The 288,358-nt window shown below is 47.7% G+C and overlaps 2 protein-coding genes and 1 non-coding gene across 3 annotated transcripts; 2 read left to right on the plus strand and 1 right to left on the minus strand.

The window, feature by feature from the left end:
- Positions 1-7,258: 7,258 nt before the first annotated feature.
- On the minus strand, positions 7,259-9,050 carry DNAJC30 (DnaJ heat shock protein family (Hsp40) member C30). The gene has a single exon (XM_085649673.1). It carries the CDS (start codon positions 8,954-8,956, stop codon positions 7,685-7,687), a length of 1,272 nt encoding a protein of 423 aa, XP_085505799.1. The 5' UTR covers positions 8,957-9,050; the 3' UTR covers positions 7,259-7,684.
- A 141-nt stretch (positions 9,051-9,191) lies between these two features.
- On the plus strand, positions 9,192-123,495 carry BUD23 (BUD23 rRNA methyltransferase and ribosome maturation factor). Its single transcript, XM_085649674.1, has 12 exons — positions 9,192-9,708; positions 10,030-10,067; positions 38,859-38,954; positions 72,804-72,886; positions 73,563-73,659; positions 77,702-77,798; positions 77,880-77,930; positions 78,589-78,674; positions 99,225-99,270; positions 99,378-99,439; positions 103,627-103,716; positions 122,687-123,495. Exons 1-12 carry the CDS (start codon positions 9,670-9,672, stop codon positions 122,739-122,741), a joined length of 840 nt encoding a protein of 279 aa, XP_085505800.1. The 5' UTR covers positions 9,192-9,669; the 3' UTR covers positions 122,742-123,495.
- LOC146859045 (U6 spliceosomal RNA) lies at positions 25,840-25,942 on the plus strand. Its single transcript, XR_014980283.1, has one exon. It is a non-coding gene; the product is annotated as a U6 spliceosomal RNA (small nuclear RNA).
- Positions 123,496-288,358: the final 164,863 nt, after the last annotated feature.

Raw genomic sequence — 288,358 nt, forward strand, 5'->3', positions numbered from 1 at the left:
TCACTCACAGTAAAGTTAGCTAATGGCTGAGGTGGTCTGACCCCCAGCCCAATACTGAAGGAAAATGTGAATGGCACAACTACTGGCCAATGGATGAAAAGGGCTAGTTTAAAGACCCAATAGACAATTATATTACATAAATAGTTTTGGTAAAATCAAAAGGTCTTGGCGAACGCCTCATCGAAAAAAATATATATCTCTACAGAATTTATCTGTGTATTCGTCTTCAGTAGGATTTGGTTGCCGAAGTACAGTCTCTCTTTAAGCAATACAAAAGATGAAAACCAGAAGAAAAGCAAGTACGTCTTGGACTTTTGTTTTGTGCAGCATCAAGCCTGCTGCAGAGTTTGCCCTCTTCTGTGAATAGAACGGCTGCACTATTTGCGCCTGGGCACCATCTTGACAGTCACACTCATTCATAGATTATATGTGCCCAAGTTACCAAGCCACAGAGAGCAGTATGCACTCTTAGGACACTCAAGCAAAATACGAGTTTTTATTTTCTTAATGGGCTGCACTGTATTTGTTTATGGTAGGTGCCAATCCATTAGGGACTAACATACATTGATAAGCCAGTACCAAAAACTCTATCAGTTATCCTAGTTATAGCATTCTGATGCGAATAAACTATTCTGGTAAAACTGATAATCCGACCAGACCATACAACTGTTAGGATTGTAATAAAACAAATTCAAGTTGTCACAGCCCTACAAAAAAAAGTTCAATACACAGGATCAGAACAAAATCTAGTGTCCCGAGGTTTTACTTCCTACACAGAAATGAGTTTGGTGATGTGATGAAGAGAGGATGTGATGAAGAGAGAAGTGAGAACAAACACACAGCTCTTGCTCACTTTCTTAAAAGTCAGCCAGCAACTTATGAATTAGTGCCGAACCAAACACTGGCACTATGCGGCAGAGATTTTCAAGTGTACAGTAAAACTGCACATAACCTCAAGATCTGCCAAAATATTAAGAACACAGTTAAATCGGAAAGAAGTATTGATAAATGGGACAGTACTAGCCTTGTGTTTAGGGTGGTATGCCTGCGTAGAAAAAAAGCATTTGCAATGCAACAGGTCTCACATTTACGCGAGTTTGAGCTATTGACGTTGCAAATAACAATGCCTTTCATTTTTGTTTTCGTTTGTAAAACAAAGAAAACCCATTGTCATTTACAATGTCAATAGCTTAAACTTGCGTAAATGCGAGACCTATTGCATTGCAAATGCTTGTGTTCTTTGGTCCCACATTTGTTTTTCCTCGCTCTGCTCACAGTGTCTCGCGGCGCTGTCACGGTTTGGCCTAGAGCAGTCCAGTTTTTAAAGCAAAAGATATGCGCTACCCACAACTGAAAGCTTGGGAATGTGCAGCAGATAATACCATCAAGACAGCACACAATTTGAGACATTACTTCACCATTTACCAGTCAGCTGCACCCGAGCGCAAGATAAATATCTAGCGGTTCTGAGTGAAAAAGAGGGCAGGCTTTCCCATCATCACTCGGGTACTCATTAATTCCTGCACCAACAACCAAACACCCGCATTGGACCTTCATGTAAAATTTACAGTACTTCCTCACTCTGCGATTATCTCACACACTGCATTTCCCCGGTCTTTCTTGTGCCTGGCCCGAACAGACTGTCATGTGAAGTAGCACAACCCAAGACTTCCTTTGTCCATGTCTCAGTCATGAGGCAGCAGAAAGAAACAGAAATAACCTGGGGGAAGCTAACCTAATAGCACTCTTAGGATGAGTGCAAATTATCTCACTACCTTTCTCCAGTTAGAGGTGCGTTCAGATCAAAAGTAATGACTGGGACGAGGACGGAGGGAAGTAGGGATAGTGAGACCACTGTCATAATTTGTTACCTCATTGCATGGCAAGTGATAATAGCCAGCCCCTGCACTGCACGGAGAAGTAGTACAATGATATGCCAGATAGGATCTCACACCATTCAATGCATTGTGCTCACGTGCGCAGAAACAGGTATACAAAAACAATTGTCAACTCTGATTACGAACAGGCACACAGAAATACATCAAACAATATGGTGAAGTGCACAAGACAAACCAAAAGAGAGAAAAACAGCCCGTGGTAGCAATCATTAGGAGCTAGGGGAAATGTATGAATCTAAGCTATAGCGGCAAAGGGAAGGCGCAGCAGGTCGACCACCTGCCTCCCACCCACATTTACAGAGGGGATCCCTACACCCCCAAAGTGAGATGTAGCAGGACTATGGGGTTTCTCTACGGGAACTTAACGGTCATTCGGAGAAAAAGAGTCAATTAACGTACCTAACCGGGGAAGTAAAGAGTAAGAGGTTACAGACTGGCCCAGGAGGAGGTAGGGGGGCTCTTACGACTGCAGTACTGGGAACTCCAACTCTAAGGCCCCACTACAAATGCAAACCCATTGTTACTATGTATTACCTTTTCACTTAGGTTCATCAGGCAGCCTTCTAGACCAGTGTTGGGAATAAACTACCGGGAACGATGAGCATTCTGGGAAAACAAGTCCAAACGGTTGCAAAAGTACTGTTAACTGACCATTGCACTCCAAGATAACTCGGGTACCAGACTCGGAGACACTTTAGAAATGGACACCTCCTTGTCGTGCAAACTTATACTGCCAGTCAACAGGTCGCTTTCAGGCAAAGAGTTGGGGCATCTCCAAGACCTCCCTGAACTTGAAGAAGTTTGGTTTAAGCTTTCACTGGGCCATTTGCAATAAAAAACAAGCGACGGGGAAAGCGTTCACTTTCCCTTCCGCTTGAAAAAACCACAAAGAAGCCCGCGACTGGTGCGCGCGCGCCACTGCGAGCCATGGCCTATTGGTGTCTATTACGCGCACCAAGCGCGTAATAGACACCAATAGGCCATGGGCGGAGCAAAGCTCCCGCCTTTGGCCAATTGTGTGCAGTCTTTTATAAAAAGACGCATGCAAAGGCCAATCGCGTAGCACAAAAGGAATCCCATGCACGAGCGTGTGCGATTCCAGGGTCCATTTCTGAACCCCGGACAAAAGGACTCTCGCCTGCGCGAGCACTACTGCGCAGTGCAACGCAGGTCGTGAGACCTAAAAAACACAAGATAAAAGGGATTAATTAAATCTAGAAATTGTGCTGCACACTGCTATAATGGTGTAGTGGTTGGGATAATGCCGTTGCTGGGTTGCAGCCACCAAGATAGCTCAGAGTTGAAAGCTTTCTGCTGCGATCTGTAGTTTATGAGTTCAAATTCCACCAAGGCCAAGCAGCCCATTAAATAAGGAGGGTACTGGCCTGCTCTACTCAATATACTCCCAGCAGAAGGAAATAGGGAGTAGGCGGATACACAACAGTGTGCGCAAGATGCAAACTGCATTGCCGTCTAGTGTTATGTCCACCTAAGTTGTTCGAGGAGTTTTGCTGAACAAAATGGTTTAGTAACTAGTTGATACTCTGACCATGTTACTAGTTAACCAATACAACTATAATACTGGTCCATTACCAGTGACCGTACTTGCGCTTTCTTCCCAATGATGCGGCCATTATGACTCATGGAACAATGACTTTATATTCATAATAACGTGATTTAAAAAAGCTCTTGGCATACCTGCCCAAGCGATATAACTGTCAACTGGAACAACGGCGACCTACATATTTATCTGTAATAAACAAGAGCTTGCATACCCATCGAAATTAACTCCGATATACTGTACATAGAACGTATTTGTGATCTGAGTGTGGATTCGGCCACAGGTGAACTTTCATTGTGTCTGGCGATTAGGGCTATCTACAGAGGTTATTAAACCACCACCTATACCAAATTGTTTCTTGTTGGATAACTTGAGAAAGAATGCCTAACCTGTTTACTCCCCCACCTCCGACGTCCTCTGCATGCAATTCTCAGAAAACAAAGCAACACTTTTGTTCCATCCATTTTTTTCAGCAGCTTTTGTCAATGCTCACTTTACAATCTATTCTCTGAAGAGTTTTTTTAACACAGATCTTCAGGCAAACATCTTTAATATAATAGAGCTTGTGTACCAGAAAATAGATGCCACACAGGCTGAGTGACCTAATAAGAATAAAGTCAGCAGTATAGCCTCAAGATATTTACCTTTTAAAAATAGGTAAGAAAAGGAAACCTGTTATTAACCAAGCATGACACAGTTTTCTGTAATGTGTTGCCAATGAGATAAGAGACAGTACTCCGAGACACCACCCAGATCGCCTTTACCTTTGATCACTGGCATGCCATCTTATACTACAGAAGATATGACACTTTGCACGCATTAACACTAAACCGCATAAGACAGGGTCCAGAGTTTGTTTGGGAGGGCCAAAACTAAGCTTGCTTTTGAGGAAAAAAAATTACTATACAAGCTCTATTTAGATTAGATGCAGCCTAAGGACATCTGATAACCTGGCATAGATCCAATCTTCCTGGACACCATGCAAAATGAGAGGTCAGCTCCTACAGTAAAAGAAGAAACCACTTCAAGTATCTTAATACAAGTGATAACCAACAGGAGTGCCGGCTAGCAAATGAATTATCTGGGTGAACAGTGCTAAAGGTCAGCTTACGTTTAAAAAAAGGCAGAGGAAGCAAACAACTAAGGGATGCAACACAATCACAAAAACACTACCGAAACTGGTATTTGGCCATAAGCAAGAAGAGCATGTGGCCAGTAGACCACCAGCATAGAAAGTGACTGCGGTGGCTGTTCCTGTGACAGTCCAAGCAGAACTCACTAAATGAACCATGGAGTTGTATCTCTAGTCTGTGAGACATCACACACGCAGCTGCACACTATCTTGTAAACGACATCTAAATTAGAATATCTTGATGTGCCTATTAAATGGACCAACGCAAGGTGAAATCTCTCACCTCAAAATCTCTTACACTGGCCACATCCCATAGTCCATAAAATATCACAACAGCATGCTGTGAGATCATAATTGGTCCATAAAAACAACACACGTGCTGATCCACAGCAAAAGATCAGCTCTTCAACGTCATAAGACAACGCAAGCGGCACCTATGACCAGATATTTTATGGCATGAGAGCGCTTGTAACAACAACCTATCTTAACATCCCAGCACAAAACATTGACCCAAACACTTGTGTTTAGGCAAGAAACACGTTTGCACTTCCTTCTTCAAAAACAAGAGCCATGGCAGTTTCTTTCCAAACCAAAGACAGGTTTTTCACAAGCGCACCTTCTGCAGTTACATAAATAAGGAATGGGCCGCATCCAATTTCATAAACCTACGTACACAACCTTACTTCCATTTATCTTGCCCTTGAAAGTCTTACTGTCCCCTCAACTGAGTTCTGAGGTATCTGGCAAACAACAGTCACTGTGGCAAACATCACTGATGAGTCCTCTCGGTGTAACTGTAGAATCGTGAGGTAGCACAAGCTGGAGTCTTTCTGGTATATTTTTGTCTCATGCTCGGTCAAAGGCCTTTGCCATTCATCTTTTTTCACCAGGCTGATTGTGTTGGGTTGTGTGACTAAGAAGCCGCCTACTGCAATACACATGGTAGTTTGCGTGTAACAGAGCTAGGTGCTCTAATGCTAATTGACCACTCCCGCCAGTTCTCCCCAGTACCTCGGGTCACTCTCCCCTGGGATCCCTGCTTTACAGCTCAGTGCCCCTGGCTGGTGCTTACTGCCCCATTCTCCTGTTGTCCCAAAACACCTGTTAACTGTCATCTGCAAAGTAATGCTGAATGCACGACGGTGCATTGGACTGCAATGTAAACCGCTTCAAAATTCTTCCCTCATATATCCCGCCTTCGATTCCTCACAAACATCTTTTCTAGAGACTCTTCCCTCCTTGATCGCTCCTTTTTAATCATCCGAAACAACATACTACTATGATCTCCTAAATAACAATTTCTAGCCTCTTCTATCTCTCCATTATCCTCTTCAATCCAACTAAGACTCACATGTACACTGCTCAAGTTAACTAATACTTACTAATCCTTTAGGGTTCTAGAGTAGTGTGCTACTCACCGAAAAGCTCTTCGACACCTCACCAGGGATAGTAAGCTCTATATAATTACAATACAATGTATTCTATTGGGCTTCTGCTATTTTTGTTGAGTGTGTTGTATTGTTTGGGGAGTGGCACCTTGAGTTACAGCAACACAAAAATAAGATGGAAAGAATGCTTAACATTGTCAAACATTGTCAAACATCCACCCCACAGTCACAGATCTGGGTTAAATCCATCATTTTTTACTCACCGTGCCACCCGAGTTTGGACCCGGCCATATGCAAATCAGTCTTGTCCCTGATCCACACAGGAACAATCAAGCCCAAACTGCCAAGCCAGGTCCTTCCTGGACCAGAAAACAATCACCCTAAGAGCGTATCACCCCTCATCAGCCAGGCTAGCTTGAATCCAGTGGCATAGCAAGCACGGGACCCACGTCAGGGCATACCTTTCCCTTGAGCTACTTCACTTTTTTTTTGTTATTGTGTTAAAGTGCGTGGAATGTTTCCACTAACGTCTTCATTCAGTCCTGTGAGGGTATAAATGAAGGCTCAGATGAGCTGGTTTCTGGGTGCGGCATTCCTTTTCTAACAAGAGGCTGTGGCGCCATGTTGCACGTGCATGGTCGGCTGTCTAAGGGATAGGCCATTGTGGGGAAGGTTATGGAGGTCCCGGGAGTATCTAACCAAGTTACTGTAACAGGAAAGGCCTATTCCCAGAGCCATGCTAGATCAACTCACATCAAAACCCCATGTAGATGGATATTTTGAGCACACAGGCTGACAACCAAGACTACTGAAGGAACCTGGGAGATACTTGTCCACCCAGTCTTAACCTCCACCACCTCTGCCTAACTGCCTGAACTAAGGAAATCACTGCACTGAGCCTCGTACTTGTGTCCTAGATGTCCAAACTTAGTGAGGCTACTAAGTCTGATGTTTGAGGTTGGGGTGATTTTACGTTACCCTGAACACTAGTGGCATACAGTCAACTGTCATAGAGACTACAATGCATCAACCTAAATCTATACAAACAGAATAGCAAACTTCTCTTTCTGAAAATCAGTCAAGTTTCCCCCTAGCCCCCCAAAAAAGTAAAACTGGCCCATTTTCGAAGGAAGTAAAGCTTGATGGAGAAATACTTATGTAATAGACGACGTCGTTGCCTGTGTATATTAGCTTTTTAGGAACGCAACAGTCGAAGTACACAATACATGAGACACTTAAATGCTTTAGACAGACAGCAGACCTAAAGATGCACAGCAAGATCCGTGAAGATTTTAATGCACATGTACCAGGTAGCCTTTTGATGCAGAAGACCGTAAAATGTTTCACAAAAATATAACTCGGTCAGCTCTCTACAGTCCGTGCCACCTAGTAGAAACCATCATAGTGCGGACATGAGAGATGAAAGATAACATAAAGTGCCTGATGTGCATCCTTAAGCTAGAGGCGAGTTCAGTAGACAGGTAGGACAGGACTAGGTTCCTCCAGCACTCATTACACGGAAAAACGAAACCAAGTCTGTATTTCAGCAGCATTTACAACTTTGTGTTGTGTGGGAGCCAAACTGACGAGGGTCAGCAAACACCAGTGAGATCAATTGGTAAAGCGCAATCCACATAGGATATAAAAAGTGTCAGGCAGGCAACTCGGCCACAGTTAATCTCCAAAAACCCAGTATTTCATTCTTTCATCTGACTGAGAAAAAAATTAAGGCCGCTGAACAGAGGAGCATTAATACCGCAACTTCCGAGATTTTTTTCATCTGCCACCGCTCACCGACAGCCTTTTTTTGCCGTTGTAGCTCCTCTCGTCTCCATTTTATGTACCGCTCCCGTTCAAGCTGCTCACCATAGTGGGCTCGATAGAACTCGTCGAAGTCGAAGATTGGCTTGGTGGGAGTGTAGCGGGACGAGGACGACGTGCTCTCGGTCTTCTTGGGCATGGTAGAGCCATCCACCTTCCCCGGAGGCTTCCCCGCCGCCCGCACGTCCTCTTGGCTTAGGGTTCCTCGGTCGTACTTCTTGCGCAGGGTGACGCTGCCCAGGATGAGGTACGCCTCGCTAATCTCGGTGAAGCGCAGCGCTGCCGCCTCGTCGCCATTGTTGCGGTCCGGGTGGTAGCGGAACGACTGGCGGTAGTAGGCTGTCTTGATCTGGGACTGCGTGGCTGAACCGGTGACTCCAAGGATATCGTAGTAGGCGGTCGGGCTGCGGAAGAGCGGTTGCTTCAGTGAGCCGTTGTTCCTCCCAGCTCCATTAGTGGTGGAGTAGGCCCTGGTGAAAGAGTTCTGTTGGCCGGCAGCAGAGAACAGCCCCCTGGGACTTGCTGAAAGCCCGTAACTCGTGAAGGGCGCGATTGCACGCTCCCTGAAAGCAACGGTCAGGAATCCGCGGTGTGTTGGGTGGACAGCAGCGCCCACAACTGTCTCTGTTGAGCCGCTGTTCATTCTGGCTGAGCTGAAGCGTTGACGTGAGGATGACAAAGGCCAGTGATCGGCAGAGGCAGCACGACTAAGAAGGTGCAAATAGAGTACCCTCAGAGCATCTAGCTTATGACCAATGACTCCGTCCTGTCCTTTCCAATGTCTTGGGCTCACTGCCCCTTGCTGGTCTTTACGGACTGCTCTCTCGTGCCGCCCCACAACCCATTCTCCCATAAACTCGGTTGCCTGCCCTAATGACTTCACATCCCGACTAGATGAAGCGTGATCTTCTTTGCGGTTTGCGGCCCCAGACTGCAGCTCTTGAAACTCTCTTTGCAACCCCAGTAAAAGATTCTCCTCCTCAAAATACCCTACCTCTCTGATCACCGACGAGTACTCTTTGCATATTCCCCAGGACCCAGACGGCACCTTCTTCCACCCCAATACTCCCCTGTGGTGTTCCCGGGCCCCCTTTACGCGGACAACTTGGTTCCAGGGCGCCTGGACCCAGAACAACCTCCGGCCGACCTCCGCCATAATTCTGGAGCCAGCCGACCGGCCGGCAGGCAGCGCCCGCCTAACCGACCAATCTAAGAGCGATTAACAAACAGGAAACACATGGTCTCCAGCTACAGCCAATCATAACGAGGTGCGAAAGAAATCTTGCGCCGCTCTAGTCAATCATTGACAGTATTCTGAAACGTCATGCTGAGTGAAAGAAACTTCAGCAGCACAGCTGGTACGAAGACATTTTAAATAACGCTTCCGCCTTAGAGAAGGACTGGAAGATGACGTCACCCACGCTGTGATAGGGTTCTCTCTGTTCTTTTTTGGTTGCGCGTGGCCCAAGGGCTTTTCAGCAATTCACATGAGCGCCAGAACATATTACACAATTTTCCCGGTAGGGGGGAGGATTAATTTTTTTGTCCAGAATGACAGGATACTGTGCCAGATTTGGAGCCTGCTTTCCCAGTGCCAAACTCGGCCGTTTCAGCCATAGGACACATCTCCGCGTCGTTAAGGGTCGGACACATTTTCAAAAATAAACACAGGGACGTAGCACTGATCCGTGGGTTTGTGGCCGTGATCTCTAGACTACTGATCACCCCACCCCATCCTGTGTGGAGAAATCCTTTACAGAAAGCGCTCATTAGTCTTTCCTTTATGTCTAAATGGGGGGCGCGCGTTGATGACACAGAACACGTGGGCGTGTAGCAGGAGACTGTGCTGGACCGCAAGACAGCAACACCATGGCTAAAAGACCAGAGCAAAGGGGGCCTCCCGAGTTTGTAAGTAGAAAAGGGAACCTGGAGAGAACGAGTGTAGGGTGTGGGGATGGAGGAGAGGAGAGTAGAGGGTTGGAGGTGACGGGAGAGATTCTTCGACATAAGACATGAGGTTGATAAGTGGGGAGAGAGTTTTGCTGCGAAAAGTTATTGGATCTGATATTTGGTTGAGGGGCGAAGATAAATAATATAACTACAGGATAACAAAGTAGTCGCTTGGCCAGACTGTTATATTATTAGAAAAAAAAACGTCCAGCTGTAAATTACTTATATTTTATTTGGAATTGGTGTCTGAATCTTACTCGTTGTTTCCTTCTTTCCTAGTTTTACAACGAGGCAGAAGCTCGTAAATACACCCAAAAGTAAGTGACTGGATATGGGTACTGCAGGGGTAAGACTGGGGATGATGGAGTTTGTGGGGTCGGGAGTGATAAGCGGTGATTGAGCGCCTAAAGGTGGAGTTGTTCTGGGGCGTCCAGGAGAAAAGGGTGATAGTGTTTTGACAAAGGAGAGTATAACATGAAAGTTGTCTCATCTGGAGTGACCAGCGGAGATTTGGTGTAGCGTTAAGAAGAGGTGACGCCTGGGTAGAGGCCTGAACGCCTAGAAGTGGCAATATAAAGCGAGTTTAGGTATTGACGGGAATGCTTAAGAGGGAAGTCTTGAATTGGCAATACGAGGAAGTGCTGTAGGAAGAGACTGCATGGTACGATGGAAAAGGTTTGCTGGGGGAAATTTATTTTTTGCGAATGGTGTCATTGTATTGTATTGTAATTGCATTTGTATAGTGCTTACTACCCCTGATGAGGCGTCAAAGCGCTTTTTTCGGCGAGTAGCAGGCTACTCCGGGACCCATAGAGGATTAGTGTTGACTTAGTATCGTGAAACATGCAAGTACATTTTAAGTGGTGAGGTTAGTCAGTTATTTGGATTCGGAAGGATAGAAGAGGAAAAAAGGTTTGTATTTATATAGCGCTTGTTACCCCTGATGGGGTGTTAAAGCACACTACGGAAACCCATAAAGAATTGGTTTTAAGACAGTCACAAGGAGACATATGATTTTCAGGATGAGGCATTGCAGGTTATGCGAGTTATGGTTACTAAATATGCAATAAAGATATACTGTACACTGTGGGACCAGTTATGAACCTAATGCTTTACTTTTAAAATGCAGGATAAGCAAAGAGCTGAGCATGTTAATGACCAAAGCCGTTGCGATAATTCATGTACCAACTTATGTTGTGAATAAAATGCACCTATTCTAACACCACAAATGTTGTGGTGTCCATGATTGATGGGTAAAGTTTATGGCGGGAGGGTCTGTAGGTTACTCACACAGCTGGGGGTGTCCCACCAGACCTGGAGACGCAGCCGACCCTAGAGAGATGGTGGCTACCCTCCTTCACCGTGAGCAGCACTAAGAGGGCCCGGCAGCAGGTAGGGGAGAATAGAGTGTGCCAAAAATGAGTGGTCAGCAGAGGTAAAACAAGTTATGGTTTAAATGGCCCTATCGGGGCAACAGGGGCGTGGCCGCAGGCATGGCACAAAGGCGACCTGGCGAGGTGACCAGCATCATTGTTACAACTAGGAGAAGAGCTGATCCCACCCACCTGTTCCAGATGAACGCAGGCATCACAGCTGCAAGCAGGCAAGTAGCTACAAGGGTTAACAATAAGTATCTTGTCACAAGGAAATATAAAGACAATTGCCCGTACAAGGTCCTTGGGATACATCACGGCAGGGACACTCGAGGGCAAACAAAAGCAGTAAGAAATGGTCAGTGCTGGGCGGACAAGGCACTTGCAGCCCAGGCATGGCCACAGAGCCACAAATTCCAGACAGTCGGTAGCAATGGAAGCCTCGGTGCCATGACCCGCTGTGCCAAGTAATCGTCAGAAGGAGAGTTGTTGACAAAATGATTTATGACAGTCACTAAAGAGACGTATGATTTTAAGGATGAGGCATTACAGGTTATGTGAGTTACGGTTATTAAATTTGCAACAAAGATAAGACTGTACACTGTAGGACCAGTTATGACGTAATGCTTTACTTTTTAAAATGCAGGATAACTTGAGAGCTGAGCATGTCAATGACAAATGCCATTGTGATGAATTACGTACCAGCTCATGATGTGAATAAACTGCGGCCGTTCTAACACTATAAATATATTGGTGTCTATGGTTGATGAGAAAAGTGAACAGCTGGAGGACCTGTGAATTGTTTGCATAGCTGGGAGGGTTGTGCCGCAGTGCATCTTTGTGTGGCAGTGACCATCGCACTGGTTGCACAGTCACACTGTTTGTTACTGACATCGGAATCTCTCACCTCAAGTTTATAGTGTGTATCTTTGGCATCGCTCACTGGGTATGGTATTCCATTGCCTATCTCTTGAAAAAGCAATCTCTATCCTCCATACCGTTTGGATCTCCAGCCAACTTAAATTCTGATGACACCTTTATCATCCATTGTTCTAGTATATGGGAGGAGGCATTGTCCAACACACTCAAATTTCCTCTGAACCATGGATATCTATACCTTAGCTAAAGATTCAGTCAGTAATTGGATTATGAATACGCACTGTTGCATTGCACTTCCTGAGGAGCAGATTACCCATAATTCGGTTTGCAGGGGCGTACTGTTGGTTTATTGCCACTTTCTTTGCATCACACCACCAAATATCTCCCCAGAACAATACAGGTGGGCGATTTCACATCTGGGTGAGGCAATGACACAATGTTACACCTTTCAGTGGTGCAGCCCTGCCAACTGCCATGCAGGATGGGTCAGACTAACACAAATCCTTAGTAGTTTTGTCACGCAATTTGGGGAGTTGCTCTGCTCTCAGCAACAGTCATCCTTTTTGTGCCATGAGGGTGAAAAGCCATTTGTCGGCATGCCGAGAAATATTTAAACAATTGATAAAGGGTCAAGGAAAGATTAACAGCGGTCATGGTTAAACATCTGGTCAGTCTTAACTTTTTTACGGGGCCGCTACTCTCTGCAGACGCAGGTAACTTTAAATTCAATGGCATTGTAGCACCAGCGAGAAGCACTACCTCAGTGCAAATGCATCTGAAAAAAACCAAAAAGTGACACTTCTAGCACGTCACATGGCACCAAGTAGGGTCATTTCTGATGTTTATCTTTACACAGTATTTTCTGCATGGTTTTAATTGCAATTAAATCTCAAACATAGTGTGACACAAAGTATGGAATGTCGCACATAATAGCTCTTATGCCATTATAATGTCACATATAAGCAATCTGAAACTTGACAGATATCCCAGATTCTAAACGATGGAGAGAGCACTAGATGGCCCCTTGTGATGTGCGACACCGTAGCTCATTCTTGGCTTTTCAGTTATTTGTACGTTACACGTTGGGGGTTTTAAGCTTTTGCATACAATATTAAAAGGAAACTTGCAAATTCCAGAATGCAAAACGATGGTGACTGAAAAGGAAGGACTGGTTGATGGTGTCAAACATTGCATGTGACCATTGGAAAGCTACGATCTACGTACGACAATCTGTAAACTCACAACTACCATCTGCAGCACTGTTTATTAGATGGAGGGCATTCGTGACCGCTGTCACACATCCCTCTCACTAGGGAGTTCTTCTAGCCACAACACTGGCTGCAGTGAGGGAACGGATTTATCGCAAGCTTTGCTTCGGTTACAGATATCCACATCCCCCTTTCTGATAGCCCTGACTTTCTCCACCCTGTTGCTTTTCACCTGTTGTGCTTCAATTGGGGCTTCGGATGCACCCCCTTTAACAGTCCAGAGGACTCTGAGCACTACCATCTTGGCTTTCTTGTGAGTCAGGTCTCAACTGAATGTGACCTGTTTAGACAGATCTTTCCTATCAATTCTCTATCACAGTTTAATAGTTTTGTTTGTTTAATGATTTGTATGGGGTTAGATGTTTCAATATGCAAAGTGCTTTTGGCTAAAAAGAAAGAGTTGGCTGGGGGTCCCAGAAGACAAGCACCTAGAGGCCGTAATGCTTCTGTTGGGGTGCTAGGCCAGGTACAGAATAGCCTGATGCAGTGCTGGTGAAGGGATCAATACGAAGTCATTGAACTCTAAATTTGTAGCTTGATATCCATAAAAGAAAACTGTTTTAATTAATATTCCTTCCATCAAATGTTGGCAAACAATTAAGCCGACGCCTGACATCCATTCGTGTATATGTTAAATTTACTTCTCTAGAACACGATCAGGGAGGACTTTAGCACTGGTAGCTCCTGGTGCGACAATCCCTTTATTTTTTTTTCCTTCACTCTTTCTCCATGGATTCCCTCAATAATGTAGCGCCCCACCTAGCCTGGGTACTCGCCAATGACCACACCACACAGGGAGAGTAGTTATACACAACTCTATTCTTCAGCGTGTAAGCAAGAGCTCAAAGTTCTAAATCTGCATTCATTTCATTACCCTCCAGCGCTTATGTCAATAGTCTCCGCAGTCCACCAGGAACCAAAAGAGTTCCATCATTCTTTATTTACACAACACTACATCTCTCCCTCAGTTAAATAAAAAGTTATAACTTTTTATAATGAATAAATTAATGCATAAATAATTTCTTATGCAAATACATTTTAATTCTTCAATAATCCTTCATGGCGCTTTAATCACACATCCTGATTGGGTTATCCCAACCCTGGACCTGGCAAACAAAGTATCAATGATCTGCATAGGTGAGGTGGACAACAGCAGTTGCAGTATCATTAACTGTCTGTCTGGACTCAGTCTGTAGTGTGACATCGATGTTTGGTGAGTGATGAGCCACTTGTCTGAAGTGAGAAGAATCTCTCGTACAGGACTTCCCAGGACCTTAGGCAGTCACCATGTGTCCTTTGTTGGTTGTGACAGTAAAGGGCTCAACCTAGAAAGGAGCATCAGATTTTTTTTTCTGGATTGTCGAACGAGGACTTGATCTCCTCTCTTGAAAGCAATATCTTTCACATGATGTTGCTTGCAGTGCAGATTTTTATTTTCCGTTTGCAACCAGAATCTTCTGTGTCTTAGTCTTTGATCTGAGGGTGGCCCATTGAGGTAACTTGGTCCTTATGGCTCTCCCAAACATTAAGGTTTCAGGGCTTTCCCCTGTCGTTGAGTGAGGGGTTGATTGGTAAGCTCCAAGAGTGGTATTCAAAATAACCTTGAGATCGAGCTTCTCTAATGCAGCACCCTGCACAGCTTTCTTTAGAGTACTCATGAATCTTTCTACCAGGCTATTAACCTGTGGTCAAGGAGGCATACTTTTCTGATGCTTTATGTTGGCTGAGAAAGTCTCTGAACTCTCTGCTATCGAAGGGGGAGCCATTGTCAGATTTCAAGATCTCAGGCACACTCTATGTTGCAAAGATGCCATCTAATCTTTCAGTAACCTTTTAAAAGATCATCTACAAGTGGAAAGCGGGACTATTTATTAACCATGACCATTAGACGATGTTGATTCTCAAGAGGACCAAACACTCAGCAGCAATTCTCTCCATGGCATGGTTAGACAATTCTGACATGTTTCATGGGTAGTGAGTAAAGTGTGATAAGAGACAGTTGCATAAGTGACAGGCCCTTATCTCTCTTTCAACCCTTTCGTCGAGTTGAGGAAACCAGACTCTGCCTCAAAGAACTCTGTTTGTGGCAACTATTCCTTGGTGTCCCTTGTAGGCTACTTCAATTGCTTGTTGTCATAGACTCTCCAGAATGACAATTTGGGTTCTGTGCAAGGTGAGGCTTTCCTGAGGTACAGGCAGTTCATCTCTGACATTTCTAAATTTTCAGTACTCAGTCACTCGTAAGCAATCGAGAGTGCTGGTACCAAGATTGGTTAGCAGTAATGTCTTTCAATTTTAGCATGTCACTATCTTGACTCATAGCAGTGAGAATTTGTTCTAAGGACATGGCAGCTGGTGTGCTCGATTTTTACTATGAAATTTATGTCAGCTTCAACTGTCTTATATGGGGATCCAGGGCATTGATTGGCACTCTTGAAAAATAATCAGTAGGATTTTTTTTCTTTCCCTGGACATTGAACAATTGTGTAATTCTATTCTTGTAATCTGAAACCCCAGCATTCAATATGTGGAGGCAATTTGGCTTTAGGATCACCAAATATTGTCAATAGTGCTCGTTGATCGGTCACTACTGCGAAAGGCTTTCTATATTTCTCCATTTTTGGTGCTTAAAGAATAGGGTAAATGAGGTTTTGATCATGGGACGGAGTACCAAATATGAGCACATCCAACATTGAGATGCGTTAGACAGAGTGGGGGTGAGCCATCTGCAAAGCCTACCCAGAAAAACTGGCCTCACTCCACTGTTTTAGAGCAAAGAAGGCCAGCTTGCCAACCTGTGGGGCTACCAAGGCAGCGGAGTGTGAGCCAAGCGTGCTAACCAGAAGAAGCGACGTCCTTAACGTTCAGGGGCACGTGTGCTCCGACCGCTTCCTCAGCGTTCTTTATGCCCACTGCTCTCTCTTCAATAATGCCTCCCCAGCATGGAGACTATCTTTTAGTGGGTTTCTACACACCAAAAATTAAAGATGTTTCCAAGTCCTTCTTAACCCCTCAAGAACGAGTCCGATTAGAAGGATGATATTAGTGAACACACCAATTTCGTGCGCTGTGCTGCCTGTTTGGTGTTGGCATGTAATCATGGCACTCCCAGGAGTGCCACAGTTTTGTTGTAGGGGAGTTTACACAAAACAAGTTTCCAGTCAGAGGATTACAACTTCGTCAGAGGCTGGCAGGTAGTCCCAGAAGACACAAAGTTGTGGATTATTCATAGAAGGTGCTCCAGAATCAAAGAACTAGTTAATGTTTTATAGGTGCTTTATGGGTTACCATAGCTTTGTTATTGACCACTTGGGTCTCTGTCACCACAGCCTTCATGACAGCGTGCACAGGAGACCCAGCAGCAGAAGGGAGCAAAGAGGCAGAGAAACAGGAGTCTCTGGCCACGGGAGAACTAGCCACAGCCCATGCACCACTCCACTGCACCACACGTACCTCTCCCGTTGCACCTCAGAATGATACCCAGCTGCCCAAACAGCAGCAGCAGTGGCATCAGATGAAAACAGCTGGCAAACAGATTAAAACAATCAGCAAAGTGGACGGTTGGCGGAAAGCAAGCAGGGAGCAGTTGCAACCGCAGGAAAAAAGATTTCTCCACACGTTTCTCTTGGATTCACTGCGGCTAAAGACTGATCATGCCTTCACCTACGAACATTCCCATCCCCCCTCTCTCCCCCTCCCCCACTGTAATAAACAAAAGGCTGGGCCAGATCCTGTCACCATGCTTCTGTTCACGTCCTGTGTCAAGGATAACAAACATTCCCTGGGAAAGGAATTCCATGACCTAGCAGCAGTTATGAAGAAAGCTCTACCACCAGCTCTATCTCAGTGGAAGTCTAGTCTGAACTTTTGGATAGGAAGACATTCTTGACTTTCTTAACAAAGTATACAAATTGGAATGTACCATTTACATTTTGATTAAATTAAGTTTGGTAATTGTTGGTACACAGCCTTGTGAACTATTCTCATAGATTTAAAAGTAATTTCCAGTTCGATAACCAGTGCAAAGCATGTAGCGTAGTAGAGCTATGATCTCTTTATAAGCATGGTAGAAATATGATCTCTTTATAGCTCAGCAACTAAATTGGCCGCTCCATTTTGTATAGGTTGAAGATCTGTGAATAACTATTCAGGGACTGCAAGTTGTATTGTGCTCTGTAATCCAGTCGTGTCTGGGTTAAAGCATTTATGACAAATGTGGAATTCAGTGTCTGCATACGGGGTAATTGGGTATTTTAGGTGCTGGAAACAAACATTTGACAACTTGTCTCTTGAGTTCCAAGGTGCAGGATAAAGTAGTGATTTTAAAATGATTGGTGACGCAATTATTCAAGTTGCAGCTCTTAAGATTTTCTGATTTAAGTTGTGTTTAGAGATTGCCTTGCAACAAGTGTTGCAGTATGAATACATATTTGAATGGAAGTAGAATTGGCTTGTGGTTATAAAAAAAAAAAAGTGTGATTTTATGTAAATGGGAAGGTCTATCCTGCTATATTGCTTCAGAGGTAACTGTTGCATTGAAAGCTAGAATCCATGAAAGAAACTTGATTCTACCCTTTTCTATACTTGGAATGTAGATGTATTTTATTTTAAAAAAATAAAAAATATTTAGCTCCTTCAGTTGAGCTCACACAAAGTTTTCTCTACAAGCCTTCAAGAACTGTAAGTATTACTATATTACTATATTAATTACTATTAAGAGCCTAATGGTTTCTACGGTATGTACTCAAAACTACTAATTGTACATAGATGGAATAGTATGCAAACTTAGAGTGACAGATGTAGTAAATTAAGTGGAATATTGGAAACTGAGCACAGGAGTTAGAAACCTATTTCACACCACAGAATGTTTTTGCATAGAAGAGCGTTTCATCGTCCACTGTTTTCTACTTCCTCGATTCAGTAGCATTCAATCAATCAGGATTTATAAAGCGTGGCTAATCACCCAATAGGGTAATCGGGCACTTGCGGGTCCCGGAGGCTTATTCCACCTGCCATGTCTTGACGCCCATTTGGAATTTTGGAAGTGTGGTGGTGGTCTGGAGGTGCACGGGGGGAAGCTGCTTTAGGTCTTTGCTGCGACGTGGGAGAAGGAGCGTCCTCCACTTCTGCTTCAGTAGATGCAGGAAGTATGGGAAAGTGAAAGAGTGGCGGAGTGTAGTCTTCTCGACGGTTGGTGGAAGTTCAGGAAGTCACTAATGTATGCGGGTCCATGGTTGTGTAGAGTCTGGTATGTGTTGGTCAGCAGCCTGAATTGGCATCTCTTCTGTACGGGGAGTCAGTGAAGTTGCCTGATGTAGAATGTAATGTGGGTTTGTCGAGGAAGGCTGAGGATGTCAGTCTGCGGCGTTCTGTATGGTCGTAAGTCTCTGTATGAGGTGTGCGGCGATTCCTACGTAGAGGGCGTTTGGTGCAGGTGAAACGTTCTAGCATGGATCAGTACGATGGCAGTGTTTGTTGTGGTGTCCGGTGTCGTGAGTGTAGAGCTCAGCGATGGTATAACTTCGGGGTACGAGAGGGCGCGGTGTCCTGGAGGTGGGCATAGTCCAGGCACGGATAGACGTAGATGGGCTTGCCTTTGGCACGTCTACTGTGCGGTCATGCTGAGACCTTCTTTCAGTAGGTCCTAGGGTGTGTCGTGTAGTTCCTATAAACCTATATAGGATCTGCACGTTTAGACAACATGCACTGTAGGATTGGTATCCAGACTGATTCTAGACACCCCTACCGGGTATGTCAGCCTGTATACCAACTAGCTCACAGTGCCACTAGAAACCCCTCTTACCAAGGAGAGAATAGTTCTTGGCAACTATCGAACATGACAACCTCGATCCCTCTGGACCGTGGAAACAGTGCGATACTTTTCGCTCAGTCACTCGTGCTCACTTCGTCTCATACACAGAATAAACGTTGGGGGCGTTTTTCAATAAGCATTTATTGAACCTGCGTCATTCTAATGTAAAATGGGTGTGCTGAAACAACCATTAGACAGATACAGATATAAATGATTATAAGCACTAACAGAATGAAAGGATGATAGATTTCTACCATCGTGCTAAAACAATTAATACAGGCAAGTATATAAAATACATGACAGAAATAAATGTATACTTCTACAATGCGTCCCTAACTAGATGTACCTAAGTGTACCTACAATGTATGTGGGTGTAAAGCCAAGAATCCCTCTAGGATAAAGTCCACCCCATTAGCTGAAGTGAGAGACTGTGGGATCCTGTCTTGGTCTCGAGATGGACACCCTGCAAGGGATGTCAGACCACTGCGAGCTGGAGTGTCTGCGTGCAGAAACCTCAGCGTCTCGCATCAGTGTGTCTGCATGGAAGTCCTTTTCTCCTCTGACTACCTCAGCAAGATATGGTGTGTCTATATATACCCAAAGTGGTACCCTCAGGGGATATACCTTGCTGTGTCATGTCGGACTAGGATGATGGATGGAATGACTCTTGTACATAGTTATAATACAGGAGATAGTAGTCCTGCTGAGTTTCCAAGAATCCTCATGCATAATGGATGAGGCTAGTTTCCAGGGAAAACCCTACGTCCTGTAAGCAGTATTGTAACTGGGTAAAAGATAAGTCCCAAGAACCGTAATGTAGTGTAATGATAGGGGAGAATATAGGTGAATGGTTAGGTGACTACCTGAACCTATATTGAGGTACCTATATCGAACATAACAGGTGGGTGGGGCTTGTGTTGGCAGGAAGAACGGTGAATGGAAAAACCTGGTCGGGAAAACCCCAGCGAGAAAACCTGTGCATCTGCGGTGTCACTGGATCAGTCTGGAACTAGCAGATACTGGAGGCCACAGGCATGTGACAAGCTAGGTGCCCAGATGCCTACTCCATTATAATCATGTGTCTGAATTGTAGGAATTAAAGAGTCATATTGCCAAACAAATTCTTGGATCTGGATAAAGAAATTACAATTGTTCAGATCAAAATGGGGCATTCCTGATTCCATTCCTCTCATTCATATCAGGCTTGGCATAAGTTTGAACCTGACCAATTCAGCCAGTCTCTAATATAAGCCAAGCCCAACAGATCCGAAGACCTAGAGCTTCTCACCCATGACTACGATAACTGGATTTGCTCTAAAGCCCATGCTTTAACTCCTGCCAAGACGAGCAACCATGGCAGAACTAAACCATCTGCCCCATGGTTCCCAGGTAGAATGAAAAATGAAAAACAGGTCTGCAGTAAACAAGATACACTATGGAGGAAAAACTATAGTCAGTCAGAAAAAGATTATAAGCAATGTATTGCAGTGTATAAATCCATGCTAAGGGAGGAAAAATCTAGTACTTTACTCAGGAATTAGAATCATCTAAAAACTCCATGACACTGGTTTTGACAGTAAAGAAGCTCTCAAATGTCTCTTCCAACGACATACAGGAAAGTAGCATGTCCTTTTGTAATTGTTTGGCCCCATTTTTCCAAAATAAAGTGGAAGTTACTTTTAACAAGTTCGCTGCATTGTCCACTCTTTTAGTGAAGGAAGACAGTGGGGGAGGGGATGTTACAGGTATTGAGCCATGGAATGGCCCTGTTCACTTTTTCTTCAGAGATGCGGGCTCTGGACATTGGGGGGGATTTGGGGAAGTTCTGTTGGGGTTGGGGGGGAGGGCGGGGAACTGGTGTGCTAAGCGGGAGCATTGGGAGGTTTCGGGCATGGGTAGTGAGTTGTTACAGCAAGCCCACGGCGACTATAAGGGTTAATGGGGTAACGTCCAGACCATTTGAGATACAGTGAGGAACCCGTCAGGGGTGCCCGCTGTCGCCTCTTCTTTTCGCCATCTATGTTGAGCCGCTCGCTCAGAAGATCAGAGAGAATCCCGACATATTGGGCATCCCGTTTGGGGGGGAAAGGCACACAATAAGCCTCTATGCGGATGACATCATCGCCTCCCTGGAAACACCAGCACACTCGGTCCCGGCGTTTTTGCGGGAACTTGAGGCCTTTGGCCGTGTCTCGGGGTTCCGGGTTAACGTCAGGAAATCAATGATCCTTTCGTTGAATAAAACAGGACATTTACTTGCTGTTGGGGGATGACATACAAAGGGATACAGGTAAAGACATCTATCCCCTACTTGGGCATTGAACTGACCCCGTCGGTGTCCCAAACGGTTACGCTCCACTATACCAGATTAGCTTCCCAAATTGCTCAAGACCTCCAGCAGTGGAAACAGCACCAGTTATCCCTCCTGGGATGGGTGGCTGCCATCAAAATGTCTATACTGCCCAGAGCATTATACCTTTTCCAAACCATACCGATTTGACCACCACCCGACACTATTCAGAAATTGCAACAAGCAATTCACCACTTTGTATGGGCGGGGGCTAGACCTAGGCTGCACAGAGAGCTGGGCTACTTATGGCCGGAAGAGGAGGGTTTGGGGATACCAAATATTCTGGAATATTTCAGGGCGGCACAGCTCTGTTATCTAGTGGAGTGGAACAGATCTGAATCCGAAAAGAGATGGCTATTCCAGGATAGGGCGCTGGCCAAGTTATCGCTTTAGAAGGTCCCCTTTCTTAAATGTGAGGATCGACCTCCTAATCTCCGGGGCTCTCCTATAACGCACACGGTGCTTCGAGTTTGGGACGAGGTCGCCATTAAGAAGGGGATGTCCTTTTTCCCCTCGCCCTTGACTCCCATTTTTGACAACAAGGCATTCACCCCGGGAGCTGACAAAAGGGCATTCCCGAGATGGATGTAGGCGGGATACAAAGCAGCAGGGCACTTCTTCGATTTGGAGGGGATCCTATCTTTCCGGGACGTACGTGCAGAATATGGCATCCCAGAGACCGAACGGTTTCACTACCTACAACTGAGACACTGGTTACTTAATAAAGAGGTGCTACCGAAGGTCTCTCGGAAGCTGACGAAATTTGAAAAATGGCGTTACATGAATTATACGGATAAGAAAATGATCTCTGAGCTCTATGATGTGTTACGCCCTCAAAAGAATTCACGGCCGGTCAGAGCAGATGGGCAGGGGAATTGGGGAGGGAACTTACAGAAAAGGAGGGGACGGATGTCTACTACCGTGCTACCCACACAGCACGCAATACTGCTAGCAGGGAGACAGCAGTTAAAGTGGCTATGTACTGGTACTTGACCCCGGTCCGTCTTCACAGGGGGAACCCTGCTCGTAGCCCAACCTGTTGGCGTGGGGCAGATGGTACGTTGGTACACTTATTATGGGAATGCACAGAATTGACTAGTTATTGGACCACAATACTGGACGATGTAGATCGACTATTTGACAGGCAGATCCCGAGATTGTCTGCTTATGTGGTCTTGGGCCTCCCTAATCCGCTGACGTATCCACTAAGGTCCCGCAAAGGTAAACAAATGGGGTTGGCATTGGGGGCGGCTCTCCAAAACATCTTATCGCATTGGGGAACGTGGGTGAAGCCGACTTGTGTAGGGTGGCTACATAGGCTTTGGTATATCCTGGGTATGGAACGCATACAGACCTCACTCACCAACTCCACGACAAGCTTCAATGAAACATGGCAACCGCTACTTCCACTATTGCCAATGGAAATGAATGAAATCACATGCCCTAGATAACTGCGCCTACTCCGCCTGACGGGCTCTGCCTCGCCGACCTAGGAATGTGGCAGTCCACGTATGCTTGCGCCGCTAATAGCGATTAGATCGGCCATTCCCAAGCACACCAGTTCGAGAGGGGGGGAGGTGTTCTGTTTTTCTTTTTTTTCTTTCTTTTTGGTATTTTGTTCACTTTCTTTTTCAAAGGCATTACTATCCCAGAAGGGGCGCGAGATTTTGGACGATAAAGTATCATTCTCGACAATTTAATAGGCCCTCCAAGGCCATGTTGGGGACACCCAGTTACTGCATGTTAAGGATTAATATGCATGGTAGTCGGCTCCTTATAGCGAACAGCATATTTCAGGCCTATGGAAATGTCTGTTATTCTATTGCTGAATGCCAATAAAAACAAAGTTAAACCTTAAATCACCTGCTAAATGATGGTAGGACTCTTCCAACTCTATTTTGTACAACAAGATGGAGATAGTTCATAATTTGTGGCAAGCTTTAAAAATTCACTTTTGGAGGAAAAAAGATATCAATATAAAATTTATAATAAAGGCATTTGCAGTTTGAGCTATTGGCTTTGTAAATGAAAATGCCTTTTATTTACGTGTTGGTTTTTAAAACCTAAATAAAAGGCATTGCCATGTACAATGCCAGTAGCTTAAACTCTCGCAAATGCAAGACCTATTGCATTCCAAATGCGTGTTTGCTGGGGTGGGGGGGGGGGGGAGGGGCTTCTGTGTCTGCAGGGTGCTTGTCACTGCGTCCTTATGTCCTGCCAGCTCGGGTGAAAGAGAGCCTGGGGGGAGGGGGGAGGTGGTCCTTGGAGCCCCATGTCCTCCCTCGTTCAAGCTTACTGAAGGAAAACCATGACTTCACCAAGCGTGTCTACCTTCTCTTCCGCCCCTTCATTCGTTCTGCTGTGAAATGGTTTCAAAAGAGACAGTAACACTTGTTAAAATGCTGTCTTTCTCTGCCATTTTTGTTCCAAACTGCAGCCTCGGGAAGGAATGGGTAAATAAATGGAAAAAAACGGTTCTGAATATGGGAAAATAACTAAATAAAGCAAAATAGAGTGGCCGCAAATTGACCAGATTGGTTATAGTCACACACAAACACATTAGCGCTGCTTTACAGAGTGGGCCAGTTAATGCGCTACCTTCGCTTTCTCCTCTTTCCTGGAACAGCAGCTTTGAATATGAAAGCGCGCATGATGTGCTGAATATAAGGGAAGCGCGTTGTGCCTGAAGTAGCGAAAAACCCATTGAAGAAAATAGTGCTTACAGACTAATTCAAACATACCCCGTCGCAAAAGAAGTAAAAGGGCCAGTCGCCATGGGAGGTTTCTAAAGACAAGGCGGTACTAAGGAGTGACTAACAAGGAGATGAAGCAATCGGAAGCCAGCATTTACGAAGTACATTACCTCCTCGTTAGTCTTCCTCGCCACATGACTAACACAGTGAGCTTCAGCTCCACAACAGAACCCTCCAAAGCAAAAAAGTCAGCATCCCATGCCTCCCATCCCTTCCCAATATGGCCGCCCCATTACGTCCATGACCCCTATAAGAGGCGGGCCGGCTCAACCCATCAGCCTGTTTTTTTTGTTCTGCACTCTCTCCAGAGCGCATCAGGTGAGTGGTGCCTGCTGTAGCAGGTGCGTGGGTCCAGGGTTGGAGGTCCTGCTCTAGCGGACCCTAGGGGCATGGACCTTGTTTTGATTCCCCTACTTGTTTCCCCCGGTGTGTGTGGCGGTTGCTGTGCTTGTACCGGTGAGGCTCTGCCTTAGCGAGCCGTGGGTTTTCAGGTAAGGGGGGGGGTTTGCGTGGGGGCCGGTCTTTCCGGTTCCCTTGTGTGTGGCATTCCCTTCGCCGCCCGCCTTTCGTTGTATTCTGCGGGCGGCAGCTGTACAGAGCTTTGACTTCCGAGAGTTGCGGGCGGGTGCTTTACATTTCATTTATCAGACCCTGTTGTCATCTCCTGCCCCAAGCCGCGTATTCGCCTGCCCGCCTGCCCCTCGTGGCGTTGGGGGAGGCGGCGGCTCTGCGGGGCTCGGTCCGACTGTGGGCCGCTGTGCGGCTCCGGGCGCGAGGATTTCTGCGCCGGGGCAGCCTTGGGAGACGCATGCTTACCTGCGTCCAGGTACACTCTTCCGGGTTTGGAGCGCTCCGGGGTCGGCGGCGTTGCTGGCTGCACGCTGTTGATCCTCGCGGCTGTGGGCCGGCTCGTTGTCCCGGGGGCGGGGCTTCGTTGGGGGCGTGTCCCGCCGGGTGTTTCTCCCGCCTTCCTTGCCTTTTTGGGCGCCGAGGGTTTTCTTTCGATTTGTCTCGCTTTGCTTGCTGGTGTACTGTGATTCTCGCGCTTCCTGCATGTTGGATGGTGGGGATGTCCATGATGGGGATGTCCTTCCCTCCCAGGCTCCTCCTGACACGATTGCCCTGCGGTCCTTTCGGGACATGTTTCAGACCGCTGTTTCGGCGGCTTTTGCGCTGCGCTCGTTGACAGGTCCCTCCTCCCCAATCCGTCCTCGCTTGCATCCCTCCTTGGTCTTGGTCACGGGTTCAGTTCCCGGCGGGTCCGCTCGGTCCTTTCTTCTGTCTGGGGTCGATAAAATGAGTGCCTTTAAGTTGGGTGTCACCTAAACAGCTGTTATTCAGCGCCAGCATTCCTGTAGTGGTGAACGTGCGCTTTCCGATTACGCAGGTTCTGTGAGGTTGTCCTACACGGTCAATACCCGTGCATAATGTTCTGTGTGTTGTCGTGCGTTTGCTGCCTTTCTTGCGCTGTGCCTCTGGTTATCGGGGCTTTCACAGGCCAGGGGTTCGATTCCCGCGCTCGCTTTCTAAGTGTCATAAATTGGCTACTCTTGCTGGCTCTTCTTTTGTGATGGTGTTTGATGTACGCTGTCCGCTCTTACTGCTCGGAGACGCCGGTCGTCTCACTTTTTTGTGATCCTTCTGTGGTTGGTGAGTGCTCGCTTCGGCAGCACATATACTAAATTTGGATCGATGCAGAGCCGATTTGCATGGCCCCTGCGCAAGGTTGACACGCGTATTCGTGAAGCAGTTGTTTTGTCCTGCTTCTGGGGCTTCTCGGATTCCATGAACCAGGAGCTTTAGCTCTTTGGTTGGTCTTGTGCCTCTGGTTATCGAGGCTGTCTCAGGACTTTGGTTCGAGTCCTGCATATCGCTGTCACAGTGTCATGGGTTGGCCGTATTTCGAAACTCTGCTTTGAGGCTTTGCTTCACTTTTCCGGTACGCGCTGTCCTGGTGATTGGGGGTGCTGGCTGAGTGCTTGCCTCTTCCTCCTCCGGTTCTGTTTTTCCCTCTCTTGGCTACTGTGCCATGCGGGACTTGTCGCCCCGTTGGGTGCGTTGTTGTGTGCCGTTGGCCTGGTGGCTTGGTGTTCTGTTGCGTCCGCTTCGGGCGCCTCTGTTTCTCCTCTTGATCTGTCTCTGTCGCTGTGGCTAAGTGGGGGTGGGATGCGCCGCCCGCCTTCCCTTCGGGTGCGGGCGGTGGAGGTTGTAGGCGATTGTCTTTTTGCTTCGCTGTCGTCCTTCCTGCGCGCTGGCGATGTGTTGCCTTCCCTCTCTTCCCCCTCCTACTGCTCTGCCCCGGTTGGTTCAGGGATCCCGGGTGGGGGCCCTGCTAGGTCGGGTTCTCTTGCTGGTTCCTCCTCCTTCTGGCCGTCGAGGTCCTGCCCTGCGCTCCCCCGCCGGCTTGTGCTTGATGCCCTGCTATAGCGGCTCTGGGGTTTGGGTTTTGGCGTTTGGCTGCCCCTCTCTGTGGGAGCGGCTGTGGGCTTCTAGGTTTTTCCGACTGTTGCGCCTGGGTGCGTGTGGGTCCCTCGGCCCCCTCTGTCTGTTTGGGGCGCGGGGCTCGGTTGGCTTTCGGCTTGCCGGCGGTGTCCGCTCTGTACCCTCGGTTCTTTCGTCCCTTTCTGCCCTGGTTTCGCATGGCCTGGTCTGCTTTCTGCGAAAGGTGCTGTAGCTCAATGGTACGTCTTGTGCCTCTGGTGGCGCAGGTTCTCCCCATGACTAGGGTTCAAGTCCTGCCAATGCTGTCCATGTGACCTGAGAGGGTAAATTTTAGTTGTGCCGGGTCGGGCCTGGTTTGTGCCCTGTTGGGGGCCCGCCTGGGTCTTCCGGGTGCTGTGGGATTTGGGGTCCTTTTTGGACTCTCCCTGTCATGTTCGGGTCTGCGGCGGTGCTGATCCCTCCTCTTCATGCTCCCTGTCTCGGCGGTTGGTTCTTGCCCCCCTTTTTCTGTTGGACCAGGTGCTATGGCTCAGTGGTTTGTCTTGTGCCTGTGGTTGTATGGGTTCTCGCAGGACATGGGTTCGTGGCACGCATATGCTGTCTATGTGTCATGAGTTGGCACACTGTCTTTATCTTATGAGGTTGTCTGACTTGGTTGGGGCCTTCCTCGTATGGTGTTTTGGGTTCTCGCTTCGGCGGCTGGTGTACTCCGCCTGGTACGTTTCGGTGCCTTTCGCATGTCCCCTGCACTCGGTTTCCACGCGTTTTCGTGTGTCGTTCCTTGCAGTCTTGTTGCCTGGCTGTTTTTCTCCTTCCGGTTGGTCTCGGTGCCTCTGGTCCTTCCTTGATTCGGTTTGCCTGGCCTCTTCCGCTTCTGTCCTGGGACGGCTGGGAGGTTTTGGTGCTGCTATGGACTACTGCGTCTCCTGCAGGGGCCTGGGTTCGGTTTCTTAGTACAGAAGCTGATCCTGTTGAGTCCCCTCTGCCGTTCATCCGTTTGTGGTTGTTACATTGTAGGCCGTTTTGTTGGTTGACGCACTTCTGCTGTTCTGCTCTCCGATTCCCGTATGGGTTGTCGTGAGCTTTTTTGTTCTGGGCTGGGTCTGTGGTTTTCGCTCTGGGTGATTTTCCAGTCCGGCTTCTGTTTGCCGTTCCTTGGTTGCTCTGGGGTTTTCCCCTGCCTTGTGCTCCCAGGTGTTTGCTGGGTTCGCCCCTGTTTGTGGCTGCCTGTGTGACGGTGTTCTTCTGGGTCCCTTTGGTGCTGTTTGCTCCCTTTGGGTCTCCGGTGTTGGCTCTTCGGCCTTCTCATTCCTTCTTCTGCCGGAGTTTCTGGATCGCCCTGCCTTTCTGCCCTTCTCGCCTTTGGTGGGTGCTCGTTTCGGCGACTCGCTTGGTCCCTGTGTGGGGCGGGCTGGGTCCGCGGCGCGGCCTTTCCCTGCCTTCTGTGCGTGGGTGGTCTTGTGGGTTCTCCGCTTTCTGCGGTGGCCTGGTTGAGTTCCCTTGGTGGCCAGGTCTCTTCGGTGTCGTTTCTGTCACCTTCCTGGGTCTGTTTGTTCCCTTGTTCCTGCCTGGGTTCTCTCCTTGGGGTCGCGGTCCCTTCCGGGGGGTCCTTTGTGTGACTGGGGTTTATTTACCCTTCTGTTTCTCTTCTGCGTCCCTTTTTCCTTTCTTGCGGCACTTGCCAGTTTGCTTACGTCTGGTTCCGCTGCCCCGTTCCTCTTGTGGTTTCGGCTCTCTCGCGAGTGGTGTTCTCCCTTGCGGGGTTGCTGTGTTTGTCATTCGGCTTCTCCGTTTCTGCTGTGCCTTTTTTGTTGGGTCGCTGTGGTGGGGTTGCCCTCTGTTCGTTCGGTTTCCCTTTTTTTTTTAAGGTTTTTTTTTTGTTGCCCTCTTTCGGGATGTCCGTTGGCCGGTGTTGGCCGGCTTGATCTCTGGGCTCTGTTTTCTGTGGCCTTTGGCTCCGTGCGGTCTGGTCCGGAGCTTTTATCTGTCCCGTTTGGGCCTTTGCTTTCGGCATGGTTCCTGCCGGCACTTCGTGTCTCTGGGGTCCGGGTTTTTGTCCTTCCCGGTGTCTTTAGGTCCCGGGCTGGTTCTTCCTGCTCGTGGTTGCCTATCCCCTGGGTGGTCCTTCCGCTCGTTCTGGCCTGTTGGGTTTGGCCCTCGTTCGTGGGCATTCCCTTCTGGTTTGTTGGTTTCTTGTGAGTTTCCATGAAGCCGTTTGGCTTTGGTATGTGCTCACTGTGTTAGTCATGTGGCGAGGAAGACTAACGAGGAGGTAATGCCCCGATTACTTACCGGTAATCTTCATTACTCCGAGTATAGTCTTCCTCGCCACATGAGTTCCCATCCCTCCCTCCCTGTCTGGCTATCGGCTTCATGTTGTGCTTGGTAGTTTCAGGCTGATGGGTTGGGCCGGCCCGCCTCTTATAGGGGTCATGGGCGTAATGGGGCGGCCATATTGGGAAGGGATGGGAGGCATGGGATGCTGACTTTTTTGCTTTGGAGGGTTCTGTTGTGGAGCTGAAGCTCACTGTGTTAGTCATGTGGCGAGGAAGACTATACTCGGAGTAATGAAGATTACCGGTAAGTAATCGGGGCATTTACGAAGTACAAGGACACAAGGCAATAAAAAATGTGGGCGGAGCCTCACATCCCTAACTCAATACTATATGCCTCGCCATGCCCAGGCACAACCTAAACAAGCATTGGCATAGTCAATAGGTCTCGTCTTTGGGACCTTATATGAGTGTTAGCTCTTTACAGTATGTTGTTTTTTGTGTGTAATTTTTTGTGTCACATGTTACTGGCTGCACTAGGCCCAAAGCCCTGCCACCACCCCAGGCTTGCCTCAGTTTCCTATCTTGCTGTTACGGTCCATGAAGAGCATAGAGTCATTAACCGGAGAAGACATGCTTTCAAGTTAGGTTAAGGCTGTCGCAGCTCGTGACTGGGTGGAAAATATCACGATGAGAATTACATTAACCCTGAATAAAGCACAAACGTGGTTGTTTGCTTTTTGCGTTACAACAGGTGCTCAACCTGCTGAGCTAGCTTATTAGCTGATGTAAGGAAGGGCAGTAAAGGGCTGACAGCTCCTAAAAATATGCCCCGCTCAGACAGAGGCCAGATTGTATGTTTCTGAGAGTGTGCCAGCAGGTGCCGCGTGGGTGCGCTCATGAGATCCGTGCATTGCCGGGCACGGGTGACAGGGCTGAGGGTGGGCAGCGCTAGATCGGGGATGAATAATGTTCGCGAGCGGTGCTTTGAGGCAAACTCTTTTATGAATGAGCCCAAGACAGTGATGCCAGAAGCCTTCGTAGAGATGAGGGGGTGTCTCCAAAGACCTGTGGTTTGAGTGTCTGCTGCACATGTATTACACAGCTAGAAGAGCGGAGTAAAGAGCGCACTCCAACGGATGTGTGTTCTGTGACCCGGACTGGAGGAAACTTGCACTTTATAAATGAAGCAGAGACTGGGAGCCCAACGGGCTGGGGGGTGGGGGAGGAGTGAAGTGAACACCTCCTCATATTGCTGGTGCCTGCAGTGCTGCACACATCACAGTCTGGTGCTGGGCCAGTGTGCTGAATGCCAAGCATGTCATTGGCTCCGGGGCGGGAGGTGGTTGGAGAAGATGTTCCCAGGATGAGTGACATACACTGGACTTGCCCGGATCTTCGATCCTATCGTGTGCAAGACTGGTTTTATCGCCCACAAGAGGTCTTACCGGAAACGGTGCAGGTATGATCTCCTGGGAAAGGCGGCTGGAAGGTCTGCTCTTGTGTTTGCGACCATGTAATATGTTTAGCAGAACTCGAAACAAGAACTTTAAAGCAAAAACGATGTTTCTAAATCCGTTTTTCCGTGATTTCTACATAGAATGCTGATTTAATATCGTTTCTGGTACAGTTCACATATTTTGAAAGATGGTTTTGAACGGTCAGGCAGCAGGTAGAGACCTTCCTGTGCACAGTCCCTCGTGGGCTGTTAGTGCGCTGGCGGAGGGCGGGGGGCTTAGTGTGACCATGCTGAGCAAGCCCCTGGAGCTCGTACAACTAGAGCCATTTCTGAAACAAAAGGAAAGCACGACAGGTAGTGTGTAACCTGACACACAAGGATCCCTGCGCGCTGCTGCTCGCTCCCGCAAGGCAAAGGCTGGTGGAGTGAACATTTGGCAAAAAGGTGGGACATGCGCCCGCCTTTAGCCATTTGCAGGCTACTAAAACAAAGTGACACTGGCAACAACCAGCAAAATGCGTGGGGGGAAGTCAGAGCTACACTGTTTAGAGTGAGAATGATTACAAGAAGCCTTGCAGAGCAGCGCATGGGCGCGCTGGCTCAGGCTCGACCTAAAAACGACTCCTCACGCCAATTGGTACTGCTGGAACTACATCTCCCAGAATGCACCAAATGTACAAGAATAGAAAAGTACTTCATCCCATTTCACAGAGTTTTTGTTGTTTCAACAGTGCACTGTGAGCCCCTACCCACTTGAAATCACTAAGGCTGGCTTCCTCTCACCTTGAAGTAGGCCACCTGTAGGTAGTTGTGGGGGCTCCTCTTGGTGAACTCGAGCTCCAGCTCCTCAGCGATCTGGTAGAGGCTAGAGCGGGCCCCGAGAACCCGCTGCTCGCAACTCTTCAGGCAGTCGGCCCGGTGCAGTACGGAGTGGAAAAAGCGCAGGTCCTTCAGAGGTCGGGGGTCTTCAGGGGGACCAGGCTCAATCAGCCCCTCGCAGTGCCTACGACACCATGCCCAGTGGGTGTGCAGGGCCGCCCAGCTACGCAGCGCCTTTTCCATGCATAGGATGACCGAAGCCCAGTCCCCCCAGTAGTATGCCTCCACCCTGCTGTCGTAAAGCCGATCGTAAGGCTCCAGGGGCCCCTCGGCCGCCAGGATCGGGGGCAGCACCAGTAGAAAGGCGAGCAGCGCCAGTGTAGCCATGATCGAGGGTGTTAAAGGGGAGGCTGCTCCAGCTAGTTCAATCTGCTGAACTTGCAATGCCAACTGAGGCACAGCATCCAGGAGAAGGGCACTGGGCAGTGAGAGCAGAGCAGTACCCATTGAGTTTGCAGCAGGAGCAAAACTACAACTGTACTGGCGATCACCACTAGATGGCCCCACTGCAAGTACTGCGACATGGAGGCAATCTTGGATTGGGTGTCTGTGCTCGTCCTAGGTCAAAATAGTTTGGTTTGGATAGCCAATCCGTCGTGCGCAGTAAAACTTGTCAGACCCGTGGATTTAACTGCAGCCTGTTGGCTCGATAAACGAAACGTTCAACGTCAGCGTGTAATGCCCGCTTTCAATGTATTTTACTTCGAAGGGAGATGTGGCATCATCAAACAGAAGACAACTTTATAAAGGGATTACAAACATTAATACTAAGGGATTTATTATCCATCGCAATAGCTTTACTTCTTAAAATATAAGAATGTACTTTCTCAGCTTTTTAAAATTTTCTAGGTCACCAATTGTAAATTGTCTAATTCTGACTTTTCTAATTTTACGAGGACGGAATTCTAATCTTAGTTGACAACTTTTTAGGTGGCTTGTGAGTGACATTTCCTAGCCTAATTTATTGCAACATCATGAAGGATTTGCGCTGTGCTAGATTATATTAAAAAACAAGCGCGGCCGCGAAAGTTAAAGCGACCGTGCTAATTAGACAAGGAATGTCAGGAATGCAGCTGGCATCCCGCCGCGCTGCTGCTGGCCTCCGAGCTCCCTAGGCCAGGGGAGTTCACGTTTAGAGAGAAGGCGGGACATGCACCCGCCTTTGGCCAATTGCGGGCTTTCAATTTTTGAAAGCCACACGCAATGGCCAATCTCTTCAGCTTTTCAGCAAACTCATGCGTGTGGCTTTTCTTAGCCACACGCACGAGTTTGCTGAAAACCTGAAGTGATTCAAAGAAGTCGTTTTCCAGAGCAACGCATGCGTGCTGCGCTAGGCTCGACCTAAAAAGGATCCACTCCTCTTAAGTCTCATTTGATAGACCTGAATGTTTGGGTTTCCGTGTAGCCAGTCAATTAGAATATAAATTTAAGAGCAATCCTGATGATAAGGCCCCTCTGAGCATGTCTAGGTTTGAAAGGTGTGCCTGGAAAGGGAATGAACGTACAGCCATTTAAATATATGGTGGTTGTTGACCAAGTCTTTTGTAACAATATAATATTTATTTGCCAAATATAATTTAGCCATCCGTGTTGTTTATATTTGTATGAACACCAGCTATGTTTCAGGAAACAATTCAGATTTTACTTTTGATATTAGTCAGGGGTTTGAAATTGAAGTTTGTGACGGGCACATGCATCACCAGTTGATTGTCTTGTCTCCTATTATTTGTCTCATTATATTTATCATTTACAGCCAGTAAATCCAGTTCCTTGAGAGATTCAAGGGGCAAAACTCTATTTAACAATACACAGGATGCCTCTAGGTGTAGGGTAGCTGATGGGTATCATATGCAGTGTGCAGTGCAAAGTTTGGTCCAGAGTTGGGGGGTTTAAAAATAGCTTTGTGGAACTGAACTGGTCAATGAATTTGGAATGGATTATTTTTTCACACTGTTGAACAACGTCCCCAGTTTACCAAGGTTCCTAAAAGTGATTACTACTCAATCCCTCTCAGTTGTCTTACCAACCTAGGTAACATGTCTCACGCGATACTAATATCTTCAAGATAAACTCTAGAACCCTTAAATGAGTGTTAAGTGATTGATCTGTCTTATTTAAAAGCTGAGGAAAATGTTCCATCATATCAGAGTTCAGGGGAGGTATGTCTTTTAATATAATCAAATATGGCACTGCCAGTGGTGGCAGGTACAAAATATCACAAGACTCTTTCATGTGTCTGGCTTATTCAGAAAATTCTCAATTAAAAGCCTTGTATGATACGTAGTGCCTTCATTAAACTGTTCCAAAGATGCAGTAACTTTGTGCTTCCTCATTCCCAAACTCAGAAACCGATTAGGCACTTAAGTGGGTGGCCAAGTGACTGGCCCCAGCTCAATCTCCCTGGCATCTGGCAGTTCAGCAATGGGTGTGTCCTGCTCCACTGGAAAAAAAATCTCCCTACTTAAGGGAAAATTGTAGAGAGGGTGCTTCGAGTTGCTGGGGAATCTGGGTATTACAGTCCCCCCGCGCAGATCTTCTAATTGGCCACATTGTCCAGGCCTCCAGCACAGTAGATTGCTTTGCCTTGCAGGAAAGAGATTTGTTTTTTACTAAGGTGCAACTCTAGAGGTGGTCCCCCAGATGCCAGGGGCTCTTAAGTATTGATGTGGATCCAGGGGCGTAGTTTTGGCATTGAGATTTTGAGAGGCGGGGGACCGAATGTAAAATTTCCCTACAAAAAAAACTGTGAGCCGCAGGGTGAACGGGTGAGACAACCAAGGCTCGGGATGGATTGTCCTCATAAGAAGCAAGGTCCCTACTGGTTAGCATTAAGTAGGCCTCTGAGGCCGATATAGAGTTTGGTCGACATGGTGTTCAGTTACAACATCTACACCATTTAAAGTGGACGGTCAGATCAATTTTCTTTTAGCAGTCCATCACCATCCAGTATATTCTGGCGGTGAGGGAAAGAATGACCCAGACCTAGCAGACCAGACTTGGCCCCCAGACCCAACTGTCAAGAAGCCACAAATGGATTTCTTTGTGGGGTGTCACACCCCACACATCTCCCCTGTAGCTATGCCTTCGCACGGATCTTCTGCTTGGCCACACTGCCTAGGCCTCCAGTGGATTGATGCTTCCCAGTCCCTGAGAAACAACACCTTGAATAAAGCACAGCTGTAGAGATGGTGCTCCTAGATTCCGGGGTATTGGTTTGCCCCAATATGGATCTCCTACTTGGCAACAGTGCCCTGGCCTCCATTGGAGTTGCAAGTCCCCAATTCATGAACAACCCACCCATGTTTCTAATACAGCAATTGGAATAGTGTTAAAATGTCATCCTACTTCATTGACTGGACCATCAAAACAACCTGAGGAATCCACTGCCTTTTTGATTTGTCCAGGGATAGCACTGTAGATTCTTCGAGGCCTGAAAGTGACCGTGCAGTTTGTCATTTGTTTGAGGTGGTATGCATACAGGCGAAATTTCCTAGCTTTTTCTCTGCTAAAAGACCGATAATAAAGGTTGCATGTCATGTTATAATAGGATTTTAATTAAAATATTTTTATAAAATAGGTTAAACTTATTGTTTCTGCACATTCATTGTGAAATACCCATAATAGAGCGCTAGTGTTACATAAAAGTAACCTTTCCTTACTAATTGATGTCATGTTGCAACTCTTCGAGTCCTGCGCTATCAGTTTATGAATCATTATTTTCAGACATTTCTTTCAGTTTCTTTTTACCTGATTGTCTTGTTAAATGAGAACACAGAGCAGGAAATGAGGTTCGCCCCCCCAAAAAGTATTATCTAGTATCCGTTGTAATTTAAAATTCACGAACAGCTGCAACTCTGTCCTCACCCTTGTGACTGTCAAGCCTGCCTGTTCTCGGTTTCTTTGTGATATTTAAGTTGTTTGAGTTGTAGACTTCAATTCAATAATTCTTTATTCGGTGGTTAAAAACCATCATAAAAGAGTACATATATATACAAGTTAAAATAGTATTAAATCATTATACAAGAACATTGACTGAATCTATATACATAAAATAATTCATTATTCACAGTACAGCCACCATAAAAACGTAATCACAATGGCGGGTGGGGGATCCTGCAGGGTTCGCAAGTAATTCTATCCTCTGGTTACACTTAATCTTAATGCAAATTTCAGGAAACTTATAACAGAACACAAAGTTAACGGGTCACTGGCCCTTTGCAGGAAAATCAGTGCTTCTTTGGCTCGAGTGAACCTGGCCTTTTTTAAGATTTCCTTTAAAAATCTACGTCTTGGAATTGCATACAGGGGACATAGAAGTACAAAATGAAGGGTGTCCTGCGGAGACTTATTGTCGCAGCCGCAGGCACCCTTCTGCTCAATTGAGTGACTAAAACCAGCTGGTTCAGCTAACAGAAAAGGTAAAAAAAATTGAGCCTAAAACGTGACATTAAAAACCTTTCTTGGGCATTATACACGACACAAAGATAAGGTTCCATCCCATCAGTGGTTTCAAGCTTACTATAAACACTCACTGAGGGTTTGACCCCTTCCACTGTGGATCTGGCAAGAGATCTTTGGTCCAGAAAAATTCTCTTGAGAATAAGCTTATCCTGTGAGGTGATCCCTGAAGGGTTTGAGTAGAACTCCTTGCGACCCATGCTTTCCAAACTAGTTTTCACATAAATAAGCCATGGGATATTCAAGCTTTTGTCTCTCCCTAGGCAATCTATTAGGATCTGCCTACTCAACGCAGCTTCAGGGTTAAGCCAAATTTTCAACCAGGCCAGGATTGGTTTGAATTTAATCAAGTCCTCTAAATAAGGTCGTCCTAGTTCTCTATGGGCTATGACGGCTGGGGTGCAATTGGGGACTTTCAATATTGAGCGAAAGATTTTATTTTCTTCCCTTTGCAATACGTCAAGGTTTATGAAACCCCACACTTCTGAACCATACATGGCTTTGGGACAGCACATAGAACCATACAGGTTCATTGATTGTTCCGGGGACCATCGACCAACTCTCCTCCCATAGCCTGCTATGGCCCCAGTTGATGCCACCAATTTGCCACACCTTTCCTGTACCAGAGGGGCAAATTTCAGGGACTCATCAAAGAGCACACCTAAATACGAAAAGGATTGCACCCTTTCTAGTGTATGATTCCCAATTCTGTATAGAAAGCTAGTCCGTGGTTTGTGACCTGCTGTCATTACGTAAGATTTTTTAAAGTTGACAGACAGGTCTAGCGCATCCATGAATTTGACGAACCCGTCAATTAAAATCTGCAGACTTTTGAGGGTGCGCGCCAAGAGAACCGCATCATCTCCGTACAGCAGCACCGGGATATTGCGTGTTCCTACCCTTGGGCAGTCTGTTTTTAGGTTGGTCAGGGACTGTTCTAAGTTATTAATATATAACGAGAATAAAAAAGGGGCCAATATGCAGCCTTGCCTCACACCGCTAGTGCATCTAAAAGAATCTGTCAACCCCCCTTCCATGTTGTAACGTACTCTGGCAGAGGTCTCTCTGTGCAGTTCCCTCAGAGTACAAATTATACCTGGGTCAATTCCTAGGTGACTCATCGCCCAAAGCTTGTTCCTGTTCACATGGTCGAATGCCGCGGCCAAGTCCATGAACCCCAAGTAAATGGCTTCGTTACTGGTTTTGGTGTACTTGGCGACCAACATATAGAGGTTCAAGCATTGGTCACTAGTGGACCTACCGGTCCGGAAACCGCACTGAACGTCCGAGATAATGTTGTTATCCTCGGCCCAATCAGTCAGTCGGTTCAAGATAACTCTTCCTAAAATTTTGGCTGAGACATTTATCAAAGAGATTGGCGATAACATTGGGGGTTGTCTCTATTACCCTTTTTAAAAATGGGTACTATGATGGCCAGCGACCAAGACCGAGGCAAGCCTACTACGATGGCCGCATTTATTACTCTGGTTAAAATGGGAGCCCATAATTCCACATTGCTCAAAAACAGGTCCGGAGGGGTCCCGTCTGGGCCCGGGGCTTTATTTTTGGTTAATCCCTCGATGCCCAAGACCATTTCTTCCAGAGTAAACTCCAGTACCTGTCCCTGCATGACCACCCTCCTCTCCTCTGTCCTATCCACCTCCCCGTGGTTGTACAAGCCCTCAAAGTGGGCTGTCCACTGCTCCGGTAGAATGTTTGTGGCAGCCGTGGGTGAGTTTTTATCTTGAAAATCGCTAAAAGACCAATAATAAAGGTTGCATGTCATGTTATAATAGGAGTTTAATTAAAATATTTTTATAAAATAGGTTAAACTTATTGTTTCTGCACATTCATTGTGAAATACCCATAATAGAGCGCTAGTGTTACATAAAAGTAACCTTTCCTTACTAATTGATGTCATGTTGCAACTCTTCGAGTCCTGCGCTATCAGTTTATGAATCATTATTTTCAGACATTTCTTTCAGTTTCTTTTTACCTGATTGTCTTGCTAAATGAGAACACAGAGCAGGAAATGAGGTTCGCCCCCCCCCCCCCCCCAAAAAGTGTTATCTAGTATCCGTTGTAATTTAAAATTCACGAACAGCTGCAACTCTGTCCTCACCCTTGTGACTGTCAAGCCTGCCTGTTCTCTGTTTCTTTGTGATATTTAAGTTGTTTGCGTTGTAGACTTAATGCACTTATTTCAATGGAATCAATGTTCAAATGATGTGCACTACTCTAATGTCATCGGGAAAGTGTATGATCTCACTTTCAAATACTGTATAATTTTCATGAAATAACATAAGTTCCAATTGCTATAACTTTAGGCATGTGGCGCTGTTTATGCAAGTATGACTTCAAGCTCTGAGGGAGGCAAAAACAGACAGGACTTTCCAAATACAGAGGCCAAAGGGGAGACTTAGTACCTGGATATGTTGACCTTTTATTTCACAGGTGTGCCCTCCTGTAGTTTTCTGATAATATTGCATGTGTGCAGAAATTTAGCCTTACAACTCTAGTGGACAAAACCCAGAAGCACCCATACGTTTAGTCCCCAGTGAGGCTCATCGGTGTCCTATTTCTTGATGGCTATTCAAGCTACTTTGCAGTGACTGCTTGTATAGCTTAAGGTTACAGTGACTTCGAGCATCATAAACCATTCCTACCCACTGCAGCTGACTATCTTAAAGGTGCCTGAGACATTTCAATTAATGAAGATGACTAAAGGTAATTTAGTGAAGGAACTTGGAGACTACTCATGTTTTATAATGTACAATTTAAATCTAGTGGGCTAGCGGAAAAATTAGACTAGTACCTAGTTCCTCCTGCATGCTACATAATCTTCTGTATGTGAATTAAATGTCCTTACCTACAGAATATGGTACATGGGTTGAACTTATTGCTGTGAGTTGAGTTTGCTGGTGATACTTTAGGAAGTGGGTTGGGTTGTAATTTGACATCCAAATGCTGCTACCTGATATGGAGGAGAATGATGCCGGAATTACACTGCAGGTATGTGTTATTTAGGGGGGTTCCCCGTTTTACTCTGTGAGAATTCATGATTGCACTTTGTGATGCATTTAGGCCCATGTATTGATGAAACTGATGGTTTTAGTTTAACTGTAATGTTTTGCTAACCCTCTATGGTTCTTTGTTTTGTAGCTCCCGTATGATTGAAATCCAGTCCCAGATGTCAGAAAGAGCAGTGGAGTTGCTATGCTTGCCAGAGGACCAAGCCTGTTACCTGCTGGATGTGGGGTGCGCTCTGTTCTGTCAAAAATGCCTATTTTGTGAAGTTGCATTACCATCTGTCTCACAAAATTGTCCAAACCTATTCTTAGTGAGAACATTCTGTCATATATCCTGGTTGAATTATACAAATGGGCTTTTGTTAAATAGTTATGGTAAATGCTTGTTGGAACAAAAAAGCCCCTTGCTTGGTGATGGTTGTGGACCCCTGCCTTGAGTGGCCATATAATGATGTTTGGATCCTTGATGCTGATTTTGTTGTTGTTGTTGTTGTTGTTAAATCATGCATATATGCACCATGACATAGGTCAGTCTGCTGGATTGCCATCTTTTTGGCCTAGGAGGGGTGCCCAAAGTGATACCCTTATAGTGGTACAAGGCTCCTGCCCTTGCCTGGAGTTAAGCAGCACGAGCGCAGTGGTGGATTCATAACGTGTAGTAAAACAGTCCTTTTACCTGTGTCACTGGAGTGATGTCACAGGCCTGCGTGTTTAAAGTTCTGCTGCTGTGTCCTTTTCTCACCCTTGGCCTACATAAGTTTGGTGCGTAGTGCTGTGCAGTTCATGTATGTTACATACATGTAGTGGATGTATGTGGGCCTGTGAATGGTACAATACATGAAAGATGTACTGCTGTGCAGTGTGTGTGTTATATGCATATGCTGGGTGTATTCTGTGCATTTGAATGGTACAATGCATGGATGATTCTGGGTTTGTTTGGGAGACCTAGGGATAACAGGAGAAACATGAGAAACATGAGGAGGTAGAGGAATGCCCCAGGCAGATTTGTGGATGGCTGCATTCCTGTGAGCTGGGTGGGACACCCTGGAGGAAGGGAGAGCCAGGCCCTTCAGTATTCTTCAGAGGGTGCTATGCCATTCAGAGAGGTCACTGGGAAGGAGCTCGAGCACTTCTCAGGAAGGAGACAAGGCTGATAAGAGAATCCTAGATAGTATGTCTGAGACCCTGGAGGTTCGAGGCATGTGGGCTGCTGAATTCATATCTGTGCATAGATCGCCGCCTAGTGTTGGGTCCGGATGTTTGCACGTTGTTGTCCTGGAAGAGTCTTCGAAGTATCCTTGGATAGGTGACTCCTCCCCTGGACTACAGTGCGCATGGGCATCCTCTCCATCCTCAGATTGTTTTTTTCCGCCATTGGGTTCGGATGTGCTATCTTAGCTCAAGTTAGGAAAATTTTTGGTCGAGGCCAAAAGGCCTTTAGTTCGCGTCGGTACTGTTTATCGATCGGGTTTCGATAGCATTTTGTTAGTTTACTAACTTTCAGCACCGACTTCTTTCGCATTACCTGTCCATCGACTACTTCGACGATGGAATCCAGGACGCCATTCAAAAGGTGTCCGGTATGCAATGCGAAGTACCCACACATCGACGTCCATCCGGTGTGCAACAAATGCCTTTCGCCGGACCACGACGAATCGACATGCATGGCCTGTGCCCGGTTCCGTTCCAAGAAGACTCTCAGGAACCGAAGAGCGGCGAGACTCGAGGCGCGGCACGCGGCACCGGCCCCAACAGACATCTTCGACGAGGCCGACGTCGAAGAATTAGAAGTCATACCCTCCAGTCCCGTTTCCGAACACGACCCCGGATCGGACGAGGGCGACGAGTCACTCTTCCACAGAGGTGAAGACGACACCGAGGTAGGAGACGACGAGGAGGCCTTAGGGGCCGAAGAGAGTAGCTCCAATGATGAACAAGGCCTACCTGTTCAAACCGAAGAAACACCAGCGCCACAGCCTTTGGCTCCGGTCGAGGGATCGCCTTCGGGCCTTACCCGAGACCCATCCCGTAGTTCTTCGGCCCCGCCCTCGGGCCCGGCCTCGGACGTTCAGCGGCAGCCATTGCTGCATAAGCCAGCTGGTTTCCCTACCACAAAACAGAAACCGAAAGCTGCTCCGGTTCATACGAAACCGAAACTGAAAGTGGCGCTGGTCGGATCGAGGCCTTCCACGCCTTCGACGCCAGCGCAACGCGTCGGCACCGACCGCACCAAGAGGGACTTCGGTGCCGAACTGGAATCGGGCGACATCGGAGTCGACAAACGGAAAAAGGCCATCGGCACCGAGAAACCTACTCGGCTACCGACGCCAACGACACCGAGGGCAATACCGCCTGCTTCGCCTCGCGTCGCTCCCTCGACGACGCCGATGTCTCACGTATCGAGGACGTCGACGGTGACCTCCACACCTCGACTCGAGGACCCGCCGGCACCGAAAAAATCCACGCCCGGCTCTACGAACCTGCCCGGTGCCAAAGCCTCAAAGACGCCCCAAGTGCGGCCTGCTGCGACGCAAAGCAACAAAACCACGGCGGCCCTCAAAGACCCGTCGGGTTCCGGGCCGATCGGAGCTCCAGCACCCTCTACGGGGCCAGCCAACATTACCTTCGGCTTGCCTCCGTCAACAATCCCGAAGATGTTCCAACTCAGGACACGGGTTACCCAGACTCCGGTTCCACCGGACGAGACGTCTCCGTCACGTGTCATCGACGCCGACACTGGCAGGATGATTCTCCACGACCGAAGAATAACTTCGGAACCGCCATTGGACCCTTTCAGGATCCCACTAAAAAGGAAGCTGCCTGTGGAATCAGAACCTCTCCTTTATGAACCGTTCCATTCCTCCTACCAGGATCCACACCGGTTCTCCCCCACACGCTCCGACACGGATGCATTGGAGGACTACATGGATGACCAAGCACCCTACCATGTAGACACAGACCCTGATGACCAGCAGGACCCTGATCAAACTTGGGGCGACCCTGCAGACCCCAGTGCACCTCTCGATACACAGGACCCACAACTCTATGGGGCAAAAACATCTCCCACGGAGGATACTGCGGCGTTCAACGCTCTAATTGAACGTGCTGCAAATAACCATGGGGTACAGCTTCACTCAGATACCATCGAGGATGACTTTCTAATGGACACTTTTGCATCCTCAGAAAGACATGTAAAGACTCTGCCAATGCTGAAGGGGGTCCTCAAACCAGCTAAGGACATTTTCAAGGAACCCACCAGGGCACGAGTGATAAACCCCAGGATTGATAAAAAATACAGATCAGCGCCTGGGGATCCTACTTACATCAAAGGACAATTACCACTCGACTCCATCGTCGTAGCGAATGCTCGCAAGAGGGCACACTCGCAAACGACAGGTGACGCTCCTCCCCCGGACAAAGAGTCCAAGGTGCTAGAGACCTCCGGCAAGCGAGTTGCCGCCCAGGCTGCCAACATATGGCGCATAGCCAACACACAAGCGCTCCTCGCTCGCTACGATAGAGCGCACTATGACACATTGGAGCAACTACTCCAACATCTCCCTGACCAGTTCAAAGAAGGTGCAGAAATTCTTATCAGAGAGGGACAGCTACTCACAAATGCTTCCATCAAATGTGCACTAGATGCCGCAGACACGGCTGCCAGGGCCATAAACACAAGCGTCATGCTGCGACGACATGCCTGGCTACGAATCTCAGGATTCAAGCCTGAGGTACAAAACAACATACTGAACCAGCCCGTCAACCCCGACTATTTATTCGGCCCAGAGGTTGACACCACCCTCGAAAAGATAAAAAAGGACACGGACACTGCTAAGTCCATGGGCGCCCTCCAAACTCAGTCCTTTCGGAGCGGCTCCTTTCGTCGCCCCGGAAACAAGGGGGCAGGTAGAGGACAGGGGTCACAACAAACGTATAACAAAGGCAATACACAGACCACCTACGATAAAAACACCCGAGGTGGATATCGTGGCTCCAGTACAAAGGGCAGAGGACGTGGCTACGGCAACACCAGGTCCTCCCCCAAGAACAAGCAGTGACGCCCTCTCCCTTCCCCCCGACCACATAACACCTGTCGGGGGAAGACTACAAAGGTTCCTGTCCACGTGGAACTCCATCACCACGGACAGGTGGGTCAAAGATATTGTAAAATACGGTTACTGTCTGGAGTTAACCTCCACTCCACCCACAATACCACCAAGAAACCGTCCTATGTCCTCAGAGCACTTAACGCTCTTACAGCAGGAGGTACAAAGTATGCTTTTAAAAGGCGCTATAGAGGTCGTCCCCATCCACGAGCAGGGTACGGGGGTTTACTCCCTCTACTTTTTAATTCCAAAGAAGGACGGGTCGCTCAGGCCTATATTAGACCTGAGACCCCTGAACCAGTACATTCTTTCAGAGCACTTTCACATGCTCACCCTACAGCAAGTCCTTCCGCTTCTCAAGCAGGGAGACTTCCTAGCCTCACTGGACCTCAAGGATGCGTACTTTCACATACCCATCCACCCCTCACACAAAAAATACCTCAGGTTCACTGTTCAGGGGCAGCACTATCAGTTCAAAGTCCTTCCCTTCGGCGTGACAACAGCGCCCAGGGTTTTCACGAAGTGCCTAGCTACGGTGGCAGCACATTTACGGAGGCAGCATATACACGTCTACCCCTACCTAGACGACTGGCTCGTTCAAGCGAAGTCAGCACAGCAATGTGCAAGCCACATGTCCCGCACCATTCACCTTCTTCACAGTCTGGGATTCTCACTAAATTACCCAAAGTCCCATCTCCAGCCCGCACACGTACAACAGTACCTAGGTGCGACTATAGACACTCTGGCGGCCACAGCTCAGCCAAATTTAGTGAGGATCAACAGCATACAACTGCTGATCTCCAAGTTCAAACCCAATCACTCGCTTCCGGCGCGAGTGTTTATGCAGTTGATAGGCATGATGGCCTCCTGCATCTTCATAGTCCCGCACGCGAGGTTACATATGCGCCCACTTCAGGAGTGCCTAGCACGTCAGTGGAATCAGGCTCAAGGACAGTTGAAAGACCTAGTGTTGGTGAGCGGTCGGGCATACAACTCTCTGCATTGGTGGAATCCACAAAACCTTTGCAAGGGCCGACCGTTCCAAGAGCCTGTTCCGCAAATAGTACTGACAGCGGACGCGTCTCTCCAGGGATGGGGAGCTCATGTACTCCACTACACAGTGCAGGGACTATGGACGACACAACAGAAGAAGATGCACATCAACCTTCTGGAACTGATGGCAATCTTCCTGGCCATGAAGGCATTCAAAGTACATCTGTGCAGCAAAGTCGTGTTGATCCGGACGGACAACATGACTGCCATGTACTACATACAGAAGCAGGGAGGAACACACTCTCCACAGTTGTCTCATCTGGCTCAGAGCATGTGGAAGTGGGCCATTCAGAGGAACATCTTCCTCATGGCGGAACACCTCCCTGGCAAGGACAACCAGATGGCGGATCTGCTCAGCAGACACAGCCACCAGATGCACGAGTGGGAGTTACACCCATCAGTACTCCAACCGTACTTCCAGCAGTGGGGTCATCCAGAGATAGACCTATTCGCGACAAGCGAAAACGCAAAATGCCAAAGCTTCGCCGCCAGATTCCCACATCCGCAGTCGCAGGGCAATGCGATATGGATGAACTGGTCCGGCAGATTTGCGTACGCTTTTCCCCCAGCGCCGCTGATACCGCTGGTGGCTCGCAAACTACGACAACACTCCCTGACACTCGTCCTAGTTGCTCCCACGTGGGCACGCCAGCCGTGGTACACCACCTTCCTCGAACTTTCCGTGGTGCCGCATCAAAGGCTGCGGATCAAACCCGCTCATTTGACGCAGAACCATGGAGAGGTTCAGCACCCAGATCCGCAACAGCTGAACCTGGCGATCTGGCTCCTGAAGTCCTAGAGTTTGGCTATCTCAACCTGCCACCTGACTGTATGGACATCATCAAGGAGGCCAGGAGACCCACTACCAGGGCTTGCTATGCAGCCAAATGGAAAAGGTTCGTCATTTATTGCGGTAATAATGACATCAACCCGCTGGACGCATCCATCCACAACATCATCTGTTACCTCTTACACCTATACCGATGCAATCTGGCGTACACCTCTATACGTGTCCATTTGACCGCAATATCAGCCTATCTGCAAACCAGGCAGCACCTCTCTCTATTCAGAGTGCCTGCCATCAAAGCATTCTTGGAAGGGCTCAAACGAGTCATTCCACCTAGTCACCCACCGGCTCCAATGTGGAACCTCAACTTGGTCCTCACACGCCTGATGGGTCCACCCTTTGAACCTCTACACTCATGCGAGATTCAATTCCTTACCTGGAAAGTGGCCTTCCTAGTAGCGATCACTTCCCTAAGAAGAGTTAGTGAACTCCAGGCACTAACCGTTCAAGAGCCATTTATTCAGGTTCACGCCAACAGGGTCGTACTACGTACCAACCCCAAATTCATGCCCAAGGTAATATCGCAGTTCCACATGAATCAGACTATTGAACTGCCCGTTTTCTTCCAAAACCCACAAACTGTTGCAGAAAGGGCACTACATACACTAGATGTACGGAGGGCTCTCATGTACTACATCGACAGGACTAAACCATTCAGGAAGACAAAACAACTGTTCGTTGCCTTTGCCCCACACCACAAAGGTAACGCCATCTCCAAAGCAGGGATAGCCAGATGGATAGTTAAGTGTATTCAAATCTGTTATCAAAAGGCAAAACGCACATTAACTATTCCACCACGAGCCCACTCAACACGTAAGTTGGGGGCTTCCATGGCCTTCCTAGGAAATATTCCCCTGCATGATATATGCAGAGCAGCCACATGGTCCACTACACACACATTTACAAAACACTATTGTGTAGATGTGCAGTCAAAACAGCAGGCAGCTGTAGGACAGGCTGTTCTCAAGACACTTTTTCAGACCGCTGCAGCTGGCACGGGTAGCCGCCGCTAATAGAGGGCACTGCTATGTATTCTATGCACAGATATGAATTCAGCAGCCCACATGCCTCGAACTGAATATGCTACTTACCAGTATGCATCTGTTCTTGGCATGTAGGGCTGCTGACATTCATATCGCCCTCCCTCCTCCCCGGCGCCTGTCGCAGCTGCAGCTCTCAGAATTACTGCAAGCATGGTCATCACTTTCTGTATCTACTCCATCACTGCCACAATGGCGAAAAACAATCTGAGGATGGAGAGGATGCCCATGCGCACTGTAGTCCAGGGGAGGAGTCACCTATCCAAGGATACTTCGAAGACTCTTCCAGGACAACAACGTGCAAACATCCGGACCCAACACTAGGCGGCGATCTATGCACAGATATGAATGTCAGCAGCCCTACATGCCAAGAACAGATGCATACTGGTAAGTAGCATATTCATAACCTTTTGATACATATATTACTGTGGCTGACATCCTGGTGGGAATCTCTAGTCACTACCATGGCCTGTGTTATAGGGCTGCCTGATATTGGAATCACTTGTGCTGTGCTAGACTGCTTTCTCAAGGAAGGGCAGAGGGGAGGGCATGTCAAAAGAAGCAGACCCCAAACATAAACTTCAAAGACTCGGACACATCGTATTTTGTTGGTGGAAATTAACTATAGGGAAGGGAGCTGGAGGCTCCCAAGATTGTCAACTGTCAAGCAGCAAATCAGGCTGTCCGAGGAGGAGAAGATTTGCAAGACTTCTGCCTGGGACCAGGAGTGGGGGCCAGGGCTAGACAGTCTCCCTGAGGGAGCATCACCCAAGGACTCCAAGTCCACCTGAGCCTGGAGCACCAGTGCCTGCTAGCTTGCCAAGACCAGTGTGCCCTGTAAAGAAGAGGAGAGCGTTAGAGGGATCAAGGTCCAGTGGGGGATACTGGCAATTGGATGCCTGTATCGAGGTGTGAGGCAACAGCTGCTGCACCCATTGGGTCATTGTCCATGCATAGGTTTGAATGGAGAACCAGTATGCCAGGAGGTCTGCAGTGAAGATTGCTGCTGTGCCGATCAGGTCGGAGCGCATTTACTGAGTGAGGTTGTTAGCCCATATGCCAGTTGGGGCTACTGTGGCCAGTCAAGGAGAGTGGTCTGATTGAGACTGTTGTCCGGAGGAGGAGGAGGCTGATGCATTGACCCAAGCGGATCCAATCCCGGACTGAAGACCGGCACTAGGAACATTATACTCCTCCAAACAGTGGGGAGTTTCCTTAGAAACTTGCCAGCATCAAGGACCCCCCGGACCCTGCCTCTGCACGACCACATGTGAGAAACTAGAGGACACCTGACACTTCCCCTCCCGAGTCTCTTGTCCTCGTGTGAAGAACTTACCATATAGCGCTTCAGCCCCTGAAGAACATTTGACTCCAACTCGGACTACTAGTGGTACTTAATTTGAATGCTGCCTATAGTGAAAGGGATATAACCACTGCCGCTAGCGAGAGGGGAGTGGAACTCAGGAATCCCCCCTGTAAAACACTAGAGCCGTGACCTCTGGGGACTGTGTGTATTGTTTGTGAATGCTGTTTTAAAAATACATATTTTTATACGGACAAAATCATTTATTGCTGATGTTGAATGTATTTTGAGTTGTGAGCCTTTGTTCATCTCCCTGTGTCTAACTCTACCTCCCTTCCCCCGAGAAGCCTTGGACTGCTCGACCCGCTCTACTAGTGAGAGTCAAGTACTGGAGGGGGTCCTTTGCCCAGTTGCTCAGGATCAATAGTAGTTCAGGCCCTAGGACATCAGGAGTAAAAGGCCTCAACCCCTATGGTTAGGCCCAGTAGCTCCTGCTTGCCCCATGGCCCTCTGAACTGGGTTCTGAAAATGCTAAAGCTATTTCTCTGTTCCACAAGAAGTCATGGTCATTTGAGGGGTTGATTGAGTGGGTGTCTCACAAGGTGGCACTAATAGCAGTAGTTGCAGTTTGCATCACCTTGTCTTATGATGATGTAGAAGTTCAGACAAAGGAGCATGTGATTCATAGGTAGGACTAGGGTAATGAGGAGATGTCTACTTATTTAATACAATAGGTGTGTTGCAGGGATTCTGCACATACACAGAACTATGCACAGGAATACAGGACCTCTGTTTATAGGGGCTATGCCTTTCTACCTCCTCAGTACCCACAATCCCAGGACCGACTAGCTATAGTGTCTCACTCGCTCTCCTAAACAATCACGAAGATGCAAATGATTAGACACCCCAGAACACAACACTCCCGGATCTCTCAGGAATCGCAGTAACAAGACACACCTTTTCGCTCACTCACTCGTACATGTCCACAATAAGAATAGAACGTGATACGAATATAGTTTAAAATGTTTATTTTAACTATCGTGCTTTAAAACTCAGTATACGAGCCACAACCAGCAGTAAAATGCACAAACCTAACACAGTTAGCTTTGCAACAAGGTCATATATCATAAAGGGAGATGTCATCATATAAAGCCAGTGGATAATGGACTAAACGGGCTAGCCACCCTCCCCTTGGTAAGATGAATTATTATTATATAATAGAAGATCTCTAGGCCTTGTCAGCAGACCCCTAGTGCCTAGACGGTATATCTAAATCATAGGAACCGCATGGCTCTTCTCCCTGGAAAGGTCCCTCTCCAAGTGTGTATTAACCAAACATGCATCCCCATAAGATCAAAGCACAAGTTTTCAGCAGCAGCAGCTGTGTTAGCATGTTTTGTGTAGGTGCTAGGGACTGACCAGAACAGCATAACAAGGGACATTGTTTATCGACCTTGCTTACAGTGTTCAGACTAAACTCCAGGAACCAGCAGAGAACGCACCAAGCAGACGATCCTCATGTGAAATGCATAAACAAAATCTTGCAAAAATAAAGTCATGTAGTAACGTGCGCAAAAGCAGCTTCATAGCAGCTGGGCTCATGCTAACTTAGCGATGTCGACAATGTCCCTATTGGCCATATTGCACCCTCCCCATGGCCAGATTGTAGCAAATGGAAGAAATCCAAAACAGAGTGCAAAGATATGCAGAGTCAAAACACACTTGCAAAAAAGGTCAAATCGGGATGAGACAAGAAGTCTAGTTTAAAATGATATTAAGGCGAGTCTAGAAAACTCATCTAAGTACGTGAACCCAAGAATGCAATTTGTTCCAAAAGTTCATCCCTATCGTTCGTTGTAAAAAGTGATGCCATCCAGTTGAGGATATCAAAGGAACACACATTCTCCTCATGCCCGATGCTTCTAATAGCTCATCCGGCAACTTGCATGATACTCGATGAAACTTTGTTTTAAGAGGCGCTGTGCAGCCTCACGGGTATTCCTCTCAGCCAACACTCCAAGAGCAGCTGCATGCATCAAACGGCCATCCCCAGAACAGGCCAGAAATGGACCCACCAAGAGATCATAATCTAGGTCAGCGCGGGACAGATTGGAGAGGCATAAATCGAAGGCCCAATGGAAAGGGCACCGTTGACAATAGAACACAGGTTGCACTCAAGTGAAGTAGGCGAGGCGACAAGTAAGTCCATAACTTACGACAAACGTCGCCAATGGCAAGCATCCAAAAAGTTGTTGCATTTGGTCACGGTACAGTTGCAAGTGGGCGGGTCTGTGCAGTACCACAAGATGGGCAGCCATTGCGTAACATTAGCAGACGGACCAGCCCGCCAGCACGAGGAACAGTGGAAAACCCCTGAATGCGCTGAAAAAATAGAACGGATAAAGGCCGGTATTACTGCAAAAATCATCTGAAAAGAGGACACAAGGCCAGATCCCACAAGTAAAAAAAAATTAGCAAGGCCTTCAGTGTGAGACACATTAAATATTTGGTGTATTAATTCTCCAAAATGAAGTGGGAGGTTGGTGTTCAGCTGTGAGTGTATCTCACTTTCGGTCCACCTGAAATAGCGCTTTAAGTCTGCTTAGTTTATTGAAATATGTTTTCAAAGTTGGAATGGAAGGCCAAAGCAAACTATCTACAACCCCATGTGGTTGCGGAAAAAGGACATTGCTGCAACAAGTAAAACGTTGTGAAACCGTTACTATATACAGGATGCCTTGCTGTATAAGTCATGGTTATTCAAAATAAGATAACTTCCATTTGAAAGCAACGTGAGCGCAGGAATAATTGCTGGGATGGTCGTACCTTTAAAAACAACAAGCCAGATTAGGGCTGAAACGTTGCAAGCGCCGTGTAATTAAACTTGTTTGCATACTAGGGAATGTCCCAGTGTGGAATTGCACTCCTCCACTGTTAGGAAAACCTCCTTATCCTTGCGCTGCCATCTGTAGGTGAAAGGCAAGGACCACAATTCATGAATAAAAGCACTATCTAGGGGTTCAAAGCAGTCAACAGGAAAGTATTTCATGCAAGATGTGAACGGAAAAAGCGAGAATGGTAGAGAAATAACGCCATGCATTAACCACACAGGTAAGTCAGTTTCTGCTACAGAAAAAGTGAACTGTTCTTATTGTTCTATATGTAATGTTGTAGGGATTCTGCGTATGCACAGAACTATGCGCAGGAAACCAGAACCTTAGAGAATTGTGGTGTACCAGAAACTCCCCTCAGAACTAAGAACCCCTTATCCGACTAGCTTAGTGTCACATTCGTTATCCGAGATTTAGCTCGGCGGTCCCAATGTATAGACAACCCAGAACATGCGACTTAGTTATTCTCAGGAATGGTGGGAACCCGAAATACCCGTTTGCACATATATATCAGTCCACAACGGAATAACTAAAACACAGTAAAGTTTAAAGAATTTATTCATAAACCTCGAGTCCTGTTATACAGTACTTTGGCTAACATAAGTAGACAAATGGTTAAGATCATTACCATTAGCATTGTTACAATACCATAGAAAATGAAAGGAGCGATCATATTACTAATGACAGTGGAAAACAACCACCCTCCTTTCTCTAGCAACTAATAAAATATTATTAGACTATTAGAAGGTCTCATAGGCTTGCATAGGGGACCCCATACCGTATAGATCAGCTTTGGTGTATCACATCACAGGATCAGCTCAGTGTTCTCTGCTTCAGCTCTTCTATCGAATGCCCTAACAATATGCTGCGCTGTGATATTAAAGCCCACGACATTCTGGTATTTGCAGCTGCGTGCATGTTGTGACTAAACAGTGGTACGATCACCCTGAACATAATCAGCCGGCACCGTCTAGTGTCCTAGAACAGTTCTTTACTCGATGTACAGACCAAGGGCACTAGCAACTGTTAAGGATGTATAAATAACATTCACTTGAGAAAAGAGTGAGTCTGCATTTCTCAAATGAATAACATGTAACAACAGTGTCGGCTGCAAAGGCAGCAAAAGCAACAAGATGTTTTTCCAACAGCTAACTTGATTGAGCTAACTTAGCACTGTAAATAGGGAGTGGCCTAAAACCACGTGACATCCCCCTTTGATCGAACCACTGTACAACCAGGGGTAAATATTCCAACAGAACGCAGAGTTCAAGATCAACGATGCAGACTAAAGAACTTGAAATGTGAGTTCAGAAAATGAGAGGAAGAAAAAATTTCGAAGAAGAGAGAGAGAGAGAAAAAAAATTTAAAAACACAATCCATCGTCCATAGAGGCCAACGATCGTTTGTGAGAAGATAGAAAAAAATTCACTCCATTGAACTCGCCATCCGGTAGTCAATTTAGGAAAGTATAAGCAGCATATGCAGCTGCAGCTTCCAGTAGAAACTCATTGGAGGCATCCGCAAAATTGGCTGTCATCCAATTCAGCAAAGAAAAAGAACACACGTGTTCCACAGGGAAATGAGTATCAAGCACTCCACGTGGACAAGAAGCAGGCATCTCGATGTAACTTCGTGCCAGGAAGTCAACTGCTGCTTTCTCGATATCCCATAATCCAAGGACTCCATGCGCCGCACCCAAGGCCATAAACCCGACTCCAGAACAGTCAAACTCATGAACCACTAAGGGATACATCAGTCGATCAAAATCCAGGTCAGGTGACACCAAGTTTGACAGACACATATCCAGAGCCCATTGGAATGGACATTCGAGACAGTGAAAAACAGGCTGTACACAAGTGAAAAACGGGAACCGGAAGGATAATCCATAAGCGACACTCAAGGTAGCCAGTGGCAAAGTCCCATAAGTTTCCCACATCTGGCTACGCAGATGGAACAGGCTGAATCCGTGGTCGAGTAGCGCAAGTCGTGCAGCCATAGCGTAGTGCGCAGACCAACAGGAGTATGCCAGCAATTAATGCGAGTATCAGAGGAAACCCTCCGAAAACCCCAGAAAAAATAGAATGAAAAATAGCTGGTATTATACCAAAGATAGACTGGAAAGACGTCACAAGGCCAGAGCCTACAATTTTAAAAAAAATGGACCAGACCAGTCGTAGAAGAAGCATTGAAGATAGTGTGTATTAGTGTGCCAAAATGTAGGGGGAGGTCAGTATTCAAAAGCGCTTGAACTTCCGTGCGAGTGTTCGCCACCTGAAGGAGAAATGTTTCACGTGACGAAGTCAACGCAACCTCCTTTTGAGACAAAAGAGCCCTTATTCTGCTCATCCTATTGAACTCTGCTTTCAAGGTTGGAATCGTCGGCCAGATGGATATATCCAGTCGGCCTTGCGGGGGTGGGAAAAGCACGTTATTACAGCAAATTACTCTCCGTGAAACTGAAACAATATAGGGAATTCCAGCTAACATCCCACAGCAAGCCTCACTATTTAAAAGCAAATAACTACCATTAGCAAGCAGCGTAAATGACGGCGTTATAACTGGCACAGGAATGCCCTTTAATACGCAAGCTAAATTAGGGGCATTCATATTACATGATCCATGTAATTGGATATGTCTACATACTACAGAATGATCAGGAGCAGACGTACACTCCTCACCTTTCAAATAAACTTCTTTGCCGTCCCTCTCACAGCGATATGTAAATGGGAGAGACCAGACCTCATGCAAGAACGCAGAACCAAGTTTTTCGTATCTGCCTAAGGCATAATGTTTCATGCACGAACTAAACCTATACATAGAAATTGGTAGAGTGACCATCCCATGGATAAGCCACACAGCATAATCCGACTCGGCAACAGAAAAAGGCAAAGGTTCTAACTTTTCTATATGCAGTAGTGAATACGTAGCATCTTTCATGGACATGAATTGCTGCTTTGCTGTCAGATTAAATGGGCGGAATAAAGAAGAAATATTCATATAATCCCACGGCACTTTCCCCGCCTTTAACGTCTGTAAAGTCCATGCAAATTGCATTATCGAACGCAATTGATTTTGACCATGATACAACACAGACACATCGTCCTGGACAATATCTACAACAGATGAAACAATGTTATCCAATGTATATATTCTCGAAGATAAGGTATTGATACTATTATCTATTACTGCCAACACTTTTTCCATATTGGCCTGGTCAATAGCACGGAGCCTGGAAGCAGCCTCAATCTGCGACAACTTCCAAACCTCGTTGTAAACAGCATACACCCATCTTTTGGATCTTCCCAATGCGGGACCTTTAACAAAATCATTCAAATCAATTTTGTCATGCAAACGGGACAAATGAAATTTAACTGATTCTAATGTGGAATGTTGCAACCATGACTGACACAATTTACCTACCGAGTAGGTAGTGACAGTGTGTGAGGACAAAAAACGAGGGTCTACTCTATCCTGTATGTACCCGGGAATCAACCCTAAAAATCTACGTTGACAGGTATCCGAACTTTTTTGCCATACCAACCAACCTTTAGGGTCCAATGCACTAATATTAAAGGTGGAATTGGAAATAAAAGACTGCAACATAGTAAGGGACAGATCTGTGTGATTCTCCCAACCAGGATAAGCACCCAGATCCGTGATTGAGGGGGAATTTAATTTTTTAGAAATAGCCAATCCCAAACAGGTTGTCTGAAAAATTGTGGAATTTAAAAACAACATGTGGTTAGGGATGAGGCAGGCACGATGTAAAGCTTCTGTACCTTGTACTTGCCAAGATTTAGTTCCCCAAACCGATTTGAGATCAATAGTATGTTTCCAAACGTCATACCCTCCAATTGCCAAATCGTCCATGAAGGACTTAGAAAACAACAATTTATTGTGGGTCAAACGCACCTTTGAAATAGGTTCGTCTCTGAGCTTAAAATAAAAAGATGCATTATTGGATACACTGTAATCCGAAAAATACGAAAACTTTTCGATCAATGTTTTTGAACTACCAATCTTCGGGGTTGGGCAATGTTCCCATTGCGTAAAGTTGACTAAACTACGAAATGTGTTCGCCCTATGAAGAAAATGTGTGCCATAATGTTGATAACAAAACTGTTCTGCATAGTTTTCATTATTCAAATACAAATCCTCAGCATCAAATGCGGCATAGTATTTCAAATCAGAAAACAGTGTCTCTATAGTTTTAACATCCCAATCATCAAATCGAATGTCTTGCTTCACCACATCACCCATAGAAACACGATATACAGATGGCACATTAATCACTTCCGTGGGCCCATGAATTTGAAATTTAACTGCATCCCATGCTATTCCATCACGGACAGGCCAGGCGGTGATATTTACAAAAGTCTGGTCCCTCTTCATGATGTGCGACGATGAATGTGGGGCCAAAGTTCCATTAATTAATCTAATTGTAGAACGTTCATTCAGGTAGTGTCCATTTATCAGCCTAAAAAACACTACCACAAAACCAATGGACATGAACAAAAAAATGCAAATGAGCACCAGCCAAATGTAAATCCAGGGGGGAACCAAAAATTGTCTCTTGAACCAGGCAAAAAAATTTGAAAATTTGGAAGGGGCAGTGGAAGTCAACGATTCAGTTCCAAAGGAAGAATTAGACTGGACAATGTCCGTTGAATGCAAAAGGGACAAAGGGACATCAGCAGGATAAGAATACTCAGCATCATCAGGCAAAGCACCATCCGCAGGTGAAACAGCAGAATTAGAAAGTACTTGCATTTCAATGGCAACCTCAGGCACGATGTCAGATGGTGGAACCACAACAGAACTGCGCATCATCGAAGGGCAAGAAACTGAAGGTGTCAGACTATGGAGTATCGGCCACCCTGTGTAGCTTGACATTGTCAACTGAAATGTACCTGTTGTCTCTGTGACCAGGAAGTGGAGGCAAAACAATTGTGCGGGTACCCTCAACTCCAAGCACCGGCACTGGTGCACGATAAGAGGGGCCAAACTCCTTCTTCTTCTCCACCTTCTCACGGACCAGATCACCAACTCTGGGTAGCCAGCCGACTACCGGAATCTGAAGTCCAGCTTCGGTCGCAGAGGATATGTGCTCTTTTGCTAGAGTGTCTCTTGTTTCTTGAAGATTCTGTAAGACAGTACAGTGGTCATCTAAGTCAAAAGGCGCGGCTTCCGCCGCCATGTCGAGACCCTCAAGGTCAGGGACAAACATTCGAACTCCGAAGAGCATCATGTACGGGGTCCTCCCACCCAGAGACCTTCTAGGGAGATTATTAAGTGCACGTTGGACGTCATACAAATGGGCTAGCCAGTTTTTGCCAGTACCTAACACCCTGGCTGTCAATGATTGCTTTAGGTCACGGTTCATTCGTTCCACAACACTATTGCCCTCAGGCCGGTATGGAGACGAAAATTTGACTTGGACCCCCAAACTTCTCATAGCTTCTTTGTAAGCCTTAGAGGCGAACGCAGGGCCCTGATCAGAGTGAAGGGTGCCACATGCAAAACTCCCTATAAAGACACGCAATGCTTTGATGACAGTCCTGGCATCAGCACTCCTGTGTGGCCACACCCAAAGAAAACGTGTGCACGAATCTACTGCAACCAAGATATACTTGTACGCAGTGTCCGAGGAAAAAGGACCGCAGTGATCTAAATAAACACACGCTAGTGGTTGATTAGATATATGCAGCTGCGTTTGTGGTGGACGCGCCACCGTAGATGGCTTTATTTGTTGGCAAATTCCACAATTGAGGACATAAGTCCGTGTATGTTTGTACAAACCGTACCACCAATAACGCTGTTGCAACAGTGACACTGTTGCGGACACTCCGGCGTGCGCAGACGCAACACCCTCGTGCGCAGCTTGTACCAATGCGGGCCTGCAGTCCGAATTGGGAATAACCCTATCCCCAACATCATTAATCCTCACTAACGGGACGTTATCAGGACTTAAGTGATAATGGTATCGAGAAGGGAATCCTCTAGGGAAGTTTGTCCCAGTCTCTGATGCAGCAATAGCTGCCAAGATGTCATCATCGATCTTACTTTTGGATCTTGTAACTGCTGCTACTAAGTATGTTGCCACTGCTGTTTTAGCTGCCTCGTCAGCCAAACTGTTACCGACAGCATGGACGCCAACTCGTTGGTGACCAAGAGTGTGAATAACATTCACAAGGGGTCGACTGCATTTTAGTTCAGCCACCCTAGCCCAAAGCGTTTTATGCTTCACTGTGCTACCTTTTGAATCACGAAATCCATTCGCGATCCAAAACATCAGATTGTCGTTGTAAGATTGTACACAATAGTAAGAATCACTCACTATAAGAGTTGTGACTCTGTAATCAGCAAACTCCAGTGCAAGCACCAGAGCTCTAAGCTCCGCCAATTGTGCGGTACAATCACCCAAAGTCTGCGTATGCACCGCATCCTGTATGAATTCTCCATTCACGAAAGTACCAACAACAATTGCGCAAGCCGCTGAATAAGCGTGCCTTGATCCAGTTGCGGGCTGCGCGGACCACTCAGTGTATATGACACAATGGAACTCCTCCAACGGGCGCAATGTAAGTGGAGCTGGATGAACTAATTCATACTCCAAACTCTCCTGAGTCTGCAGTCCTGCGTCAAAGATGTATTCGACATCAGGCGAGGCTAAGGAGGTCGCCCATTGTATCTACCTTGGATGCAAAGCTTTAGAATTCGGCACACTTGCTTTAGTGACTGCCTCTAAGGCAGGAAATGGTGTTACCACCATCATGCGCTTCCCCTGCGATAGCGCTCGTTCTTTCAGGATTGCCATCTGAACTGCTGTCAAAACTTTTTCGACAGTGGAGAAACGCATTTCAGCCGAAGTATATAAATGAGATTTGTAAGCAATGGGGTCAGTGTCTCCTTCATTGTATGTTAAGTACGTGAACCCCTCCACACCCGGTACAATTCTAATGACCAGGTTTGTGTGGTTATCACGAGTTTGTAAATATTTCGCAGTAAGAAGGTCAGACTGCAAAGAGTGTAATGCAGCCGAATGTTCTGGCAGCCAGCAAGATTTGGTAAAAGTAGGTTGCACCAAGGCATATAGTGTCTTGATACGCTGGGCATATTCAGGAATGTAGGTACGACCGAAATTCAGAAAGCCCAGCAATGATTGTAGTTGTTTCAGTGTCGTAGGGATACGAAGGCGTGCGCATTTCTCAAGGAACTGCGGAGCCAAGCCTCGGCCCTCATTGTTGAGTTCGTACCCCAAGAATAAAACTGTGTACTCGGCAATGTGGGACTTCTTAAAGTTAAACTTGTAACCAAAGTCCGCAAACATAGTAATTATGTTGTCCACGCGAGCAAGGTGTGGAAGCAACTCGTCGTCAGTTAAGTAGATGTCATCAACGTACGAGTACGCCTCCGGGTCTACCATCTCTAAGAGAGAGACCACACGGGCAGCAAATACCCCAGGACTATTCTTATAGCCCATTGGTAGCCTTTTGAACACTTTTTGTTTACCACCGGAAGTAAAAGCGGTCCACTCATAACTATGAGGGGATATGTTATGGCAATAAAAGCCATTGGACAAGTCCAGTGTGGTTTTGAACCTTTTTCTCACAAGACTATCGACGAGAGCTGAACTATGGGTATTTTGCACCGCACAATTCCGGCAGTGCGAGTTTAAGTGCCGGTAATCCAAAACTAGGCGGTACGATCCGTCAGGCTTCGTTACAGTGAATAAAGGATTATTCATGGATGACACACACATTTCAATTACTCCCTGATATTCTAATTGTTCAAGGATTGCCGCGACGTGAGACCTAGCCTCACGACGCATAGGGTATTGGGGCTGAGGCTGGGGGTCGGACCGCAATGGAAATTCGTGGAGGGTAGAACTTTTATCCCACCCCACCTGATTACGATACAACGCAGGTGCAAGCACCCGCGCCCACTCCTCGGCCAACTTCTTAGACTCCTCCTTGGGCACTACGTGTCCAAAAGAAGGAAGAATTACTTCTTCCCCCCTTGGAGCGTTTAGAACGAAAGCCGGGGGCCAATCTTTCTCCGCCAATAGTATATCATAGGTGGTTGTTAGATTATCCCAAAATACCACGTTAATTTTTCGTTGTATGTCACCCTCAATATTGAGGACTACGTCAAATAATCTCTCAGGGGGGGCTACGCGAGTATCAGCAGTTTCTACTGTTACATAGATTTTTAGTTGCTGTCGCCTCCAGAAATGGACGCAGTGCTCCCCGCACTACTGTAACTTCCGCCGCGCTGTCTAGCAGCGTCAGCGCCCATTTCATGTTCAGAAGCTGTGTCCGCACCATCTGAGGCATACGTCGCTGAGATTGCAGCAACTTTCTTTTTCTGAAACGGAGGACGTGGACGTGCAGAATCCTCCTGCTTGCCTTTTCCGTCCGCCTGTCGGGGCTGGTCTCGACCTTCAGCACCCCGGCCTCTCCCACGGTCTCCTCCACCAAAGTGTGAAGCCGCCGTTTCCTGTGAAGAACGAGGAGAGCGCTGGTCAGGAACCTGAAACCTATCAGGTGACTTAATACGAGAACGATCACGCAAATCAGAAGTGCGTTCAACATATGCCTGAACTGGGGACGCTGGACGAGTCTCCTGTTTCTGTTGCTGTTTTTCTTGTTTTTTAGCTCGCCAATTTTGTTTTGGAAAGTTGGGTTTATCGTCTTTTGTAGACGAACTCACTTTAGTGTGCTGTACTACATCAGGAATTTTGATGACGGGTTTCACGCCTAGGGCACTACGTCCAACCATCCTATAGGCTTTCGCAATAACTTTTGCAAACTCCCTCGGCTTATCGTGCCGAAGCACTTCGAATAGGTCGCGGCAAAGACTTTGCCCCAATTGTCACAATCGACAATGTCCGGGACTAGTTCTTTCGGCAAAGTAATAGTGAGTATCCTGTGTTTATCCACAGGACTAGTGTTAGGAAACACGGCTTCCAGTTGATCGAATTTCTCTGCAAGCCAATAAGGATACTCATCCTTATTCTGGGGGCGCTTGCCAACAACCGCGTTTACCATTACAGGACTGATCACAACCGCATGATGGTGATCAGCCCCGTGTCCCGCAACTGCAGGTGCCCCCACCTGTACAGTGCGCGACACATACTGCACTAACGCCCTATGAACCGTAATCAAGGTCGTGTGTAGTATACGTAAGCTATCCACTCCTACCGTCAGGTAGCGTGGATGAGGCGTATGTCCGGCCAGCACCGGCCAAGTGGCTCCTTCAATTGACAAAGAACCCAGTCTCGCCGGGGTGACCGTGTGGGGGAGGGCGCCATTAAACCAAATAGTGTGCTGCCAGGTTGAAATAGGAATTTCTAAAGCCATATATGGGGTATAATGTAGAGGCACCTGCGTAGCAGTGTATTTGTGGAACGTTTTATCTGTATCTTCCACAGCCTCAAAGGTAACCCAAGAGTAAAACAACTCATAAGGGTAAGTGGCACTTGCACTTACGACAAACATCACTGCCATCCCGTCATCAGGCACCCCATACGTCCTCAAATGAGCACGCAGAGACACCCTACTATGAGCGGGAATATCTACCGCCATTAGGATTAAAAAGAAGATACGAGATCTTCAGTAGCACTTGGGCTTAGATTAGTGTAACCTTTTTTATTATCAAGCTTGAAAGAACCTATAGCCTAAAACCTAGGTAGGTTAAACCGTCACTCCCGTTATCCGGAAACCAGAGTGAGGGCGTTGTGGACCAATAAAAAGCACTACTAAGGCATCTCAGATATTAAGACCAAACGTTAGGTGCGCCATGTTGTAGGGATTCTGCGTATGCACAGAACTATGCGCAGGAAACCAGAACCTTAGAGAATTGTGGTGTACCAGAAACTCCCCTCAGAACTAAGAACCCCTTATCCGACTAGCTTAGTGTCACATTCGTTATCCGAGATTTAGCTCGGCGGTCCCAATGTATAGACAACCCAGAACATGCGACTTAGTTATTCTCAGGAATGGTGGGAACCCGAAATACCCGTTTGCACATATATATCAGTCCACAACAGAATAACTAAAACACAGTAAAGTTTAAAGAATTTATTCATAAACCTCGAGTCCTGTTATACAGTACTTTGGCTAACATAAGTAGACAAATGGTTAAGATCATTACCATTAGCATTGTTACAATACCATAGAAAATGAAAGGAGCGATCATATTACTAATGACAGTGGAAAACAACCACCCTCCTTTCTCTAGCAACTAATAAAATATTATTAGACTATTAGAAGGTCTCATAGGCTTGCATAGGGGACCCCATACCGTATAGATCAGCTTTGGTGTATCACATCACAGGATCAGCTCAGTGTTCTCTGCTTCAGCTCTTCTATCGAATGCCCTAACAATATGCTGCGCTGTGATATTAAAGCCCACGACATTCTGGTATTTGCAGCTGCGTGCATGTTGTGACTAAACAGTGGTACGATCACCCTGAACATAATCAGCCGGCACCGTCTAGTGTCCTAGAACAGTTCTTTACTCGATGTACAGACCAAGGGCACTAGCAACTGTTAAGGATGTATAAATAACATTCACTTGAGACAAGAGTGAGTCTGCATTTCTCAAATGAATAACATGTAACAACAGTGTCGGCTGCAAAGGCAGAAAAAGCAACAAGATGTTTTTCCAACAGCTAACTTGATTGAGCTAACTTAGCACTGTAAATAGGGAGTGGCCTAAAACCACGTGACATTAACTGCGTGTAAGTTGTGTCTTTCATAGACATAAACTTCTGTTTATCAGTCAAATTAAACGGCAAAAACAATGCAGAAGCATTCAAATAATTCCATGGAACTTTTCCCATTTTGAGCGTCTGCAACGTCCATGCAAATTGCATGACAGATCGCAATTGATTTTGACCATGGTACAACACAGATACATCATTTTGAACAATAACAGAAGAAACAATATTATCCAAGGTGTAAATATGGGAAGACAATGTTGATGCTATTGTCGACCACTGCAAGAACTTTTTCCAAATTAGCCTGGTCAATTTGGCGCAGACACACCGCATCTTCCATCTGCAAAAGTTTCCATAATTCATTATATGCATCATGGATAAATCGTTTAGATCTGGGTGATTTAGGACCTAAAATAAAATCAGCCAAATTGATGTCACTCGACAAGAGGGACAGGTGGTGTGTTACTGACGATAGCGTTGAGTGGCCTAACCATTGCTGACACAATTTCCCTACCGATTATGTGGTGACTGAATAAGAATGCGGGAAACGTGAATTAGGTCTAGTCTGTGTGAAAACTGTTGTTGCATTAAGAAAACGTAGTTGACATGCATTGGAATTGGTGGGCCACAACAACCACCCTAAGTGGTCTACGTCCGAGACATTTATAATGCCATTTATAAATAGGGCTTGTAGGACATCAAGGGTATGATTGGTGTGTTTACGCCACATATCATACTCAGCCAATGAAGGAATGGACAGAAGATTCAACATTTTGGCTGCAGCCAAACCAAAACAAGTTGTCTGTTGCACCATGTCATTTAAAAACAAAATTTGAGTCGAAATAAGACCCGCACGATGCAAAGCCCTATCCCCCGGACCTACCAAACTTTAGTGCCCCAAATGGATTTCAAATCAATGGTATCTTTCCAATGTTCGTAACCATGTAAGGCCAAATCAGTTCTAAAATAATGAGAATATACCAATTTTGTGTGAGTCATCATAAACTTAGATTGAGATGGCAATTTTAACTTATAGTACTCGGGATTGGACGCATTGTGATCTGTAAAGTATGTGAACTTATTCAGGAGAGTTTTAGAACTTCCCTTAAAGGCACCCAGACAATGTTCCCACTTGGTAAAATTAAAAACCGGTCGTAACGTTTTCGGTTTATGCAAGTAATGATGGCCATAGTGTTGGTAACAGAATAGATCAGCATAATTGGCCGAATTCAAATCCAAATCTTCAGCATCAAATGCTGCATAATATTTCAAATCCGAAAACAATGGATGTACCGCCTGAACATCCCAGTTGCCTGAGTGTATGTCTTGTGTTACCACATCTCCTAGTGAAACGCAAAACACGTATTGAATGTTCAAGACCTCTGTTGGACCATGGACATCGAATGCAACTTTATCCCAAACGATCCCATCAGCAACAGGAAAGGCCGAAATGTTCACGAGGGCTTGATCACGTTTCATGATATGGGACGATGTATGGGGAGCCAGAATTCCATCAACCAACTTTACAGCAGAGTGTTCCGGCAAATAATGACCATTAATCAGTATGAAGAACACTGTCTCAAATCCAATCCACATGAAAAGTAGGATCAGTATGAATACCAGCCAGATGTATGTCCAGGGTGGGACCAGCTAAGCCTCTTTGAGCCAGGTGATGAAAAGACATATAAACGTTGGTTGCGCCGACACAGATGAGGACGAAGATTAATCCTATGAGAAACTTGTAGGATCCATGTAGTAACCGCTTGCTCCCAAGTGCAACAATGGAGGTTGAGCAGCATCAGACGGATGATGTATAGAACTGTCAGCAATGTCGAATGTCAATTTCGACTTCACAAGGAGGAGAATCATACTCGACGTCTGCATTGAAGGAAGATGAAGGGACGCGAGGCAAGAAGTTATAGAAGTTTCCAACTCCCTCTCCACAACGCAGGCACTAGTCAAAGAAGCTGGGGCCATCGGATTCAGCTAAACATCTTGGTGTGGAATACTGGAAGTTCCACTATCCAGTATTGGTCATATGATGTAGCTTGACATTGTCAATTGAAATAAATCTGTTTTCCTTGCGACCAGGCAAAGGAGGTAAAATTACTGTACGGGTACCCTTCAATCCAAGAACTGGGACAGGTCCACGATGAGAGGGATAAATTATTTTTTGTTCACCACCTTATCTCGTACCAGATCTCCAACTTTAGGAAGCCAGCCGGCAACAGGAATCGGCACCGCAGTGTCAGTGGAAGAGGGTGAATGTTATCTTGTAAGCGTGTCACAGGTCTTTTGTAGTTCCTGTAACATAGTAGAGTGGGTATTTACGTCAAAGGTCGTGGCTGCAGCCACACGTCTAGACCATCAAGGTCTGGCACAAACATTTTAATGCCAAAGAGCATTTCGTATGGGATCCGCCCACCCAGAGATCTTCTTGGGAGATTAAATGCACGTTGAACCCCATACACGAGTCAGCCAGTCCCTGACAGTACCTAAGATTCTAGGTGCCAAAGATTGCTTATGTCACGGTTCATGCCCTCAGGCCTGTATGGAGAGGAAAACTGCACCAGCACCCCCAGAGACCTCAGTACGCCCTTTTACACCTTAGAGGCAAACGCTGGACCTTGGTCTGAATGGAAGGTGCCACAGGCAAAAGTCCCAACAAAGACACCCAAAACTCTAATGACATTTCGAGCGTCAGCACTGCGTTGTTGCCAAACCCAAAGGAATCTAGTGCATAATTCAACTGCAACTAAAATATGTATATATATGTGCAGTATCGGATGTCAACGTACCACAGCTATCAAGATAAATACAGCCAAAAGGTTGATTTGAAATATACAGCTGTGTTTGTGGTGGAAGTGTAACTGTAGATGGCTTAATCTGCTGGGTTTTTCTATATAAACCATGCCACCAATAACGTTACTGTAAGATAGAAACAGTCGCAGAAACTCCGGCATGCGCAGATGCCATGCCTTCATGAGCAGCTATGATCAAAGGAAGTCTGCGGTACTTGTTGGGAATTAGCCGATCCAAAAATGGACGGTATCGTAGCAAAAGGGACTTGCTCGGGTGACAAGTGATAAGATTACTTAGAAGGGAAACCATGTGGGAAAACTGTTCTATCCTTCGTAGCAGCTATCACTGCCAGAATATTATTATCAATCTTAGTCATGGACCTAGTAACCTCTGCAACTGAACATGTGGCCACTGCAGATTTGGCTGCTTCATCAGCCAAAGAATTGCCAACAGCATGTGTTCCCACACGCTGATGGCCAAGAGTATGTATAACTTGTGTGAGCGGGAAACACTTTTTAAGTTCTGCCACTCGGACCCAAAGCACTTTATGCTTAATTGCGCTACCTTTAGAGTCTTGATAATCATTCTGAGACCAACAGAAGAAATTACCATTGAAAGCCTGCACACAGTAGTAGGAATCGCACACGACAAGAATGTCCACCTTAAGATCTGCAAATTCTAGAGTTAAAATCAGAGCGCGCAGCTCCGCCAATTGTGCCGGGCAGTCTCCAAGTGCTTGTTCGTACACTATGGAAGACTTAAACTTGCCATTTACAATTGAGCCAGCCAGAATAGCGCAAGCCGCTGAATAAGCATGTTTGGACTCGATGGCCGGTTGTGCCGAGCAGTCAGTATAAATGATACATTTGTACTGATCCAAGGGAAGCAACGACAGCGGAGGAGGATGAACATGTTTATATTGTAAAAACACCTGTCTCTGCAGTGAGGTATCAAAAATAAACGTGACATCAGCCGATGTCAAAGAACTTGCCCATTGTTTTCAACGGGGATGCATAGCTTTAGAATTCAGTACACTCGCCTTTGTCACTGCTTCTGAAGCCGGTGTAGTCAAAACCATAAGAATGCGTTCCCCCTGCGCCAGAGATCGCGCCTTCAGGATCGCCATCTGGACCACAGACAATATTTTTTCAACCGTAGAAAATCGCATTTCAGCCGATGTGTACAAATGAGATTTGTAAGTTATCGGTACTTTGTCACCTTCATTGAACCCTACTGTCCCTGGCACAATTCTTATGACCAAGTTCGTAGAATTATCACGTCTTAACAAGAAGTTGGTCACTAGCAGATCAGACTGCAAAGATTGAAGAATAGAGGTATGTTCCGGAAGCCAGCTGGCAGATGTAAAAGAATGTTGTGTCAACGCATAAAGCGGTTTAATTTGCTTGGCATAATCAGGTATGTAAGTCCTCCCGAAATAAAAAAATTCCAGCACAGATTGTAGTTTTTTCAACGTAGATGGAGGCTGCAATTGTGCCCACTTCTCCAGAAAGTGGGGGGCCAACCCCCTACCTTCATTATTGAGCTCATAGCCCAAAAAGAGGACCACCAAACAGGTGATGTGTGACTTAGCAAAATTAAATTTGTATCCCAAGTCTGCAAAAAAAGTATGATGCGATCTACACGCACAAGGTGCAGGATCAATTCATCGACATATGAGAACGCATCAGGGTCTATGTCGTGTAATATAGACACAACACGCGCAGCAAAATCCCCGGGGCTGTTTTTATATCCCATAGGCAAACGCGTAAATCTTCTGATTCCCTACCGCGGTAAATGTGGTCAAGTCCTGGCTCTCGGGAGCCAAATTGTGACTATAAAATCCATTGGATATATCCAGTGTCGTCTTGTATTTTTTACGAACAATGTTATTCACTAGCGCAGAGCTGTGCGTGTTCTGTACTGCAAAGGTACGAACATGACTACTCAAATTGTAGTAATACTATACAATACGCACCGTCCAGCTTCAATATCGGAAAGAGGGGATTATTCATGGGTGATATACAGGGTTCAATCGCACCCTGATATTCCAACTTGACAAAATGTCACAAACGGAAGCCTTAGCCTCATGTCTCATTGGATATTTGGTTTGTGGGCTAGATCGTAAAGGTATCTCATGTGCTGGTGAATTTCTATCCCAGCCCACCTGATTACGATACACCGCCGGAGCCAAGGCTAACGCCCATTCTGACACATAAGCCTGTTTAGCTTCTTCAGAAACATAACGGGAGAAACTCGGAAGCATCACGTCCTCCCCTCGGGAAGAAGCGAGAACAAATGGCAGAGGTCAATCTGCCTTTGCCAACAAAATGTCATACGAGGAGGTGAGGTTTCCCCCCCCAAAAAACACATTAATTGTACGCTGTATATCCCTTCAATTTGGATGACTATTTCATAAAGTCTATCCGGGAGCGCAACTCGTGTATCTGCTGTGTCCACTGTAATGAGTGTCGGTTCCTCTCGCCGCCAGACAATGATGGAGTGCCTCCCGCACTATGGTAACTTCTGCCGCGCTGTCGAGGAGTGTCACTGCCCATGTCCAGTCTAGAAGCAGGGTTCTCACCGTCTGAGACATACTTCGCTGTTAAAGCGTCAACTTTCGTCTTTTGATATGGAGGCCTAAATAGAGGCAGTCCCTCCGGTTTGGCTTTCACGTCTAACTGGCGTGGTGGATCACGTCTCTGCTGAGTAGTCTCGCCTTGTCTGCTATCCTGGCGCTCTCCACCACCAATTTGAGAATCCGATGTTTCCTGTAAAGAACGAGGAGAGCGCAGGAACTTGTAACCTCTCAGGTGTCTTAATTTTAGAGCGGTCACCCAAATCATAACTACGCTCAGAAACTTCAGGTGTCGGTGAACCAGCACGCGAAACTTGCTTCTGTTGTTGCTGCCGCTGATTCTTATTCCAGTTCTTATTTAGGAAAGACTGGACGCCCATCCTTTTCAGGTTGGGCTTTTTGTTGAGTTTGTGTAAAAGGCTATTTCACCCTAAGGTTTTATATGCCTTAGCAATAATCTTTGGCAATTCACATTGTTTGTCCGCGTCAGCAAGAGCCTTTAAGCGCTGACTCACCTGTAGGCTAACAGCTTCCCCTTTTACGTTAGCAAGGGTCATATTGCAAACAGTATTGAACACCCCAACCAATCGCATTCCCAACTCAAGGGCAGCTTCTGCCTCATGTTCCTCCTGAACTCTTTTAAGGACGGACGGCAGAACGGTCATTGAGGGTGTGCCAAAACACAATGAATACACCGCTGCAAATACTTTTCCCCAAGTGGTACAATCAGCCAACTCTGGAATAAGGCCTTTAGTTAAACTCACATTCAGGATCCTGTGTTTCTCCACAGGAGTGGTATGTGGAAAGACAGCTTTGAGTTGCTCAAAGCTTTCAGCTAGCCAATAAGGGATATCAGCCTTATTCTGAGGATGTTTACCCATCACTGAATTAATCATGATGGGTCTTATAACAAGACCACCGTGTCCCGGACGTTGTGCAGCACCCCAGGCTGAGCCACCTGTATGTTGCGCGACGTCCACTGTATCACAGCTCTATGTATATGTATCAAAGATGTATGTAATTGACGTTGCTCTGCGATAGGAGCGTTAAGGTAATTTGGATGTGGTGTATACACAGCCAAAACAGGCCACGTAGCCCCATCAACTGATGAGGGGCCTGAACGGACTGCAGAAATAGGGTGAGGAAGAGCGCCATTAATCCATATGGTGTGCTGCCAAGCTGTCAACGGAACTTCAAGAGATCGATAAGGTCGATATTCCAGTGGAACCACGAGGCAGTATATTCTTGAAACAAATTATTGTTTTCATCCACTGCCGGAAAAGTAACCCAAGAATAGAAAACCTTGAAGCGGTGCGTTGCATCTGCTTCAACAACAAAAATAAGATCAGCTCCAGCATTAGGGACTCCATATTGAGTCAAATAAGTTGTGACTGGAGCACGATTTGTAGCCACTATGGCAACCACCATTATAAGAAGAACGTAAGAATGACAGCACAACTATGGGGAATAAACAAAGAAGAACCTTTCAAAATCCAAGCTTGGAAAACCTATAACTATCAAATATAGGAGGCTAAGCCCTCTCACCACGGATGTTTCAGAAAAAGGTGAGAGGGTATTGTGGACACACACAAGCACATCTCAGGGGTCTCGCGAATAAGTACCAGACCAAATGTTGGTGGTGCCATGTTGCAGGGATTCTGCACATACACAGAACTATGCTCAGAAATACGGGACCTCGTGTTTAGGGGCTATGCCTTCCTACCTCCTCAGTACCCACAATCCCAGGACCGACTAGCTATAGTGTCTCACATGCTCTCCTAAACAATCACGAAGATGCAAATTGTTGGACTTGGCCCTTTTTGCAGGTTCATCCCTGAACATTTTGCCTTCCTCCTGTATTTTCTCTGACCTGTTTTTGTTGGTTTTATGACTCTGGGCACTTTACCACTGCTGATCAGTCCTAAAGTGCATATGCTCTCTATTGTGAATTGTTGTAATGGATTAGTGACTCCATGATTGGCTTATTTGATTTACTTGTCAGACCCTACTACAGTGCACCATGTGTGCCCAGGGCCTGTTAGTCAAATTCTGCTGGTGGGCTTGCAGCACTGATTGTGCCACCCACAGAAGCAGCTTGTAAAATGTGGCTCAGGCCTGCCATTGCAGAGCCTGTGTGCAGTCTGTGACTGCCATGTCGACTTGGCAAGCGCACCCACTTGCCAGTCCCTAAACATTCCCTTTTCTACATATCAGACACCCCTAAGGTAGGCCCTAGGGCAGGGTGGATTGTATGCAAAAGGTAGGTCATGCCATGTGTGTGGCATGACCTGATAGTGAATTACAGCCTATTTCGTGTCACGGGGACTGCGGAGAATACAACCTCGAAGGGGGTGACTGGTGGAAACCACCCGAATTGACCGGCCCTATGCTTTGTGTCCCTCAGGATGATCCATGGACCGCATCATTTACAGAACCGTATAAGGAGGAAACCTGTACCTTTAACTGGGAAGCCGTTCCCGGAAGCACCGCCCTCTATTCTAACGTGGGCAGCCAGCAGCCAATAAGAGTCAGGGAGGCGAGAACCCGGACGTGCGACGACACCGGAGAGGAGAGAGAGAGGGAGAGCGACGTTGAGCCAGAGTTCCAGCAAGAAAACGAACGAAGCGAACAGCCTACGAGGAGCAGAAACCCCACGGAGGACGGGAAGTCGGAGGCGGGAGGACTCCGCAACCACGCTCCGCCGAGCCACGCCCACGGAGGAGCGTGGCTATCCCAGGTACGGGATCGTTTCTCGGGCTGGGTCGGGAGACGGGAGGGCGACACTAGACCCCGACGCTCGCCGCCTTGTACATACTTGCATCCTCCCCCCCCCCCCCTTATTCACTTCACCCCCGCTCACGAAGGGTCGCCTGGGTCACTTCTGCACCAGTGTGTTTCCCTCCCTCCCGAACCCTCAAAACAAGTGTAAAGTGGACGGGTAAACTAATCCTCGCTTTTCTCTTTGTTTGGCACGGCCCCGGAGTTTCCTCGTCAAAGCAGTAAACCCTGAGAAACGAGACGAGCTTCAACCCGCCGCGGTCAAGACCCCGGCCCCTGAAACTGGACTGTCTACTGGGAAAGGCAAAACAACAGCCCTGAGTTGGATTACCAATAAAACCTCTCTACATACGCCCCTTCTGTAGCGTCCTCATTTCGACCCGCTTACATTTCGTTTTTCACTATTGCAAGGCTACCTGTCCCCATAGGCCAGAATGGGCAGTTTGATTATAACATCTTATAATCCTAACTGACCCAGGGAACCAGGTAGAAATTCTAGTTTAGTATGCCTGAACTCAGAATGATAAAATACATCTTTTAGTGAAGTTGGTTTTTACATTCGGTGTTTGAAAATACCACTTTTAGAAAGTAGGTATTTTCTTGCCTAACCATCCAGCCTGCCTCTGCTAGCTTGTGTGTTGTATGTCTGGTTTTGTGAGTGACAGGGGCTGGGGGCTCCAGGAGACTGGGTGAGTCAGCACTAGGCTGAATTGGCCCATCTGCATTGGGAGTGGTGGGAGGAGTAGCACCTGGGCCTGAATAGGGCTGTGCCTGCTTTCCACAATGCTGGCTCCACCTCCTGCGGTGCATCTGATGACCCTGGCCCACACTGACAAAGGAAGAAGGTGTGCACTGGCAGAATGCACCCAGAACTGGTTTGGACTAGGTACAGGACCCTCTGCCTTCAGAGGACAAAGAATTTACTGGTATAAGTACTGGGGCACAGGCCCCAGAACTTTAGATCACTTCTGGGAAAACAAGACAAACCTTTCCCAAGGAGAAGGACCAAGGAAGCTTGGACTGCCCCGCTGCCAGTGTGCTGTTTGCTGGGTTGGCCTGCAGTGGTTTCTTCATTGCCAAGGAAAGGAGAAGGAATTTTTAAGGAACTTTCATCTTGCAGAATAATTCTCCAAGGGGTTGAATTTGAGCTTGCCTCCTGACTGAAGTCTCAGGGATACAAAATACTTCATTCCTTCTGTTTGCCTGCATCTGGAACTTGCTGTTCTAGCTGTTACAGAAGGAATTTGCAACACTGACGCCGGCCCGCGATGCCGTAATCTGCATTGAAGCCGTGAGCGCTGTTCCGACTTGCAACATAGACCCGAAGCCGGCCGCCGTGCCACATCTACGCCAGCGAGCAACATCGTCACCTGCCATAAGCCGTGAGTGCTACTCCGACTTTGCGACGTAGGCCCGACGCCTGCTGCTATGCCGCATCGACTCCGGAGCCGACATCATCGTGGAGCCGATCCTCGACCTGGGTGGTCAAGAATCCATCGACATTGTGACATCGTACGGAACCATGGTTTCGGCGCCATCGTGACGCCACCTCCTCTCCGGTAAGGAACGGACGCCTCCCCTGCTTTGCGCAAGCATCGAGGACCTGACGCATCACCCCCCGAAGCAAGGAACCGACGCCTCAGAGTGTCAACGACGCCGCATCTCCCCGACGCTGTGAGCTGTCTTTGTTTTCGCTTTTCCATGGTACTGTTTTGTGTAGGTCTGTTTTGACTCCGGGCCCGATGCCGCGCACCTCGCGGTCGGTGCCCTACTTTAGGATTTCTTTGACCTTGACATCGTGATAACCCCAACTGGAGTTATCTGTTGCTAAAGACTGCTTTAAGTGAATAACCTATTTTTGGAACTACTTCTACCATCTTTAAGTCTATTTTGAGTACAGTATTGTAGTTTTTTGTCATTTGTGGTCTTGTGTTAAGTCTATATAAAGAATACTTCTTTTTATACAACCTGTGTGGTGTCCATTTGTAGTGTTTTCACTGTTACTGTATGTGTGCACAAATGCTTAAAACACTGCCTCTGAGATAAGCCTGTCTGCTTGTGCCAAGCTACCAAGGGGGTGAGCAGGGGTTATCCAGGTGTGTAATCCCCTTTCCCTAACTTAGAAGCAAGGGTCCCTATTTGAACAAAGGTGTATAACATTGCCATCTAGAGACCCCCAGTTCTAACACAAATGACACCCCAGAACATATCTGTGACCGTGGGGAGTCGGCGGGCTGGAAAAGCAGGCAAGGGGGCCGTATATAGCGTGCAATATTCTTTGTTTATTGTGTCGGAGCACGTCGTGCAACAGAACAGTACAGGGAGACAAATCCGAACAGAAAGATGAATTAGAGCCGGACTCTGGTTTATCCGTCGCGGTTGTCTTCCTAGGGCTCCCCTGACGTCTGGATCGTCGTCGTCCGCCGTAAGGGATGGATGGGCACCTCGGAGGGCAGAGAGACACAAAATGGAAAAAGGAGCCGTTAGTCCTGCTGAAATCCGGACTGTTGCTGTCACCGTAACCAGGAGTGAGGAGGATGAGGAGACCGTGAGGGAGGAGGAGGATGAGGAGGTAGGGACGGGTTGACGAAAAGAGGGGTGCGCGGAAGAATCGTGCGGGTAGTTGTATACAACGTGGATGATGCTATACAATAATTACAAAGAGGCCTATCAGGGTGTAGTGGCGTGTCTAGGAGAAAGAGTGTATATATATACAGGGGAACTATCTTACATACGGATACCTAGGGTAATTTACTAAAGGAAGCGGGTACTCACGGGCTCCGCCGTAACTCTCCTCCGAGTTACGGCCGCTCTTCAGCCACCTCCGGAGGACTCCACCAATCTTCCGACCACTCTTCGGGTTCGCCGCTTCCGTCTTCTCCGTTCGCTGCAGCTCCTGCCGAAATCTCCTGCCACGATCCTCCGATGCCTTCGGTTTCACGTCCTCCATCTTTTCTGTCTCTAGCGGGGATCTGGGAGGAGGGACTTCCGGGATCAGGAGGCAGTCCTTCCGGGAGGTCAGCGTTCGGGATAGGTTTCTGCAATAGAGAGAGGGGCGGGGTTTCTGTTGTCACGGACGCTGTGGCTGACGCTCCGGATCGCGCGCCCTGGATGGTAGGAGTTCTGTGGGAAAGTGGTACTCGGGGTAGGGTGAGTAGGGGAGGCAGGACCCGTGGGAGGGAGACATCCTCACAATATCACTCCTGGTTCTCTCAGGAATCGTGGTAACAAGACACACCTTTTCGCTCACTCACTCGTACATGTCCACAATAAGAATTGAACGAGACACTGATATAGTTTAAAATGTTTATTTGAACTATTGTGCTCTAACACGCAGTATACGAGCCACAACTAGCAGTAAAATGCACAAACCTAACACAGTTAGAATTGCAGCAGCAAGGCCATATATCATAAAGGGAGATGTCCTCTTATAAAGACAGTGGATTAAGGACTATAAGGCCTAACCATCCTCCCCTTGGTAAGATGAAGTTTTATTATATAATAGAAGATATCTGGGCTTTGTCAGCAGACCCCATACCTTAGTGCCCAGATGGTATATCGACATCATAGGAACCGCATGGCTCTTCTCCCTGGAAAGGTCCCTCTCAAAGTGTGTATTAACCAAACATGCATCCCCATAATATCAAAGCACGAGTTTCCAGCAGCAGCAGCAGCTTTGTTAGCATGTTTTGTCTAGGTGCTAGGGACTGACCAGAACAGAATAAGAAGGGGCATTTTCTATCGACCTTGCTTACAGTGTTAAGACTAAACTCCAGGAACCAGCAGAGAATGCACCAAACAGATGGTGCTAACTTAGCGATGTTGACCATGTTCCTATCGGCCATACTACAGGTGCACAAACTAATCTTGTGATTGGGGCTGAGGGCCATCTAGACTGTTTAAACCAAGGTCTGAAGGTAATGTAAATGACTTGAGACAACTCCTTTTTTCTTTTTAAAGGTGTGGTTCGGGACTGAGTGGTGATTACATCTCGGAACAGGGACATCATTGGATAGGCATAGACATCAGTCCTGCCATGTTAGGTAAGTGCATCCCTTGGGCATACAGAGGGAGGAAGTACTATGGATTTGCTTTAACCCTGTACATGGAAAGATGACTTTTGAATAATCTCTGCCCTTTACCTAATTCAAGGTATCACCTCTAGGCCTATTTTACCTTGGAACTTAGATCTTAATTTTGCATGATAAGTGGGAGTGTGATGCTGACATACTGGGAGATCCTATGAATTTTTTTAGGCACTTGTGTGCTAACCTTTATTTTCATTCATGGCAGGTTTTCCTTTATCTACGGGAGCTTTGTTTGCTTTTTATTGTGACTGGATACAGTGTGTGTTGCATTACACCTACTTATTTTAGTGTGTCCTTTGGTATTTGCACTCAGTACCTCTTGTATATATGTGGCTGCTTGTCGGTGGGTTTGGAGTTATCCATGGCAGGTGGTGCTACCCTCTTAGGGGCATGGTACTTTACCCATGGCACTACTCCTTTACACTATTTTAGGTCTAAACGATAGTGTGGGTAATAGAAGGTTGGGTTAGTTGGGCTACCTCCATAGATTGTATAGACTGAGGCAAATGTCTCCCGTTGTTAGTGGATGACTGATGCAGTGGTGTGAGGTATACACCTCAATCTATTTTTAGATACTGCTGGGATTTTATTCCTCAGTCAGTGACATGTCAGATTTGTCTGCTTTGTACAGATGTTGCTGTGGATCGAGAGGTCGAAGGAGATGTCTTACTTGGAGACATGGGGCAAGGTATTCCCTTCCGGCCAGGCACATTCGATGGGTGCATCAGGTAGGCTTCAGTTCTTACATGGATTTAGATCCTATCAGATATGTTTTAGTGGCTTTCAACTATAGGGTTACATAGCATGCAAAAGCCTTCAGAATGACTATCTGATCTGGAAAGGGCTGTGGTGAGTGTTGTTCGGGTACATAGCAGTTGGGCAGCAGGATAGAATACCCAGCAGGGATGTTGTTTTTTCTTTTTGTGTTGTGTAGCAGCGATGTTGGGGTTCTTGTTGTGTTGGAGTAGGTGCCCAGGCATTTTACCCTTCTGCTTCAGTGTCACCTTGACCTCTCCTTGCCCTTGCCCTTCTGAATTGTGTTGATGTCTGTCTTTTGCTGTTTTTCTTGTTAGCTGCTCGTTTCTGTCCCCTACTCTGTAACTGCTCTTTCTTGTTTGTGTCGTCTGTTCTATCTGCCCACTGACTCTGTTTAACTGTCCCTTTTTTTGCATCCTTTGTTTAACTATCCCTTTTTTTGCATCCTTTGTTCCTCTTAACTTCCCCTTTTTGCATCTTTTGCTCCTCTTACTGCTCCATTTTGCAGCTTGGTCTTTTGCAGCTTTGTTCTCTTTTGTCAGTTGATTCCCCCCACTTGCTCCGCTAATCATGTTTTCCCGTCTTGCCGCTCCCACTGGACTTTCCCGCTCTTGCTGAGCCTGCCTACTGCTGCCACGCCCCCTCTACCATAGCGTTCCGCCCACACTCCAAGCCACTCTTGCAGCGGGTGTGCAGCTGACGTGCCAAAGGAAATTCCGTCTGCACCTGGTCTGTGTCCAGCACCAGAAACTCTGGTTCAAACGCCTACCACAGTTTAAACGCCGACTTACTCCACCTGCTCAACCCTGTATGCCGCCACAAATGCTGCTGCTGAGCCACACCTCAGTCCACGGTGGTCTCCCTTTGACTGCTCTCATTTCCACTTCACCTGCCTCCACACACCTGCTCCCACCGCCCACTAACAGTGCGCCTCGCAGCAAGTCAGAAATCAAGATCCGCACTTACACAGCACCATTCCCCCACCCTCACAACAACACTCCCTAGCAAGCATTCTCCTCACCACATGCCCACTCTACAAGCACTCCACTGAGATTTGGGACCACATTGACTCCCATGCACGAAACTTGACTCAACCCCATATCAGCACTAGGCATCGCCTTAGCCATCCCTACTGAATACAAAATCAAGCACCAGGTTTGACCCCATAAACCAGGAGGAAGACTCCCCAGGATCCACAGAGACAACATCAAGTGTACCTCTTACACTGACCCAGAAGCTACTTTTTTGGAACACATGCAGCTTCATACCGACAGTAAAAACACTACTAAAGACACCCTTCCCTACTGGCTCCCAGGACCATGCACTCACTTTAGCAGATTCCACACTGACCACACTGCACCCCTCACAATGGGCACCAAAGACTTAATACTTCTAAGCGATCTCAACTTTCATTTTGACGACCCCACGGACTCCAACTCCAGGGACTTGCTCGAAAGTCTACAGAGCATCGGCCTCACCCAGGTCGTACAAGGCCCGACCTACATCGCCGGACACACCCTGAAGTCCATCCTCGCCTCCAGTGACCAGGTTAAAGTCAGCCACATCACTCCACTCACATGGATAGACCTCTCCATTGTCCACTTCTACAAAACAGGGCCACTAAATACCCCTATGGAGTTTAGCAGCACCCTAAGCCGCTGCTGGAAGAAAGATACAGAAACGGAATGGCTCAACTCCCTCCAACTAAACTACACAAAGCCCACCGACGACCTTATCAACAACACAGACAACTTCAACAACTGGATCACCACCTGTGCCAACACCCTGGCACCTCTGAAAAACACCAAACCCAAAAGATCCAACAAACAAGCTAACTGGTACAACTCTAACCTCAGAGAATCTAAGAGTTTATAAACAACTTAAAAGGAAATAGAGGACCACCTCAAGAAACACTTATAAGGCCGTACTTAGACACTATCACCATAGATTAAAAGAGACCAAGAAAAAGGACTGCAAAGAACTTTTCGCCATAGTCCAGGAATTCATCAACCCAGCAGCCGCTGCCCAAACCATCACCCCTACACAAGAACCCTGCAACAACCTCTCCAACTTCTTCCACAAAAAATATCACTAAGATCTACAGCAACTAAGAACTTCAGCCACCACCAACCCCCCATGGACCTTCCCAGCCTGTTAACTGCATCAACCACAGACTACCAACTGACAGCATGAAACCCTCTATCCATCGAGGACACTGCAACAATAATGAATACAGTCCACTGGGGCACCCAAAGACCCCTGCCCCCACCATATCTACAATCTGGGAAAAACCACTATCAGTGCTGCACTCACTTCTATCATCAATACCTCCCTCAACACAGTTACCTTCCCAGCCACCGCCCTCCTCAAAACATCCTCATCCGACCCCAAAGTACTCAACAACTACTGACCCATCTCTCTGCTCACTTTCCCAGCCAAAGTCATCAAAAAGGCATAAAGAGCCCACTCTCTGACAACTAGAATGCCACAAACTCCTAGACGACTCGCAATCAGGATTCCAGAAAACCACAGCACCCGAACAACCCTCATCACTACCACAGATGACATATGCACCATCTTCAACTGTGGACAGACTGCCACCCTCCTCCTTCCCCGCTTTCAAGACATTCTCTCGCACCACACACTCACTGCCAGACTACACACAGCAGGAATACAATAACCAGCACTCAAATGGATAGCTTCCTTCCTGTCCAGAAGAACAAAAGGAGTCAGGGTCTCACCATTCACATCAGCAGCCACAGACCTCCTCTGTGGATTCCCACAGGGATCATCACTAAGCCCCGCGTTTTTAACCTGTAAATGACTCCTCTGGCAAACATAATTGGATCCCATGGAATGAACATCCTCTCCAACGCCAAGGATACTACACCATCTCCACCAAGACAAACTTCAAACAATGAATGACCAACTTCGTCAGTAGATGAAAGAAAACTGACTCAAGCTCAACACTGACAAAACTGAAGTGCTGATCTTTGGGAAGAAGAGCTTACCCTCCCCAACAGGCCATGCTAAGAACTTAGGCGTCATCATGGACACCAACCTCATCATGTAGTATCAGGCCAATGCCATCACCTCCTTAGGCTTTCACATCCTCCGCATGCTACATAAAAGCTTCAAGGGGCTCCCGCTGGACACCAGACATATCATCACAAAGGCCCTAATTAGCTAGCAGATTGGACTACGGCAACGCACTCTATGCCGGCATCCCAACCCATGTTCTTTAGGCTCCAAAACACCGCCACCAGTCTTGTACTCGACCTCCCGTGCCGAAACCACACCACTCCTCAGAGTGCTGAACTGGCATCCCATTCAGAAGTGGTGCTAGTTCAAACTTCTCACCCACCTTCAAGTCACTACACAACATGGGACCCACATACCGCAATCACCGGCTTCACTTCCCACTTCCACACATCGTTTAGCATCACTCTCACTCACTCACGCACACCCACTCCAAATCCACAGAATGCAGAATGGGAGGTCGATCATCCTCCTGCCAAGTGGCCAAATCCTGGAACGATCTCTCCCCCTCCCCCCCCCAACGCATGAGGTCCTCCTCACTGCTTGAATTCTGCAAGAAGCTGAAGACATGGCTATTCAATTAGTAGTTTGGCGCGACTATCGAGACTGCCTATATTCAGGCCCAGCCTCAACACACACACTCACCTAATCAGCATCTGGATACTCACAGGTGACAAGCAGCGCTCTACAAATCCACCTTACATTGTTGGACGAAGATGGTAAATACATTTGTTGGCTCTGTATGTCCTAGCGTGTAATGCACCAGACCTACAAATTCTGGTACTTTTAGTCATTGTTTTTTTTTGTAAAACAATTTTTATTAACAGTAATTTTGCACCTTTCCTTATACAAAGTTCACGTTTACGACATAGGTTGAATTCTTTTCTGTCAAAGTCAACATAGGTGACAACTTTTAGTCATTGTTGGTACTTCCTAATGTAATTTAAAGTACTTTCTGCATAATTTTCTTGGCAGCATTTCAGCTCTTCAGTGGCTTTGCAATGCAGACAAAAAGACACACAGCCCCCCAAAGCGACTTTATTGCTTCTTCTCATCACTCTATTCTGCACTGGTGAGTGACATTCGAGAAAATGAAATGCCATGCCTTTGCTATCCTTGGCTGTTTGTAACTTTTTCATTTGTTCTTTTCTAGAGTAGAGGATCTCGAGCTGTGTTGCAGCTTTACCCAGAGAACTCAGAACAGGTTTGCACTCATATTGGCCTTGAACACATTCAGAGTTTAAGTGTGAATTGGACATCGTGTGTCTGGCCGATCTGCTGGCATTTTGCTTGATTTCTACCAGGTAGTGGGTGACTGATCTCCCATATTTTGTTTTTTTACTGAATGGATTTGCGTGGTTGCTATGTTAGTAGTTGGAGTACCTAAAACTACGTAATGGACATCTAATAAAACCATTTGATTTTCTAGCAGTCTAGCTTTGGTTGGTTGATCTTAGCTATTTTGAGTGTTGTTGATTTATCTGTTAGCATGTTGATGCCTTTGGAACTGGGCATTAAGTGACTGATAAATCCTTTAGTGTTGGGTGCCTGTAGAGCTGGGGGTAGTGGGTTATTTCTCTTTTAGAGTCCAGTGTTTTGGAGCTGGTTTGTAGGTAATTGATTTGTTACCTTTTAATGTCTTGTGATTGATCTATTCGTGTGTGGTATATCTCAAACTGATCACTGTGTATCTTGTCGGGGTGGTTGAGAGCTTTCAGGCACTAGACCAAGCGGTGGGCAGTAAATTTATCTGCTGGCAATTGCTGGTTATGGAGCCAGTCGGAGGGTGGGGTCAGGTGTGTTTGCACTTGGTTATAATGATTCATGTTTCACGTTAGTGCTTCACCACTTCTCTCTTTCAGCTTGAACTGATAACTGCACAAGCCATGAAGGCAGGCTTTACTGGAGGGATGGTTGTAGATTACCCGAACAGCGCCAAAGCCAAAAAGTGAGTGCAATCTCATGAAAAGTAAGGAGTTTTGTCCTGTCTGGCTGAACTGACCTTTCCCTTCACCTGCTTCTCCTTGATGCTATGCTGTTGCTTTAAGCTGTGTTATGGTTGTGTTGATTATTTAAACGGATTACCGACGGACGTCAAAGGAGGAGCACGCAGACTCAGAGTAAAAACAAAATAACATCAAGGTTTTCGAGCAAAGTGACATTGCCATTTACATTGGGGAATTATCAAGGGATATAGAGCACACACCATTCAGATTTTTACCCAACTGCCAAAACAAATTTGCGCAGAAAGACAACCACAATATGTGCAACCTTTGCCTCCCAAAAGATCACAAAGAGGATGGGTTCACCACATAGACAAGTTCATGCTGAAGATCCTCAAAGCAAGAGAGAAGCAAACGTTTACACACTATGCCCTGGCACAGGCTCAGCGCAAGCAAGGGTCATTCAAACAGTTGGGGTTGTCGAACGACAATGAAACCCATGAGGAAAAAGACATGGCATAAGGGAAAAGCGCTGACGCCAAATAATTTGTTGAGGCTGAGAAGTAAAGAACACAGAAAAGGACGTCCCCTCCTAGAGACGCTAGGTAACACACGAGGGGCACACCAGCTGAGCTGAACTCTTCGGGCTTGAGCAAGCAAGATTATTCTCAATGCCAAAAACTTTGGCGAAACCAGCTTCAACATTAAAAGGTGATCAAGAGCGCCAAAGGGACAATGGAAGCACAACCTGACAGGAAGGCTTCGGCACAGAAAAGAAAGCCCAAGATTTCTGATGTTGACCAAAAGCCTCTTGACCAGGAAAGAAAGCATCCTCATCTCTAAGCCATAATGGAGAACCTGAGGAAAAGAAAGACAGAGTTTGACCGATTTATGAAGTCTTACTGAATCCCTCTGAAGCCACCGAAGGAAAAATTGAGACCACAAGCCCTTGCTGAGTTAAAACGTCCTGCTACACCAGAACCACAGAGAGGTTGAGGAAGACGTTTTTGAGTACCAAGAAGATGAGACACATGAAGGCTTAGTGGAGCAAGAACCTTCAGATGGAGGAGAAACAGCAGAGGGTTAGTGGGAACTCTACACCAACGAACCTGAAGAGGGAAGTTGACTTCTACCCACCCAGACCTTCGACCCCTAATATTGCAGTCCAGAATGCCCTAATAAAGAGGGCAGCTGACCTTGTTGTGCCTACCTCGAAGAGAAACAGACAGTCATGTTTCCTGCTGGAAACACTCTCTAGCTGAAAAAGGGAATCCATTCCTACCCATGCTGTCCTGTACCAGTGTTCGGAGGCCTTCATGAAACCATCTCCAGCAAAAGCCGGCACACCAAGAATAGGAAAGAAATACAGGCACTCTACCACAGACCCTCCGTATATCAAGGGCATTGTGGTTACGGATTCCCTGATGGTCATAATGTCACATAAGAGGGCAACTACAGTGACAGCCTCCTGATGAGAATAGCAGGCAAGTGGACATGGCGAGCTGAAAGATGGAGAGGTCAGCAGTGCTGCAGTGGCGTATTGCAAAGTCCAAATCATTGTTGAACCGATCTGCCCCCTGCAATGGACGAAATCAAGGACCTCCTGCAAACCCTGCCGGAGAGAAAACCTGTGATCCAGACAGGCAAGAACATTGCAAAAGCCTGCCAAAAGTCATTGCTCGATGTAGCAGAAACTGGCAGCAAAGAACTATGTGCAGCCACAACCCTAAGGGTGTCCGGGTTTAAGCAAGAGGTACAAGTCTCTGTAATCAATATGGACTTCACTGGGGACAGACAGCCGCTTCAGCAGTACAGTGGAGGGTGCGCTGCAGCCCATGAAAAATGACAATGAGTCTTCCAAAGCAGTCGGGGCTTTGTAATAAAAAAAGACTTTCTGAGAGCAAAATTGCCCTGAGGAAAAGTCATTGAGCAAAGGGAGGTCTGCAGCCTACATCTCATGCCTTCTTCACGCCACTGTGTGGGCCACCAAGTACACTGTCGCCGTGGCAGTAAGGATCCCCTTTAGAACACACCTTTTTAGGGAGACCCAGAGAAAGAGAGAGGGTCCCGAGAGGATTGGTAACTTGCAGCAGAGCTCCTCTAACCCAAGTGACCAGTAGGAGAAAGAATGGAAGGCAGATGGATATTAAACCTAATCCAGCATGGTTACTGCAAAGAATTATAAACAGACCCCCAACAATAAGAACATGACTGAAGATATGCAGCAAAGAAAACTGTGCCTATGGCAAGAAGTCAACAAGAACTTAATCAAGAGAGAAAAAAAGCAAGTACCTCCTAAAGAAAAGAACCAAGGAGTTTTTATTTGGCTTATTTCCTTGCACCAAAGACAAACGAGACACTCAGGCCCATATTAAGTCTTAGGGCACTGAACAGATGTATAAAGGTACAAAAAGTTCCAGATGATGACAATGTTTCAGGTAATCCCACTATTCCAGAAAGGAGACTATGTGGCAATTATAAACTTCACAGATTCCTCCCTGCACAAACCAATGAGCAGTGGACACAGAATTTTATTGCGGTTCATCGTGGACAAGGTACATTGTTAGTTATCGGTCCTTCCTTTTGATCTTAAGTCTGCTTCAAGGGTTATCACAAAGTGTCTTGGAGTAGTGGCAGCTACGGAGAAGAGCATACAGGTTTACGCATATTTAGGAAATTAGATGGTAACAATGAAATCATTCAAACAATGCAGGATAACATAAAAATATAATAAGGACACTATACAAGCTGGCTTCCTGCCTGAACTTACAAATACATGTCCAAACTCAGAATGAGAAAAGGCATTCCTAGGGGCAACACTAAACCTGGTGAAAGGAAAGACCCTCCCTGTAGCAAGACCAGGCACTGACCGAGCAAGCGCACCTCTACCAGAAGGGACTATGTCTTACAGTGAGAACTGTGGGGAACAATGATGGCATCCTGTATATCCTTAATACTCCATTTGAGACATCACATAAGGACACTCGAGGAGTGGCCACAGCAAAAATGGTCACAAGCTACCAGAAGTGGATAGGATCTAGTGGTCATCTCAGACAGAATACACAAGGAGATGCAGGGGTTGAATACAGATGTTACAGTGGGCAGACCTGTTCAAATTACCAACTCTATCTGTAACCATTACAACAAACACATCCCAAGCATGATGGGAATCTCAAATGGGAAAGCTGAACATCACTGGCCTATCGAGCCCAGAAGAACCAATGAAACCTATAAATCTGATGGAACTCAAGATTGTCTTATAGGCCCTCAAAGCCTTCTAGGTACATATTGTTAGACCTGTCAGCCCTTTGGGTGGTCCCTCCTCATCATTATTTATTTTGTCCCACTTTTGCCTCAAACCCTGTTAGTATTTTTTCCTTTTTGGGAACCACCAGACTTTTTAGTATTGATGCAGATTCAGGGAGCCATTTTATCTACCCCTGGAACTTCTGTCTGAGGGCCTGGAGCACAAAATGGAGGCCACCTGTGACATCATCAGAACCCACTGGAACCTACTAGAACCTTCTGCAACATTCTGGAACCCTGTGACAGTTGGAGGCGGTTTAGAATGTTGGGAAGCTAAGTCAGAGTTGGCAGTTGGAGCTGGCAGTTGACACCTGACTGGTGAAGAGAGAGCAGCAGAAACCTGAAGGAGGAAGGAGTGAGGCAGCAGGGGTGGAAACGTGTGCCTGGAGTGGGGTCCAGAAACCCACCCTTGATACTAGTCCCTGCTGACTGAGCCCAGCCTGGAGCCCTGTGTGGGGAAAAGTAAGAAAAACCATCTTAAGGACCTGGACAGCAGGAACAGGCCTTAAAAGTAAAGAACAGCAAGTTCCTGACCTGACTGGTAACTTCTTGAAGTCCGACGTCGAGAAGCCTGGAGACCTGGAGCCCGAGGTGGAGAAGCGGCGCTGACTGGAAAGCAGACGTCGTACCCGGAGCCGCCAGAGGTCGAGAGAGGGCGCCGACGGAGGTCGTGGAGAGTACCAGAGGTCGAGGAGGAAGTCACCTGAGGTCGAGTGTGCGGCGTCGACGGGGGAGTGAAGTCCGCCCTCCGGAGTCGCCGGAGACCGAGGTGAAGCGTGCCGGAGGTCGGGAGTGGAGGTCGCACTCTGGAGTCGCCGGAACCTGAAGAGAATCGTGCCGGAGGTCGGGAGTGGAGGTCGCACTCCGGAGTCGCCGGAACCCGAGGAAAGGAGCACCGGAGGTCGGGAGTGGAGATCGCACTCCGGAGCCGCCGGAAGTCGACATCGAGCCAAGACTGCCCGACGTCATCGAACCGGAGGTCGACATCGAGCTGAGGCCGCCGACATCGAACCGGAGCCGCCGGAAGTCGACATCGAGCCCAGACCGCCCGACGTCATCGAATCGGAGCCGACATCGAACCGAGGCCGCCGACATCGAACCGGAACCGCCTCCCGGCGTCGACAAGAACTGTCATTGAGTCGAGGCCGCCGACATCGAACCGGAACCGCCTCACGGCGTCGACACGACTCCAGCGGCGTCGGAACTTCATAAAAAGGGCAGTAAGTGGAATAGAGGGCGCCTAAGGCCCTGTGAAGCCATAAGAGATCATCCTAGGGGCTAGAGAGGTGCTGGAACCAGCTTGATAGTGCCAGGGGTGAGCTGAGACTAATACAGAGGGGTTGTGTAGTGTGGGAGAGCCAGATCTCTAGATTCCCCCTTGATCTACCTCAGTTTAGGCCTCAGCCTTGTCCAAGCCAGGGAGTATACCCCTCAGGCCATCCAAATCTCTACCAGCTGGGATTGGGTCAAATCATCCCATAGTACCTCAGGAATGTGAACTGATTTTCAAGTGTCACTGTTGGCTTTTATTATTTATTGAGAGCACTGTATTTATTGTATTCATCCTATTTATGGCCTCACAGTATTTATTGCCTCACAGTATTTATTGTTTCACAGTATTTATTGTCGCACAGTATTTATTGTCTCGCAGTATTTATTGCCTCATAATATTTAATTGCCTTTTATGTAATGCACTTATATTTATGCCTTGATTATTTATGATCTACCTTATTTATTGAATCGTTGAAGTATTATTTATTTGACTTACCCTTCCACAGGAAAAGCCTTGTGTACTGTGATTGTATTATTATTTATTTAATCAGCAACTAAGAGAAAAGAAGATAAAGAGATATATTTTCAGTATAATTTTTAAGGTGTAGTGTCGTTTTTGGAACGGATGCACGCATGGTTATTGTGTGGGTATGACGTATGCTTAGCACGGTGCCTGATCCCTGACCACTCGAGCCAAGCTACCACAGTGTGTCTGGGAGAACACCACCACCCTTCCCGGTGTGGGAGTGTGTTTTTCTAACATGATTGGTGTTCAGCGGTGGGATAGAGCTGTGCCTACGTATACTCGACAATAACTGTGGGTAGTCCATAGGCCTACACCGGGAGTTTTCTCAAAGCGGCCTTCCTAATTGTGAGTTTTTGTTTTTCCAAATTTACTCTGGTGGTGGGAGGAGGTATTATAAAAGGTACCCCCCTGCATAGCTTCTGCAAATAACTGTCCTCTGACCTGAGTGGGCAAGATGGAGTTTGTACTGGAGAATTTAGAAACGTACACTGTGGCCCAACTCAGGGAGTTTTGTCAGCGGGAGGGGGTGTATTGTCCCCCAGGAGCAAAGAAGGGTGCACTCCAAACCAGCTTAAGGGCTTGGGGGGAGGCACGACGAGAAAGCAAGGCTGAGGAGGAGGACAGGGATAGAGAGCCCGACAGTGAGGGAGCTGGTTTGTACCAAACTGAGGTGGGGAACCTGTTAGCGGGGCCCAGGACACTTTCCAGGAAGGGCAGCAGTGCCTCTAGCGGTGGCTTGTCTGAAGTGGAGTTAACAGACCGGAGGGAGAAAAGACAGCTCACATGGGACTTAGCAAGGCTGGAGAAAGAGAAGGAGGAACAGAGGATGGCTCATGAGTTAAGGCTGAAAGAGATAGATCTTCAGATCCTACGAGTCGGGGCACACCCTGTTTCTAATGGTGGCAGCGAAGAAAGAGAGTTCACCAGGGAACCCAAACCCTACTTGCCGAAGGACATAGTAGCTAGCTATGGGGCGGGTGACGATATCGCCAAGTGGCTAGCGGCCTATGAGGTCTCGTTAAGGGCCCATGGGGTTCCAGAGAAGTACTGGGGAGGGGGATTGTACAGGTACATGCCTCCAGCTGGTAGGGATGCATTATTGGCCCTAGAGCAGGATGAGCAGACCCACTACCCCACCATGAAAGTGGCGCTCATACGAAAGTGTGGACTAACACCCGAGAAATACAGGCAGAAGTTCCGGGGTAGCCACAAACTGCGCACACCGAATTGGGTGGACTTCCTGGATTATGCAAAGAAGGCATTAGAGGGTTGGATTCAGGGCAGTGAAGTGAGGAACTACGAGGGGTTGTTTGATTTAGTATTGAAGGAACACCTGCTCGAAAAATGTTTCCCTGAACTGCGTCAACACCTGGTGGATAGCAAGCTGACCAATCCCCGGAAGCTTGCTGAGGAGGCGGACATTTGGGCTAGTACCCGGGTGTCCACAAGGGGGACTGGTGGGATACTCAAAAGGCCGGACAGGGCGCCCCCCAGAAGAAAGAGGGAGGGGAAAAGAAAAAGGAGTTCTCCAAAGGCCCCCAAAATAATTTCCAAGGTAAGGGAACAGGATTCACCCCTAGGGCTAACCCACCCAGAAACCCTAATCCTGGCCAGAGTCAGCAGCCAAGGGTTGTCCATTGCTTCGAGTGCGGTGGCGTTGGACACTATAAGGGAGATGCGAAGTGCCCGAAACGACCACCCCCTCCCATTGGAGGAAAGGCCCCCGGAGTAGCTAGTGTAGTGCTCGGGGAGGAGATGCCTTTAATTAAGGGAAGGGAGTGGGCGGGTGTCACTTTAGTGTCCCTGGGAGAACGGGAGATGGTTCCTAAGATCCAGGTGCCCGCAAATACTACAAAGTATGGGCAGTGGGTCACCATCAACAGCCAAAGAGGGGAGGCTCTGAGAGACACAGGAGCCAGTATGACTATGGTGCGTAGCCAACTGGTGTCTCCAGAGCAGGTGATTCCCGATGTACTCCACCCTGCCGCGATGGCTGACGGCAGAATGGGCCACTATCCGGTGGCCGAGGTTCCCTTTGAATGGGAAGGGGTTGCAGGTTCACTTCGAGTTGCCGTAAGCCCTGCCGTGCCAGTCGATTGTCTGCTGGGGAATGACATGGAGCACAATGCTTGGAAGGAGGTGGAATACCGGACTCACACTGAGATGCTGGGTACACCTGACTGGGCCTGTGTGAGCACAAGGTCCGCGACTACCCGGAGAGGGAGTTCGTTCAGGCTGGAGCCTGGAACAAAGGCCCAGCCAGCTGCCGATCAAGGGAAGAACCGAGGACAGGAGGAGCCTGCCTCGGCGTCCACACCCCGTAGGACGGATAGGCTACCGGAGGTGGTGGACCAGGAGTCTGCGGTGGGGGATGTCACCGAACTGGAGGACCTACCCATCCCGGCCGAGTGGCACGTGGAGGGAGGGCCGACCAGGGAGGAATTCTGCAAGGGCCAGAGGGAGTGCCCTACCCTTGAGGGACTGAGGCGACAGGCCGAAGCCCAGGCAGCAGGGAGCGTTGAAGGGAACTACAGTGTTTACTGGGAGGATGGCCTCCTCTACAGTGAACCCAAGGCGCCCCTACATGGATCGTCACGAGCCTTGGTAGTCCCTCAACGTTATCGAGCCTTCCTTCTGGAGTTGGCTCACGAGATCCCATTGGCAGGACACCTGGGGCAAGACAAGACCTTTGCCCGTCTTGTCCCACACTTTTATTGGCCTCAAATGAAAGTGTCGTCCGACACCTACTGCCGGACATGTGTGTCTTGCCAAGCCAGTGGGAAAACAGGGGTGAAGCTGAAAGCTCCCCTGGAACCACTTCCTGTCGTTAGCACCCCCTTTGAAAGGGTGGGCATCGACATTGTGGGTCCATTAGATCCGCCTACTACAGCTGGTCACAGGTTTATCCTGGTTCTGGTGGATCATGCCACACGGTACCCAGAGGCAATACCTCTGAGGACCATAACAGCACCTGTTGTGGCTAGGGCCCTGATGGGAATCTTTACCCGAGTGGGTTTTCCCAAGGAAGTTGTGTCCGACAGGGGGACCAACTTCATGTCAGCGTACATGCGGGCGATGTGGAAGGAGTGTGGAGTGACATACCGGTTCACCACTCCTTACCACCCCCAGACCAATGGTCTGGTGGAGAGGTTCAACAAAACCTTGAAAGGCATGATCAGAAGTCTGCCTGAAAGCCTGCGGAGGAAATGGGACGTCCTCCTACCCTGTCTATTATTTTCCTACAGGGAAGTGCCACAGAAGGGAGTGGGCTTCAGCCCCTTCGAGCTTTTGTATGGGCACCCTGTACGTGGACCTCTCAACCTGGTGAGAGACGGATGGGAAAGAACTCCCAGAAAGCTTCCCCAGGACGTGGTGAGCTACATGCTGGCCTTCCGGAGCCAAATGGCTAAGTTGTGGAAGCAAGCTTCTGACAACTTGGAGGCCAGCCAAGCAGTAATGAAGGCGTGGTATGACCACAACGCTCACCCGGTGGAATTGGAGCCTGGCCAGAAGGTGTGGGTGATCGAACCAGGAGAGCTTAGCGCCCTCCAGGATCGCTGGTCAGGACCCTTTGAGGTATTGGAGAAGAAGGGTAAGGCTACCTATTTGGTGGACCTTAAGACCCCTCGTCAGCCCCTACGGGTGCTGCATGCCAACCGCCTCAAACCCCACCACGAGAGGCCCGAAGTCATTTTGATGATGGTGACTGACGGAGCAGAGGACGTGGAAAGCGAGCCTCTCCCCGATTTGTTTGCGTCTCAAGAGAAGGATGGGTCGGTGGAGGGAGTGATTCTCTCCCCATCTCTAACTCCTGAACAGCGGGAGGACTGCCGCCAGGTCCTGGGACAGTACTCTTCGTTGTTCTCCCTTGTTCCGGGTAGGACTCACCTGTGCGTCCATGATGTGGACCCAGGAGACAGCCCACCTGTGAAGTCCAAGATCTACCGGATGTCAGACAAGGTGAAGGCCAGCATTCAAGTGAAGTCACTAAGATGCTGGAGCTAGGAGTGATCGAACCTTCTAGCAGCCCCTGGTCCAGTCCGGTGGTACTAGTACCAAAAGCTGCACCACCAGGTGCCCAACCGGAACTGAGGTTCTGTGTGGACTACCGGGGACTGAACTCAGTGACCAAAACTGATGCTCATCCGATCCCTAGGGCGGATGAATTGATTGACCGGCTGGGAGCTGCCCAATATCTAAGTACCTTTGACCTTACTTCGGGGTACTGGCAGATCTCTCTGACTGGTGGAGCAAGGGAAAGGTCAGCCTTCTCCACGCCCAATGGCCACTACCAGTTCTGTGTGATGCCCTTTGGGCTCAAGAACGCACCTGCCACGTTTCAGCGTCTGGTGAACCAGATCCTCACTGGAATGGAGAGTTTCTCTGATGCTTATCTGGATGACATAGCCGTCTTCAGTACCAGCTGGGAGGATCACTTGCGTCACCTGCAAGCTGTTCTCCAGGCCCTGAGACAAGCTGGATTGACGATCAAGGCCAGCAAGTGCCAGATCGGGCAGGGGTCGGTAGTGTACCTTGGACACTTGGTGGGTAGGGGAGCGGTGCAACCCCTCCAGGCGAAGATCGAGGCCATCATGGCCTGGGAACCCCCCAAGACTCAGACTGAGGTCCGAGCTTTTCTGGGCCTCACCGGATATTACCGCCGCTTCATGAAGGGTTACGGTACCATTGTAGCCCCCCTCACGGAGCTCACGTCCAAGAAACAACCTCGACGGGTAGTCTGGACGGAGGCTTGTCAGCAGGCCTTTGTGAAGCTGAAGAAAGCCATTTGCGAGGCCCCGGTCTTAAGGGCCCCAGACTTTTCCAAGGAGTTCATTGTCCAGACGGATGCATCAGAACATGGCATTGGGGCAGTGTTATCGCAACTCAATGAAGAGGGTCTGGATCAACCCGTGGTCTTCCTATCCCGGAGACTACTTCCCAGGGAACAGAAGTGGAGTGCAATAGAGCGTGAAGCCTTTGCAGTGGTATGGGCTCTGAAGAAGTTGCGGCCATACCTGTTTGGCTCGCACTTCCTAGTTCAGACCGACCACAGACCCCTTCGTTGGCTGATGCAGATGAAGGGGGAGAATCCCAAGTTGTTGAGGTGGTCTATCTCCCTACAGGGAATGGACTTTCAGGTGGAACATCGGCCTGGAGTGGACTACGCCAATGCAGACGGTCTCTCAAGGTATTTCCGCCTTAGTGAAGAGAACTCCCAAGGGGTTGGGTAGCTCTCCCCACTTTCAGCTGGGGGGGACGCGTGTTAGACCTGTCAGCCCTTTGGGTGGTCCCTCCTCATCATTATTTATTTTGTCCCACTTTTGCCTCAAACCCTGTTAGTATTTTTTCCTTTTTGGGAACCACCAGACTTTTTAGTATTGATGCAGATTCAGGGAGCCATTTTATCTACCCCTGGAACTTCTGTCTGAGGGCCTGGAGCACAAAATGGAGGCCACCTGTGACATCATCAGAACCCACTGGAACCTACTAGAACCTTCTGCAACATTCTGGAACCCTGTGACAGTTGGAGGCGGTTTAGAATGTTGGGAAGCTAAGTCAGAGTTGGCAGTTGGAGCTGGCAGTTGGCACCTGACTGGTGAAGAGGGAGCAGCAGAAACCTGAAGGAGGAAGGAGTGAGGCAGCAGGGGTGGAAACTTGTGCCTGGAGTGGGGTCCAGAAACCCACCCTTGATACTAGTCCCTGCTGACTGAGCCCAGCCTGGAGCCCTGTGTGGGGAAAAGCAAGAAAAACCATCTTAAGGACCTGGACAGCAGGAACAGGCCTTAAAAGTAAAGAACAGCAAGTTCCTGACCTGACTGGTAACTTCTTGAAGTCCGACATCGAGAAGCCTGGAGACCTGGAGCCCGAGGTGGAGAAGCGGCGCTGACTGGAAAGCAGACGTCGTACCCGGAGCCGCCAGAGGTCGAGAGAGGGCGCCGACTGAGGTCGTGGAGAGTACCAGAGGTCGAGGAGGAAGTCACCTGAGGTCGAGTGTGCGGCGTCGACGGGGGAGTGAAGTCCGCCCTCCGGAGTCGCCGGAGACCGAGGTGAAGCGTGCCGGAGGTCGGGAGTGGAGGTCGCACTCCGGAGACGCCGGAACCCGAGGAAAGGAGCACCGGAGGTCGGGAGTGGAGATCGCACTCCGGAGCCGCCGGAAGTCGACATCGAGCCAAGACTGCCCGACGTCATCGAACCGGAGGTTGACATCGACCTTAGGCCGCCGACATCGAACCGGAGCCGCCCGAAGTCGACATCGAGCCCAGACCGCCCGACGTCATCGAATCGGAGCCGACATCGAACCGAGGCCGCCGACATCGAACCGGAACCGCCTCCTGGCGTCGACAGGAACTGTCATTGAGCCGAGGCCGCCGACATCGAACCGGAACCGCCTCACGGCGTCGACACGACTCCAGCGGCGTCGGAACTTCATAAAAAGGGCAGTAAGTGGAATAGAGGGCGCCTAAGGCCCTGTGAAGCCCTAAGAGATCATCCTAGGGGCTAGAGAGGTGCTGGAACCAGCTTGATAGTGCCAGGGGTGAGCTGAGACTAATACAGAGGGGTTGTGTAGTGTGGGAGAGCCAGATCTCTAGATTCCCCCTTGATCTACCTCAGTTCAGGCCTCAGCCTTGTCCAAGCCAGGGAGTATACCCCTCAGGCCATCCAAATCTCTACCAGCTGGGATTGGGTCAAATCATCCCATAGTACCTCAGGAATGTGAACTGATTTTCAAGTGTCACTGTTGGCTTTTATTATTTATTGAGAGCACTGTATTTATTGTATTCATCCTATTTATGGCCTCACAGTATTTATTGCCTCACAGTATTTATTGTTTCACAGTATTTATTGTCGCACAGTATTTATTGTCTCGCAGTATTTATTGCCTCATAATATTTAATTGCCTTTTATGTAATGCACTTATATTTATGCCTTGATTATTTATGATCTACCTTATTTATTGAATCGTTGAAGTATTATTTATTTGACTTACCCTTCCACAGGAAAAGCCTTGTGTACTGTGATTGTATTATTATTTATTTAATCAGCAACTAAGAGAAAAGAAGATAAAGAGATATATTTTCAGTATAATTTTTAAGGTGTAGTGTCGTTTTTGGAACGGATGCACGCATGGTTATTGTGTGGGTATGACGTATGCTTAGCACGGTGCCTGATCCCTGACCACTCGAGCCAAGCTACCACAGTGTGTCTGGGAGAACACCACCACCCTTCCCGGTGTGGGAGTGTGTTTTTCTAACACATATGATTTGAAGAGCGATCCAAATCTAAACAACCAACATGATTACCATGTTCTACCTCAACAAGCTGGGCGACACGTGCTATCCAAACTTTCACAGAACATATGGAAGTGGACTATACAAAGAAGTATAATGCTAGTAACGATACACCTACTGCGGGTGTACAAATTACAGAAGCAGATAGGCAAACACGAGTGGGAGCTAAAGCAAAAGGTGGTAGAAGGCATCCTTTAGAAGTAGGGCACACGACACTGGCATTTTGCATTTTATTGGGTTGCAAATAAGACTAAGCTTTGCATCCAGATATCAGCACCACCGGTCAATAGGGAATTCCCTGTTGATAGAATGGTGCGGAAAATGTGCCTTTTCTTTAACTCGAATTCCTTGGATACCCCTGGTGATACAGAAATGCAATCAGGCTAACACAACCCTAATTCTAATAGCCTTCCAGTGGGCCAGACAGCCACGGTTTTTAGACTTACTTAAAATGCCACAAGACAGAGGCATGAAGCTTCCAGGACATACTGACAATACAGAAAGGTCAGGTATACCATCCGTAACAAGCTATCCTAAGCCTAGCAGCCTGTTTCTTGAGGACATAGAATTTGGTCGCAAAGGCATTCCTGCAAATGCCAGAAGGCCAACCACAAGAAAGTGTTAAAATGGAGCCGATGCATACACTACTGTAATAGGAAAGCCTTCATAAGGGCTGGACAAAAGACATTACAATAGTTGCCTGACGCATCTACCAGACAAACTCTTGTACTCCTTACTCAAGGTACATTTGTCAGCCATAGTGGCATATACAAAGGGAGTAATAGGGAAAAGTTTCTTTACCACACCAGGTAGCAAATGATTCATAGAGGGATCAAAGAGACTAGCACCCCCAAGGGCAGTGCCAACACCTATGTGAAATCTCAACCTGGTGCTGACACAACTGATAAATACACCTTTTGAACCCATTCGTACTGTGTAACTCTTATATCCAACGCTAATGACAAGCTTCCTAATTGTTATCACATCTATAAAGAGCTTCAGGCCATTACAACACAGGAATCTCAATTACGAATACACAAGAGCAGACTAGTGATGAGAACAAACCCAGTTTATCCCAAAAGTGGTGTCACATTTTCATGTTAACCAAGCCATACAATTCCTTGCGTTCTTTCAGCACCTTTAAAATGCAGGCAGAGAGAGCCTTATGCACACTCGGATGTTAGCAAAGACATTAATCGCCAACTGAACTTTTGTGATATGGATAGTCTAGACAATTCAAGAATGTCCCGAAACGGTAGGCGTGACATGGGGAGGAAAGTCAAACGCACACTCGACAATGTACAAGGGAGCAACACTTGCCTTCCTGGCTTATATATTCTTAAACGACATTTGCATGGCAGCCACGTGGTCCTCCATGCACACCTTCACAAGACATTACTGTATGGACATTCAAGTCAATAAGGAGGCTTAGGTGAGACAAAAGTGTTGAAACACTTGTTTGCAAATGCACACTCTGGTAATCCCAGTCACTCAAGGGAAAATAATTTCAGCTACAAAATCAGTGCACAGAACGTGAGTCCAGAAAAGATTTTCTCTATAATAGAAAGTTGTTACCTTTAGGAGTAGTTTTGTAGCTTGTAGAAATTTTCAGAATTCACATGCGACCCTCTCATCTCCCCAGTTGAGGTACATTTGTGAGGAGGGAAGATAAGCAAGGTATAAGAAAGGAAGACAGACAAAGTTGCTAAAGTTGAGGGGAGGTAGAATTTGAAGATGGTGACTACGTTGAGACATTTCCGAGACATACATGTGGCATCATTCAAGGAGGAACAAGGGTCTAAATGGTCGGTGACTTGATCACTCCCACAACAGCAGCCTAAGGAGAACCCTGTACACACTGGAAGTTGGAAGGGCAGTTATGTGAAACTTTAAAAAAAAAAACAACGATCAGAAAGGGGAACCAAACCCTTCGGGCCCGATTCACAGAACTAACTGAAGACAAAATCCTAAACTTACTACCATTTTGGTATTCACAGAAGACACTTACTCATTTCGGTATTCACAGAAGGCACTTACTCATTTCAGTATTCACAGAAGTTAGGAGTCCTAACTTTAGGACTCCTAAATGCCTTCTGTGAATACCAAAAGTCTTAAAATTAGGATTTTTCTCAGTTTAGTAGTAGTAAAGTTAGGAGTCCTAACTTTAGGACTCCTAAACTGAGAAAAATCCTAATTTTAAGACTTTGGGTATTCACAGAAGGCATTTAGGAGTCCTAAAGTTAGGACTCCTAACTTCTCTGAATACCGAAGTGAGTAAGTGTCTTCTGTGAATACCAAAATGAGTAAGTGCCTTCTGTGAATACAAAAATGGTAGTAAGTTTAGGATTTTGTCTTAAGTTAGTTCTGTGAATCCGGCCCTTCATCTCTTTATCCCAAACAAGGAAAGGCTCCCCTGTCACTAAGGTAACTATTGCAAGATGGAAAGTACAGACAATCCAGACATGTTACAAGGCAGCAGGAGTGTGTTTGGGAGAAAAACCGAGAACATGCTCGACAAGGAAAAAATGAGCAACACTCCCTTTATCGCTAGCATATCTTTAAATGGCATCTGCATGCTGGCCACATGGTCTTCCGTGCACACTTCTGCCAAACACTACGATGTTGACATTAAGACTAACAGGGAAGCTCATGTGGGACAAAAATGATTAAAACACCTGTTTACAAATTGCACTTTTTGGTCATCCTAGCCTCTCAATGGAAGAGGATACAGCTGAAAAATAAGAGCACAGCATGTCTATCCAGATAAGATTCACAGTACAAAACAAAATGGTCAATAGAAAATCTACAAACATCATTGCAAGTAACTGCACAAAAAAATATTATTGCACGTAACATTGCACAAAGCCACCTGAACCTGACGTGGTCCCTTTTTAAGAACCTGTAATTTACAAATATTATGGTAAGCTTTAATCTTAAGTTTACTGGCTCCAATAACCTTTGAACACCACCCAACCTGTGTTTTTGATCAGCTCAGTAGTCGGTCTCCGTCCCGGTAACCTCCATGCAGGGACCAGGTGCATACGGTTAGCGAACTTAACATTTTCCAGTTAGTTGATATTGTCTTGAACAAAATTTTGAGACGCATATTAGCCAACTTAATTTGAGATACATGAAGCTTGCTCGTTAAACCTGTTGGCGTATGTATTCTCCATCAACCAGAAATCACATCCTGTAGGGTAAAGTTTCCTGCTTACCGTGCCAATGGGTAGTCGTTAAATCCGGTCCAACCGCCTGAAGTTCACTTCAAGATAATAAGGTACTTTGTATAATAATGTAGTTTGGCCAAATGGTCATTGAATTAGCTTTGCTTACGCTCTTAAAAACCTCTTCCTTGCACCATCTAAATAGGGCTTTTTATTTAGCAGTCATGTTGACTGGCTCCCAAACTTTACCACCCCAAAAGGGCTTATATCTTCTGATGCCGACTGACCCCCATAGGATGTAGCCGTAATGTTGCCAGCCAGGATTTCTTGCATTGTTTCGTCCCATTAGATTACCAGCCAGGAGTCTACAGCCAAAACTGTATTCAAGGTAATGAAGGCATTCCCCCACAGCGAGATTAAATTGCTTTGTACCTTAACCTTGGAGGATACATACCTATATCTGACACCACCTGAACATTTTCTTCCAAGCAATAGGCTTAAACCATTTTTTTAGGCTTGTAACAGAGCAACCTTATTGGAATGTAAGCCCTCTGCATGACTCTAAGAAGCTGTGCCACCCTGCCCTGAATTACCGTGTCTGTAGGGGCCTGTGTTCAACCACATGGTCAAAGGTTCAAATCCCGGCGGGTCCACTCAGCCTTTCCTCCTTCCTTCTGAGGTCGATAAAATGAGTACCATTGAGGTGGGTAACAATAAACATCTGTTATTCAGTGCCAAGATACCCATGGGTGAACGTGCACTTTACAAATACATGTATTATGTTATGAATAGCCAGGCATTTACCCCCTGTGAGTAGATCCTTCATGTGCGCCCACAGAAGGTGCACCATATTATTTATTTATTTTGTCAGCATCTGAGCTTTTCTCTGTCTGCCGGATACCCAAAGTGTACCCCTGTTAAGGGGCGTGACTTCCCTCATGTCAATAGACTATGCAGTAGCTGGCCATCAGGCGGCATTATTCTAGTTATTGGTACATCCCCTTTCACCTGTACGGCTGTGGGAACACTGCCTAGTGGTTAGCTCCAATAAAGATCTGTTCATTCTCCAGAATGGAGTTCTGTTGTGGCTGTAATTCAGTAAGAATGCTCTTCTATGTACATTCCAGATGTTGAGTTCCAGACCTATTTACATTGGAACTCTGTCATCAGGTGAGCTGTGGTGCCTGGTTTTGATGGCTCTTAGAGTTGTTGTCAATAAAACTACTACAATCTAGATGGTCCTAGTGGAGTATTTCAACACAACAATTTGGTGTCACTTGTACAACACCAGGACCTCGCCAGGCAAACAACTCTGATGTGGCGATTAAGAGTCCACACATTTTTAGGTCTCGCCTACGCAGCGCGCATGCGCTGCATAGGAAAGAGACCTGTAGCCATCTAGTGCCTTTTTCAGGCTAAAACGTGCACATATTTCATTGCCTTCAATGGCAACGCGTGCACGTGTGGAGATTTACTTGCGGGAGCGCGCGGCGCTATATGGTAGCAATTATCGCTCCTGGTGCTGCTCGCTCTCGCAAGTGAAACGCTTTCACTCGTTTTTCATGGTGGTGCAACCGTTGCTGGATTTACCTGCCTGTGTCCACAATGCGCGGTATCTCCATTCTTACAAGAAAATTTCAGTGCCCCCACCCCTCTCGTAGGGAGACAACTCCCCTCCCATCAGGGACATTTGTTTTTGGTTTTCATCAACAAACCCCTCCTTTATGTGTTTCTGAAAAGCTAAACCCTTGGTGAGTGAGCATAACAAACATGGCACCCGCTCAACATAGACACAACCTTTAGCGGAACCGCCACAAAGCTTATCCGCGAGAGGCAAGTGGGTATCTATAAAGCGGTGGTCCTGTACCAGAGAAGTGGAGGCTATCCCATGTCGGGCTTAAGTCTCGCCCAAACCTGCTAGGACCTATAGTGCTCTATAGAACAGCCATGTGCCTGTGCGGGTCAAAGTTCATCAAGCGATGAACTAAAATGACTTTTTCCATTTAATATAAAAGTCTTCCAAGGGCATCAGGTAAGCACATGATTCAACCTACAGAAACCCTTAAACTTCTTCTCACTAGCCACAATCGGGGATTTTTTAGGTAAATTCAGAACACGTGGGAATGTAATGCTATCGAGACCCCACTCTCTCCCCCTCAACCCCCCCAGTTCAGAGCATCGCCAGCTGTTGCCAGATATCTCGCCAGGGCCTTCCTCATGATCGACCCTGACCAGCAGTAAAGTGCTGCTGTCAGGCCCAGAGGAGGATTTCACAAAGTGCTGACGTCTCATAAAGCGCCTTATCACGCTGGGATCAGAGGACTTTGAGCGGCAAGGAGACTCCATTAGGTCAGTTTGCACTTTTAGAGAGAATTTACAACAGGATTGAGCAAGAGATCCGGGGGCGGAGGAGATCTTAAAATGCTCAGCGCTCTGACGTCGGTTCACAAGTTCACTAAGTGAAAGTCATTCCGAGGAGTCTTCCCGACGCTTTTCCTCGACAGATTCCTAGTGGAAGTGAAAGCACGTGCACCAGTGAAAAGGGCGGGGTCGGTGGGGGATGTTGTCTCGGGCTGTTCTTTTGGGGGCACAAACACTCGTGGGGAACACACTGTTGCCTCAAAGGATGTGTCCCTAAGTTCATAAGACAGGAGGGGTTTCCCTCAGACCCTACTGATGTGTGTGGGGAGGGGGGCTTTAGCATATCTTTCAGGGGGCCCCCTTGCGTTTTGTAACACCACTGGGTCCTATGTTTCTACTGTACTTAAGCTAACAAGCATTGGCATAGCCAATAGGCTCGCCTTTGGGACCTTACAAGTGTTTAGCCATGTAACAGTTGTTGTTGCACCAAGGATATTGTGCTGGATAACTAAACACTTATAAGGTCCCAAAGGCGAGACCAATTGGCTATGCCAATGCTTGTTTATGTAACCATGTGCACCCTGCCACGCATTTCAGACTTCAAAACAAACTAACAAACTTTAAAAGTGAATAGCTTTTCTGTCATTGTTTTCTTCTTGTATTTGCCAACTCAGCATCTACCGGTTTAAAAAAATATATATAAAGGTGAAAGTTAATTACGCAAATCGATGATCTATGCCGTGCGCGCGGCTGGGCTACAGCAACTCTATGCTCGTGTCTCACTGGAGACTTCCTCAAGTACAGAAACCGTGCCATTCTAAGTAGACACTCCAGACTGCCATGTGAAAGGCACTCTGTATAAACAAGAGAAATCCTTGCTCAGCTCCAGCTTGTTCAGAATCGGGACACGTCTCCATAGGATTTTTTTAGGTTGAGCCTAGCAGCAGCGCGCATGCGCTGCTCGCTCTGCGAGGCATGCTGTATTAGGGTATGCATTAGCAGCCCTGCCCACTCTCCGCCCATATTTGTCATTGCCTTTGTTTCATTGTCTTTCGTAAACACTGGCTTCCGATTGATTATGAGGCTTGTTTAGTCCCTCCTTAGTACCGCCTTGTCTCCATTTGTTACCGCCCATAATGACTGGACCTTTACTTGCCATGTTACACGGTGTGCATTATAAGTAGGTGTGCACTATTTTGTTTATTGCGCCTGCTGTAATCAAATACGTGTGACTAGTTTTAGCGACAACATGGGCACCGCACCTCAGGAGGCTGGAGTTTTGCCCTTCAGTGCCCTGCACCCAGGTCCTGGCAGCTGTATACAACTCTGGTCTCTTGAATCCCAGCTGCATTAAAAACATGCAATACATTAATGTTTGGAGTTTTTTTATATGTTGCTAATGAATATTGCATTTCTTCTCTATAGCTAAATTTTGTAGGGGTTTTAGTGTCAATATTATTTTAAAAAGGAAGGTATGGTATTTGTATGACTCTTTAGGACCTGAATCGTCACCTCCAGCTGAAACTCTCATTTGATTAATTTTCAGGTCCTCGCCCTTCTTTCAATTTGGACTGTTAATTGGCTGCTGACTGTTTCCGGCTAATTTAAACACTACACAACAGTATTAGCTTATTACCGTGCACGTCGTCTCATAGGAAACTTGCGGCTGACATGCCCTTCGTAGCGGTTTATTTTCTGAGAGCAAGTTCTCTCCGAGTTTGTGCTGTATTTCTCGTTTGTAGGAGGAGCCGTTATTGCTGGGAGTGGCTTTCTGGCTTCGTCTTTGTGAGATGCGTGTAGTTCATCTGGTGGTTGAACCCCGAGTTTGTAAAGTGGGTGCTAGGTCTCTTCGTCCTATGGAGGGATGTCGAAAAGCATTTGGGGTGGCCTTGTTTATAAATACCGAGCTTTACACGGGGGAATGGGGGCACGGATCAGAACGAGATGCATGGGTCCACAAACAGTGGCGCCACGGTGAAGCGATTTGTGCAGGGCACAGAGGCGACCGAGAACAAGACATTCTTTGGTCAGATTGAGTGTAATGTATTGTGAATGATGAACTCGAGCATCTACACAACTAACAATTCCAATCCAACCCACATCATTCCACGGCACACCACATCCATCCATAACACACGGGGAAAAGACATTGTCATTTACCATGCCAATAGCTCTATCGCAAGTAAATGCGAGACCTATTGCATTTTCAATGCGTGTTTTACTTGTTACATTTTGATTCCATCTCTGTTCAGAGCAATACAAGGCTCTCAGTGCAGTAGTTCATCCAATTAGTGCTCACAATGGCCTTTCAGACTCGAAGAGCTCACATTTTGGGATCAGCTAAGCCCATATGTTTACCATGTCCCCCTTTTCAGGTTCGGTCTCTGAGCCAATTTTACTTTATTTCTCAAGTTCTTGGGGCTTTCATAAAAAGCAGGCGGACAATATTTTTACACTGAGTACCCAGACTTAATTTGTAGTGTATTGGGCAAAAAACCTTAGACCATAAGCGCTGACCAGATCAGCAGTTCACTATGAATGTCTCTATTTCTCTAACATGTTGCATAGCATCAAGCATTTCTTGTCGATGTTCCCTCTGCCAAGTTTTGCTGAGCTTAATCTCTTCTCTCTTCACAGATTCTTCCTTTGCCTCTTTGCTGGGATTTCTGGTGTTTTACCAAAGGTGAGATTGTTTCTATGATATAAACCGTGTCATTTTTTCCTGAGAAATGGTGTGTTGGTTCTGTGATGAGTAAAATCATTTAAAATATTTTTCGATTAATCTTTCAGGGCTTGGATGCAGAGTGCAGTGAAAAGCAAGATTCATCTCATGCTACATTCACAAATCAAAGGTATTCAATCTGTGCTGGCCTGTGGCTCAAAAAGAGATTATTAGTGGTCTGTGGGATTTTTCTCATAGCCACAATTACCAATTTAAGCTTGAGTTAAGCAACTGTGGTATTTTACCTCTACAGGTTAAATACAACTTTTACAACTTGTGGTCTTTCTTGTGTGTATGTTTCCCCCCTTATAGTTTTACCGTACCACCCATCCAAAACCCCCTCGCCCCCTGTGGTCCATAAACGTGACTCACTTTGGCCTTTTGGGAACTCTCACCAGGCCCCTTTCTCACATCTTGTGGCCTAATGTGGTACCTCCACAAACACGCTTTCTGTCCTGCTGTGAGTTCCTTTGTTAATCAATCAATCAAACATTTGTAAATCGCACTACATACCTGCGAGGGTCTCAAGGCGCTGGGGGGGAGAGGCTGCTACTGATCGAAAAGCCAGGTCTTGAGTGTTCTCCTGAAGGTCAGCAGGTCTTGGGTCTGTCGTAGGCTCAGTGGTAGGGTGTTCCATGTTTTGGCGGCGAGGTGGGAGAAGGATATCCCGCCGGTGGTAGTTCTTCGGATGCGCGGAACGGTGGCAAGTGCGAGGTCGGCGGATCGTAGCTGGTGGTTGGGGATGTAGAAGGAGAGTCGACTGTTGAGGTAGGCAGGGTCGGTCTTGTGAAGTGCCTTGTGTGCGTGGATGAGGAGCTTGAAGGATATCCTTTTGTTGACGGGGAGCCAGTGCAGGTTTCTCAGGTGGGGGGTGATGTGGCGGTGGCGTGGTATGTCGAGGATCAGTCGTGCCGAGGCGTTTTGGATGCGTTGTTGTTTGATGTGCTTGGTCGGGGATCCCGCGTAGAGGGCGTTTCCGTAGTCGAGTCTGCTGCTGACGAGGGCCTGGGTGACTGTCTTGCTTGTGTCTGTTGGGATCCATTTGTAGATTTTGCGGAGCATGCGGAGGGTGTTGAAGCAGGAGGAGGAGACGGCGTTGACTTGCTTGGTCATTGAGAGCATTGAGTCTAGGATGATTCCCAGGTTACGTGCGTGGTCTGTGGGTGTCTGGGCTGTCTCCAGTGCCGTTGGCCACCAGGAGTTGTCCCAGGCTGAAGGGTTGGAGCCGAGGATGAGGACCTCCGTCTTGTCCGAGTTCAGCTTCAGGCGGCTGGTCCTCATCCAGTCGGCGACGGCCTTCATTCCTTCGTGGAGGTTGGCTTTGGCGGTGATGGGGTCCTTGGTGAGGGAGAGGATCAGCTGAGTGTCGTGGGCGTAGGAGATTATGTTGAGGTCGTGCTGTCTGGCGACGTGTGCAAGTGGGGCCATGTAGATGTAGAACAGTGTCGGGCTGAGGGAGGAGCCCTGGGGTACGCCGCAGATGATCTCGGAAGCTTCGGATCAGAATGGGGGGAGGCGGACACTCTGGGTTCTGCCTGAGAGGAAGGATGTGGTCCATTCCAGAGCCTTGTCTTGGATCCTTGCGGCGTGGAGTCGTGCGCGTAGTGTGCGGTGGCAGACGGTGTCGAAGGCGGCGGAGAGGTCTAGGAGGATGAGTGCTGCGGTCTCACCGTTGTCCAGCAGGGTCCTGATGTCGTCGGTGGCGGCGATGAGGGCGGTCTCAGTGCTGTGGTTGCTGCGGAACCCTGACTGAGAAGGGTCCAGGATTCTGTTTTCTTCGAGGTATTGGGTTAGCTGTCTGTTGATGATCTTCTCGATGACCTTGGCCGGGAACGGGAGCAGAGAGATGGGCTGGAAGTTCTTGAGGTCTCTTGGGTCTGCCTTGGGTTTTTTGAGGAGAGCGTTGATCTCGGCGTGTTTCCAGCTCTCTGGGAAGGTCATGGTCTCGAGGGAGAGGTTGATGACGTTGCGCAGGTGGGGTGCGATGGAGCTGCTTGCTTTGTTGAAGACGTGGAGCGGGAATGGGTCTGACGGAGAGCCGGAGTGGATTGTGCTCATGGTCTTGATCGTGTCATCGATGCTCACGCTGGCCCAGGCTAGCAGGGGGTCGTAGTCGATGATGTGAGGAGAGTCTGTTGTGTTGCTGTATGTTGGGGCTGTCTGGGTGTTGAAGCTGTCGTGGAAGTCTGCAATCTTGCGGTGGAAGAAAGTGCCGAGGGAGTCGCACAGGGCTTGTGACGGCGGGATGTCGTTGGTGTTGGAGCTGGGGTTGGAGAGTTCCTTCACAATGTTGAAGAGCTCCTTGCTGACGTGTGCGTTGTTGTCGAGGTGGTCTTTGAAGGAGGTCCTCTTAGCAGCCTTGATAAGGTGGTGGTGGTTACGGATGGCGTCCTTGTGTGCTGCGAGGCTGTCCGGGGTCTGCTCGCTGTGCTGTTTCTTCTCTAGCTTCCGGCAGGCTTTCTTGGAGGCTAGGAGTTCTGGGGTGAACCAGCTGGCCCTCTTGCTGGTGTCTCTGTGGGGGGGGTTTCTTCGGCGGGGCGAGGGTGCTGGTGCAGTTCTCGATCCAACGTCTGAGGCTGTGGGCCGCGCCGTCGGCGTTGGAGGGTTCGGTGGGTGGGCTGAGAGCGAGGTTTGCATGAAGTTGATCTTCGGTGATTTTGTTCCAGCAGCGGCGGGGAATCTGTTGGGTGCGGTGGTGTGTGGTGGGTTTCTGGAAGGTGAAGTGGATGCAGCGGTGGTCGGTCCAGGGGAGTTTGGTGGGGTGGTTGAAGGAGACGTGCGGGCTTGGGGAGAAGATGGGGTCGAGCGTGTGGCCGGCGGAGTGGGTGGGCGTGGTGACGAGTTGCCTCAGTCAGAGGTTGGCGAGGTTATCGATCAGGGTTGTGGTGTTGCTGTCGTTGTTGTTCTCAAGGTGAACCATAAGTTAACCATAGAAAACAGTCTCCCACATCTCGTTGGGTATTGTGACCTTGACATGATATGTGCTCTCTCAACTCTTCTCAACCTATGTGATCTCTCCTTAGAGCAGCTCTTCTAAATCTGGTCAATCATGACAGTTTCAACACAATGCCCCTTCTTCCTCTTCTAATGAGCTATGTTCTCTGCACTTAGAGCCTCATTTCTACCTCCTGTGGCTTGTATGGTTTATGCACATTTTCCCTTTTCAGCCACCTCTAGCGTATTCTGCTGGTTGCTACATACACTGCAGTTTCCTTTAGTTGGCTTCTGTTGTCTGTTCCCTTGATTTCGCTCATCCTTTTTGTCATGTCCTATACGAATAAAGCACAGATACTTTTTTATTGCCGCTTGTGGTCTGTCCCACGAGTGGCTACATAAGATCCAAACTGCACACTTTGTGAGCTATTGCCCAAACACAGAATTATGTTGTACCATTGCTTGTAGTGTAGCCTGCCCTTCTCACAACAAACCTCCACTATACCTTGACTAAGAGCCCCTCTTCTAGCTCGTGATGTCTCCCTACTAGTCTGGCAGACAAGGTACACCCTCTTCTTGTCATCTGTACAAGGAGAATCACTCTTCTACCCCTCTGTTTCTTTAGCTCCCCCCTTCTCTGTCTTGGTTGTGGTGTCTTCTTGTAGCTCTGTAGGATTAATTTTCCCTGATAATACCTTTCCTAACTTTACCTTTGTTTAGGTGTCTCTTTAGATGTAGAGAGCCCCAGTGTATCTTTTTTTCAAATGTCTCTTCCCTTATGGCTATCCTGGTTGTCAGTTTTCCCTGATAGCCCACGGAAGAGAAAGAGTAACAGAGGACAATTGTCTTGGATACCACAGTCATTGGTTTCCTTGTTTTCCTGCCTCTGACATTTCTGTAGATGAAGGGGCCTTAGGGGACCTTCTAAGTCAAAATGATTATCAGATGCTAGTTTTTCTAACTGTTCCATTCATTGTCCCTCATTATACCTAATGTGCCACATTAAACTATTCATTAATTTTTCCCCCTGCATTACTTACACCTCCTTTTGCTGCTCAAGTGCCTTTCCTCTCTTTCTACTGCATGGAATGTACCTTTCTATACAGAGACCACCTTCTCTTTACTCTATGTGCCTTCCTCACCATTATCTCCTCTGGCTTTTCCTGAATGGTAATGCTTTCTTCCCTCTCTTTAATCTTGACATTCACCCATATGTTTTTTGGTCCTTCTTCAACTCCACCACCCACATGTCCTGCAATGACTACTGAAGTCAGTGCATTAAGTAATAAGCATTTAAGATGGAGAAGTTAGTGATGGAGACTGGCTTGTGTTAAAATATCCAGCACTTAACATTAGATGGTTGATTTCTCTCTGGCTATACAGGATTCGCTTCCGAAATGCAAAGGGGAAATCAGCGAAGAAGAGCAAAGACTGGATCCTAGAAAAGAAAGAACGGCGCAGGCGACAGGGAAAGTGAGTGCCTACTCAGTGCATGTATTGAACTGTTTTTTTTTATTCACGTGAATTAGATTATCTCCTTTCTGTGTTAAATATACTTGAATTTTGAAATGCACTAAGAATATGGAAGAATGTCATTAAAGTGAATTTAGAATAAAGTGACTAAACGTCTGAGTTGCTCGCCATATATTATCACATAGGGGGCAAAGTGGAGTCTGACCCTATCCTCGTAACTAGAATAACTGTTTCCTAATATCAGTTCCAGTGAAGAAGGGCGTTAGAACATTGGGATTTCCTTGGAGCTGCTCTACTCATAGAATGTTTTACAGTCCATCATCTATGTATGGAAACCGTTCTTGACCACACTCGCCATTCAAGTACAGACACTTGAATATGGCATTAAATGACATTATAAAGCAATACTACTTTTGCCATATATTGAGCCTCAAACACTTTGTGATTGCAGATCTGGTACTGTGGTGGTAAGGAAGGCCTCTTAGATTCCAAGATGGTGCTGAACAGCTAGGCCCCCTGCTCCTGCAATGAACCCCTGCTACACTTCATAAAATCCTATGCAACACACAGTTATTCACACTCTCCTGGAGCCTGGAGATTCTTGATATGTGGGAACTGACCTGCAAAATAACATTATTGCTGCACTTTAAAATGCTGTGCTTCCAGTGCGGCTCTTAGGGTAAAATCATGACTGGGCAGTACTGGGCTGCAGTGAGCCAGATTCGCCTGACCGTAGAACCTAGAGCTGCCAATGAGGAAGAGGCAGGAAGTGGAAAAAGTCAACAGAGATATAAAGCGGAGCTATTGAGGAGCAGTTGCTAAAAGATGGCGTTACAGAACTTGATTGAGGAGGACCACTAGGCAGTCAGTGGGTCTACAGGAAGGCAGTGGGAGGAAAATATACTGTTCACCTCCTCACATCCACTATAGAGAGGATCAGACAATTTATGATGCAACACAGGGCTGTTAACAGGGGGGGCATCTGCTGCTTGGCAGTCCGTGTGAAGTAGGGAGACACTGCATCTTTTCGCATTAACTACAGAGGGGACAAGTTGTACTGAATGAACCTCACTCTGGAGATGCTGACTGGTCCAGAGCAACACACAAGCTGGGGTTGGAGTGTGGGCAGAGGAGCAGCAGGCTAGGCAATGCAGAGAGACTTGGTTGATGGTTGAATGTGGGGCTCAGCTGCTGTGCTGGAGGGGAGGCACTGCATACATAGACGTGACTTGCTGTGCAGGTTAGCTGTAAGTGTAGTTAAATCAGGTTCTGCTTTGGATAGCTGTCCTCCGAGGATTTTGGTCGCTCTCTCCAATCAGCCTGCTCCTGCTATCTGTCCCTTATTTAATCGGTTAACACAGCAACTTAGGTCATGCCAATTCCCCCCCCAAAAAGGGCAACTTTCCCTAGCCAAACTTTCCAACTATGGTCCAGTCTTGTTGCACCCTCTGTTGAGCTAGTTCTTGGAAGGGCTAATAAATAAACAACTCAGAGTTCCTAGAGGTCAACAAGATCCTGAACCTATCTCAATCTGGGTCCGAGACATCTCTAGTAGTGGTCAATAACCCTATCAGATGCTCATTAGACAGTAACCTACCATCCGTGCAGGCGCTGCTGGACTTGTCCATAACATTTCATTTGATACTGTCTTATTCTAGGTTACACGGCATACTGCAAGAAATTGGTGTATACAGGACTGCTCTACACTGGCTTGGCAATTTTCTTTCCAATAGAACCCAAACCATGACTTTGGGTTCATTTAAGTCTTGCACTTTGGGGTTGGACAAGGGGGTGCCCCAGGGCTCCTGCTTAGCCCATCGATGTTTAACATATATGTTACACCTCTCGCCAAGATAGCAAAAGCATTTGGCTTTGAAATTATATTGTACGCGGACGATACACAGCTTTCAATCTCTGTTGATAAAGATCTGACGAAAACAAGAGAAATCTTCTCTGCTGTAATGACAGCAATTGCTGCCTGGATGACGAAGAATTGTCTCCAGCTGACCACCAGTAAAACTGAGATTGTGCTATATGGCAAATCTCAAAAGTTATGAACCTCTGATTGGTGGCCTTCTGAACTCTACGCAGCCCCTACGCCCAAACATATGATCAAGAACTTGGGAGTCTAGCTTGACCTTCTCCTTTCTATGAAAATCAGGTTCTATCCACTATAGGCTTTTGATTTCAGACTTTTCCCCCATTTAGAAGAGCCTTCCCACTTCTTCTAGTTACAAGGAGGAAAACAGTGGTTCAGGCTCTTGTTGTTAGCCGACTGGACTCTGGCAACGCGCTATGAGCCTCAGTTAATGGCACTCTGCTTTTGAAACTGCAAATCTTTCACCCAGGGCTGCCTCTGCTTTCCTCTTGCGTTCACTGGACTGGTTACCAGTTCAGAAGAAAATTGTTTTTAAAATGTGTTGCCTCACCCACAAAACCCTGACAGGAAAGGGTCCCAGCAACTTAGCCTCAAAGCTAATTTACAATCCTCCTTCCAGACTCCTTAGATCTAGGGATAAGGCTCTCCTAAGGACTCCACAGGTCAAAAAGTCCCGATCGGGGGCAGGCCTTTCTCGCACCTAGCCCCTCTCCACTGGAACGCCTTACCTTTCCACATTCATACATGCTCAGATCACCTTCGTTTAAGCAAAGCAGTTAAGACTAACACGGTTTTAATTCTACTACCCTCGCTTGCCACTGATCTGTTGTTGCTCAGCGATAACCCTCCCGGGGTGATGCACACACATTATATATTAACGTAGCATAACATAACAAGAGAGACACAGATTGGGATTTGTGAAAGACAAAAGGAGACTCTGAGTGGGAGAGGTGTGTAACTGAACTAAAGGTGGAGACTATATGAAAGCCACAACAAATAGAACAATCGAAAAGAGCAAAGGGATGGAAAGGAGTGAGAGTCTTCAGTAGAAGAGCAGTAGGGTGACATTGTGTTGCCCTTCAAAAGCAAGCTATGCACTTGTAGTTAAGATAATGATGTTCAACCAAGTACTCCTCTCCTTCTGTAATGGGTAGACCACTTACTTTGTCCTTTAACGTTGGTCACATGGGGTTCTGGAATAACATTGCAATGGAGGCACATTTCTCCTGAATCCTAGGAAGGTTTGGGGAGTCTGAGGTGTGCTCACATTTTAAGCCAAATTTCAGAAGGCTGACCGATAACAAGCAAGAATACTAGATCAAGAGGAATCCATGTGTATTATCCATTGAAACAAACTGAACAGCACACCAATTTGGAGATGGCACTGGAGGGAGAGGGTGTCATATATGATGTCTACACCCCTCACTCAGCAAACCCTCATTGACTGAATCAGGGTTCTCAATCTAAATAGATGAAAATGGCAGACAAGATGGAAAAGAGGCTGATTCAGACTATCCGAGCTCCAGAGCGAGATACATATATAGGAAAAAGTAAACTAGCAAATGAAACACCCATAGAAGAGACTACTTCTCGGGAACTTCAGAGAATGAAGAGAACTCAGCGACTTGAAGACGCATATGAGGACCTTGAAAATTGCTCATACAAAGACACATTCAAATCAGGAATGAGAGGAGGGCAATATTGATATCCATGGATATATGAAGGATCTATTCACTGCAATTCTAAAAGGTGTGAGCCAGGAGTGAAAATTAAATTGGGGAAAGCAGGTTGGGAGGGGTAAGGGAGAAGATCGGAGTTGACAATAGGTAGCGATTTTAATGTGACGATGCATGGGGTAATGAAAGTCTTGAGAGCTTGGGAGACTAACCTACAGGCATCTCAGCCATTTATCCAGTTGAATGTAAATCCCTGGTCTCTAGGACCACATTCTTTAGTCCAATCAGGCAGACCTGTAGAATATTTGGGCACAAAAATAAACATTTAGCAGTAGACAATTGTGTATTTGCTGCATTTTGTGGCACTTTATTTGATACATCTTAATTAGGGTTGCATATTTTTAGACTTTAAAATGATGGTAACTGTTCCAGCAGAGAATATGGCACTTTCAAATAAACCTGTTTAACCTAAAACCGTAGCAAATGTTGTAATATATATCTCTAGGAAGCTGGCTTTTTATGTAGTGTAACAAAATGAGGTACAATATTTAGAAAGTCCAGACGACCCTATTGGCTTACAGGGGTTAAATCTATAATCCCAAATGATCTCTTTTGTGGTAGTGTGGGTAAGCAGTTTAGGTTTATCAGAGGGTAGTGTTAAGCATTTGTTGTACAAACATAGTCAATAAATGAGACATACACTCAAGAAGAAACTTGAGATCAATTAAAGAAAATAGCATGTATTGTTATAGAATTTTTAAAACCAAGAACTTCGTAATCGGGTGTGTCCTTTTCCAGTTATCAATTTTTACAGTTATGCAAACGTGTCGCACACGTGTGGTAGTGGTAATACCTTCCTATGGAGAAAGAGACGTATATTGCATACTAGGATTTGCAATCATATTTTGGGGGTCTCCTTTAGGACTTAAAGTGCTAGGGGTTCCAGGTCACAGGATCCACCAGCCGTCCGGTTTTTACCTGCCCTGGAGTGTCCAGGTGCAGAGGTTGCAGACGGGTTGGTAGCCTTGCGTGTTACACCTAGAAGCAGCTTGCAGAGGGGAAGTTGGTCACAGGCCTGGAACACCCAACAGGGGGCTCTGTTGGTGACGGTCTTGGGAGCAGGAGGGCACAGTCTGTTTGTGGACCCGGGCCAGGGAGCTCGGTGCAGAGGGTTTTGGTTGGCTGCTCTCATGCGTCAAAGGCACTCAGAGCTGTTGGTCAGGCCTGCAGAGGGGATGAAATCAGGACAACTCTGTTACTCTCGATGCTGGCCTCTGCATTGCTGACGTCCCTTGTAGGCTGGCTGGTCTTGGCGTTGTTGGGGTCTGGATTAGACTTCAAACAATCCTTGGTTGCTGCAAGAGGGCCGGCACCCCAGGTATTTGTGCAGTGTGGCTCCAGGGGGTCCTGGAGTTGCCAGATATAGTGAGGATATGGATCTGACCTCCCAGAGCACAGTGACCTCCTCTTGGGCGGCTACTGTGTGGGTGGACCTGATGGTCAGCAGAACGGTGAACCAGACATTGCGGTCTGTGCCCGCAGGTTACAGGGAAGTGGCTCCTCCACTTCAAGGGAGATGCTGACTGATTAGCGCAATGCTGGCAGCCCTCCGAGGCTTTTTTAGGATGCACAGCTGCAAGACGAGTCTGGTTGTCACAATTGTTGGAGCAGGAGTATGCAGTCATGGTTAGGCGCTAGACGTCCACTGCTGGTCCACAGTTCTTGATTCTTCGGCTCTTCTTGGTCGCTCCTCTTTAGTCAGGCGAATTTGAGTTCTTGATGGGAGGGGACCACCTAAATACTGAATTTAGGGGCGTTAAACGGGAGGGGTGGGTAGTAGCAAATGGGCTGCTTACCCTTGGGGTCACTAACCCCCCCCTATATGACCACTTCTGTGGAGAGTGGGTATAACCCTGTCCCAGCGTTCTTAATTCCACCAAAATTAAGCTGGTGGAATGCTTCCTTCATGGAGCACATCTGGCAGCTCAGCTTAGGGGTGTGACTAGCCTGGTGGTGCAACCCACCTACTTGCATATCTAATTTCCCGCCTGTACTGGTGACAAATGGGCTTCAGGACAGGGGGTGGCATCTCCTAGGTCTGGGAGAAGACTGGGTCGCACATCAAAGGTGGCAAAGGCTTTGAAGCCTCTGGCCTTGGTATGCAGATTCACTAGCTATCCTGCTTGAGGAGATGTAACCAGCTCCTGCCAGAGCAGGCATTGTTTCTGACCTCTGAGAGCATGGGCTCTCACCTCCAGGGAGTCAAACTCACCTGTGGAGGCAGACTGGAAGATACCAGTCAGCCAGCACAAAAAGAGACTGGTAGGTTTTCAGTGGGCACCTCGAAGGTGCCCTCTGGGTGCATGTTGTAATAAATCCACTACTTGCATCAGTATGGATTTATTAAGACAAGGTGTTTCAGCTCAACACCATAGGTGTTAGTGAAGCCATCATGTAGCTGGGGAACTCGTAATGACCAGTGACCTGTATATGGACTAAGATGGCTTCTCTGTTCACTTGTATTATCTAGCATTTGAACTAGACAGCACAGTTGCATATCTGCTCATGCAGATATCTCCTCACTTATCATATAATGCACCCTGCCTTACATTTATTGCAATACCAAAGGGGATGATGCCACGGCACTGGAATCAAGCTATCCTGGCTGAAGAGGGGTGAAACCCCAAAACCGGTCCTAGGATGTTTGTTTCCAGTCCAGGGAGGACCTAGCCATGCAGTTCGGGCTGGACTGTTCCCATGGGGCACAGGGTCAAGACTGATTTGCATATGGCTGGGTCCAAACTGGAATGGCATGGTGAGCAAAAAAACGATGGATCTCTGTACTGGGGTGAATGTATGACATTGTTCTGCATTCTGTCCATCAATAGTTCTTTTTGCATTTACATTTATTGCATGCAGTGTCTGTGGGCATGGCACAGAGGGTGTGTGGCATGTTGTGTTTTCACATCTGTCTGCTCCATTTCACACAGGCTGCAATGGTAGTCTGCATGAGTTTTGTGGTGGGTCCCTTAGGATGGCAAGGAACATGCTGCAGCCCTAGGGATCCTTTTTAGGTCTCGCCTAGCGTTGCAGCTCATGCGCTGTCGCTTGCGAGATCTATTGCCATTGGTTTTCTGTCTGGCTACTTTGGAAGTGGGGTTGGTGACGGTCCTGTCTCCCTTAGGCCCCGCCCATCCGTTGTCTGTTGCTCGTCATGCATGCGTTGTGTCCTTGCCTCAAGCTCGAGCCCCCCTTCTCTGAGAGGCTTCCGTCGTGTCCCACCACCGCAAACCGGTGCTTGTTCTACAGTGGCGTTTGCATTGCTGGGCGCACACAACCTTTCACGCAGGAGGAGTTACCACTTTAATGTTTGAAAGGCGGGTGCCACAGGGTGCCCGCTTTTACGTTTACAAAAGCTTCACACGTTCACTTCCCTGCCCGTATTTTTTGAAAAAGCAATCCCTTTTACCTGAGTGCGGCTTTCATTGCTGGGTGTATACAACCTCGTACACAAAGGAGCTATGCGATCAAGTGTTACGGTGTCCACACGCTCCACCGTGTCTCGTATGGGGAGCTTGTTACATAAATTATGCGATGTGGCTGCTGTGAGAGCAGGCTCTGCTTCCGGACCTACAGAACTGCCCGAGGCTTAAGAACTAACCCGTCCACCTGCAGGAGCAGCACGCCCCTCCCCACCCCTACTCCCTTGCATTCTCATCAAGCTCTAGAAAACTGACTTGTGTGTGTGCATGTATGCTTTCCCCCTCTTTCAGATCTGCCCTCCTCTTGACCCTCCCCCTTCCTTTCTTTCCCTATCTGTCAATCAGAAATCTTCCTTTGAACTGGGAGAAACAAGCATTTGCAATGCAATAGGTCTCGCATTACTGTAAGTTTGAGCTATTGGCGTTTCATTATTATTAGCTACGCCAATAGCTCAAACTTTCAGTAATGCGAGACCTATTGCATTGCAAATGCTTGTTAGTACCCATGCTGTAGGTTCCAGGGGTACCATTTACTAGGGACTTACAGAAGTGCTAAAGGCCTTGCCAATTGGGAAACAATTGAGCAGTTGCGCTGTTTTAGGGAAGATAACTGGCACTGGGGACCTGCTTAGCAGGAACCAAGTGTACTTCAGTCAAAATTGTATCAAATACCAGGCAAAAAGTGGGGGTGACTATTTAAAAAAGGAAACTTTCCTTCAATATCCTTTTTGGGTAGTAATTATAAAACCAAGGTCACGCCAAACACTAAAACAACAATATTGCCCATACCCACAGAAGTACACCCAAAGTAACGTACATCTTTCTCTTCCACCCCTAAGAGAGCCAGTACTTGCTTGCATACCTACTCCTTCGCCGTAAAGCAGACCATCCCAGACAGTGTGCACACCCCCAAGTGTCTGTATGGTTTTCTTACCATGTCCCACCTCTGTACCTAGTTGTGCCACCATTCCATACATACATGGTTCCCTGCCAACTCCCACTCACCCTCAAACAGTCCTAAATCTGTTCATATATCTCAAAATAGTATAAGGCCATCCTGCCCTCCCCCATAACCAACAGCCCTTTACCTAATTTAATGTCGTAAACCAACAAATGCTACTGTCCAAAACCTAGAATCATCTCATATCCTACAACAACTACACTCCCATGCTTGTCATTCTGCCATACCTGCAACACCAGTGTCCCATAGCTGCCATCATGTAAACCATCACCCCACCCCAAAATCACCAAAGCCCCAAACGTTGCCAGTAAACACAGGACCCCAAATTTCTGCTAGATGCCCTGCAGAGGGAGAGCCTGTTTTTAGAATCAAGTGTTATTTACTTTTGCAGTTTTTTGTTTTAACTTGTTTTTGTGTAGCACTACTTAACACTGTTTTGCTGTGTTTTCAGCACTGAAAATACGCTAGGTGATTTAGTCACACTGGAAGGCTGAGTTACTCTTCCTGGGATTTAAACTTGTGAACTTCAGATAATTTACATTCTAGCATTGTTTGGGCTACAGCAAAGGGTTTTCTGTAGTGGTGGTAAAAAAGGAGCAATATCAGGGTGTTTGATTGAGAACACCTGCAGTTCTCCAAGGATCCCATATATTCCAAAAGCAAATCTTGTACATCCAAAGTTTCCTAGTAAATTTAGGATTCCATTGTAAATTAGCTGTAAAACCAAATGTACATTTTCCGAATGTGAAAGGCTTTACTACCTGAATATTTTTTGTTTTAGGAATTGCATTTTTGGTTGATAAAGCACTAAATTGTGGTGCACAAAATGAATTGTATCATTTTACACACAATCCTCAATAAGTTCATGTTTAAAAACTGGTTCATAAATAGTTTTTCCACTTTGTGCCAAATTCTGGGGTCTTAGGTATCTCAGAGATGGTGGCCAATTTGGTGATTAGTAAAGGGAAAGACTCTAGATCTCCTTAAAACTTTTAGAAGTTCTAATAGCATTCCAGAGTTTCATTCATGCCCCCAAACAAAGACATTTTCATGTTCCAGGGTATTGGTATAGTGTAGTGTTACCCAATTACCTGGCTCGTTGTGCAGACATTAGTCTACAGTTGTGATTTGTTCAGTAGAGGTTCTCCACGAAGGGATTTTGTTTCTGAAACAAATTGGTATGAGTGGTTTCCTTGGAAAAGTGGGTTATCCTTACAGAGGGTTTTTTATAAAGATGGCAGAAGTAGTGGAGTGAAAGCGATCCCCCGGTGAATGTCAAGTGTTTCAGCATGGTGTTTTGCAGAGGACGCTCTGGTGTTTAGGCCCTCCTCCTAACACGTCGGCTATGACAGTCTTGTTGCACAAAAACAATGGGCCTTGGCCATCCCCAAATACCTACATACCCTTTCTAACACAGTGTTTGTGGTTTTTCTGTTACACATCTATGGTGTATTATTTGTGAACTGAGTTCTGATGGAAACATGCCTCTTGTTTCTCTGTATTCTTGCAGTTGGAACTTGTCTGTTCTGATTTTTTACTTTTTTTAGTTGTGAGTGGCACTTTCTTCTGTTGGCTGATGCTTCCCTACTCAAGGTTGTAAGAGTCCTCCGCACTACATGTACCTGTACCCATGTCTCCCCGCCTTTGTTTTCCTTGTTCTTCCAATCATCTCTGAAGTGCTATTTTTCCAACAGTCATCTTCGAGGTTCTTTTCCCGAGTCCTGTTATGTAGGTTGTGCATAAGAGACCAGGAAGCACATACTAAGGTTTCACAGAGCAAGGCATATTTTGGCTGCCTAATGCAGAATGGCTCTGCATCAGGTGAGTTTTAGCTGTCTGAGACAGCTAATGGATAGCTCTGCTTTCTACACTAAGTGCTATATTTGCAAGCATGTCAAGGGGTTGATCTGCCAAAAGTGAGGGAGTTGCTCAGCTGTCTTTTGAAAGTCAAGGATAGCTGTGGTTAGTATGTTAAGTGAGACTGTGACAGGTGAAAGACCGATGTCTGTACTGTGTGAGGAATAGGTAGAGCAAAGGACACCTCTATTAGTGGCAGCTGTACATGTGGTTTATTGCAACCGGCTCTGGACAAGTGGCAGTCTGTTCCCTGCCTTGGTGTAGTTGTGCTCTCAAAAGTCTTTGGTGGGCTTTAAAGACAGCTGCACCTTTTCACGAATTAGTGCAATTATCTCCCAGTGCAGGCTGGCCTCTTATCCTTTTTGCTAACTTATACATTATATGTAGATCTAATAGTTGAATGCAGAGTTGAAAGGCGTGTAGGTTAAAGGAGCACTATCCACTCATTTGCCTAGAGTTTGTACATTTCAGAGAAGAGAGCCACCATGGTTTGACACCTGATGGAATATCCTTGAATTGTTGAGCCAGACTGCATGCTGCACCCACCGATCCTAGAGCAATAGAGTCTAGGTTCACAAGCTTAGATCTTTGGTTGCTGATATGACTTTTTAGAGAGTTCGCAGTTGTCTAGGCCCAAACAGAGTTGTGCACGCAATAAAACAGATTAGGGACGTGATAGAAGGTGCATTATTCATTCTTAGATAACTCATGAAAAGAAATACCAAAAATAGCAGGTAGTTACCAGTCACCAGTACATGGATCAGAACCCCAACCCGGCAAACAGACATACATGCACAGATAACTTCTACATGTCTGGCTTTTATCCACTGGCCAATAATCTCCAAAACATGACTCTTCTGAACCTGTGTCCTAAACCAATTAAAGAGAAATGAGCGGAAGGTTAGGCCGCCCAGGGTGACCAGGAATAGGAAGGGGGTGTTTTTTTATGATGAAAGAAGTGCAAGGGCACATTGTTTGGGCTTATGTGATTTGAATGGAGGTATGTCTTATTCTCTCAATTGGGGATAACTGACAACGATGTAGATGTTGGGAGAGGCTAGCATAGTACTGAGCTGACAGAATATGGGGTGTACAAGCTTGGGCTTGGAGGGGAGGATGATAATAAGAAAAGCGATAGGTAAAGGGATGTTATGCCATATGTTATGCAAAGTTCAAATGAGAGCCTATATTATAATAGTAGAGGTAGTGCAGTGTTTGACAATGTTATAGCATTGGTAGTTATGATATGGTGTTTTATGTTATTTGAGGGATTGAAGTGCGTTACTCTACATTCTGTTGTGCTTTGTTCTGGTTGTCCATTTTTTATGCTGTAGTGTAGGAGACTGTGGTGTAGAGTGATACAGCATGGAGTGCTGTGGCATATACCCTGTGTGGTGGGATGTAATTGTATATTGTGCAGCGGTCTGGTATTGTAAGCTGCTATAATTTGGTATGTGATTGGATGTCGTGGTGATGTTGCAGGCTATTGTACGGCACAGAGTGGCATTGGTTTGGTATCTCATGATATGGCAAATGGGAAGGCAGAGAATGCATAGGCTGTGTTATATCTCTGGATATTTGTATAAGCACAGGTTCTGCTAATTACTTGACCTCTTGACACTTTGTACAAACATCAGTCTACAGTTGGGGGTTTTGTCAAAAGCTTGCTCCCGACCCAAGCAGGTGCTCGAGAGGGAGCAAAGGAAAACAACAAAGGCAAGCCAACGCTGGAAAGATAGGTGCCTCCCACAATCCACGCTGAACAAAGCGCGCTTGAGGATGAACGGAAGAAACTAAGGCTCCAGGCTGATATGGCAGTCGTTCTCTTGAGGAAGGAGTTCCACGATTCCCTGAAGAAGTTTCCCAGCCCATCAAGACCTTCAGGACCCGCAGAGGATGAGCAGGCAGACATAGATGTCTCCTCAACCCCAGAACAACATTAGGAAAACAGGAGGCATTCTTAGAGTTAAAGGATCACAAGGCTGCAACGCTTGAGGAACACGGCCAGTTCGACGACACATGGCATGACCATGACGCCAATCTCCCGAGGAGAGTGTGGATTAACTACCCATCAAAGCCTTCACCCCTGTCCTTGTACAATAGCCTCACCTAAAAGGCAGCCAACGCATATGGTGTCCAATTGGAGAAAGAAAAAGGCAGACTCTTGCTATCTGCTGGAAACCCTGATGCCCTCCCAGAAAGCAAATCTTTATCTGCCCATGCTCACCAGCTTCCTTCATCAAGAGAAGGAAGCTTTCAGAGAGTTAGCCACTGCAAGAGCAATAACCCCTTGTGGACATCCTGTGTAGAATAGCATTCGGCATAGGCCCCCTAATAAATCAAGGGAAACATCCATGCAGATTCCATCATTATGGCGTCCGCAAGAAAGCAACACAATGCTCCCATATCAGAGGCCACCAACATAGGAGAGTAAGAGACTGGATCTGGTGAGCAGGAAAAGGTTTGTAGAGGCAGCCACATTCTGGAGGATAGCCAACTCCAGTGCGGTACTCAACCGACATGGCCAACAGCAGTGCGACAAGATCTAAGGGCCGATACAACACCATCCAAGAGAGCCAAGGCCATAGTCCAGGAGGCAAAAAACATCACTAACTCCTGCTTCAAATCTGCGCTGGATGCGAAATGTACAGGAAGCAGACAGATGTGTATGGGCACAATACTCTGGAGAGACGCCTGGCTAAGAATCTCCGGCTTCAAACCAGAGTAACAGGCTTCTTGATCAATATGCTTTTCTCAGACGAGGCCCTTTATGGGCAGGAAGTGCACGAAGCACTGCAACAATTAAAGACCGATAAAGACCTTGCAAAGACAATGGGGCCACTGCAATTCAAAGAGTCCTTGAGAAAAGGAGGTGCGACTACCACAAGACCAACAGACAGGGCGGGTTGGTCTTCTTGATCCCAGTCATCAGGTAGGGTCATTTAAATGAAGAAATCTAAGAAGTTGAAGCACTATTCAACTTTTCTGCGCCTGTCTAAGTTATCCCACCTGGCGCTGGAGCATCGCCACTTTAGACTTAACTTCATGGTGGAGCCTGTGCTAGGGTCTGCTCCATGCCTCCCAGAGTTTTCCAGAGCTAGAGTGACCCCTGCCCTACTCAAGGAGTTTTGCAGCTATGCATCTCATATTTGGGTGGGCTGACCCCTCTGGAGCGCTTTCAGACCCCAAAGGGATGGGAGGGGCCCTACTAGTTCATTGTCAGTGGATTCGGCCTCAGCCCCGGTCGGGCCCCCTAGATCCGATGAGCAAGACCAGCAAGACTGCAACCTTCCATGGCACCAGCACAAGTGCGGTCCTCCAGATGCAAAGCGACAGTGCAGAGTCCATTGTTCTACCCTACTCCGACATGTAGCCAGATGTGCATAACCCAATGCAGATTCCGGTGCCGACCAGTACATTGCCCTCAGAGTCTGAACCAGTGCCTTTTTCTTTTGACAGACCTGGAAAGGGTGGTGATTGGGACGGGTCTAAGGACACTCATGCTTACATCACCCCCTGAATGATACAGAGAAGAACTGGTGTGAGGAACTGGCGTATACCAGTGTGCTGGGTACCTCACTAGACACTGGCCTGGCCTGTCCCCCACCGTGGCTACAGAGGAGGGTGTCTCATACGCTATGGTGGTATTATTATTATTATTATTAGTCCGATTTGTAGCGCGCATGGCTGCCCCAGCAACGGGGCGTCCCAGCACGGGAGGGCAGGTCTTGGACCTTCAGCTGCCCTCAGTGGCAGTCAAGATGAACATCTCGACAAAAGTGCTTCAGCCGGGAGCCGCCCCTTCAGAACCATGTCATTCCCATTCAATGAAGCCCTTACAGATATCCTCTTTAGGGCGTGGTCCAAGCCCTGAACAGGGCCTGCTGTGCACAGCACAATTGCCCACTGCCTTCGTCAAGCTCCCAGGGGCCCTGCTTTCAGCACCCCACCCTAAGAGCTTGGGAGTCCAAGTCTCCGCTTTCAGATTTAACCCTGATGCAGCAACGTTCACCATGAGATGTGGGCTTGGCATGACAGACTTGCTGGGCAGTGTGATTTTGTCAGTGGCACGGAGATGCCAAGCCTGGCTAAGAACCACTGACTTCTCGGTATGTCCAAGTTTTGTTCGTGGACATACCCTCTGATGCTGTTAGCTCCTTGGTGAGAAGGCAGGCTCTGCGCTGGAGCGCTTTTCAGGATCGTAGAGCTACAGTCTGGTCCTTGGGGGTCTATCCTTGGCCCCTCGGCAACACCTGGCCTGCTTGACGTCGATTACATTTGGCAGGTGGGTTTTGCAAATCATCCAGAAGGGTTACTCCAGCCCTTTCCTGGAAACTCCTCCACCCTATTGCTATTACCGCTACTTTCTGATTCCCAAAAAGGATAGAGGCCTTCGTCCTATCCTAGACCTGCGCCTTCTCACCTTCTCCCTGAAAAAGAAGCTCAGAATACTCGCATAAGCTCAGGTCTTCTCTGCTCTGGACCCTAGAGACAGGTTGGTGGCATTAGACTTGCAGGATGCATTTTTCCACATCCTCGTCCTGCTGGCCCACAGGAATTACCTGTGGTTCACGGTGAGCCAAGAGCACTTTCAGTTGGATATGCTCCCCTTTGGCCTCACCAGCACCCTTTGGGTATTCACGAAAGATATTGTGGTTGTTACAGCACACCTGCATAGGTCAGGGGTTCCAGCCCTCCCTTGCCTCAATGATTGGCTGTTGAAGGCAGTCATTTCACACCTCTAGATTACGCTGACCTGCATTCATTGGGGTTCACTATCAACGTGCCAAAGACACACCTGACTCCCTCTCAGATGCTCCCTTTTATCGAGGCCATTCCGGACACAGCGCAGTTTCCGGCCTATCTTTCTGAATGGCGTGTCCAGAATATTCAGGCTATGATTCCTATGTTTAATAATCTTTTCTGGAATTCGGTGAGACTAACTCTCAAGCTGTTGGGCCTCATGGCCTCCTGCATTCTTCTTGTAACACATACCTGTTAGCAAATGAGGACTCTTCAGTGGGACCTGAAGTTCCAGTGGGCACAGCTTCAGGGGAATCTCTCCAGCTTGGTCCAGATCTCGGAGGGAACTGCAAAAGGCCTGCAGTGGTGGCTAATGAAGCGCAATTGGATCAGCAGCAGACCCCTTTCCCTTCCCACCCCATAGCTGACTGTAGTGATAGATGCGTCTGGGCTAGAGGCGGCCATCTGGGAGAGTTGAAGATCCAAGGACTCTAGTCTCCGGCAGAGTACGGGCTTCATGTCAACCTGCTGGAACTCCGAGCGATCTGGTTTGCATTGCAAGCCTTTCTTAATCGATCAAGGCTTGTTCAGGTGCTCACAGACCGCACCGCCACCATGTGGTAGTGCAACAAACAGGGCGGGTAGGGTTGTGGATCCTTTGTCAAAAGGCCCTGCTCCCTTGGATATGGCTGGAAAATCACAGTATTTCCCTGGTGGTTCAATACCTGGTGGGTCAACGCCAGGGCAGACTATCTAAGCCGTCGATGCCTAGTGGATCATGAATGGCGTCTCTACCTGGAGGTGGTGCAAGGTCTCTTTTAAGAATAGTGAGAACCTTGTTTCCATCTGTTCGCCACCACCAAGAACGCATCACGTCAGCAGTTTTTGAGTACTTGAGTTTCCAAGGCGGTTCTCGCTCGTATATGCTTTTTGTTTCGAGTGGAACTTCTGCCTCTTGTACACCTTTCCCCCAGTACTACTTCTGCCCAGAGTTCTCAAGAAAATCGGAACGACTGGGTCCAAGTAATGCTTGTGGCTCTGGATTGGACACAGAGAGTTTGGTGTCCTGAGCATAGGTCCTCCAATCGGGCTGCCCCTTTGGGAGGATTTACTGTCGCAGCAGTAGGAGAGGGTTCTGCACCGAACCTGCACACCCTCTGACTTCATTGACGGAGATTTAGAGATGACAGTTGACAACTTTCGGCCTTCCTCCCGAATTCTTTGTAATTATTCGAGCAGTCAGGCATCCCCCACCACAAAGGAGTTATAAGCCTGCCGTTGGTTCAAATTTGTGGCATTGTGTACATTCAGAAACATGACCCCACTTTCTGCACCTTTATCTTAGGATCTGCTCTTGTTCTTTTTTTGGCCCAGCAGAGCTATCCTCTGGGGACGGTTAAAGACTATCTGTCTCCCATTTCGTCATTCTTGCAGTTGTCGGAACAACCTTTTGAGGTCGAGCCTCGCGGCAGCACGCATGCACTTCTCGCTCTGCGAGACTGCTGTAGTAGAGTATGGGAGAGGAGCTGCGCCCACTTTCCTCTCATATTTTTCATTGGCTTGTGTCATTGTCTTTCATAAATGCTGCCTTCGGATTCGTTAATAGGGTTGTTAGTCCCCACTTAGTACAGCCTTTTCTCTTTTGTAACCTCCCATGGCTACTGGCCCCTTTACATCGGTTGTTACACGGGATCTGTTATTTAGTCTGTAAGCACTATTTACTTTATTGAGTTTCTCTTCCTGCAGCCGGACATGCGCTGCTTCAGTTGAAACCGCTTGTGTTTTTTTAAGCAGCACGGCCTCCCCCGTAACAGGGGCGCCTGCTTTCAATCGCTTTAACCTGGCATTCTCGTGTCTGTTTCAACCCCCCAAGTAAAATGGATTTTGAAATGATTAACAAATTAAATCATGTTAATTCCAGGAAGCACATAATCCTATGCTAATGGGCTGAAGCTGACAAATGCACATCTGTGTTAAATGTCATCTGTACTAAAGCCACCTGACGGGTTGTTTTCAAAAGCCTGTTTTATTAACACCACCACCAATGCCACCACCACCAATGCCACCGCCACCAATACCACCACCAATATCACCGCCAATACCAATACCACCACCACTAATACCACCAGCACTAATACCACCACCATCAACACAATACCACCGCCACCACCAATACCACTGCCACTGCCAATACCACCGTCACCAATACCACCATCACCACACCCACCAGTACCACCACCACCAATACCACCACCAATACTCTACCACCACCACCACCACCAATACCAATGCCACCACCAATACCAGCACCACCAACCAATACCAGCACCACCAATAACACCACCACCGCCAACACCACCACCACCACCAATACCACCACCTCACCGCCTCTCGCTCACTAGTAATAGCAGGGGCATATGAGGCCGGAGCTGCAGCCGAGACCATTCCCCCCCTCCCTCAATGCCTGCCATAAAGTGCAGCCCGCCCTGCACCAGGAGGTGAAGCCAGGGCCCTACTACAGCTGGAGTGTTTTTTATTAGGCCAAAGATAGCAATAACATTACGCAATGCTACACCGCACACTCAAATCACAGAGAGGGCAGGAAATAGCCCCCCTCCCGCTCTTCCTCCTGAGACGTGACAGTGTAATCACAGAGCGAAAGGTGTTGGAGTGCTTTGCTTGTGTTTACAGCTCGGATCATATGTAACTCTCACTTCACACTTTGTGTCTGTGTAATTTACAACACTTACATATCATCTTCACTTCGCTATTTATCACTACTTTGATGACGTCGTAGGCCGGTCTCTTCCTCTGATATTTACAATCTAACAAGTGGTCGAGAAGGCCCTTTCTTGCAATGCAACGGGTCTCGCATTTGCGATAGTTTAAGCTATTAGTATTGTAAATGATGATGTCTTTTATTTATGTTTTAAAACCCAAAACATAAATAAAAAGGCATTGTCATTTACACTGCCAATAGCTCAAACTCGTGTGAATGCGAGACCTATTGCATAGCAAATGCTTGTTTGTTCAAGTCACCCACTGTGATTAGGTTCCTGAGAGCACTGCAACACATGTTTTTCCCCAAACCATTTACCATACCCAGTGGCATCTAAAGCTGGTCCTTACCTTCCTCATGTGCGCTCCCTTTGAGCCATTACACAACTGCCCACTTCAGTTGCTGACTATCAAAATGTCTTTTCTAGTGACCACAACATTGGCCGAGGGTTCTGCGAACTGCAAGCCCTCTCTGTGCAACCTCCTAATACCACCTTTAACCCAGAGAAGCTGGTTCTGAGGACATGTGCCTCATTCTTTCCGAAGGTTGAGACACACTTTTAAGTAGGCCACACCATCATCTTGCCTAACTTCTTTGCCGCGCTTCACCCTTCTAAAGAAGAGGAGAGACTCTACTCTCTGGACCCAAAAAGCGTATTGTCGTTCTACATTGATCGCACAAGAGAGTTCTGGGTGGACAATCAATTCTTTAGAGTTTACGTTGGAGCTAAGCAAGGGAGGGCAGTGTAGAAACAGACCATCTCACAGTAGATAGTGCTCCGCATAAAGATTTGCTACGCATTGCCCAAAAAGCAACAACCTTGAGGACTTGAGTGCTCATTCTGCCAGAGCCAAGGCTGCGACCATTGCTCTAGCTTGTGAAGTCCCTGACCTGGACATTGGTCAGGCAGCAGCGTATTGCTACGGGTATCTATTCTAAGGTAAGGAATCAGCAGCTAGAAATCTCCATCAGATGAACAAGTTACTTACCTTTGGTAATGCCTTATCTGGTAGAGACTCTATTTAGCCGCAGATTCCTTTCCTACCCTTCCATCTTTCCCTCTCAATGAACTGAGTTAATAGGATCACCCTTCTGAGGGCCTTAGTAATTCACACCAGTATGTTTGCGTTCTGTGGCTCAGTGTTTCTGGTGTGAAGAGTCACAAAAAGAAACTGACGCCGGCACACTGGAGTAGCGCCTATATAGGCAGCGCGCACATCACATCCGGCGTGGATGCCCCTGAGCCGAATTATGCCACCTACTGGCATGCAGGGGGACTGCTTGAAAATTTCCAGATCCAGTCTGACGTCTGTGGAATATTCCAAGGTAAGGAATCTGTAGGTACAAAGAGTTTCTACCAGATAAGGCGTTACCGAAGGTAAGTAACTTGTTCTCTTGTTCTTTCATTCTTAGGTGTTCCACACTTATATAGGATACACATTTATCCAATGCTCTTTATTTAAATAATTTAAATAATGACTAACTAAAAGATTTAAAAATCGGGATGGTAAAGTCCAATTTGACCCTGTACTTTGCATTCTGGTGACATTGGTCTCGTCCCTTACCTTACTTTTTTGTACTGTGTCATTGCAGGGAAGTTCGTGCAGATACAAAGTTTAGTGGACGGAAAAGAAGGCCACACTTCTGAGAATCCTCTACAAACAGCTGCCTTTTTCCTCAAAAGTTTGATGCTGTGTTCTCACCAGCTGCAGATGCTGTTTGCTGTGGACATTCTGTTTGCAGCTGGCTTAGTTTGCCAAAGTGGTTTCATATGGCAATTGAAGGAGTAAGGTCAAGGCCAAATTGATGCCAGGCACGAGGAATGATTATGGTTTTTCTCACTGAGCAGGAGGAATAGCCATGTGATCTATACTGAATTAGTTCCTGTATTTTCCTGAGGAACATCGCTTCCCTTGGCACTCTGAGGAACTGGTGCCACCTTGATATTGGTGCATGTGTGCATAGTTCAATTCAGGATGGAGTCCTTGTGCCAGTATGAGTGAACCTATGGATCTCTGTATCAAGTATTGATCCCAGAAGCAGAACCACAATAATAAAACGGTTGCAGTGCTTCATCAATAACATGATTTTTAAACAGGACCATCCAGACACATCAATGTGTTAAATAAAGTCAAGACAATATGTACTTACCTGCTTTGCTTCCCCACATGTTTTTAGGGTTCAGATATGTTTATTGGGGTTATAATATCCTGTCGACAAAACTATGAACATTCCATTCTAGGTGTCATCTGTCTGACCCTTTGGCTGCAAGTGGGCGTCCTAGTATCAAAGCTTAAAAAGCAAGACTGAAATACTTGTGTCCTTTGAGCAACACCTGACAGCATTGATTAAGAGGAAGCAAATCACCTGCACTGGGAATAAAAGAGTGACTGTCACAAAAACAACTTTTGTTAGCTGCAGTGTCATTGCGGTAGGCAAAGTTCTTAGATTCCGAAGGCCACTACAGTAAATCAGGATTGGCATTCATCCTTTTCCCATTCCGTTCCATCGTCGCAACCCTCCAGATTTCAATTATATTGAATAAGAATGCACACAATTCTATAATAGCACGAAAAAATTACAGGCTGCACCTAATCACATCCATGAACCAAGGCACTGAATTTAATATTGATCAAAGTAGCTTGCGAGAAGTATGGATGCATTAGTAATCTGTAAGAACAGTTCTCAAGTAAGTGTGCCATCCTTAAAGTCTACGACTTGAAATATTCACTGCTGTCAGGTCGGATTCCAAAAGATTTGTTTTTCATTTTTACCTTTATAAATGTCTTGAATTCTAAAAATATTGAACACCAGGGAATCCTTAGTGGTTATCTTTTCAGTTAGCAGAGGGAATAGTGCTTATGTAAATGGAGTTTTGAACGATTCCTGCTTCTTGTATGTTGGCTACAGATCGGGGTCTATGCTGTCTCTCTTCGAATCCGTGCTAGAAGGCTGTTCCGTAGCAGTTTCCCCCTCTTCTCTTTGTGAAGGTTTCCTACAACACCTGAGCAAGGATCTACTAGCCTTTTGGTAACCTTGGCTTACTTTTTTGGCTCACCGAACCAAATGTTGTTGCAACAACCTGAAATGTTTGTTCTGTCAAGACTATATCTGTGTCCTTTTGGTGTTGAGTGTGCAATGGTTGTATAGCAGTAGGTTTAGAAGAGTAAGCTGATAAATGTATTGTGTACTAGAGATAAAACGTGGACACCACTTTTGGAAAAAAACATGAGGTAATTTCCCCAAACGTCTTGTTCTGATGAATCTTAAGGAACCCATCAACCAGAAAGCCAGAATCTCACTAAATTTCCTGGGCTAAGTAATGACCACCAGAAAAGCAATCTTTTAAATTTTAATCTCACATCCATGTGAAAGATGTTTCCACTAACTTATACTTTGGAAGGATTATATTATGTTTCCACACATGCATTGACCTGCAGATAAGGGTAAACTTTCCTGTATCCCGATTCAGCATTGCCTCATCCCAATATGAGATGTGCTTTGTGATTGCTCCTGAAGCAATAACCTCCTTACATTTGTGGGAATATCATCCCTTTGCCAGATTTATACCCTAGCATACATATTTGTAACATTCTGAAACACTATAATCCTTTTCCTAGCTCTAAATAACTGTTCTAGCACCTCCCTTGTTCTGAATCAAACCATAGTTTGCCTGTAATACCAAGAACAAATAAAATAACGCTGGGTGATCCGAGGGGGAACATGCAAATTTTATAAAAGTCATGAATGCTGGAGAACCTCCTTTACAGATAAATAACATTCTTCTCTGGCATTTGATCATATACAGATGTGTTTGCAATCTTTTTTTTTTTTTTTTTTTTTAAACCGTTTATTACAATCTCAAATATATACAGGTATGGGCCTACAACCTTCCGGCCGGCCGCTAAAGTGACAGCAATTAGTGACATATATACAATAAGGCACTTGGCGTTACAGAGACGCTAAAGCAGGAGGTATCAACAACGTGGGCCACATGACTCTGAGCCCACAATACGGTTTCGTTTTATACAACACTAACAACATAAAACCACACCCGCAAGGCAACCCGAGAGCAAGAGTGACAACATATGCTCCTCAAATGGGGGGACCCCAACCATACACTAAAATCGAAGGAGGGGAAGGGAAATAGGTCCGGGACTGGGAAAACACTGTGCCCGGGATTGGGGGAGGGGGTCATCTAGGGGGACGGAGCTGGTGAAGCGGGAGGCAACAATGGCGGCTCGCAAATACCCCCGCGGTAGGCGTTCCAGGGGCCCCACACCTTCAACCACGCCCCAGGCTTACCCCGCGCCACATACACCACCTTCTCTCGGAACATGCGCCAATCCATGTGTTCTTTCCAGGCCGACACTGCCGGGGGCCTCTGGAATCCCCACAGTTGAGCGATGTCACGTTTAGCGATCATATAACCCAGCGTCACCCATCGCGTCTGCGGAACCGAGTAGTCGGTTGGTTCCCACACATTCAGCAGGCATCTCCTTGCTTCAGGCACCAGCACGACATGCGTAACCGCTCGCAGGACCTCATGCACACCACGCCAGAATCGCTCCACCCTCGGACATTCCCACAGAATATGTAAAAAAGTCGCCAATGCACCGCACCCACGCTTACACAGTCCATCCTCGGCATAGCCCATACGCAGAAGCCCTGGCCCCGTCATGTACACCCGGTGAAGTATCTTAAGCTGGACGAAGCGAAGGCGAGCCGGGATGGCCACCTCCTTCGGGGAGGCCACCGCGGAAATCCAGTCCTCGTCGTCCAGCTCCAACCCATCGGCAACCCAAGCCTCGCGGAGCCCAGTCAGTAAGCCCGAGCGGTCATTAATCAACTTCTTGTAGATGAGGGAGATCGTGCTGTCCGGAACGTGGCCATCTAGCACTCTCTCCTCCAATGGGGAGGACTCCGGGATGGCGGCCACGTCTGGGAAGACTGAACCCAGATCGTGACGGACCTGCAGGTATCGAAAGTATTCACTGCCCTGCAGCTGAAACTCCGCCTGCAGTGTCTCAAATGTTTTGAATCCTCCCCTCGTCCAGAGGTCCCCCACTGTACTAATGCCTATCGTGTCCCACCTATCGAAGCCCTTCGAGGTCCATAGGGAGCCCAACCTCTCAGACGCATACAACGGTGACGCCCGGGTCAAACGGTCCTTCCATCCCATAGCTGCATTGGCCGCGTGCCATACTCGCACCATGACACGCGTGGGTCCCGTCAGGCGGGAATCGGGCACGCTAGTGTAGAGCGCTCGATTATAATCGCCACCGGGCAGGAGCATCTTGTCCATTTCAAATGCCGGGTTTAAGGCGGGCCCGTAAAGGCCATGATTAATTGCAGCTAATTGGGAGGCCCAGTAATACCGCTTAATATCCGGGAGGGCAATCCCTCCGTCATACCACGGGAGCGTCAACTTTGCCAGGGCTATACGCGGCCTCCCGTCCCAGAACAGGCGGCGCTGCAAACTCTCCACCTCACGGAAGTAACGCGCCGGGACCAGATCCATCGAGTTCTGGAGAGCATACAAAAAGCGCGGCAAGGACATCATCTTGAACAATGCCGCCCGGCCGAGCGGCGAAAGCGGCAAGCGCCGCCAGCGCGCGACGTCCTCCTTCAAGCGCTGGAGGGGGGGAAGCAAATTCCGCTCGTAGCGGGCCACCGGGTCCAGCGTAATATAGATGCCCAGGTAACGAAACCCCTGCGAGGCAATCTGGATCGAGCAGCCCCGCGGGAGAACAGGAGCCTCCCCGGAAAGCACATAGATACAGGATTTAGCCCAGTTGATGACAAGACCTGAGTTACGGCCGAAGGAGCGCAGAACATCGACCAGGACAATCAGTGATTTACGCGGGGAGGCTAAGTACAACAGGATGTCGTCGGCGTAGAGGGACACGCGGTCCTCATACTCAGGGGTCCAACGGAGACCACGGATAGAAGGGTGCCACCGCAGCCACTCCGCCAGGGGTTCCAAGGCCAGTGCAAACAGGAGCGGCGACAGAGGGCAACCCTGTCGCGTGCCCCGTCCCAGCACGAATGGGGCCGAGACTCGACCATTCACCACCACCTGCGCCAATGGGTCAGAGTACAACAATTTGACCCAGCTGATGAATCCCGGGCCAAATCCAAATTTCGCCAACATCGCCCAGATGTACGGCCACTCGAGCGTGTCAAACGCCATGGTGGCGTCCAAGGACGCCAAGATGGCCGGCTCCCGCACGAATGGAACACGCGCGAGCACCCCGTGCAAGCGCCGCAAGTTAAGAGCCGTGTTGCGATGGGGAATGAAGCCGGACTGGTCTTGGTGGACCAGATCGCCCACCACGCCGACCAGCCGGTTGGCAAGCACCTTGGCGAGGATTTTAGGCTCCGCATTCAAGAGCGAGATCGGCCGATAGGATGTAACCCGGTCTCGCGGTCTCCCCTCCTTGTGGATAACCACGATGGTAGCTAGACGCTGGTCCGGCGGGAGGGAGCCCCGCGAGTGGGCCGCAAGGAACATCGCACGGAGGTGAGGTGCCAGTACATCCGGTCGCAGCTTATACAATTCGATAGGAAGGCCATTCGGGCCCATGGCCTTGCCCGAGGCGACCGAGCGTATGGCGAGGGCGATTTCATCCGAGGTGGGAGCGGCATCCAACGAATCCCTGTCCTCCACTGAAAGCGAGGGCAGCGCGATGTCCCGCAGCAGGGCATGGGAGTCCTCCTCCGAGCAGGGAGAGACCGGAGAATATACCTCGCGGAAATAATCCGCGAAGCAAGAAACAATGCCTTCCGGCTCAGTAATTCGTACACCATCCATCCTCTCAATCAGCGGGACCACACGACTAGCTCTCTCCTTCTTATCCAACCACGCAATCAGTTTGCCAGCCTTATCACCCACATCATACAGTCGCCCCTGTTGCTCTCTGCTAAGGCCCCTGGCCGCCTCCGTGACGAGGGCCCTATAGGCCGCCTGTTTAAGGTGTAGAACATGCAGCGCCGCGTCAGTCACCCCACTCCCCAGATCACCCTCCAATTCAGTAATTTCGGCCTCCACCCGGGTCACCTCCTCCTGTGCGCGTCTGCGGGCATGGGAGATAAAGGAGACGGCCTCCCCTCTGAGAACTGTTTTAAAGGCTTCCCACAGGGAGATAGCCGATGGAACGGACCCCACATTCTCCTCAAAATACCGTTGCAATGATTTAATCAGGTCAGCACGAATAATGGGGTCACGCAGGTACCAAGCATTGATTGGGGCTACCCTGCCCTCTCCCCTCGGGAAGACACCCAAGTGCAACAGGAGCGGGGAATGATCTGAAATACCCCGCGCCAGATGCGCACCTCTCCCACCCTCCCAGCACAGGCCGCAGGGACAAGGACATAATCAAGCCGCGAGAGGCTACCATGGGCACCCGAATGGAAGGTGTACTGCAGCTGGGTGGGATGCTTTAAACGCCAGCAGTCCACCAATCCCAGTGTGTCCAAAAGGCCCGCTAACCACGCCTGTGCCCGGGGGAGGTCCCTAGGGGGATGACGATCCATAGTCCCAGAAGCCACCGCATTGAAATCCCCCCCAACCACCAGAAGCCCCCCCGGGAGGTCAAGAAGGAGGCGTCCCAGATCTGCAAAGGTGGTGGACTGTAGCCCCGGTGGGACGTACACAGAGACAAAGACAACTACCTTGCCCTCCATCCTCCCCACCAAGACAGTGTAGCGTCCCCTCTCATCATGGCGCACCTCGTCTATTTCTAGCGGGAGCGAGGTCTTGATCATGATGCCCACCCCCCGCGAGCCTGATGTGAAGCCCGAGTGGGCCACCAAGCGAAAGCCACGGCGATTCATGGCACAAAAGGAGTTACCAATAAGGTGTGTCTCCTGCAGAAAGACCACATCAGGCGAAATCCGTTTCAAATACTGCAGGACCACACCCCGCTTGATCCTATCACCCAGTCCGTTAACATTCCAGGGCAACAAAGTCAAATCCCTACCCCCCATCACATAACGAAGCCATCATTTGTCCCCCCCAGAGCATCTCAAAAACAACAATACAATAACGGGTTTGCCTTGCGGTAGAAACGAACCACACCCCACCCCAACCCACCCAACCCAACAGAACTCCCCCCACCCTGCACCCCTGCATGAGCCCAAACAGCCCCCCCAAAGTGCAGTGTGCCTGTCGCCCCATAGATAAGAAAACTAACTAGTCCCCCAGAGGAGGAGGGAGATCCCCCAAGAGACCCCACACGACCTCCACAGGAGGGGAACTTACCCTAACAGTCAATAGTGACAACAACGCAGTCCAGAGCAAGGCCTACCATTAGTCCCTCAGTCCTGATCCGGCGGGCCCTCCCCACCAACCGCACCCTCCCCACCCCCCCGGTCCCGATCTCCGGGCAAAGTGTCTAGCCAGTCCCCGGCCACCTCGGGTCGATCAAAAAAGTGCGTGTGGCCATCCACCTCCACTCTCAGCTTAGCTGGAAAAAGCATCGCATATTTGAGATTCAGGTCCCTTAGGTGACGTTTAACACCGAGAAAGCTCAGTCTCTGCTTTTGGACTGCCGGAGTGAAGTCAGGATAGAAATTGATGTCCATATTGTCAAGTTTGACCGGCCCTTGTAGCCTGGAAGTCTGTAGGATAGCGTCTCTGTCCCGAAAATTGAAGATCCGGGCGATGAGAGGCCTCGGAGGGGCTCCAACCTTAGGCCTACCCCCGGGGACCCTGTGGGCACGCTCCACCGCAAAGAATTTACTCAGCCCCCGAGGCTGGAGATGGGTGAGAACCAGGTCCTCAACAAATAGATCCGCCGCCTCCGCCTCGCGTCCCTCCGGCACCCCGATAATGCGGACGTTGTTCCTCCGGGCCCGACCCTCGGAATCCTCCAGCCGACGATTCATCAGGGCGCTCGCCTGGCCAAGCCTGCGCACCTCCTGTTGGAGGGCCGCTACGTCCGTTGTGAGGCCCGTGGTAGAGTGGGCCAAAGAGTCGACCCGGTCGTTGGTTTTAGACAAATCAGCCCTCACGAGGCCCACGTCCACGAGGACCGAGTCAATCTTCTGCGCCAGAGTGTCGAAGCGCTGGTCCACCGAGGCCTTCATCTCGGCGATGGCACCCATGACGTCTCGGAGGGTCAGGTCCGTGGGCAGGGCGGAAGCATTAGTCGGGCCCGTAGGGGACCTACGCGGCGCTTCTGGGGATCCCTTCTGGAGGGTGTAGCGGTCCATACTGTTGGATTGCTGGGCCGTGCCACGGCGGGTCGATTTTATCTTAGCCCGATCGCCATCTTGTTTTGTGGACATGGTTTCAATCCCCAAGACGAGTCAATCTCCTCAAGAAACGGGGGGCCGACAATCCAGTTCAGGGGGTCCAGGGGGGAGCGACCACCGCTCCGCAGGACGGACCGCAGCTGGCGGACCGGCAGGGCACCCCAGCGAGACCACACCACCGCACACCGCCCCGCAACCCAACCTCGCCTGGCAGCAAGGAGGGCGCAAAAGCGAAAGTGAAAGTGCGGGGTACGCGAGTCACCCAGCCTTGCCCGCCGCTGTTGTTCACTTTGTGTCCGGATCGCCCCACAACTCCAGTACGGGGGGCCGGTGTGGAGAAGGCCGCAAACCTCAATCGATGCTCCTGCCGGTGTCCGAGGTCCGATTTAAAAACGGAAAACGGGCGTCACCTCTGCTCGGGCTCACAAATACAGTCCCCTCATCTGGGACAGGATTCTGTCAGGATTTATGCAGGAGGTCGCGGAGGTCCTCGGGAGCCTCGCACCTACGCGGCCATCTTGGTTGCGCGCTAGGCTCCTCCTCCGTGTTTGCAATCTTAATAGATTAGCAAAGGAGGCTGGCAAAGTTTTCAGTGAAATTGGTTCTTTGGTATTGCCTGCCCAACTTCAGCATCAACCTAATGCTCAGCATGCAAGCAATAGTGCTTGAAGAAGGTCTTTCAAATGTCCACCAGTGACACATTGGCCATAAACACTGTTTATTCTCTTTAAATGAACAGTCGCTTTCCCAGCTGGCTGTGTACTTTATGGAACAATTAGCTAAGACCTACACTCGAGCATCTTGGTCTTGGGGGATATAGTAGCTGAGCACCATTTTTCAATCCACTGTATGCAATAACCTCTTGTCTTGGGTGTGGGTGACTTTAAAACACACTGGCTAGGACACATGGTGAGATGAAACCATTTTCAGAGTGGACTAAGGGTGTGTCTGCAGCGCATCCATGTCATGGTGAAATTTCATGTACAAATCCTTAAAGAATGCCTAATTCTCTCTTCCTGTTTGGTCTGGGGTTGCAGCCCCCTCTTAAGGAACCCGAGGTCAGAGTAATGAGGCATGCAAGCACCACGTGGAATTTCCATCTCAGCACTGACTTTGTAACTAGTGAAGTCACCAACAGCAAGCCCTTCAGAAAATCCCTAATCACAGGTTAAAAAACAGGGTGCTGTGGATGACTTCTTGCTTTAGCGAGATAACACCTTTGGGTATTTCTCTTATGGGTGCATATTGCAGGCCAAACAGATTGGGTAACATTTCATGTGCCTAACTTATTATGAGATCATGTTTTTTTCCTGACCATCCAAGTATGAAACTTTATCTATTCCAGATTGCAGATAGGGTTGGTCGACTGAGGGCTAGAGTTGGTCAGCACCTCCATGAGGTCTTGGGGAAAGTTGCTAGACACTAGGACTGCAGGTGCGAACCAAGAGGTTAAGAGATGCAGGGTTGTGATGTAGGATCCCATCTACATCACTACTGAGTAGACATCTGGCCAACAGATGAAAGTGAGGACACCTCGACAAGCATAGCTGTTTAGAGACCCGCTTTTGCACTGCCCAGTTCACAGTTACCAGAATCATTTTACAGCTTCATTCCATTGGTCTCGACGACATCCAGTACAGCAGAGTGGGTGGCTGGAATATGTGATGAAAATGCTACTTCACCTTAAGCATCTGTTCATGGCATTTAGTGCTGTAGACTCACATGGTAGGAATACTTATGCTATCTAGTGTTGGGCCTGGATGTGTACAACTTATTCAAAGAAGTCTTTTGAGTTGTGAGTTATAGTGACTCCTACCTTAGTTGGCAGTGTACATGGACATCAACTCCATAGGTAGATTGTTTTCCTGCTAAGTGGGTGGGGATGGACATAGTGTATAAGAAGGCATAAAGATATCCATGCAATAGAAAGGTAGATTAGATGAAATTAGGAGCTATCTGCAACTACTAACTGCTTCCGCGGAGGAGGGTGGCATATCCGGATCCACAGCACTACATACCAAGAACAGCTGCTTACAGAGTAAGTAACCTTTTCTGATCATGGCATGTGTAGCTGTAGATACACATGCTGTGCATAGGCTGTAAACCAGTTTCACCTCTAAGGCAGTGGCGAGCCAGAGGATGTTGCCGAGCACTGGAAGAGCGTGTGCAGGACGGCTTGGCTCACTTGGGCCTGCTGTCTCGCTAGGACATCCACACAATAGTGTTTGGTGAATGCGAGATGTGGACCAGGTAGCTGCTTTACAAATGTCAGCTATTGGAATGTTGCCTAAAAAAGCCATTGAGGCTGCCTTTTTTACATGTAGAATGCAACCTTGGAGGAGCAGGTAGGTGCCTTTTGGATTTGGTATAGCAGGTCTGAATGCACTTGACTAGCAATTGAGCAACTCCTGATTTTGAAATAGTCGTCCCTTTGTGTGGTTTAAAGAAGGCCACAAATAGCAGTTGTGTTTTGTAAATGATTTTGTTCTATCAGTGGAGCACATGCGGGCTCTCTTTACATCTAGTGTATGAAGTGCTCACTCTGCTACTGAGCTTAGATGTGGGGAAAAAACTGGCAGTTCTGTGGTCTGGTTAAAGTGAAAGGAGATATCACCTTCGGTAGGAATTTTGAATTAGGCCTAAGGACTACCTTGTCAGTGTGAACCTTGAAAAAAAGATTCCTCTAAAGTGAGCGCTTGAATCATATTACGTGGCTAAGTGAGGTAATGGAGACTGAAGCCCACCTTCCACAATAGAAATTGTAGAGAGGGAGAATTAAGGGACTGTGGATTGCGAGTGTGGAAACCTGGAGCCGACGCTTGGGCATTTTATGTTTTCAGCTGTTGCGAACAGATCTATGTCGGAGAGTCCCATGTCACCGAAAATAATGGCACAGGACTTCTGGAAGGAGTTCTCACTTGTGGTTTGTTGCTGCATCCTACTGAGCAGGTCTGCAAAGACCTCCTCCACTCCTGGCACATACTCTGCCTGGAGGTGAACCTTGTTGTGAATTGCCCAGCGCCAACAATCCAGCGCTAACCTTGACAGCTGGGACTAGTGAGTGTGCCCGTTTCTGAAGGTAGTACATGGCAGGCATGTCTGTCTTGATCAGGACTGTTTTGTAGTGAATGTTGCCGAAGAATGCTTTGAGTGCCAATTAGACTGCCAATAGCTCCAGGTACTTTGTGATATGTCTGTTGCAGGGAAGTCCTCAAGCCCTGAACAGTGATGTACTGTAGATGCACCCCCTAGCCCGTGAGAGGTGCGTCTCTGGTAATGGCCACTTGTGGAACAGGGTCCAGAAAAGGCCTTCTGCGTCTCTGGTAATGGCCACTTGTGGAACAGGGTCCAGAAAAGGCCTTCCCTGCAGCACATTTTTGCTGTTCCACCACTGCAGAGCGTAATGGGTGCTGGCCTTTACCAACACTAGACCTTCCCATTGACCCTCTGCATGTGACCACTGTTCTGATAAGTACTCGTGTAGTGGACGTATGTGTGGCCGGGCATGCGGTACTACGACGATACAAGAACCCATCATGCCAAGGAGGCTTATGAGTGTAAGTACTGTTTGCTGACAATTTGGCTGAAAAATAGGCAGCAGGGACTGAAAAGTTTGGACATTGATGGTAAAGCCCAGATTAAGAAGTAGCTTTAAAGTGAGTGGCGTGGAAGCGAGGCAGTGGTGTTCGCTTGAGCTCTTTATCAGCCAGTCGTCGAAGTAAAGGAAGACATGGATGCTGCTCCTGTATAGATGAGCCATGACCACAGCCAAACATGTGATGAAAACCCTGCGCGCAGTGGTAATCCCAAAGGGTAATACCTTGAATTGGTAGTGTTGGCCACTTACCACAAATCTAAGGTAATGTCGATGTGCTGGGAGGATTGGGGTGTGAAAATAGGCATCCTTCAAGTTGAGGGTGGTTGGAAGTCGCCTTACTTCAGGAGTGGTATGACATCTTGTAGCGTGACCATTTGGAAATGCTACGATCGGGTGTATCTTTTGAGTGGCTGGAGGTCTAGAATGGGCCTGAGAGACCTATCCTTTTGGGGAATTAGAAAATACAGGGAGTTACCCTCCTGTGCTGCGTTGGTGGGACTGCACTGGCTCTATCCATCCTTTGTGCAAAAGGGCATTTACTACCTCCTGGTGGAGGTGTTGGTGTTGAGGGGAAAGGGGGTGCTTGCTTGGTGGGATTTATGGTGGTGTGGCAGTGAGCTCCAGGCAGTAACTGTGTTCCACAATTGACATGATTCACTGGTCTGAAGTGAGTGATGTTTTGCCATTGTGGCAGGAACCTCTACAGTCGCCCCAACAGGTTTTGTCTGCGTGGAGGGGTACGGTAGGCGGTAGTTAAGGGGGCACGGTAGGCAATAGGGGGAAGGGAAGGATAGGAGTCAGTGTTTAGGAGGAGCAGCTGTCTTAGTCGCTCCACCTGTACTCTTCCCTTTTGCACGATTTTCCCTGAAAGAACCTTTGGAGTATGCCCGGGTAGCTTGTGTTTGCTGTTTCTTCCTCCGATAGGAATGGACGCCTCCGGGGAGGTGATTTTGGAACCGCCACAAAACTGTGCGGCACAAAATCACACAAGGGGATGATGACTGTAGGGATCCCATTACTTTGGCCGTATCTGTGTCTTTATTTTGATTTTCTCTATCATCTAATCAATGGTGGGCTGAGTAGATGTTCTCCATCGAATAGTATGGTACACAAAGTGGTCCCAATGCACAATTCATCAAGACAAAATGTAACAAAATCAAAAATAAAATGAAGACAAACATGTATTATGATCAATACTCAGTGTTATTTAATCACACTGAATATACATATGCAATATTATTCCAGTTATAGCATAGATACAGTGCCCCTAGGTGGAGAGGGTGTTGGTATGTGTGATTGGAGTGAGGATAGGGTGATGAATAGTAGTTAGAGAGTGCAAATCACATATATCAACATTTGGACCATATTGGGCCAATGTCTTTAAGCCACAATTTCCACAGTATAATCAAGAAGAACAAATAGCCATGCTTAATGATACAGTCACAGTGATAAAACGCTGTTGATCACAAACTGGCAATTAGTGCAGATGGCGACGTTTCGACCCCTAAAACATAGTAGGTTATTGGATCCCTTACGGCGGCGGGGTCTTCCTCAGGACAGGGGTAGAAGGGAAGGGGTACCTCAGGACAGAGTGTAAGATTACCTTAAAATTGAGAACATCATGTGAAATAAAAACTAAAAAACAAATTGTATTAGGCCGAGGCCTCATTAGTTACAATGAGGCGCCCTTCACTAGGGGCTGGTTAGTATGAGTGGGTGTGTAGGCTCCAACGTGTAGAGAGCGAGGACAGTCACCTGCAGGAGTAAGAAGCAGAGTGAGACAGAACCTTGCCATGGGTTTGATTGGTTGGATATGGAAAGTGACAGATTACTCCACTTACTTGTGTAAATGTAAGTCCATCCAAAAAGGCCAAAGCCGGATTACTCAGATTGGTCCTACCATAGATTGGGTTCTAAAAGTAAAAGGGGACAACATTCAATACAAACTACGGCTACAAGTTTGTTGAAATCTACATTCCAAAAGAGGGAGTTACTGAACAACATGGGTCAGGCAAAAATGCTCAGAGGCTGCCTCATTCTAGAAATCAATGGAAAAGAGAAAAAAACCCTATTTGAGAAACCAAACTAACTCCTCTAGCCATGAGAGGTGCGTCTGCTGTTACTAAGCGTGTGGAAAACTCACTGCTATGCGCCAAACACGTCTACGTCTGTGTAAGTGGGACCGGAGCTCTATTCCTGCTCTTTAAAATACGGCAGTCAAAGTTCAAGGAGGGTTTCAGTTTCGTGGCCAACAATTGCTCGCGCCACTGGATGGTGCTGGGTGTCGAAACCGCTTTGGAACAAGTTGAAAGACTGATGAAAGAGATTTCTGATCTTAAACATGAAATTTCTCAAGACAACTCTCTAACCAATGCGAAGGAAGCCCTGGAAAGACTAGAGAAAACTATTAAGGAATTTGAGGTAAATACTCAAGCCAAGATATTTGATAAACTCTGTAAGGATATCAGATTTTATGATAAGAAACAAACCTATCCGTACTTACAGGAGGATTATTTCAGACAAGGCCGTTTTACCGACAGAGGTACGGGACAATATAGAGGCAGTCAGAGATTCACCACTTTCTCGGAATCTTCAGAAGCCACAGGGAGTGAAGGAGACCAACCGGGTACCAACTACGGTTACCAACACCCGGATGGCTGGTACTATGCCCAACCGGGACCCTCTTTTTTTTTTTTTTTAGAAGACACCCAGTGGCGTCCCCCCCCAGAGGCAGGTACTCTAATAGGGACAGGGGTCCAACACGAGGCCCGCCCCGACAAGGCCAGACCTGGGACAGAGGGAGACAACCGGGACAGAACTAGGTGCAGAAACCGGTCAGGTTCCCCGAGGAACAAAACGGGGAAATACATACGAGGCGACGTGTGTACAGATGGTAGCCAGTCATAAGGATCTGATTATTAATCTATCCTCACATTGACCCAGGATGAGACACTGATCCTTAACAAAGGCTTATCATTCGTACCGACAATGTATCCAAATAAGTTCAACGTTCAAACAGAACTGCATCGTTTCTTTAGGAAGATTCGTCTGAGGTACCATTTCAGAAACTCGCTGTCTATTCCCAAACTATCCCACACAGGACTATGTGTTGCATCGACCTTCACCCCTACCTCCCAGATGGTAACTCAACGAACCCTGACCTAAGAGAACATGGTCCCGCGAGAAGCTCTGAAGAGCAGCTCATGCAGGAAATATGTGAAACATAACGTGACTGCGGAACATGTGGCCCTAGACGGCTTGCAAAACAATCATTCCATAGTGATTAAACCCACCGACAAGGGTGGGGAGTTTGTGGTTCAAAATGTGGATGACTATAAAAGAGAAATCTATTCTCAACTGGATGATGGGGTAGGCTACGCTAAACTTAGGAGCAACCCAACTAAGAAGATCAGCGCTATTATCCTGAAAACCACTGTAAAGGGAAAGGAGATGGGATTCCTGTCTGATTTGGAGTTTCAGTACCTGACCCAAAAACAGCCTCGCCTACTGACTGTGTATACCCTGCCTAAAGTCCACAAGAACATGGAACAACCCCCGGGCCGGCCTATTGTTTCAGGCTGCAGCTCGGTCCTTGAACCCCTCTGCAAATATGTGGATTTTTTTCTTAAACCCCTGGCAGATATAACAGTGTCCTACCCCCGCTACACTATGCAGGTGATCATTCTGGTGGATGGCATGCCTTTTGAGCCTGGATCACAAATCCTGGTCACAATCGACATCTTATCATTGTATACGAGCATCCCCCGACATGCCCTGGAGGTCATGAAAAACGCTTTGGATATAAGAACCCTACCGGCCTTTGTGCCCACAGAATTCATTCTGCAACTGTTGGAAATAGCAATGACCCAAAATTTCTTCTATTTACAGGGAGACCACTATGTACAAACTCATCGAGTCGCAATGGGGGCGAGCTTCGCCCCAGACCTGGCAATCCTGTACATGGATGATTATGAAGAACAATTTATCTACAATGACTAACCCTTACTAACATCAAGTTACCTACTGCAAGCGGTATATAGATGTTTTCCTGATCCGGACCGGAGATGAATCTGACCTCCAGTCTTTCTTTGGTTGGCTAAACGAACGGTCTGCTGACATTAAGTTTACCATCCATATGGACAGAGGGAACATTGATTTCCTGGACATATCAATAAAAGCCGCAAACAACTGTCTATATACTACGCCGTACAGGAAACCTGCAGAAAGAAACACCTTGCTGCGCTACGGCAGCCACCACCCAAGGGGTCTGCGTGATTACTTGCCCTTTGGTCAATTCCTCAGGATTAGGAGGAATTGTACTCAAAAGGAGGATTCTTTCACAGAATCAGACGGTCTTATTAAACGTTTGGTAGAACGTGGTTACCCTAAACGAATGGTGAAACGTGCCAGGAAAAGAGCGTGGCACAACCCCAGGGAATCACTCCTGACACAAAAAGACCGCTCTAATAAAGGCATGGACAGATCTGTGTAACAACTTTCAATACAAGAAGTTATGAAAGCAAGCAAATCGTTAACAAGCATTGGCCACTGGTGGCTGATGATCTTCAAATGGCTACACCACCGATGCATTCCTTTAAAAAGGGCAAAATCATCAAGGACCAGGTGGTTCGGTCATTTTTGGAACCATCATCTCAACCCACCATTCAATCCTTGTGGCAACTACTGGCGATAGTTGGCCACTACAAACGCGGGAGCTGCAAAGCTTGTTGCCTTACTAAACAGTTCAACCACAAAAACTGCACGATCACTCTCAAAGCACACACTAACTGCAACACGCATAATGTGATCTACGCAATCCTTTGTCCTTGTGACAAGATCTATATAGGTCAAACTACGCAGAAGGTCAAGGCCCGTATACTGCAACACTGCAGCAGGATACAATGCGAAACGCCAGGGGCACCGCTTGTTGAACATTTCCAAACTTTTGCACACCGTCCAGAATCCCTAAAATGGTTGGTCATTGAGGAAATCAAACTAGGAGTGAGGGGTGGCGACCTGAGCTCCATTCTGAACATCCGTGAATGCAAATGGATGGACCGATTTAATGCTGTTAATGATGGTTTGAATGAAATGGATGCAACCTATGCCCAACTATCCACTCTTAATAACGACTAGGGCTCATAATAAAATACTCTGTGTGAACATACCCTCTCCCTTCTCACATAAGGAGTACAGGCCAGTCCTTTAACCTTGAATAACACCATCCGCGGTGCTATTAACATTTAGAACTCCCTCATGCCATTTAGTGCCAGATCTCAGTATATCGGAACAAGTGACTGTAAATGTTTCCGGCCTTTTGTGCCATCTAAGAAAAAACATATGCATGATGGGTGTATATTAGAGACACACACATTGTTGTGCCATGTCTTTTAATGCCTAGACTAATGCTTGCTACTCCTTTCAAGTACGAAGATCTTGCTACACCAGTATAAATAACCGCGTTGGTCCATTCTGGTAATTGTGTATTTCTGTAGTAGGGGATCTCTGTGTATAGTCATAATCTAGTGAATAGTCCCGCCCATGTGCGGGGACCCCGGAGCAATAAAAAATAATCTCTTAAGGTGTCAAATCATGCAGAACTGCATCCACCTTTAAGAGAGAATTTAATTTAAAGACAGATAATGCAGCCTATTCCACCAACATCCACAAACAGCACTGCCTGTCCAGCTTTTCTCCACGAGGGAAAAAAACCCTGCCTCTACCAGCAAAAGCCTCTGGAATGATAGAGAGGAAGGAATGGACAGACAAGCCCCATAGGCTGCCATTATGTGGCTCAGAACAGGATACTGTGCCTTTAAGAAAACTTTCCAGAACTTTCCCAGTATCCCAGAATGCACAGCAGGTCCCTTTTACTTTCAGTTCTTTTTTCCGGCTCCTGCTAGCAGGACCCTGGAGCATTGAGCTCTCCCTTTTCAAGGGTTTGTTACTTTTCAAGTGTTAGTAAAGTCCTTTCCTTCTGGTGTTGTCAGCATGCCTGGCTTGTTCGACAAGTGTCCTGATTGTGAAAGGAAAAAGGCTAAGTCAGACCCACACAGGGTGTGCATCGTCTGCCTTCCCCAGTCCCACGTGCCTGAGGAGTGTGAGATCTGCTGCTCTTTTTCAGCCAGGACCCTGAGAGAGAGGATGAAGATCAGGCTCCAGGTCCTGGAGGACAGAAGGCTGAAGGCACGAGGTGGGTCTGGAGGGGCTGATTCTGCCCATGCTGAGGCCTCTGGGGGGCTCCCCAGGGGCAGGAAGACCAGCAAGCGTCCCCACTCCCCGTCGAGAGCGTCGACGGCGGCGTCGAGGGGGATGACTACGGTCTGTTCGCCATCTCCCCAGGGCTCTGGGGAGAAGCGGCGTCGACGATCGACGGCGAAGGAGCTGAACAGGCCGCCGTCGACGACATCGGCAACTTCAGCGACGACGCCGTCGACGTCGCCATCAAGCCATCGGCGTCGAGATCAGGCCCGGCGTCGGCGCTCGCCGTCGAGGGGAGAGCGCCGATCGCCGTCGGCGAAGAGAAGAAGGTCGCCGTCGAGGCGGTGGTCGCCGTCGAGGCGATCGACGTCACGAAGATCGACGTCACAAAGATCGACGTCACGTAGATCGACGTCACGAAGATCGACGGCGAGAAGATCGGCGTTGAGGTGGTCGCCGTCGAGGCGGTCGCCGTCGAGGAGGCAAACGACGTCGCGGAGGCGATCGACATCGAGGAGGCGGTCGACGTCGAGGAGGCGGTCGACGTTGAGGAGGGGTTTGTCCTCGAGACGGCGCAGGGGGAGCCCTGACGCCAGGAGTAAGAGGGGAACGGAGTCGCCGGGATCGGTGTACTCCGTGGTGTAGACACCTCCTCGGATCCCTACGCCATCGCCACCTCCGCGGATCCCTACGCCATCGCCACCTCCGCCACCACCGACTCCGACTCCTCCACCGCCACCATCACCACCACCACCACCGCCTCCACCACCACCGCCTGCGTCACCACCTCCTCCTCCCCCGCCTCGGTCTATACCACCTCGCGCTCCGTTGGGGCCACCTGCAGTTCCGCCGCGGTCGATCTCCCTGCCCAGGTATCCGACTCCACCGCAGGGGACGCCGAGGCCGCGACATCCACGGTCGCCAGGTCGCGCACACGGTCCTCGGCCAGGGACTTCTCACCGACGCTGTCGGACTCACCGGGGATTAGGGTGTCTCCTGTGGATGATCTAGTCTCCTTCCAGGAGGTGCTGCTGAGGGGTGCAGCCAAGTTGGGAATCACGGTGACGGTACCGACACCCACGACGTCCGTGATATTCGAGACTCTACACAAAAAGCACCTGTCTCGCCCCCTGCTGCCTCTAGTGCCGGGACTGGTGGAACCCGCGTTGGAGTTGTTCCTCACTCCCGCGGTGACGAAATCCGCCCCCTCACGGCTCCTGAAAAAGTATCTGGCCCCGGACTCGGACCCTGCTTTTTTAAGGATGGACCCAAAGCCGGACTCTGTCATCGTGACGGCGGCGAGGAAACCGCATGCGACAGCTCCTTCATCGACGGTTCCGCCCGACAAGGAAAGCCGCTGGCTGGACTCAGCGAGCAGGAAGGTGTGTGGGACCGCGTCTACCACCATGAAGGCGGCGAGTGCGGGGGCGCTGTTGGGGCGTTACGACCGGGCCCTGTGGGAGTCCCTCCAACAGTATGCGGACCTGCTGCCGCGGGACAGGAAGGAGGACTTCCTGGAAACGGTGCAAGAGGGTATGCTGGTTTCGAACCAGGTCATCAGTGCGGCAGCGGATGTCTCCTTGTTGGCGGCGCACGCCTACTGTCATGGCGTCCACCAAAGGCGTCACTCTTGGCTGCGCCTGACGTCGCTCAAGCCAGAGGCTCAGCACAGAGTAGCCAATCTGCCCTTCTCGGGGGAAACCCTGTTTGGTAAACATGCGGATGATGAGATGGCCCGCATGAAGACGGAGGCGGAGACCCTGACGGCTGTCGGGTTGGAGAAGGCCGAGAAGAAGAAGCGCCCGTTCCAGAGACGGTTCGGGTCTACGGGCAGAGGGCGTGGGCAGGGTTCGGGACAGCAGCAGCACCAACAGCAGCAGTTCCGGAAACCCTTCCAGAAACGCCAGAAGGGTAGAGGAGGCCAGCAGACCGCTACTACTACCAAGGGCCCGGCCGGGTCTCGGCCCTGAGCGACTACTTCCCCTGCAACCGTTACCCACTCCAGTGGGGGGAAGCATTCAATTTTTTCCGGCACAGTGGAGAAAAATTACTCAAGACAAGTGGGTGCTGAATATTGTTTGCAATGGATACAGTCTTCGGTTTATCAGCTCGCCTCCAGCGATTCTGCCGGTAAGCTCTCAGTTTCAGCTGCGAGAGCTCCAGGCGGAGGCAGACATCTTGTTGAGAAAAAAGGCAGTGGAAGAGGTACCTCTGTCTCAAAGGGGAAGAGGTCTGTACTCTCGGTTCTTCCTCGTTCGCAAGAAGGACAAGAACGAGTTCAGGCCCATTCTGGATTTGCGACAGGCAAACAAATGGATTCGCAGAGAGAAGTTTCGCATGCTATCGTTGCATCAGATTTATCCTCAGCTGCAACGGGGAGACTGGCTCTGTGCCATAGATCTACAGGATGCTTACTTCCATGTGCCCATTGCACGGAAGCACAGGAAGTTCCTGCGATTCCAAGTCGGCGCCAATCACTATCAATACGCAGTACTGCCATTCGGGCTAAAGTCTGCGCCCAGGACCTTCTCGAAGTGCATGGCGGTGGTGGCGGCACACCTGCGGAGGAACAAGGTGTTTGTCTACCCGTACCTGGATGATTGGTTGATCAAGGCCTCCTCCTTCTTGGAAGCGCAAGAACACTTCCGGTGGACGTGCGTTCTCTTGCGCAAGCTGGGGTTACATGTCAACATGTCCAAATCGGTCCCAACTCCGGTCCAGTGCATACAGTACTTGGGAGCCTCCATCGATACGCGGTCAGCAAGCGTGTCTCCTTCGGAGGAGAGACGGTTATCACTCCTTCGGAAGGCTCAGGACCTCAGGACTGCTCCATCGACGACAGTGAGGAAGGTGTCTTCACTGCTGGGATCGATGGCCTCCTGTATCTTCCTCACGCCTCACGCACGGCTGCACATGAGACCACTGCAGGAGTGCTTGGAGGATCAGTGGGATCAGAAGACAGGTTCTTGGGACGACAAGATACAGCTGTCTCTACATGCTCTTCAGTCGCTGAAGTGGTGGTGTTTGGCGGAGAACCTCCTCAAGGGGGTTCCCTTCCACAAGGACATTCCCACGAAGAGTGTCGTGACGGATGCGTCTCTCCAAGGCTGGGGAGCGCACTCCGGGGAATTGCAGATTCAAGGAAAGTGGTCCCCGTTGGAGTCGACGTACCACATCAATTTCCTGGAACTCAGAGCTGTCTTCCTGGCGTTGAAGGCCTTCCTTCCGTCCTTCCAGACCAACTTGCTGCTGATAGAGACGGACAATACCACCACTATGTATTACCTCAACAAGCAGGGGGGGTCGAGATCGCGCACTCTGTCGCAGGAGGCGCAGGCGATCTGGCACTGGCTTCTGGCCCGAGGACTGACTATTACGGCCACGCATCTGCCAGGGGTGCAGAATATTCAGGCGGACGCACTGAGCAGACTGATTCAGGAAAACCACGAATGGGTCATAAACGACGAAGTACTATGAGAAGTCTTCGCAAGGTGGGGGACTCCAGCCGTAGATCTGTTCGCCACCGCCGAAAACAGCAAATGCCGAGACTTCGCATCCAGGTACTACCAGCGGGGGACGCTGGGGAATGCGCTATGGATCGACTGGTCGAACAGCTTTCTGTACGCTTTTCCACCCATTCCCCTGATTCCGGCGGTGCTCATCAAACTGTCCCAGTCAGGGGCTCGGATGATCCTGATTGCTCCGGAATGGCCCAGACAGTGGTGGTTCACGGACCTACTTCACCGGTCGCTCCTTCCTCACATACGGCTGCCGTGTAGGCCGGACCTTCTCACGAAGTTCGGGGGGCAGAGGGTGCACCCCAACCTCTCGTCTTTGAGTTTGGCGGCATGGCTCCTGAGATAGTGTAATATGGCCATCTGAATCTACCAGAAGATAGTGTGGACATACTGAAGGAGTCTAAACGGCCTTCCACTAGGATGTCCTATGCCTACAAGTGGAAGAGGTTCTGTATCTGGTGCAAGTCCAAGAGCTTTGACCCTACGACATGTAAGGAAGATGTCCTCCTTCCATATCTTTTACATTTGGCGCAGTCCGGCCTTAATTTCCATTCCATTAAAGTTCATCTGGCTGCTTTGACTGCTTACAGGAAATGCCCTTCACAGACTTCCTTCTTTCAGATCCCTGTGGTCAAGGATTTTTTGGAAGGCTTGAAGAAAGTGTTTCCTCCTGTCAGACTTCCCTCGCCTTCCTGGGACTTGAATGTGGTGCTGTCCAGACTGATGAAGGAGCCTTTTGAACCCATTCACAAGGCTTTGTTGCAGCACTTATCCTGGAAGGCGGCATTCCTAGTGGCCATTACATCGGCCCGCAGGGTGAGTGAACTTCAGGCATTGTGTTGTCAAGAACCTTATACTGTGTTTCACGCTGCTAAGGTTGTTATTAGGCCTGGGCAAAAATTTCGTTCCGGTCGCGGAAATTGCGATAATTTGACATTTTTGCGTTCCGCGGAGAGCGCGAAAATGTCAAAAATTCCGGTTTCCGCAGCTTGGCGATAATTTGTTTCTTGCTCGCGCTGTAAAATGATACATTCTCGCGCGCGCGCGATCGCCTTACCTGAATCCCTGCGTTCGCCGACAAGTTTTCTTGATCCGGTCGCGTTCTCCATGAGATGTTGTATTGTTTTTAGCCATTTGCGCTGTCTCGCGACAGTTCGCGCCCGCAGTGACGTCATGCGTCGCGCGATCACGTCTTTCTTCTCGCGATCATGCACCGCGAGAACAACTCAAAACAAGATGGCCGCGCCCGCAAGCAGCCACATGGGTAAGTTGGCGACCCGCAACCATGCAGAAAATCGCGCGAACATGCCGGAAAAAAACTTCCGCATCTTCGCGATATTTCTGCTTGTTTGCGATAATTTTAAACATTCTCGCGATAATTTGCGAAGGTTAGTTCCGCAAATTCCGCCCACCCCTAGTTGTTATGCGTACTCACCCTAAATTTCTTCCTAATGTTATCTCTGATTTTCATGTCAACCAGACCATAACTTTACCTACGTTCTTTCAGAATCCCTCTTCGCCAGCGGAAAGGTCTCTCCATTCCCTGGATGTTCGGAGGATGTTGAAGTTTTATCTCGATAAGACCAAGGATATTCGTAGGTCAGACCAATTGTTTATTAATTATGGATCAGTCAGGACCGGTCTCGCGACCTCTAAGCAGTCCATCTCTCGGTGGATTTTGTCCTGCATACAATTGTGTTATCAAAAGGCTAATAAGACCTTAGGGGGTAAACCTAAGGCTCATTCCACCAGGGGCAAAGCTGCCACGACTGCTTTGCTGCGTAATGTTCCGATTGCAGAAATCTGCAAGGCGGCCACTTGGAAGTCGGTCCATATCTTTGCTGCGCATTACTGTCTGGACGCGGATGCCAGGGCAGATGCTCAGGTTGGGCAGGCTTCGCTGCAAAATCTGTTCGCACAGTAGTGGTATTGTTTTGTATCTTCTCCACCGCAGTTTGTGTGGGGATGGGCTTGCCATTCTTTTCACTAGATTAGGACTATACACAGAGATCCCCTACTACAGAAGGAGTAGTTTCTTTTCTGTAACTCCAGTTCTGTAGTAGGGGTATCTCTGTGATAGTCATAAGCGCCCGCCCTCCTCCCCGGTGGAGAGATGACTATTCATGTAAGGAGTGCTACAGGTCTGGCGTGCTACGCCTTCAAAAAGAACTGAAAGTAAAAGGGACCTGCTGTGCATTCTGGGATACTGGGAAAGTTCTGGAAAGTTTTCTTAAAGGCACAGTATCCTGTTCTGAGCCACATAATGGCAGCCTATGGGGCTTGTCTGTCCATTCCTTCCTCTCTATCATTCCAGAGGCTTTTGCTGGTAGAGGCAGGGTTTTTTCCCTCGTGGAGAAAAGCTGGACAGGCAGTGCTGTTTGTGGATGTTGGTGGAATTTTCTAGTTGAAGTACTGGACAGTGTAGCCTGTGGATATAGGCTGCATTATCTGTCTTTAAATTAAATTCTCTCTTAAAGGTGGATGCAGGTATGCATGATTTGACACCTTAAGAGATTATTTTTTATTGCTCCGGGGTCCCCGCACATGGGCGGGACTATTCACTAGATTATGACTATCACAGAGATACCCCTACTACAGAACTGGAGTTACAGAAAAGAAACTACTCCTTATTTTGCATTTTATTTCTGTCTAAATAATCGCCTTGGCCTTTTTTGATGACTGTCTATTTACCTTGGTGCTAATTACTATTTATGATTACATTTTTTGACCACACACATTCATGGAGTATCTGGTGTAGCAATATATGGTATTTTTCCTAGAATGCACTGTAAATTGCACTGTAAATGAGAATTAAACTGGGCGAGAAATTGACAGTACTTCTAATGTGTGCTGCACTCTGCAGACAGAAATGCATTTTTGAGACTGAGGATGATTTCTTCCCTCCATCTACCTTTCATGCTTGAGTTAATTCATGTAAACAGATTGAGTGGAAAGTTAACCGACTTTCCAATAATGTGCGCTGTATTCTACAGACATGGATGACTTTATACAGAACTCTTTCTTTTTACAAAAGATTAAGTGTGAAACAATGTCGATCTCCCTATAATGTGCGCTGCACTTGACAGACAGAAATGGTTCTCTTTCACGAAAGATTTCTTCCCTTTCTGTCTCTCCCGGAATGTGCTTGTAAGGAATTAGGTTGTAAAACACTTTGTCATGGCCTAACGTGGAGAACGTGCTCGTCTCCCTATGGTATTTAAACCTTGTGGCTGACAAGACCTCGGTGTTAGCTGATTCACCGGTCATGCCAGCAGCCCAAAGGTATGTGTTGAATGTCTGCCCCAGCGAAGCCGCTCCGTTTAACATGGAGATTTAGCCCAGTGATTTTTTGAGCATGTCGTGTTATCTAGGGCTTTCATATTAAAGCGCGAGAGGTTTTTTTTCATATCGGAATTGGGACACTTAAATTCAGCACGTAAATACTCTTGCTTACACTGTTCCGTGTTCCTCTCGAATCAATGAGGTGCATGTTTGTTTGTTTGTTTTTTGATTATCCTTGATTAGCCAGGCTCTGCCTCGTTCATAACAGGACAGACTTTATTTGAATTAATGCCTCTTTTTGCAAGGGTTGTTTTATGTATCTGCCAGGCATTTTGAATTAAGCATAGATACGTGGTCTTACCCTGGTTGCAATATCTAGCACCGGGGTATGTCTGTTTTAATATGCCACAGTGCTCTAGGTAGTTAGTATCCCGATAATTTACTCTTTGACATGCGTTTTGCACCCAGCACGCACTGCTTTCCCGTGGCAAGTGTAATTAACCTCCTCATGAGGTACATTTTGTGACACAGGTTATCACTTTTTCAGCCACAGGTTACTGATCAACCTGGGCCCTTCTTTCTTTTTGAATACTACGATCATCTACGAAGAAATCGGAGTATGTTTGTTTCTCGAATCCCTTCTCACGTTTAATGCTTTTAAGTGTTATTCCTCATTAGCCCTAGGAATGGAGGTCCTAGTGCCTTGTCTCATTTCTTTCTTCACAGGAGCCTATACAGCCCATCTTTCCTATTCACAGCCTGAAGCCATATAGCTGTTTTTACTGGTAATTCATAATGACTTATTTTCCTGAAGAAATTCTACATTACTACGCACCATCTGAATAACCGTATGCTATTGTCCTTAGGTGCCCACTCCCCTCCTGTCACTTTGGTCCTGATGAAGACCCCACCCACAATGCGCAAAATTGGCTGTTCCTTCTAGGGGTCGAAACGTCGACACTTCTTTATCAATTTGTCAGACATATATGACAGAGAATGTATATCTGCAATTAGGTTATGATTTGACATTTAATGCATCTGGCAGGAAACTGTTGGGATAGTTCGCTATTAATTTACTGATGTGTATATATGCGCACTACAGTCCTTCCTCACAATTCATCCCATGCATTTATCACCTCACACCTCTGTGCACCTGTTTTTCTAAAAATATTAATTTAGGATTTGTTGTGTACTTTATAAATTGATTAACTTCAATATTGTTATGACATAAAATCACATCCATTTTTGGAAAGACTGTATGGTGGTGCTTAACTTTGTTTAGATACAACTGATTAATTCTTGCATTGATTTATCTGTTACACTCTTTCTGGACTAAGCCTTAAGGCTGCTATCCACAGCTACCACTTAGAGAGCTTTCTAAGGTTGTCTAAGACCACTAAAATCACCATAAGGGTTGTCTGGATTAGTGCAATGTACTACACTTACATAAGTGTGCACCATATACTAAGCCAGCCTCTTACATCCTCTTAATACGATGTGGTGTCCTCCGGAGGAGAAGGATTGGCAGGGTACCGGTTGGGATCCTTGGGCCAGGAGGGATCACCTTTTAATCATCCCATGGGTCATCCTGTGGGTCTAGTGTGTATGGGGCCTCATATAAATCTAGTAGTGGCGGGGGATTTCCTCCCCATAAGATGAATGAGAATACCCCAGAGGTGAAGGGAGCTGTTGTGTTGAGGAGAAGAAGAAGGAGGTCTTGGAGGAAGAGAATAATGGATAGGTGTGAGAAGATGGCCTGGTATATGCTATTCACTAGTTATAGTGGCCACCTTGCACCAGTACAAATCGATTCTTATGGTAGTAGGTTTAAGACAACCTTTAAAGAAAGCTATCCTAGTGGTAGCTGTGGAGAGCAGCATTCAGGCTAAGTCTTTAGAGGAATTTAAAGCAGCTTGTTTTACCTTATAATCTCTTGAATTACTAAATGAAAGGACACCACACAGGTTTATAAATCAAATATATATGTATTTATTACTAAACAACTCTTTACTAATCTCTTTATGAGATTAGAAGGTAGGAACATATGCACAATCAACGTTTCACAATAAGTTAAGCACAAATATGGCTGGGGCCCTAGAGGCGTACCAGACCATATACTAAAAAAGAGACTTCGAGATAACGACTTGCACAGGGACAAGGCCTAGGGCCTTCAGAAGCGCTGGGGCCTCACGAAACCACCCAAGGCAGGTAAGTAAAGGACCCACGGGAGACGCATGCAGTGTGTTAACACAGCTGCGAATCCCTATTGACTTCAATGGAGCCAGTCGCGATTGGAAATTAAGAGTTTAAGGATACTTCGGGAGAGTCTACAAGCAAGCCACTTACAGGGTAAGTAGTTCTAGAGCCAACACCCACAGGAGCTTCGTAGTGCTGGAGTTACCTCACACAGGGTAGCCGGGTGCATAAGTGTCTTTTGGTGTCGGGTCGCGGCGTCGTTTTCAATGGGAGCCAATGAAGACTTGCTGCTTGTGAAGACAGAAGAAGTGTCCGGTGGAATCCAAGCGTGGATTCAGAAGAAGGAAGACCTGAAAGCAGAGGGGACAGTGTTCAAAGTCACTTGGCAGTGACCCGGGGCAAGCAAGATGGATGCCCACAGTCGTTGGGTGATTTCAGGTGATCCATGGGTGTCTTGACTCTTCAGCCACGAGGTCCAGGAAGCGTCGACGATGACCAGGAGCTGGATTCGGCGTGTCCCACGAAGTCTGCAACTTACTGCGGTGTCGGTACCCAGATTGGAGCCAACAAGCCTTGGTAACAGCAAGTCTCGTGGAAAGGATAAAAAGTCAGCGGTGCAGACCAGCAAGGTCTGAGGGACTCACCCAGCGAGGGTAAGTAAGGGCAGGCCTGGAGCAACCAGGGGAGCCCTTTGGAACTGTAGAAAAGTCTTCAGGGGACCCATGAGCCAACCGGCAAGGGATCGCGAAGACGCCTCAGGAGGATCCACTCAACAGGGGCCCATGGTCACTCGGAATGGGGTAGGCCTCTGATCTTCGGAGGGATTCCTGCTAAAAGGTTGGAACACACGTGGTCCAATGCACAGGTTCGTAGAACGTCATGAAGGGGTTGCACTCGAAAATAGTGCACGGTACCCAGGGATTGTGGTTCCTCGTCACTCGTGGGGTCCACTTGCCTCAGCGTCACTGGGAGCCCACAATGGCCTTGGAGAAGTCAGGAAATCCTCTTTCTGGGCTGCAGGGACTTTGGGCTCTGGCGGGAGCGGTGGAGTTTGTGACCGTAGTTTGTAGTTTTTGGTGCCTGCCAAGCAGGGGAGACACTCCTTGACTCCAAGGGAGATTCTTCCGTCTTCCAGAGGTAGTGGAACGTCGAAGGTCCGGGATTCGTCTTCAGAGCGTCGTCTAGGGGTATGTAGTTTGCAATAGCAAGGGTTCCCTAACTTATACTGAAAGGAAGGGAGGGACTAGCTCTATGACCCCACCTATGGGAGGGTCAGGGGAGCGGGTGGCTACACCCACTTCCCTTTGTCCAGTTTCGCGCCAGAGCAGGAGCAGGTAGCCCCTCAGCCGGTTTGAACTGGTGTATGCACAGAGGAACCTACTGCTCTCCCAGTGCAGGACTTCAAAGCACTCTAGGAGTGCAGCCAACCAGCCCCAATACACTAAACCCTGTCTGGGAGGTGGTCACACCTCCCTGTGACAGGATACCTATTGTTGGGCCTCCTCCACTGCGAGTTTCGGTCAGCAGCAGGAGGGCAGCCCAGTGTCTGTGGCTGGCGGCATCCATTTTGTGATGCCAGAGCTCTTCAGGATTCTTCCGCGTTTCCACAGTAGGTACATGACTATCCCTCTAGAAGGGTGGGATCATACGCCCTCACCAGTTACTGGTGTGGGGGTATGGTTCCAAAGCGTTTAACACCAAACACAACATGTTTTGATGCAGCCATTCCAAAGTTAGCATTTACCGCGAGGTTATAAGGCACTTAAGAGTATATGGTTTGACTGCATTCACAAACAGCCCCAGAGAATGGACTCTGAGAGCTGCAGAGGGGCCCTGCTCAGGCAGAGGCACCCCCTCACATGGAAACCAAGCACCCTGCCCTCAGGATTGATAGGGCCTGCCTTAGGGTGACTGATAGGTTTAAATGTGTGTGCTGGAGAGATATAGTGAACCTATATCTCAGTGAGGAGTGCTAGCACTACCTTACCCAGGCTGCAGTAGCAGGCCTGTGGTGTCAGATTTAGTCTGCTTCCCAGGGGTGGCATAATACATGCTTCAGCACCTGGTAGGCCTGTGAAGTACCTATGCCCTTTGTACCTAAGGTACCATATACTAGGGACTCGTAATGCACCACAGTATCCAATCACTAGTGTGCCTAATATGCACTCTGTGTTGTTTAGAGAGAACAGAGAGGCTGGGGCCCTGATTAGCAGAGTCCCAGCCAGACTATAGCCAGAAACCAGTGTAAACATCAGAAAAAAAGTGGGGGCAACATAAGAAGCAGATCCCACTCTCCTACAATAGGTCTCGGGGGTAGAGGGCTGGTACCCCTGTCATGTCTCTTCTTCAGCTTTGGAGGCTGTGGTGGGCCCAACATTAACGGCTTCTCAAATGTGAGTTGCCTCTTGCGAGGGAGAGTCTACTGCACTTGAGGTGGAGGCTTAGCAATAATCCTGCCTGTGTGGGGATGGATAAAAAGGAATCACTGCAGAGTCCAGTCCCTTCTGAATGATATGGAGCTCCTGGCTATTGGAGGCTGCTTTGGATGGGCAACTAGGCTTCGATGTCTATTTGGGTCTCAAAGTCGCTTTGGACGTCAACGCTTATTTCGGCTCCGAAGTGGTTTTCTACGTTGACAATTGTTTTGGCTCCAAAATGTCCTTAGATGCTGATGCCAACCCTCTGGTGAGCGCCGAAGATGTTGTCGAGGGAGGCTGACTTAGGTGCGGTTGACTCGATGCCGGAGTGAAAACCGTAGTTGGCTCCAAAGCCTTACATCGGTGCCAGCCATGGCTGGAGTCCAGTGGTGGACTGGGAGGCTGTATCTCGGCTCCAGAGGGGCGGTGAGTGCCCTGTTGCGATGTGGTACTCAGTGCGTCCATGCTCTGGTGTTGAGCCGGTGTCTGCAGAGGATCTGGGTCCTCAGAGTCCGATAGTGACTCAGGTTCTGAGCTGAAAGCTGTTATTTGACCGTTGTCTACATCCTCATTGACCTGCTTACAGTCGACATCCTCCTCGAAGATATTGGGGGTCTCATCGTCTCGCTGCTGTTCCATTGTAAGCCGATGGTCATGAGTGGTCTTCAACCGAACCGTGAGGCAGGAGGCCTCGTTGTGATCCGGGGACAGGCACAAATTGCAGACAGTGCGTTGGTCTGTCCATGAGTACTTCAAATAGCCCTGTGGACAGTATCTGAAAGGTGTTTTTTTCCATCACGCTGAGAACATTCTTGAATGTGAGACTCGTGGATAAGGGCCTGACCGTGGCTGAGACCCCACATGGGTGAGAGGATCACCTTCGATGCAGAAGCGAAGCAGTTAAAAAATGGGTGGACAGATTGTTCGAAGGCAATCGGAAATCGAGAACCTGAGAGGCCAAGAAGAAGGACACCATGCGGCGTTGAGTCGGAGCCCTGATGGAGCACGTCCGGACCCGACAGCAGACGAAAACAATCTAATTATGGAGTTGTTGACCATGCGCAACACCAGCTAAGGGAGGAGTCACTTTACCTTGTGACTTCAAAGATTTCTTCGAACAAAAACAAGTTTCACCGGTCCGAGCCCAGCACTAGATGCCAGGAGTATGCACAGCATGTGTATCTATAGCCACACATGCACCAGCATGAATTTTCCTTCCCCCTACTACAAATAGCATGTTTCCCCAGGAGAGACTGGTCCCTGAAACCTGGAGGCAGAGCATTAACTATTTATCCTTTTATTAAAGAGATCTATCTTCGAGGCTTTCCAGACGTTGACCGGATAATCCACGCCCTACGATACCACTCCTGTGTCTCTGGTATGCTGAAGTCATCCATCCTATATTGTTTTTGTTCCAGGCAGGTAATCTGCCACCAAGGAGATGTCCTTTGCTTCCCTGGATAGGGTGTATGAGCAGGTGCTGCCTTGCTTCAGAATGTTGCATCACATTTAGCACTGCCCTTTCTGTGACTTGGGGCTAAATGCTCCCAGGCAGCAAATGACCACCTGCAATAATAACAATCCACATTTGTAAAGCGCGAACATTCACCCATAAAGGTCTCTAGGCGCTGGGGGCCGTTGGGAAGATTAAGCAAGCTGTTGCCCAGAGTCACATGGTGCTGGGCTAATCTGCCGCCGCCGCTGGAGATCGGACCATGATCCCCAGATTCCGGAGTCAGTCTCACCTCTTGCAACTGTAGTGCCTTGATGTACAGCTTCCCTTCAGTGTCAAACCATAGTTCCCTGAATTTGCATCAATCCAGGTGTGCCATCCAGTCTTACAAAGGAGCAACCTTGACCTGAGGAGACTGTCGGATGCAAAGGACAGATCCACCAGTTCAAGGCTGCCTTCATTATGTATAACACCTGAACCTCTTCCTTCCAATCCTGGATTATCTGAGTCCACTGACTGGTGATGCAGGGCCTACTCCTTGAGCCTGCACACTGATGGACTGTGCAGGTGATCTGAGGCTCTGCTGGGCAATAAACTGGCTGTGAGCTGTATCCTGCTGGAAGAATATCTCCTAAGATGGGGTTGGGAAGAACTGACTGCCCGCAAAAGTTTGACAGCTCAGTGTATTTCTGAACGGATCCCTCAGCCCCCACAAGTGATGGAGACTTTATCAGCCATCACTTTATCCAGGGATGTATGATGCCGAGTGCCTGCTTAGGAAGAAAAACTACCACAGGTTCTTCATAATCTTACTTGGAGTAGACCATGGTCTGAAGGGCAGCACCAAGAACTGCCTCTATACTCTACCCGCTCCGAACCTAAGGATTCTCTGATGCATTTGAAGAATGGGGTTGTTAAAGTAGATGTCCTTGCGGTCCAGTGTTGTCATTCTGTCTGGAGACTGGAATCTCCTGTGTCACCTTCTAGATCTATGATGGGGCATATGTCATGGTCTTTCTACTTCAAAAGGAAATATGTGGATAATTTCAAATGGTGCCTCCCATACACTGGCACAGCTTAATTCATGTGCTAACGGGAGGCACCTTGTCTTGTTTTCTGGCGATAGGTGGCACCCTATGACCCCACACATTCGCAGGAGATGATTGGCCCGGCTGAGGTAATAAACACAGAAGTGGCAAGTGCCAGCTTTGTTTTTTCCCTTACCATGCCAGCCACCATCTAATTATGATGCTGGTCAGCTACTGCTTCTGTCCCTGTGGCATACGACCCCCTCACAGTGGTGATCACTGTTTAAGAGGGTCATCAAGTTCTGGCTGCGGGATGTTTCCCCCCCTCTCAATTCCAGGCCTGGAAGCTGCTCTTGCAGAGTCCTGCCAGCAGCCTCCTCCCATGTGTGCTGCGCCTTGCCGGAGGCATGCTGGTAGGGGCCCTTAGGATGAGAAGACCGGTTTATTCACATTTGTTGTAGAGGTTGGGGGGTGCATAGCGTGCACATACTATTTAAAAGTGCAGCCAAACCCAACACTGCCAGCAGCAAGCTCTATCTACCTGGTCACTGACTGGCTTTTTCTGTCCGAAATTAGCTTGCATGAGAGCAGAGTAAGTCATGACTCCCAGAGATTCAAGAACTGAGCAGCAAGGGAGGAGCCAAGATGGCCGACGGGACGGACGCCTGAGCTCCCGGCTCCGTGGACCGTCTGGCTTCTTTTGTTAATCCTGATTAATTCTCCTGACCTGCGCCGCCCAACCGCCGCGGATTACCGGCACTGAAGTGACTGGCGTTTACCTGACACCTTTGTCGGCGGGTTTGGTAGCTGACTCGGTGTCTACTACGACCTCCGGCGCTCCCACGGGTCCCTGCGTAGATGGCCGCCGCTGGACGCCGAGGGATGTGGACGGGGTGCTGAGCTGGAGTACTGCGGGTGATTGCGGGGGAGGAAACGCTGGCCGTGCGACTGGAGTCAGACCCTTACGTCCGGGTCGGACTCCCCCGAGCGCCGGCAGTGGTGTGGACGACGTCGGAGCCCCCTAATACTAGCTCTCCTCCGCCACCCTGAAGACAAGCGAGCGGACTCCATTTTGTAGTGTCTTCCTGCGGCGAGCGGCCGGTTCTCGCGGTGGCCGTGGGGCGCTCTCGCCCGGTGCAGTTCCCGAGTGGAGCACGACGCTTTTCCGGTGTCTACATCCTCGGATCATAGTCATTTTTGTCCCGTCACTAATTGCCCGCAGTGGAGATGACAATGGCGTCTGCTCTTCTTGCTGAGACGCTGGCTGACCCTGGACTCGCAGTGTCTGCGCGCCCATGTGCCCCGGAGCTGATTGCCGCATCGGAGGAACAGCGGGATAGTGCGGACCGATGCTTGGTACAGAGGGACCCGACCTGTGGGGATGTATTGGCCGCCCTCGTGGAGTTAAAAGTGGCAATGCAGAGTACTTGCCGGGCGCTGACCCGGAGAATCGATGAGGCACTGTTTGCAACGGGACGTCCCCGGCTGGAGGATCCCCCGCCGCCCCTGTTTTCTCCTGGAGGTGAAACAATGTCGCAGAGTGAGGGGACGGTGGCGCGGAGTCCTCCTGGCTACAATGTAACGCGTCAACCCATCGACACGGCTACAGTTGCAGGGACACCCTTCACTTTGAACGTCGTGACTCTGCCTACGAACTACCTGCTGAGACCTAGCCTTTCACTTCCCTTGCCAGTTGTTACCCTGAATGCACCTATTGCTCGAGCCTCTGTGGCATGTTACTGCTGCGTTTGGGACCCTGCGGTACGATACGTCTTCATTGTCCCCTTTCCTCGAGAGCGGCCATCTTGTCTCTTTGTCCTGGCTGAAGGTGACTCGCAGCAATGGACGGGCCTGAATCATATCTGCCGGTCCGGACAGGGGTGATGGCATGCCGGTTGTCGCTTTGGTTGGATCGGCATACGGGGCCCTGGACTGATACACGTTTTGTAATTTTGGATGAGTAGTCCTTAATGACCAGTTTTTGTTACATGTCGCTGTGATTTCGCCTCCTGTTTCCTTCTTCTGCCGGGGGGAGGACTTGTGAAGTGCTGAAGTGCTGGGTGTTATTGAATCGGGACCACCGGGTTTAAGTGGGTCGTTTGATACTGTGCTGTACATGGCGCAGGATGTATGGGCGGCGCGGGAGTCCGGGAGTTCGGCAGTGTGGTGGGCTCCTCCCCGCTTTATGGTCTTTTTTCCTTTCTTCTTTCCTTAATTCTATATTTCGGGTTCCTATGGGGCGACAGACACGTAGCTAGGGGGGGGTAGGCCATAGCCTCGGCATGCGTGTAGGGTGGGGGGTCTTCTTCGATACTTTTTTTGTTACTATGGGCCTTCTTTTTCTTTCTTCCGTCCTTTTCCTACGTCTTTTTCTAGGGTCAGTGGGGGGGAATGGTGTTAGGAGGGTAGCGGCTGGGAGGCACATTTCGCTGCGTATCTATATCCTGCTATTATAGTTTCGTGCCGCCATTTTAGATATGTTCACTGTTAGTTGACTCTCCTGTTGGATGTTACCCATTTATCGTATGTTCGTCTGTTCTGTGCACTGATCCGTTCTAGCTCTGTATCTCCTTAAATTTAAAACTTTTTAAAATTAACCTTACTGTCTCCTGCCACTCAGTGCACGTGGATTTTGCAACATAGGTCATATGCTTTTATGTGCTGCCGTGCCACCGAGTGGACGTATACTTTGCTATCAAGCATCAGAAGTGTCGAGGCCGGCCGGATGGTTGTAGGCCCGTATTTGTCTTGTACACAGTGCTAAATAAAGGTTTTATAAAAAAAAAAAAAAAAAAAAAGAACTGAGCAGCAGATTGTGATAAGCTGTCGAGAGCCGGCAGCAACAATTTATGGCGGGCAGTGAGCAGATGACGTCTGTCGTCCTGATAAGTGCAGAGGTGGTCCCTTGCTGCAGTGTTTCAAAATCTTCCCCGGGGGTAAGACGCTTCTTATGTTGTGGTGGTGGGGCAGCTGTTGTTAGAGATCTTCTGCAGCATGAATTAGCTACTAGCCCAGTCAGTTGTGGCCAGTGGTGAGGAGGAGGAGCTTGACAGTGTCATGAGGTGATGGTGGAAGGCTGGGCACTCCATGTCAGATATGGCATTAAAGACTGCAATGTGGGATCCTTGGACGATCAGGTTGGGAGGGTCCTTTGCAGTTTGAGACCGGCGTTGGGTTCGACGATGAACAGGCGAAGTCAAGTGATCTGATGAGAGCCTTGGTTCTTCAGGCTGCCTACACACCGATAAGTATCAGTAGTCTATAAGCCTTGGACTCGGTGCTCAAAAACCATAAATCTTTGCTCTAGGCTCACAAGTTGCAGTCCTGTGTGGAGAAGAGTACACTGTAGCACCAGCCTAGAGTCAAGCACCTGGGAACCACCTCATGGGGGTTCGGACTCAATTTCACGGGCTACACCAGCTGAGTCCAGACCAAGCCCAGCGGCTACTGGTCAGCTAGGCACTTTGTAAGTGTAGTAGGCTTCCTTAGCTATTATGTCCCTGAATCTTAACAGGAGGCTAGCCAACTTGCCCCTGGAGTACATTCACTGGACCTTGGTACGAGTGGGAACAGGTCCAGCCCTTGTGGCCTATCGCCATGAAGTTGACAGAGGATCAGCCCTTATCTTTCTGAAGTCCTCTCTTGATTCGGAAGGTGCAGCCTTTCACTCTGAGATCCACAGGTTCAGCATGTGCAGTCCTTTCCTCTCAGAGTCCAAAAGTGTTCTGAGGCTCTAAGCCAGGAGTACGACTTTTATGCCAATTTTTCGTTTGTTGTTGAGGAGGACTCCCTAGCTAATGGGGAATGACTCCCATGGGGCAACTATACCCTCTCACATAATTTCCTGTGAGTCTGGCACTAAACAATCCCACAGTGCATCTCTGCCCAAGTCTATAAAGTTGGGACTCTTCTTTTCTGGGTGCGAGTTATGGGCACACCCCTGAGTTGTCCAGCAAAATTAGCCACCCCTCCACGAAAACCGTTCTGCAAGGGGTTTTCCCCACTGGAGGAGATGCCAGCCTACCTACCTACACAAATGAGCAGGCACGCGAAGGTGTGAGATGCTTGTGCCTTGTAATAGCACCTTTGAAGCTGGGTCATCTGTGGTCACCGCTGTTGGGCCATCCTGTCAGGAGGAGGTTACAACTCCTCCCTCTAGCAGACCTTTTGTTCCCCTTCCTGGGAGTGCGTCACACTTCCTGGCAGGAGGGCAGCCGGCTTTCTCGGTCTGAGAACTGCTCTAGTTAATCAGCACCGGCTACCAGAACTGTTGGGCAAGAAAGTGGTGACTTTCTAAAATCCCCTTAATATTAAAAGTTACTTTAAATTTGATTTCAGCAAAAAGTTAGGTTTAATATAAGAAATTACACGCACAAAACCGAGTACAACATATACATGGGAGGTTAGCGGTATGAGTCAGGTGAGCGCTCAGAAGCAGAACTGTGAGTGGACCACTAAGCCTCCACTCTAGTGACAAAAAAAGCACTATAGATTCACAAAATATGGTATGCAGCCACCACCTCTCTGTGTGTTAAACTCAATGCAGAGGCAGTGGTCTGTCAATGAGGGCACTCTAGGTGTCCCCCTCCAAGTCACAGGACAGGCCCAGGAAGTTCCGTTTGTCGAACGAACAGCCTAGGCCGCTGTCCACACGCTAGATTAGCATGACGTCTGAACTAAAATAAAAAAACACATGTATACAGTCTGCCACCTAGGGCAGAGGAACGCGACTGCTCTCTGCAGGGGACATTCTGGTCCCAATAATGTGTGTGTTTTGGGGGCGATGGGGTTTAGGGGACAGAGCTTCATTGATAGGGCAGAGAGCTGGGCAGGCCTGGTCTTCTGCAGTCGAACTAAAGAGTTTATTAGCCAGACTGACGGTCAGCGAAGGGAAGATGGCGGACTGACTCCGCGTTCGAGAACGCTCGCTCCTGTGACCTGCCGTGAGCCCGGGGCTGACCGCTTCCAGGTGCTCGCCTGCGCTTCCCACGCTTAGATTAATGCAATGCAATGGAATGATAGAAATTTTACTCCCGCTGGATAAAATATAGCATTAGCATTATAGAAGTGAGCATCCAGGGGGGAAAGAAATAGCTCACCACTGATGTGCCGGTTTACGCTGCTGCAGAAAGCGGTGCACGCTGGTTCTCGCTGGAGCTACCTCAAACGCTTTCACCTGAGCCTGGGACTGCCTCAGGGGGCCGAGGCGGCAGACGGAGTCCGGTATACTTGGAGGCAACAGCGGATGGGAGAATGGCCCCACAGTGCACCGCTAAAGGACAAAGCGGTATGGAGATGTCCGCGGGGGCTGCGCGGCTGTGGGGGGGCCGGGATGAGAGAAGGAGTCACAGCACTGATGAGGCTGCTATACCTAAAGAGTTGCTGGGGGATGAAGCGGTCCTTGGAGGTACCCTCGGCATAGAAGACGACCCCAACTTGCGGCCAAGGCTGGAGAAGGAGACCTGCTCATGTCCTGTGACACTGAAACTTCCAGTTGAGGCTTTGCGATGGCTGAGGTACTGAATGCAGCGATTCAGGAGGGTTATGGACGTGAGGAAACATCAAGGAAGCGACCAGGTATGAAGTCAGTTTCCACTCCAGACTTAAACGGAGCGTCCTTAGAAAACCAGGCAAGGATAACATGCAGGCGAGGCATATGCTTGAAAAATTAAATGATGAGGATGCAGGGAAGGAAGTGGAGAACAGCGTTTGTAATGTTAGTAATGGAGTAATAGACTTGTTGGAGCAATCAATGTGTAGCTCTCCAGGCACTGATTCTATCTCAGTAACAAATGGCGATTTGATTATTGATAAGGAGCCATTGAACGCTGTTCAAGATTAGGGGCACGGCCAAATTAGTCCTCTGATGGAAGTTACCAAACAGTTGAATTCTTTAAACTACATCTTGAGAAGTCGCACTTACGTTGTAGGCGCTTCTAGTAGCCCTATGGCTAGTCTGCTAGCAGGAGCGAAAGGAGTGAAATTAAAGGGTCCTAAAGTCATATGGGCTGATAAAGGAGGAAAAGGCCTGGGCTGCGGAGTAAAGACCCAAGTAGCTAATACAGTGGGAAAGTTGAAGGAGGCGGCTGCTTGCACTGCAAAGGTTGGCCCCGAGCTAGTCCTCTACGGAAATGGGTAGCTGCAAAAGGCGATGTAAAGGCTATTGTTTCAAGGCTGTCTAACCCTGGTAATACCGATAGTATGATGATGACTGCTGTAGTGGCAGGTGATGGAGAAGGAACTGAGGCCAACAGGGATAAACCGCCACCAGTAGCAACCTCGGGGGCAGCAGTAATCCTGCACAATGGCTCGAACGACCAGGGTGGGTTGCTTAGCGGCCTGAATAATAGCTTATTAGGCATACCGGCATCATTAACTAAATCAGCAGTTCAAACAGCACAATCAGTGGAAAGATTACCTTCTGGCTCTTTGGTATCCACGTCCTTTGCTACGTGCTCGATATCTTCATCTTTTGTAGACTCAGAAACAGAAAAGCTTATCAGTGGTCAGCGACTGTCTGTGTGCGAGGAACCATCATTAGCTAAAATAATGCAAGCATTGGCAGCTCAGAGAGCGGAAGCCCAAGAATATTACCAACAGGCTCAAGCTGATAGCAAAGAAATAAAGCAAGTATTGCGGGACGTCACGTCTAAGGTTACTCAGCTTTCTACCGAGGTCAGGGAGTTACAGGGGCGAGTTGCAGCAGTTGAGGAGGCCAATACATTTACAGTTAAACTCGCAAAATCACAAGACTCTCAAATGAGGATTATACAAGCTAAGCTCGAAGACCTTGAGAAAATCGGCAACGGAGACAGAACCTAAGGGTTTTTGGAATTCCTGAAGGGAGTGAAGGCTCGGACCCTCGGGCTTTTATTGTGAGTCTCACAGGCGAATCAAAGTAGGTCCAACTTTGCAAGGCCGATTTTGGTGTTTTGGGGCAATTTTTTTGTGGGACAAGCAATATATCTGAAGACGCGCCCATCTGCCCCTGTAAAGGTGGACACAATGTCAATATTTGTGAGATCTGACCTGTGTAAACAAACAATGGATAAAAGATGGCAGTTACGCCAATTGATGGACCCGTTTAAGGTACTGTGCTCGCAAATCTTTCTACAAGAGCCTGCGCGTTTAACCCCTTGTGTGCCCATGACGAGCTGGACTCGTCATGGAGCACAGTCGCGCTGTGCCCATGACGAGTCCAGCTCGTCATGAGGCATTCCCTGGGGAATCCCTCTGGTGCGGGCACCAGAGGGATTCCCTTTTACTGCAAATAGCCTCGGGAGCTGGGGAAGAGCTTCCCCAGCTCCCGAGGCCCCCCCCTTTCACTGCAATGACGATCGGCGCGCACATCGCGCCAACGTCATTACAGTACTTGGGCCTCCCACACGAGTGAGGCACCGTTTTTATCGGGAGACCCGGGGGAACGCTGGGTGGTAGGAAATTTGTGTCAGCCCGGTGATGCCACAACTTTCCCACACAAAAATGTGTGAAAAAGGTGATTTTTTCACCTAAATTTGAGGTTTGCAGGGCATTCTGGGTAAGGAAACGTTGAGGGATCCACGCAAGCCATACCTCCCTGGAATCCCCCGGGTGTCTAGTTTTCAGAAATGTGTGGGTTTGGTAGGTTTCCCTAGGGGGCCGCCGAGCACCGGGCCAAAAACCCAAGTGACCCCCCTTGCAAAACCAGGCCGTTTTGAGATAGGCAATTTTCATGTCGCCTCACTACGTTGTGGGCCCTTGCCTGTCGCGGGTACTTGGGCCTCCCACACGAGTGAGGCACCGTTTTTACCGGGAGACCTGGGGGAACGCTGAGTGGTAGGAAATTTGTGTCAGCCCGGTGATGCCACAACTTTCCCACACAAAAATGTGTGAAAAAAGTGATTTTTTCAGCTAAATTTGAGGTTTGCAGGGCATTTTGGGTAAGGAAACGTTGGGGGATCCACTCAAGCCATACCTCCCTGGATTCCCCTGGGTGTCTAGTTTTCAAAAATGTATAGGTTTGCTAGGTTTCCCTAGGTGCCGGCAGAGCTATGGTTAAAAAACTACAGCTAGGCACTTTGCCAAAAAAGGGTCATTTTTCACAGCGAAATTGAGGTGTGTCCACGTTGCGTTTTGCGCCGTTTCCTGTCGCGGGCACTAGGCCGACCCACACAAGTGAGGTACCATTTTTCTCGGAAGACTTTGGGGAACACTGGGTGTGTGGAAATTTGGGTATCCAAGTAGATTCCAGAACTTTCCACCACAGAAATATGGGGAAAATGTGTTTTTTTGGGCAATTTTTGAGGTTTGCAAGGGATTCCGGGTAACAGAACCTGGTGGGAGGCAGTCAAGTCACCCCATCCTGGATTCCCCTGGGTGTCTAGTTTTAAAAAATTTATAGATTTGCTAGGTTTCCCTAGGTGCCGTTAGAGCTATGGTTCAAAAACTACAGCTAGGCACTTTGCCAAAAAATGGTCATTTTCCGCTAAGAAATTGAGGTGTGTCCATGTTACGTTTTGCGCCGTTTCCTGTCGCGGGCACTAGGCTAACCCACACAAGTGAGGTACCATTTTTCTCGGAAGACTTTGGGGGACGCGGGGTGGGTGGAAATTTGTGGATCAACGCAGATTCCAGAACTTTCCACCAGATAAATGTGGGGAAAAAGTGTTTTTTTGGCAATCTTTTAGGTTTGCAAGGGATTCTGGGTAACAGAACCTGGTGGGAGGCAGTCAAGTCACCCCATCTTAGATTCCCCTGGGTGTCTAGTTTTCAAAAATGTATAGGTTTGCTTGGTTTCCCTAGGTGCCGGCTAGGGTTAAAAAACTACAGCTAGGCACTTTGCTAAAAAAGGGTCATTTTGCATTGTGAAAATGTGGTGTGTTCACGTTGGGTTTTGAGCCATTTCCTGTCATGGGCACTATGCCTACCCCTACAAGTGAGGTACCATTTTTATCGGGAGACTTAGGGTAATTCAGATTTGTAAAGGAACTGTTATTACCTATTGACTTTCGATGCATTTCTGCCTTCCAAATGAAAGACATTGTGTAAAAAAGAAGTAATTCTAAAAAATGACGGATAATTCTCATGCTAGTATGAGTATTCCCAATTTCGGAAATGTGCAAATATCTACTGTTTCTAAACTCTATATTTTGTTCCCATTTCAGAAATACATAGGTGTCTTTCATACCGATTTTTCCATGTACACATTTTTACAGAATAATTACTATATACCCGGTACATAATAAAAAACCATTGCAAGTTGCTGCTCAGTTTTTGGATCTGGGTTCGTCGGGTTCTTGATGAACCTACAAGTCCTATATATCCCCACAACCAGTAATGTCCAGCGGATGTAACGGTATATTGCTTTCAAAGAGCTGTCATAATTAGAAGAAGTTACAGGTGAAAACGTTGACACAAAAGTCTTTTTTTTTCAACAAATTTTCAATGTATCCTATATTTAACTGTTAGTTTCTATAAAAAAACCTTGATGGATCTACTCAAATGACCCCTTGCTGAATTCAGAATTTTGTCTACTTCTCTAAAATGTATAGCTTTCCAGGATCCATTATTGCTTTTGTACCCATTTCTACCATTAACTGGAAGGAGGTCGAAAGCACAAAAAATAGCAAAAATAGGCTATGTCCCAGAAAATTGCCAAAACTGTGTAAAACATTTTGGGTTTCTGACAAAAGTCTGGTATCCCCTAAAAGCTTGGACAATGGTGATTTCAGCCCCACAAACCCTTTTTTGATAACACTTGCAGGGGAAAAACTCAGAAGCTTTCATTTGCAGCCCGTTTTTCCCATTTTCCCCCCAAAAAACTAAGTTGTGCTGTATTTTGGCTCATTTCTGTGACCCCTCCAGGGGAATCCACAAACCCTGAGTACCTTCAGAATCCCCATGATGTTGGAAGAAAAGGACGCAAATTTGGCGTGGATACCTTATGTGGTCAAAAAGTTACAGGGGCCTCAGCGCGCACTACCCCAAATAGCCAAAAAAGGGCGAGGCACAGGAGGGGAAAAGGCCTGGCAGCGAAGGGGTTGAAAATCCAAAAGGATGGCCGACTACACTTCTTCTCGGATGAGCTTGAAGCTCAACAAGCTTTATCAGAATGGCAAGCTGTTGCCAAGAAAGGACAGAAAGACTGAAGGCACTAAAAAAGGAAAGATGGAAGGGAAAAAAATACATAAAATGAATGTAAAATTATAAAACAATTTCTTTCTTTCACTCTCCCTGGACTAATAGAGAGAAATAATCTTTGCTTGCTTATGCTCATAGAAATCTACTTTATAACAGTATAGTATATAATACTCTTACAGCTTGATATCTTATGTGCTGTTATCTGTTGTTGTTATGCATTGGAAAAACGTTTTGGGGGAATTGCGGGTGGGGTGGGGGGCGGTGGCTTGGGGAGTGTAGGGAGGGAGCGTTCTCCCTATGCTGTCAATTTGGGACTGCAGAGAAGGGGGCGATTCCTTTCCGCAGGCACGGGGGTGGGTTGAGTGGGAGGGGGATGGTCAGACGAGATTAACTGGTCCTTACTGGTCAACTGTTTTTTTAAGTGATCGGTGGGAAGGGGACCAGGGTGGGTTGTGTATAAATAGCCATAGTATAGTTAAGGTAGCACTGGTAGAGCACAAGGGAAAGGTAGGCGTAAAAAAGTAGATGTTGTTTGTGTGGTTTAAAAGATATGGTTAAATGTCTGATTTAAAATGTATGTGTTGGAATGTGTCTGGGCTTAATTATGTGGGCAAGCGCCGTTTGGTAGTGGAGGAACTTCGGGTATTTAAGCCTCATGTACTGGGGCTTTCTGAAACACATCTTGCTTTTAAGGACCGAAAGTATTTAAGGCAGCTGGGATATGACACAATTGTTAGTATCTTGCAATCAACTTCTATTCGAGGGATGCTTATTTTGAAATCTAAAAATTGTCGTATCGCGGTGCTTCAAACAAAGGCGCTATCACAGCTATTAATTTATGGGTGCAAGTTTACAGTTTGTACGGTATATGGCCCTAATATAGATTGTCCTGATATTATTGTGTATCTGTGTTCTGAAATATTGGATTGGGCTGGAGAGGTGATTGTCATGGGGGACTTTAACTGTATTTTAGATAAAAAGATAGACACTACTAATACTCTCTCCCCTGGTAGAATGGGTAGGACTAGGGCTGCTATTTTGGATCTTCTCCACATACACGAACTGGAAGATGCTTGGAGAAAATTAAACCCTACGGTGCCGGGTTACACATTCTATTCTCACCCACATAAAACCTATACTAGAATAGATATGATTTTTATAAATAATAAGGCTCTTGAAAATGCATTTATCGAGGTATGCTCTAAAATAACATCCGATCACAATCCTGTGATGTTATTACGGGCTCAACCGGGGGATAAAGGGGTAGGGCGAGGATTTTCATTTCCTAGGCACCTCCTTGGCAATCCAGAATATGTGAGATACTTGCAAGGAATATTGGGGGAATATATTGAGAAGAATTTAGGCACGGCGTCTATTGCAATAGTTTGGGACTGTATGAAGGCTTTTGTCAGAGGGATCACGCTGCAATGTATTATAAAGCAGAACCGGCTGGGGGTACGCCAACTGGAACAGGATCATAGGATTTATTTAGACTTGGAGCAAAACATGCTGCTGCTATTGTTACAAAAGATCCCTCTGAACAGCAGGTATATCAGTTGGTTATTGAAGCAAGAGCCAAACTTAAGAGAAATATAAGGGACAAAGTAGAAAACACTTACCGCAGGTTTAAGTCTAAACAGTACGAGTATGGGGAAAAGGTTGGGCGGTTGTTGGCTAGTCAGATAGCTGATCTAAGGGCTAAATCCAATATTAAACTAATCAAGGGGACAGACGGATTAGCCTATATTAGATCCGAAGATATAGTGGAACAATTTAAGCGATTATTATGCTGTTTTATATGGCAATTCTACCTGTCTTAATCAGCAAATGGCTATGAAGTATATTCAGGAAAGTGCAATGCCTAGACTGAATTCATCTCTCTCTGAGCCTCTGCAAAGAGATGTTGAAACTGTGGAAATTGAGGAAGCAATTAGTACACTGCCTACTGGTAAACCTGTTGGAGAACATGCAATTCCTTTGGAATTTTATAAGATCTTTAAAGACCTTCTAGCACCGATTTTTTTGGGTGCTAGGCAATGCAATTATGCAAGGGGAAAATGCCCCGTCTTCTTGGAATATTGCCAATATTATTGTGTTTCCTAAAAAGGGGAAACCTGTAGAGGAGATTACTTCATATAGGCCAATATCATTGATTAATTCAGACGCTAAAATCTTCTCGAACATTTTGGCCAAACAAAGAACAAATAATAATAATTCTGCCTGTCCTGTAGGATAGTCTTTTTTTGTCTTTCAACTTTGGAGCTCAGGTTTTGCTTTGTTCTCTCAAGATAAATGTATGCATACAATTTAGGCCCATATTTATTAATTCTTTACTCTGGAGGAGGAGCAGATATTATTTTGTGCTGGGAAGTGCCCTTTCGTGCTTTAGCTACAACACTGGGAAACAACACACCATACAACACATCATCAATTGTCTGACTAGCCATGTGGTATATGTATTGATTTGTGTGTGCAACTGAATGTATGTTGGTAGCACAATGCGTCAGCTTAAGACACATATCCAAGAGTACCGCAGGGCATGCCTCAATGGAGATACTGTGTATGCCCTAGTATCACATGAATGCATGCGGGTGTTGACAGATTCAGGTTTTGCTTCCATGGCATAGATGTCTCCATACCAAATAAAAGAGGGGGGGCAGGGAGCTGTCCTCTAGACACTAGAAGCTAGGTGGATCTGTGATCTACGGTCTGCAAATGAGGGTCTAAATGTGGACAATGAAATGCATTATTTTCTTTAAAATAATGTCTCCTCTCCTTGATGCTTGATTCCGGTCCAGGAAAGACATGGCTTGGCAGTTCGGGCTGGACTGTTCCCATGAGGCACAGGGTCTAGACTGATTTGCATATGGCCATGTCTGAACTGGGGTGGCGTGGTGAGCAAAATAACAATGGATTAAACCCAGATCTGTGACTGGGGGTGAATGTTTTGCCAATGTGCAACATTCCGTCCATCATCTAGTGTGTTTTGCTGTTCGCCCTATGTGGGAAGGGTATGCCCAGACGTGGTCCCGTTGTCACTACGCCACTGGAGTCAAGCTATCCTGGCTGAAGAGGGGTGAAACCTCGAAACCGGTCCTAGGATGCTTGATTCCTGTCCAGGAAAGACATTGCTTGGCAGTTCGGGCTGGACTGTTCCCATGAGGCACAGGGTCAAGACTGATTTGCATATGGCCATGTCTGAACTGGGGTGGCGTGGTGAGCAAAATAACAATGGATTAAACCCAGATCTGTGACTGGGGGTGAATGTTTTGCCAATGTGCAACATTCCGTCCATCATCTAGTGTGTTTTGCTGTTCGCCCTATGTGGGAAGGGTATGCCCAGACGTGGGTCCCGTGCTCACTATGCCACTGGAGTCAAGCTATCCTGGCTGAAGAGGGGTGAAACCCCGAAACCGGTCCTAGGATGCTTGATTCCTGTCCAGGAAAGACATGGCTTGGCAGTTTGGGCTGGACTGTTCCCATGAGGCACAGGATCAATATAGATTTGCATATGGCTATGTCTGAACTGGGGTGGCGTGGTGAGCAAAATAACGATGGATTAAATCCAGATCTGTGACTTGGGGTGAATGTTTTGCCAATGTGCAACATTCCGTCCATCATCTTGTGTGTTTTCCAGTTCAAGTGACTTCATGAATTTCCCAGGAAAGACCAGCAGGATGATGTGCTTCAGTGAATCCATCTTGAAATGTAATGTAGTGATGCCCCGGTTGATGATTTAGAATATTATGATCTTCCAAAAGCCTCTGGACTCCTTTACTATGAAGATGTGAAAGTAGACTTGTAGGGGCAGGTTTACTAAGGGCTTGCATTGTCCTCGCGTGATGCAGGTCGTCGCAAGGGAAGTCCTTTAATGGGATTTACAAAGCCACGCAAGGGGCTATTTGCTCTGCCTTGTGAGACCATGCATCTACCCAGGGAATTCAACATAATCCTAGCTCTACTAAATGGAGTACACCTGATATTGCACCGAAATGGTGCACTTACCACAGAGAGGCGTAACAAGGAGAAATATCTTTATTTCTCCTCGTTACTTGCTCTTCCTATGCGTGATACATTCAGCATCACAGAAAGAGAAAATTGCCTCTTAGGATTGTTTTTTGTGCAGGAAGGTAACAATCCTGCCACATGCTATAACCATGCGGCATGGCACAAGGGTGCCTGCATAAGTGCTAAGCTGCACATAGTGTGCTAGCGCTAGGGGAGAGTAGATGTGCGCCATATCTTAGTAGATATGGCTAATTTCTGCTCTCTCCCTTTTATGCAATGCAGCAAGTTGCCTTGCTGAGTTGCGTTGAATATTAGTAAATCTGCCCCTTAGATTCCTTTGAGGCCAAGGAATGGTGATGTTACCTTTCTTTACTGTAAATTCGTTCAGGCAAAGGTGTGGATTGCGGGGAAGCGCGGTGCTTGACCTTCTTGGTAGACTACAGCTTAGGTGAAAAGCAAGATTTGCACACCCAATCCAGATGAACAGAGAGCGAATCCCAATAAAAAGAGGATGATTTAGTTGAGGACTTCACTTGTCCTGTAGATTTGTCCTTGGAAAGGAAGGGATGGGGACCTTTACCAGCCTCTATTTTTCTGCTGCAAAGTTGCCGCATTGTTACAGCCAAATTCCATCCGATGAGCCAGTCAAGTCTGCTGACACCATCTCCAACTATTCAACCGTTGCACTGAACTAACCGTTCGGTGAACCCGGTGAGTGTGGCCGGAACCAGAGCGGAATGGGTGGAACAAACCTATACATACTCAGCATTGCTGTTGCCACCAGCAATCAGATTTGTTTTGGGCTTCTCCAATGCATAAACTACCACTCATAGGGGCATGGGGGAGGGGGGGCAGGGTGCTACTCAGGTTTCCAATCTCAGTTTTGTTTCCAAGTGCTGGCTGCTGGCAGCTGTAGCCGGTCGACCTGTGGGCCACGGGAAACCTCCTTTACCACGAAGGCTTTACAACGCGGTACGTTTACTACGGTACACTTACCACGTAAACGTCTTCACCACGCGTTCTCCTTCCACGATCGTCTTTACCACGCAAGTATCTTCATCCATCTTCATCGTCTTCTACGTTCCTACGTCCTGCGCGAACGTCATTTGAGTAGTCCTATTTTTATTTTTACTGTCGTCTTAGGTGTATTTTCACGCTTGTTTCAGTGGTTGGTGGAAGTAAAGGCTGCTGGTGCAAGGCGTGCAGGGGAATATTGAATATAAATAAAATAAAAATAAAAAGTATGCAGAAAAGAAAAGGGGGCATGGGGGGGTCACCCCCCCCCAAAACGAAAATGTAAAAACGAAGGGAAGTGGTGACATATTGAATGCGTGGTAGAATGCTCCGAAGTGAAAAGCTGTGTGGTAATGCCACTTGCGATGTAAAATTTGCGTGGTAATGCCATGAGTGCTACTTGATTGCGATGTAAAATCATATATTCGTGGGCCACAGTTGTAAATAATAGGCCCACATCCAATGTTCCATCATTGCTCCTCTGGGCCTGGAGGCTGCGTTCTCCCAGATAGCCTTGGGCAGTAGCTCACAGGAGCTCTCTAGTTCAAGTGCCAGGGAAGTCTCTTACCCCCGGCTGTGTGAGTTGGGCAACAGGCGCCCCAATCCGATATTTTATACGTGAGCTCTCTGGTCTTCCTGAAGGACACATGGACTGGCAGATTTACCAATGCAGTCTGAAACATTTAGGACTAAATCGAGTAGCACTAAGGAGTCGGATACATGGGTCAGCTTTACCTGGGAGAGGTAAGTTTCAGTTCTTTTTCTCGGTTTTTGTTACCTTATTTCCTTTTCAATTGCTGTATTTTTTCATTACTCCCCATTTTCTGGGTTAATTTGACCTCCATCCTCTTATTCAGAGATGATTTGCCCTTGACCAATTTCACACTCCAGGAACCCTTAACATTACTAGGATAACGGCCTGGATATTGACAGCACGGACTCTCCACTAAATGCGTCTTTGTTTTCAAAGGTGACACGTATGAACCTCCTCCTTCAGTGCTTAATTTGAGCCTTTGGTTTCCGGTGCTCAGCACTGGGAGTTAACTATCAACACGGGCGCTTGAGCACCGGCTAAAGACACCCTCATTTTTGGGGGGCCACAGGTAGATTAAGTGATTTGGCCAGAATCACAGAATGTTGAGACAACGGCGAGACTCGATCCTGGTTCCCCAGCTCCGAGATCGGAAGCTCTGGCCATTTTGTGACATTCCCTCCTCACTTGTAGGGTTTGTTGGTTCTGTGTTAGGCAGCGCTAACAGAAGAAATGGGCTGGTCGAAGCAACCTCCTGACAAGAACCCAGGCACTTATTTTTTTTTACAAATTAACCACTGCAATGCAAACAGGAATAATAAATAGTCTCACCAGTTCCACAGACCCAGTATTTTGGAGCATATTTACATAGCCCTTGCGCCGCCAGTGCGTCACTTTTTGTGACGCACCTGAGGCGCAGTGTGGTGCTCCCATATTTACAAGGACACATAAAGCCACCCTGCGTGGCTTTTTGTGTCCTTGTAAATACGGCCCCTTTTCACGCAGCACTTTGTGTGAAAGGGGCGTCTTTGGGTGTTGCTGTGGGTGTTCACACGCAACACCCATGGATTCTGCCTCATTCCCAGATTTACAGCGTTTCATAAGCCTGGGAATGCCGCAGAATCCTACGCCTCCCCAGGGGAGGCGTAAGGAGGCGCACCGAGGAGAAATGCTTTTACTTCTCTTCGATCTTTCCTTTTTCGATGCGTGCTGCATTCTGCAGCACACATAGAAAGAGGAAAACACTTCTTGTGATTGTTTTTGTGCAGTAAGGTGTCTCTTCCTGCACAAATCAATCATCCCCGCAACCAGGGCACCCTTGCACAATTTTGTGCCAGCTCTGGGAAGAGCTCAGGGAAACGTCATATTGTTTTCAATATGACGCATTCCTTTGCTTCGGAAGTAACGAAGCACGGCGCAGCCACATGACTTGCGGCAGTCGCTGGGTTACTTCCTTGTAAATATGGCCCTGGGTCCCGTCAGTCAATCAGAAAATATATGGTCTGGAGGACTTGACTTGGCACCGAGGAGAATGACAGCTCATCTGCCTGGATTACTCCGCCTTCACAGCCGACATAGCAATTTGGTTTTGGAAACTGGGATAAATTTAGTTCTTGACTAGGGGCGTAGCTTGGTCAGTAAGATTGGGGGGGAGGGGGGGGGTGAGCTTCTAGCTTCCCGACAATCAGGCTGGCATATAATATTAAAATACATTTTCCGACAAGCCGGCGCATGAGAGGGGCTTAAGAGGCAGCGTAACGGGAGAGGAATGCAGATAGGTATGAGTACTAAGGGGCTTATTTACAAGCCCCTATGCTGTCCGTGCATATCTTTTAATATGGGAAAAGTGACGTACAGGCGGCGCAAGGGGCTTGTAAATAAGCCCTTAAGTGAGAGAAACACAATTTTGTCAAAATAATCAACATTTGTAGGACTTTCAAAACAGACATGAGAGAGTGTGTGTGATTTTGTCTGCGTTCATGCACAAATCCCAGGTGAAATCCGACAGACACCTCAAGATACCCGACTGAAAGCACTCATACCTAACTATGCATATACATTTAATAGGGGTTGTGACACCCCAAACACCCCCCATCCTGAAGCGATGCTCCTTGTTTTTCCTTTTCTATGTGTGCTACATTCTATAGCACATAGAAAGAGAAAAACACTTCTTGTGATTGTTTTTGTGCAGGAAGGTGTCCTTTCCTGTGCAAAAACAATCACCCTTACAACACAGAAGCCCTTGCACCGTGGCACAAAGGTGCCTGCGTTGGCACAAGGCAGCCCATTGAGTGCAAGCGCAGATGAAAAGGACAGGAATGCGCTGGATCTTGTAGATTCTGTATTGTTTTTGAGGCACAGCAGGAAGGCTTGCTGCACTGCCGGGCGTCAGAATATTGTAAATGAGACCCGAGTACTTTATGACGTCTAGGTAGGCTGTAGGCAAACATAGTGTTGCTTCAAGATACACACTTCTCTTTAGGTAAAGCATGACATTAAAAAGGCAATGGGCAGTAAATGTCTTTGCTTCACAAGCCTTACATAAGAGAAACAGAGTGACAGTTCTTTTTCATACACCCCTATCTACTGAAGTTATAAAACAAAAGTCAGAAGGTAGCTAAGCTAATATTGATGGGCTACCTATTATTACTATTATCAATGTATACGGTCCAAATAATTTAAATCAATCAATCAATCAGTCACTTGTAAAGCGCACTACATATCCGTGAGGGTCTCAAGGCGCTGGGAGAGGGGCGCTACTGATCAAACAGCCAGGTCTTGAGTAGCTTCCTGAAGGTCAGCAGGTCTTGGGTCTGTCGTAGGCTCAGTGGAAGGGTGTTCCATGTCTTGGCGGCGAGGTGGGAGAAGGATCTCCCACCGGTGGTTGTTCTTCGGATGCGCGGGACGTGGGCGAGCGCGAGGTCGGCGGAGCAGAGCTGGCGGTTGGGGATGTAGAAGGAAAGTCGTCTGTTGAGGTAGGCTGGGACGGTCTTGTGGAGTGCCTTGTGTGCGTGGATGAGGAGCTTGAAGGATATCCTATTCTTGACGGGGAGCCAGTGCAGGATTCTCAGGTGGGGAGTGATGTGGCTGTGGCGTGGTACATCGAGGATCAGAAGACGTTTTGGATGCGTTGCAGACGTTTGATGAGCTTGGTTGGGGCTCCCGCGTAGAGGGAGTTTCCGTAGTCGAGTCTGCTGCTGACGAGGGCCTGGGTGACTGTTCTTCTTGTGTCTGTCGGGATCCACCTGCGGAGCATGCAGAGGGTGTTGAAGCAGGAGGAGGAGACGGCGTTGATTTGCTTGGCCATGGAGAGCGTTGAGTCTAGGATGATTCCCAGGTTGCATGCGTGGTCGGTGGGTGTCGGGGCTGTCCCCAGTGCCGTCGGCCACCAGGAGTCGTCCCAGGCTGAAGGGTTGGAGCTGAGGATGAGGACCTCCGTCTTGTCCGTGTTCAGCTTCAGTCGTCTGATCTTCATCCAGTCGGCGATGACCTTCATTCCTTCGTGAAGGTTGGATTTGGCGGTGATGGGGTCCTTGGTGAGGGAGAGGATCAGTTAGGTGTCGTCGGCGTAGGAGGTTATGTTGAGGTCGTGCTGTCGGGTGACGTGTGCGAGTGGGGCCATGTAGATGTTGAACAGTGTCGGGCTGAGGGAAGAGCCCTGGGGTATGCCGCAGATGATCTCGGAGGCTTTGGATCAGAAAGGGGGAGGCGGACGCTCTGGGTTCTGCCGGAGAGGAAGGAGGTGGTCCATTCCAGAGCCTTGTCTCGGATCCTATGGCGTGGAGGCGTGTTTGGTAGTGTGCGGTGGCAAACAGTGTTGAAGGCGACGGAGAGGTCCAGGAGGATGAGGGCCGCGGTCTCATCATTGTCAGCAGGGTCCTTTTTTTTTTTTTTTATTCTTTTTTGTTTTACCCCTTTTTCTCAATATACACATTGTATTACATATCATACATTTGTACATTTTCCAATCAATTTTTTTAACATCCATAATTTTACATTGCCTGGTTTGAGATTTAAACAATACAAAAATAACATAAAGCACAAAAAAAAAAAAGGAATTTGATAGAACCTATATTTCATATTATATTACATTATCCTGCAATGCCATACTCTCTTTCCATTTCGCTATTGGTTCCCAAATTTTAAACCCTAGCCTTCTTCCCCTTTTCCCCTTACGTGCATATATTGCTTTCTCAAGGTTGTAGCTAGCTAATAAATTTGCCAGCCATATTTGCATTCCCGGGGGTATCTTATCTAACCATGCCCTTGCTATTGTCAGTCTCAAAACTGCGGTGGCCATAAACATAAATTCCTTGTGTTCAGGTCCGTCCTGATTGTCTCTCCCGAACAGAATCCTCATAGGTGACAATTTTATTCGTATACCAAGTGTATTACCAAGAAAATCTTCTACATTTTTAATCAAGGTATACAGCTGGGGGCAGGTAGCAAACATATGAATTATATCTGCGTCCCCTGCATTACATCGGGGGAAGGTGGTGCCAGTGGAGCCTCCCCACTTAGCTATTCTAGCGGGGGTGTGATACAATGAAAATAGAGTCTTGTAGTGCTGCGATTGCAGGGGACCCGAACACAAAATATTACAACCCATGTCCAAGGATTCTTGAAAGCTTCCAGGCTCCCCCCCAGTTTTTCAACCCACTTATTACTAACTTTTTCCATATCATCTATCTTCCCCTTTGCTAAACATGCATAGAAGGATCTAATTATACAGTCCCCTCCTATTTTTATTTTCTCCAGTACTTCATTACTGTTAAACCCCACGCTACCACCCTGCTTACGACAAAGAAAACTCCTTACCTGTAGGTATTTAAAGAAGTCCTTTCTCTCAATACCATTCTTGAGGGTGAGGTCTACAAACTGGACTATCCCCTCCTCATCCTTTAAATCTCCAATCTGTGCTATCCCTTTTTGAGTCCATCTCGCCATTGTCGAATCAGCAAATACTTCTGCAGGGAAGGATTTGTTCTTATAAAGCCTGACATATCTATTATATCTTCCCAGTCCCATTTTTTTTAGGAAGGCATTCCAAATCCTATATGCTGCCACTGCAGTCTTGAATCTGGTCCTTTTATGGTATCCAAACTCAACTCTGTTTAAGAAGTTATTTTCTGCCTCTGCCCCCAATACTATAGAGTAGACTCCCGTGGACATGGTCGTAACCCCTGTGTCGAGTCCCCCACCCCCAATTAGCCCCTGCATATACTGTAATGCTGCAGCCATTTGATATAGCCTAAAATCAGGGGCCCCCCACCCCCCTCTTTCTCTTGGGAGAGTCATATACCTGTAGGCCCGCCTGGTTTTCCCATGCGCCCAGATAAACCTGTTCAGTACTCTCTCTAGCAGATTAAACCACTTAACTTCAAAAACCAAAGGGATAGAGCGAAAGAAATATAAAAATTTGGGCAAGATCAACATTTTAATCACGTTAGTACACCCCATAAGAGAGAGATGTAAATTGTTCATCCTCTCCAGGTCTCTCTTCACCTTATCGATCAGAGGGGTCAAATTCATTTCTACAATCTTATCCAGGTCCGCCATTAATGACACCCCTAAATACACTGCTGAATTAACCACCCTATCATCATTACATATAGTATACCTGTTTTTTATAATCTGCGTTTTTAATCTGTTTAGACTATACCCCGATATCTGTCCAAACACCTGGGCCTCTATCTCAACCTCCTTTATAGCTAGAGTGGGGTTCGGGGTTAGAATAGCTACATCGTCTGCATAGGCTAAGGTCTTCACCATGCAGCTGTTTACCCTCATTGGTGGTATCTCTTGATTAGCTTCGAGTCGTCGCAGTAGCGGTTCGAGATATAGCGCAAAAAGGAGGGGAGAGGAGGGACATCCCTGCCTTGTCCCCCTAGCAATTTTTACTGTATCTGACAGCCCTCCATTCACTCTAATTCTCGCTGTTGGGATGCTGTAGAGTACCCGTATAGCTTTTATAAAAGGTTCCCCCATCCCACACCACCTCATGACCTGCCAAAGGTAATCCCAGGAGACCCTGTCGAATGCCTTCTCAGCGTCTAGGAAAAGTGCTGCGACAGGATCCCCTAGGATACCTGCAGAGTCGAACATAGTAACAACGGTCCTAACGTGCTGCGTTGTCCCTTTTCCAGGAATAAATCCATGCTGTATGGGGGTTACCAGCTGCTCAATGATCCTGCCAGCCTCTTTGCTAAGATTTTAGAATATATTTTAATATCAGAATTCATTAATGTAATTGGTCTGTATGACCCTGGTACTTCTGGCGGCTTCCCCTTTTTCAAAATTACAATTATATCAGCCCCTCCCCATGATTCCGGACTGGATTCCCCTAATTGCGCTTGTTGCATTATTAGGAACATATCTGCCAAAAGCACATTTATAAATATTTGGTAGAATTCAAGTGGAATTTGGTCTGGCCCTGCTGCTTTACCAGCTGGTAAACTACCGAGGGCCTCATTAAGTTCTTCCAACTGTAGGGGTCCATCTAATATCTCCCTATCTTCTTCGGACATTATCGGTGGAGAAGTATTTCTCAAGTATTTTTCAACCTCTAGTAAGCTCACTGGGTCCTCTGGGGTATACAGATCTGCGTAGAACTTTCTAAACACTTCCCTTATTAGATTAGGATCCATAACCATGTTCCCATATGCATCCCTAATTTCTTTTATTCCCGCTGCAGCCGCTCTCTGCCTGGTTCTAATTGCCAGCACTCGCCCCACCTTCTCGCTAAGTTCATACGTCTTTTCCTTCATTGTCAGGAAATTATCTGCAGCTTGCCTAGCCAACCCTTCCACCGCTTCAGCTTTTAGAGCTATAATTTTAAGCAGGTATTCTTCTAAAGGTAGATTTTGTGCTATGGCCCTACTTAAATTTCCTTCCTCTCTTAATAGTCTCTGCCCAACCTGCTCTCTCTTATCTCTTTCTCTCTTTTGTCTTCCCAAAACAAAACTAATTGTTTCTCCCCGTGCTCCTGCCTTGAAAGTGTCCCAAACCACTCCTGGAGCTGCTGTCCCCCTATTAATATCCCAAAAACATTCAATCCAGGCTGTCATGTGCTCCCTATATACAGGATCCTTTAACAGGCCTCTCTCGAAGGTCCACTGTGAGGGTGTTCTTGGTGTTTGGCTAATTTTAAGAGTGAGAATCACCGGACTGTGGTCTGAAATCACCCTAGGTAGCTTCTCCACTTGCGACCCAGAGAGTAGACAATTAGATATCAAAAAGTAATCAAGCCTAACCATTACTTTATGTGGGGCGGAGAAGAAGGTGCTTTCATCTAAATGGGGATGTAACTTTACCCATGGATCCACCAGGGCATTGTGTGTGACCATAGCAGCTAATGCCCTAAATACTTTCGGCGTTGATTTGCTTGGCCATGGAGAGCGTTGAGTCGAGGATGATTCCCAGGTTGCATGCGTGGTCGGTGGGTGTCGGGGCTGTCCCCAGTGCCGTCGGCCACCAGGAGTCGTCCCAGGCTGAAGGGTTGGAGCCGAGGATGAGGACCTCCGTCTTGTCCGTGTTCAGCTTCAGTCGCCTGATCTTCATCCAGTCGGCGATGACCTTCATTCCTTCGTGAAGGTTGGATTTGGCGGTGATGAGGTCCTTGGTGAGGGAGAGGATCAGTTAGGTGTCGTCGGCGTTGGAGATTATGTTGAGGTCGTGCTGTCGGGTGACGTGTGCGAGTGGGGCCATGTAGATGTTGAAAAGTGTCGGGCTGAGGGAAGAGCCCTGGGGTATGCCGCAGATGATCTCGGAGGCTTTGGATCAGAAAGGGGGAGGCGGACGCTCTGGGTTCTGCCGGAGAGGAAGGAGGTGGTCCATTCCAGAGCCTTGTCTCGGATCCTATGGCGTGGAGGCGTGTTTGGTAGTGTGCGGTGGCAAACAGTGTTGAAGGCGGCGGAGAGGTCCAGGAGGATGAGGGCCGCGGTCTCATCATTGTCAGCAGGGTCCTGATGTCGTCGGTGGGGGCGATGAGGGCAGTCTCAGTGCTGTGGTTGCTGCGGAACCGTGACTGGGAAGGGTCCAGGATTCTGTTTTATTCAAGGTATCGGGTTAGCTGTCTGTTGACGATCTTCTCAATGACCTTGGCTGGGAACGGAACCAGGGAGATGGGCCAGAAGTTCTTGAGGTCTCTTGGGTCCGCCTTGGGTTTTTTGAGTAGGGTGTTGATCTTGGCGTGTTTCCAGCTCTTTGGGAGGGTCGCGGTCTTGAGGGAGAGATTGATGACGTTGCGCAGATGGGGTGCGATGGAGCTGCTGGCTTTCTTGAAGATATTGTGCAGGAAATGGTCTGACGGGGAGCCGGAGTGGATTGTGCTCATGGTCTTGATGGTGTCATCGAGGCTCACGTTGGCCCAGGCTAGCAGGGGTCATGGTCGATGGTGTGCGGAGAGTCTGTTGTGTTGATGTCTGTTGGGGCTGTCTGGGTGTTGAAGCTGTCGTGGATGTCTGCTATCTTGCAGTGGAAGAAAGCGGCGAGGGAGTCGCACAGGGCTTGCGACGGCAGGATGTCGTTGGTGTTAGAGCTGGGGTTGGAAAGTTCCTTCACGATGTTGAAGAGCTCCTTGCTATTGTGTGCGTTGTTGTCTAGGCGGTCTTTGAAGGAGGTTCTCTTGGTAGTCCTGATGAGGTGATGGTGGTTGCGGGTGGCGTCCTTGTGGGCTGCGTGGCTGTCCGGAGTCTGCTAACTGTGACATTTCTTCTTTAGTTTCCGGCAGGCTCGCTTGAAGGCTAGAAGTTCTGGGGTGAACCAGCTGGCCCTCTTGCTGGTTTCTCTGTAGGAGGGTTTCTTCAGCAGGGCGAGGGTGTTGGTGCAGACGTCGATCCAGCGTCTGAGGTTGTGGGCAGCGTCGTCGGTGTTGTAGAGTTCGGTGGGTGGGCTGAGAGCGAGGTTTGCATGTATTTGGTCTTCGGTGATTTTGCTCCAGCAGCGGCGGGGGATCTGCAGGGTGGTGTGGTGTCTGGAGGGTTTCTGGAAGGTGAAGTGGATGCAGCGGTGGTCGGTCCAGGGGAGTTCGGTCGTGTGGCTGAAGGAGACGTGGGAGCTTGAGGAGAAGACTGGGTCGAGCGTGTGACCGGTGGAGTGGGTAGACGTTGTGATGAGTTGCTTCAGTCCGAGGTTTGCGAGGTTATCGATCATGGTGGTGGAGTTGCTGTCGTTGTTCTAAAGGTGAAAGTGCAGGTCTCTGAGGAGGATGTAGTCGGTGGAGGTCAGGGCGTGCGTGCTGATGAAGTCGGCGATGGAGTCGCTGAACTGGAGTCGGGGTCCGGGGTGTCTGTAGATGAGGGTGCCTCTGAGGGTGGAGTTGGGGACTGTGAGGATCTGGAAATGCATGTGTTCTGTGGTGCTGAGAGTGTCTTCGGTGCTGGTCGAGATCCTGACGCTGTTCTTGTGGACGATGGCGATTCCTCCTCCGACTCCGTTGGGGTGATCTCTGTGGGTGATCTTGTAGCCGTCTATGATGGCAATGGCGATGTCGGGTGCGGAGGAGTTGTTCATCAAGGTCTCTGTCAGGAAGGCGACATCCGGGGATGATGTGTCGAGCAGGTCCAAGAGCTCGACGGCATGTTTGCGTGCGGAGCGGGTGTTCTGTGGGATGCATCAGAGGTGCTTGTGGCCTTTCTTGGTGGGTGGTTCGGTGGCTCTGAGGCTGGTGTAGCTGCAGTTCCGGTAAGTGAAGGGACCCTGTGTGCGTTTCAGGGCGGCTTTGAAGCAGGTGTGGGTCCGTCTGGAGTTGAGAGCGTGGAGTGTGCTGGCATCGTAGGGGCGGCGGTCGTCGTGGCGGGTGTGGGGACCAGAGGTTCTGGTGCTGGGCGCGGTCCAGGTGCGGACGGGCGCAGACAGGCTTGCCTTAGGTGCGCCTTTGGCGCGCCCACCATATATGGGGAGGTGGGAAGGAGGAGCATCTGGGAGGCGGGAGGCAGGGCAGGGGCAGCGAATGGGCGGTCAGGAGGCCGGGCTGCAGGGGACGCAGCGGCTGGAATGGGAGCGGTGAGGGGCAACGAAGGGATCAGGAGGCAAGCGGGCACAAAATTACGGGACAACGAGGGGAACAGAAGGCAAAGCATGCACAAAAATTACGGGGCAGCGAGGGGAACAGAAGGAAAATATGGGCAGAGAAACACAGAGCAGCGAAGGGAACAGAAGGCAAAAGCGAGCACAACAATTACGGTGCAACAAAGGGAACAGAAGGAAAAAACAGGCAGAGAAATACAGGGCAACGAAGGGAACAGAAGGCAAAGCGGGCACAACAATTACGGGGCAACGAAGGAAACAGAAGGAAAAAAACAGGCAGAGAAACACAGAGCAGCGAAGGGAACAGAAGGCAAAGCGGGCACAACAATTACGGGGCAATGAAGGGAACAGAAGGAAAAAACGGGCAGAGAAACACAGGGCTACGAAGGGAACAGAAGGCAAAGCGGGCACAACAATTATGGGGCAACGAAGGGAACAGAACGAAAAAACAGGCAGAGAAACACAGGGCTACGAAGGGAACAGAAGGCAAAGCGGGCACAACAATTATGGGGCAACGAAGGGAACAGAACGAAAAAACAGGCAGAGAAACACAGAACAGCATAGGGAACAGAAGGCACAGCGGGCACAACAATTACGGGGCAACGAAGGGAACAGAAGGAAAAAACGGGCAGAGAAACACAGGACAGTGAGGGGAACAGAAGGAAAAAGAGGGCACAGACCAAGTATAGGTACCGGGGAAGACAGACAACAGCAGTCACAGACACCAAATAACAAAAAGGCAATGCAATGTGATACAGATGGTGATACAAACCTTCCGCCTGCAACTGGCCACCAGGGATGAGGCGCAGGTGGTAGCCTGTGGGTGGAGGCCTCGATCTTCCTCAGCAGCGGCAGCTGGGGCAAGGACACACAGTCGGTGCTGTGTGGAGGGGGAGCGACCTACCTAGCAGGGTCAAGGGTCAGGTTTATCTAAAGAGGCACTGTGTAAAACATTTGTGCAACACACACAAAGTAACTCAGTGATACACCACAAAAAGACTACACACAGGTTTATACAAATAGGTTATTGTATTATTAAACAAAACAAGACCAAAACGACAAAAATACAATGTATAATTTTTCAAGTTTTCACATTAAATACCCACGGTAAACACAGTGCTAAACAAAACACGTTTTGCAGTCATTAAGGTAAACTCTGTGCTAGTAGCACATACAATTGTGTGGTTACTGAGAAGTATTATTTTCTCACAGTGGTATTGCAAAGCAGTGTGCAAAATAGCACCTGAGGTTTGTTGTTATATGGGCCCCTTGAAACCTAGGAAATTCAACAAAAGGCGAAGTGCCTGCTTACGTTCGGGTCGGTGACTGGAACCTCGAGGGTCCGACTCCTCAGTGTAGTAGAGTATCTTTCAATCGAGTAGTCGGTGGGCCTCATGAGCGGGGCCCACATTGTCGGCTGATCGGGGTCACAACAGTGTGCGGGTCAACGGCTTACAAAGCCGGCACCATTGGACACACCCATGGTCACCCGGAGCATCGCAGTAGCACCACGCTGGAAGGTGCTGCAGCCGCTGGGAGTGCAGCTGTGACTTAGATCTGCACAAGCACAGCTGGAACAACTTCAGCCGTGCAGGCAACGCTGATTGTAGAAAAGCGTAGCACTGAGTCCTCGACAAAGGGGAAGCACTGGATTTTGTGCTAGGATCGAGGCGGCGATCAGCTCACAAGCTAATCTGTGTCAAAACCCAGTACCCCGATTCACCAGTTATGGAGTACCATGGCAGTGGAAGGGGGTGAGGTCTTTGATGATCCTGAGACCTCCTGAACAGGGGGCAAGTCTGCAAGTACTTGGAGAACACTTGTAGTTCAGCACAGCACAAAGGTAGCAGGCCAGCACAGCAAGGCAGGTCGCAAAGTGGCAGTCCCTCCTGCAGCTCAGCAAGCAGCAGGCCAACACAGCAGAGCAGTTAGCAAAGTGGCAGTCTCTCCTGGCAGCACAGCAGTCCTAGCAATGTGCAGATGTAGAGCCAGCAGCATCTGCTTACAGGTCCAATGAAGTGCTTACAGGTCCAATGAAGTGCCTTTGATATGGGGGTCACTTCATAATAATTATCTGAAATGCACAGGTTCCTCTTTAACCCCAGTCCTGTCTGCCAGCCTAGCTATGGGGGGTAAATCGGCCTTTTGTGTGGAGACAGGACATTACCTATTTAAGTGAAGTGATATCTCCTCTCTCTTGCCCACGAAGGCCTGTCATTATGCGGATGCAGTTGAGTGCCCTGTGTTGTGGCTGTCTAGAGGGTACGCACAAATGTATCTTTCACCCAGCCCAGCCCACCTCAGACGTGTATCGGACACAGGCTGTCAGGCACACAGAGCAGTAAGTACAGAGAAATGTTCACTTTCCAAAAGTGGCATTTCTAAATTAGTAAAGTTAAATCCAACCTCACCAGCAAGTATGATGTGTCACTACCATTCCAAATATATGAAACATGACAAAGCTATTCCTCTCTGATCAGGAATTACAGCTTCAAAGTGTATCCAGGAATTCCCAATGCTAACTTATGAGAGAAGTAGGCCTCACAGTAGTGAAAAAAGAAATAGGCTATTTGTCACTATCAGGACATGTAAACATATCGGTACATGTCCTACCTTTCACATACATATCACCCTGCCCTTAGGGCTATCTAGGGCCTACCTTAGAGGTCACTTACATGTAATAAAAGGGAAGTCTAGGGCTGCTTGGCAAGTAGTTTTAAGTGCCAAGTCAAAGTGGAAGTAAACAGCACACATAGGCACTGTAGTAGCATGCTTAAGACAGGTTTGAAAGGCTACTTCTGTGGGTGGCACAACCAGTGCTGCAGGCCCACTAGCAGCATTTGAAGTACAGGTCCTGGGTATATGATATACCACTTTACAAAGGGCTTACAAGTAAATCAAATAGGCTAAACTAGTGTAAACCAATAATATCATGTTAAGAGGAGAGAGCACATGCACTTTAGCACTGGTCAGCAGTGGGAAAGTACCCAGGGTCCTAAAGTCAACAAAAAGAAGGCCAGAAAAAGAGGAGGAAGACAAAACGTTTGGGGTGACTCTTCAGGGAGGGCCATATTCCAACAACTCTGTAAAGGATACATTTTAGGAGGCAATGATTTGTTTAATATCTAAGGATGCTATAATCCCATCCTTTTGCAAGAATTATAGAGCTATTTTGTTGTTAAATGGTAAGATACTTGCAATAATCCTGGCCATGAGTCTGGAAAATGTTGTGCCTTAGTTAACTAGTAAGGAACAAGCTGTCTTTATTAAAGGATGATTTTCATCAGATAATGAAAGGGCATTTTTAAATGCCATTAAAAAAGCTTCCTCCGATTTGAATTCAATAGTGGCTGTCGCTTTTGATTCAGAAAAAAGCTTTCGACACTAATGTTTATAACTCTTGAATGGTTTGGTTTAGGTCCCAAATGTCTACAATATTTTAACAGTCTTTAACATTCCCTGAAAGCTTCTATGTTTTTTAACCTTCCTGCACAAAAACACAATCACAAGAGATAATTTCCTTGTTCTATGTAATTTCTCATTGTTACGCTTGCTCTGGGGAGGCGTACGTTTTTTGGCGCTGCCCCAGATTCACCCTATGTTTTAAATCTGGGGCCGTGTCAAAATCCACGGGTGTTGCGTTGAAACACCCACAGCAACACCCATGGCATGCCTCCCTGCTGCAATGTGAGGCAACGCAGTGACTTGCGCTCCATGGTTTACACCTTATCTACAAGGCCATAAAAAGCTTTGCAGGGTGGCTTTGCATGGTCTTGTAGATATGGGCCTGCACTTTCCTCACCAGAGAGTTTAGAAAAGGTGATGCATGCTCTGGTGGCTCTAGGGGCTTGTAAATATGCCCCTGTATGTTTTGCTCTTTGTTTTTTATAGCAGCCTAGATTCGATCAAGATAATGTTGTCTCCCATCATTTTATATGTGATTTCTGTGCTCCGAGTAAACTCTCAATATACTTTTTCAATTCCATTGATAAATTACTTTCTCAATTTTTATGGGGTAACAAGTGAGAAAGACTGTATCTAAATTGAACAAAATAAACAGGGTAGCATTAAGTTTCTGGACTTCTACTCATGTCAATCAGGTATTTAATTGTACCAAGCTTAGATGGGATTTAATAACACATCTAATTTGAACCTACGTATTTAGGTGGATACAGAGAGATATTTTTATAGCTCCCTTTCCCTACAGAGAATTTGTATTCAAGTCAACCGAGCCAAAATCCTTCCTGTTCACTACAATAAAATTCACATGTTCCCTTAGATCTCCCATATTGCATTCTGGTATTCAGAGAGAAGATAAACCCTAAATTCCCCTTAGTGGTACAAAAAGTTATAGTTAAGAATTGGGTTATATACTGGCAATTGTAGAAAAAAAACTGTCACTGATTGGGTATGCCAATTATCTAAGGAAGATTTATTCCTTAGAAGAATAGAGAGTATAATTCCCTCTGTGCAGCAACTGTTAGAAACCTCCTTTCAAACTGGGAGGGTACCTGACACGCGGAAGCAAGCTATTGTTCTTCCCCTGAAAAAAAACCCTCAGCAGACATGAATCTACTGGAAATCCTGAGACCTGTCTCACTACTCCCTTATTTTTCAAAAATAGCAGAAAAGGTGGCTAACACACAACTGTTGGCACACACTTACCAACTCAACCTATTTCACCCGTCCCAATCAGGTTTTAGAACATCCCACTCGACAGAGTCTGCCTTACTTTTTGCAACAGAGACAGTACGCCGGCGGGTGGATGAAGGCCTGACGACTGCACTGGTCCTATTGGACCTTAGTGCAACGCTTGACACGGTATCCCACACAATCCCCCTTCACCGTCTCAGACTAGGAGGACTGGGCGGTGCTGCCTTTAGGTGGATGACCTCCTACATACAGGACCGCAGTTTCCGAGTTACTCAACCTCCACACACCTCCAAAAGCATTGCTTTATATCAGGGGGTGCCTCAGGGATACAATTTGAGCCCCACCCTCTTCAATATTTACGTCTCTCCCCTAAGCAGAGATCGTGGAGAACCATGGGGTCACCATCGTATCATATGCAGACGATACACAGCTAGTGGTCACTCCCTCTCCTAATTCAGTGAAGGCAGCTAACAATTTTTCAGACTGCCTAAAGGACCTTGCGTCCTGGATGACAATTAATTGCCTGAAACATAATGGCAACAAAACCAAGATCCTGGTAGTAGGGAAATCTTCATCGATCTGGTCTTCAGCCTGGTGGCCAACTTCTCTAGGTCCCGTTCCCAGCCCCAAAACAGAGGTGAAAAACTTAGGAATCTGGTTGGATTCTACTCTCTCCTCCGAAGTGTTTTGGAATCCTGAAAATGCTGAGGAAAACCTTGGACATTTTGCCTCATTGTGCTAGGAAAACCCTGGTCCATGCCCTTGTAACATCTCAACTGGATTATGGTAATGTGCTATCTGTAGGCACAACAATACAATGTCTCCACAGGCTACAATACATACAGAACATAGCAGCACGCCTAGTTCTGAACCTACCCAGGAAAGCTTCCTCTAAGAAAGCACGTGAGTCCTTACACTGGCTACCTATAGCTAAGAGGATTCTCTTTAAGGCCCTGTGTGTTTGCCACCGCACCTTACAGAATTGAGGCCCGCTCTACCTGCGGGACCTCCTCAGTCCTTACAGCCCAGACCGACATCTCAGATCCACAGGGACTCACCGGGTTAGAATTCCCAAGATTAAAACACGCACTCAGGAGCATATTATCAAGGGCCTTATCTCCGCCAAAAAAGCGGAGATAATGTTTTCGCCCTATTAACAAGAGGGTGATAACATGCATTAGCGCATGTTAGCACCCTTTTAACCAACGCCTCCCTTTGCATCTCTAATGAGATGCAAAGTGGGCGTCACTCGGCAGAATAACCTTGTAAATATCGCTGATGTGCACATCGCGATATTTACAAGGAGGCCCAGACATTTTTGCAGACGTTAGTTTGTGGCGTCCTCAAAAATGCTGACTTACCTATACTTTATATTGAAGGTGGATTATGCTGATACGACCACAGGGTCGTATCAGCAAGGTTATCACCGTTTTCCATGGAACATCGCTGGTTTTCCAGCGATGTTCCATGGAAAACAACGCTATTGCAGGAATAATTATCGCCTTTGCGCTATGCGTTGTTAATACAGCGCTAGCATGGCGATAATTATCTGCGATCGCCGGCGATGACAATTCTCACGCACAGAACGGCCAGCGATAATTATCGCTGGCTGTTGAAAATATGCCCCTCAATCTTTTAGCTTTCTGGCAGCAAAAAAGTGGAATGCGCTTCCTTTGGCTCTCCGTGCGGAACCGTCAGAGAACCTTTTCTGGAAAAGACTAAAAACGTGGCTTTTTCAACTATAAGATCTGCCACTGTCTTCTCCACATTTCCTCTTTCCTCTTTGATCTCCTTTTTGCGCCGTTTACTCTTGGTTTGGTCTAAATAGCTGTCTCAGCGAGGGGACGCACCAGCTGGTGTAACCATGCGCTTTATAAGTGTCATTATTATTGTTGTTGTTGTTCTTTACACAGCTAAGAGATCTATAACTTGCCTCACATTTCTTTTGTTCAATATCCTAAATTATGGTCAGTCTTGGAAAGTCTACTTAACACTATGGATATTCTTGAGACTGAGTATCATAATCTATCCAGTACATTGAGTTAATTATTATAATGTCCATAGGCTTCATTGATATATAAGGCTTTGAAGTTGAATGATAATGCCAGAGAAGACATCTAAGGAAGATAAACAACACGAGCAAGATGTTATACGGTCTGTTCATTTGTGTGAAAAGATTTGGTTGAAGATTCACTCTACATCTACAGCAACAAATAAAAACTCGGGGGCCTGATTCACAAAGGTAACTTACACTTTTGAGTAAGCTTACACTTTTGCGTATGTTTACTAACAGAGGTAGGGATTTGAAAGAAAAGCCCATATATTAAATTACTTAAACTAATTAAAAATATAATTTGTAATAACATTTATTGTTACGTTATTTTAAAAATCACAATATGTGATTTAATATTTTATCATTAAATAATAAATATGTACTATTTTTAAATATTTTAACATGAATGTTTCTTAATTAATATATTTAACTATTTTAAATAATTTAACATTATTTCCTACAGGGTTTTCTTAAAGTCCATACCTCTGTTATTAGGGTGTTTCAGTACTGGTGGTTGGTCATGTGTAGTGCTGGACTCACTTCAAAAGTGAATGTTACTACAAAAGTGCACCTTGTGAATACAGAAAGTAGTACACTCACTCAAAAGTGCACGTTTCCTTTGTGAATCATGCCTGATTTATCACTGAGCTCATACCATTGTGACACTCATCAATTTTAGGATATCCTGCTGTGGAAATGTGTAATATTTCACTTAGCATAAGCGACCTCCTGCAGCACTTGAGTGTTGTGTGGATGTGGTCCCACTCATGAGTGATTATTAAACTTGTTATTTATTCCAGCTCCAGTGCCGATCTCTATTTTGTTGGTCTTTGGACCCGTGGACAAGAAGGTGACACTGCACCAGTGTGCCCACTTTTAGGCACATCTCCTCACTGCCACCCTTAATCTCTCAAGAACACACCTCAGTGTATTGTCCAGCATGTTCACGTCTTCCCCGAACATTAAACCATCATCTTGAAAGTACATAACATCATTAATGTCTTTTAGACCTTGCTGCAACATATACTGAAATATGGAAGCAGCTGAGGCTAGCTCTAAATGCATCTGTCTGAACATACAGGCACCCAAAGGAGTATTAAACAAGGTAAGCAGGCTTAAATCTAGATGGAGCTCTACCTGTGGTAGGCTGAAGAGAAGTAAATGGCACTAAAACTTGTGGCCCTGTTAACACAGTTGAGTAAATCATCAATTTTAGGAGGGGGATGCTTATCTACCCATATCATAGTACTGAGAGGATGCTTATCTAACCATATCATAGTACTGCGACCTCTTAAATTGACGCACAATCTAATCCCTTTCCCCTCCTCTCCTTTTTACTCGCACAGATTTTTGGGGAAAGCCAGTCTGAAGATTCAGTTGGCTAAATGACTCCCCAATCTGCTAATATATTTACTTTATCTTCATGAGGTTTTATTGTGAGAAAGGAAAAGGGACAGACCTTATGTACACAGGGAGAGACATTGCTCTTCAGTTTAGTTCTGTGCTGAAAATATTTTACTAACCGTAGAGACCCAAAAACACACTGGACATATATTTACATACATCCTCAATCCCAAAACTTATTTCTACCAAGAGAACAGGATCCTGTGCATTGGAATCTAATTTGATCCCTAATTCCTTTTGGTGTCTCCACCAAAGTAAATTGGAGCTCAGTTTCGTGATATACACCTTTCCACCTGTGGATCTGACGCTAAAAATTATAAGCATAACATCCCAATGAGGGCAATGCTGTCTCTACTGTACCCCCCTGTTTCAATAGTAATGTCCTCTTTGTTGGTGAACACCTCATGAACCTTCTTGTCAATAAACATAAAGAGCCTCATTTATGATGTTTTGACATAGGGCAGCAGCGCAAGAAATTTTGCTGCACTGCCATATGTCAAAACAAAAAGGCAGGAATGCGCCCTATCTATGAGATACGCTGCATTCCTGTCATTTTCCCCTGCGCTGGTGCACAAAAGGGTGCCATGCGCCAATGCAGGCATCCTTGCAACATGGTACAAGGCTGCCTGGGTTGCGTGGCTGACTGATTTTGTGAAGGAAAGGACACATCCAGAATGCAGCACACATAGAAGAAGGAATAAATTAGGAGAAATCCTCATTGCGCCTTCCAAGGCTTACGATTTCTCGTAAATCTGGGAATGCTTCAGATTCCATGGGTGTTACGTGGGAGCACCCACAGCAACACTCATGGAACACCCCTTTCACACAGTGTTTTGCATGAAAGAGGCACATATTTACAAGGCCATAAAAAGCCACTTAAAGTAGCTTTCCGTGGTCTTGTAAATATTCCAGGGCACAATGCGCTACCAGAACTTCAAAAAAGTGACATTCCGGCGGCGCAAAAGTGCTCATAAATGAGGCCCATAAGGTGAGCAAGAGTCAGCAAACACTTCAACAGTATAATTTTCAAGGACACTCTCACATTTAGGTGACTTCACATTTTCTGTATTGCCTCTAACCTGAAAAACAAACTTGTTAATTCCTCCATCCAAATTTTCTACAACATTTTATTGCTTTGAAGTTTGATCCTTGTACACACGATAAAAGTGGCCTAATTGTCACATTTCATGCATAAAGAAGTTTTGGCATAACAGGAATTACAGTGTTCTCCAAATGCCAATGTCCCCATACCAGATGCATTTCATTTTAGGATGCTTTTAGCTATATCAATAGCATCTTTAAGATTAGAGTTTTTACCCAACAACTTCTTTTGAATTTTAGGATCACTAGTACATTTTACAATTTGGTCGTGGAAAAGTGAGTCACAAAGATCTCCAAATTAGCAAGAGTTAGCTAGATCTCTGACAACAGCAACATAACTTGTTATGCTTTCATTTTTTTCCTTGAGTGTGACCAAAAATGTGTTACGCTCTAGGACTACATACATTTTCTCATCAAATTGGTCCTCTAGTTTCCTTAAAGCAATCTGGAAAACATCACCTTGTCCACCCCCTCCTTCTTGAGCATTAGGGTGGGGTAAATTATCAAACTTTCTCTGTCTTTGGATACCCAAATTGAGAAGCAAAGCGTTGTGGGTGCAAAGAAAATTACATTTTGTGCCCATGACAATTAAATAATATTTGAATCATTTTATATGTTGCTCCAGCATTGGGTTTCCGCAATCGTTTAGGAAGGGAGGAGGCTGCAGCATACCTTCAGCTGACATGGCGAAGTACAAATGAAGATAATGTTGGACCCCAGATCAGTTTTGAAGGAAGAAAATGGAGAATTACAGCCAATTGCCGCTAGATGGCAGTAAAAGACAGTTATTGTGACTGGAAAAGGAACTGTGTTTATTTCTTATGAAGTCCTCTTTCTGTTGCAAAGGCAATGCTGGTAAAGTCAATGGCAATAAGGTAGCTGTAAACCAGGAGTCTCCAACCGGTCGATCGCGAGCTACCGGTAGCTCGCCGACCCCCTGGGAGTAGCTCGCGCCAGTATATAATAAGGCTTCATTCTGAGCATTCATTTATTATCACGTCGGTGTCTTTTGCCCGCCCTCACCCGAACCTGCTGCTCAGAATGGCTGAACTGAGCTTAGATGGGGCGGGGCGGGGCGGGCCGAAGAACGTGACGTTCTTCCTGCACTCTGCACAGTCACGCGCCTTTTCCAGACTGGCACAGCGCTTGATTTATGCCGCTGATCCTCACCGAGAAGCTGTATAGGTAGGCAAGCCATTGTTCTAGTACCCGTATATTCATTAAAAGAGGCTCAGTGCAGGCAAAGCCCTTTGATTATAGTGTCGGCTGCCACGCGCTTTAAATCTACCCTCAATAATAAAACGCGGTGGCAGCCAACGTTTAGAATCCAAGGTCCATGCCTTCACTGGGCCACTACCGCGTTTTACATTGCCTTCCACAGTAAAGTATGGTGGCAGACCACGTTAAAATTTAAGGTCCTTGCCTGCGCTGAGCCGGTCTCACTGACAACACCGCACTTTAGATTTGCATGCGTGTAGTAGTCAGTGAAAACGGCTCAGTGCATGCAAGGCTCTTTGTTTTCAACTTCGGCTGCTACCGTGCTTTACATCTGTGTTCAAAAGTAAATCGCGGTGGCAGCAGAGGTCAAAATCAAAGGGCTTTGCATGCACTGAACTTCTACCGTGCTGTACATCGCCTTCAATAATGAAGAGGGGTGGCAGTAATGTTAAAATCCAAGCCAGGTCCTTGCATGCACTGGGCCTCTTACTGACTAAACCGGGCTTTTTATTTCCATTCGCATAATAGTCAGTAAAAGCGGCTCAGTGCATACAAGGCCCTTTGATTTTAACATCGGCTGCACTGCGCTTTTCATTTACCTTCAGTAGTAAACCGAGGCGACAGTCGATATTAAAATCAAAGGTCCTTGCCACGTCATTTGTCGCGCTTAATCTTTCTTCATAAGCGACGCACTGTCTTTTTTCATTTTGACCGAGCCTAGGGAGGCAAAGGAGTCTCTCCCGTTCAGTGAGATTCCTTTAAGATTTAATATGTTATTTTGCGCCGTTGTTTTAATAGTGGCTGTTTGGAATTTGTCTCCCTGCTTGCCAAAACCCACATGGTGAAACCGATCCAGAGAAGGGAATACCCTTCGCTCGCAGTTTAAATAATCTCTGGTCTCGGTTGAGTAGCGCTGCATGAATAACCCAAAAGAATGCATCATTATAGCCATGGGTCCCAATTCTTCCCTTTACACTGGACTGTACTTTGCGCAGAGGACTCTGCTTGTGACGTCAGCATTAGTGATATAATTTTGCATCTCCTTTCTGCGGACTCATATCACTCATCATCCTGAACTGCAAGTTTCCCCACTCCAGCATGGCAGGTACCCAGAATAGCTCTGCAGTCCTTCTCTGTCGCTGTGTTGGTGTCTGTCTCCCTCTGTGCGGTCAGGCTGCATGGAGTGCTGCTGGTACTTAGTCTCCACCAGTGGTTCTGACTGTTTGATTTTAATGTCGGATGCCACCGTGCTTTACATCTGCCTCCCATAGTAAAGAGTGGTGGCAGCCGAGGTTAAAATCAAAGAGTCTTAAATACACCGAGTCACTTTCATGGATTGCCAAACGAAGGCAGAGATAAAGCACGATGTTGGCGAACAGACAATAACTGTGTATTTTCTGCCAATGAACATTGCAGAGTCGAGCCATGTGTTCTAGCACTGAGTTGAGCATTGGCATGGTGGAAAAAGGACCGTTTTTTTTCTAAAGGTTTACAAAAAAATGCAAGAGGGTGGGCATGTGCAGAGAGTGCATGGCCTTTCTGGGAGCTTTGAAGGGTGGGTAGGAGCTACATTACTCCTAATGCAAAGGAGATATTTACCATGAAAGAAAATGATTCCTATGTGGATGCCATGGATTTATCCAGAATACTCGAGGACCCGAGGGAAACACCTGGCCAATTACGTAAAAAAAGCAACAACATTGGCATCTGCTAACAAGTCCTAAGAGTCAATACGTTATATAGTCATGCTGCAGAAAACTACACAAAACCACTAATACTGTCAACATTTAAAAGTAATGCTTTGTTTACAGTGCCCAGTGTTTAAATGTGGTTTTATAACAATATTTAAGTAATGGGGGATCCAGATTTACAGGCAAAACTGGTACCATGAAACAATACAAGTATTGGGGGCTAGGCTGCACAGAGTGGTGCCTCTGCTTACTATGTAACCACAGTATGGGCTCCAAACAAATTCGGCTCAAAATCACTGAAGCTGGGTGTGAGCTGCTCTCGCTCGGAAAAATGTGCGCGTTGCGTGGCCTTTAGTAGCTCACAACCATTTTCACTGATCAGAAATAGCTCTCACTGCAGACAAGGTTGGAGACCCCTGCTGTAAACCAACACAGATCACTGGAACTATCTGGGGAGACAACTGAGATTGCACAGCTGATTTAGACACATTTAACGTATTAACTGCTGGTTCTTTTCCACCCTAGTGGCCCACATAAGATATCCACGCCAGATTTGTGTCATTTTCTTCCAACATCACAGGAATTCTACAGGTATCCAGGGTTTATAGATTGCCCTAGATGGAACTGAGAAAATAGCCAAAATCTAGCAGTTTTTTGTTGTTGCAAAACTATGACGAAAAAAAGTGCTGTGGAAGGTGTATGGTTTTGTTTCTGAAAATGGAGATTTCTAGGCTGTGGAAACTACTGAGAAAGACACCTAATCAACAATCCAAAATTAACTTGCACCATAAACTGAAGGAACAACTAAAACTGCACAAACTGCAGGTCTGGACGATCAAACATGAACAAATGGATAAGGAATGGCTACATGATTATTCCCTTCTAGGCAAACGTAGCCACGCCGAGCTGTGGAGATTTAAAAGCAAAACACCGTACGATAGACCACGCTCCAACGCAATCAACAAGGCACAGTGGATACTGCATATTAAAAAACTGTACACAACCAATACTTCTAGTCTCCCGCCAAACCTCGATTCCGTACGGATGCTGCTGTGTCCAACAATGGACGGAATTTTTCTGCAAAACTTATCTCAAATACCTTGTAGAGAAGCCGATGTACAGGAGCGCCAGGACCAAATGGTATCCCAGGCCAACTTTTTAAAAACGACATAGAACAATGGACTGCAATACTGTCCTCATTATACCATTGTTGCTCACTGTCCGGGCACACCCCGGAAAGCTGGAAAGGTTCGATACTTCACCCAATTTTCAAGAAGGGCGAAAAACTGAACCCAGGCAATTACCGCCTAATCGCGCTGTTGAATCCAAGGACCACGCTTCACTTCTGCTGAAAGACCTAGAGGCATGGGCGGAAGAAGCGAGCTAATCCCATTCTGCCAAACTGGTTTCAGGGCTAACCCATCAACAACAAACAATATTGCGGCCATATCCTTTTTAATTCAACAAACAATCGTAAATCTCAGTCTTTATATGCATGTTTTATCGATTATTCCGCCACCTCTGATTCAGTGGACCGGAACATTCTTTGGCAGAAATTACAGGACTGGGTCATTCCAAGTCTTCTGCTACGTGCAATAATGTCTGCGGGCATTCCCACAGGATGAGTGTCAGAAAGCCCACCCCAACGCAGCCCCTCCGGCAATTCTCTGTTTTGGACGTGTCTATTCTATGCAATCTCTCGGGGGTGTCACTATTTTAGTGAATGTTTCAGTAAGGGCGGTGTGGCTAGCGGTGTGACGGGCTCTGTGATGAATCTTTCCCCATTCGGCTTAGGTCAGTTGTCTCCTGATCTCTTTTTCTCAACGTAGTTGATCAGGTGCGTGAAAGTGCCTCATGGGCTGGAGTAAAAAGACATACAGGACAGAAATTGTCCTCATGTCCGAGGTTTTCGTGATCAGCCAAAGGCAGTGAGAGGTGCCTTTGCAATGCGGGCTTGTTGTCAGGGTGCAGGAGCCAGTGGCGAAGTTGCAGGTAATGCATGTGCTCTATCTACGAGAGATTAAAGTCAGAGCGTAGCTGTGGGAAGAGAATTACCCCCTCATCATCTGTCATGTGTCCCATGGAGCGACATTTGGTCTGTCGCCAGGCCATAAAGGCACCAGGGATAGTCCTGGGAGAGAAATCCGGATTATCAAATAAGAGGGACAGCGGGGAGGTGAAGGATGACAGTCCATAACACGTGCTACACCAATCCCAACTATCCAAAGTCACCTTTGTGATGGGCGAGAGATATAGGTTCCAGGGCCGATACGGTTTCCTCCGGAAGGGTATCTTCCATAAGGAGGTACCAGCCCCTTCTCGATCTTGGAATAACCAGTGACGCTCAGATTTGTCCCTATTCCATTCGACCAGGTACTGAAGTTGGGCAACATGGAAATAGAGTTGGAGGTTAGGTATGCCCAGACCCCCATCCCGTGGGAGAGATAGCTGACCTCTCTTCCATCCTCTGTTGTTTCCTGGCCCAGACATAGCAGTGAAATTCCACCTGTATCTTATGGAAAATTCTGGCTGGTGGCGGAAGGGGAATGGTTTGGAACACATAGAGGATTTTGGGAAAGGTAGTCATTGCGAGCGCTGCAATCTTTCCAAGCCATGATGTCTGGAGACGACGCCACTGGGATAATTCTAATTTTACGTGCTTAAGTAGAGATTGGTAGTTAATGTCAATCGTTTTCTGGAGGGTGGGTGCAAGTTGGATGCCCAGATATGGGATTGTGGTCTTAGTCCACTGAATGGGGAACTGAGCTGTGAGTCGGGTTTCTGTCTCATGAGATTGAGAGAGGCTCAGGGCCTGGGACTTTGCAACGTTGACTCGGACGCTTGAGTCCAAACGCTTTGAGTTTGGCAAGAAGAGCGGGTAGGGAAGAGGCTGGTCTGTCTAGAGTCGCCAGCACGTCATTGGTGTGTAGTCAGATTTTGTGTTGATCGCCTCCGAGCATAATGCCGATGATTGCAGGGTTATTGCTGACCTTTTGGGCAAGTGGCTCCATATAAAGAGCAAACAGAAGAGGGGTTGGGGACTTCCCCTACTGTATACCTCTGCTAATGGAAAAGGGAGTGGATGTGTGGCCGTTCACTCTTACCGATGCTGAGGGGAGGTGATAGCTGTTAAGTATCCAGGTGCGGAATCTTTTGGCTACCCTAAATCGTATCAGTACTTGTTCAAGAAAAGGCCAGTGGACTCTGTCAAACGCCTTCACGGCACGACCGTTAGTAGCATAAACTCATCCTCTGTGCGCGAGGCCTTCTCTATGATGTGCAAGACCCTTTTTGTGCTATCGCTCATCTGGCGTTGTGGAATAAAGTCGTTTGGTCTGGGTCTATGATAGCTGGCATGTAGGGGCCAGGCCTGGACGTGAAAATACTGGTGAAAAGCTTGAGATCCACATTTAAGAGCGAGATTGGTCGGTGCAAGCTATAATAATGCATGTCCTTACCAAGTTTGGGAAGGACAGTCAATAGGGCAGCCAGCATCGAGGCAGGAGTAGCACCTTGGGCTGAAAAGAGTCAGGAGCAGAGCCAGTAAAGGATAAAAAAGGGTTGAGAACCCATAGGGCCCCGGGGATTTAGACTGTTTGAGTTGTGAAATGGCTATGATGACCTCCTCTACACTGATGGCTTGTTCCAGGGCTCCTGCTTGCTCTCAGGTGAGGGGTGTGATTTGAGCTCCTTCATGATAGGATGCGCCGACCGCCGGGTCCAACTGTTGATCTAAATATAGATCAGCGGGAAAATCTCGGAAGGACTCGGCGATCCGGGCATCTTCTGTGATATTGGTCCCAATTGCGTCTCAAAGTGTGCCAACCCCCATGTTCTGATGCCTAGTGGGAAGTTTATGAGCTAGAAGACGGCCGAAATGTATCCCCTCCCATGTAGTAATTGTGACAAAGGGAAAGTGCAGTCTATTCTGCTTTACCTAGGTCGATGCTTGCTAACTGGGCGCACACGCTTATTAGTTGTCACCAGATTCTTGGAGCCCCGGATGCGTGGGTGAATGCCCTCAAGTTCCTTCACTTGCCTTGTCAGGGCGTCTCTCTTTTATTTGCATATTTTGTTATCCGCGGCAGAGATGGCGATAAATTCCCCACAGACAACAGCTTTTAAGGTCTCCCAGAGTGATGCAGTGGGGATCATCGCAACGTTGGAAGTTAGATTGAGGATGTTCTTTGTGCCCAGGAAGAAGTCCAGTTGTGCGTACATTTTGTGTGCATGTGATAGATAGGAATATTCCCTAGCTTGTGGATGGACTTCTCTCCAAATGTCATGAAGGCCCATCTCCCTAGGTTTCCGGTGTCCCTCCTTCGTGAGTGCTCCTGTCTGCCCAAATCTGGAGGTAGACCTGTCAAGGACATTGTCCAGTACCAGATTCAAGTCTTTGCCCATGAATACAGTCCGATCGTGGGCAGAGAGGACCTCTGTGAGTGCTGCTTATATGAAATATTCCTGGCCCTCATTTGGAGCATAGATAGATGCCACTGCTAGGGACCAGTGTCCGAAGGTCAGGTGTTGTGCAAGGAGGTGGCCCTTCACCTCAGCCGCCTTTGTTCCAATTGTCCCGCAGAAAGTGTGTGAGAACAGAAGTGCAACTCCTGCTGTTTTAGTGCATGCAGAAGAAAAGAATTGGTGTAGGAATGAGCCTGTGATAGCCCTGCGGGAGGAAATGCGGCTCTTGGAGCAAGCCCACATTTGGGCTATTAAGGCACTTAACATTTCAGGTAATGACTTTAAGTGGACAAGTCATTCCAGGGCTTGGTGAAGGCGGAGCGCTCTCCGCCATGGTTATCAAGTCGTGTCCTGGGCCTTCCTTAGTAGCCCGGTGTCTCATCGCCTCGCATATGTGAAGAACAGTGTGCACGGTGAATGTGTGTAGATCCCTCCAAAAAAACAGGCCCTCCCACAACTGTGTTCACCCAACAGAGGCAGAAAAACATCAAAACAAATAATGAAAACTTACAGTCTATGGTCCAAGAATCCAGTTTGGGGTCATGTTGTGGCCAATCCTCCCAGCCCCCCTGCCCCGCCGCCCTCCCACCATAATTTCTGAATGACAATGTACTTGCCCATCCGCATTACAAGATGTCTGAGTTTGCCAGTGCCCCAGGGATGGCGTCTATGGCACCCTGTTGGCCCTTTGCGATGGTGTCGGAGTCCGTCTTGTGATCCAGTTCCACGGTCCAACGGTGTGCGAGCGAGTCCGCCTGGCGGCCAAGCGTATAGGAGAAGTTCGGGAGCCTGAGTCCGCTGGTGTCAGATCGATACCTAGTATCTTGCGTGTTTTTTCAAAGGAGCGAGTTGATGGAGTCTTCCCTCCAGTCAGAAGATCAGACGGAAGGGGTGACCCCAAGCATAGGGAACCCCATGTTCCAGAGATGAGAAGTCACCGGTTAGAAGGGCCGTCTCTTCAGTTCTGTGGATGCCGCCAGGTCCTGGTAGAGGGTGAGAGGTTGGTCACGGAATGTGATAGGTTGCTTCTCTCGAACTTCCCGCAGGATGTCCTCCTTCAACTGGAAGTCGTGCAAGCAGTCTAGGATGTCTGCTGGTGGGCCTGAGCCCCTGCGCTGGGGGCTGACTCCATGCGCCCGGTCAATTTTTATCTTTAGAGTTGAAGGAGTGACCAACACGAAGCGAAAGGCTTCTGACACATAGCCCATGAGATCAGTACCTTCTGTTTTAGGTGGTACACCTCTGATCCAGATTTTGTTCTGCCTGGACCTGTTCTCCAGGTCTTCTGCATGTGCCTGTAGGTCCAACTGCTGGTCCCGGGGATGTAAGATTTCTTATTGTAGCACTTCCACGTCTTCTGCGTACCCGTTGCCTTGGTCCTCCAGGCTGAGACTCGGTCACCCAGCAAGTCCACATCTCTCCTGATTTCACGGATTTCTGAGGAAAAATCTCGCTTGACCTCTTGAACGTCATCTCTGAGAGTAGTGAGAAGGGATTCCAAAAACGCCCGGGTGACCGGTGCCTTGGGCCATCTTCCTCCTGTCGGGGTTGTGTGGATTGCACTGCGGAACACTCGCTGGACTGGCCTTGAGGTCTGGAGAGCATTTCTTTTAAAAAGCGCAACTTTTTGGTTCTGGCAGGTGCCATCTCGTGCAGCTCTGTGACTCACTTCTGAGGAAGTTCCTTAAGCGCCGCCTGGCTGCTTTGTGGAGGGAGGTGACCGCGCTCTCAGAGTTGCCAATGTGCCAGTGAGGACACCAGTAAACCCGCTGCACAATGCTGAGGAGGTAGACCAAAATGCTCCCTCGTGTTTCCGCGTTCTTCAAGCAGGACCCCTGTAGTGCCGGACTGAGCCACCAGCAATGTGAGGCTAGACCACTGACTCCTGTACTGTATCTGGGCAGCACCTTCCCTTCCCAAATTCCCTGTCAGGTGCCTCGCGGGCCTTTCAGCCTCAGCTACTCTGTCTTCCCCCTACCGCTATGCTTGAGCAGGGGGGGGGCGGCCTGAGAGTCCCCACAATGCAGCGCCGGCTCACTGTGTCTCCCCGGGTCCTTTGCCTTGTACCCAGGCCTGTGCACTCTTGTGTGCTCTGGTTACGCGGCCTCTGCGCTTGGGCCTACCGGGTTTCCCAGCTGCATCGTGGCTTGCGTGTGTGGCCGCGCTTTCCCACGGGAGCTCCTCTGTGAAGCGCTGGGCCTGCTGGAAGTCCCAGTCCTCAGGGGTGCTGGTGATGTCGGGAGCGCTCTTATCTTCTTCTGCAGGGCTGCAGCTCCCAGCCTATCACACGCTCTCCCTCTGCGTCACCTCGGGGGTCTCGCATATAATTGCACTGATGTCAGTTCCCTTCTTTTTATGCCTTTGTAGGTGGATCTGGAGCTAGCTTGTCAGTTGTCAAGTGTTTCTAACAAAAATATTTTCCAGCGTGCAAGGCAACACATACCCTCTTAATACTACAGGATTTAAGCCTTGTAGAAACTGTCACAAGCAGATGTCTGTGACAGATCCCCACGAGATATGTCCCTTATGTTTGAGTTTAAACCACCATTTCAAGTCATGACCAGTAGTGTGGCCTTATGCACCCAAAGGCGATTCAGGACTGTGAGGTCAAGCTGTGTGGCGACGACACTGCAAGAAGTTGAGTAAGCACAGTTTCTGCTTAAAGTCGAGAGCGTGGATCCGTACCTGCTCTTGGGGCTGCTCCTGCAATAGGTCAGGCTATTGAAGGTGGGCTTGCAACAGTCAATTGTGGACCATCTCCAGATAACAGCAAACCTCCTGATATCATTCAGGTTCACTATCAAGGTGCCCAAGGTACACCTGGCTCCTTCACAGAGGGTCCCTTTCATTAGCGTCATTCTGGATATGGTGCGTTACCAGACCTTCCCTTTGGATCACAGAGGCCAGGGCATTCGGGCTATGATTCCGTTGTTTCAGCCTCAGTCCTGGGTTTCAGTGAGAGTAGCTCTGAGGCTTCTTGGCCTGAAAATTAAAATGCCCCTTACTTTAAGCTAAAGTTCTGATGGCACGAAGCAAGTGAGCCTTTTCTTCCCTAGAAGACCACCCTTGTCACTTCCATTTAAGCATCTATCCATTCATCTTTTCACCCTTACATCCACCCACTGATATCCACTATTTGACCTTTACATTCTATGATCCATTCATTCTTTCATCCATCATTCAATTTTTCACTATTCCATCCATCCATTCTGTCAACCATCCACCCATTTTGCCATCCAACCATCCATCCATCCATCCATCCATCTATCCTTTTAATCTGCCATCCGTTCACCTGTCCATCAACCTATCCACTCATTCATTCATTCATCCATCCATTTACTCTGCCGTCTTCATCTATTCATCCATCTATCCATTCACTCACTCATCCACCATCCATTTTGAATGCCATACTTTCACTTGCCTATCGACCTATCTATTCAGTCATCCTTTCAACCATTCATTCATCACCTACTCATCCATCCGACCTTCATCCTTCCTTTCATTCAATATTCTTCCCATCTTTTCTATCCACCCATCTTTTGTTCTTCTTAATCCTGCTTTCTTTTCTATTAAAGCTGTATTCTATTAAAACATTGATTATGAACTTCTGTCTGCCAACTGCTATCCCCGAGGTTGCTGCTAAAGCGGGAGGGTTCATGATGCCCCTCTCTTGGACTGTTGGTCTCCTGCACCCTCCTTGTCGTCCATGCCAGGTGGCATATGCAGGCTCTGCAGTGGATCTGAAGTCTCAGTGGGTGCTGTACCGAGGAAACCTGTTGGATTCCCTCCAGGTTTCAGAGGAGACTTCATAAGATCTGCAGTGGTGCCTGCTTGACTGCAATTGGACCAGTGGCGGAACCCTCCCAAACCCACAGAGAGCTGACGGGTTTACAAGGTCATCTAGGGGAGTTAGAGACCAGAGGACTCTCAGATTCCAGTGTGACCCCTCTTCACATGAACTTGTTGAAGTTGCGGGCCATTCACTTGGACCTGAAAGCCTTCCTTTCATTCATCAAAGGGAGGCTGGTTCAGGCCTCTATAGTCAACTCCTGTGCAAGGAGGGCCCGTGCCTCTGGAACTGTCTGAAATGTCAGGACATTACCCGGCTCGTACACTAAGCCCGTGATGCCCCGTGGATCACGAATGGCAGTTAAAGCCAGAGGTGGTGCAGTAAGTCTTCCATCAATGTTGAGACCCTGGCTCAACCTCTTCGCCACCACAGAGAACATGCAAATTTGTGAGCTGGAGTTCCCAGGAAGGCCCTCTCTCAAAGATGCATTCTGTCTGGACTGGGGCACGGGACTACTATTTGCGTTCACACTGCTACTTCTCACCCAAGTTCCAAAAAAGATCAAGAATGACATGGCACAAGTCATACTAGTGTTCCGATTGGGCCAGGAGAGTGTGGTACCTGAAACTTCTTGTTATGAGCATCTGTCCTCTAATCAGGCTCCCACCTTGGGTTAATCTTCTGTCGCAGCAGTAGGGCAGGATCTTGCACACGGGTCTTCATGCATGGAGATTAAGCAGCGGCTGTTGAATGCCTTTGATCTTAATCCCAAAGTAGTGTTTTTCATATTTGCGGCCAGGCGCCCTTCTACAAATTCTGCTAACGCTGGAGCAAGTTTGTGGCTTGGTGTGGCACCCAAAACTCAGATCCATTGTGCATCAAACTGTCGGATGTCTTGTTTTATCTTTCGCTCAGCAAGGACTTGCAGTGGGCACAGTTAAAGGTTATCTGTCGACCCTTCCTGCTTTCTTGCGTTTACCAGACCACCTATCCTTGTTCAATCCATCTGTTGTGATGGGATTACTGAAAGGTTTAACCCACACGTTTACTCCTAAACCCTTCTTGATGCTACAGTCGGACCTTATTTTGGTCCTTACTTTTCTTATGTGTACTCCTTTTGAGCCGTTGCACAGTTGTTCTCTATGTCTCCTGACCTTGAAGACAGTCTTTCTCATCCCAATAACTTCATCTTGTGCATCAATCAATCAATCAATCAAAACATTTGTAGAGCGCGCTACTCACCCGTGAGGGTCTCAAGGCGCTAGGGGTGTGGGGGAAGCAGCCACTGGTCAAACAGCCAGGTCTTGAGAAGTCTCCTGAAGGTCAGCAGGTCCTGGGTCTGACGTCGGTGGGCGGGGAGGGTGTTCCAAGTCTTGACGGCAATGTGGGAGAATGATCTGCCGCCGGTGGTCGTTTGGCAGATGCGTGGGACGGTGGCGAGGGCGAGTTCGGCGGAGCGAAGCTGGTGGTTCGGGGTGTAGAAGGACGGTCGTTCGTTGAGGTATGCTGGTCCGGCGTTGTGGAGTGCTTTGTGAGTGTGGGTGAGGAGCTTGAAGGTGATCCTCTTGTTGACCGGGAGCCAGTGCAGGTCTCTCAGGTGGGTGGTAATGTGGCTGTGACGAGGGATCCCGAGGATGAGGCGAGCGGAGGCGTTTGTATGCGTTGGAGTGTGGTCGTGGTTCCTGCGTAGAGGGCGTTGCCGTAGTTCAGCCTGCTGCTGACGAGTGCTTGGGTGACCGTCCTTCTGGTTTCGGTGGGGATCCATTTGTAGATCTTGCGGAGCATGCGGAGGGTGTTGAAGCAGGAGGAGGAAACAGCGTTAACTTGCTGGGTGATAGAGAGCGTTGAGTACAGAATGAACCCCAGGTTGCGTGCGTGGTTTGTGGGTGTCGGGGCATCTCCCAGCGTGGTCAGCCCCCAGGAGTGGTCCCATGCGGAGGGGGTGGAGCCGAGGATGAGGACCTCCGTTTTGTCCGAGTTCAGTTTCAACCGGCTAGTCTTCATCCAGTCTGCGACGGCCTTCATTCCCTCGTGGAGGTTGGATTTGGCAGTGGCCGGGTCCTTGGTGAGGGAGAGGATCAGCTGGGTGTCGTTGGCGTTCGAGATGATGTTGAGGTGGTGTGCTCGGACGATGTTGGCGAGCGGTGCCATGTATATGTTGAAAAGGGTCGGGCTGAGGGATGATCCTTGGGGTATGCTGCAGGTGATTGTGGTGGCTTCGGATCGGAACGGGGGGAGGCGGACTCTCTGGGTTCTGCCGGTGAGGAAGGAGGTGATCCAGTCCAGGGTTTTGTTTCTGATCCCTGCGTTGCGGAGGCGTGTGCGCAGGGTGTGGTGGCAGACGGTGTCAAAGGCGGGCGATAGATCAGGAGGATGATGGCTGTGGTTTCGCCGTTGTCCAGTAGGGTCCTGATGTCGTCAGTGGCGGCGATGAGGGCGGTTTCGGTGCTGTGGTTGCTGCAGAAGCTGGATTGGGAGTAGTCCAGGATGTTGTTCTCCTCCAGAAAGTGGGACAGTTGTCTGTTGGCGGTCTTCTCAATGACTTTTGCCGGGAACGGGAGCAGGGAGATGGGTCAAAAGTTCTTGAGGTTCGCCTTGGGTTTCTTGAGTAGGGCGTTGATCTTGGCTTGTTTCCAGCTATCCGGGAAGGTGGCGATCTCGAAGGAGCCGTTGATGATCTTTCGGAGTTGGGGTGCGATGATGGAGCTTGCCTTGTTGAAGATGAGGTGGGGGCAGGGGTCGGATGGCGAGCCGGAGTGGATGGTGTTCATGATTTTGATGGTGTCTTCGTTGTTGACGTGGTTCCAGGACTAGGTTGGTGTGTTTAAGGGGTGTTGATTCGGGGGTGTCGGCATCTGTTGTCGGCGTCTGGGTATTGAAGCTGTTGTGGATGTCTGTGATCTTGCGGTGGAAGAAGATAGCCAGGGAGTTGCAGAGTTCTTGTGATGGCGGGACGTCATTGGAGCTGGGGGTGGCGAGTTCTTTCACGATGTTGAAGAGCTCTTTGCTATTGTGTGTGTTGATGTCGATGTGTTCCTTGAAGGAGGTTCTTTTGTAGGATCGGATGAGTATTTGCGTCCGGCGTTCATGAGGGCTGCGTGGTTGTCTGGTGTCTGGTCATTGCGCCACTGCTTCTCGAGTCTTCTGCAGGTGTGCTTGGAGTTCTGGAGGTCGGCGTTAAACTAGATGGCTCTTGTGTCGGTGCGCCTGTTGGAGGGTTTCCTGATCGGGGCGAGGGTGTTGGCACAGTCGTCGATCTATTGTCTGAAGTTGTGGGCTACTTCATAGGGCTTGGGTGGAGGGTCTCGGGCAAGTGTGGTGATGAGCTGGTCTTTGCTGACTTTTCTCCAGCTGCGGTGTGGGATACATTGCGGTTGGTTGTTCGCGGTGTGTTTCTCGAAGGAGAAGTGGCTGCAGTGGTGGTCGGTCCAGTGGAGTTCGGTGGTGTGGCTGAAGGTGACGTGGTCGCTGGCGGAGAAAATGGGGTCGAGTGTGTGTCCGGCAGAGTGGGTGGGTGTTTGAGTTCGAGGTTGGCGAGGTTGACGATCAGGGTTGTGGAGTTACTGTCGTTGGCGTTCTCGAGGTGGAAGTCCAGGTCTCCGAGAAAGATGTAGTCTGTGGAGGCGAGGGCGTGAGTGCTGAGGAGGTTGGCAGTGGATTCGCTGAACTGTGGTCGGGGACCCGGGGGTCGGTAGACGAGGGTTCCTCTGAGGGTCGTGTTGTGATCGACGTGGATCTGGAAGTGTAGGTGTTTGGCCATGCTGAGGGAGTCTTCGGTGATGATTGAGATTCTGATGGTGTTCCTGTGGACAATGGCGATTCCTCCTCCTGGTTTGTTGGTGCGGTCCCTGCGGGTGATATTGTAGCCGTACGGGATGGCTATGGCTAGGTCGGGCGCCGAGGAGGCGTTCATCCAGGTCTCCGTCAAGAAGGCGACGTCCGGGCGGAGGAGTCAAGCAGGTCCCAGAGGTCGACGGCATGCTTGTGGACTGAGCGGGTGTTGAGAAGCATGCAGCTGAGATAGTTGTGGTCTGCAGTTTTGGGATGGGTGGGACGTGCGGGTGTGCGCTGGCTGGTGTAGCTGCAGTTTCGGCAAGTGAAGGGTTCGTGGGTGAGCTTTGGGGTGGCCTGGAAGCAGGTGGAATTTCGGCCGGCGTTGAGTGCGTGGAGAGTGTTGGCGTCGTAGCTGCGTCGGGTGTGGTGGTGGTCGCGGGGGCCAGGGGGTCTGGTGCTGGGCGCGGTCCAGGCACGGCCTTTGGCATGCCCGCTGCGCTCGTCTGCTGCCCGACTGCTCAGTGGTCGCTATAAGAAGGGGGGGTGGGATCAGAGGTAGGGGGCGGGAGCGGGCTGGATCGGTGGGCGGGGCCACACGGGCAGCAGCGGCGGGGAAAAAACGGCAGCACACAGCGCAGAAAACAGAATCAGAGGAACAGTGAAATAAAAATTAGAAATACAAGAAAACAAATAGAGTGCTGTCACGCGGGGGTGCCTCTGAGCACAGCGGGCAACAGCAGGGTGGAGCACCGGTGCCGGGATGGACTGCTGGCTCGAACCCTGAGAGGGGGGACACATGTGTGCATGAGTAGGCTTCAGGGTTTGTCAGTTCTACATCACTTTCTTGCTCCACTTCACCCCTTAAAAGAGGATGAGCGCCTATTCTGGATATTTGTCAGGCTCATTGTGGGCATCAGTGCACACGTGATAATCATGCCTGGCGGGAACAACATTTTGGCTGTTTAGTCCTGCAGGACTTTATGGTCTGAGTCATTCCACAAACCCACCATAGGGGTCGATTATGCTTTGCTACCTATTGTAAAAGCGAAGAATCTGCAGTGAGATCTTTCAGAAGTAGAAGTTAAAATTTACCTTCGGCAACTCTATTTCCAGTGGATACTCTAAGGCAGATTCCTCACAGCACACCCAACTGCCCATTCTGTGAATTGAACTTATTTTGCATTTAAAAGGTCCCAAATTAGAGATCTGCACACTGGCACAGTTTGTTGGTTACTGAGCTCTAAACCCGAGTGTGCAAACAGTGTCGAGAAAGAAATGTCAGCATACTAGGGTGGCGCATATATGCGACTCCAGAGGTCAATTCAGTGGTGTAGTGGGGTCGATGCGGAGCTGATGTCCCCACCTACCAGCGCGCAGGAGCTTTGCTGGAAAATCTTCCAGATCTAGCCTGGTGCCCGGCAATATTCTAAAGGGGAGAATTCTGCAGTTGAATACGATTACCCACTAAAAAGAGTGCAACCAAAGGGAACTAACTTGTACAACAAGCATTTACAATGCAATGGTCTCGGCATTGTTAAAGTTAGAGCTATTGGCATTGCTCATGACATTCTTTTTGTTTGTTTTTGTTTTTAAAACATTTAAAGAAACGGCATTGTTATTTACAATGTCAATAGCTTAATCACTCTCAAATGCGAGACCTATTGCATTTGCACCCACACACAGAGCCACCCACCCAGAGCCACCCACATAGAGCAACCCACACACAAATAGAGCCACCCACAGAGCCACCTACACACACAGAGTTACCCACACACAGACAGACCCACCACGCATAGAGCCACCTACAAAAAAAGCCACCCACACACACAGAGCCACACACACAGAGCCACCCACACACACACACAGACCCTCCCCCACACACACAGAGCCACCCCCCCACACACACAGAGCCACCCCCACACAGAGCCACCCCCACACAGAGCCACCCCCACACAGAGCCACCCCCACACAGAGCCACCCCCACACACACATAGAGCCACACAGTAACCTCAGAATTTAACACATATTTACTTTTTGCTGGATCAACTGACAAACCCCTCAACAGGCTCTATGAAGATTAAGATTTCATGAGTAATTATTTTTTTTACAACAGGAAGTGAAGTATAATTTGAAGGGAGCCAGATCCTAAATCTGAGAGTAAAATATATCTTGTTTTTTATTAGAATAACTGGCCAGACGCTGCTCTTAACATGGTTTGGTAAATAGAGTTAACCATATTTGAATTTGGACTGCTCCGGTTTTATTACTGCAGTTGCAGAGTGAAGTTCAAAGCACCAACGCAATATGTTTTCGTATTGCTACAGGAGCCCTGGTAGACATTGTGACACCAGCAATGCGGATAAATCGAAAAAGATTGCTTTACATAAAGAAACGACACCAACATAGCTTCCTATGAAGGACACGGGTATAGATAGATGGGGTCCCATTTAAAATGCACATTGTACAGAAAAAGAGTAATTTAAAACGTAATATATTTTCCATAATAATTCCGGTCACAAATTGCGCCAGGGTTCGAAAGGAGAGAGGCATTTCGGTTAAGAAAGACGGTACACTCGCAGTAACGCTGAGGGCACTCCCTGCTTCTTCGCCTCGCTTTTAAACGAAACCCTCCTCCGGCAGACCTGCTCACGCGAGTCCGAGGATCCGGAGCTTCGTACAGGCCTCGGGTAGGCTGCGTTTCTCAGGCGACGTCGGCGCAGCGTTGACAAAATAGTGACCGTGTGGAGGTCACGGGGCTGTCAAAAATACATATTTCCATTTACGGGGGGGGGGGGGGGGGGGTGAGCCTGCTGGTCTACCGACAATAATATTTTTCTACAACTATAAATGTCTAGTAACCAAAATGGAGACTACAAACGCGCTCCTCAAACCGGACAGACCAGATAAAAACTCCGAGAGCCGGAACATTGCCGCCATCGTCAAAAAAGGTTTAAAACGGCATTGAATATCTCATAACGAAACACGTAAATGCCCAACTGCCACACGTCTAAGGAGAAGAAAATTGAATCCCACTACGACGGTTCCTTTAAAATCACCACAAAATAAAGTACTACCGTCGAGGGTTTTCTTGATATGGGGAAATGTGTGAGACTGAGGTGTTTACTAATTTACTCTTACTAAATTAGGTACTGCCAATCACCAAAGCACAATATGTCAATTCAAAAAGATTTTTTTAAACGCTCATTTTGAGAGATTTAAGCATAATAACGAGCCTCCGTAACCAACTTCACACGGAAGAGCACTGCGAGGTCGTTTAACATGGTGACAGATTTTACGCAAGGCGGATGTACCATCCGCATGATTGCCCCAGCCCACAAAAACACACACATGCACGTTATTTTTTGAGGGAGAACTGCCGGGAACACGTCGTGTTCTGTTTTTTAGACTGCGGAGGGTTAAGAAAACAAGCGGGGGGGCAGAAACAGCCACACCGGTGCAAATACTTACTCGATAGGGTGCTCCAGGTCATAGTAGTCCCCCATGTTCACCGGCCGCAGGGAGGGCGAGGAGCTGCTGCTTCCGGGGGCCTGGACACATCCAGCATGGGAGAGAGGAAGAGGGAGGGGTGAAAGCAGAGCAGCTAAACACAGGAGACGAGCCACTTAACAACCACACGCACGCGAGGGGGTCACTATTAACGGCTGCGCACACAGTGCCACCACTAAGAGCTGAACGCAGGGGGCTGGACTGGTTTTACTTACACCTGAACACAAGTGACTGTAGCGACTATTTACAACTACACAGCGGAAGAAGCTCTCCGTTAACAATTGCATACGCGAAAGGGCACAATCACACCAGCGACTCAAACACACAAGGTCTGCAGTCTAAACAGCAGCACAGTGTCACTAGTTGTCGAAGTTGCAACTGCGGCCATTGATTAACGCAAGTTGTAACAAGCACACCACTGCCTTTCTCCGAGGTGAAGCAGAAATGCCTCGGAGAAAGGCAGCGGCATTTTCGGATTCGGGGGCGTGTTTTTCTTTTTCTCTCCTCTTGCCATTGGCTGGCGGAGAGAAAAACACGCCCAGCGAAAAGTAGCGAAAAAAAACGCCCCCGAATCCGAAAAGGACAGGGCCTGTTTTGCGAGACAAGCCTCTTCTCCAATGGCTGGCTAGCATTTAAGAGGCCAGCCAATGGAGAAGAGGAGAGAAGAGGGGCGGGTTCAAGTCCCTCTTCTCCAAGTCATTAAATCTCGCAAGCGAGACTGCGCAAGCGCAGCCTTCGCTATCCGAGACCTAAAAACGACATGACATGTAGCAGCAACCTCCAAGGTCAGCAAAGATTACATCACGGAGCACGGTGAAAGATCTTTCTAATTTGCATGAAAACAAAGATCAGATCGGATCGGGCTTCCATAAAGGGCTACAAATAAAATAACCAAAGCGTCAATACTGCATTTTTTTAAAAAACTGACATTCCATTCGAAGAATCAAAAACCGATCTTACACGTATAAACGAAAAAAATAATGTAAATACATGCAGCAACAAAAGCAGAATCAGACATAGCTGTTCAGACAGCATATCAGCGCAACTCAAAGCAACGGTATTAATACATACAGGAGCTAAGTAGGAGGCCAACTACCATAAACGAAAAACACCGACAAAACAAAAAGCACGTAAATTGAGAAACACATTTATATGCTCACTGCAAACTGAGAGTTTGGCTAATATGTCAATGCCTTTACAATATTCAAGATTAGAAACAACAAAAATGCAACACTATAACGTTTAGAAGCAACATCAAAAGCTTAATGAGATTAGATGTAAATAAACAAGCACATTTGCAGCAGTTCAAGCAATATCAGACCTTTTCTCCCAGGAAGCGTAAAAAAGCCAGAAATTAATTAAATTAACAAGCACTATTACAGTTATTCGCGCAAAATCGAAGATGTACTCCCATCAAGGTTTAAAAAGCAAATGACTTCATGAATATGAAAATAAGTTCCCGATATCACACGTGGGAGAAGGGATGGTTTATTACCTTTAATCCTAGTTCTCTCTCAGAGGAATCTACATTGAAGATCATACGCAATGAATAGACCCACCCACGTATGGGGATCCCAGAGCACTTCTTTAAACATATATCGTCTTAAGTGTACATCTACTCCTTACTTCCGGAAGGCCAAGTTTAAAAAGAAAATTTAACACACTTTGCAGCCTATATTGGCTAATTACTTAAATGTACTTTTTTAAAAAAAAAATGATCATGGGGCATATCAGCAACAACCGGCAATAATTATCGCTAAGCGCACTTGGCGCTAGGATAATTATCGCCGGCTGGATTTTGTCGCGGAGATAGCACGCTATCAGCGACGCTTATCTCCAAAGATATAATAATTCCATAGTTAGCTGCCAAATATGCGATTGTTGCTGGAAATCTAGCGATAATCGCACAATGATTGGCGATATGTTGTTGATAGGGCAGGGCAGACTTAGCCATTATATCCACCTTCCATTGGATATAATGGCTAAGTCAGATTGAAAGCAGGCATAAGAAAAGTAGCGATAAGCGCGGTTAGCGCTACTATTCTTATCGCCATGCAAGTTAGCGGGAGGTTTGTTGAGAGGAGAAATGTCGGTTAGCGACCTTTCTCACGTTATTTTTGTGCGGAACGCCCACTTTGCATCTCATTAGAGATGCAAAGCTGGGCGTTGAGGGAAAGTGTGCTAAGGCAAGGATTCAGGCAATAGCGTGACCTTGCTGACAATGCGATAAAATTATCGGTGCTTTTCGCCCGAAAACGGACGCTAAAGCAGCGATAATTTTATCGCGGCGCCTTGATGATATGTCCCTAAATTAGTAATTAGTAATGAAAACTAGAAAAAATTAAAAGAAGCTATATCATTTTTCCTGATAAATCTCTTTCACAAACCTATTTTAAAGGAAATGGAGTAGAAGGAATAGGGCAATGAAGACACATAGGCTGCCGTTATGTACATATGAAAACTGTTGCTGCCTTTTTAAGGACTCACAACCCTCCAGTATCCCATTATGCAGGCTGGTGACAGTTACCTTACTTCTTTTTTAAGGAGCGACTAATGAAATATAGAATGTCATTAATTATTTTTGTCTCTTCCATCGGGGAGAAAGAAGGGTTGCTTATGGTTTCAATGGAGATTCCCCCGAGAGAGAACTATGATTACAGGTAAGAAACCATTCCTTCTCTTTCAGGGGATATCCATTCAAAATCATAAGCACTGAATAGAGTAGCAAGGCCATCTCTAAATGGGTGGTGGAAGAGAGAAAGATGATTCGCAGAAGAAATTAGGCAAAAAGGAAGCTTGCCCTACTTAAGCATCTGTTCTTTCATCTGAGTCAAGACAATAGAGTCCCACAAAAGTGTCAACAATCCTCCATGTAACGGCTTTACAGATTCTGCAATAGGAATGTTTCTTATAAAAGCAGCTATTGCTGCTTTATCTCTAGTAGAATGAGCTTATGTTGTTTGCTTTTTGATTGCATAACTTAATCCAAGAAACTATCCACCTTGATAGATATTGTTTAGACTAGCTAAATCTGCACTTAAAGGGACACAATTCACAAACAATTATTTGAGCTTACAAATATCTTTACTTTAGTCCTGATAAGATTTCAAGACCGGTCTTGCATCTAAAGTGTGGAATCTTGCTGCTGAAGTTGACAGATTCTGAAAGAAACTCAGTAGGGTAATGGTTTGATTAATGTGAAAACCAGAAACTACTTTGAGCAAGAATTTCTGATGAGTTCTTATAACTACCTTATTGCTACGAAATAGTGTGTATGGTCATGATAGGATAAAGATTGAATTTCGCTAACCCTATGTGCTGATTTGATGGCAACCAGAAAAGCTGCTTTCCAAGATGTTGTAATGATGCTTTGTGGGTAGGTTTGAAAGGAGCTGCCATGAGACGTGAAAGTAAGACATTCAATTCCCAACAAGGAGAAGGACGGCATATTGGGGGTAAAACTTTTCTGATGCCTTTTAAGAAGTCCTTAATAACTGGGACTTTGAAAAAAGAGGTTTGTGAAGGGCATTTTCTGTAGGCAGTAATAGCTGACAAATGGACTTTAATAGAAGAAAGTTGTAAAACAGATTGGCCAAATGAAGTGAGTATGGAAATAAAGCTTCTTCTTAGCATGTGGTTGGTTTAATGTTCTTATCAGAACACCAGATACAAAATCTATTCCTTTTGAAAGAATAAGAAGTTTGTGTGGATGGATGTTTAGCCTCTTTCAGAATTTCCATTCAGATTTGTGGTAAATTCATATGTCCATAATGTACGAGTTCAGGTGTCATGCTGTAAAACTCAGAGGATAGGTTGGGATTTAGTATCTGGCCTAGGACCTTCATGAGAAGGTCCGATATGCACAGCAGCCTCATTTGTATTTGTTCCAACATGTGAAGCAGCTCTGTGAACCACTAGTGTCAAGTCACTCTGGAGCTATTCATATAATTCTGGCCTTTAAGTAAGACAGTTTGATCATTACTGCTGGAATCAGAGGTACTATGGAAAGGCATAGAGAAATTTGCTGGGCCAGTCGATCCATATGGCATTCCACATTGTCCCTGGTTAGTAAAACCTCAATGCAAAGTCTGGGCATTTTTTTGAACTGTGTCGTCATGAACTGATCTATATGAGGAAAATCCCAAGTGCAAAAGATGTCATGAATGACAGATCATTTAGTACCCACTCGTGTTTTTTTTGTAGAAATCTGCTGAGGGAGTCGGCTTGTGTATTTTGGATACCTGGTAGATAGGCTGCAATGATCCCAAGGTTCCTGGCCAGCAACCAATTCTAAATGTTTGGGCTTCCAGTGATAAGGCTCTGTACTTTGTCCCTCCTTATTTGTTCATAAAGTAGGTTGTTGTTTTGTTGTCAATCTGAACAAGGGGAGTCCATCCTAAAGGATGGCTGAAAAGATTTCAGGGCCCAATGAACAGCTCTCAGTGCCAGAAGGTTGATATAATTAATCATTTCTTTCATAGACCATGTTCCCTGTATTTGAAGGTGATCCACATGTGCACCCCAACCTGATAGGGAGGCATTGGTCACTATTGTTTGTGATGGAACCTCCTGATGAGAGGCATTCCCTAGAGGAGATTTTTTGATTGACACCCCCATTACAGGGATTCTATCAAGAAAGGGTGATCTTGTCTTCCCAATTGCTTAAGCATTGATTTTACTGTGGTCTCATGTGGGGATAGGCATTTGGTGTTAGAAAGATACAGGATGCCATTATGCCCAGAAGAGAAGACGGGTATCTCACCGTTGGATGGGAACTTTTCATTAGAGATTGGCATTTCAAACGTATGGGTAACAATCTCTCCTCCAAAGGACACAACTTTGCTTTTATGGTATCGAAAGTTGCCCCTAGGTAATGAAGAGACCGCACTGGCGATGAGATCGATTTCAGGTGATTGATTCTTAATCCTTATCAATTAAGAGTAGAGACCTGTACATGATATTTTTGTTGAGCTTGTTGGTACATTGACTTCTTGGTAAGTCAGTCACCTAGATACGGATAGACAAATATGCTGAGTTTCCTGAGATGTGTAACGACCCCTGCTGTGCACTTTGATAAGCCAGTCACCTAGATACGGATAGATGAATATGCTGGGTTTCCTGAGATGTGCGACAACTCCTGCCATGCACTTTGAAAAAGTTCTGGGTGCTGAATTGAGGCCAAAAGGGATACTGGAAATGGTTGTGTCCTACCATGAGTCTCAGGAATTTGCTGTGCTTTCTGGCTTTCAGAATATGAAAGAAGGCATTTTAAAGATCTATGGAACACAGCCAGTTCCCTTGATGAAAATGAGGATAAATTTGATGTAATGCTAGCATTCAGAATTTTTCCATCAATATCAATTTGTTTGTGACTTTCAGATCTCGCATGGGTTTTAATTTATTTCTTGGACCTTTCTTTTTCACCACAAAGTAACTGGAATGCATTTCCTTTTCTCTTTAGGGAAGAGGTATGGGGTCCAGCACTTGCTTTTGCAGAAGAATGTTCACTTCTGATTGCAGCATCTCCAGATGTTGATTGGATGATTTTGGTGGAATGTCTGGTGGAGGACTGATGAATCTGAGACAGTAAATCTTCTGTACAATATTCAGTACCCAAGCGTCTTTTCTGATGGAACTCCACTTTTTAAGATATTTGGTAATACCTCCAGGTATCGGAGTGGGTAACGGAAGAAGGGGAAGCAGAAACTCATTGTTTGGAACCTCCAGGACGTTTTCCTGTTTGAGCTGTTTAGTGATCATCTCTTCTTTTTGGTAGACATCATTGATATTGTTGGAAAGACCTTTGTTGTTGTTTCTTTGTGGTGCCCTTGAAGCCACTGAGGGGGTTTGAATCCTCTGAGGATAATAGTCACAAAACAATGGGGTAACCCAAAATTAACCCGAAGGACCTGGGTAACTTATGATACAGACAAACAATGGTCCGATCAGAAAAAGCAACAAGAGGCATAGTAGAACCTGTAAATTTTACCTCTGCCTTTTGTACCCCCATCATTGACTACATTGCAGTTATAATCAATATGTGATGTGTTGTAAAATGTCACCCCAATCTGATTTTGCTATGCCAAGAAATGCTTATATTATAAGGATAAAATGCATTTTCGATATGTAATGTACTGTTTCCTTGGACAACAAGTCTTCTTTTGTCTTTGATTTGAAAATCTCTTTATTGTCAGATTTAAATGCTTCATAATCTTTAAGCTTTTTTTGTAAATTCCATTCTGATCGTGACATTTCAGTTTCTTTCATAAACTGACCTTTACTGTGCTCCCTTGATTTTGTGACTTTTCCCTCAGGGCCTTCCTTTCCTTTACTATCTGAGAGACACGTCAGCGTGAACATTCACGCTGATACACCTCCACAGCCAGCCAGATCTTTCCGACTTTGCTTGAGAAACGTTGCATTAGCTGTAGCAGCTCCAGGTGAGCGATACTGCTATATCTCTTTTCAGGAGCCTAAATAATGAACTCTGCTTGTCATCCAAGTAATGGTGGCTTTGGTATCTCGAGCCTCACAATTAGCAGCACAATGTGAGATTAGGTTTAGGCACATAGTATGCAGTTATCCAGGGAGCAATGCTCTGGTTTCAAACGTCTCTATTTACAGCTTGAGCAATGTTGCCTTTTAAAATTTGATTCTTCCCAATGAACAGTATCTTGTGAGATTAGTTTTGCTCCTTTTTATACTTTAGTAACAGTACAGTCAAAGGGTGAATCCTTGTTCTGTGATTCGTTTTATATTTGAGACAGTGCAGTTAACAGTCTTTCCCCCTTCTCACAGGGCCCGTGTGATTAACTTCATTTTGTGCCCCCCACACTCCAATTGTAGATCTTTTCCTATGCATGGCCAGTTGAGTGTAAACGAGGTGAGCTTGGCAAGAGACTCCAACCTTTAATTCTACATTCTTGTCAATATGCAGCAATTACAGTACTCCCGTTTTTGTAATTTATTTACGCTGGACCACGCAGCTAAGCTGAATTTGAAGGCTTGTGTTCTCCCCATTATGGTCACTGTTATGACCACATATTAAAGTGGAGATTGTTCACCTATCGGAGTGGAGCCTTTGGGCCTTTCTGCATCATGGAATTATCCAGGTCTATTTTCTCAGTTGGATGACTTCGGCATGCAGGTATGAGCAGCTTGGTTTTGTTATCTGTTTTTAACCAGCTATGGGGTTTTTACTCTAAGAGATGACTCCTACTTTCTCTATAGGTCACTCCTTCACCATTCTAGTCCTGATGAAGACCCGTGTTTGAGGCATTCAATGGCCCTTTTCCCTACCCAGGTGTCAGGTCGAAACGTCTATGCTTTTTCATTAAGCTTGGATCGTTTGGATATCTGTATAGAGTGGCAATAGTAACTTAAAAACTGGACCACTTCTAGATGCAATATATATGTTATTAGAAATTGGATACCGGACAGGCTTACATGTACATTAATATGATTTGTGAAAAGGTGTAAAGGACCAGCCCTCCTTTTTTCTTTTCCTTTTTCTACTCCTAATCCACGCAAGCACCTTCTCTGAGCACTCATCTTTATCACTTTATCCATTTGTGGATCTAATAGTTTTCGATATAATGTGTAAATGAGAATGTTGTATGAGACTGACTTATATGTAACTAAACTTTCAGAAATGCAATTATGTGTATGTGTCTTAATCTTCTCTTTTTTAAATCTTGTCAGCTGCCCTATCCTCGTAACTGTAGATTGAATCTACAAGACTGTTTTTCTTCTTTTCCATATAATGGTAGATCTTTTGATATATCCCCTCTGAGGATAAAAGCGCTCTTCATAAGGCCTGTAAGGATGTTTTCTCTGTTTTTTTCATTTTCCCAGACCAACTGCTTTCAGGGTCTTCATTTGGTTTTCACACAAGGAATCTAGTTGTCTATATGGCTCCCAAATAAAGTGGTACCAGAGAAAGGTAGGTTCTTAATTCTCTGTTGAGATTCCTGCTTGAGGGTTGTTAAACGAAGCCAAGAATGTCTCCTGAGTGCTAAGCCGCGGCAATAACCATATGTGGCCAACAAACAAGAATCAGCAGTTGCACTGATTACCTGGTCAGAGACCATCATGCTTTCAGTCATAATCTCTATAAAATCCTCCCTGCAATCTCTTGCAAGATCATCCATAGATTGTTGTAGGGAGTTCCACAAAGACTTGTCACATCTGCCAAGGAGGGCAGTTGCACTTGCAAATTTCATGTGCAGAGCTGCTCTACCACATACTTTGTGCCCACAGAGTCGAGTTTTCTACATTTTTTGTCCAGTGGAACCATGCTCAGAAAGTCTGTATTTTTTCTGTAGCCTAGAACTGCTATCGCTGAAGCTCTTGTAAGGAAAACCTCCATAACTGTTCTAATAAGCCTGGAACTAGAAGCAGGAGTGGTCTTGGGAAGGAACGTTGGTGGAAGGTGTCAAAAATCACTGACGTAATTGATGAGGGAGTTGGTAATGGAATGTCCAATTTCGTAGCTTCTCATACAAGATCTTCTTGGAAAGTATTGATGATGTTTATTGAATGACCCTTGCCAGAGGAGAGTCAAAGTGGGTGAAAACCTCCTTGTGTCTAAAGACGTCATTGAGTAACATGACCACATCCTGGATATTGGGATCAACTTGGCTCTGGGTAAATATCTGTGCTTGTGTCTAGATGAATGCTTTGACGAAAAGTGCCTACGACGGTGACAGTGACTTCTTGAAGTAGCCATTGACCGTGATCTGTGGCCGACATCTAGACCTTGGTTGATTAGAAATAGATCTTCATGGTGATACTGGTGGCCTTACTGTGGAAAAAGCTCTAAAACGTGCCTCAGTCAGAGGAAGAAGAGAAGAAGATGCACACGGAGTAGGTACTGAAGAACCTAGTGGTTGTGATGGAGGAGTTTGTGGAGAGTCTGTAATAACTACTGGTGATGATGGAGAATACACCAGTGAATAGTCTGAATCAGAGGTCGATGGTAACCTTCACGCTCTCGTCTTTCTGACCCAATCATTAGATTTGGTATGTCTCAGCGTCGAATGGCTTTTCCACTGCCTCCTATGCCTCTATGTCATGCAATCCTTCAACATCGATCTTCTGTGTCTCGAAATTGAATGTTCCCTCCTCTTTGATGTCAACCCAGCTCTCAAAAGCAAGCATGTTGCCACTGTACCTCGCCTCGGCAACGTAGTCCTCAACGTCGAATGGGAACGTCGTCGTTTTCCTGGACTTCTATTTTTGGATCTCCCTCTCATGGAGTCCTCAGAGGGTGGATGTCAAACGCGGCTGTAAATTTTATGAGGGAGGGGGCCGCACACACCCATACACACTCACTCACACCCATGCATTCACACATGCACACACACACACACACACACACACACACCCATTCACAACACTCACTCAGAAATACACATACATTCATACATACACACAACAAATATAGAAAACACATACATTTACCTTCACTGTAGAGAGGAAAGCCTTGGGGGCCCCAGGAGTGTTGGGACTGCTGCCTTCCCTCATTGGCTGACCTTTAGTCAGCCACAGTCCCTTATTCATTACAGAGTTGGTTGGAGTCAGAGAGAATGCTGATCCCACCCCACTCTGTGACGAGGTGTCACTGAGTGACACTCGGTCCTAGGCATTCAGGGCTTAAAACGGAAGCATCCAGATCCGAGGCAATCAATGACGTTCTCCCTCGTCACGAGGAGGAGGGCCTTGAGGCACGTTTGCCAGGCTGAGGAGGTTACCCCCACAGGACTGTGACATCCTCAGCCTGGCAAAGTTCTGCTCAGCCACCTAGGAGCCTGCACATTTAGCGCATGTCTAGCTCCTGGCTGTCTAACCTGACCAGGAAGAGTGCCTATCAGGCTGATCTTTGTTCTTCTTGCCGGGAAAAAGGTGGAGGGTGTGGCCCCCTCAGCCCATACGGACTGGTGGTAGTAGAAACATGGTGGGGGACTGACCCTCTCCTCGCTCATGTGAAGGTCCACCTTCAGTTAGCGCCTCTTGCTGCCTTTGTCGCTCTTGCATCCCATGAAGGTGAATCTTCTCCCTGTCCTTCAGGGTACGCCTGGGAAAAGACTTCCAGTGTTGGCATTTGTCAGGATTGTGACTGTCATGAAGAAAGAGTATACCCAGATCATGAGGATCTGATTTTCCCTTCTTTCTGTCACAGGCAGGACATTTGGCAAACAAAGAGGCATTTTTTGACAGAGAAATACTCCAGGAGTTAAAATACGTTGAGTAAAGGTGTTTTCAAATAATTTGAGGACGTACGTAACGGCAGCCGATGTGTCTACATGGCCTTATTCCTTCTTCTCCATTTTAATTAAAAAAGGTTTGTAACAGATAAAATTATATAGCTTGTAATTTTTCCTAGTTTTTATTACTAATTTGAACTATTTCTAAAGTAAATGAAAGTATTTGGCCGATATAGCCTACTTTAGAGGCTGCAAAATGCTTTAAAAGAATTATGTATTAGAACTAGGCCGTCTTGGGGGTGGTTAGGGATGGTGCCCTTGCAGCTCATTATGAATTTCTTTTTATGGTAACGGCTATTATTAGGATTTGCATAGCATCAGCATGGAAGGATCCTGACCCCCCCACGTTTCAACAATGGTTGTCGCGGCTGTTGGCTATATATAGTTTAGAAAAAGGATTATATGAAAAAAAAGGATGGAAAGCAAGGCAGCTAGGCAAGCGCATATTGGCTCCAGTAATAGATTGGAAGTGTAGGTTGGAGAGAATCTAGTGATAGATAGCAATAACTAGTATAATAGCTTGTTTTTTGATGTATGATGTTTGTGAAGGGTGGGATGGATGGGAACAAGGTATTAAATATAGTGAACTTGGGGGACTACTGATTATCATGAATTTTTATCTTGTTCCTCCCACGAGTGGGTGAATTGTATTTAGGATTTATCATCAACTATATATGATCATGGAATTATGGTGGGATGATGTTTTATATGCTATGATATCTCATGTTGGGTTTATTCATTTAACTTTTATAATTATGTGTAATATTGAATCGATTAAAGGATGATGATTATAAAATTTAATAAAAAAAATAAAATAAAAGAACTAGGCCGTCCTGAATTAAGGCGGGACTTCAGTGTTTATGATTATCAGTGGAGATCCCACGAGAGAAAATGCAAGTCTTATCCAATAAAAAATGTTGAGGGAAATACTCCTCTGGCTGGGCCACATGAAAACTAACAGCAAAGGCTTAGAAGAACAAGGGTTTACCAAATTAAGCCAATAGCAGAAAGGAGCTGATCCAAATTCTACTACACCAATATTTTATTGAATGGGTAACAATACATCGTCCAACAGTGTAGGCACACCTAAATATAATAAGAGCTCAACGTTGGTCCTCAAGACTGTCAACAACTCACACACATCACAGCCACACACTTCCATCCAAAGCATTCCATAGCCTGCTATCTGCCTGTAAATACACATTAGAGCCTCATCAGGGCATGATGAGCTATGTAAGTGCCACTTCAATACAATACAATTGCCATCAAAGCCACAAAACATCTGGATACTCTCTCTCTTACCAGTGTGCTGAGCTGTGGAAGATTTATGGGTGGAGCAGTCTTTGGGTTTTGAGGGGGATAAGAGGGGATTTCTTAAGGGCTCTGGCAAAAGGGGCTTAAGCTATATCAAAGGAATAACTTGTCCTTTGCTTTCTCTAATTTTGTTGAATTGAAAAGATTTAAACCCCATGAAAACCCCTGAATGCTCAGATCATGGTCTGCAGGAACGTTTGGCTGGTGACGGCCTCCTCTTTAAGTCCACAATTGTAAGGGTATCAGGCTCAGTTTTCCTTAGGGTTGAATTCTTCTCGTGCTTGTGTGGTGTATGAAATAAGCTGCAACATTTTTGAAGGTTTGTGTTGGACCTAACATCTTTGGCATGATTCTCCCCAACTTCATTCCTTCTGTTTTTGCTTATTTCTTATTTGCTGGCCATTGGACTCTGCAAACTTTACAACAGCTAACCAGTACTAAAGTGCATTTGCCCTCTCTCAAAAATGTGGGCATATTGGCTTCCATATCATGAAACCAGGTAGGTTGGAGGGTCTGAGGGAAAATTTACAGATCAGGTCAGACAGGTTCCCCTGCTATATCTACAAAAACAAAGAGTCTGCTGGTCTTGTAAGAAAGAAGTGTGCAAGAAGTATGGAAAACTAACTGATAATACTCAACAGGACAAGAGACTATAAAGGAAGTCCTCTTAAAGAGGACAGGATCCCATCACCCACCGAAGTGGCATGCTTCATCATATGGGATCTCCTCTTAACCGCAACCTAGTGCAGTTAAGGAGCTACAACTCCTTACAAATGTCAAAGGAGGAGCTCACGGATGTTTTAAGATGTACACAGAGGACTAGATCTCCTAAAGATCGATGAAGCTACCCATAGTGTGGTGAATAATGTATAGTGCAGTGTCAATAAAGTGTATAGTTAAAATTGACTACCAGGAGAAAAAATATGTTTATTGAGGATCTCGAGGTGTCAAGGTTAAAAAGCAGTATAGGCGCGATCTAAGCAAATTAACGAACGCGCTGATGAAAAATGCGGTCTACATGTTTCAGCCAACCTAGATCAAAAATGTGATCATGGCTTTCTTCAGGACCATAGTGTGTTACTACTGCAATTAATTTGTGAATAAGTGAAAATGTATCGCATAGACAAAATCAGTGGAATGATACAACCAACTGTATACCTGTGTACTATATTATAGGAAACACTACAGGGATACTTGGCAATCACCTGTTGGAAAAAAGAGAGAAAAAAAAGAGAAATGCTCTCAATCATAACATGTATATCAGTCAGTTTTACATCCAAACTTGATGATAAGTACTATAAACAAGGCCTACAATTGACCTTCTTACCCATGTAAAATCGGGGATACCACCCACCGCTCCTGGTAACAACTCAGGGCGTGAGGCAACACTCTGTGAATATAAAGAATGAAAGAAAGAACTAATACTCCACAGGCTACCCCGAAATGGTACTTCTACTGTGATAAAAACAATGGACTAGAAGGAAGTCACTCAGTCAGGCTAGCATATTAAAACAGTAAGTAGCATTCCTCATTTAGCCAACTGTATAGCCACAGCAGCATTTGCGGGTAATATTATTGAATGGAAACGTTATATTGATGACATTTTCGTCATTTGGAGAGGAGACATTATTACACTCAATGCCTTCCACGTTTGGCTCAATGTCCAGAATAACTTTCTGAACTTTACTATGGAAAGCAGCAAAAGACCTGATCATCGTCACTGAGGTGATGGGACACTACCAACAACTGTTCGTCACCTCCACTGCATCATTGGCAACACAAACGGAAATATGGCAGTCCATCGTGAACAACGTGAATGCAGTCGGAGTGTCGATGAGGTCAATGAAGGAGGTCAAGAGGCGCTGGCATGATGTGCAAAGCCAAACCAAACAGAAACTTGCTGCCAACAGGAAGGCAGCAAAGGCGACTGGAGGTGGGAGTCCTGCACCACAGGAGGAGCTGGATGAGCCGGAGGAAAAGGTGGCCACAGTCATCAGTGTGGAGACGGTGCAAGGAGTTGTGAGCCCAGGCACAGCTCGATATGACCTGACCCAACAGCAACAGGGTGAGTAACGACCAGTGACTGGGGGGACAGACGGGAGATGGGCACAATGGCACACATGCACAATTATGTTTAGCACACTGCACACCCACAATGATTGTGGAACATGTCCCTGATACCCTTGGAACACTGCAGCACACATAGAAACACCAAGTAGGCCCCCGTCCACTATGTGCACAAAGGGGCCCCCCTCCCTATCACCAATCCCACAACCTACCCATGCACATGTGCTGAATCCAGCAAAGCAGCGGCTCTGTGAGCCACACTGACAATGCAAGTGACACTGCATGACCGACAGCATGGCTGCAGTCAAAATACATGACATGGTGCACGACACAACACTGAGGTGGCCCAGTGTGGATCACATCTTCAAAGGAGCACGTCACACTCTGACACATCCACGTGCACATACAACCCCTGACGTCAACAACACATCTGCAGACAAACAATGCACATGAGTACAAAAACCGTCCAAGAGCACAAATGACCCAAGTCGCCAACATCTCAGCACCGTAAAAGCACACAAGTCAAAGGCACACTGCTTCAAAGGAGTAAGGGGCCGTGTTAGAAAACCCCGGGCAACCGGGTTAGCAGTCACCCGGTTTTTCCCAACACAAGGGGTAGCTTGGCTCGAGCGGTCGGGGGTCAGGCACCGTGTTAAGCGTACGTCACACCCTCACAATAACCATGCGTTCATCCGTTCCAAAAACGACTCTACACCGTAAAAATTTATGAAAATATATCTGTGTTTATCTTGTTTTCTCTTAGTTGCAGGTTAAATAAATAATAACACACTTACAGTACACAAAGCTTCTTCTGTAAAAAAGGGTAGGTCAAATAAATAAGCTCAGATCATAAATAATCAATGAATAACTAGATGTGCATAAAATACATAGGCAAATAAATACTGCGAGGGAATAAATACTGTGAGACAATAAATAGGATAAATACAAAGAATACAATACTCTCAATAAATATAAGCCATCAGACCACTTTCAAATCAGGTCACATTTGTGAGGTACTAAGGGTTGATTTGGCCCAATCACAGCTTGTGGTTATGTGGATGGCCTGAGGGTGTCTCACCTAGCTTGGATAAGGCTGAGGCTAAAACCGAGGTAGATCAAGGGTAATCTAGGAATCTGGCTCTCCCAAACTACACAACCCCTCACACAGGTCACTGTATCAGTCTCAGTCCACCCCTGGCACTCCCAGGCTGGTCCTAACACCTCTCTAGCCCCTAGGATGGTCTCTTAGGGCTCCACAGGGCCTTAGGCGCCCTCTATTCCACTTACTGCCCTCTTTATGAACTTTCGACTCCGCCGGAGTCGTGTCGACGCCGTGAGGCGGTTCCGGTTCGATGTCGCTAGCCGGCCTCGGCTCGATGTCAGTTCTTGTCGACGCCGTGAGGCGGTTCCGGATCGATGTTGGCGGACGGCCTCGGCTCGATGTCAGTTCCTGTCGACGCCGTGAGGTGGTTCCGGATCGATGTCGGCGGGCGGCCTCGGCTCGATGTCGCTGGGCAGCCTCGATTCGATGTCGGTCTCCGGCGTCACAGGGACACGATCTCCCTACTTCCGGGTGTCTCCGGAGTGCGACCTCCACTCCCGACCTCCGGTGCTCTTCCCTTCAGGTTCCGGCGACTCCGGAGTGCGATCTCCACTCCCGACCTCCGGTGCTCCTTTCCTCAGGTTCCGGCGACTCCGGAGTGCGATCTCCACTCCCGACCTCCGGTACGATTCACCTCGGTCTCCGGCGACTCCGGAGGGCGGACTTCACTTCCCCGTCGACGCCGCACAGTCGACCTCAGGTGACTTTCTCCTCGACCTCTGGTGTCTCCACGACCTCCGTCGGCGCCCACTCTCGACCTCTGGCGGCTCCGGGTACGACGTCTGCTTTCCAGTCAGCGCCGCTTCTTCACCTCCGGCCCCAGGTCTCTAGGCTTCTCGGCGTCGGACTCCAGGAAGATATCAATAGACAGGTCAGGAACTTGCTGTTCTTTACTTTCAAGGCCTGTTCCGGCTGTTCAGGTCCTTGAGTTGGTTCTTCTTGACTTTATCCCACACAGGGCTCTAGGCTGGGCTCAGTCAGTAGGGACTAGTATCAAGGGTGGGTTTCTGGACCCCACTCCAGGCACAAGTTTCCACCCCTGCTGCCTCACTCCTTCCTCCTTCAGTGTTGTGCTGCTCTCCCTTCACCAGTCAGGTGCCAACTGCCAACTCCAACTGCCAACTCTGAGCTGGCTTCCCAACATTCTAAACCTGCCTCACACTGTCACAGGGTTCTAGAATGTTCTGGAAGGTACTAGTAGGTTCCAGTGATGTCACAGGTGACAATGGGTGGCCACCATTTTGTGTTTCAGGCCCTCAGACAGAAGTTCCAGGGGTAGGGAAAATGGCTCCCTGACCCTGCATCAACACTAAAAAGTCTGGTGGTTCCCAAAAAGGAAAAATACTAACAGGGTTTGAGGCAAAAGTGGGACAAAATAAATAATGATGAGGAGGGACCACCCAAAGGGCTGACAGGTCTAACACGCGTACCCCCCAGCTGAAAGTGGGGAGAGCTACCCAACCCCTTGGGAGTTCTCATCACTAAGGCGGAAATACCTTGAGAGACCGTCTGCATTGGCGTGGTCCACTCCAGGCCGATGTTCCACCTGAAAGTCCATTCCCTGTAGGGAGATAGACCACCTTAGCAACTTGGGATTCTCCCCCTTCATCTGCATCAGCCAACGAAGGGGTCTGTGGTCGGTCTGAACTAGGAAGTGCGTGCCAAACAGGTATGGCCGCAGCTTCTTCAGAGCCCATACCACTGCAAAGGCTTCACGCTCTATTACACTCCACTTCTGTTCCCTGGGAAGTAGTCTCCGGGATAGGAAGACCACGGGTTGATCCAGACCCTCTTCATTGAGTTGCGATAACACTGCCCCAATGCCATGTTCCGATGCATCCGTCTGGACAATGAACTCCTTGGAAAAGTCTGAGGCCCGTAGGACCGGGGCCTCGCACATGGCTTGCTTCAGTTTTACAAAGGCCTGCTGACAAGCCTCCGTCCAGACTACCCGTCGAGGTTGTTTCTTGGACGTAAGCTCCGTGAGGGGGGCCACAATGGTACCGTATCCCTTCACGAAGCGGCGGTAATATCCGGTGAGGCCCAGAAAAGCTCGGACCTCAGTCTGAGTCTTGGGGGGTTCCCAGGCCATGATGGCCTCGATCTTCGCCTGGAGGGGTTGCACCGCTCCCCTACCCACCAAGTGTCCAAGGTACACTACCGACCCCTGCCCGATCTGGCACTTGCTGGCCTTGATCGTTAAACCAGCTTGTTTCAGGGCCTGGAGAACAGCTTGCAGGTGACGCAAGTGATCCTCCCAGCTGTTACTGAAGACGGCTATGTCATCCAGATAAGCAGCAGAGAAACTCTCCATTCCGGTGAGGATCTGGTTCACCAGACGCTGAAACGTGGCAGGTGCGTTCTTGAGCCCAAAGGGCATCACACAGAACTGGTAGTGGCCTTTGGGCGTGGAGAAGGCTGACCTTTCCCCAGCTCCGTCAGTCAGAGAGATCTGCCAGTACCCAGAAGTAAGGTCAAAGGTACTTAGATATTGGGCAGCTCCCAGCCGGTCAATCAATTCATCCGCCCTTGGGATCGGATGAGCATCAGTCTTGGTTACTGAGTTCAGTCCCCGGTAGTCCACACAGAACCTCAGTTCCGGTTGGGCACCCGGTGGTGCGGCTTTTGGTACTAGCACCACCGGACTGGACCAGGGGCTGCTGGAAGGTTCGATCACTCCTAGCTCCAGCATCTTAGTGACTTCACTGTGAATGCTGGCCTTCACCTTGTCTGACATCCGGTAGATCTTGGATTTCACAGGTGGGCTGTCTCCTGTGTCCACATCATGGACGCACAGGTGAGTCCTACCCGGAACAAGGGAGAACAACGAAGAGTACTGTCCCAGGACCTGGCGGCAGTCCTCCTGCTGTTCAGGAGTTAGAGATGGGGAGAGAATCACTCCCTCCACCGACCCATCCTTCTCTTGAGACGCAAACAAATCGGGGAGAGGCTCGCTTTCCACGTCCTCTGCTCCGTCAGTCACCATCATCAAAATGACTTCGGGCCTCTCGTGGTGGGGTTTGAGGCGGTTGGCATGCAGCACCCGTAGGGGCTGACGAGGGGTCTTAAGATCCACCAAGTAGGTAGCCTTACCCTTCTTCTCCAATACCTCAAAGGGTCCTGACCAGCGATCCTGGAGGGCGCTAAGCTCTCCTGGTTCGATCACCCACACCTTCTGGCCAGGCTCCAATTCCACCGGGTGAGCGTTGTGGTCATACCACGCCTTCATTACTGCTTGGCTGGCCTCCAAGTTGTCAGAAGCTTGCTTCCACAACTTAGCCATTTGGCTTCGGAAGGCCAGCATGTAGCTCACCACGTCCTGGGGAAGCTTTCTGGGAGTTCTTTCCCATCCGTCTCTCACCAGGCTGAGAGGTCCACGCACAGGGTGCCCATACAAAAGCTCAAAGGGGCTGAAGCCCACTCCCTTCTGTGGCACTTCCCTGTAGGAAAACAATAGACAGGGAAGGAGGACGTCCCATTTCCTCCGCAGGCTTTCAGGCAGACTTCTGATCATGCCTTTCAAGGTTTTGTTAACCTCTCCACCAGACCATTGGTCTGGGGGTGGTAAGGAGTTGTGAACCGGTAGGTCACTCCACACTCCTTCCACATGGCCCGCATGTATGCTGACATGAAGTTGGTCCCCCTGTCGGACACAACTTCCTTGGGAAAACCCACTCGGGTAAAGATTCCCATCAGGGCCCTAGCCACAACAGGTGCTGTAATGGTCCTTAGAGGTATAGCCTCTGGGTACCGTGTGGCATGATCCACCAGAACCAGGATAAACCTGTGACCAGCTGTAGTAGGCGGATCTAATGGACCCACAATGTTGATGCCCACCCTTTCAAAGGGGGTGCTAACGACAGGATGTGGTTCCAGGGGAGCTTTCAGCTTCACCCCTGTTTTCCCACTGGCTTGGCAAGACACAAATGTCCGGCAGTAGGTGTCGGACGACACTTTCATTTGAGGCCAATAAAAGTGTGGGACAAGACGGGCGAAGGTCTTGTCTTGCCCCAGGTGTCCTGCCAAGGGGATCTCGTGAGCCAATTCCAGTAGGAAGGCTCGGTAACGTTGAGGAACTACTAAGGCTCGTGACGATCCATGTAGGGGTGCCTTGGGTTCACTGTAGAGGAGGCCATCCTCCCAGTAAAGGTTGTAGTTCCCCTCAACGTTCCCTGCTGCCTGGGCTTCGGCCTGTCGCCTCAGTCCCTCAAGGGTAGGGCACTCCTCTGGCCCTTGCAGAATTCCTCCCTGGTCGGCCCTCCCTCCACGTGCCACTCGGCCGGGATGGGTAGGTCCTCCAGTTTGGTAACATCCCCCACCGCGGACTCCTGGTCCACCACCTCCGGTGGCCTATCCGTCACACGGGGCGCGGATGCCGAGGCAGGCTCCTCCTGACCTCTGTTCTTCCCTTGGTCGGCAGCCAGCTGTGCCTTTGTTCCAGGCTCCAGTCGAAACAAACTCCCTCTCCGGGTAGTCGCGGACCCTGTGCTAACACAGGCCCAGTCAGGTGTACCCAGCATCTCAGCATGAGTCCGGTATTCCACCTCCTTCCAAGCATTGTGCTCCATGTCATTCCCCAGTAGACAATCGACCGGCACGGCAGGGCTTACGGCAACTCGAAGTGAACCTGCAACCCCCTCCCATTCAAAGGGAACCTCGGCCACCGGATAGTGGCCGGTTCTGCCGTCAGCCATCGCGGCTGGGTGGAGTACATCGGGAATTACCTGCTCTGGAGACACCAGTTGGCTACGTACCATAGTCATACTGGCTCCTGTGTCTCTCAGAGCCTCCCCTCTTTGGCCGTTGATGGTGACCCACTGCCCATACTTTATGGTATTTGCGGGCACCTGGATCTTAGGAACCATCTCCCGTTCTCCCAGGGACACTAAAGTGACACCCGCCCACTCCCTTCCCTTAGTTAAGGGCATCTCCTCCCCGAGCACTACACTAGCTACTCCGGGGGCCTTTCCTCCAATGGGAGGGGGTGGTCTTTTCGGGCACTTCGCATCTCCCTTATAGTGTCCGACGCCACCGCACTCGAAGCAATGGACAACCCTTGGCTGCTGACTCTGGCCAGGATTAGGGTTTCTGGGTGGGTTAGCCCTAGGGGTGAATCCTGTTCCCTTTCCTTGGAAGTTATTTTGGGGGCCTTTAGAGAACTCCTTTTTCTTCTCCCCTCCCTCTTTCTTCTGGGGGGCGCCCTGTCCGGCCTTTTGAGTATCCCCTCCAGTCCCCCTTGTGGACACCCGGGTACTAGCCCAAATGTCCGCCTCCTCAGCAAGCTTCCGGGGATTGGTCAGCTTGCTATCCACCAGGTGTTGACGCAGTTCAGGGAAACATTTTTCGAGCAGGTGTTCCTTCAACATTAAATCAAACAACCCCTCGTAGTCCCTCACCTCACTGCCCTGAATCCAACCCTCTAATGCCTTCTTTGCATAGTCCAGGAAATCCACCCAATTCTGTGTGCCCAGTTTGTGGCTACCCCGGAACTTCTGTCTGTACTTCTCGGGTGTTAGTCCAAACTTTCTTACGAGCGCCACTTTCATGGTGGGGTAGTGGGTCTGCTCATCCTGCTCTAGGGCCAATAATGCATCCCTACCAGCTGGAGGCATGTATTTGTACAATCCCCCTCCCCAGTACTTCTCTGGCACCCCATGGGCCCTTAAAGAGACCTCATAGGCCGCTAGCCACTTGGCAATATCATCCCCTGCACTATAGCTAGCTACTATGTCTTTTGGCAGATAGGGTTTGGGTTCCCTGGTGATTTCTTTGTCTTTGCTGCCACCATTAGGAACAGTGTGTGCCCCGACTTGTAGGATCTGGAGATCTATTTCCATCAGCCTCAACTCGTGAGCCATCCTCTGTCCCTCCTTCTCTTTCTCCAGCTTTGCCAACTCCCATGTGAGCTGTCTTTTCTCCCTCCGGTCCGTTAACTCTGCTTCAGATAAGCCACCGCTAGAGACAGTGCTGCCCTTCCTGGAAAGTGTTCTGGGCCCCGCTAACAGGTTCCCCACCTCAGGTTGGTACAACCCAGCCCCCTCGCTAACAGGCTCTCCATCCCTGTCCTCCTGCTCAGCCTTACTTTCCCGTCGTGCCTCCCCCCAAGCCCTCAAGCTGGTCTGGAGTTCAGCCTTCTTGGCACCTGGGGGACAATACACCCCCTCTCGCTGACAAAACACTCTGAGTTGGGCTACAGTTTCCACATCTTCCAACACAAACTCCATTTTGCCCACTCAGAATAGAAGACAGGTGTTTACAGAAGCTATGTAGGGGGGTACCTTTTGTAATACCTCCTCCCACCACCAGAAGTAAATTTGGAAAAAAACAAAACTCAGAATTAGGAAGTCCGCTTGGAGAAAACTCCCGGTGTAGGCCTATGGACTACCCACAGTTATTGTCGAGTGGACGCAAGCACAGCTCTATCCCACCGCTGAACACCAATTATGTTAGAAAACCCCGGGCAACCGGGTTAGCAGTCACCCGGTTTTTCCCAACACAAGGGGTAGCTTGGCTCGAGCGGTCGGGGGTCAGGCACCGTGTTAAGCGTACGTCACACCCTCACAATAACCATGCGTTCATCCGTTCCAAAAACGACTCTACACCGTAAAAATTTATGAAAATATATCTGTGTTTATCTTGTTTTCTCTTAGTTGCAGGTTAAATAAATAATAACACACTTACAGTACACAAAGCTTCTTCTGTAAAAAAGGGTAGGTCAAATAAATAAGCTCAGATCATAAATAATCAATGAATAACTAGATGTGCATAAAATACATAGGCAAATAAATACTGCGAGGGAATAAATACTGTGAGACAATAAATAGGATAAATACAAAGAATACAATACTCTCAATAAATATAAGCCATCAGACCACTTTCAAATCAGGTCACATTTGTGAGGTACTAAGGGTTGATTTGGCCCAATCACAGCTTGTGGTTATGTGGATGGCCTGAGGGTGTCTCACCTAGCTTGGATAAGGCTGAGGCTAAAACCGAGGTAGATCAAGGGTAATCTAGGAATCTGGCTCTCCCAAACTACACAACCCCTCACACAGGTCACTGTATCAGTCTCAGTCCACCCCTGGCACTCCCAGGCTGGTCCTAACACCTCTCTAGCCCCTAGGATGGTCTCTTAGGGCTCCACAGGGCCTTAGGCGCCCTCTATTCCACTTACTGCCCTCTTTATGAACTTCCGACTCCGCCGGAGTCGTGTCGACGCCGTGAGGCGGTTCCGGTTCGATGTCGCTAGCCGGCCTCGGCTCGATGTCAGTTCTTGTCGACGCCGTGAGGCGGTTCCGGATCGATGTCGGCGGACGGCCTCGGCTCGATGTCAGTTCCTGTCGACGCCGTGAGGTGGTTCCGGATCGATGTCGGCGGGCGGCCTCGGCTCGATGTCGCTGGGCAGCCTCGATTCGATGTCGGTCTCCGGCGTCACAGGGACACGATCTCCCTACTTCCGGGTGTCTCCGGAGTGCGACCTCCACTCCCGACCTCCGGTGCTCTTCCCTTCAGGTTCCGGCGACTCCGGAGTGCGATCTCCACTCCCGACCTCCGGTGCTCCTTTCCTCAGGTTCCGGCGACTCCGGAGTGCGATCTCCACTCCCGACCTCCGGTACGATTCACCTCGGTCTCCGGCGACTCCGGAGGGCGGACTTCACTCCCCCGTCGACGCCGCACACTCGACCTCAGGTGACTTCCTCCTCGACCTCTGGTGTCTCCACGACCTCCGTCGGCGCCCTCTCTCGACCTCTGGCGGCTCCGGGTACGACGTCTGCTTTCCAGTCAGCGCCGCTTCTTCACCTCCGGCCCCAGGTCTCTAGGCTTCTCGGCGTCGGACTCCAGGAAGATACCAATAGACAGGTCAGGAACTTGCTGTTCTTTACTTTCAAGGCCTGTTCCGGCTGTTCAGGTCCTTGAGTTGGTTCTTCTTGACTTTATCCCACACAGGGCTCTAGGCTGGGCTCAGTCCGTAGGGACTAGTATCAAGGGTGGGTTTCTGGACCCCACTCCAGGCACAAGTTTCCACCCCTGCTGCCTCACTCCTTCAGTGTTGTGCTGCTCTCCCTTCACCAGTCAGGTGCCAACTGCCAACTCCAACTGCCACCTCTGAGCTGGCTTCCCAACATTCTAAACCTGCCTCACACTGTCACAGGGTTCTAGAATGTTCTGGAAGGTACTAGTAGGTTCCAGTGATGTCACAGGTGACAATGGGTGGCCACCATTTTGTGTTTCAGGCCCTCAGACAGAAGTTCCAGGGGTAGGGAAAATGGCTCCCTGACCCTGCATCAACACTAAAAAGTCTGGTGGTTCCCAAAAAGGAAAAATACTAACAGGGTTTGAGGCAAAAGTGGGACAAAATAAATAATGATGAGGAGGGACCACCCAAAGGGCTGACAGGTCTAACAGGCCGCTAAATCAGAGCTGCAGGGGTGACTCTCCCACAATGCAGCACACACACATAGCAATCACAGCACATCAACATTGACGACAATGTGGTACAAAGTGCAACACTTTCACTACAGGACAGAGGTGTCGTAAATAAATTATTACGAGTTTCCGAATTTCTAGATATCAATACAATTATACATGAAGCAAAAGGCTGAGTCCGTGGTATCAGGTTCAAAAGGGCTTTATTCAAATAACTCGAGTTATAGGGAGAATAGTTCCATCACCACAAGGGATCAGGACCAGGGTTCTCAAAAAGGTATTCTCAAACTTTATTCACAGAGTACAGTATATATATGTTTGTAATAATATACGTAAGCAAGAGCGCTTCAGGCGGAGCAAGAGAGAATGAGATAAGAGCATGTGGGCGTGTAAGTAGGCGTGAAGGTGGGCGTCCACTTGATGATAATAGGTAAGTGTCATAGGTGGGTGGATGCCTAGAGGGGGTTGCGTGATCAGCTGGAACTTTACTGGAACTTTGCCTTACTTGTGCTCAACTCGAGCATGACGTGTAATTGACGTGTGAAAGGGTTGCTATGCAACCGGGAGTTTGGAGTCTAGAAGTGAGGCCTTCAGTGTCAGGGTGACCAGCACATCTCGTATTATCTGATATCTAAAGTTTGGAGCAGGGACTGATTCGTGACATAGGTTGCCCATCACCAAGGGCCAATGTGGCATTTATTTCTTCGTTTACTGCTGAAGTCTTGCACGGGGGCTATGGGCTTTTCACTGACGTGAGCTTTGTAATCACACAAAAAGAGACAGAAAGGCTAGGCTTTCTCCTTTGCAGATGTCATGTTTATCCCTCCTTCTCCAGGCAGGAATGTGGTTTCGGTAGGAGTAAGCAGATAACCGTGCTCAATACTGTCTCGGACAGGGCCCCTTTGGCTGAGGCCCAAGTGTGCAAGGCCAAGGATACGCAGCTACAGCTTTCAGAGCGTTCTGAGGCCTGAAGCCTCTTTTCGGCTCTGGCTGGGCCACAATAATGGAAATGCGGGAAAACATGATGCAAAACGTGTAGGCCTCAGAGCAGATTTGTCGTTTCTCTCATGGGAGACTGGATTATGGCAGGCCACGTTATAGCATGAGCATCATGATAGACAGGCCATGGAGGGGAAATACGTAGGTGACATGTATGTGCACATGAGTGTGGGGGAACACACGGGGATACATAGGCCTCATGATATTTTATTTTCCTCATTCCCTCCTTGTCCCCTAGTGGACCCTTACGTCATATCTATTCTCATTAGACAGTCAATCTGTTCTTGCAGCATTATTTTTCCATTTTCAATGCTTTGTAAATGGGGATGTGGGACACATGCAGTAGCACACAGGCCGCAAATGGCCGGGCCACACTGCAGACATAGGCAACAACTGAATATCATCAGTAGTATTAGTCCACAGACCGTCAACACTTTCCATCCCCATGCTGATATTATTTCCCAGAGCCAACTGGACCAAGTCCACGTGCCTGGGTCTTGGTGTATGCTTTGGGCAATCTTGTGGAGTCTTGTTATTGCTTTGTATACAGACGGTGCGTTATTAGGTATGAAAACGCAGCAGCTGGAACCGATGACCCTACAGGCCCCGCCCCTATCCACTAGGATGACGTCAAGAACAAGACGATTCTGAAGAACGACCATTCTCATAGCAGACTGTTCCTGGGTCAAGTTCCCCAGGGCTGATGCAGTCTCATTAGCAACTGTTTCTAGAATCCTTGTTAGTCTGCGGATAAGTTTACTATTCTGGACGGGACCTACGAAGAAAAAGAATCCTTTGTTGAAATCTGTATATTGCTCCCAAGCTGTTTCAGTCTGGTCAATGCCAGAGGCATCGAGCCCTCGTCTGTGCCTGATAAGTGCTAGTTGAAGATTTTGATGATAGTTCGATGGGGCCAAGAAAACGGGTGGTAGGAGAAATGATATATAGCACGTCCCACCCCAGTCTAAGGGCAGTTGCACATAGGCTGTCTGGCCACAAATAAAGTAGGTGTGTCGTGATGCTCTGAAGTAAGACTTTCCTTTGTCTTTGAACACTAGTATAGTGTTACACTCGCTGTGCCCCAACTGTACAGAGCCTTCTTTTCTGACACACAAGTTCCCTTTTACTGGTAGGACTGTGATTGAGGATGGACCTAATTTGTGTATGGGCTTGACATTCAACACTATAAAGTCAAGGGTCGCATTTCCTTGCAGATACTCTTCATTTTCTAGATCGGTACCTTTCCTTTGGGGAAGACCTTCTTCATCTGGAAAACATGCTTTATTCATGACTTTGTTCAAGTTACCCCATACCCAGTCGCCCCTACATTCCTTATCTTGACATTCTTTGGCATCACCGTTGATGGATGTCATTAAGGCAAACCATGCTCCGCAAGAACCATTATGGGAGAATGGAAAAGGGAAAAGAGGCAACACTCCCTTCACCTTCTGATACGGGGGAAGTCGGCCTTGCATTGCTAGTCTGATGTGAATGGTGCAGCATCTGGATAAAAGTATTGTTGCGTAAGGCAAGTCGATACGATAGCTCATGGGATGGCAGATCACTAAATGTGTGCTTTATGGTATCATTGGTAGAGTGTAAGAGTGAGGCAATAGGAGGAAAAATAGCATGTAGTATTAAGCTGATACATATCATCGTGATGCACAGAAGAAATAACAATATCAGAGTCACTATACATCTACCACGTAATATTTTACAGTATTTGGTTTTCATCTTGCTCTTTTTCTCATCTCCGGTATCCAAGATCTTATGCGAGCCAGAATACATGTTCAACCGCTTCACCACCTAGTGGACTTAATTGATCAAACGGGTTCTGACTTGTTAGATCTAAGTTTGGTTTTGTAAGTCTGCTGGGGAGTCTCCTCTAATAAAGGGGGCTCAAAGTCTGAAGTCTTTATGTCTTTTTTAAACGAATCGTTATTCCCAAAGTAGCGTTTGCAATGATGTAGATCATGGGTACTCACAAACTTTCTCTCGGGGGCCAAATTTACAGTGTGGTTTCTGGCTGAGGGCCGCACCGGTGGGGGCGGGGCCAGTGGGGGAGGGGGCGGGGCTAGAGCAAAAAAAAACTATGACCATGAGGTTGAACACAGGCCCCTGCAGCGGACGCCTTCATCCACTGAGCCACCAGACCCGATATGCACACATATCTATCTATCTATCTATCTATCTATCTATCTATCTATCTATCTATCTATCTATCTATCTATCTCTCTCTCTGTTTCCCTCCCTCTCTCTCTCCCTCTCTCTATTACTCTCCCTCTCTCCCGCTCCGTCTCCCTCCCTCTCTCTATCTCTCTCTCCCTCCATCACTCTGTTTGTCTCCCTTTCTCTGTCTCCCTCCCTCTCTGTCTCACTCACTCTGTCTCACTCATTCTGTGTCTCCCTCTCGCTCCCTTTGTCTCACTCACTGTTCGTCTCCCTTTCTCTCTGTCTCCCTCCCTCTCTGTCTCCCTCTCACTCCGTCTCCCTCCCTCTCTCCCTCTCGCTCCCTCTGTCTCACTCACTGTTTGTCTCCCTTTCGCTCTGTCCCCTCCCTCTCTCTCTCCGTCTCCCTCCCTCTCCCTCTCTCCCTATGTCTCCCTCCCTCCCTATCCCTCCCTCTGTCTCCGTCTCCCTCCCTCTCTCTATCTCTCTCCCTCCATCACTCTGTTTGTCTCCCTTTCTCTCTGTCTCCCTCCCTCTCTGTCTCACTCACTCTGTCTCACTCATTCTGTGTCTCCCTCTCGCTCCCTTTGTCTCACTCACTGTTCGTCTCCCTTTCTCTCTGTCTCCCTCCCTCTCTGTCTCCCTCTCACTCCGTCTCCCTACCTCTCTCTCTCCCTCTCGCTCCCTCTGTCTCACTCACTGTTTGTCTCCCTTTCGCTCTGTCCCCTCCCTCTCTCTCTCCGTCTCCCTCCCTCTGTCTCACTCACTGTTCGTCTCCCTTTCTCTCTGTCTCCCTACCTCTCTCTCTCTCTCTCCCTCCCTCTCTCTGTCTCCCTCTCTCCCTCCCTTCCTCTCCGTCTCCCTCCCTCTCTCACTCACTGTTTGTCTCCCTTTCTTTCTGTCCCCCTCCCTCTCTCTCTCCCTCTCCCTCCCTCTCTCCGTCTCCCTCCCTCTCTCTATTGCTCTCTCTCTCCCTCTGTCTCCCTCCCTCTGTCTCCCTCCCTCTGTCTCCCTCCCTCCTCCGTTCTCCCTCTGTCTCCCTCCCTCTGTCTCCCTCTCTCTCTCTCTCCCTCTCCCTGTCTTCCCCCCTTTCCCTGTCTTCCTCCTCTCCCTGTCTTCCTCCTCTCCCTGTCTTCCTCCTCTCCCTCCCTCTTCCTCCCTCTGTCGCACTCTGTCTTCCTCCCGCTGTCACCTCACCCCCTGCTCTCACTCCCTGCTGCCCTCCATCACCTCACCCTGCTGTCCCCTGTCACCTCACCCCGCGCTGAGACTGCTTCCAGGGAACGCACACGGCCGCCGCACCCAAGTACTTCACAGGTCTTTTAAAGACCATTCACTTGTTAATGAGACTTTGTTGTATTTCATCTCTTCTTAGCGCCCCTGCATCTCCACTCAATCAGAGGGGAGATGCAGGGGCGCTTAGAAGAGGTGAAATACAACAAAGCCTCATTAACAAGTAAATGCCCTTTAAAAGAATCGCCCGGCCTTACAGCTCCGTGCTGCTGTAAACGGCGGTGTTCGCTGACAAGCACAGGGCACAGGCACTATGTCTGCAAGGTCCGCGGGCCGCCAGGGAAGGCTTGCCGGGCCGCTGGAGGCCCGCGGGCCGTACTATGAGTACCCCTGATGTAGATGAACCCATCCTTTTCGTCCTTCGACTTTAACAGCGGTCCTCGTAGTTAATAATATTAGTTTAGGCGTCTTCCACCTTGGCTCAAGAGGGCTCGTTCTGTCAAAGTTCCTTATGAGAACAAAGTCCCCAGGAGCGAGGGAATGTTCCTTGACCTGGGTGTTGTCAGGGAAGGCGGCAGCAACCTGCGAACGACAAGAGAGTAGTGCAGACATCAAGGAAGCCAGGTAATCTGTCAGCATGTTACTATCAACATCAGTGATCTTTTTAGGCATTGGAGTGCCCCACATATTCGGTGGTCGACCAAAGACCACTTCATAGGGAGATAAGCCTGTTCTAGAATGGGCTACCATTCGCATGTAAAAGAGGGCAACCGGCAGGGCTACCATCCAATCCACACCTTTGTCTGCGCAACTTTTTGCTAGTTTTATTTTTAAGGTCTGATTATGTCTTTCTACAAGGCCTGCTGCCTCAGGATGTCGTACACAATGGAACTTCCAGGTATACCCTAACAGAAGAGACACTTGTTTCATGAGTTCAGAAGAGAAAGGCTGACCGTTGTCGGAATATACGACACGCGGTAATCCATAACGTGGGAAAAATTCTCGCACCAGTTGTCTGGCGGTAGTCACAGCAGTATAATCAGGGACTGGATAGGCCTCTGTCCATCTTGATAGGGAACATACTACTACTAGGACGTATTTGTAACCTCTACATCTGTCCATTTGGATATAATCCATTTGAAGGACTTCGAAAGGATGGTCAGGTGGATGGAAACCACCTTGTTCCATCGGAATGCCTTTACCTGGATTTAATTGGCAACAGATCATACATGTTCTGACTTTTTGTTTCGCTGCTGCACGCAGGTGCTTGTTGAACCATATATTCTGTAAGCTGTCTAGCATTGCTCTCTCTCCTAAGTGTGCAGGGCTATGTGCGGTATTTATAATCACTTGTACCATTGAATCAGGAAGAAACCATGTTTCTTTGCCCTTAGTCATCCAACCCTGATCAGTCAGTACCCCTCCTTGTTCCGACCATTTCTTTAATTCGTCTAGAGTAGCATGTGTCTGTATGTCTTGTACATCCTTGGAAGGATCCCTAACTGTCATGGCTTTGGACCTTAATGGTACCTGTGATTTCGTCATGTCTAGTGGGGTCTGAGCTGTCTGTCTAGCTGTTCGGTCTGCCAGATCATTGCCTTGAGAAATGGTATCTGTGGCTTTAGTATGTGCTTAGCATTTCAGGATAGCTATGGCTGTTGGTAAATGTATCGCTTCCAGAAGGGCATGAATAAGGGGGCCATGCTGTATCTTGGCCCCGTGAGAAGTCAAGAACCCTCTTTCCCTCCATAGGACGCCGAAGTCATGAACTACCCCATATGCGTATTGTGAATCAGTGTAAATATTTACTCTCAGGTGCTTAGCTCTTATGCACGCTTGAGTCAGAGCGATGAGCTCTGCTGCTTGTGCTGACAGTATGTCTATTCTTTTAGTCTCTATGATTTCAGTAGCAGTGGTCACTGCATATGCTGCCACTAATTCTCCCGCCCCCGTCCTCATGCATGAGCCGTCAACATAGAGTGTTAGGTCAGGGTCTGGGAGTGCTACATCTGTCAGGTCTTGTCTTGGTTTAGTCACGGTATGTATTACTTCAACACAGTCATGTGGGGAAACGTTTTCTGTACTGGTGGGCAAAAGAGTAGCAGGATTCAATATGTTGCATCGTCTGATCTCTATGTGTGGTTGAAATAGCGTCAGCTCATAACCTGTCAGTCTCGCTACAGTCAGGTGTTGTGTTTGTGTTCGGTTCAAGAGAACCTCTACTGCGTGTGGTACTTGTACTGTCAGGGGGTGGCCCAGCACTATCGAGTCACTTTGTCTTATGGCTAGGGCTGTTGCTGCAACAGATTTTAGGCACGCAGGCAAAGCCTGTGCTACTGGGTCCAATGTACTAGAAAAATAAGCGCAGGGCTTGTGTTTTCCTGCATGATCTTGTGTGAGGACAGATAGTGCTGTTCCATCCCGCTCTGTCACAAAAAGCATAAAAGATTTGTTGTAATCAGGGATTGCTAAAACTGGTGCTTGACATAAAGCTCTTTTTAATTCTTCAAATGCCACTGTGTGTTCTCGTGTCAAAGGGAGGACTTTAGTAGAAGCTACCTCCTGTGTCGTCAATTGTATTAGGGGCTTGGCTATGTGAGCATACTGGGGAATCCACTGCCTGCAATATGAAGTGAGGCCAATGAATGCACGTACCTCCTTTTGTGTCTTGGGCTGTGAAAGACCAGAAATCAATTGAATACGTTCTGGTGTTAGTCGCCTACCCTCCTTGGATAGCAAGTGCCCAAGGTACGCCACTTGCTGTTCACAGAATTGTAACTTCGAAGGGGACACTTTGTGCCCCTTGTCAGCCAGGAAATGTAAAACAGTGAGTGATGCACTTTCACAGTCAGTTTCCGATCGTGCGGTAATGAGAATGTCATCTACATACTGTATCAGTGCTGTAGTGGTAGGCATATGAATACTGTCTAGTTGTCTTTTGAGCGCCTGACTGTAGATGCTAGGGCTTTCCGTGAAGCCCTGTGGTGCTCTTGTGAATCTGAAGCTGCGGCCTTTTAAACTGAAACCGAAAAGATATTGGCTGTCCGGATGTATTGGGATACTGAAAAAGGCGTTCTTTAGATCAATAACTGTAAAGAACGTAGCCTTCGCATCAATGGCAGTCAATAATGAAGAAATGTCCGGGTCCACAGGGTACTGTGGCACCACACATTTGTTTAATTCTCGCAAGTCCACAACTAATCTATAGACAGGTGATGCATTGGGATCAGTTCTCTTAAGAATAGGAAGAACAGGTGAATTGCATATGTTTGACTCTGTCTCTATCACCACCCCTTGTGCAATGAGTTCATCGATAATTTTCAGCAACCCTATTTCAGCTTCAGGTGGAATTTTATATTGTCGAATCCGTAGCAGCACCACTCCTTCCTTGAGGGTGACCTGGTATGGTGTAATGTTCATGAAACCTACGTCAGTCGGGCCTTGTGCCCATAGGTGCTGCGGTACATTTTGAAGCCTGATGTCAACGTCTTTCATAACAAAATGTCCCTTGAAATCATGTAAATACAGTCGCACTCCTTCTGGCGAGCAACAGATAACTGCTCCCAGTTCCTTTAATGTTTTTATGCCAAGTAAGTTTTCTGGACATGATTTAGTAAGCAGTAAGTCTGTTGTATTAGTGGACCGACTCCTAAAGAGACTGGTTCTGAAACCTCATTGATAATAGGCCTTCCTGAAAAGCCCAGGGATATACTTTTTGAGCCCGAGAGGGGTGCCCCTGGAACCTCAGAATGACTGATGGTAGTTCTACTTGCCCCGGTGTCAATCAAAAACTTTTTATTCTGTCCTAGTAAACGTGCATGCACATAGGGACCCGCTTGGTCCACAGGAACTGGAATAAGGGGCAAGTCGAATTCCCTCTCTGGGCTTTTTCACGAATATGCTTGGTATTCTGGATAGTTAGTCTGAGCGTGCTCATACATTTGTGCTGTGGCGTGGGCTGGTGCAGGTGCATGGACAGGCGGCGGCGGTGGTGGAAAGGTGTCTGATGTCTGATGTGTGTTATTTTCTTTGGGAGGATAAGATCGTGGCTTACTGTTACCTATCGCTATATTGTGTTTCAGGACCGCACATTCATTTACGAAGTGACCTGGCTTCTTGCAATAATTACAGGTCCCAGTATTTTGTTTCGTGCTATTCTTGTTCGTGTTTGTGTTTGCCGGTGTTGATTGGGCCACCAGCATCTTCATCTTTGTGTCTCTCATGCGTCTCTTATCCTGTTCGTGTTCCTCTCTAATTCTGTTCTGGTGGTATTGTAACATCTGTAACATTTGTGAAGGGCTGTTTGCTTGCCAAGTACTCTCAACCTTTAGTACCCTATACTTCACTTCTGGTAGGGAATTTTCTACTAGTTTGCTCACGAAAAGATGGGGATATGAATCACTACTGGGCTTAAGACCACTATTGATAGTGAAACATTTCTCGAACCTAGAGTAAAAATCGCTAGTGTCTTCGTCTGGTTTCTGTTTACAGGCCGAAATAGCATCCCAGTCTTCCTTCTTGGTGATTAGTAATCTGGGCAAAACTTGTACAAGGAGTTCAGGTAGGTCTTTAGCTCGAGGACCCAGACCAACCCCCGGGCCTCTTCCTGCCTCCTCTCTTTCCAGTATATCCCAACTGAGTCTTTTGTCTCCTACCTCCCAGTCCTGTCCTTTCAATTTCTCGTAAATACCAGCGGGCAATAGTACTTTTAATAACTTCAGAATGTCAGCATATGTATATTCTCCTAGGCGAAGAATGTCCTTTAGTTCTCGGTGAAAACCCCCCGGGTCTTTATCATGGGATGGTAACATTTTCTTCATTTCCAGTATCTCTAATTTTGACAAGGGGGTGTAGACATACACCCGTTGCAGGTCATTGTTTGCATCCTTTACAGGATGAACCTCTCGTAGGGGGTTCAGCTTGTCGTACGACTGTTCCTTAACCTGAGGTGGAGCGGGAAGCAGGGATCTAGTCACGTATACTATATACTTGTGTCGCTGATCCAGAATGTCATTAATCAGTTCAGTACCCATGTTCATCCACCTGTCTAGTATTATGTCGTCCAGCAATTTATACAACAGACCAGGACCAGAATATTGACTCTCATATAGCGTGATCAAATGTTGGACCATGTAAACACCAGCTATGCGCTGTTCGTTTGGTGGGAGGCTCAGGAACGTTTGGGCTACGATATCATTATTGTATGTATCATATTGGGATATCCACAGGGTAGCTGATCGTGCTAATTCGTTACCCAGCCATTTATTCACCACTTTTTCGGTGATCTGGAACAAACTTTCAAGGCAATATCTTTCTTTTATGGCAGTTCCCTGTTTACAGTGATTGAGGCCCTTGGGCCTTTCGAATCGCCGGGCACGGCCCACATAATGTATTCTGTCTGTGTCCCCTGCTTCGTCATCAGAAGATAACTCCGCTGTTTCGTGCGGGCTTCCTTCATGTGATGCTATTATTGCCTTCCGGATTTTGGTCAACATGTTGTCTGTTTGGCCTGATTTATCATGCTGACCGGCATCTATGCGATCACTCCAACCAGTATAACAACGGTCTACATCACCATCACCTTCGTCTTTTTCTCTGATCAGACAATTAATTAGGAAGCGAAGGATATAGTTCTTAATAATTACCTTTCTATTTTGTACGGCTTCTGCTATACATTCAGGACCTTCCCCTGTTCTTATGAACGTGTACATTTTCTTTAGATGTCTATCCATATCTGGTAATTTTTCCAAATCTGCGACTGCTCGTCTAAGCCGTAATGAAAACACGAGCATTCTGCCCTTTCCTGGATCTGGGTCATATATACATTCGGAGATTGCTACTTTTACTGTCGGTCCCCCTCCTGATGTTGCCCCGGATCCTCCCTCCCCGCCGTCCTCGAGCTCCTGGAGCTGTTCTTGTGTTGGGGGTGCAGGGAAAATTCCGTCCACGTATGATGGTGGGGGTTCCTCTAGGTAGTTGTTAATGAACGTGTCGGATGCTGTTTGTTTTATTTTTCGGGGTACTGGCGGTGGCACTCTAACTAATTTTTCTACTGGGGCCACATTTGCTAGTTCCTCTGAAAGGACGGGATAAATACCAGCAACGGCAGTATTTCTTTCTCGTTCAGCCTGCTCTCTTTTTACCCGCTCCCCTTCTTCCTGTAATTTTTCTTCCTTTGCTTTTTCGGACTCCTGTCTACTTCTCTCTGCTTTGTGGAACTCTTTCTCTGTTCTTCTATGAGATTCCTTGCGCCATAACTCAATGGCATCCTTCTGAGCAGGTCTAGATTTTCTCTTCCGTATCTCTTCCTCTACCTTCATGATGCATTCCGCATCCCACGTTCCCGTAATGGGCCATTTATACTTTGTCTCTAAATCCTTCGTGTAATCCACCCAAAGTTCTAAAAACAACACGGCATCTAAACCATGCTTACAGTACATGAAATGTCCAGGTGTGTCTCTAGGCGGAATGTTAACTGGTTCCTCTAGTACACCTTTCCTGGTACCTATCTTATGCAGTTTCGAAAACAACGGCATGTTGGAATGTAACCGAAAACAAAAAATCACAATGAACAAAAAAAAACAAAAATCACAATGCAGCAAACTTACACACAAACCTGACACATTCAAACCTAACTGAACCTAACTTAAGACGATAACATTCATACAGTTATATCGGTGCACCTGAAAACTTGGCCTCTAAATCTGGAAACATTAATTCTTGAATGCATGCTCTTGAACATACCGGTCTCACAAGTGAGACACGTCTTTACCGTGTTCATTAAATGAACCCGTCATGATTGCAACCCCCATGAGAAACTCACCGGGAAGCAGAACTTGTACTTGAACTTGAAGGCCTCGGAAACTTGACGCTGCGCAGGGAATGGCGTATCTTCGGTGGATCTCTTGAAACCTCGGACACAGCTCTCTCGCAGGTGGGCTCTGGGTCGGGACGATCCGCAATCCTCACCGCCTCGTATGGATGCCTGGTCGCAGTCCGTCTCCTTCGTTGGCCTGAGGGAGTTGGCGGGAAAACCCGCCTCGTGTACACTCTAAGTCCGTCACGGCTGTGGAAGGGGGCAAAACTGGACCTTCATCTCCGGCGCATGGGGAAGGAGATGCGTCCCTGTTCGGGCGCCATTATGTCGTAAATAAATTATTACGAGTTTCCGAATTTCTAGATATCAATACAATTATACATGAAGCAAAAGGCTGAGTCCGTGGTATCAGGTTCAAAAGGGCTTTATTCAAATAACTCGAGTTATAGGGAGAATAGTTCCATCACCACAAGGGATCAGGACCAGGGTTCTCAAAAAGGTATTCTCAAACTTTATTCACAGAGTACAGTATATATATGTTTGCAATAATATACGTAAGCAAGAGCGCTTCAGGCTGAGCAAGAGAGAATGAGATAAGAGCATGTGGGCGTGTAAGTAGGCGTGAAGGTGGGCGTCCACTTGATGATAATAGGTAAGTGTCATAAGTGGGTGGATGCCTAGAGGGGGTTGCGTGATCAGCTGGAACTTTACTGGAACTTTGCCTTACTTGTGCTCAACTCGAGCATGACGTGTAACTGACGTGTGAAAGGGTTGCTATGCAACCGGGAGTCTGGAGTCTAGAAGTGAGGCCTTCAGTGTCAGGGTGACCAGCACATCTCGTATTATCTGATATCTAAAGTTTGGAGCAGGGACTGATTCGTGACATAGGTTGCCCATCACCAAGGGCCAATGTGGCATTTATTTCTTCGTTTACTGCTGAAGTCTTGCACGGGGGCTATGGGCTTTTCACTGACGTGAGCTTTGTAATCACACAAAAAGAGACAGAAAGGCTAGGCTTTCTCCTTTGCAGATGTCATGTTTATCCCTCCTTCTCCAGGCAGGAATGTGGTTTCGGTAGGAGTAAGCAGATAACCGTGCTCAATACTGTCTCGGACAGGGCCCCTTTGGCTGAGGCCCAAGTGTGCAAGGCCAAGGATACGCAGCTACAGCTTTCAGAGCGTTCTGAGGCCTGAAGCCTCTTTTCGGCTCTGGCTGGGCCACAATAATGGAAATGCGGGAAAACATGATGCAAAACGTGTAGGCCTCAGAGCAGATTTGTCGTTTCTCTCATGGGAGACTGGATTATGGCAGGCCACGTTATAGCATGAGCATCATGATAGACAGGCCATGGAGGGGAAATACGTAGGTGACATGTATGTGCACATGAGTGTGGGGGAACACACGGGGACACATAGGCCTCATGATATTTTATTTTCCTCAGAGGACACAACTGGTGCCGCTTGTGCGTAGAAACTGGCCAATCACATCTGGCATTGCAGGAAACTGTGATATGATAATGTACAAGTACAACCTAACATCCGTCATGTAGTCGAAATGTCCACTGTCTCCCATCAAATAGCTAGCTCCTCCAAAACAGTCACAATGTACATTGTCATGCTGTCTGTCTGGAAACATGTACAATGTGTCAACATACATGGAACACGCTGTCAACCGGCATCTCCCCTTTACATTGCAGAAGGACAATCAATACCTCCTGCAGAGCAGACCAGACATCTCTTTCGTGATGATGAAGAGGACCCCCTGGCCATCTGCTCCGACACCCTCCAACGGCCCGTAGACAGCCTCCACACCCCACCTCCAGAAGCAGGTCAGCCCAGCTGCATTGATGTGACCCCACCCCCTGCACAGACCACACAGCAGGAAGGACACACCACCACGGCTGCCTCACAAGACCCCCACGACCAACACATGGCATTCCAATGCCGTGTGTTAGGGTGCCAGGAGAAGATGGCTGATCAGCTGCGGGTGGGGTTCGACCTCATGGCAGCCAAACTAGATGCCATACGTGGGTATCTAAGTCCCATCAGGGACCATTTACAGTCCCTAACGGACACCCACTGTCCGCTCCATGCTCTCCAACAATCCTTGGCTGACATCGCTAGGGCCATTACTCGGATACAAGAACTGTATACTCAGACAGGCTCCAGCAATGACAGCACAGAGTTGGCACAGATGTGGAGGACAATGGAGACCATGGTGCCGATGCAGGCTGGAAGTATGGCTGCCACGACTGAACATCAGCGAGATGTAGCTGGGATCTTCCATGCTCTGCAGATCCTCATCTTGCCATTGCTGCCACAGAGCCTGTCCCAGATGACTGCTGCAGGAACTTTGACACACACATCTCCGCCCCATGATGTGTCATTGGCACACAGTGATGCAAACCTACCACCTTCGCCCCCTGATGTGTCAGTGGCACATAGTGATGCAGCCATAACACCACCACACACACCTGACACACCGGACACAGAAGACATATCCGAAAAGTAAGATGTGGATGGCAATAACTGTGTGAGAAAGGAGGTAGTAGCATCCATCCCCGCCATATGGCCTGTCCCTGCCTGGTTCAGCCCTCCGCATCATGCCCTGGAACAACACCTTCCACTGTCCCCCGAAATACTCTACGACATTCACCTGGTCCACGACATGGACTGCCATATCTGCTCTGGTTACCAATGACACAGCAATCAGGCTGCGGACTGACCTCTTCCGATTAACTTTTCATTCCCCCAAGGACTCTGGTTGGCCCTCCACTGGCCGACCATGTAATGTGGGGTTGGCATGGCCATGTACTGCTCCAGGTCCGACACTCCACAGAATGTAAATAAAACATTCAAAATCACACAGATGTGTCATATCTATGTTCAATCAAGTATAAAAGTATGGATGAATGTAGGGACATTGATCGCACAAAAAGGTACACCCTGGGAAATGACATCAATGCGCATGTTTGAGCCTGACCCACATGGCCAATTAGATGACTGTGAAGGTGTGAACAAGCTGTGGCCTCATTGCTCATGAACAACAATCTCGCAGCCCCCCAACGTAGCACCACGTCCTTGTATTAAATAGGGCTGTCTGTAAAAATGTCACATTCGGTAGCAGGACTGAATTAGTGTCTCCCATCACATGTGACAACAGAACATCTCTTCGCATACCTACTCACACTCAACTGTGTGGACACAGCCTGTTTTGATGGATCACATTGATCTACATGGCAAGAAGTTGGACACCATACTCACATTGCTGAGGACACGTAAGAGCACAGGTCTACCAGCAACTATCCCAACCACAATGTCTGGCTCACAGAGGTGGAGCTGTCAATAGGGACTCACCCCCAAGTGAAATGCGACAGTCAGCCCCTTCCCGTGTACAGACAATGCAAATTGAAGGCACACGATTTATCATTCTAATCAACACTCATGACAGTTGAACACTAGTGAAGTTGCGTAGACGTTATTTGCATGTGCGTGTCAGTACGGGCAAGACAAGGGCCACAACATGCAGACCAATGCTTAAGACACTTACAGGCAGCATAGGAACATGTCGAGGTGCAAGAAATGGGGAGGCAAAAATGAACATCAATCATTACGGATGGCAACGGTCTCAGCCCACCTTGCCTTGTCATGTGATGTTTGGCATCTGCTCATTGCCCCGTGTCAGGGGACATGACTCACAGCCCATGAGATCTGCATAGTGCTGTACCACCAGATTGCACCAACTGTCTGCTCTGCTGACAGTGAGCAGGTGAAAGTGTCCAACAAGGTCACATGTCGTACTACATTGCCATGTGTGTACTCTCCCTCCAGCAGTATGACAGATTTAGGAACGTTGCAAAACGATGCTGTGCAGCTCCACCCATGGGTCTGCCTCCCCTTGCACAGGTGTGTGTCAACACGCCTAGGTGCACGCTCATGCATTCCGAGTCCAGGCGAATGCAGACATGTCCACTGTTGTGGTGGGATATGTGACCATTCCTCCAAGCTGCAACAAGGTGTTGGTACCTGTGCTCTGGGTTGCAATCCGTTGTGGCTGCAGGAACGCTGTCACTCGTCCATGAATGCGAGCACAGCCTCATGGGCAATCAGTTCCAAGAGGATGTCGTTGTTGACTTCAACGAACAAGAGGGAGACCCAATCCATTTACTGGTCCGGACAGATGTGCTCCGTCCACGCTGTTTCACCAATCCGCAAAACAGACCAATAGGGGAGCGCCTCGGTGTGGTCACTGCACATGATGACTTGTGCAATCTCCCATGGCCAACTGCCAGCACATACGCCAAATATCAAGGCATCCCATGCATGGGTATCATGGTTACACTCCTGGTCGTGGGCCAACAGGGGGCACACACACAAGTCATAATCCAGTTCAGCTACCATTGTGTTGGATAGGCAGACATCCATGGGCCACTCAAATGTGCATGATCGACAGTGGAAACAGGGCTGGACGCAGGTGACGTACGCAAGACGGAAGCTCAGACGGTAACTGATGCGCAACACTGCCAGTGCAGCATACGTGTACGGTACAGTTCCACGTGATAGGGGTTCTGCATGTGCCCGGGATGGCCTGTCATTGCGTTTGTTGGTCTCGTAGACCCGGCACTCTTCTGACCGATGGCAGTTAGGTGGATGATATGCCACAGCTCGGAGCAATGAGTCGTATGTGTGTGCGAGGTTTGTACGTATGGGTTGTTTTTTACTTAAGTGTCAAGGGCATCCCATGCAGGAGTACCTCAAGCAGGGACTACTGTGTGTGGAGTGTGGACAAGTTGGTCTTTCATTAGTGCAGTTCGTGGTGTGGGAGTCGTCAAAATCTGGTATGGTATCTCTCTCAGGGTGTGCCAGCCTCATTCAAGACCAAGGTTGGAGGTGCAGATGTCCTTCCGCCTTATGTATTGAGACAAAGGAGCTTTTATCCCTCATGTTAGTCTGACTACTGCTTGCATTTTTTAAATGTGATGTGGACTTCGTGCTGCAATTAAGCCAGGCCTTCGGCTTATGGTGCACCAATAGCGATAAACAGACACTTGGCATGTATGAGCCAAGAGCCCGATTGGCCTTGTGCTCCTTGTACAATGTCTCTCTTTCTCTCTCTCCCTCTCTCTCACTCTCTCCCTCTCTATCTCTCTCTCTCTTTCTCTCTCTCTCTCTCTCTGTCCTTTGATGAGTGCATGACACACCTTCTTATCTTAAATTTTGTCTTGCAGGCTGTGACTTACAGATTGTCCAGGGACGACCCGCCATGACTCGTCCAAATAGTTGTTTTGAGTCACATTTGAATGTGATATTTTGTTTGGACTTTCTATGGTGAATGAATGATTCTCCTTTTTCTGTCCACACATGAACGTTACTTGTTGTAACTGTGCGACATCAGGCAAATGATTTTGTACATGATTTCGTGAAGTTGATGTGTAATATGTTGGTCCGGGTGGGGGGAAGAGGGGGCTGGGGCAGGGCCTGGGGGGCAGGGCCCAGGGAGCGTGGGGGGTGCGCTGGGGGTGGTGGCAGTGGGTGCATGATCGTTGACTCCATGGCATCTGTTGTTCTTCAGGTGTGGCTCTGGGCTGGGCTCCCTTTTATGGTGCAGGTTGTCATCTGACTTTACACCAGGTAAGAGCAGGTGTTAAATCCCTGCTGCTAACGCGCCTCATCGCCTGTTCTGTGATCTTATCGCAGATCTGGCTGGTCGTTGAGAATGTTGTGATGTGGTGTTGTCGCGGCTTTTTGCACGGGAAAGCCTACTCTGCATCTTATTAGCGTTAGTTGCCGGTGTCATCTGTGGCGATGTTTTTTGCGGCTGCTATCGCAGGGAAACTGGTGATATCGGCTGTTGGCACCAGCTTGTGAATGGGGCGATATGTTTATCACCACTTTGACTGAGATAAAGTGCTGATAACTCGGCGATAAGTCCTTGAGAATATGCCCCTTTGTGTATTACTATCAAATAGTGAGACAAAGGGGGAATAGGTGACAGGTGTAAGCAGGATGGGCCATCCCTCCCAGTATGAGGGTGAAGAGCTGTCACCTGCCACACTTGCACATCACAAAGGCTCTGCCCCAGTGCACTCACAAAGAGTTTTACACTAGTCTTGTGTGGCTTCAGACAAGCTGGGACCAGGGCTCGGAGACAGGAAATTCCAGACACCTCTGTGGGGGAGGGCTCTAGAAGCTTTTCCAACTTCAGAGTCTGCACCAGGTGTAAGTAGTGGACCTTCAAATCCAACTCTCCATATCACTTGTGCCAAGGGCCTGATATCTTTACAAGTCTACTCCGGGCACACAGTGGACTGGAAAGGGGTAAGCGGCCACCAAGTGGTGCAATTGTCAGAACTGATAAAAAGCCTGTAGAGGTACCCCCCCCCGCATGAACTGTGTATTGTATTTTTAGTTTTTTATGTTGCCTAGGTTGAGCGATCACACATACCATAAAATGGGGGGTGGTCATGTTCCAGATCACAACATGGTAAACTAGGGAGGGGGGAGCTATGGGGATGTTTTCTAATCGTTATGCAGGAATGGGAACTACACCACTCACATATGAAACCGATGCAGTACACACCCTATCGGAGCAGGATCAGCGCACGTACCCGTCTTAAATGGCTCTGGCTGAAACGTAGGGTTTTACCCTGGTCTCATGGAATGTTAATGGCCTAGGTAGTAGGATGAACAACACAACTGCCTCAGAAGAGGAAGATAATGGGGTGCCACAATACACATCAGGTTAAAGAGGGTAGTTATCCTCCTTAAGAAATTACTCCCCTTCCACATACTCCACACTTGGTCTGATGTGGCGAGCTAGTAAACAGCTGTGCAGGGTGAGTGGGAGGGAGAGAAGGTGATTCTTCTGAATGTCTATGTGCTACCAGTTCTCCAAATATAGATGCTGCAGAAATTGGGACAGTTGCTGGCGGGCTTTCTGATGGCATTTACAAATATAGGGTGAGACTTCAATCTAGTGCATGATACACATCTAGACTGAATGAGTGCCAAGCTGGAGGGGAAGGCCACGATCAGGAAATTAGAAGGTTTTGTACAGGCCTTTGAACGAACTAATTTTTGAAGGGCCCTTCATGGTCAAGAGCGGGCTTCTTCTTTTACTCACATTCCCATACTATGTCCTCTAGACTACAATATATCCTGACACCTAGAGATACCAAATATTTGGCAAGGGGGATCTGGGACCATACCCCTCTACATGTCAGCATAACCAATGGGAAGAACCGGGAGCCCTGGGTTTGGAGGATGGCCACCTGGAGGCTGGCCAATAAATTGGTTGTGAAGGCACTGGATAAGGCTACGGAGTTATGTTTTTGTAAAATGAGGGATTAGTGAAGAGTGCCAGTGTAGTGTGGGAGGCGTACAAGGCGACACTTAAAGAGGAGTTGTTTGAAGGTGATGTGTTGCTGCTTCCTATAATTTAATCTCATGGAATGTCAGGGTATGGACACCCTGCAAAAGCATTACAAGGTACATAGATACAAGTATTTCTGATAGGCGACATAGCGCACCCCCATTCCCTAGTTCTCTGTCCCCAGTTAGTTCATGGTTACTTAATGGCTGCACTCCTATAGCCTCTACGACATCCCTCACAGGGGTTCAATTACATTGCACGGCATCCCTGCGGCGAGGCGATCACTGCGAGCTCTGGGGGGGGCATACCCAGAGACTGGTCCCGGACACACACCGGCAGCCCTACTCAGGGTAGAGGCGAATGACCTGAGGGCCCACGAGACTATGAGACCGAATGGGCTGTGACCGGGCACACCTGATATGTAAGTCTCTGTGATGCTGGCGATACCGCCTGTGCCTGCGTGTACTACTATTGTTTATAAATGCCAATAAAAAATGTTTTACAAAAAAAAAAGCATTACAAGGTACATGAGGTCCTGACTTGGTGGGTTCTCCAGTATCTCACAGAAGCTTGGGAAGTATAACAGTATATACTAACAGTTGGTTCTGCGCATGCTCCGAAAGATCTTCCGATGGATCCCCACCGAAACCAGGAAGACGGTCATCCAGGCCCTCGTCACCAGCCGACTGGACTATGGAAACACCCTCTATGCCGGAACCACAGCCAAACTTCAGAAAAGACTCCAACGCATCCAGAACACCTCCGCACGACTCATCCTTGACATCCCCCGGCACAGCCACATCTCCGGCCATCTGAGAAACCTGCACTGGCTCCCCGTCAGCAAGAGAATCACGTTCAGACTCCTCACCCACGCACACAAGGCTCTCCACGACCTGGGCCCCAAGTACCTCAACAACCGCCTGACCTTCTACACGCCCACCCGACAGCCACGATCGACCAGCCACACCCTCGCTGCCGTTCCACGCATCCACAGAGCCACCGCCGGAGGAAGATCCTTCTCCTAAGTGGCTGCCAAGACATGGAACTCCCTCCCCATCCACCTTCGGCTAACCCAGGACCATCTCTCCTTCAGAAAGCAACTCAAGACTTGGCTTTTCGAGCAGTAACGGACCCCTCTCCCCCAGCGCCTTGAGACCCTTCCGGGTGAGTAGCGCGCTATACAAATGCTATGATTGATTGATTGATTGGTTCTGTCGAGAAGAGTACAATTGCTTCAGAGCGTTTACATTCATCCTGATCAACTAGGAGAACCGATCAATGGTATACAGTCAACATTAATTAACACAAAGACAATAAAAGTCAGACTGACACTGTGAGCTCAATGTATGCACACTATATTAAATTTCATATATCGTGTAAAACAGCACATTTATTAATATCTTAAAGACACAGGACTGTTCCACAACATATAGGATTACATACATAAGTGCCATAAACAAGGTACATTACAAAAAACACAATCCAGCGGGACGCGCTAAGTTGTTCTTCTCTCGGCGGGGGTCAGACTGTGGCTACAACAAATACCCCTGTGAGATCTCTGACCCAGGGTGTGCAATATCGATCCTCACCAGCGCTGTGATTTCCTGCATTGCAGAGCCGCGTCAGACCCTGGTGGGACTCCAAGTCCCAGGGTGCCTTGCAGTCCAGCCCGACGGCCTCAGGTGTGGGGGAGGAGCCTAACTCGCGCTCAAAAGCACTGCTGTTTTCACCACAGCACGAGACGCGCGCGGGACGCTCCCGGGCGAAGCCCGGGCCAAGGGTGGGCCCGTCCTTGCCCGTCATTGACAGGAAGAGACAGGACAAGGCTACCCCACTGGATCCCAACCATCTAGCAGTGGACTTCGAAGATCCTTTCCAGTGAATGTGGCAGAGTGGTACCTGATATCTAATGGAAGGATCCCTGTGAAAATCACCCCGCCTTGGCAAGTAGACTGGTCCCCCTTGCGTGCCCCCCCCCTATCATTATGAACTGTATATGCTGCCAGCTCATGGTCGATTGACTTTACTTATGTGGACAACAATATATTGCTTAAAGGTTTGTCTGTTTGACTATTGCCCGGTGGATTGGATCTGTTCAAAGGGAGGTTATAGTGTGGATTGTCTCTTAAAATTACATCATGGGGAAACGCACTTGTGTTAATAAAAAGACCCGAGCCCAAGCTAATTCCTCTTCACCGCCCCTTCCAACCTCAATTGATAAAATGCTACAAAGGGCCATTGGTGCTGTTACAACCGAAATCGAACGCACTGAAAGGCGGCTGTCAATTTCCCCTGAATTATCCTTTCCAACAGTAGATTTGCCTATTTCCAATACCACACCCGCCATATCTTCATCTACTGGTAATGCTTCCCCGCCCCCCTCACAACAGGCAAATGTTTCGACAGTTGTAACTAGAAAGGGGGATGAGGGCGTTGGCACTCGCAAAAATGGGAAATGCAAGCAAACAGTCGAGAGGGTACCTAATAGTAAGAAGGCAAAAGTAGGGAATGAGGCAAGCGTAGAATGTACACCCATGCTAAACCCAATGTTAGAATGTACTGTTACCACTGGTATAGATCCAAAATACCCACCCTGGGCTCAGACGCTATTGGCAGACCTGCTGACCCAATTTAGAGTTATTATAAAGGAAGAAGTTGCCCCTCTAGTTTCCCAACTAAATAATCTGACATCATTGGGGGATTCAAGGCATATGCAAGACAGAACTAAAAGTACACAACCCGTGAGGGGGGGAGGTTCCAATTGCCTGATAGATTCTAATACTCGGGCTTCCCCAGACAATCAGGTGACATCTAGGACTCATGACCCCACTACACAGCCGACCACCACCCAAGACACCAGTTGTACTATTCAGCACCCTGATGCACAGCGAGTGCAAGAACGGATAGTGAATACAACGATGAGGATATCTCGCGGTACGGTTGAGAATAATGCCATAACCGATACCACGCAGAGAACTCATCAAACCACCACTAGTACAATAGAGCCATGTACAAGCAAAGAAGAGTCGAGGAGGGTAGAGGGTCCAGCAGGTATGCTAGAAGCAGCTACCCACCCAACCATAAACCTTCCACCAGCATCAGCACCCTATGTAATTATCTTGACAGGGGTCCCACTACTTAATAAAACTCAGAGGGAGTCACACCTAGAACTGAGGAACAAGAGTTTGTTCTGGTTAATAAAGCACAGACAGTTCCCCTATGAAAGGGCTGGGGAAATCTTAATGGTGCGGAGAGTTGATTGGGTGGGACCTAGTAAAAAAACAATCCAAGGGGATTGTGTGATTATCAACTTTAAAAATCACCAAACTGTACGCAGGCTTATAACTCATAAATCCAGCCCCACAGGGCCCCACACAGAGGTGAGGCTCTCTCGCTTGACCATTTCTACTCTCACTGTTATAATACTGGTAGGGCAGAGGTAACCTCAGGGCAAGATAGGCAGCCAATTGACCATCAGAACACTGATCACAGGCACCCTACTATTAGATCTCCTTTTTTTAATTTGCCTGTACATAACCGATTTGGGGCATTAGAAGATGTGGACTGACTAGTGGGGACAGTCGAACTGGGTCATCCAAGGAGCACTATGAGGCATCTGAATGGACGAGTGGAGCCAGATCATGGGGGTATAAGTCAGATCCCTTACCCAGATTCGCGAGCCTTGACAGTAACCACCCCTCATGGAACTAGTGGTCATGTGGGTCCATGTTACCTCCCCAGACCCACATCTCTTAATCCTTCTGCCCCTCTTAATAATACTATACATGGGGCAAACTACCCAATTGCAACTGCACACTATATTGATCCCCCAAGAGAAATCCTGCATACAGCTAGTAAGCTGAAGATCCTCTCCTGGAACGTGGCTGGCATCAATGGTAAACTTTCCTGCCCTGATTGGGGACTCTTCGTGGACCAGTACAACATTTGTATGTACCAGGAAACCTGGGCAAGGGATGACTGCACAAGGGTCGGATTTGCAACATTTAATATACCAGGTGTCACAAGAGAGAGGGGCAGGCCTTGCTGTCGACTCGATGGCGTTTTATCCAGAGCGTAATCAAGCACGATGTTAAAATCCCCTGCGATGATAATAGGTTCAGGGAAGTGCAAAAGCTGTGAAAATAGAGATTCCAATACTGAAGGATCATCTCTATTGGGCCCATAATATCCTACCAGTGTTATTCGAAGACCCCCTATCTCTACCATAGCAATTGCCCATCTACCAGCTGGGTCTACCAGCTGACTAACCAATCTGGTGGTAATAGTTTTCTTAAAGAAAATGGATACACCTCTCACATTAAGCGACTGGGAGGTGCAAACGGGTATATCTATCCACCTGTTATTTTTAACCAAAGCAAGTATCTCGCTCTCTACCAAATGGGTCTCCTGTAGAATAATGACCTGCGCATCAGAATCGCGCAGATATTGTAGGATTCTATTTGCCCTAGGCTTGGTGCGCAGGCCATTAACATTCCAGGAGAGAATCCTAAGGTCACTCATAGCCATAAAATCTAAAAAGAAAAAGCTTACAATTCTTAGCCAAGTTATCCAACATTATGAAAAAAGAACATGTCTGCAACCAATACAAAGATGAGGATCTGTTTCGTTTTTGCGCCCTCCCCCGCCCATTCCCACCCACACCCAAACCCTGACCCAAGCACCCTCCCCCCCACCCATGAGGAACCCTGGTTCTACCTGACCGGATCAAGCCCGGTTTGTGGTACTCCCAGCCCTCTACCGAGCCCACACAGGGCGTCGCTAACTAAATGCTATACTATAGTTATAGAGCAGTAGTCCTCACAAATTCCTTTATAAAGAAGAGAAACCCCCTATTTTATTTTCCTCTTCTTCCCCTTTTCTTGCTATTTTCCTTCCCTTTCCATTTCCCCCTTTGCCTTCCCTTTTTCTTATATTGCCCCTTTTCTTCTCTTTACTCAATTGCTTCCCTTTCCTCCTTTCATTTTTTTTTTTGTTTTTTTTTTTTTTTTAAGCCCTTCCCTTCCCTTTTTTTTTTTTTTCTCCCCACTTATAGATTAATTTCCACCAAGTCTATCTAAATTAGACTGAACTTGCCCATAAGCATGTGAACCCTTGCTACCAGAACAAAAGAAAGTAGATGGAATCTGTTTTATGGACAAGAGAAAAAATAAATAAAGGAAAATAGAGGAAAGAGTTAAAGGGAAATTGCATTAATGCTTCCAAAGAGATCAAAGATAGAGATGATAAGATAATAGGATAATGAGAACAAGGTCTCAAGAAGGGCACTAAAAGGGCACAAAAAGGACAGGACCGTCCTTAAACCCCCTCCAACGTCCTCAGAAGATCGTCTGCCGCCTGTACTGTTCGAATATTGTGCATTTTGTTATTGATCATAATTTTAAGGGCAGCAGGAAACCCCATCTGAACAGATGCACCAAGCTTTCTAAAAGCCTCCATTCTACCACCTAACTCCCACTGTCTCTCGAGGGTGACCCTTGACAGGTCGGATCGAATTTGAAAAGTAAAACCCACCCCTGTCAGGGATTTTTGCTTAAGTGCAAGGTTGAGGACATGTTCTTTCAGTGAGTAGGTATGAAAGTTCAGTAGAATCTTCCTTGGTTTTATCCGTTGTGGGTTCCGCCTAAACGGCTCTCTGTGTACTCGCTGTATCTCAGATGATAATTCCTCCTCCGATTGGTCCAATTTAAGGGAGTGTTTCAAGAGGGTAACAATGTAGCGCTTAATATCAGATCCTTCGCTACCCTCAGGCACATGCAAAATTCGAATGTTGCTCCGTCTAGCGTTATTTTCAAGGGTCTCCATTCTATCGGCAATAGCAGTATCAACTCTCTTAAGACTCTCAATTTCCTCCTTAGCTTTGTCAAGCTGTGCCGACATGCTAGCCACTGTCTCTTCTAGAACTCCTGTTCTCGTGCAGAGTCCATCGATCTTTGTATCAAGGGATTCACAGTAGTTTCTTATCTCCCGCTGGTTAGATGCGGACTCTTCAAAGCCCCTCTTGATGTCCGCTGAGAGAGTAATGAACATATGCTGAAGGGGGGAATCTGGAACCTCTGGAGGAGAAAGGCCTGCAATCAAACCACTCTTAAGGTTGATAGTGCTAACTGAGTTAGAATTCAAGTGTAACATTTCAATGGCAGGCGAGAGCTCCTGTTGGACAGCGGGATCAAGAACCTGCCCTTCGTCCTTTCCAGTAGGCCTATCTACACCCCCATCCAAGTCAGAAACGCCTGGAACCTCGTTGCTAGAGGCTGAAGGATCATGTTGTAGTACCCTACTAATTTCACCACCAGTAGATGCCCGAAACTGGATAACTTTACGTTTAAGGCCAGAAGCAACCGGTGGAGACGATGGAAGATCCGGCTCTAGCGGGGGTAAATCAGCAGGGGGGGTTGGGCCTACATTAGTTTGCTTGCGGAGCTCCCCAGGATCAATAGACGCCTTAGAGAGATCATTCACAGCTGGGGCTAGAACCAATGCTAAAGATAAGTCAGCCGCAGGAGTGCAAGCCGCAGGAGTGCAAGCCCTTACAGATTGAGCCAGGGGTGCACCAGACACCAGAGCTACCGATTGAGGAGACAGCTCAGAGGAGCCAGAAAGACCCCCTGCAATTGAAGTGGCCGACATATCAGCCGACATATCAGCCGGTATTAACAAGGAGGCGGAGACAAGGGGAGCCTGTGACAAAAGTTGAGGTTGAGGTTGAGGTTGAGGTTGAGCCAAATCCAATAGTTGAGGAACAACCTTGAAATATGAACGTAGTGAAGGTGTAAATCTAGAGCGCTACTACTTAATCTTATGCAGCAATATGGGTACATTGATATTTGGCGGGTAAGGGCAGGTCAGCAAACTGGTTTTTCTTTTCAGAACCTTAAGTATCACCACCAGTCTAGGATCGATTTCTTTTTGACGAGCCGCAATTTGCAAGGCTCCATAAAGAATGTTAGTTATCTCCCTTCCCATCTGTCGGACCATTCTGCAGTAAAGTTAGATCTTGCAGGCATTGTGCAGCTCCCTAACAGATCATGGTCTTTCGATCGCATTTTTCTTTCATCATTGGATGATGTTGCTTATCTAAAATTGGAGACACGTGAATTTATGCAACTTAACATCGCTACTGCATCCACGGACACTGTATGGGATGCGTTTAAATGCTTCCTGCGTGGTTCGATTAAAAACAAGGTCATATTTCGTAGAAAGCAGTATACCCAGGAAGTAGCTTCTATCGAAGCCAATCTTTTATTAGCGCAGGCAGAATTCGATCTTAGTAGTAGTAATAACAATTCTAGCCTTATCTCGGCCAGTAAAGAGAAATTGCTGGTGCTTAAAACACAATTGGCTTCGGTTTTAAGGCAACGCCTGCTTCGCAGATGGGAAGTTAGTAAACTGGCCCAATTTGAATTTGGTGAAGGGGCTGGCAAATTGCTCGCTTGGAAGTCCAGAACTGACCAGGTTCGCAATACAATTTATTCGATTAACTCTGGTTCTGGGTCCTTAACGTCGGATCCAGAAATTAGAACGGCATTTAAAGATTTCTTTCAGGAGATCTATCAAGAGGATAAGGTTATCTCCCCAGAGTATATTAAAGAGTGGCTAAATAATATATCCTTGCCCTCGCTCTCGTCAGATCAAAGAGCATTTTTAGATATGCCAGTTACGAAGGAAGAGGTGGTAGCCGTAATCTGCGGAAGTAAGAGTGGCAAGGCGGCAGGGCCAGATGGCCTACCAGTAGAAATATATAAGCAGCTGGTGGAAGAGATTTCTCCTTTTCTGGTTTTGCTGTTCAACCAAATACTACAGGAAGGGGCACTTCCTCCCAGCTCCTGGAATAACGCCTCTATCACTTTAATACTTAAGCCTGGCAAGCCCCCCTCAGAGTGCGGATCATATCGTCCAATTTCCATTCTTAATGCCGATTATAAAATCTTTGCCGCTCTCTTGGCTATGAGACTGGGTAAGGTTGCCCCTGACATTCTTCATCCTAACCAGAAGGGTTTTGTAAAGGGTCGCCAGCTATTTGAATTAACCTATGATCTGGTGGGAGCTATTGATATGGCTACTGCTAACTCTTTACCATTTGCAATCCTCACGTTGGACGCTACCAAGGCATTCGACAGAGTCAACTGGATGTACCTGTCGGGAGCCTTGGCCAAGTTCAACGTGGGTGAAGGTTTTTGCAGAGCCATACGACTCTTATATCAATGTCCATCGGCATCTGTTTTGGTTAATGGGGGCCTATCCGAGTCCTTTAAAATCACAAGAGGAACGCGGCAGGGCTGCCCTCTTTCTCCCTTGCTTTTCGATCTGTATATTGAGCCCTTCGCTCAGTTATTACGGGATAATGATACCATCAAGCCCTTTAAGTTCAAAGCATGGGAGAGGAAGGTGGCCCTGTATGCGGACGACGTTATGATCTTAACATCAGATATCAATACTGCCTTTCCCACTGCCATTAAGCTAGCCCTTGAATTTGGGAAGGTTTCGGGGTACGAGGTGAATGCCTCAAAAACCGAAATTATGGTTTGGAATACTGATATGACTGGAGTCACCGTACCATTTAGCACAAGCTTGAGATATTTGGGGCTAAGAATTGTTAAAGACATCAATTTAATTGCGTCTACTAATCTATCTGTGGTTGCTAAGGAATGTCGGAAACTAATGGATGCTTGGGGACACCTCTCCCTGTCAGTTCTGGGACGTGCAAATCTGGTCAAAATGTCCATACTGCCAAAATTCACGTTTTTATTTAATACTATTCCACTATATTTCGATAAACTTTCTTTGTCCAAGTTACAGGCCAACATTAGTTCTTTCATTTGGAAAAAAAAGAATGTTAGGATTGCATGGAAAAAAATAAGGCGGCGTCGTGAGAAGGGGGGACTAGCAGGACCTGATCTACAGATTTACGCATGGGCTTTCCAGTTATCCCATGCCCGTATGCTTTTAAAAATGCCATCTGATCAGGGGATAGGGACAATGTTTTCCACTATGTTGGAGGTGGAAGGAATTGGGCAGTCCGGTTTTTTATTTAAGTTTGGTGATCCCAAGTACTTTAAGAAGGTTAAACTCAAGGTGTTACAGAGTTTTGCCAAAACTTGGTTTAACATCAGATCATCGATTAATTTGGGATACTATTCAGATAGAGCACCCATTTGGGATTTACCGGTGCCCCCGGCCTGGTCGAAGGATGTACTATCAGCCCCTTTGAAAGAGGCAGGCATATCAGTTTGGGGGCACCTGTTTACTGATGGGGTGTTGCTTCCTTGGGAATTCTTGAGCAATAAAATAGGTCCCAATTTTTCTAGATTTAAATTTCTTCAAATATCAAGCTGGGCACAGGCTCTTCATAGTCAAAATCCTCGTTGTAAGAATTTGCCTGTTGGGGGCAGTAGTCAACTGGTATCTCTTCTAATGGACAAACCACCTGTCTTAAAGGAGATCTCCCTGTGGTATAACTCAATACTTGAGGAACTTGACGGGGAATTTAATCTACCTGAACAACTCTGGGGCTCTGTGATATCTAGCTGCAATCTGCATGATCTTTGGATAAAATCCTGCACAGTTATGTGGGACGTAGTTAAGCCAGCTTGGCTTAGAAGAAATCACTTATTTACTATACATAGGGCATACTACTCCCCACAGAGGCTGTCTAAGTTTTCTGGAGCCGCTCAGGTGTCTTGTCCCCGATGTGGTCTTATATCCGCTTCTGACCCCCACATGTTTTTTGAATGCCCCCAATTGTCATCTTACTGGGACGCTATTGGCAAGAATCTTACATCTTCTCTGGGTTTTTCAGTTATTATAGATCTTAAGCTAGTAGTCTTTGGTATTCTGGACTCGGTTCAGACTCCAGTCAATAATCTTATCTTTTACTGTATGTTGGCAGCACGTAGGGAAATTTGCAAGCGTTGGAAAGAAGCTGATCCCCCTACTTTATCTGACTGGTGTTCATCAATTTTCCAAATCTCGAAACTTGATTTGGCCAGGTCTGGAAATCCTAGGAAAAGAGCTTTCTGGCTGTTGCTAGATTGGATTGTGTAAGTAGCGGGGGTTTTTTTTTTTTTTTTTTTTTTTTTTTTTTTCTTCCCCCAGTCCTATGATTATCTTGCCATGACACGTTTTGCTGCTTTACGTAGCTCATACCTGCCCAAATGGTCAGTTCTGGCTGTATTGGCAGTTGCCGGCTTAACATCTTGGCTCCGGGCTGTATATGTATGTTTGGCAATTGCACAAGGGTTGGGCCCTCCTTGGTCAGCAGCCATCCCTTACCAGTTTTATCACTGAGTCTGCTTGCCTTCTATCTCACAAGCCCGTTTTGTCTTGTTTGTTCAGCTAGGTCTTTGCAGTCATGACATAGATGAGGACAAAAGAAAAAAAGAAAAAAAAAAAAAAAAAAAAAAATACTAAAATAAAAAGAGAGAGGGGCAGGCCGTCGGGGGGTTTATCTATCTGGGTCGGCTCACATGTGGGCTGTACAGCTAGCCCCCTGCACACTTCCTCTAGTGATATCCAATGTGTAATGCTCAGCTTTCCCACTAAGATGAAGCTTGCCCTTATTAATGTTTATTCCCGACCTGTAAGTGTGAGTAAGGAATCACCAACCCTTGATGTACTAAACTCCTTTATTCCCACTGTCCCGCTGAATACGAGGTTGATCGTTGGGGGTGATTTTAATTGCCAATTTGAGCCCCTTCCTGGTATTCATGATTTAATTTTTAGTGAGGAGGACTCCCAGTGGACTATTCCTGACCCGCAAATCCAGCCGATCAAGTCTTGGTCCCCCCGGTACTCCAAATAAATGCAATTTATTATGTGGTTCTTGGGGATGTAAATCTTCACCTTGATCAACAAGATGCAAAGGAGTCGATGGCCTTCCTTGACTTTCTGCAACTTGCTCACCTTACCCAGTGCGTTTCCTCACCTACGCATCAGGGTGGCCATATCCTTGACCCTATCTGTTCCAATTTTCCACTGGTAGTGAGCCTGTGCCGGTCCCTTGGTCAGACAATTTTTTTATTAGCTTCTCCTGGGACATTAGTCGGCCAGTTCAGTCTTTGTGCTCTCTCCGTCCCCCGGTGTTTACTAAAATTGATCCACTGCAATTCAAGCTGGCCTTGGCTGCTTCTAGGCCCCCCTGTCAACAAGATCTTACTGTGAGTGTGGTCGAGTTCACAAGGTGGATTGCTGATGCAGTGTCCTCTCTTTCGGCGCCCCGCCCACCCAAGCTTTCTAGGGAATCGCCCTCTAAACCGTGGTACCTGCTGGAGCTGAAAATTCTGAAACATGACTGTAAAGTGTTGGAGAGGGCCTGGCGCTCGAGTGGCTACTGCCCCTTAGCGAAGCTCACACTGAGATCTAAACAAAAGAGCTACTATGCAGCGGTTGAGGTGGCTAAAAGTCAATACTTCACCAGGCGGATTGACCAGGCGAAGAACAACTCTAAAGAAATCTTCTCAATGGTAAACAGCTTCATGTCTCCGATAGCTCTGGTACGTCCTGTTCTTGCTACAGAGGACTGGTGTAATATATTGGCAAAGTTCTTTCAGGACAAAATTCTGGATATTCAATCCACCTTTTCCACTAACTCTCACACATCCGTCCGAGACATCTCTGTCTCTCGACCACTTGTATCCTCCCATAATTTCTCCTCTTTTTCAGTGGTTGATCTCCCTACTTCTTTCAAAATCTTGACGGCCCTAAAATCAGGCTCGCCCACAGATCCCTGTGCGGCCAGGCTCTTGGCTGCTGTTGCGGACTGTGTTAATCCTGAGGTCAATCGGATTATAAATATGTCATTGTGGGAGGCCTGCATTCCATCTTATTGGAAGCAAGCTAAAATTCTGCCTCTTATCAAGAAACCATTTTGACCCTCAATGAAGAGTGTTTCTACAAACCATCACATTGCGTCTTCTTCAGGACTAAGGCATTTCAAGAACAGCCTGTGTGATAATGATAATACTACATGTCAGTGTGGAGGCAAGCCTTATATTTGCGCAAAAAAATGGGTTGAGGTACTCCCATTAGAGCAGAACACGCATCACTGCGATAAGATGAATTGACTTCACTTATCCGGTTCTCAAATGACCGTAGGCACACTGCAGCCTAAGGTATGTCTCCAACTCGGCAGGCATGCAATGGATTCTGACACAGCGTTCCCATGACGTTTTTTCCATAGAAATCACTTGGTTTTGAAATTCAGGGAGAGTTAACTGACTTCTGGGTGTAGTCTCAGCATGCACAGAGGATTTGGATGCGCGCCTGCCTCCATGATACACACGACTTAACGGATTAAAAAGGTAGGGTTGCAAATGGTTAGGACGCATTGTATGCTCTTTGCCCTACATGGCTTGATACTTAGTCCAATACTGTTTCTCCAATGCAGGCCCCCAGAGCGAACTTCTGCAATTCTGTGATCCCTTCTTTCCCTGTAGCAAATAAGAGGCCTTCAAGGCAGGTGAGAGTCACATGGGTAACTCCACCTGTTTTATTGTGAAAATATAAGGCTTGCCTCCACACTGGTACGTATTCATGCTTTAGTAATATATTTATTAAAAGTGAGTGTTTAAACATGAATTGAGAAACAATCCTGACCGTGCCTTAAAGGCAATGCTCTCAGTAAACTGAGAGGCAAGTCAGGGATCATGTGTACCCTATGTGTGGGCTAGATTCCTATTAAACAAGGAGCACACGTTTAGTCCATTCAATCAAACAATAGAGTTTTGTTTGTACAATAAAAATGCTGAACTCACAAATTTGAAGGTGCACTCACATGTGAGAATGAAGAAAAAGGCGACTGTGTAAAATACAAATATTTGCCAATGATCACACAATTTGAGACCAGCTTACGGGTCAAGTACATTTGACTTAGGTCGAGTAGATTATTCAAGTTACTCGACCTGAAGGTCTAGTAACAGTTTTAAGATTTTTGGAGACCTGTTTGAGTAACATAACAACACTGGGAAAGTCTCTCTACTCCAAAGCTGCCAGTTACGACAGGGGGCATAGTCCTCCCGGAATTTGAGCATTGCTATTTGGCCTCACAGCTCCAATAGTGGCTTGTTGTGTGTCTGGGAAATCCCTGCCCGAGAAGGGGTTTACCTTTAAAGACTTTAGCGAGGGCCTACTAAACTATTTGTTGTTCCCCAACATCCCTCTCATTTGGAACCTTACAGGGCTGCTTTGCATGGCCCTGTCCTGTCTCAAATGGCAACACCCTATACTCCCACTATCCCCCTGCTGGGCCTTCGCTCTGGCATGAGACAGTTGCAACTGGGACAGCTCTGCCAGTGGAAGACCACTGGACCATCATCAGTGGGGAATCTGTTTGTTAACAATGAGTTACTTGATTTCCAGGTGTTTATAGCAGACTATGGCCTTCCTCCAGGGCAATTCCATGCCTATGAACTTATGTGACAATCATTGAAGCCTCTATTTCACATCCGTCACCTTGCACCTATCCCATGGGGTATACCAAATGCTTACACAGCAGGATGTAAATCAATACCATGGTTGCACAGAGCCTTCCTGCAAGAAGAGGACCAATCCAGGACTACTCTCCGGGCCATGTGGTAGACGAACTTGGCTAGGCTGTTGCATTATACCAACTGGGCTAATATACTGGAATATCCCCACAAGGTATTGTGAGGCTCCCGGTTAAAATATATTTATATCCTGAACTAGGCATACTATATGTCAGCACGGATTAACATAATGTACCCCGGAGCCGCTGCTGCATAGCCCCGCTGTACACTCTTGAATGCTGTTGTGCTTCACGCGCTTTGGTCCTGCCCTCCGCTTCACTCATACTGACTGGGGATTCTTGAATCACTGTCGACCACAGCAGGCAGCACGCTAATCAGTGCCCCCAACGCAGTGCTGTTGGGTTTATTTCCCCACTCTAAACTCAAGAAATACTCTACTAAGTTCCTTGACCTTCTATGATGTACTGAAAGAGCTCAACTCTGCCGACTATTGCAGCCTGGACCAAAGTCACGCACTCTTGATGTCGATCAGAGAGCACCCTGGTACACTGTGAGGAGCGAGCCGGTCTAAAGGAATACTTCATTGCGCAAGCATGGGCTACATTAGTAGAGGGGTTCAAAGAATGTACCAAAGATGACATTCACCAACCATGAGGTGCCCCTGACATGCTTATCTTTTACCTTTTTCACTAATTGCACTTGCGACGTTTATGTGACGTCAATGCGCGTCGGCGACGCTGGGCACCTGATTTTGATACTGGGATGATGATTCTTCTCTATTGACTTCTTCTGAGCACCATTGGACAGTGTAGGTGGACATTGAAAGCTAAGAGTGGCTGGGTTGGGGGTTGGTGGTTGGAGGGAGATGGGCACGGCTGTTATGTTTGTATTGATTTTACTACACGTACATATAATGATTTATATTGCTTTGCACGTGTTCCAAATAATGGAAAATTGTATGTTGGCCTCTTCTCAGTCCTGGTATGCAGATAATGCTCTTTTATTCCTTGCATTGCATAGCTGCATAACTGCTTAGTTTTTCTGCTGCAGGCCTTGGTCACTTACAATAATACAATCATTTGGTAAAAAGATAATGCTTCAAATCTGAAAGTATGATATTTCAATCACTCCCATTCTTCCCTTCACGTCACTTTTCTTTGCAGTGCATCACTCTGTTAGCCACGTAATTTTTCTCTGCTCATCTTTCTGAAATCCTCCATCTGCATATCTCACTAGCCATCTCCGTCTACGTCATCTTGTTCTTCTTACTCTAGTCTGTCTTCCTGCCTGTACTTACTTGTGCCCCCCTTCTTCGCCATGCCTCGCTCTCCCACACACACAAACACCCATTGTCTCGTTCCACGCATGCAAACATATTTTCTTTTCCTTTGTTGTTGTCAATATTTAGTGGTACTGTAACTATTTCCAGGGTGGGGCTGCTGCCATCAATGTTTCGTCACTGAAGTCATAGAAATGGTGAAAAAAAATCAAAGCATTACACAGAGAACAAGGCCCATTCAGCAGGAGAGTGGTAGTGGACTAGTACATGTCCACTGTTGCATTTTGCAGTACTGAATACATGACTAAAGCATGATGTAGTAGGATACCGCCATTTACAATGGCCTCTAAGGGGCTTATTTCAAGCCCCTTGCGCTGCCGGTGCCTCACTTTTAATATGGGAAAAATGACGCACCGGCGGCGCAAGGGTCTTGTAAATACGCCCTTAAGTTTGCATCGATGGGCAGGTTTACTTCTAAACATTGATGGCGCATAACCGATAACACGTAGAAACGTGTTTCAGTGCATGATTATCACTGGTGTAAAGAGTATTGGGGGCATATCAACAAGGGCTTTATCTCTGCTTTTTTGGCTTTAAAAGCCAAAAAAGCAGAGATAAAACTAGCACCCTATCAACAACAGGGTGCTAACATGCAAATTTGCATGTTAGCACCCATTTACTCTACGCTTCCCCTTGCATCTCTAATGAGATGCAAAGGGGGCGTTCCAGAGTAAAATAATAGGAGAAATGTCGCTAAGCGACATTTCTCCTATTATCAAGAATATCGCTAACCCTGTTAGAGACAAAAAAAGCAGCGCTAACTGCGGTTAACGCTGCTTTTTTACGTCTGGTATTTTTCTGACTTAGCCATGATATCCTATGGAAGGAGGATATCATGGCTAAGTTTGTCTGTCCCTATCAACAAGCTAACGTGAGATTATTGCTGGGTTTCCAGCGATAATCTCACGTTAGCCACTGAGCGTGAGGATTTTTATCGCTATTGAGATAAGCGTTGCTAATAGCACGCTATCTCAGCGATAAAAATCGACGCTAGCCGGCGATAATTATCCTAGCGCTAAGTGCGCTTAGCGATAATTATCGCCGGTTGTTGTTGATATGCCCCAAAGTTTGTTCAGATCCTATTGAACCCTTTCGTTCCATCACACTTCAGAATTACAATCTGCCGCAGAACACATTTCAGAGGACTACGGGGCAAGCAGAAGTTACTGAGCCCAACTGTGGGGGTTGAGCCCTTTTACTCCTGATGCCCACTATGGGACACCTGGCCTACTATGGGTAATGAGCAACTGGACCAAGCACCCCGTCAGCACTTGACTCCTAGTGGTAGCCGGGTCGAGCAGTACAAAGTTTCTTGGGGGAGGTAGGTGCAAGTTAAACACAGACTCGAAATACATCCAGTAACCTCAATAAATTAATGTCCAACAAGATGCTTGCCTTTATGACAAAAGTATCATTTATATAAGTACACAAAGTGAAATACGACACACACAAACAATATACACAGTCCTCCCAAGGCCAGAAGACTAGCGTTGTCCGGGCAGCGCCATAAATCGCACGTGCCTGTCTACTGGCAGTGTTTAATTCCCCATTTACAATACATAGGATTCAGGCCTGGCCCCGCTAACAAGTCAGTCTTAGAGGTTCCACAATGGCTTTCTTAAAGTAAAAGTGTTTCAGCGCCATAGTCCTATGAGGCAGAGCATGTTCACAAAGCGTTCTGCAGATCGGCGACCAGTCTTACCCGCTCCCACTAGTCAGTGGCGTAACAAAACTAGCGAGGGCCCCCCTGCAAAGTACATGGAGGTGGCCCCGCAGGCTCTGGACCCAGTCAGGAGCTCTCAGGCCAGGGCCGGACTGGGAACCCAAAGCAGCCCTGGCATATTTTGTCAGACCAGTCCCTCTATGGTACGTAGCGAGCCAGCCTGACTCTTGCAAGTGGGTTTGGGGGGGGTGGTTGGGTCTAAATGATGACCTTACAGCGCGATACCAAGTCATACCCATGTTCTTGCAGAGAACATATAAAATAGACCAGAGAAGCACCACTAAATCTGCGTCTCTTGTGCACGTTTTCCATCAAAGGTCACTGCCTTGTCTGCAGTATTTGGCACCTGAGTGTAGAACGTGGGCGGCAGACAGAAGCCACATGGAAGTCCGGCTCATTTTGGTCTCGAGGATCCCACCAAGAAAAGCTGAGCCAGAGCAATTATCTGCATGGAGGGTCTGAACTAGCTGCTGTGCTGGAGCTGGTCAAGGCCCAACACCCATCTTGAAGCAAGATACCAGGAGAGAGGAAACAGGCCAGGCTGAACCTATCTCCCATCAAGCATCATTTGGAAAGCAGCCGGTGCAACTAGGGGCTGCCAGAGACTGAAAACATCCCAATAGAAGCAACGCTTTCCCACCACCTCTCCCTGAGAAGAGAAATACAGAACCCCCAAAGAGGAAAAATGCAAAGAGGTTCTGGGTTCACTTCCTGCTTAGGTGGAAATATGCCTTAGAGGAGCTGGCACTGCCCACGAAGACTCAGGCGATGCAGCTGGAAAACTGCTGGATGGTGCCCTTCACCCACACAAGGGAGCTGGTTGTATAAACCTTCTTGTGCCCACCCCATTCCCTTGTGTGTCTTAGTGCACTTAAGTAGACCTCTATCTGCCTGCAGCACTCTTTAAATCAGCAGTGGTATGCCATATCACAGCCTGGTAACATAACACAATATAAAAGCCTAACAACGTAACACATAGAAAAACTTGGCACACCATACTATTGAACAACATAACTTATCATGCAATTTCTTTATACCATAACCCAACATACATGACATAGCAGCTCTTATAAGGTGGTCCAATTCTTACAATGTTGCTCTCATAGTTTTATATTTAACATAACATTTCATTTAAAACAGAAGGATCACAGTTTTTTTTTTTTATTATAAATCTTTTTATTAACAATGCTCATGAGACCGTACAGTACCAAGTAATACAATAGCGCACATTTGGAGCTACCACAAAAGTTGACCACAAGAATATTCAATGGGGAACAGCGAGGACAATCAATCATCAGCATCTCTCTCACCGTTCCGTGTCTGCCCCAGACTCTCTGTACTTCCCCCAGGACCCCATACTTTCTTCGGGGAACAACCTTTACAACACAACTTTTTCAACGCACTACCATTACAACGAAACTGTTACAACGCAAGTGGATTTACAACGCATGCCATTACAACGCAAGTCTTTACATCGACTTGCGCTAGATGGCGTGCTAACATTACAAATAGTGTAGTTTACTATCCCAACACCTTCCCTACTGTTAAGTGGACTGGAGTTGGAATAGTAAATTACACTTTTCTAATGTTAGCACGCCATCTAGCGCAAGTCGATGTAAAGACTTGCGTTGTAATGGCATGCGTTGTAAATCCACTTGCGTTGTAACAGTTTCGTTGTAACAGCACGCGTTGTAACGTCATACATCCACTTTCTTCTATTTCTTGGTGCACCTCCTGCTTTTGTACACAGTTTCTTCGGCCCTCGGGCACCAGTCGACGTCCTGCTCCCATTCCTCCCACTGCGGAGGCAACCATGCCCTCCACCCCCGAGCAATATTTTGTTTCGCTACTCCCGCTGCCAGGGCTAACTATATTTCCACATACCTGGACCAATCAGTGTCACCTTTGATCATCAGTAAAAGCCACTTAGGCTCCAACGGAACCGTCTCCCCCACCACCCTCGACACTATGTCTGTAACCCTCATCCAGAATGGAATGCTTTCCGGACACTCCCACAGTATATGATAGAAAGTGCCCTCTCGCTGACAGCCCCTGAGACACAATGTCGAGTGACTCTTGCCCCATGCAAATAGGTGCGTACAGGGATAGTAGGTACAGTGGAGGATTTATAGCTGTACCAGCCTGAACCTTGAGCGGATTGCATTTTCTCTCGGACTCTGTATCGCATCCTGCTAATCCTCATTGTCGAGATCTCCAAGATCATTGGTCTAGGCCATGGGTACTCACAAACTTTCTCTCAGGGGCCAAGTTTACAGTGTGGTTTGTGGGCGAGGGCCGCACCGGTGGGGGCCGGGTCAGTGAGAGGGGGCGGGGCTAGAGCAAAAAAAAGTCACCCTCCCTCCGTCGCTCGCCCTCCCTCGTTCGCCCGCCCTCCCTCGCCCTTCCTCTGTCTCCCTCCTTCTGTCTCCCTCCTTCTGTCTCCCTCCTTCTGTCTCTCTCAATCTGTCTCCCTCTCTGTGTATCTCCCTCTCTGTGTGTCTCCCTCTGTCTCTCCCTCCCTCTGTCTCTCCCTCCATCTGTCTCTCCCTCCCTCTCTCTGTCTCCCTCCCTCTCTCTGTCTCCCTCCCTCTCTCTGTCTCCCTCCCTCGGTCTGCCTCTATCTCCCTCCCTCGGTCTGCCTCTATCTCCCTCCCTCAGTCTGTCCCTGTCTCCCTCCCTCAGTCTGTCTCTCCCTCCCTCGGTCTGTCTCCCTCTCCCTCCCTAGGTCTGCCTCTGTCTCCCTCCCCCAGTCTGTCTCTCTCTCCCTCTCCGTCCCTCTATCTCCCTCTGTCGGTCTCCCCCCGACTCCCTCGGTCTCTCCCTGACACCCCCTGTCTCCCTCTCTCTGTCTCCCTCTCCTTCCCTCTGTTTCCCCCTGACTCCCTCTGTCTCCCTCCCTCCCTCTCTCTCCCCCTCTCTCTCTCTCTGGGCGAGGTGTAATAATTCTATTAGAAATGTCTCGAAAAGCAAGAGGTCTTTGCTGCACACATCAAACCACCTTCCCCAGCCTTCCCAAAATCTGAAGCACGTTATTAATGACACACTAATGTAGAGGGTGCACGAGAGCTGGCTGGACCGCTGCGGCAGTGATCAGGTGTAATCCGGAGGGCAGAGATTCCAAGTAAGGCTGGGCCGACTCAGACTTTCATCCCTTCAGTGTCGATACAACAAATGCCACTCGGGGAGCACGAGCTGCGCTCGGCTCAATCAGTCACAGGGTTTGTCTTTGAGTCCTGGTCACTGTAATTGTGCAACAGTTCACGGATTACAAGAGTAGAGAAAGAAGCGAAGTGGGAGGACTGCTCCCCCAACCGCAGGGGTGGCCCCTGAGTCACAGAGCCAAAGGGGCTCCTGGTCAGATGCTTCCCAAGGCCCAGCTCCAGCCATGCACTGGGTGTAAAGTGAAGCTTTGGACACTGTTTTTAAGAGTAGGTTGTGAAGGACCGCCCTGCCGTCAGCCAGGGGCAAGCAAGCTTATGTATGTAACCACCATAACCCTGCGTGCCAGGCCAAAACCCTGCAGAAAATATATGTGCCACATTAAATTCAAAGGGCTTCTCCCCTCCCCCCTCCCCTCTCGTGTGTGTCAGCGCGGCAGAGACAGCTTCCCGGGCACGCACACAGCCGCACCCGAGTAATTCACGGGTCTTTAAAAGACCATTTATATGCTAACGAGGCTTTTTAGTATTTCATATCTTCTTCACGCCCCTGCATCTCCACTCTGAATATCGCTGCCCATAGAGCAGAGTCTCTTGGAGTCCAACAGGTACGATGTCTGCAAGGTCCGCGGGCTGCCAAGGAAGGCTTGCCGGGCCGCTGGCGGCCCGTGGGCCGTACTATGAGTACCCGTGGTCTAGGCTGTCCTAAGGGCGGTTATGGGGTCGGGTATGTTATTTATTAATTTACGATAGATCGTGGACGTGGGTTTCTCCATAATGGGGTCTAATAACAACCTATCTTCCATTGGGGAGTACTCTGGAATGGACGTACTGCTTGGTATGTGTGATCGCAGGGCATGTAATAGACTTATATGGTGATATCTTTGCGACTGATGTCGGTGATATTCCCCTTGGAGGTACTCAAAGGAGCGGGGAGAATCCCCTTTCCAGATATCACCCAAGTACTCAATGCCAATTAACTTCCACCCATTGAACCCCGTCAGAACAGACACCTCCTGCAGTTGCTCACTGAGCCATGACGGGGTTCTCCCGGTCAGTGTGTTCGCCCAGCCTAGAAGTTTATTATCATCTTTCCAGCACTGCAACACTACTCTGGTGTGTTCGGGCCACACCAACTGCGACCTCTGCGCGTAGAGGAGGGGTTCACAATTGCCCCCAGGCATAACCATCCTATCTACACTGTATGCGGGTTCACTACTGTCTGCATAGACCCAATTATTGATCACCTGGAGCTGCGAAGCCCAGTAATATAATTTGACATCAGGAAGCGCCAATCCTCCATCGTACACACTCCTGTGAAGCTTGTGCAGCGCAATTCTAGGGGACCCCCATCCCACAAGGTTCGTAGTACCTGTGATATTTGTTCGAACACGTGCGGGGGACAGGATAAGGTGTATTCTGTCAAATGTAGAGCAGTTTCAGCAATGTAAGCATTTTAAATAAAGCCGCCCTGCCCATGAGAGTGAGCGGAAGAGAACTCCAATGACTCACATGAGCGCGCAGGCAGACCAGTTGGGGTCCAAGATTCCTGTCAAAGAATACCTTCTTGTGCCTTGTAACATAGACTCCTAAGTATTTAAATCACTTGGTCACCACCGGGGCGGAGCACCGAGAGGGGACCCGAGGTGGGGGACCGGATAATGGGAAGATCACTGATTTGGACCAGTTAATCATGTAAACGGAGTAGCAGCTGAACAACTCAAAAAGATGCAGCACCTCCGCAATCGAGTGGTAGGGTCACACCAGGTACAGAATTATATCATCGGCGTAGAGGGAGATACGCTCTTCCCACTCCTCTTTCGCTGCCAGTCCCCAAATCGTGGGGTCCCTCTTGATCCAATGGGCCAGCAGTTTCAGCGCTAAAGCAAAGAGGAGGGGAGACAGAGGGCAGCCCTGTCTGGTCCCTCTCCCAGTGGGAAAACCCTCGATATAGCCCCATTGACCCTCACCCGGGCCATGGGTTGTTCCTACAGAAGTCGTACCCAGCTACAGAAGATCAGGCCAAAGCTCAGTCTCTATAGGACCATAAACAAATACGGCCATTCAATATTATCAAAAGCTATCGAGGCATGAAGTGACATCAAGGACGTCTGTGTGTTCTCAACATCCTCGGTCATTTGCATCACCCCATAGAGTCACCTTAGATTATCCTTTCAAAATGTGTCGCAAAGGCCTCCGCCATTTCTGCGCTAGTGGAGCAAAGCGAACCAGACAAATCCCGTACCGCAGACACCCACCTGCGTTCCCTATCATGGTGTTCCAGCCATGCCAATAACTTCAAAGCCTTATCTCCCGCATCGTGGATCACAGATTTTTAACGTTTTCAAAATCATCTTTAGAGTTGCACTTTCATCAAACAATCTACTACGCTTGGTCTTGTGTTAAAAAAAACAATGGTGCAACCGAAAAACAGGGTTCCTGCCCCTTATAGGGCTATCAAAGAAATCAGGCATCTGATAGCCCTGCCAAGCTAACTAACACATAAGGCAGCCTCACCCATGCAACCCAGGGCATTACAGTCAGGAGTTTGAAAAAACAGCTTTTCTGAAAAATGGTCACATGTTTTTTTTTAATCTAATAAAATGTCAATAAAATTCATCTTACTAATAAGCTTCTTACTATTATGACCACATTATCAATACTTTCAGCCACTGTAAAACTATATCATTAATGTGCCCACCCACACTTCTTGTCAATGGCATGGGCAGGGCCGGACTGCCCATAGCGGGCACCGGGCATTTCCCCGGTAGGCCGTTAGGGTGGGGGGCGGTTTTGGGCCCCTGGGGGCCGTTTTTGTTGCCGGGGGTCGGCAATATCGGCCCCCCGGTATCAAAATCGGCTAAAACCGTCCCTCGCAAAATGCTCGGCTGCACTCCCCCACACCCGGGGGGGGGGGGGGTGTGAGCAGTTTGCCAGGCCCGGTTTCTGTTTCCAGTCCGGCCCTGGGCATGGGCTGTACTGGCAATGTGGTGTCAAGAACACACACATGCTGGAGAAAGTATCTCTTTCTAATAAATATTACAGTCAATGGTGGCTTGCGTATTTGAACTGACATATTACCAACTTGGTAGCAAACCATAGCATCCTTAGTAAGTTGTTCTCAAAATAGCTAAATTGTGTATTTTGTAATCCTTTGCTCCTTAGCAATGACAAGGACCACTTCAAGACTGCATTATGATAGAAAGACAGACATTGTGCAGTAGAAAATACAGGGACATCCAAGGTAGGTCCAGGAGAGCCAGGGCCTTGCCAAATATTTAGGATACCCAAATAGAAGACATCCACATAAAAAGATAGCTGAATATCTTGCATGGATCTGGTTCTCCTAGACCTATGTTAGACACCCCTGAGAGACTCAACGTTTGCATTTCTTTCAGAGGAGGCACAGAAAGTAAAAGTAGCACGAGAAGCTTTGTATTTTAATTGGCTACTGAATTTGAACAACTGTTGATTTTAGAGCTGACAGTTCTGAAAGAAAATCAGATATAGTGCCAAATGACCAACCATGGACAGACGCACAGATAACCCATGCTAAAAAAAAGATGCATGGACATTTGAAAAACCAGTCTGCACCAGGGGAGTGCAGCCCGAGTCAATAAAAAAAGTAATTAGTGGAGGTGGCAGCCTATACACAATTTGGTGGAAAGTGCTGGAGGCGCTTTTCACTCTGCAAATACACTCTTTTTGTGTAATCTAAGTATTTATGTTCATTTCATAGTTAAAGAGGAGAGAGGGGATCTATCTTGAATGACGTTTCTGAAGTTTTTTTTTTTTATTTCAGCAAAACAATGTCCACAGTTTTGTTAAAAAAAGAATTGTTCCTGTACTGATATGACAACCATGGGTTTTCTCAAGTTGAAAGGAGATGGTCTCCTGCACTGTAAAGAATTGTTTAAATTACTTTTGTTTGGGTTTTTCATTTGAAGTGTGTGCACTACTGGGCAGTCTGATGAAGGCAGGTAACAATTAGCAAAGGTGCCGAGGGTGTGTGGTGTGGACAGGCAGGAGAGCAGAGTCGCAGAGACTTGTCCTGGACAGGTAGACTGGCTCACAGGAGTCGGCTCCTTAACACTCAGCAGTCAACACTGGGGTGGCACTTGGTTATAGTGCGGCTGGGTCTCGGATTAAGGCTCATGGTCTCATACTGTACAGAAGAGCGGCAGAAGTGTGGAAGCAAGGACCTCTACCCCAAGGTCATCCTCCACCTTAACTATAGAAAATACAGTTAGATGATCAAGCCAGTGCCAGATCAGTGAAAGGATGTAGCAGAGAGGCTCTCACCACTAAAGGCACACATCAATGGCTGAAATAGCAAATACATCCAACTCATACAGTGCATGTTGCACTCATTGAATAGTGGTTTCATCTGAATCTGTATTCAGCTTAATGTTATGGCCTATGACACAGTAATGTTACTCAAGAACTAAAACATACTAAGACGACTGTCTTCAAACTGCCGCCCTTTGCAGCAAGTCTCTTTTATTATCCTGAAAGGCATGAAGTCTTTCTGGAAGAAGCACGCATGCCAACTGCTGCGACAACATAAGACGCGAGCCGACTTTGTGTGGCCTCCGACAAACAATGATGTACATATTAGCATGTTCAATTTATATTTCAAGGAGGAAACTGCAGGTGATTAGGCAGCATCTGAGTTCTCGCCAGACCTTAAAAGTGTGCTTATAATGCTTAACCGGTCTACCTCGGTGCGGATGCGCGCCAAACTTCACCATATAAGTAATTGAGACTGCTGACCTTTTGCTGTTGTGATGACACAGGGCCCAGCCATCCTGGTGCTCACCCTTGCCATGCTGTGCATGCCCATTCACTAAGCCCGACTCAAGAACTTCTACTGAGGCAGTCTACTAAACACCTTTCAACCTGCAAAACCAACAAGCGCAATTACCTTTGTCAGGATCAGACTGGCGCTCCACTCCACTACAGGTTGTGCCATCTGCTATCGCATGAGTGAGCGCAGAGCGACATTGTCTCTCTTTTATTTCCGTGATGACTGACTTGGAAATAAAAGAGGAACAACAGTGTTTAGTTTAACCCCAGTGCTGCTACTTCTAAAGCTGGCATTTAGGCTGCGCCAAACGCCTTTGATGGGTCGGGTGGCCTGATGTACTATAGGTCCCCAATAAAAAAATCGCCCCCCTGGAACAAAACTGCCCCCGGAAACCCCAGGTACTGCCAGTCTGGGCCTGTCTCAAGGCAGGGACCTGCTGCACGTGCACAGTGCCAGGGGGTGCCCCCTGTAGCTCGGGGCCTGCCCACGCTGCGGGGGCTATTATCACACCCCTGCCATTAAGCACAGTGACAGTTAACTGGCACACTCATTTATTCAGCAACGCTCCAAACACCAATCAGATTAGCCAAGGAACTAATACAAGGGAATAGAGTGGAGGGGGGAAACAAAAAAGAACAATCAAGGTAACATAATGAAAGATGTATTGCAGTGCATGAGTTTGAATCATAGTTAGACCAAACACATTCATAAAGAGGAGGAAGCTGTGAGAGGGGTGGAGACTACCAGGAGAGAGTGACCGTTCTTGACAAGAAACAATACAGGAGGAAAGAAGTAGCAAGAAAATAAGAGTGGTCAAATAACGAGAGACAGCATGCCATAATAGATGTATAAGAGGAAAGAGAGACTGAAAGAGGATGCAAGATGATACAGTCAAGGAAAGAGAAAGAAAAGGAGATTGAGAAGGACAGTCATAACAAAACGTGGGTATAGACAGTTAGTGAGAACTGGAGGAGAACTCTTAAATAATGTGTATGAGAGAGAGTAAGTGAACGAGTTAGGGATAAAGAGAGAGAAAAACTACTTAGAAAGTCAGGACAGTAAGCAAAGAGATAAAGGAATGAATGAGAGAAACAGGTCAGAGAGGTAAGGGCAGAAAGAAGGGACATTTATGGGAAAGAGAAGAAAACAAGAAAGGGAAAAACAGAGAAAGAAACCAAAGAGCTAGAAAGAGACTGGGGGGTTGGAGGGTCAAGAGTGGCCACCTCTGAGCAGAAGCTGTGAAGAGAGTAAGATTGCCTGAAATGAGGGTCATTCACAGTGCATGAAGGGCCCTATATGGAAAAATGAGGAAAAGGCACAGAAGAACAGTACGTCATAACAGCAGCCATAGAGAGGGGAGGAAAGAAAGTATGATGGAAAGTACATGTTAGGAGATAACAGAGATCAAGTAACCCACAGAATAAAAGGTGAGGCAAACAGCAGGGAAAAAGAGGGCTGTTGTGTTGGGCATAGAGATTTGCAAGGTGATGGGAAGACACCAGGAATAAGTAGACTGAATGCAGCGTGACTAAGGTATTTTAAATGTTTCCTTTCCTCCGAGTAGCAGAGCTCTGAGAGCTTTTACACAAGTTTTCAGTGCTAGCCTACAACACGAAAAAGGAAGGGCAGTGCACTCATTTTTGTGCAGTTTGAAAAATAGAAAAGCGGTCCCATCTTTCTCACCCAGCATTCAATAATTATGGAGGAAAAACATACATGTAAAAGGAGCAATGTCCACTATTCAGATGATCATTGGGATAGAGCTGCAGGCCAGGGCTCTGAGCTATAGGGCCACCCTGCTACAATACCTAGACACTGACACTCTGAGCTGACAGCAACACCACCAGAGTCACTGGATCTGAACCTGGCTTAGTTCTCGTCTCCATCCTCAGACCAGAGCAACATGTGCATTCCACATCTGTGCTAAATGTAATTCTGCTTCAGGTTGGAAATCTTAAGGCAGGTGCATTTACTTGGTCAGATCTCGCTTTGTGGGGTGGGGAGGGGCAGAACCTACCTCTGAAAAGCCAGACCAAGCAATGCAAGGAGTCACTCCTACCCAGATTCCATCCGCTGTCAGGCATTGTTAAAACAGTTGCCTTTGTTCAGTACATGCAGGGGCCCCAGTGGGGGCTTCTGGGGTTTTTGTTAAGTCTGGTGTGACCAGGTGGTGAAGCATAATAAATGCTTCATTGGTATGGACCCAATACCCCCAGGGCCTGCCAGTTACTCCATGCCTCCCTTTATTACATCAAGGTAGAATGAAAAGGGCTGTTGGTGGACTCACCTGTTTTGGGGACACCAGCTAGTCCAGCGCTAGCCTCACTACTTCTTTAATCCCCAGGAATCACAGCCCTTCGGCAGCTGAAGGATGCTGATATGACCTGGGAGAAGGCTGCTGCGTGAGACCCTTTTGCTCTTTGCTGCTTGCCTCCTCTGTAGTCTGACTAGGGCACTGGACTCTTACTGAGGGTGCAGGCTGGATGTGGGAGGGTCCACAGTCCAACACTGAATCGTGCTTTAGTCATCCATTCAGGCCTTCAGCAAGAGCCCTTCACCCCCTCCTGCAATTACAAAAACCCTGGCCTGGCTTCCTGTGCACTCAGTGGCTTCCTAAAATGTAACAATAAAGTGTTACTTACATTTCTTCAGAGAAGTGTCAATTTATCGCACTGTCTGCACAAAGAACAGAGCAAGTTGCGGTCTGCTGCATAATATCAGGTCAAGCAAGGTGCATGGCTAAGGGGTCCCGCACTGCACCATGGGGGAGAGGGGTGGCGTTAAGCCCCTTTGCATGCACACATATTCACACATAGAGTTCTATCACCTGTCTCTCCCTCTCAGCATTGAACTTCCTTTTGACCTTCTCCTTCGCTTCTCTGTCGACTGTTTCTTTCTGCACCCCAGTGCTCAGATTCACAGATAAATCCTGGGGTGCCTTTCCTTTCCAGGCCTCTGTACAGAAGCAAGAAACAAAAGCTATACATTGCAACTGTTTCTTTTATTGTATGCGAGATCTTCAAAATACTAAACATGAACTGATGTGCATTGCTCAGGCCTGTTGGCCCTGTGCTTCAGCACTCACTTCAGCGTGGGGCCGAGGGGGCGCTTTCAAGTGTAGGGAAGCCTGGGGGCCCCCATGCACCGCGGGGGCTGCGGGGGGCCTTTGTTACGCCCCTGCCACTGGTATTGGGATCAGAGGATCCTGGGAGCGGTCAGAGCCTGGCGTCGCAATGGACAGGAGCAATGAGCGGCAGTCTCGTCACTGGAGGCAAGGAGGCCAGTGGCGTAAGGAAAGTTGAAGGGGCCCCCCTACAAGTTACACAGAGGGGCCCCCGCTCCGGATTTAATCCGGAGCTCTCCGGTGTGAGTACAGTGCTGAGGGGGCCTCCTGCAGCTCGGCCCCCCCGCACTGCAGGGGATGCAGGGGCCTGTGTTACGCCCCTGAAGGAGGCTGTACACCTGCGGTGCTTTTCTGGGGATCCGATACGTTTCTCTGATCCAGCTCGCAGGTAGGGGCGGTCGCTCGTTTTCTGATGCTTTTGTTGGTGACTTTTCGGTCAAAAAATTTACTTTCCTCGTGGTTGCTATATTTTAATATATATGTATAGTTAATTTACAACTATTAAAAAGATGATGTGTGTTATAAAACAGCTGACGTGCTCCTCTACCCCAGCAATTTGCTGGAAATTGTCTGGCATTTGTCCTATCTTTAAACGCATGGCAAATACAACAATATAAAAACAATTTTATTGGTCACATTCTTTGCTCATTCCCCTGCATGGTTATTTGGGTGTGCTGCAGCTCCTTCCACACTCGTACTTCCTGCCGATCTGTCAATATTTTGACAGTTGTTTGCCTCCTTCACACACTTTCACATAAAATGGCACATAGCTGATCACTGCTCGCTGTGCTCTGCTGAGGTCATGGATTGGTAAAGCATGTAGTCTGAAAACATTTATAAGTCACTGAGAGGGTGTGAAAAACTTGCATTGTCTTAAGCCGCAACCCCAGGGTTGTTACTCGTGCCTTGTTATACACACCCACCAACAACCCAAACTCACCTAGAGACAACTAAGTTCACAGTATGCACTATATATATAAGAGGAATATGTTGCATGGTAGAATTCTACTGAAACCCATCATCTGGACATAGAAAATATATGCAAGATAAGATAAAACGTGAAATGTAAACATGGCCTCCTTCACTGACATACATTGCCTTAAGGTTTTAACAGCCAATGTTGAGAAACTAATGAGTGCTCTAGTCTGTAAAGTTAAGGGCATGAATCTAGAGCCTGGTAGGGACCCATTTCAAAGTCAGTTTTTAGGTTTCGCCTGCACTGCGCTTGTGAAGTCTTTTATATATATATATATATATATATATATTTTTTTTATCCTAAAAGAGGCTTACAGCCCTACCTTACTTTCTGTTTGTATGCTTCTCACTCTGTTTTCCTTGTTTTCTGTTGTTGGCAGCATGCTATTTCCTGTTGTGTTGTCTTTCTCTTTGTGTGTTTTCTTATCATTGGAGCTTGGACCAAGTACACCCTTTGAACTTTTCCTCCTACTTTTATGGCACTACTTTTTTCTTTGTGCTCGAGCGGATTTGGTGTCTGCATGTTATTTGTGTAGCTCTCCCATCCCATGGCTAGAGCACCCCTGCTTGTTAGGTCTCGCCTATGCAGCGCGCATGCGCTGCATAGGCAAAAAGACCTTTTGCAATTCATTCACTTTTTGCCCTTAAAACGTGCACGCGTTCCATTGCCTTCAATGGCAACGCGTGCACGTGTGGCGATTCCCTTGCGGGAGCGAGCTTGACACCATATGTTTGTAATTAACTTACAAACACATGGTGCTCCTGGCTCGCTCCCGCAAGGGAAACGCTTTGTGTGCCTTCCACTTTCCCCCACTTGTGAGCGTGAGGCGCGAGCGCTTGTTTTTCTTTTTTGCCGCGGCAGCTCGATTGACTGTGCCAGGTCATTGCTTCTCATGGATGCTGCTGGAGCAGGTTGAAGGTATGACCAGGCCCCTCTTGCCTTCGGGGTGCCACTTCCGATGTTCAATATTCACTCAGGCAGCAGGAGACTTACTGCAGGACTGTGGCATACCACCACACCGGCCGACCATTCACACGGACCGGGCGAGTAACCACTGGGGCAGGGACACATTCCCACACAACTGCTCTGTGTTCTTTTCCGGGCCACCACCTAATGCGGCCGCTGTAGGATTCCTTTCTTCACCAGCTGCACGTTCTTCTGTTATGCTTTCCATACTTGGAGGGGATACAGGACTCTATTCTAGATGCGCTGGCCGGCTTTTATTCACATGCACTGCTGTGACAGCTCTCATGCTTCGCCGCTGGTGTGTGCTTACCGGGCACTTTCTTTTCACTCCGGTGACAGTACAGTGCTGGGCACCAGACTTTGCCCTCCTACATCACCTCCTGCCGACTTCTTGATCGCGGCAGGCACCCATCTCATGGACAGTGCTGGTCGCCTTGTCTTGTGGCTGGTATTTCCCTGCAGAGCCAGTCATTAACACAGGAGCAGAGGGTGTCAGCATTGTGGGCGGCTGAAAAGGATTACAGGATGTGGAGCCAGTACTCAAATCTTCTTCCCCGGCCATTATACATAACTTCATCTCATTTGCTCAGCTACCGCCCCTCTTCATATTCCTTATCTCATCAGCGTGCTTCTCTCCCCATCCCCCGCTGATCTTTTTTCATTGCACTCAAACCCAGTTTTAAAATTATTTAATTAACATTTGCTGGTCTGCACCCCTCATTCGACTTCAGAGCTGCTGTGGCGGACACAAACAAAACCTTTCAGTTTTTCACTTAACACACAGGCTGCAATTCCGAGCACACTGGCCCTGTACATAATTGCGGGTAGGGGGGAAACGCTATGTACAGGAGCAGATTGTTAACAAATTTGCTGCTTATGGGTAGCACAAACTTCCCGAGCACCACTCGTTTTTAACACCTTGTGGTTTCTAAACCCTGTGGAGGACACGCCCCCTTATGCAAAAGATGTTAAAAAGTAAACATATGGAAAGCGTTTGTCCCTCCTACAAAAAAGCAACATGCTAAATGCTATTTCTTTTCCACATTAAAATCAACAGAAGACATTTTCATGCGATTACATTGTCTCTTACCTCCTTGTGGTTGTATATTCATTTTCTGCACGTTCCATGTTTCTATACAGTGTCAGTTTGGCAGAGCATGCTTGCCTTTCCATGCCAACAGCATACTATGTGTTTTTTAAATGCGAGGGGGGATTTATTGTTATATCTGTGAATATGTGAAGAAATGACCTCAGTGCATATGCCCCACCACACTATGCCCCTCCTTTCCTGAAAAAAAGTTTGCCGTACCATATGTCTATGCCTTCGTAATGTTCTGTTTTGGCAAAGTTTAAACAATGCAGTTGTGCTACAACAGCGAATGCCTTTCAACCATCTATAGAGTCTGGTGCGCTAAAGCCCATCCAGTTATATCCAGTGTTCGCCACATATTGTTTTTAAGCAACCCTCTTGATACAGGCCACACCGGTCCCAAAGGCGAGACCTATTGGCTATGCCAATGCTTGTTTTTATTTGGTTTGCACCCTCACTGCCTTCCTCCGGCACACCCTCCCGCTGCTCTTTCTTTTTTGTTTGCAGGTTTATACGACGCAAACTAGTTTCATCATTGTCGCTGAGTCAAGAAATATTATGACATTCCTTGCAGCTCTTCTGTAGAAACAGCTGAAGGGCCGCTAACGCCAAATACCCATTCCCACGGAGGCTGAAAACATCCTGCCTTGGCCATCTACATCTCGTGTTGGCTCAAGATCCTGTGATTCAGGGGCAAATCACTAATGTCCCCATTCCTAAAACAGAAAAATGTGTAACTGGTGCTCATGTAAAGCACTCCCAATACCTTCAGATTGAGTTCCGCTATATAAAGCTGCAAAAAAAGTAAAATAATTAAGGCATTACTCAAAGCCTTTTTAACAGTTGCGGCTTGCATGACTCACGGGTAGGAGGGTCACGCCGAGGGGACCAAACAGTCAGGGCCCACAGCATTGGGCAAGCAACTCCACCCCAATCCACCCACCCACCTGCCCGCCCCCAGCCAGGCATACCCTTCTACTTTCTCGCAGCGCGAGAAGCAGAAACATAAAAAGGTTAAAATACCTTTTTATGTTTCTGCTTCTCGTACTGCAAGAAAGCCGTGGGGCGACGTTCCTCCGCCCTAATGGAGGAGCCGCCCCTGCTTTTCCATAGGCAATGTCGGTATGCCGTTCTAGCGGGTCTGAACAGTCAATTTTTTTTTCCACAACATATTTTATTGTTGACATCCAATACAGCACCGAAGTGTGAAAGAGCACTTCATAATATAGATATAAGAACCAATGAACGGAGTAACATTTTGAGGAATAATAGCAAATTAATTTTGAACAGAACAAATGACAAAGAAGATAATAGCCACAAAAAAGAGGAGCAGGAGAAAAGAAAAACCTGAAAGAAAAGGAAAAAGGGAAAGAAAGAGAGATACAAGAACAGTCATGCCACATTGTCTGCTTTTTAGAAAACAGAATAGCTTCAAATAGAGAAAAAATGGTCCCATCGTCTACATTTAGAAAGTGTTTCAATTCTATACACATGCCAAACAGTGGGTATCATGGTAGCGGTCCTTCAGCATCGGACTGGGGGGGAGCAGGCCCTTCAAGCAGTGTCTTTGCCTCCCTAGCACCGCAAATGCTACATTCGGTTCTGAACTAGGACACTGTTGTGTCCTACTGCATTGCTTTAATAATGTCCTCTAAAATGAGATACTGGGTGACGTGTTCATAGTTTGCATGGTATGAAGCAGAGGCGCAACTAGAGGCAAATTTCGGGGGGGGCTAAGGAAAAATTTCGGGGGGGGGGGCTGAATCTTTAAGCAAGAGTCAGAGTGGAACTGCAGGGGCTCTTAGAAGGGGTGAAATAACAGCAAGGCCTCATTAACATGCAAATGGTCTTTTAAAGACCTGTGAACTGCACGGGTGCGGCTGTGTGCGTGCCCGGGAAGCTGTCTCATCCCGGGCTGCCACACACGACGGGGGGTGGGGGCTGATGCCCTTTGAGTCCAATGCAGGGCTGCCCCGGGCCCACGCATGGGGCCCTCCTAAGAGGGCGGCCCCTCTTAGTGCCACAGGATGGCACACGAGTCCACCTCCCAGTGTTTGGGATCCTCGCGGGTCCCCAATGCCCATGTCACTTCCGGGCAGGAGGGGGTGGGGGGAAGAGGTACATATACCTCTCCCACCCACTGGTCGCCCTCTTTTCCCGCTGCCCTGACGCCGTTTCTGTCGTGCTGCGGTAGAGGCCGACCTTCCTTGCACAAGGTTAGTCCATCACTCAGCCCCAGGGCCCCGCCACGCGGGACCTTGCCCCATGTACAGATGCCCCGGCCCCCGCGAGGTCCGCCATCTGCCGGGACCAGTGTGGCAGGGGTGCGACGGGGGTTTGGGTGATGGGGTGTTTTGGCATAGGAGGCGACAGCCGGGAAGGCCTGCTGGCATTGGCTGTTGCTGGGCCTCAGATGCGGGGGTAATACTTCCCAGCTACTAGGCACCAATTAGCTTCAGACGTGATTTAAGGCGTATGGGAGACCCCGGCAGGTAGCCCATGGGGGAAGAGAGCAGCAGACTCGGGTATCAGCGCCGAGGGTCTGGAATTTCCTTATCGGAGCAAGGCCAGGGGGACAGTCGGCGAGTTGTGGGGTGGGGGGGCAGAGAGTCGCGTTGCCCCCCACTTTGTGTACAGACGAGCCCCCGGCATCTGCGCCAAGGGGCGGGGAGTGCAACTTTGCGGGGGAGGGGGCAAGATCGACGAGCCTCGCTTGACCGCCTCCCCTTGAGACTGCCTATCCTTGATAGCGTTGGACCAGGCCTCCGCCATGCAGGGCCCTGTGAGCGGGTAGACCCGGGTCTCGATTCCAACTACTAGATGCATGGAGCGCAATGGCAGGCAGAGTAAGAGGGGGATGCAAGAGCTGTGCACTGGCCTGGCAGGTTGCGGTCAGTGCATACACACCCCCTCCTCCCCGTCAGCCCTGGTTGAAACAGCTTCCGGGCACACACACAGCTGCCGCCCCACCCTCCCAGTACTTCACAGACCTTTCGCTTGTTATTGAGGCTTTGTCGGTTTTTTCACCTCTTCTAGACCTCCTGCATCGCCATTCTGACTATTGCTGGAAGAATTAGCACGTTACACAATACCAAGCCCGGTCTGCTGAAACCCGAGGAATCGGGTTTCAGGATGCTTGAATCGGGAGGCGGGAGACTAGCCATGTCATCGGTAGTCTCCCGCCTGTATCGGGAGTGTCGCCATGTCTGCCTACTATCTATTAATTGCATTGTGTCTCCACTATGAAAAATAAAATGTTAGTTATGCCCTCACCTGAGTTAGCGACCGCTCTGGTGTCCCTCAGACGCGCTGCTGTGCCCTCAATCTGTGCATCACTATTTACAGCAAGTTCAGGCCGTTTCTCTACTAAGAGCCTCACCGCTCGCTGCAACTTTCTGGCCGGTCCCCGTGACCTCCGCTACGGAGTCAGTCTTCGCCGCACTTTCGGCTGGTACTTGAAGCACTCCCTCATCCCAGTGGCACGGGTGCAGGTTACAGTGGGTCCGAGCCGGTCGGCCAGTGGTCCACGGGATCTCATACTGCCGCGATACAGGCAGCGACCTCTTCACGGGTTTGGGGGGGTTGCGTCGGGAGCCACGCTGCGTGCGTCGCTTTTGTGGTAGCCTTTGGGCCTGTTCTCTATGTCCGCTCATCACCCAACTTATAGTTTTGACCCTCCGGGTCACAGTGGAGGGTTGCTCACCTTAGGCGCCGGGCATGCTTTCACCCGCTTGCGAGCATTATTTTGGAGTCTGGGTGGGCGGGGCTTTTAAGTGAGAGGAGCCTCCTCACACACACCAGCACGGCCCCTCCCCTGCCCCCAGGACAGTATCTTTCCCGGTCTAGGGTGACGCGTAGCGGACGGTGAATACGGGGGCAGGAGTAGTATTAGTATCGTGCTGCCTTGGGGCCCCTCGTATGCATAATTGCTCCCTGCCCAGAGAACTATACTACAGTTTCCCTCTTGGGCGGCATTGCCCTACTCGGGCGGGTGGTTGGCGTTGTTGCGGTCTCCCTTGCACCCGTGGTACACGCTGAGTTGGCAGTGTGCCTCGGGTTTTGTGTACCTTGTACCAGACGGGCGTTGTGCGCGGTGAGTCCCACGGGCAGGGAGGTCCTTGGGGGGGCCTTTTTCATTCTAATTTCTCTTGCACATTTCAATATTACATAAGGCTATTTTGGAATAGGGAGGCAGTAGTATACACGGGTAATTATCTGATCACTCTGCTGGATCCTAAACATCCCCAATATACCCCTAGTGACCACACCGTCATCCGCTCCACTCAACACGCATACACAGACGTCACCCAAGGATTACACTGACACTTTCATTGTGGGTGAAGAACTGCTGCAGGTTTATTTCATACAACATAAGTATGACGATAAGTGGGTTATCTTACGGGCGATCCAGGGCAAGCAGCCCCTTGCTGCTCCGCCCGCCTGGCGAGCCAGCACGCACGGTGGGTCGATGCCCGGCAGTGCGGCACATATTTTCAGATCCTCCACTGGATCACATGATCTGTTTACTACTCCCGCCCCTTTTGACGGGGGCGGAGCGTGTTGTGGCACACCCCCGGTTGGTCAGGCCCCCCAACCGCCCGAAGGACTAACGGGGCGCCGTCGCGGTCTTCCCAGAACCTCCTTCGGCTCCCGGACCTTGGCTCGGGCACCCTTACTGTGCCTGACAGGGGTACCCTTACTGTACCGCCTGTCGCAGAGGTACCCTTACTGTACCCTTCTGCCTCCAGATCGCCCTGTAACTCCGCCTGCAACGCAAGAAAAAACATTAAAACATTCCAATAGCGCGCTGCCTCCGCCGCGCAGGGTAAGCGGAAAGGGTGGGAATTCGCGTGGCCAGGAGGAGCGGCGCAGGAAGCAGAGGAAGAACTGAGGGGGTGAGGCGCCTAAAAGGGGGGTCTAGCCTCGCCCACCCTATTGGCACGCCTCCCTAAGGCAAACCCATTGGGGGCCTCCCCTCCCCGAGGCGCGGCCTCGCTAGCGAGGCGGAGCAGGGGGGGGGATGAGGGGGGGAGGCTCCGACGGGCAGCCACTAGAAGGCTGCCCTGCTGATGTCCCTCTGCGTGGGACGCGGGCAGCGGCATAGTGACCACACCGTCATCCGCTCCACTGAACACGCATGCACAGACGTCACCCAAGGATTACACTGACACTTTCATTGTGGGTGAAGAACTGCTGCAGGTTTATTTCATACAACATAAGTATGACGATAAGTGGGTTATCTTACGGGCGATCCAGGGCAAGCAGCCCCTTGCTTCTCCGCCCGCCTGGCGAGCCAGCACGCACGGTGGGTCGATGCCCGGCAGTGCGGCACATATTTTCAGATCCTCCACTGGATCACATGATCTGTTTACTACTCCCGCCCCTTTTGACGGGGGCGGAGCGTGTTGTGGCACACCCCCGGTTGGTCAGGCCCCCCAACCGCCCGAAGGACTAACGGGGCGCCGTCGCGGTCTTCCCAGAACCTCCTTCGGCTCCCGGACCTTGGCTCGGGCACCCTTACTGTGCCTGACAGGGGTACCCTTACTGTACCGCCTGTCGCAGAGGTACCCTTACTGTACCCTTCTGCCTCCAGATCGCCCTGTAACTCCGCCACAGCTCTGGGGAGGCTTCCGTCGCTGCCAGAGCCCCCCTTCCTCCCTTCGCTGTTATAGGTGCCCTGCCCCTGCGAGCCAGCTTTAAGTGGGCTAAATTATGGGTCCTGTTCTGTAATCCATAAATGACGGCACTAATTTGCAACATCACCCGGAAGCCCAGGGCAGACTAACAAAGGATGTCTTTTGGCCCCACTGCCGTTCAGCTTAGACGTGAATGGTGCTCCCAACTTTCTGAGCGATGCCACCACAGATCTTCCTAACGAAATTATGGGAAGATCTGGCACCTACATATGGAGCCAGAATCGAACCATAGCTGAAATTCTTCATTCCATCGATTCCCTTCATATCCTCCCACGAAGAAAGTTTAATTTCCCCTTCGTCTACAAAGGTGATGTATTGATAGCGTCATGGTTCCCGGATTGCTGCTGCTGCGAAGATTGCATGATTTCTCGGCAGAGCAAAACATAGAACGTAACTGCTATATGGACGCCTTTTATCATGACTCCCGATAAAGCCACTATGACTGACTGAGCTGCCGAAGAATACATCTCTCAGCTCGAGGACCCAAATTTGTGAACGTTTCCCAACTCCCTGGCTCCAAGGAAAGGCTGAGCGAGAAGAGCAACACCTAAATCTGTTTCTCAGGCTGGAAAAATATGGCATCGGTAACAAGGCATTGGTGAACTAGGCGCTTATGGACCTGCAATCCTGTTAAGAATTTCCAATTGGCCAAATATGGGGCCTTCCTGGCTTAGAATTGTGTTCCCAACAGCTACAGCACAATAAGCAGGGAGAAGGTAATGTGTGAGTTCACCGCTTTCCCTACGTATATAATTATATATGGGGGCAACAGCCTCTGTCTATGTGCTCTCACCCGGCACACGGGAAACATATGCTCACTGTCCCTGGCTGCTTCATGTCACTGTCTCTGAATGGTCACTGCTACAAACCTTAGCTGGTGACAGCGCTGTTGGCAAGTGATTCGACAATCGATAAAACTGCTAACTCTGCCATGTTTACATTTTCGGTCATTGACTCCCTATGTTTGCTTCCCTTCACATTGTATTATCCTATTGTTTACTACAAACTGACCCATATCTTAGCAACATCTCCTCGCTTTAGCCTTTCTACTTGCAAATTAAGTTACATTAAATTGGACGATAGAGTCTTATAATCGTCCCGCTGTTCATCCCAATCTTTTCTTGCTCTCCACTGGGGCAGCGTATCCAATTTCCTCGCTTGTTGAATAGAAGCTAGCTTTTAGACTTTATTGCTGCTGAAAGGAGCTAATAGGTTTGCCTACCGTCCTGGTTATACCTTTATTGCTGCTGAAAGGAGCTAATAGGTTTGCCTACCGTCCTTGTTATACCGGTGTTGCTGCGCTATAAGTAATTTGTGGCACCAACATAGTGGCTTGAAAAGAAACTTCTTATTTTATCAAATAATATGTTGTGTTAATAATAATAAGTTATGATTTCGTTCACATCTTCATAGCTGGCAGTGTCTCTATCTTGCCAATACCTGGGTCACGTCTGCCTTAAATGATGACAATACATCTGGCTTTTCCGCTAGCCTTGCCCATTAACCTGTCAAATGTCAGTGGAAGGCAGCACATCTCTGGTCATGCTCATTTCAGAAGGTGTTAAGCCCTTTCCAGTACTAGAAAGTTTAAGTGCAAAATTCAATAGGTATGGTCGCTCTGCTCTGTCAATTATTACCATGTAGATGAGGGCCTGCCCTTCTGGGGTGTCAGGTTGAAGTATGCACAGGTAATTGCCACTCATTCTGGGGTGTCTGGTTGAAGTATGCACAGGTAATTGACACTCTCCCACGTGCAGTGCTGTGAAACGTTTGAAGTAGTTCATCAAATTCAGCCAGCCACCCCCCTAGGTGGAGGCTTGCACTCCCAAACTTCTGCTAGTGTAAAACCCGGTCACAACTCCAGTTCAGAGGAATTTAGTAATTCACGACACTGGCAACCCCAGGGGCCTAATACTGGACTGGGCTGTGTATATGCGGCCCAATATCACCATGACAATTTAGCTTCGAGTGGATGGGTGTTAACCGAGCCTGGCTGAAGTGCAAAACCTTTGACAATCACTCCTGACAAGATGTGCCAACGCAGGTGGAGTAAAGAGTTATCAAGCCAGCCTTACTTCCTTTCCCAGTTCGACACAGGTCGAAGAAGAATGCCCCTTCCAGAAAGGTCATGGCCCTATCCATGAAGCCTATCCATACAGAATTGTACCGGAAATCTACAGCATTGCTTTGTAAAGCTTTTTCTGGTTCCACAATTGTTTGTGGTTGATATGCTCTCCCTCAGTTTGAACAAAATCTTAGCTAATCGTACGCCTGCCAATTCCCAGGGCTGTCTGGCTTAATGCTTTACGCCTGGAATTGCCCCACCAAACGTAGCCTTGAACTGAAACTTAACTTGGTTGTCTCAACTCTCCTTTTAGAGCTAGGAACACCCCCCGTGCTCACTAAATGGACCCGCTCCTTAGTTTCCAGCACACATTGCACTTAAATGTCATCTGGCCCTGGTGCCTATCAAACAACAGTGACAGCCTCTGTCACCTTCATACAATACATAAGCAAACCTCACAAGGTCGCAGAAGCGGCAAGCCAGGCTAAGTCCCGGTAAACCATGTCACTCTGTGCTTTCCCTGGCCTCCCTGTGGAACAGAATGAATAACCTCAAAAGATGTTAAGTATGATAGACAAACCCAGGCCTTCCGCCTGTCTCAAAACAGCTCATGCTGCTGCCTATCCTGTATAGACTAAGCTGCCACTATGACTGAGTTGCAGGAAATATCACACCCGCTGTTTCCGAATAGCAAGGCTAAAGATGAAAGGCAGCCGCATCTCTTGACTTAAGCGTGGAACTCACAAA

Source organism: Triturus cristatus, chromosome 3_2, assembly GCF_964204655.1.
Source record: "Triturus cristatus chromosome 3_2, aTriCri1.1, whole genome shotgun sequence".
Classification (NCBI taxonomy): Eukaryota; Metazoa; Chordata; class Amphibia; order Caudata; family Salamandridae; genus Triturus; species Triturus cristatus.

What these genes read in the sequence shown, in the direction of transcription:
- DNAJC30 (XM_085649673.1), bottom strand. Translation starts at nt 8,956, where the DNA reads ATGGCGGAGGTCGGCCGGAGGTTGTTCTGGGTCCAGGCGCCCTGGAAC.
- BUD23 (XM_085649674.1), top strand. Translation starts at nt 9,670, where the DNA reads ATGGCTAAAAGACCAGAGCAAAGGGGGCCTCCCGAGTTT. An exon ending in TGTTACCTGCTGGATGTGGG is followed by an intron (nt 38,955 to 72,803) that starts GTGCGCTCTGTT and finishes TTCTTTTTAAAG; the next exon opens with GTGTGGTTCGGGACTGAGTG. An exon ending in GCTACATTCACAAATCAAAG is followed by an intron (nt 99,440 to 103,626) that starts GTATTCAATCTG and finishes CTGGCTATACAG; the next exon opens with GATTCGCTTCCGAAATGCAA.